This window comes from Myotis nattereri (genome assembly GCF_964212035.1).
Source record: "Myotis nattereri genome assembly, chromosome: 16".
In the NCBI taxonomy this organism is placed as follows: domain Eukaryota; kingdom Metazoa; phylum Chordata; class Mammalia; order Chiroptera; family Vespertilionidae; genus Myotis; species Myotis nattereri.
The window spans coordinates 43,307,273-43,551,519 of NC_138091.1; the positions used below are offsets into that span (position 1 = coordinate 43,307,273).

General features: G+C 46.6%; 10 protein-coding genes and 2 pseudogenes across 14 annotated transcripts; 8 read left to right on the plus strand and 4 right to left on the minus strand.

The window, feature by feature from the left end:
• Positions 1–48,025: 48,025 nt before the first annotated feature.
• On the minus strand, positions 48,026–49,625 carry LOC308532884 (C-C motif chemokine 4; the record flags this gene model as incomplete). 2 transcript variants are annotated; one of them, XM_081110550.1, is made up of 3 exons in its annotated part: positions 48,026–48,397; positions 48,956–49,070; positions 49,550–49,625. In XM_081110550.1, 3 exons carry the CDS (start codon positions 49,623–49,625, stop codon positions 48,310–48,312), a joined length of 279 nt encoding a protein of 92 aa, XP_080966676.1. In that variant the 3' UTR covers positions 48,026–48,309. The 2 variants fall into 2 exon arrangements, with proteins under 2 accessions (XP_080966676.1, XP_080966677.1); XM_081110551.1 differs by having other exon boundaries at positions 48,115–48,382.
• An 11,861-nt stretch (positions 49,626–61,486) lies between these two features.
• LOC308532906 (C-C motif chemokine 3-like) lies at positions 61,487–62,885 on the plus strand (the record flags this gene model as incomplete). Its single annotated transcript, XM_081110582.1, has 3 exons — positions 61,487–61,562; positions 62,271–62,385; positions 62,795–62,885. The coding sequence occupies 3 exons, from the start codon at positions 61,487–61,489 to the stop codon at positions 62,883–62,885; spliced, it is 282 nt and encodes a 93-aa protein (XP_080966708.1).
• A 16,760-nt stretch (positions 62,886–79,645) lies between these two features.
• LOC308532905 (C-C motif chemokine 3-like) lies at positions 79,646–81,008 on the plus strand (annotated as a pseudogene). The gene is made up of 3 exons: positions 79,646–79,733; positions 80,346–80,463; positions 80,906–81,008. The product of its transcript is annotated as a C-C motif chemokine 3-like (transcript).
• A 21,792-nt stretch (positions 81,009–102,800) lies between these two features.
• CCL16 (C-C motif chemokine ligand 16) lies at positions 102,801–104,721 on the plus strand (the record flags this gene model as incomplete). Its single annotated transcript, XM_081110728.1, has 3 exons — positions 102,801–102,882; positions 104,077–104,197; positions 104,595–104,721. The coding sequence occupies 3 exons, from the start codon at positions 102,801–102,803 to the stop codon at positions 104,719–104,721; spliced, it is 330 nt and encodes a 109-aa protein (XP_080966854.1).
• Positions 104,722–125,217: 20,496 nt separating this feature from the next.
• Positions 125,218–131,114, plus strand: CCL5 (C-C motif chemokine ligand 5). The gene is made up of 3 exons (XM_081110196.1): positions 125,218–125,352; positions 126,997–127,108; positions 130,009–131,114. The coding sequence occupies exons 1-3, from the start codon at positions 125,277–125,279 to the stop codon at positions 130,094–130,096; spliced, it is 276 nt and encodes a 91-aa protein (XP_080966322.1). The 5' UTR covers positions 125,218–125,276; the 3' UTR covers positions 130,097–131,114.
• A 1,911-nt stretch (positions 131,115–133,025) lies between these two features.
• HEATR9 (HEAT repeat containing 9) lies at positions 133,026–143,834 on the plus strand (the record flags this gene model as incomplete). Its single annotated transcript, XM_081108963.1, has 14 exons — positions 133,026–133,113; positions 134,945–134,994; positions 136,002–136,183; positions 136,799–136,826; positions 136,999–137,055; positions 137,667–137,754; positions 138,174–138,304; positions 139,592–139,774; positions 140,117–140,209; positions 140,316–140,435; positions 141,503–141,576; positions 142,032–142,083; positions 143,124–143,210; positions 143,451–143,834. The coding sequence occupies 14 exons, from the start codon at positions 133,026–133,028 to the stop codon at positions 143,832–143,834; spliced, it is 1,617 nt and encodes a 538-aa protein (XP_080965089.1).
• A 3,728-nt stretch (positions 143,835–147,562) lies between these two features.
• TAF15 (TATA-box binding protein associated factor 15) lies at positions 147,563–182,040 on the minus strand. Its single transcript, XM_081110859.1, has 16 exons — positions 182,002–182,040; positions 173,185–173,224; positions 171,703–171,754; positions 171,532–171,616; positions 171,345–171,447; positions 167,821–168,011; positions 166,174–166,294; positions 158,702–158,736; positions 158,075–158,107; positions 156,582–156,691; positions 154,915–155,044; positions 150,878–150,970; positions 149,893–149,974; positions 149,688–149,776; positions 149,007–149,568; positions 147,563–147,890 (listed from the first exon to the last, which is right to left on the minus strand). The coding sequence occupies exons 1-16, from the start codon at positions 182,006–182,008 to the stop codon at positions 147,851–147,853; spliced, it is 1,773 nt and encodes a 590-aa protein (XP_080966985.1). The 5' UTR covers positions 182,009–182,040; the 3' UTR covers positions 147,563–147,850.
• On the plus strand, positions 151,263–152,598 carry LOC308533084 (calmodulin-like; annotated as a pseudogene). The gene has a single exon. The product of its transcript is annotated as a calmodulin-like (transcript).
• Positions 182,041–185,613: 3,573 nt separating the features above from the next.
• LOC308533085 (uncharacterized protein C17orf50) lies at positions 185,614–218,256 on the minus strand. 2 transcript variants are annotated; one of them, XR_013997032.1, is made up of 4 exons: positions 196,344–196,659; positions 194,939–195,075; positions 190,381–190,576; positions 185,614–186,832 (listed from the first exon to the last, which is right to left on the minus strand). XR_013997032.1 is itself a non-coding variant. In XM_081110862.1 (4 exons), the coding sequence occupies exons 1-3, from the start codon at positions 218,250–218,252 to the stop codon at positions 196,894–196,896; spliced, it is 912 nt and encodes a 303-aa protein (XP_080966988.1). In that variant the 5' UTR covers positions 218,253–218,256; the 3' UTR covers positions 194,810–195,075; positions 196,779–196,893. The 2 variants fall into 2 exon arrangements, 1 of the variants encoding a protein (XP_080966988.1); XM_081110862.1 differs by lacking the exons at positions 185,614–186,832; positions 190,381–190,576; positions 196,344–196,659 and adding exons at positions 196,779–196,994; positions 217,366–217,529; positions 217,606–218,256 and having other exon boundaries at positions 194,810–195,075.
• Positions 192,528–215,359, plus strand: MMP28 (matrix metallopeptidase 28; the record flags this gene model as incomplete). Its single annotated transcript, XM_081110860.1, has 8 exons — positions 192,528–192,638; positions 203,097–203,176; positions 203,405–203,592; positions 208,751–208,975; positions 211,205–211,450; positions 213,201–213,350; positions 213,650–213,817; positions 214,965–215,359. 8 exons carry the CDS (start codon positions 192,528–192,530, stop codon positions 215,357–215,359), a joined length of 1,563 nt encoding a protein of 520 aa, XP_080966986.1.
• A 4,317-nt stretch (positions 218,257–222,573) lies between the features above and the next one.
• GAS2L2 (growth arrest specific 2 like 2) lies at positions 222,574–229,909 on the plus strand (the record flags this gene model as incomplete). The annotated part of the gene is given in 7 exon segments (XM_081110729.1): positions 222,574–222,958; positions 224,259–224,500; positions 225,454–225,561; positions 226,890–226,986; positions 227,598–227,803; positions 227,807–227,847; positions 228,388–229,909. Coding segments are annotated over 7 exon segments (2,601 nt in total).
• A 914-nt stretch (positions 229,910–230,823) lies between these two features.
• On the minus strand, positions 230,824–241,711 carry RASL10B (RAS like family 10 member B). Its single transcript, XM_081109294.1, has 4 exons — positions 241,586–241,711; positions 238,267–238,629; positions 234,004–234,128; positions 230,824–233,258 (listed from the first exon to the last, which is right to left on the minus strand). The coding sequence occupies exons 2-4, from the start codon at positions 238,480–238,482 to the stop codon at positions 232,988–232,990; spliced, it is 612 nt and encodes a 203-aa protein (XP_080965420.1). The 5' UTR covers positions 238,483–238,629; positions 241,586–241,711; the 3' UTR covers positions 230,824–232,987.
• Positions 241,712–244,247: the final 2,536 nt, after the last annotated feature.

Consider the following 244,247-nt stretch of genomic DNA (forward strand, 5'->3'; position numbering starts at 1 on the left):
TAAAGGGCAGTAACAGAAGTGGACGTTGTAGGATGCCATCCTCAAGTATCTTTGCAGGGAAAGGTCATACCGTGGTATTCAGAATGGCAGATAATAGGGGAAATTGTTTGAGAACATGTTATGGGTGTGCTCATGAGCCCCCAGTAATGACCAACAGAGACAGAAGCACGGTGGGATTTGGGATGTGAATGACCAGCCAGTAAAAGAAGATATCAAAGCAAATATGCCCTCATTCCAATGCACAGGCTGCTGAGGCCATGGGCCGCCAGAGTTATAAGATGTGCTAGACGGCAGGGACAAGCAGGCATGGCAGACCATGGCAGAGGCTACATGGGGCAATCGAGGTGGAAAAGTGAACAGAGAGCGCTGGGAGGTGGAGCTTGTAGGGTCAGCCCAGACCATCGTTTTTGTCAGGGCTTCTTTGGGAGACCCAGGCTTATCCTCTGCCTCAGGAAAACTCTGAATCAAAGACTCCACCCACAGAGCCTATGTCCCAACTTATCCTAACTCCTAACCACTTCCCAGCCCACGCCACTCAAAGCCCCACATCCCAAGGGCCAGGTTTGCTCTCACAGTGTTAGGCATCCAGCCCTGCTACATGTCGGTGTATTGCCTTAGAATAGAGTATTTCCAAATTTGTTTCTGCTCCTACTCCTTCTGAGTCCTGCCCTATTAAAGGCTGCGACTATAGGCTTGTTATGTGCTAGAATTTCATTTTTTTTCTTAACAAAAATCATATTCCCAGAATGCTTGAGAAAATATTACCATGCCCTTTGCCCTGTTTAGATACATGGACATGGAAGGAGGAAAGAAATTAGCTGGCAGACCTTGTCTCTGATCTATCCTGAGTGCCGTGTATTCATGGGCTCAGTACAGGGCGCAAAGTCCATTCTGTTCATCCACAGAGGGTCCACTAGAAAGAATGTCTATATGGGAAGAATGACACAGTCTCAATAATGCCACAGATAAAATTTATTTTGGACACAAGCTCTTTAGAATCGGCCACTCCCCCACTTTAGATTTTCAACTTCTGGGACTGCACGTCAAGAGATAGACAATTTCCAGGAATGGTGTGTGAAAATGTTATGCCAAGAATTGGATCCATGCATTTATGAGCAATCTTCTGGGGCTGGTCTCCAGGCACGCTTACACCGCCCATTCTTCCTCCACATGGTCATCAACATGGTCATCAACACCACCCTTTTAAAATATGTATTTGATCATGACATTTCCTTTGCTCAGAAACCTCCAGCAGTCTACCAAACTCTTTGACAAGGCAGCTCATTCCTTTCTGGACCCTGGCCTGGATGATCCTCTACTGAGATGCTGCAAATTCTACTGAGCACAATCTCAATCACTTTCCCATCTACAGCGTAGAACCCACATTTCCCCATCATCTGTACTGCCCTTTCTTACTGTGGCAAACTTTATGCCTCCTTTAAGCTCTTCCTTAAATGTTCTCTACTCTCTGACAACCTTCCCAACACCCACTGATCCACCAACCAAGAAAACCAATAACTCTTCCCTGTGCCTCCACAGACCTTAGTAGAAATTTGTGCAAAGCTGTGGTCACCCTGGGTTGTAATTATTTACATAGTCTGTCTCCATGAACTAGCTGTGTTTACCTTTTTATCTCAACTTCAGCACAATGCCTGAGTGACACAGGAGATACTCCATAATTGGGGTTCTCTTTGCTTTCCCTCTGCCTCCCAGGATCACCCATTTTCAAGGAAGAGGGAAGCCCCTTTGGTGGGGAAGGGGAAGGGCGGTGACAAACCCTGGGTCAATAATGACCTGTGAATCTAGGATCATGGTTACTTGTCTCAACTGAGAGCCCCCTCGGGGACAGAGACAGGGATAGGGCTTCTCTTCGTGGAGAGGGTCTTAGATAATGCAGCCAGGTGTCCTTCTGCCATTCACCTCCAGCCTCTTTCTCTTGGAGTTACCCAGATTCTTATGTGCAGTGGACATGTGAACATCCATCAGCCCCAGGAAAGTCCACTGGGGAGTAGTTAACACCCATGTCAGCTCTTGACGGATTTATACTCACCACAAAAATAGGAGGTTGGCATGAATGGCCACATCCATTGGTGCAGCATTTCAGGTCGTTGGGACATGAGTAATCTCCTCTACATCTTTCAACACAATGCCCACCGGGTCCTCTCGGCATCTTGGGGCAGAGTCCAGGTTTTTCTCCCCCTGAAACATAAAACCGTGTTTGTGGAGTCAGGGATAGTCACTAACGAGGAATAAAAACTTCTGTTAGAGATGCACAGCCTCACTGCTGGCAGGACTCCCACTTCTTTCATTTCTACCTTTGTATTCCTGGACCCTCTGTCAGCCTCAGCAGCTCCACCCTCACTCTGAAGCTCCCAATGTCACAGTCAGGCCTTAAGGAGAATGTTCTCCCGGCTGCAAAGGCTGCCTAGTTCCACAGGCAAGAAACCTGCTTTGTCATAAGCCTCTTCTTTCCACCTTAGAAGAAGATATTAGAAACATCTCTGACCCCAGACATCCGTCTTTCCACCTCACACGTACCCCATGTTCATCGCGGAGCTACTCCATGTTGGAGCCCTACATCCCAGGCACATGTAGAGAGAGCCCCAACTTTTAATAAGGCCCAACCTGATCTGATAAGAAGAATGGGGCCGTGGCTGGTGAGGCTCATTTGGTTGGAGCATCGCCCCACACACTGAAAGTATTGCAGGTTCAATCCCCACTTGGGGCACATATGGTAGGCAACCAATCTATGTTCTCTCTCATCTCTCTCTCTCTCTCTCTCTCTCTCTCTCTCTCTCTCTCTCTCTCGCTCTCGCTGTCGCTCTCGCTGTCACTCTCGCTCTCTCTCATCAATAAGCATCTCTCAGGCGAGGATTAAGAAAAAGAAGAAAAATGGGAAAAGCAGGGCGATCATCCTGAAGGTTAAAGAAAGTGGGTCTGATCAATGCCATATCTCCACTCTGCAGCCTGTTCCTGTGCCACACCATCCCAGGTAAGAAGCTGGGCTCTGAGCCTCCTCTGCTCTCAGGTAGGACCCCCTCAGCACCCTTACTTCCAGGAGGACGTCTCTGAGCGAAGGCCATCTCCATCCCCAAGATGACAAAAGCCACAAGTACAAAGACTGTGCCTGTCCTCATGTTGGCCTTTGATGTGAATGCACACACTGAGCCCAGCCCCAATTTATACCCTCAGTGACACCGGAGAGGAGTGGGGAGTGGGGCAGTAGAGCAGGAAATGTACAACATGATCTAGTTAATTTGTTCTATTTCATAACTGGTTTCTCTCTAATTAGGGTATGTTTTCTTATAGATGCAAATCCAAACAGGAGAGTTCATTGCTACATCACAACTTGTCACTGTTTTCCTGGTGTCATTAGAAAAAGGTGGCCAAAGAAAATAATTTTCTGTGTATAATTTAGAATTTCAGAGTAAGAGCTTAAAACAATGAAGCTACATGCTATTCCACCTGGTGCCTCCTGGAGGTCCGGTTCCAGGAAGATTCAAGGTGCTTCTGGGAGAGATGGTGAGCGGGTTGTGCCTTGGTCCCATCCAGGGCTGAGATCCCCAAGTGGGGGTGGAATGAGGACCTCCCTTTCATCACAGGGTAGGTAGTGAGGTCGCTCATCTGAGGAGATGGATGTTCAAAGACCACAAGCTGGCAGGGCCCTTGGGGATGGAGAGACAGGGTCCACCCCTGATGGCGGGTGGTCTCTGAGCCCACCCTGCTCCATACTGAGAGGTCCCTAGAGAGAGGCCCGTATGGGTGAGCTACAATGAGCTGAACTACAGGAAAAGACTGTTACAGAATTTCAGAGAAGGGGGTATAGAGGTAAAACTCCAATGACTATAGGAATGAAGAGAAGCCTGCTTTGTCCTGGGGGTCAGATCTGGGACGAGCACCTCATGAGCACCTGTGGGGAGGCCAGGACGAGGTCCTCTGAGATCACAGGAACACTAAGCGAGCCGAGAGAGGAGGGCTCACACCGGCCACCCCAGGTAGTTAGCTCACACCCAGCATCTCAGACTCTTTGGAGGCTCAGAGGGTACAGCACCCAGGACCCCTCTGTCTGAAGGAGGGACCAGGGTACCTGACGAAGACATGCAGCTCAGGACAGGGTGGAGATCAATTGCCCAAGGCAGCACAGAGCACAACAAAGAACCAAATGAAAATCCGAGGTGTCTGGCCAGATGCCAGACTGCTGAGTAGCATGGCCTTGGTGAGTGTGTGGGGCCAAGGTGCACAGCCCCAAAGAACTTGCAGGAGAGCCCTACAGAGCACTGTGGGCAAGGGGAGGACTCCCTAATCCCTCCCTAAAAGTGACTTAGACACAACTACTATCACTTAATTAACATCATCTCTAAAAAAGTTTTCTCATGTGTTTGGTATGTATTTTTCTAAGTTCTTTCCTATACTTTACGTACACACATATGTATATGCAAATATGTATCTTTGCTGCAGAAATGAAGTTATACTCTATGTATTGTTTTGCTTTATTCAATTAACATTATGTCTTTGTGTTTTTTTTAATATATATTTTTTTTGATTGAGGGAGACGGAGAGATAAACAGAAACATCAATCATGAGAGAGAATCATGAAGCAGCTGCCTCATGCACGCCGCCTACTGGGGATCGAGCCAGCAACCTGGGCATGTGCCCTGACCAGGAATTGAACCATGACCTCCTGGTTCATAGATCCATGCTCAACCACTGCACCACACTGGCTGTGCTTAACATTGTGTCTTGGAGAGATTTCCATGTTAGAATCCCCCCTTTTAAAGCAACCGTTACCTAATATCCTATCTAATAATAGACAAACATGGTAATTGACCGTATTTTCGCTACGCCTCCCATTGGCTAATCAGCGAGATATGCAAATTAAGTGCCAACCAAGATGGTGGCTAATTTGCATACTGCAGGCAGGGTGGGACAGTGTGAGCCGCCAGCATGAGCCGCCATCCAGGCCCCCATGTGCGACCCCAGAAGCCGCCTGCCTGCCACCCGTAATCGGATCCGGTCCCGGGTCACAGGCCGGCCCCGGAAGCTCCAGAAGCCGTCTGCCTGCCGCCCATGATCCGATCTGGTCCCGGGCCACAGGCCGGCCCCGAAAGCCCCAGAAGCCACCTGATATGGCAGTAACTCTATCAGTAAGCACTCTGAAAGTCAGTGGCATAAATGCACCAATTAAAAGGCAGATTATGAGGGTGAATCAAAAACAAAACCCACTTTAAATATAAAGACACATATAGATTAAATGTAAATGAATTAAGCTGCAGCCTGTTTTGCTCCGTGGATAGAGCATTAGCCCTTGGACTAAAGGGTCCCAGGTTCAATTCCAGTCAAGGGCATGTATCTCAGTTGCTGGCTTGATCCTCAGTCCCTATCAAAGCATGTGCAGGAGGCAACCAATCAATGTGTCTCTCCCTTTCCCTTCACTCTCTCTAAAATTCAATGGAAAAATATCCTTGGGTGAAGATTAACAAAAACAAAGTAAATGGATTAAGTAACATTAAAGAGATTATAAGAAAAATATATTTCAAATTTTCTTAGTTGTATAATGGTTATGTTTAAATTATTAACACCTAAGAAATTGGGTGAAGGGTACATATAATATGCTGTAGTATTTTATAGGTTTTTTTACATGTATGAGATTATTTCAAATTAAAATATTAAAAAATTAAAAATTAATAAAATATTTATTGAAATGTATCTGCATTACATGGAAAATCTCCTAATTGCTTCTAGCATAATTTATTAAATTGTGCTAAAATTTACAAGGGTTCAATTAAAAAATATCTTTTTTTTTTCCTCCCCACACTCCCTCCCTCCATTATGCCTAAAAAATATCTTAATTCTAAATAATATAATAGAAAACATATAATAGTGCAGTTATAAGCACTTATCTGAAAATAAAAATTTAAAGAAGGGTTTAGCCAAAGAAAATATATGCACAACCCATGGACACAGACAACAGTATGGTGATGGCCAGAGAGAAGTGGGGGCAAGGGCTGGGTAGAGGGGGTAAAAGGGGGAAAATAGGGACATCCTATATAATAATAATAAAAGGCTAATATGCAAATTGACTGAACGGCAGAATGGCCGGTTACTATGATGCGCACTGGCCACCAGGGGGCAGACGCTCAATGCAGGAGCTGCCCCTGGTGGTCAGTGCACTTCCATATGGGGAGTGCCACTCAGCCAGAAGTTGGCTCATGGCTGGCCAGAGCAGAGGTGGTGGCAGGAACCTCTCCCACCTCTGTGGCAGCATTAAGAATGTCCAACTAACGGTTTAGGCCCGATCCCTTGGGGGCCTACGCCTTTAGTCGGACATCCCCCGAGGGCTCCCAGGCTGCCAGAAGGATGTCTGACTGCAAGCTTAGGCCTGATCCCCCGGTTAGTGGGCCTAAGTCAACAGGTGGACACCCCCCAAGGGGTCCTGCATTGCAAATGGGCGCAGGCCGGGCCGAGGGACCCCTGCCCCTGAGTGCACAAATTTTTGTGCACCGGGCCTCTAGTTCTATTATATAAGTGATTCATAATTTATTTATTTCAATTGCTGAACATTTAGGTGGTCACTGTATCATTAGCAATTTGCTGCTATATGCATGATATACTTTGTATATGCTTCTTAGTTTATATATGTCAGTATTTCCCCCTGAATAGATGCCTAAACATGGAAATACAAAGGATATATTTACTCTAGAGTTGGAAGATATTGCCAAATTGTCCTCCAAAAAGGCTGCACCCATTTACACTTCCTCCTGCAGTGAAGGAGGCACCGATTTCCCACATAATGACCTGATGCATTTGCATTCTTGTTTTCCCAAGTTAAATTATTAATGCAATATTTCAAGGTGTATATTCCCATATTCCCTTTGGGATGTAACCCAGTTGGGAATGCAAGGCAAATAGCTCTCATGGCAGATATGAAAAAAATTTAATTAGTGGAAATTACATATGAAACTATAGTCTGGTATGTGCTACTCTAGCACACGGAGTTCCCAGGATGAAGCAAGGGTGGTTATGGCCTCACCTGGTTTTGCTGATTCTGCAGTTCAAGAATGGGAGCTGCAAGTCTGCCAAGGAGCCTCCCTTCAACAACACCGATACTGGGCTCCATTAAGCCTGTAGTTACACATCAGGACCTGTGCCTGTGTCACACCTGTCACCTCACCGAAGCCTCCTAAGCTGTGGGGTCGCTTCCATTGGCAACCACAGGTCACAGATGAAGGGACTGGGACTGGAAGGAAGCCCATGTTTTGCAAACACTTCGACCCCATCTCAGACCCACCTGCCAGGGTCCAACCCCAGCAGGTCCAAGGGTCCCCAAAGGTGTAGACGGAGTCGGCGAAGGAGGAATGACATGGAGACAGCGTTCAGTTGATCAGCAGCCTAGCCAGGATCTCCAGCCAAGTTCTGGTCTCGATCTCCAGAGAGGTTCTGCCTTGGATTTCCAGTCAGGTTCTGTGTCCATGTTCTCTTGCTAGGTTCTCCAGGTTCTCCAGCCAGGTTCTGTCCAGGCTCTCCAGCCAGGTTCAGTCACCAGGTTCCAGTCAGGCTCTCTTGCCAATTTCTGTAGTCAGGTTCAGTCCAGGATCCTTCGCCATGTTCTCTCGCTATGCACTGTCTCCAGGTTCTGAGGCCAGTTTCTGTCCAGGATCTTTTGCCATGTTCTCTCCAGCGAAGTTCTTCTGTCTCTAGAGAATGTTCTGTGTAGGTTCTGTGCCTAGGTTCTGTCTTCTTAGTTCTGAGTTCTGCTGTCTTATTACATCTGTATTTATACCAGTTGATTCAATCCTATCAATCTCTATTACAAAGGTTAGGGCGTTTCTTATCTCCATTCCAGGGAGTAAAGATTATGTGGATTAAGCATGATTGTTCGTAGTTAAAGTGATTAATTACCCGCCTGGCACTTAGTTGAGGGGTTTTATTCCCTCCCTAACTTCAGGGGAAAATCCATACCTGGGGAAACAACCTTTCTCAGAGTGGAGACCTTGGTTAAAACACATAGTGCCAAGAAGGTGAGCAAACATTTTAAGAACAGTATGCCATATATGCCAGGTCCTTTGAAACAGCAAGGATGGACTGGCTCCCGGCACCCACCAATGGGGAACTGCCAATGGGGAAGGTCAGAAAAGCTCTTCAAATGTTTTCATGTACATGAAGTGAGGGCACTTCACCTACCTCATAAAACCTTTATTTCTGCGAAGAGCTAAACAAAATGTCTCCGTAAATAGTTGATTTCTAGTGACATTCACAAAATTGGAAATCTGGCAAGTGCTCATGACATATTACTACTTGATAATATCCATGTGTCTGCAGCAACTATCAGACATATATAAAAAATTAACTGAGGAACGATATAGAGGTTCCTCAAAAAATTAAATATATAATTACCACATAATCCAGCAATTTCACTTCTGGGTATATACCCCAAAGATTTGGAAGCAGGATCTCAAAGAGCTATTTGTACACTCATGTTTATAGCAACATGATTCACAAGCTAAACATGGAAACCACCCAGTGTCCATTGGCCAATAAATGGATAAGTGACATGTAGTATGTAAATATAAGGGAATATTATTTAGCCTTAAAAGGAAGGACATTCTCCAGTTTGCCACGACATGGGTGAGCCTTAAGGACATCATGTTCAGTGAAATAAGTCAGTCACAAAAAGACAAATATTGTGTGGTTCCACTTATATGAAGTACTTAGAGTAGTCAGATCATAGAGACAGAAAGTATAAAGGTAGTTGCCAGGAGCTGGGGGGGAGGAGAGAATGGGGAGTTATTGTTTCTAGGTATAGAGTCTCAGATTTACAAGATGAAAAGAGTTATGGGGATGGGTGGTGGTGATGGCTACACAACAATATGAGTAAATTTAATACCACTGAACTATAGGCTTAAAAATGAGTATGATGGGCCCACGTTGCAGGCTTGATTCCCAGTAGGGGTAGTGCAGGAAGCCGCCAATCAATGATTCTCTCTCATTATTGATGTTTTTATCGCCCTCTCCTCCCTTCTTCTCCCAAATCAAAAAAAATATATCTTTAAAAGATAAATAAATAAACACGGTTATGATGGTAAATTTTGTTATGTGTACTTTAACGCAATAAAAAACACATTAATAAAGAAGACTGATTCCAGACATTGGAAATCCCTACATGTCCTCAGCCTACAAAACCTACCCTTCACACAGGTAACCATTGAGCTTTTTCCCCATTTTTTTTAAAGGCTAGCATGTGATACCTTGAGTGTGCAGCAGCTTCTGTGTTTGGACTCCTAAATTTGCTAGAATTCCATTTTTTTCCTGGAATTTCATATTCCAAAGAGTCATTATCTATCCTTGCCAAATCATTCGAACACCTAACTGGCTGCTCAGTTCACCAGTCCCAGACAATATTTTTTGAAGATAGGAACTCCAGGAAGGGGTGAGCAATTATCAGAGAAGGCTGACCCTTAAGATAAGTCTTCATCTGAGAAATGGACAAAAACTTATACGTTAGACCTGCTGTTTTGGGGACTGGAATGCACTTATACAACTGAAAGGCAATCCTTTCCAGTCCTGGTAAACAGTTAGCACTTGCAAGGAGCCAGCAAGGCAAAGAATATCGCAAGGATTATGGGTGAACTGGACAAATAATAGATTATGAACGCAAATGGATTATTTTTAAATTATATGTTGATGCCATTGTATTTAATACAACTTAATTAATTAAAACAATTTTTTCCCCGAGAGAGGGAGAGAAAAATTGACACGAGAGGGAAACATTGCTTGCCTCTGGCACGCGCCCTCACTGGGGCTGGAGATCACACCCATTCTGCTGATCAGTAGTGAGCCTGGCATCCCTGTGGCTTTGGGAGACTGGACCAATGTGGGCACACGCTCACCCCCAGTGGGCCAGGCTGTCAGACCTGGGTTTAGGTTCTGGTATGAGGCGGCCAGGCCTGATGGAAGGAGATCAGACCCCAGGTTTCCTGCTCCCAATTCTTGGATCAAGGATGCTATAACCCCGAATGCACTTATTCTCAGATCCGGAGAGACTCCTTATCGTGAATGGGCTCATCTCCTGTGTGATTCCAGAGCTTTTCTCACTTTTGAGGAGGAGAGGAACATAGACTCTCAGCTACAGCTTTGCACAAACACTGACTTCCTAAAGCATCTGTTTCTCCTCCAGTGCAGTTTCCTTGTTTGAAAGGTGGAGTTTCTTACACAAAGTCATCTGAGAGTCTGGTCTGCTCCTTTCCAGTTTTTGTTTATTTCCTTCTTTGGGGCAACATGAATTAAAGTCGCTTCACTTAGTGGGGGAAGACGGGAGAGGAGGTGTGGACCCTGAGATTCTTCTTGCTCATCCGCCTTCCCATGAGGTCAGCCGCAGAGCAGCGCAGGCAATGACAATCAGTGGTTTTCTGAGCCCTTCTGCTATCTGAGGATTATCTTATTGTTTATGACATTTTAAAAGGGTCCTTATGGAAATATGAATAGTAGGAAATATGAATCTAAAGCCTTACAAATAGGCTGACTAAAGACTACAGGCCTTACAGAGCGACCACACAAGGTCACCAAATGGCCCACAGCCAAGAAGTGGCAAAGCCTAAAGCCAACAGGATGTGTGCCTGTGCCCAGGCCTCAAGATCTCCACCTCCACAGATGCCAGTGCTCCTCACTGACCCAGGGAACTCAGGGAAAGTGCATATCTAGCACCAACACCTCACCTATTTCCTGGCTACCATTTACTGAGCACTTGTTATGTGCCAGGCACTGGGTTGGGTGCTTAACACAATCTCATTTAATCCTTACAAAACACTGTGAGGCAGGAAATATCACCCCCACCCACCTTTATTATCCCCATTTCTGAATGAGACTCTGAGGTTGTGGGAGTTGGCACAAAACCACAGATCTAGGAAAAGGAGGGGCCCAGGTTTCAATCCTGTCTTTGTGACTTTAAACCTCATTCTGGCCCAGCTGTGGCTCAATGGTCTACCTATGAACCAGGAGGTCACAGTTCAATTCCCAGTAAGGGCATTTGCCTGGGTTGTGGGGGTAGATCTCCAGTGTGGTGCATGCAGAAGGCAGCGAAGTGATGATTCTTTCTCATCATTGATCTCTCTCTCTCTCTCTCTCTCTCTCTCTCTCTCTCTTTTTCTCTTTCTCTCCCTCTCCCTCCCTCTCTGAAATCAATAAAATATATTAAAAAACAAAACCATAAAACTCATTCTGCTGCCCAGTCTCTGTGGAGCTAGCAGCCATGTCCACCCATGAAACAGGGTAATGACGACAGCCCCAGGAATAGCTGTCCCCGGTCAGAAGCCCCGTGGCCTCCTGTCTCAGTGCCTAAGGATGGGGCTCTGTGATTCCTGATTAGGGGAAAGGGAGGGGTTTGGGTGGAAACCTCTTTAGGATAGAGCTTACTTGTTCCCATTGGGCCTCTCAGAGAATAGGAAAAGATGGATCTGAGCAGGAAGAAGTGGTCCAAGTCGGGAGGTTGGCCATGAGAATAAGTCCAAGTATGGCCAGCAGCTATCACACTAGGACACATTTTGTGGTCACTGTATGCAAAGATGCTGGGTGGGGGTTTTGCTTAGAGTTTGAGTGGTCTGAAGGAAACTACAGAACGATGTGGATAATGTTCTCTCGCATTTACATCATTGAAAGAGGCAGCATGGTGCGCTAGGAAGTGTTCCGGCTTTGTAGGTGAAGAGACCTGTCATTTATTAGCTGCCTGATGTGTGATGAGCACCTAATCTCTTTGAGACCCAGTTTCTAAGTGCTTGCAAGACAAGTAATTATGTTTGCAAAAAGATGTTATGGAGATTAAATGCACTTTTGCATTGACACCTCTAGCTAGTTCTGCCATGTCGTTCATGCACTGGGTTGTGACAGCCATCAGATGGCACAATGGAGCTAACACCATGCCAGGCTTTGCTCCTGAGCCTGTGCTCAGGCTCTGCTTGCCCTGGTGGAGGAGGACTCTGAACTTTAGTGCAAATGGGACAATGTTAGGTATGACAGCCCTGGGGTCACCATGTACAGTGTAATCCAAGGGACTTAAGAGGATAGAGAGGAATCAGGGCAAGGTGAGCAAAGAAAAAAGCATTTGATTCATTCCTCGGTTTCCTCATCTGTAAGATAGAGGTCCCATAAGTAAAGCTCTCAAGATTCAGTAAAATAATGTATTTGAAAAGACCTGGCACAGGGAGGTTGCCGAATATGTGCTTTTGTCTCTCTTCCCTCTCTGGGGGATGCTGAATCATTGTAAAGGATTATTGAAGCATTCCTTAAGAACAAGTAAACATTTCATAAACACAATTGAAGTTGGTTTTAAATGTATGTGATTTAAAAGTGAAAACTCATATAAAATTATGATTGTTGCCAAATAGTGAAAAGTTAAAATATATTCAGTATTTTACAGTTTATCAAACTTTTCTGTAAAAAATACCTCCCTGGACAGGCCTGGATGGAAGGAAGTGAAGATGTACCTATTTGGAGGTGTCGGGGGAGTGGGTGAAAGAGGGGAAGGGATGAAGAAGTACAAAGTGGTAGTTAAAGAATAGTCACAGGGATATAAAGTACAGCATAGAGAAAATAGTCAATAATCTCTCTGTATAAAAGGCTAACATGCATAGTGTCCCCTTGGGAGTTCGACCATGATACCAGTAGTTGGATTGCTCATTATGACATGCGCTGACCACCAGGGGGTGGCATGGAACATGGTAGACGACCTGCAGTGGGCAGCAGCGGGCTAAGGCAGAGGCAGGCTGAGGGAAGGTAGAGGAGGGGAGGCAGGGACCCTGATCATTGGCCAGGCCTAGGGACCCTACATGTGCATTTTGTACACCGGGCCTCTAGTCTACACTAATAAAAGAGAAAAATGGTAATTGGCGTACGGCGCTACCCTTTTCATTGGCTAATCAGGGCTATATGCAAATTAACTGCCAACTGAGATGGCAGTTAACTGCCAACAAAGATGGCGGCTAATTTGCATATGTAGGCACAATGCAGGGAGGCGAAAGGGAAAGCAGGAAGAAGCCCCCTGCCACTGACAGTGATTGGAAACCCAGGGGGGAGCTAAGAGGTAGGGGGTAGGGCAAAGGCGGCCCTGGGCCCACCTTTGCCCTGCCCCCCAGCCATGATCGGAGAATCAGGCGCCTTTGCCTCCCTGGCCAGTGATAGCAGGAAGTAGGGGTGGAGCCAGCGATGGGAGCTGGGCACGGTCAAAGCTGGCAGTCCCGGGAGCTAGGGGTCCCTTGCCTGGGCCTAAAGCGGGGCCCATGATCGTGGGCCGCTGCCGCTGTGGGTCCCTGCAGCCCGGGCCAGATGCCTAGGCCAGAGGCGTTAGGCCTGGGCAGGGGCAGAGCCTGCAACCGCGGGGAGCTGGGGGTCCCCTGCCCAGGCCTAATGCTTCGGCCAGAGGTGTTAGGCCTGGGCAGGGGCAGAGCGGGAGATCGCGATGCTGCTGCCGCTGCGGGTCCCCACTGCCCGGGCTGGATGCCTTGGCCAGAGGCGTTAGGCCTGGGCAGGGGCAGAGTGGGAGATTGCGGGGAGCTGGGAGTCCCCTGCCCAGGCCTAATGCCTTGGCCAGAGGCGTTAGGCCTGGGCAGGGGCAGAGCGGGAGATTGCGGGGAGCTGGGAGTCCCCTGCCCAGGCCTAATGCCTTGACCAGAGGCGTCAGGCCTGGGCAGGGGCAGAGCCTGCAACCGCGGGGAGCTGGGGGTCCCCTGCCCAGGCCTAATGCCCCGGCCAGAGGCGTTAGGCCTGGGCAGGGGCGGAGCCTGCAACTGCAGGGAGCAGGGGATCCCCTGCCCAGGCCTGACACCTCTGCCAGAGGCCTCAGGCCTGGTCAAGGGGCCGATCCGGTGATTGGTGATCGGAGGGTGATGAGGGTCAACTCCTCTGGCCGAGGCATCAGGCCTGGGCCAGAGGCATCAGGCCTGGGTGGGGGGCGGAGCCGGGGATTGGAGGGATATGATGGTCCCCTTGCCCAGGCCTGAAGCCTGGGTCAGAGGGGTCAGGCTTGGGTGGGGGGTGGAGCAAGCGATCAGAGGGAGATGGGCGTCCCCTGCCCAGGCATGATTCCTGGGCCAGAGGCCTCAGGCCTGGGCGGGGGTCACAGCCAGTGATCGGGGGATGATGGGGGTCCCCTGTCCAAGCCTGACACCTCTGGTGGAGGCATCAGGCCTGGGCAAGGGGCAGAGCCAGCAATCGGAGGGGTCTGGGGGTCCCCTGTCCAGGCCTGACGCCTGGGCCAGAGGCATCAGCCCGGGGCTGGGGGCAGAACCAGTGATGGGGGGAAATGAGGGTCCCCTGCCCAGGCCTGACGCCTCTGACAGAGGTGTCAGGCCTGGGCAAGGGGCCAATCCTGCGATTGGAGGGTGATGGGGGTCAACGGCTGAGGGCTCCCAGTATGTGAGAGGGGGCAGGCTGGGCTGAGGGACACTCCCCCCCGCCACCCAGTGCATGAATTTCGTGCACCGGGTCCCTAGTCTATACTAATAAAAGAGAAAGATGCAAATTGACCATCTCTCTGCGATGCCTAAAAGCCACACCCACCAGCCAAGCAGGAGTGAGTATGCAAATTAACCTGACAAAGATCGCAGGTTAATTTGCATACGCAGGTGTCAAACGCCCCAGGAGGCAATGGTGGCCACGGGCTCCCGGAATCTTCGCTGGCACTGGGAGGCGAGGACGGACGCACCAAGCCACTCCTGCAGGCTCCCAGGACCTTAGCTGGAGGGGAGCAGAGCGGCAAAGCAGGAGGAGAGCAGGAGGTTTGGAAGACTTGGCAGAGCAGTAGGCTGCTGGACATAGAGCAGAGCGAGAGAGAGGGCAGCTTGGAGGACGTGGCTCCCTCTGTTATCCCAGCTTCTTCATCACAGCTGTGGAAACTGACAGCAGGGAGGAAACTGACAGAATCAGCCAGAATCAATTGTTGGTCAGAGAGCTCTCAGCAGCCTGACAGCCAGGACTCTCATTCACCTGCATCTCAGACCGTGAAGTAGAGAAGTGGGACTATGTCTAAAGAACAACTGTTGATACAACATAGCTCTGCAGCCAAAAGATGCCAGCGTTATCAACAGAAAATGTCTGAAGAGCAATATGTGCCTGATCTTGCAAGAAGTCGGCGCCTACGATAGAATATATCTGAAGACCAGCTATTGAGAAAACGTCACTCTGATGCCAAAAAAAAACTGGCATCATCGACAGAAAATGTCTAAAGACCAACATGCCTTTGAAGTTGAAATAAGGCGGTGGCAACAACAGAATATGTCTAGAGAACAGTCATCAACAAGTACTACCAATTCTGGTAGGAACTGCCTTCTTAGCAAAAATGTAGTACATGAGGATGCAATTCTCAAACATAGTTGTGGTGGAATGACTGTGAGATGTGAATTTTAACAACTGAATGACCATTCGCTATGATGAGCACTGACCACCAGGGGGCAGACACTCTATGCAGGAGCTGCCCCCTGGAGGTCAGTGCGCTCCCACAGCGGGAGCACTGTTCAGCCCCGTGGGCCATCCAGCCCTCAGCAGCCACTCACTCCCTCAGTCCTGTAGGTCAAATCTCCAGAGAATAGCCAGGCACGGATGGACCAGTGCCGCCAGCAGGATTATGACAGCACTGTCGGCCTCCGGGAAGTCAGCCTCAGGCACTGTGGACACTTTCCCTTCCTAGAAACTCTGCAAGGAAGAAATGATATAAAAACGGCTGCCAGGTGGCTCCAGACAACCAGCACGAAATCAGTGGGGGACAGTTGTGGAGGACAGATCCTGATCCTGGGCCAGCAAGGGTGTCCCACCACCCGCCTGGAGGGCCCGATCACATCCAGACCCGCCCCCTCCTCAGGACAGGTGTCAGATGCAGGGCTCATGGTTTGCGAGCTCCACTGCAGGAGTACAAGTCTCTCCAGATCGGGACTGACTGGGAGAGAGAATGTGGCAGGTGCAGCGGGGCTGGGATGAGCAGGAGCTGCAGGTGGCATTGGACGGCTGGTTTTGGCCCGATTCCCGCAGACCGTGCAGAGAAACCCCACCGGTGCACCGGGCCTCTAGTATTATAATAACTACTAGAGGCCCGGTGCACAAAAATTTGAGCACTCGGGGGGAAGGGGGGGGTCCCTCAGCCTGGCCTGTGCCCTCTTGCAGTCTGGGACCCCTTGGGAGATAACGACCTGCTGGCTTAGGCCTGCTCCCGGGTGGCAGAGGGCAGGCCCAATCCCTAGGTGCAGCCCCTGGTCGGGCTCAGAGCAGGGCCAATTGGGGAGTTGGGGCACCGCCCCCTGTCATGCACAGAGCAGGGCGGATTGGAAGGTTGTGATGCCACCCTCAGTCACGATCAGGGTAGGGCCGATTGGGGGGTTGGGGCACCGTCCCCTGTAACACTCAAGGCGGGGTGGATGGGGAGGTTGCGGCGCCACCCCCTGTGATGCACAGAGCAGGGCCAATCAGGGGGTTGGGGTGCTTCCCCCAGTCACACACAGAGCAGGGCCCATCAGGGGGTGGGGCACTACCCTCTATCACCCACAGAGCAGGGCCGATCAGGGGGTTGGGGCGCCGCCACTCTCACACTCAGGGCAGGGCCGATGAGGAGGTTATGGCTCTACCCCGTCACACACAGAGCAGGGCCCGTGGAGGGGGGGTGGTTGGGGAGCTCCCCCCTATCAGGCACAGAGCAGGGCTGATCAGGGGGTTGGGGAGCTCCCCCCTATCACGAACAGAGCAGGGCAAATAGGGAGGTTGTGGCCCCGCCCCCTGTCACACACAGAGCCCCAGGGCGATCAGGGGGTTTGGGCGCTGCACCCTGTCACGCTGATCCCGGTGCCGGGAGGCCTCGCGGCTCCGCTGATCCCGGTGCTGGGAGGCATATTACCCTTTTACTATATAGGGTAGAGGCCTGGTGCATGGGTGGGGCCGACTGGTTTGCTCTGAAGGGTGTCCTGGATCAGGGTGGGGGTCCCCACTGGGGTGCCTGGCCAGTCTGGGTGAGGGGCTGAGGTCTGTTTTCAGGCTTGCGGGTGACTGAAGCTCCCAACTGCTCCTTTTTTTCTTTTTCTTTTTTTTATTCTGGGCCAGCTTTAGCTTTGAGGCTTGGCTCCAGCTCTTAGGCCTCCGAGGCTGAAAGTAGGTTTCTGGCCTTTGCTTACAATGTTGCGATCCTACTGGCTGAAGACCGGTGGTATTTGTTATAGAGTTTCTTAAACTGCAGGCTCAGAGGCCTGCAGCAGCAGGCGGGGAACGTTGGAGTCCTCCGTCACTGAAGAAAGCAAGCCTCATATTAGTTTCAAGCTGCCTGGCTGCAGGCCGCCATCTTGGCTGACAGTTAATTTGCATATCTCGCTGATTAGCCAATGAGAAGGGTAGCGGTCGTACGCCAATTACCATGTTTCTCTTCTATTAGTGTAGATGGGTGGTGACAGCTGGCTTCTGAAAATATCAGGGGGACACTTTGTAAAGTATATATTGTCCAATCACTATGCTGTGCACTTGAACCCAGTGGACAATAATACTGAAAGTGAAGTGTAATTGTAAAATTAAAAATAAGTAAATTGAAATTTTAAAAAAGACTTACCTATTGGAATCATGGGGGAGCAGACATGACCACAGCCCTCCCTGATGCACTGTTGTCCTTGCCCACAGTCCCTGCCTGCTCTGCATTGGTGCTCGCAGATGCCTGAGGAGAGGAAAGACTAGTTAAAAGCTTTTAAGTCTTACACTTGAAGAATAAAATTTTAAATGCCTTCACAGAGTCATGCAAAAGCCCATCAATTACCTAAGTATAAATCTAACAAATTATATTCAGAAAATTACATAATATTACTAAGAAAAAGTTGAAAAGATCTTAATAAACACAGTCATATACGGTGTTCATGGATTAGAAAATTCATGATCATGAAGATATAAGTTTTCCCAAAATTGAAATTTAATGTAATTCCAATGAAAATCTTAGAAGCATTTTTAAATGAAAATCCATAAACTAATACTAAAACTTATATGAAAGTCATAAAAATCAAGAATAATCAGGACAATTTTTTCCTGTTTTTTATCAGTTACAGTAGACATACAATATTATATTAGTTTCAGATGTACAACATCGTGATTAGACATTTATATAACTTATAAAGTGTTCACCCTGAATCAAGACAACCTAGAGCAAAGTTGTTGGGGTTGGGGGGCAGAGAAGGGGTGGAAGAAAAAGATGAAATTAGCTAATTTTATTATGACTATTATTCATAGTATTTCACTTATAGATAATCGTCCACAATAAAAGAAGGGAGCAAAGGTAATACTTAAAGGTGTTAGTATAAGATAACTATTACAACAAAAATATAAACCTTTCTAAATACAAAACATATAGTAAGAGAGAAAGGGAGACAGATTACACCAATAAAATAGGTTACACAGTGAAAAATCATCTAGCTAATAAAGAGGAAATAAAACTATAACAGTAAACAGGTATGATAAATCACACAAAAGGAGTTCTTATCTTTTAAAGATACATACAGAAGTCAGCTACAATAATAAAAGCGTAATAGACCAATTAGATCGGATATCCTTCTAGACGACCTTCCAAATGAAGCCGGGGCTTCGAGGGAAGCCCGGGTCCCCGGTGCCAGAGGGAAACTGGTGCCCACAGCCAGGGGAAGGAAGGCCTACTCTTGCACGAAAATTGTGCATTAGGCCTCTAGTATGTAATAAAATAATGTCCGGAATTTTCATCAAAATAGATGAGAAATGAATGGGATTTTGAAAGAAGAATGATTACACATTAACAGTGGTTGAAGCTCAGTGATGGGTATGTGGTATATCATTATACTATTCTGTCTCCTTTGTATGTATTCACATTTTCCCATAATAAAAAGTTTAAAAATAAGCTATTTATCCTTATAGGCAAAGCACTATTAATTAATCTTGGATTAAAATAGAACGTGTCAAATTTCTCCCAGGTCCTGTACGGACTGTGCCCCAGAATGTATATCTCAGTGAGAAAGTCCTCGTGAAATAAAATAATACATTTCCCAATTCCATAGCCAACATGCCCATTCTGATCTACTCACAGTTTCCACACAGCCTGTCTAAACAGCTCATGCTGCACCTATGCCTCACACTGAGATTTGGTTAAATAATTATTTGGAGAAAGAAGCTGGAAAAAAGCTAACTTTCTGTGTAAAATGGGCTGAGAGAGCTGTTAAGTGCAAGAGTGGACTGGGTGTTATTGCCTTATTGGTTCTATGGGTATCATTTTTTGTTTTCTCAATCACTTTGCGAGGAGTGGATATGACTTCCAAGAGAATAAGGCTTTCGGTTCATTCCATCGAAAGGCCCTTTGTGGGATCTGTAATATTTTTTTCTCTAAGTCATTAGGAAATAAGAAACAAACTTTGTCCTGATCAGTGTGGCTCAGGGGTTAAGCATTGAACTAGGAACCAGGAGGACACAGTTCGATTCCTGGTCAGGGCACATGCCCAGGTTATGGGCTGGATCCCCAGTGGGAGGGTGTGCAGGACGCAGCCAATAGATGATTCTCTCTCATTGTTGATGTTTCTATCTCTCTCTCCCTTTCTCTTCCTATCTAAAGTCAATGAAAATATATACTTTATTAAAAGAAACAAACTTTGAAAACATTGCCTCCAGGGATACCTTCCTACACCATCTGTTCACAGACTTCCAGAAGAGGAAAAACCAGAGTATGGGGAGCAGCCCAAGGAAGCAGACCTTATGCATGTGCTACGCCTTGAGTGTGCCCTGGAGCTTGGCATTGCAAGAAGGTAAATAAATAATCACAGAAAAAAGAGCACTTGGAAAAGTCTTTCCGAATACAGGCTTTTACATGACTTCCTTGTCTACAGTATGCATGCACAGAAGGTGAGGGAAAAGACTCAGAAGCTACCTGGCCAGGCTGGAGGAAGTCTCAGATTTCTGTGACACAACTACACACATAGGTACATTGCTACTGTGTTAGGGAGGTGGGGCCAACTCTACTTCATGGCATAGAATTGGGGAATGATGGGTGGTCAGGGGGGCACACATAGGCTGTACGTGGGAGAGGCAGCCAGCCCAGAGGTGATGAAGAGCTTTGGCTGACTGAAAAATGCCTAACAAATATATACATGTAATTCTTCATTTCTAAAAATATAAATATGGGAAGGCAGGGGAATCCCAAAGGATTCTGGGAAAACTTTCCTTTAAAGCTTATAAAGCCCGTTGCAGATGACTGTGTGGAAAGAGAAAAGACCTAGTCAATGCCCTTTTGCTCCACCCTCGCTGTCCTGCTGTTAAATATGAAATATAGATAATCCATACATGACTTTCTATTGAGATTGTAACACCTGACCAGGAGAGCCCTGCCAGTGAGTATATTCCCTCTTTGGGAGTGAAGGTCAGCATGGTACAGGGCATGGAGGATTTTCCTAAAAGCCAAACAGCCATGGAGGAGAAGACTGGCTCCTCTACTCATTAAGAGTGTTTGGTTTGACTGGATTTGCTCGGTGGTTGAGAATCGAGCTATGTACCAGCAGGTCATGGTTCAATTCCGATAGGAGCACTTGCCCAGGTTGTGGGCTCAGTCCCCAGTGGGGGGCATGTGGGAGGCAACCAATTGATGATTCTCTCTCATCATTGATGTTTCTATCTCTCTCTCCCTTGCCCCTATACTCTCTGAAACCTTTAACAAAAACAATTTTTTTAAAAAGGAGTTTAATGTTGGGCAAGTCATTTAGCTACTTGTACCCTCTCTCTCTTCATCTGTAAAATTTACAAAAAAATTCTGCTACTGAGATGATATTATAGAGTTGTGGTGAGTGTAAAGTGAGATACTACATGTGAAATTGTCTGTGCATGGTTAGTGTTAATTATCCTCCCCTTATATGTCTCCAAACTCTGGGTGACCACCGAGTCTGACACGTCTGCATGCCTACAGAACCTGTATAGACTTCAGGACAAACTAAAGGTCAGAAACATAAGTGGACGTTGTAGGATGCCATCCTCAAGTATCTTTGCAGGGGAAGGTCATACACTGGCATTCAGAATGGCACATAGTAGGTGAAATTGTTTGAGAACATGTTATGGTGTGCTCATGAGCCCCCAGTAATGAAGAGAGACAGAAGCATGATGGGATTTTGGGTGTGGATGACCAGCCAGTAAAAGAAGGTATCAAAGCAAATATGCCCTCATTCCAATGCACAGGGTGGGGAGGCCATGGGCCGCCGGGGTTATAAGATATGCTAGACGGCAGGGACAGGCAGGCATGGCAGACCATGGCAGAGGCTACGTGGGGCAATCGAGGTGGAAAAGTGAACAGGGAGCGCTGGGAGATGGAGTTTGTAGGGTCAGCCCAGACCATCGTTTTTGTCAGGGCTTCTTTGGGAGACCCAGGCTTATCCTCTGCCTCAGGAAAACTCTGAATCAAAGACCCCACCCACAGAGCCTATGTCCCAACTTATCCTAACTCCTAACCACTTCCCAGCCCACGCCACTCAAAGCCCCACATCCCAAGGGCCAGGGTTGCTCTCATAGTGTTAGGCATCCAGTCCTGCTACATGTCGGTGTATTGCCATAGAATAGGGTATCTCCGAATTTGTTCTGCTCCTACTCCTTCTGAGTCTTGCCTAATAAAGGCTGCTACTATAGGCCTGTTATGTGCTAGAATTTAATTTTTTTTCTTAACAAAAATCATATTCCCAGAATGCTTGAGAAAATATTATCATGCCCTTTGCCCTGTTTAGATACATGAACACGGAAGGAGGAAAGAAACTAGCTGGCAGACCGTGCCTCTGATCTATCCTGAGTGCCGTGTATTCATGGGCTCAGTACAGGGCACACAGTCTGTTCCTTTCATCCATAGAGGGTCCACTAGAGAGAATGTCTAAATGGGAAGAATGACACAGTCTCAATAATGCCACAGATAAAATTTATTTTGGACACAAGCTCTTTAGAATCGGCCACTCCACCATTTTAGATCTTCACCTTCTGGGACTGCACGTCAAGACATAGACACTTGCCAGGACTAGTGTGTGGAAAATGTTATGCCAAGCACTGGACGGATTCATTCATGAGCAATCTTCTGGGGCTGGTCTCCAGGCACGCTTACACCCCCCATTCTTCCTCCACATGGTCATCAACATGGTCATCAACACCACCCTTTTAAAATATAAATTTGATCATGACATTTCCTCTGCTCAGAAACCTCCAGCAGTCTACCAAACTCTTTGACAAGGCAGCTCATTCCTTTCTGGACCCTGGCTTGGATGATCCTCTACTGAGATGTTGCAACTTCTACTGACCACAATCTCAAACACTTTCCCATCCCCACGTAGGACCCACATTTCCCCATCATCTGTACTGCCCTTTCTTACTGTGGCAAACTTTATGCCTCCTTTAAGCTCTTCCTTAAATGTTCTCTACTCTCTGACAACCTTCCCAACCTCTACTGATCCACCCACCCAGGCAAATCCAATAACTATTACCTGGGTCTCCACAGACCTTGGTAGAAATTTGTGCAAAGCTGTGGTCACCCTGGGTTGTAATTATTTACATAGTTCTGTCTCCATGAACTAGCTGTGTTTACCTTTTTATCTCAACTTCAGCACAATGCCTGACTGACACAGGAGATACTCCATAATTGGGGTTCTCTTTCCTTTCCTTCTGCCTCCCAGGATCACCCATTTTCAAGGAAGAGTGAAGCCCCCTAGGTGGGGAAGAGGACGGGGGGTGACAAATCCTGGGTCAATAATGACCCGTGAATCTACATGGTTACTTGTCTCAACTGAGAGCCCATCGGGGACAGAGACAGGGATAGGGCTTCTCTTTGAGGAGAGGGTCTTAGATAATGCAGCCAGGGGTCCTTCTCCCTTTCACTTCCAGCCTCTTTCTCTTGGAATAACCCAGACGTCTGTGTTTAGTGGACATGTGAACATCCATCGGAACCAGGAAAGTCCACTGGGGAGTAGTTAACACCCTTTTCAGCTCTTGACTGATTTATACTCACCACATGGATAGCAGGTTGGCAGTCATGGCCACATCCGGTGCTGCAGCATTTCATTCCCCTGGGACATGAGTCATCTCCTGAGCACATTTCACCGCAGTGTCCCATGCTGTCTTCGGGCACCTTGGGGCAGACTCCAGGTCTGTTTCCCCCTGAAACATACAATGGTGTTTGTGGAGTCTGGAATAGTCACTAACCAGGTATAAAAACTGCTGTTAGAGGTCGACGGGCTCGCTGCTGGCAGGACTCCCACCTCTTTCATTTCTTCCTTTTACTCCTGTACCCTCCTTCAGCCTTGGCAGCTCCACCCTCACACTGAAGCCCCCATTGTCACAGTCAGGCCCTTAGGAGAATGTTCTCCCAGCTGCAAAGGCTGCCCAGTTCCGCAGGCAAGAAACCTGCTCTGTCATAAGCCTCCTCTTTCCACCTTATAAGATATTAGAAACATCTCTGATCCCAGACATCCGTCTTCCACCTCACATGTACCCCATGTTCATTCCGGGGCTACTCCGTGTTCGAGCCCTATATCCAAGGCACATGTAGAGAGAGCCCCAACTTTTAATAAGGCCCAACCTGATCTGATAAGAAGAATGGGGCCCCTCCTGGTGTGGCTCAGTTGGTTGGAGCATCGCCCCACATACTGAAAGTTTTGCAAGTTCAATCCCCACTCAGGGTACGTATGGGAGGCAACCAATCGATGTCCTCTGTTATCTCTCTCTCTCTCTCTCTCTCTCTCTCTCTCTCTCTCTCATCAATAAGCATATATTTGAGTGAGGATTAAAAAAGAAGAAGAATGGGAAACGCAGGGTGATCACTCCTGAAGGTTAAAGAAAGTGTGTCTGATCAATGCCAAATCTCCACTCTGCAGCCTGTCTGTTCCTGTGCCACACCATACCAGGTAGGAAGCTGGGCTCTGAGCCTCCTCTACTCTCAGGTAGGACCCCCTCAGCACCCTTACCTCCATGAGGACGTCTCTGAGCGAAGGCCATCTCCATCCCCAAGATGACAAAAGCCACTAGAACAAAGACTGTGCCTGTCTTCATGTTGGCCTTTGATGTGAATGCACACACTGATCCCAGCCCCAATTTATACCCTCAGTGACACCAGAGAGGAGTGTGGGGTGGGGCAATAGAACAGAAAATGTACAACATGATCTAGTTACTTTGTTCTACTTCATAACTGGTTTCTCTCTAATTAGGGTATGTTTTCTTGTAGATGCAAATCCAAACAGGAGAGTTCAGGCATTGCTACATCAAAACTTGGCACTGTTTTCCCTGGTTTCATTCGAAAAAGTGGCCAAAGAAAAGAATGTTCGGTGTATAATTTTAAATTTCAGACTAAGAGCTTAAACTATGCAGGTAGGTGTTATTCCACCAGGTGCCTCCTGGAGGTCCCATTCCTGGAGGACTCAATGTGCTTCTGGGAGAGATGGTGAAAGGATTGTGCTTTGGAGCCATCCAGGGCTGAGCCAAGAGAGGAGGACTCAGACTGGCCATCCCAGGTAGTTAGCTCACACCCAGCATCTGAGACTCTTTGGCTGCTCAAAGGGTACAGCACCCAGGACCCCTCTGTCTGAAGGAAGGACCAGGATATCTGAAGAAGACATGCAGCTCAGTACAGGGTGGAGATCAATTGCCCAAGGAGGACAGAACACAACACAGAGCACAACAAAGAACAAGCCCAAATGCAAATCCGAGGTGTCTGGCCAGATGCCAGACTGCTGAGTAGCATGGCCTTGGTGAGTATATGAGGCCAAGGTGCACAGTCCCAAAGAACTTGAAAAGAACCCTACAGAGCACTCTTGGTAAGGGGAGGACTCCCTAATTCCTCCCTAAAAGTGACTTAGACACAACTACTCTCACTTAATTAATAGCATCTTAAAAAAATGTTTCTCATGTGTTTGGTATGTGTTTTTCTAAGTACTATCCTATACTTTACATACACACATATGTATATGCAAATATGTATCTTCGCTTCAGAAATGAAATAATATTGTACAGTATTGTTTTGCTTTATTTACTTAACATTATGTCTTTTTAAAAAATATTTTTTATTGACTAAGGAAGGGAGTGGTAGAGATAGACAGATGCATCAATCATGAGAGAGAATCGTGGATCAGCTGCCTCCTTCATGCCCCCTACTAGGGTTTGAGACTGAAACCTGGGCCTGTGCCCTGACCAGAAATCAAACCATGACCTTCTGGTTCATAGGTCAATGATCAACCACTGAGCCACACTGGCTGTGCTTAACATTATGTCTTGGAGAGATTTCTATGTTAGTATCCCCCTCTTTAAAATAACCACTACCTAATATTCTATTATATAAGTGATTCATAATTTATTTAAACATATTTCAATTGCTAAACATTTAGGAGGTTTCTGTTTCATTAAGAATTTGCTGCTATATGCATGATATACTTTGTATATGCTTCTTTGTTTATATATGTCAGTATTTCCCCCTGAATAGATGCCTAAACATGGAAATACAAAGGATATATTTACTCTAGAGTTGGAAGATATTGCCAAATTGTCCTCTAAAAAGGCTGCACCCATTTACACATCCTCCTGCAGTGAAGGAGGCACCGATTTCCCACATAATGACCTGATGCATTTGCATTCTTGCTTTCCCAAGTTAAAATTTTAATGCAATATTTCAAGGTGTATATTCCCATATTTCCCTTGGGATGTAACCCAGTTGGGAATGCAGGGCAAAGAGCTCTCCTGGCAGTTATGACAAAAATTTAATTAGTGAAAATTACATATGAAAATATAGTCTGGTATGTGCTACTCTAGCACACGGAGTTCCCAGGATGAAGCAAGTGTGGTTATGGCCTCTCCTGGTTTTGCTGATTCTGCAGTTCAAGAATGGGAGCTGCAAGGCTGTAAAGGAGGCCTCCCTTCAACAACAACTATACTGGGCTCCATTAAGCCTGCAGTTACACATCAGGACCTGTGCCTGTGTCACACCTGTCACCTCACCGAAGCCTCCTAAGCTGTGGGGTCGCTTCCATTGGCAACCACAGGTCACAGATGAAGGGACTGGGACTGGAAGGAAGCCCATGTTTTGCAAACACTTCAACCCCATCTCAGACCCACCAATGGGGAACTGCCAATGGGGAAGGTCAGAAAAGCTCCACAGATGTTTTCATGTACATGGAAGTGAGGAACACTTTACCAACCTGATAAAACCTTTATTTCTGTGAAGAGCGAAACAAAATGTCTCCATAAATAGTTGATTTCTAGTGACATTCACAAAATTGGAAATGTGGCAAGTTCTCATGACATATTACTACGTGATAATATCCAGGTGTCTACAGCAACCATCAGACATACATAAAAAATTAGCCAAACCGGTTTGGCTCAGTGTATAAACCGTCGGCCTGCGGACTGATGAATCCCAGGTTCGATTCCGGTCAAAGACATGTCCCTTGGTTGCAGGAACATCGCCAGTGGGAGGTGTGCAGGAGGCAGCTGGTCGATGTTTCTCTCTCATTGATGTTTCTAACTCTCTATCCCTCTCCCTTCCTCTCTGTAAAAAATCAATTAAAAAATATTTTAAACAAATTAAGTGAGGAACAGAGGTTCCTCAAAAACTTAAATATAGAATTACCACATAATCCAGCAATTCCACTTCTGGGTATATACCCCAAACATTTAGAAGCAGGATCTCAAAGAGCTATTTGTACACTCATGTTTATAGCAGCATGATTCACAAGCTAAACATGGAAACAACCCGAGTGCCCATTGACCAATAAATGGATAAGTAACATGTAGTATGTAAATATAAGGGAATATTATTTAGCCTTAAAAGGAAGGACATTCTCCAGTATGCCACAACATGGGTGAACCTTAAGGACATCATGTTCAGTGAAACAAGCCAGTCACAAAAAGACAAGTATTGTGTGGTTCCACTTATATGAAGTACTCAGAATAGTCAGATCATAGAGACATAAAGTATAAAGGTGGTTGCCAGGAGCTGGTGGGAGGAGAGAATGGGGCGTGATTGTAAAATAGGTATAGAGTTTCAGATTTACAAGATGAGAAGTGTTATGGGGATGCATGGTGGTGATGGCTACACAACAATATGAGTGAGTTTGATACCACTGAACTATGGGCTTAAAAATGAATATGATGGGCCCAGGTTGCAGGCTTGATTGCCAATAGGGGGTGTGCAGGAAGCATCCTATCAATGATTCACTCTCATCATTGATGTTTTTATCTCCCTCTCCTCCCTTCCTCTCTCAAATCAAGAAAAAAATATTTTTAAAAGATAAATAAATAAAAATGGTTATGGTGGTAAATTTTGTTATGTGTTCTTTAACGCAATAAAAAACACATTAATAACGAAGACTGATTCCAGACATTGGAAATCCCTATACGTCCTTAGCCTACCAAACCTACCCTTCACACATGTAGCCATTGAGCTTTTTTTTCTATTCTTTTTTTTTTTCAGGCTAGCATGTGATACCTTGAGTGTGCAGCAGCTTCTGTGTTTGGACTCCTAAATTTGCTAGAATTCCATTTTTTCCTGGAATTTCATATTCCAAAGAGTCATTTTCTATCCTTGCCAAATCATTCGAACACCTAACTGGCTGCTCAGTTCACCAGTCCCAGACAACATCTTTTGAAGATAGGAACTCCAGGAAGGGGTGAGCAATTATCAGAGAAGGCTGACCCTTAAGATAAGTCTTCATCTGAGAAATGGACAAAAACTTATACATTAGACCTGCTGTTATGGGGACTGGAATGCACTTATACAATTGAGAGGCAATCCTTTCCAGTTCTGGTAAACAGTAAGCACTTGCAAGGAGCCAGCAAGGCAAAGAATATCCCAATTATTGTGGGTGGATTGGACAAATAATAGATTATGAACGCAAATGGGTTGTTTTTAAATTATATGTTGATGCTCTTGTATTTAATACAACTTAATTAATTAAAACAATTTATTCCCGAGAGAGAGGCAGAGAAACATTGACATGAGAGAGACACATTGATTGGTTGCCTCTGGCACGCGCTCTCACTGGGACTGGAGATCACATCCATTCTCTGATCAGTAGTGAGCCTGGCATCACTGTGGCTTTGGGAAACTGGGCCGATGTGGGCACACGCTCACCCCCAGTGAGCCAGGCTGTGACACCTGGGCTTAGGTTCTGGCATGAGGCTCCCAGGCCTGATGGGAAGAGATTAGACCCCAGGTTTCCTGCTCCCAATTCTTGGATAGAGGATGCTATAACCCCGAATGCACTTATTCTCGGATCTGGAGAGACTGCTTGGAGAATGGGCTCATCTCCTGTGTGATTCCAGAACTTTTCTCACCTTTGGGGAGGAGAGGAACAGAGACTCTCGGCTACAGCTTTGCAGAAACACTGACTTCCTGAAGCATTGGTTTCTTCTCCAGTGGAGTTTCCTTGTTTGAAAGGTGGAGTTTCTTACACAAAGTCATCTGAGAGTCTGATCTGCTCCTTTCAGGGTTTTGTTTATTTTCTTCTTCAGGGCGACATGAATTAAAGTCGCTTCACTTAGTGGGGGAAGACGGGAGAGGAGGTGTGGACCCTGAGACTCTTGCTCATCCCCCTTCCCATGAGGTCAGCCGCAGAGCAGCACAGGCAATGACAATCAGTGGTTTTCTGAGCACTTCTGATGAGAAGTGTCTTATTGTTTATGACATTTTAAAAGGGTCCTTATGGAAATATGAATAGTAGGAAATATGAATCTAAAGCCTTACAAATAGGCTGACTAAAGACTACAGGCCTTACAGAGCGACCACACAAGGTCACCAAATGGCCCACAGCCAAGAAGTGGCAAAGCCTAAAGCCAACAGGATGTGTGCCTGTGCCCAGGCCTCAAGATCTCCACCTCCACAGATGCCAGTGCTCCTCACTGACCCAGGGAACTCAGGGAAAGTGCATATCTAGCACCAACACCTCACCTATTTCCTGGCTACCATTTACTGAGCACTTGTTATGTGCCAGGCACTGGGTTGGGTGCTTAACACAATCTCATTTAATCCATACAAAACACTGGGAAGCAGGAACTATCACCACCCACCCACCTTTATTATCCCAATTTTTGAACTAGACTCTGAGGCTGTGGGAGTTGGCACAAAACCAAAGTTCTAGGAAATGGAAGGGCCAGAGTTTCAATCGGGTCTTTGTGACTTTAAACCTCATTCTGGCCCAGCTGTGGCTCAGTGTTCTACTGATGAACCAGGAGGTCACAGTTCAAATCCCAGTCAGGGCATATGCCTGGGTTGTGGGGTTGATCTCCAGTGTGGTGCATGCAGGAGGCAGCGAATTGATGATTCTTTCTCATCATCTCTCTCTCTCTCTCTCTCTCTCTCTCTCTCTCTCTCTCTCTCTCTCTCTCTCTCTTCCTCTCTTGCATCAATAAATTGTATTAAAAAAACAAAAAACGCCTTCTGTTGCCCAGTCTCTGTGGAGCTAGCAGCCATGTCCACCCATGAACCAGGGCAATGACGACAGCCCCAAGAATATCTGTCCCCGGTCAGAAGCCCCGTGGCCTCCTGTCTCGGTGCCTCAGGATGGGGCTCTGTGAGTCCTGATTAGGGGAAAGAGAGGTGGTTTGGGTGGAAACCTCTTTAGGATAGAGCTTACTTTCTACCATTGGGCCTCTCAGAGTTCAGGAAAAGATGGGTCTGAGCAGGATAAAGTGGTCCCAAGTGGGGAGATTGGCCATGAGAATAAGTCCAAGTATGGCCAGCAGCTATCAAACCAGGACACACTTTGTAGTCACTGTATGGCATAGAGTCTATGCAAAGATGCTGGGTGGGGGTTTTCCTAAGAGTTTGAGTTGTCTGAAGGAAACTACAGAACGATGTGGATAATGTTCCCTCGCATTTACATCATTGAAAGAGGCAGCATGGTGCGCTAGGAAGTGTTCCGGCTTTGTAGGTGAAGAGACCTTTCATTTATTAGCTGCCTGATGTGTGATGAGCACCTAATCTCTTTGAGACCCAGTTTCTAAGTGCTTGCAAGACAAGTAATTATGTTTGCAAAAAGATGTTATGGAGATTAAACGCAATAGTGAGATTTGCACTTTTGCATTGACACCTCTAGCTAGTTCTGCCATGTCGTTCATGCACTGGGTTGTGACAGCCATCAGATGGTGCAATGGAGCTAACACCATGCCAGGCTTTGCTCCTGAGCCTGTGCTCAGGCTCTGCTTTCCCTGGAGGAGGAGGACTCTGATCTTTAGTGCAAATTGGGACACTGTTAGGTATGACAGCCCTGGGGTCACCATGTACAGTGCAATCCAATGGACTTACGAGGGTAGAGACGAATCAGGGCAAGGTGAGCAAAGAAAAAAGCATTTGATTCATTCCTCGGTTTCCTCGTCTGTAAGATAGAGGCCCCAACATTAAAGCTCTCCAGATTCAGTAAAATAATGTATTAGAAAAGACCTGGTACAGAGAGGTTGTCGAATATGTGCTTTTCTCTCTCTTCCCTTTCTGGTGGATGCCGACTCATTGTAAAGGATTATTGAAGCCCTAACCAGTTTGGCTCAGTGGATAGAGTGTCGGCCTGCAGACTGAAAGGTCCCAGGTTAGACTCCGGTCAAGGGCATGTACCTTGGTTGCGGGCACATCCCCAGTGGGGGTGTGCAGGAGGCAGCTGATCGATGTTTCTCTCTCATAGATGTTTCTAACTATCCCTCTCCCTTCCTCTCTGTAAAAAATCAATAAAATACATATTTTTAAAAAGGATTATTGAAGCATTCCCTAAAAACAAGTAAACATTTCATAAACACAATAGAAGTTATTTTTAAAATGTGTGTGGTTTAAAAGTGAAAACTCATATAAAATTATGATTGCTGCCAAATAGAGAAAAGTTAAAATGTATTCAGTATTTTACAGTTTATCAAACTTTTCTGTAAAAAATACCTCCCTGGACAGGCCTGGATGGAAGGAAGTGAAGATGTACCTATTTGGAGGTGTTGGGGGAGTGGGTGAAAGAGGGGAAGGGATGAAGAAGTACAAATTGGTAGTTAAAGAATAGTCACAGGGATATAAAGTACAGCATAGAGAAAATAGTCAATAATCTCTCTATATAAAAGGCTAACATGCAAAGTGTCCCCTTGGGAGTTCAACCATGATACCAGGAGTTCCTTCACTCGCTATGACATGCGCTGACCACCAGGGGGTGGCATGGAACATGGCAGATGACGTGCAGTGGGCAGCAGTGGGCTACAGGGCGGGCGGGATGAGGGAAGGAAGAGGTGGGGAGGTGGGGAACCTGATCGCTGGCCAGGCCTAGGGACCCTATATGTGCATTTTGTACACTGGGCCTCTAGTCTATATTAATAAAAGAGAAAGATGCAAATTGACCATCTCTCTGCGATGCCTACAATTCCCACCCACCAGCTAAGCAGGAGTGAGTATGCAAATTAACCTGAAAAACATGGTGGGTTAATTTGCATACACAGTTGTCAAGGGCCCCAGGAGGCAATGGCAGCCACGGGCTCCCGGAATCTTTGCTGGCACTGGGAGACGAGGTCAGCCCCACCAAGGCTGCCTGCTGGCTCCCGGGACCTTCGCTGGAGGAGAGCAGAGCGGGAGAGCGGGCGGAGAGCAGGAGGTTTGGAAGACTTGGCAGAGCAGGAGGCCGCCGGACATAGAGCAGAGCGAGAGAGAGGGTGGCTTGTAGGACGTGGCTCCCTCTGTCACCCCAGCTTCTTCATCACAGCTGTGGAAACTGACAGCAGGGAGGAAACTGACAGAATCAGCCAGAATCAACAGTTGGTCAGACAGCTCTCAGCAGCCTGACAGCCAGGACTCTCATTCACCTGCATCTCAGACTGTGACAGTAGAGAGGTGGGACTATGTCTAAAGAACAACTGTTGAAACCACGTAGCTCTGCAGCCAAAAGATGCCGACGTTATCAACAGAAAATGTCTGAAGTGCAACATGCGTCTAATCTTGAAAGAAGGCAGCACCTGCAATAGAATGTACCTGAAGACCAGCTATTGGAAAAACATCACTCTGATGCCAAAAAACACTGGCATCATCAACAGAAAATGTCTAAAGACCCACGTGCCTTTGAAGTTAAAATAAGGCAGTGGCGACAACAAAATATGTCTAGAGAACAGTGATCAACAAGTACTACCAATTCTGGTAGGAACTGCCTTCTCAGCAAAAATGGAGTACATGAGGATGCAATTCTCGAACATAGTTGTGGTGAAATGACTGTGAGATGTGAATTTTGCCTATCACTCTATTTCTCTGATGAAAAATCATCCGATGGGAAATTTACTCGATGTTGTAGCAAAGGGAAAGTCTGTCCAAATCATTAATATTTTCCAAATTACCCGTATATTTAAAAAGATTAATGACAAACGAAGATTCTGATAGTAAAAATTTCATGGAAAATATTCATTCCGTAAATAGTTCTTTTGCTTTTGCTTCCATAGGTGCAAATATTGCATCGCCATCAGGATATGGGCCATACTGTTTTAGAATACACGGACAAGTTTATCACCGTACTGGAACTTTACATCCTTCGGATGGTGTTTCTCAGAAGTTTGCTCAACTCTATATTTTGGATACAGTCGAAGCTACAAGTAAAAGATTAGCAATGCCAGAAAACCAGGGCTGCTCCGAAAGACTCATGATCAACATCAACAACCTCATTTAATGAAATAAATGAGTTAACAAAATCATACAAGATGCTACATGAGGTAGAAAAGGAAGCCCAATCTGAAGCAGCAGCAAAAGGTATTGCTCCCACAGAAGTAACAATGGCAATTAAATACGATCGGAACAGTGACCCACGTAGATATAATTCTCCCCGTGTAACCGAGGTTGCTGTCATATTCAGAAATAAAGATGAAGAACCTCCTTTTGAAAGGGACTTGCTCATTCATTGTAAACCAGATCCCAAGAATCCAAATGCCACTAAAATGAAACAAGTCAATAGCCTGTTTCCTACATTAGATGCAATGACATATCCTATTGTTTTTCCACATGGTGAAAAAGGCTGAGGAACAGATATTGCATCAAGACTCAGAGACAACAGTATAATCGACAATAACACTAGACAAAATGTAAGGACACAAGTCACACAAATGCAGTATTATGGATTTCATCTCTCTGTGCAGAACACATTCAATCCTATTTTAATTGCAGGAAAATTAACTCAACAGTTTATCATGGATTCATATTCAAAAATGGAGGCCAGTCGGATAAATTTCATCAAAGCAAACCAATCTAAATGAGAGTTGAAAAATATACTGGTTTGATGGATTATCTCAAATCAAGATCTGAAAATGAAAATGTGCCGATTGGTAAAATTATAATACTTTCATCATCTTTTGAGGGTAGTCCCAGAAATATGCAGCAGTGATATCAGGATGCTATGGCAATTGTAACGAAGATGGCAAGCCCTATTTATTCATAACTATGACATGGAACCCCAAATGGGCAGATATTGCAAACAATTTACAATGCTGGCAAAAAGTTGAAAACAGACCTGACTTGGTAGCCAGAGTTTTTAATATTAAGCTGAATGCTCTTTTAAATGATATCTGTAAATTCCATTCATTTGGCAAAGTAATAGCTAAAATTCATGTCACTGAATTTCAGAAACGGGGACTGCCTCACACTCACATCCTCTAATTAATTCCCTTTCAATGTGCATGAATTTCATGCACTGGGCCACTAGTCTATATATATATAAAGCCTAAGCGACCAAACAACCGAATGACCATTCGCTATGACGAGCACTGACTACCAGGGGGCAGACACTCTATGAAGGAGCTGCCTCCTGGTGGTCAGTGCGCTCCCACAGCGGGAGCACCGTTCAGCCCCGTGGGCCATCCAGCCCTGCAGCAGCCACTCACTCCCTCAGTCCTGTAGGTCCAATCTCCAGAGAATAGCCAGGCACGGATGGACCAGTGCCGCCAGCAGGATTATGACAGCACTGTCGGCCTCCGGGAAATCAGCCTCAGGCACCGTGGCCACTTCCCCTCCTTAGAAGCTCCACAAGGAAGAAATGATATAAAAGCGGCTGCCAGGTGGCTCCAAACAACCAGCACGAAATCAGTGGGGGAGAGTTGGAGGGCAAAGATCCTGGGCCAGCAAGGGTGTCCCACCGCCCGCCTGGAGGGCCCGATCACATCCAGGCCCCCGCGCCCTCCTCAGGACGGATGCCAGAAACAGGGTTCATGGCTTGAGAGCTCCACTGCAGCGGTGAAAGCCTCTCCAGATCGGGACTGACTGGGAGAGAGTCCGCGGCAGGCGCAGCCAGGGCTGGGATGAGCAGGAGTGGCAGGTGGCGTTGGATTGCTGGTTTTGGCCCAATTCCCACAGACCGTGCAGAGAAACCCCACCGGTGCACCGGGCCTCTAGTATTGTAATAACTATGGGTGGTGACAGCTGGGTTCTGAAAATATCAGGGGAAACACTTTGTAAAGTATATGATTGTCCAATCACTGCGCTGTGTACTTGAACCCAATGTACAATAATACTGAAAGTGTAATTGTAAAATTAAAAATAAGTAAATTGAAATTTTAAAAAAGACTTACCTATTGGAATCATGGGGGAGCAGACGTGACCACAGCCCTCCCTGATCACTGTTCTCCTTGCCCACAGTCCCTGCCCGCTCTGCATTGGTGCTCGCAGATGCCTGAGGAGAGGAAAGACTAGTTAAAAACTTTTAAGTCTTACACTTGAAGAATAAAATTTTAAATGCCTTTACAGTATCATCCAAAAGCCCATCAATTATCTAAGTTAAATCTAACGAATTACATTCAGAAAACTACATAATATTACTAAGAAAATATTTGAAAATATCTTAATAAACGGAGTCATATACTGTCTTCATGGATTAGAAGATTTACGATCATGAAGATATGAGTTTTCCCAAAATTGAAATGTAATGAAATTCCAATGGAAATCTTAGAAGGATTTTTAAATGAAAATTCATAAATGAATACTAAAACTTATATGAAAGTCCTAAAAATGAAGAATAATCACGACAATTTTTTCCTGTTTTCTTATCAATTACAGTTGACATACAATATTATATTAGTTTCAGATGTACAACATCGTGATTAGACATTTATATAACTTATAAAGTGTTCACCCTGAGTCAAGACAATCTAGAACAAAGATGTTGGGGTAGGGGGGCAGGGAAAGGGTGGAAGAAAAAGATGAAATTAGCTAATTTTATTATGACTATTACTCATAGTAGTTCACTTATAATTATCCACATAAAAAGAAGCGAGCAAAGGTATTACTTAAAGGTGTTAGTATAAGAGAACTATTACAACAAAAATATAAACCTTTCTAAATACAAAACATATAGTAACAGAGAGAGAAAGGGAGACAGATTACACCAAAAAAATAGGTTACACAGTGAAAGATCATCTAGCTAATAAAGAAGAAATAAAACTATAACAGTAAAAAGGTATGATAAATCGATACTTACCTGGCAGGGGAGATACCATGATCACGAAGGTGGTTTTCCCAGGGCGAGGCTTATCCATTGCACTCCGGATGTGCTGACCCCTGCGATTTCCCCGGATGTGTTGACCCCTGCGATTTCCCCAAATGTGGGAAACTCGAAATAAAAGAAAAAAAAAGGTATGATAAATCACACAAAAGGAGTTCTTATCTTTTAAAGATACATAAAGAAGTAATCTATAATAATAAAAGCATAATATGCTAATTAGATCGGATATCCTTCTAGACGACCTTCCAAATGAAGCCGGGGCTGCGAGGGAAGCCCGGGTCCCCGGTGCCAGAGGGAAACTGGTGCCGACAGCCAGGGGAAGGAAGGCCGACTCCTGCACGAATTTGTGCATCAGGCCTCTAGTATGTAATAAAATAATGCCTGGAATTTTCATCGAAATAGCATGAGATGAGGGGAAATGAATGGGATTATGAAAGAAGAATGATTACACATTAACAGTGGTTGAAGCTGGGTGATGGGTATGTGGTATATCATTATACTATTCTGTTTGCTTTGCATGTGTTTACATTTTCCCATAATAAAAAGTTTAAAAATAAACTATTTATCCTTATAGACAAAGCTCTATTAATTAATCTTGGATTAAATAGAATGTGTCAAATTTCTCCCAGGTCCTGTAAGGACTGGGCCCCAGAATGTAGATATCAGTGAGAAAGTCCTCGTGAAATAAAATACTACATTTCCCAATTCCATAGTCAGCATTCCCATTCTGATCTACTCACACTTTCCACACAGCCTGTCCAAACAGCTCGTGCTGCACCTATGCCTCACACACTGAGATTTGGTTAAATGATTATTTGGAGAAAGAAGCTGGAAATAAGCTAACTTTCTGTGTAAACTGGGCTGGGAGAGCTGTTAAGTGCAAGAGTGGACTGGTTGTTCTTGGTTTATTGGTTCTATGGGTATCATTTTTTGTTTTCTCAATCACTTTGCAAGGAGTGGATATGACTTCCAAGAGAATAAGGCTTTCGGTTCATTCCATCGAAAGGCCCTTTGTGGCACCTGTGATTTTTTTTTCTCAAAGTCAAGGGCTCATTTGAAATTAAGAAACAAACTCTGTCCTGATCAGCGTGGCTCAGGGATTAAGCATCGACCTAGGAATCAGGAAGACAGGGTTGGATTCCTGGTCAGGGCACATGCCCAGGTTATGGGCTGGATCCCCAGTGCGAGGGTGTGCAGGACGCAGCCAATAGATGATTCTCTCATTGTTGGTGTTTCTATCTCTCTCTCTCTTTCCCTTCCTCTCTAAAGTCAATGAAAATATATATTTTTTTTAAAGAAACAAACTTGGAAAGGCATTGCCTCCAGGGATACCTTCCTACACCATCTGTTCACAGACTTCCAGAAGAGCAAAAACCAGAGCAAGGGGAGCAGCCCAAGGAAGCAGACCTTGTGCATGTGCTACACCTTGAGTGTGCTCTGGAGCTTGGCATTGCAAGAAGGTAAATAAATAATCACAGAAAAAAGAGCACTTGGAAAAGTCTTTCCGAATACAGGCTTTTACATGACTTCCTTGTCTAAAGTATGCATGCACAGATGGTGAGGGAAGAGACACAGAAGCTACCTGGCCAGGCTGGAGGAGGTCTCAGATTCCTGTGACCCAACTACACTCATAGGTACATTGCTGCTGTGTTAGGGAGGTGGGGCCAACTCTACTTCATGGCATAGAATTGGGGAATGGTGGGTTGTCAGGAAGCCACCCATAGGCTGTACAAGGGAGAGGCAGCCAGCCCAGAGGTGATGAAGAGCTTTGGTTCATTGAAAAATTCCTACCAAATATATACTTATAATTCTTCAATTTAAAAAATATAAATATGGGTTGGCAGTGGAAACCCAAAGGGGTTCTGGGAAAACTTTCTTTAAAGCTTATAAAGCCTGTTGCAGATGATGGTGGTCAAAGAGAAAAGACCCAGTCAGTGCTCTTTTGCTCCACCCTCCCTGTCCTGCTGTTAAATATGAAACATAGATAATCCATAGGTATCTTTCTATTCAGACTGTAACACCTGACCAGGAGAGCCCTGCCATTGAATATATTCCCTCTTTGGGAGAGAAGGTCAGCATGGTACAGGGCATGGAATATTTACCTAAAAGCCAAACAGACATGGAGGAGAAGACTGGCTCCTCTACTCATTAAGAGAGTTGGGCTTGGCTGGTTTTGCTCAGTGGTTGAGCATCAACGTATGTACCAGCTGGTCATGGTTCAATTCCCAAAGGGGCAGTTGCCCAGGATGTGGGCTCAGTCCCCAGTGGGGGGCATGTGGGAGTCAACCTATTGATGATTCTCTCTCATCATTGATGTTTCTATCTCTCTCTCCATCACCCCTCTTCTCTCTGAAACCCTTAATAAAAACAAATTTTTTAAAAAGGAGTGTAATGTTGGGAAAGTCATGTAGCTACTTGGACACTCTGTCTCTTCATCTGTAAAACTTACAAAAAATTCTGCTACTGAGATGATATTATAGAGTTGTGGTGAGTGTAAAGTGAGATACTACATGTGAAAGGGCCTGTGCATGGTGTGTGTTAATTATCCTCCCCTAACATATGTCTCCAAACTCTGGGTGACCACAGAGTCTGATATGTCTGCATGCCTACAGAGCCTGTATAGACTTCAGGACTAACTAAAGGGCAGAAACATAAGTGGACGTTGTAGGATGCCATCCTCAAGTGTCTTTGCAGGGGAAGGTAATACCGTGGCATTCAGAATGGCACATAGTAGGTGAAATTGTTTGAGAACATGTTATGGGTGTGCTCATGAGCCCCCAGTAATGACCAAGAGAGACAGAAGCATGGTGGGATCTGGGGTGTAGATGACCAGCCAGTAAAAGAAGATATCAAAGCAAATATGCCCTCATTCCAATGCACAGGCTGGCGAGGCCATGGGCCACCGGAGTTATAAGATGTGCTAGAAGGCAGGGATAAGCAGGCATGGCAGACCATGGCAGAGGCTACGTGGGGCAATCGAGGTGGAAAAGTGAACAGGGAGCGCTGGGAGATGGAGCTTGTAGGGTCAGCCCAGACCATCGTTTTTGTCAGGGCTTCTTTGGGAGACCCAGGCTTATCCTCTGCCTCAGGAAAACTCTGAATCAAAGACTCCACCCACAGAGCCTATGTCCCAACTTATCCTAACTCCTAACCACTTCCCAGCCCACGGCACTCAAAGCCCCACATCCCAAGGGCCAGGGTTGTTTTCATCATGTTACGCATCCAGTCCTGCTACATGTCGGTGTACTGCCTTAGAATAGGGTATCTCTACACTTGCTTCTGCTCCTACTCCTTCTGAGTCTTGCCCTATTAAAGGCTGCTACTATAGGCCTGTTATGTGCTAGAAGGTCATTTTTTTCTTGACCAAAATCATATTCACAGAATGCTTGAGAAAATATTATCATGCCCTTTGTCCTGTTTAGATACATGGACATGGAAGGAGGAAAGAAACTAGCTGGCAGACCTTGTCTCTGATCTATCCTGAGTGCCTTGTATTCATGGGCTCAGTACAGGGCACACATTTCATTCTGCTCATCCACAGAGGGTCTACCAGAATGTCTAAATGGGAAAAAAGACACAGTCTCAATAATGCCACGGGGAAGATTTATTTTGCACACAAGCTCCTTAGAATCAGACACCACCACGGTAGATCTTCATTTTCTGGGATAGATGCCTGTCAGGAATGATGTGTTAAAGAGTATTGTTACGCCAAGCATTAGATTCATGTATCCAGGCACGCTTAACCCCCCCCCCCATTCTTCTTCCTCGTGGTCATCAACATCATCCTTTCAAAATATATATTTGGTCTTGACATTTCCTCTGCTCAGAAACCTCCAGCAGTCTGCCCAACTCTTTGTCAAGGCAGCTCACTCCTTTCTGGACCCTGGCTTGGATGATCCTCTACTGAGATGTTGCAACTTCTACTGAGCACAATCTCAATCCCTTTCGCATCTCCAGCGTAGGACCCCCATTTCCCCATCATCTGTACTGCCCTTCCTTACTGTGGCAAACTTTATGCCTCCTTTAAGGCATAAATGTTCTCCTTTAAATGTTCTCTACTCTCTGACAATCTTCCCAATTTCCACTGATCCACCCACCAAGAAAACCAATAACTCTTCCCTGGGCCTCCACAGACCTTAGTAAAAATTGGTGCAAAGCTGTGGCCACCCTGGGTTGTAATTATTTACATAGTTCTGTCTCCATGAACTAGCTTTTTATCTCAACTTCAGCACAATGCCTGACTGACACAGGAGATATTCCATAATTGGAGTTCTCTTTCCTTTCCCTCTGCCTCCCAGGATCACCCATTTTCTAAGAAGAGTGAAGCCCCCTTGATGGGGAAGTGGAAGGAGGGTGACAAATCCTGGGTCAATAATGACCTGTGAATCTAGGATCATGGTTACTTGTCTCAACTGAGAGCCCCCTTGGTGACAGAGACAGGGATAGGGCTTCTCTTTGAGGAGAGGGTCTTAGATAGTGCAGCCAGGTGTCCTTCTGCCATTCACCTCCAGCCGCTTTCTCTTGGAGTTACCCAGACGTCTGTGTTTAGTGGACATGTGAACATCCATCGGAACCAGGAAAGTCCACTGGGGAGTAGTTAACACCCTTGTCAGCTCTTGACTGACTTATACTCACCACAGGGATAGCAGGTTGGCAGTCATGGCCACATCCATTGCTGCAGCATTTCATTCCACTAGGACATGATTCGTCTCCTGAGCAGAATTCAGCGCAGTGCCCAATGGCGTCTTCGGGCAGCTTGGGGCAGAGTCCAGGTCTGTTTCCCCCTGAAACATACAATGGTGTTTGTGGAGTCTGGAATAGTCACTAACCAGGTATAAAAACTTCTGTTAGAAGTCTACGGGCTCACTGCTGGCAGGACTCCCACCTCTTTCATTTCTTCCTTTTACTCCTGGTCCCATCCCACAGCCTCAGCAGCTCCACCCTCACACTGAAGCCCCCATTGTCACAGTCAGGCCCTTAGGAGAATGTTCTCCCAGCTGCAAAGGCTGCCCAGTCCCAGCAGGCAAGAAACCTGCTCTGTCATAAGCCTCTTCTTTCCACCTCAGAAGATATTAGAAACATCTCTGATCCCAGACATCCGTCTTCCACCTCACACGTACCCGATGTTCATGCCGGAGCTACTCCGTGTTGGAGCCCTACATCCGAGGCACATGTAGAGAGAGCCCCAACTTTTGATAAGGCCCAACCTGATCTGATAAGAAGAATGGGGCCCCGTCTGGTGTGGCTCAGTTGGTTGGAGCATCACCCCACATACTGAAAGTTTTCAGGTTCAATCCCCACTTGGGGCACATATGGTAGGCAAATCAATCGATGTCCTCACTTATCTCATTCTCTCTCTCTCTCTCTTCTCTCTCTCTCTTCTCTCTCTCTCTCTCTCTCTCTCTCTCTTTCATCAATAAGCATATATTTGAGTGAGGATTAAAAAAGAAGAAGAATGGGAAACGCAGGGTGATCACTCCTGAAGGTTAAAGAAAGTGGGTCTGATCGATGTCAAATCTCCACTCGGCAGCCTGTTCCTGTGCCACACCATCCCAGGTAAGAAGCTGAGCTCTGAGCCTCCTCTGCTCTCAGGTAGGACCCCCTCAGCACCCTTACTTCTACCCGTACTTACGTGCCTGAGCGAAGGCCATCTCCATCCCCAAGATGACAAAAGCCACAAGGACAAAGACTGTGCCTGTCCTCATGTTGGCCTTTGATGTGAATGCACACACTGAGCCCAGCCCCATTTATACCCTCAGTGCCACCGGAGAGGAGTGGGGGGGGGGGGGCAGAACAGTAAATGTACAACATGACCTAGTTACTTTGTTCTATTTCGTAACTGATGTCTTTCTAACTATGGTATGTTTCCTGAAAGTTGGAAATCCAAACAGGAGAGTTCAGGGAAACTTTGTTCATTGCTACATCACAACTTGGCACTGGTTTCCCTTGTGTCTATAGAAAAAGTGGCCAAAGAAAATAATTTTGTGTATAACTTAGAATTTCAGAGTAAGAGCTTAAACTATGCAGCTACGTGTTATGCCACCTGGTGCCTCCTGGAGGTCCCGTTCCAGGAGGATTCAATGTGCTTCCGGGAGAGATGGTGAACGGGTTGTGCTTTGGAGCCATCCCAGGGCTGCGATCCCCAAGTAGGAGTTGATAGAGGACCTCCCCTGCATCACAAGGGTAGGTAGTAAGGTCGCTCATCTGAGGAGATGGATGTTCAAAGACCACAAGCTGGCAGGGCCGTTGGGGATGGAGAGACAGGGTCCATTCTTGATGGCTGGTGGTCTCTGAGCCCACCCTGCTCCATACTGAGAGGTCCCTAGAGAGAGGCCTGTGTGGGTGAGCTACAATGAGCTGAACTACAGGAAAAGACTGTTACAGAATTTGAGAGAAGGGGGTATAGAGGTAAAACTCCAATGACTATAGGAATGAAGAGAAGCCTGCTTTGTCCTGGGGGTCAGATCTGGGACGAGCACCTCATGAGCACCTGTGGGGAGGCCAGGACGAGGTCCTCTGAGATCACAGGAACACTAAGCGAGCCGAGAGAGGAGGGCTCACACCGGCCACCCCAGGTAGTTAGCTCACACCCAGCATCTCAGACTCTTTGGAGGCTCAAAGGGTACAGCACCCAGGACCCCTCTGTCTGAAGGAGGGACCAGGGTACCTGACGAAGACATGCAGCTCAGGACAGGGTGGAGATCAATTGCTCAAGGCAGCACAGAGCACAACAAAGAACCAAATGCAAATCCGAGGTGTCTGGCCAGATGCCAGACTGCTAGTAGCATGACCTTGGTGAGTGTATGGGGCCAAGGTGGAGAGCCCCAAAGAACTTGCAGGAGAGCCCTACAGAGCACTGTGGGCAAGGGGAGGACTCCCTAATCCCTCTCTACAAGTGACAATACCACTATAACTTAATTAACATCATCTTCAAAGGTTTGGGGTTTTTTTGCATTATTTTCTTGTGTTTGGTATGTGTGGGAGCGCTCGCTCCTCAAAACCGCACATACTTCTGAATCCTGCTCGCAGCACCAAGAATTCGAGCAAGTTCCTCCTCGGACCCCGCTCACTATACTAACGTTGGGAGAACAGGTCCTGATCCTGCCCCACTACTCCAACTGTCAGGTCCAAGCCCCTCTGCTAGGGGCAAGACCTTCTCAGACACTGGGTGGTAGATGGAGAAGCCATGAGAAGTTGAGTAAAGGGAACAGAAGGTAGTATTTTCAATGCTTCAAGAACTGAATGTCAGAATTAAGTTTGTCCCAGAGTACAATTAGCAAGAACTTTGTAAATGTAGACATACCAAAGGAGAGGTTTAAAGCACCCTTAGGATAAAGGCTCGAAACCTAAGGCCCTGATGGTTTGGGCATTCCTTATTTTGGCTTCTGTTGTTCCGTTTCCTGACACTTTTAAAAGGTTGTTGAATCTCTGAATGAACTCATAAAAGAATGGTAGCAGCCTTCATTGCTTCCAGAGAAGAGAACTGGATACTTGGGTGTAGAGCTAGGAGGGAGATTTATTTTTTGTTGCATATGTTTTGAAATTTTACACAATATCTACTGTTATCTATTCAAAAATTATTAATTTCAAGACCATTGAGTGCATGATAGCAAAACTATTGGGGGTGGGGAGGAATTCCCCACCACCCTGTTAGTATCAAGCCTGTCTTTCCCTAAAAAAAAAAAAAAAAAAAAAAATTCTCTTTTCTTTAAATAAATGTTACACAATTATCAATATCTAAAATGAAACTATTGTCAATGTAAGAAACGTCTACACCTGTAAATAATTTAAAAAATATATTTGTATTGATTTCAGAGAAGAAAGGAGAGGGAGAGAAATAGAAACATCACTGATGAGAGAATCATTGATCAGCTGCCTCCTGCTTGCCCCACACTGGGGATCAAACCCATAAACCGAGCATATGGCCTGACTGGGAATCGAACCATGACCTCCTGGTCCATAGGTCAACACTCAATCACTGAGCCATGCTGGCCAGCCTCCTGTCGATAATTTTTATGACTCCATTTGAGCCAAACGGATGCCAATTGCCGGGAAGCAGAATCTTAACAGATTGAGAAAATGCTCCTGAAAATGGCAGTTTTGCAACTTATTTTATACATTAGAATAAAAGGAGGAGCTGTCAGGAGGATTACATAAAATTCATTGGTAATAGATTAAGGGGGCAGGAGAAAGCAAAGTGGGGAAATCTCTGCGATTAGATAAAAAGCAAAACGGTGGGTACAGGATAGTTAACATCTCTAGCACACAGAGGTGGTATTTGGGCAATAAGATAACGATGTGGTCTCATGCTCTGGTTGTGCAATTGTACCTTAGAGGGGCCTGGAAAAGATAAATACTCTGGCATTTCCAAGGTATGTTACCTTAGTTGAACTAAGTCAATAGACAGGCTCACTCAAAGGTAAAGATTAATCTTTGTCAAGGAAGCTACAGGCCTAGGATGTGACCACCAGCCATGATCCACTCTGAGTTAGGAATTTTAATGTCCAGACCATCCTATGTGGTTACTTTCCGTCTCTGAGTTTGCAAGGCCCGTCATGCAGGCCTCCCTTGAGCTTGTCAGCTTTGGTATGTGGCCCCCTTTTTGTCCACACTATTTAAAAAGGAGAAAAATGCAGTCACAACTTTCCCTCAATTTCTCTACCTTTTTCCATTTTGTCTGCTTAGGTTCCATGGAACCCAATAGGAGAGGCGTTAAGAAGGGAGCACAGGTGGACAACTAGAAAAGAGAGAGAGGACAAGTCCTGGGGGTCTGGGAAGGGTGAGTATGGAAAGGAGCTCAGGATAGCCACGTGGCCGCTGAGCTCAGCCATGAGGAAGAACGGTGGTTCCTTTCATCATCCCCAGCTCAACCTGCATCCTTGGTCCCTGCTTCTGCTTGCTCAGCTCCTGGCCTCCTGGGAGGAGGATGCCTGGCATGGGAGTGTTACTGAAGATTCTGGGTCAGGGTGAGCTAGGGAGAGGACAAGAGTTTACATAAACCAGAGCATGAGGAAACAGACTCCCTCCAATAGGGAAAGACCTGGGAGGAGGCAGACGCTGCAAGAGAAGTGAAAAACACGGGCCTGACTTCCCGCAGCTGCTCCACCAACAGTAGTCTCTGCCCCTGTTCTGGCTCTGGCCTCCTCCCAGAAACCCAGAGAAACCTCAACTGAAAAGTCAAGTAAGGAGATACCAGCTCCCTGGTCTCAGGGTAAGAAAAGGAAGTTTTATGAAAAGAAGACAAAGGAAAAAACCAAAGTCTCATATTGTGCAACAGGTGAAGTCCCACATTGCCCCACCCAGAGGACTCCATGTTTCTGCTTCTAATTCCCGGATGAAGCATTTCTTCACGAGGGTAACCAGCTCTCCTGCAGCTTCTGGGGAACGGAGTTCCTCCCTTCTAATTTGCTCAGGGGCAGGGAGGTGTCAAGGAAAAAGATTCCACTGTGAGGGAGAGACCCAGATTCTGGCCTAGCCCTGCCCCCTCTCTAATAATAAAGCCCGAGGCAGGCCACAGCTCTGCTCTAGACTTCCTGGGACAAACGAGAGGATACAATCTTCCAGGTAGGAATTCAAGGCCTCCCCGCCCCCACCCTCAGAGGGTCACAGGAGCCTCAAGAAGGGGCAGGCTTCCCCTTCGCCTGGCTGGTGGGTTTTGTGCCCTTCATGAAGACTCAGTCTTCAGTTTCAGCTGCTGATGCAGACCCTCCTCTTGAGATGTCTCACCCGTTATCGTCCATCATCTTGGAATGTGTCCACTTCACCCTGGGTTTCTCTTTCAGGGTGTTTTGTCTCACTTTCTAGAATGTTCCATTACCTTTCACACTGGGCTGGAGGGAGCCACTGGCGGTGACTCTTTAGTTGGTGATTGTATTAACTTCCTATTGCTGCTATAAAAAATTACTACAAACTTGATGTCCTAAAACAGCACACATTTGATTCTCTTTAAGTTCTGGAGGTCAGAAGTCCAAAATCTGTTTCACTGAGCTGAAATCAAGGTGTCAACAGGACTGCTTTCCCTCTGGGGCTTGAGGGGAGAGACCATTCCCTTGACTTTTCCCGCTGCATTCTTGCATTTCTTGGCTCCTGGCCTCTTCCTCCATCTTCAAAGCCAGCAGGGTAGCATCTTGCTTCAACTGTCACACTGCCTACTTGCCTTCTGTCATCAAATCTCTCTCTGCCCCCTCATTTAAGGATATTTATGACTACAGTTAGGGCCCAACCAGATAATCTAGGATAATCTCTCCCTCTCAAAATACTTAACTTGATCACATCTGCAAAGTCCTTTTTGTCATATAAGGTACTATTCACAGCAGGGGTCCTCAAACTATGGCCCGCGGGCCACATGCAAATACCAATATTGTATTTGTTCCCGTTTTGTTTTTTTACTTCAAAATAAGATATGTGCAGTGTGCATAGGAATTTGTTCATAGTTTTTTTTTAAAGTATAGTCCAGCCCTCCAACGGTCTGAGGGACAGTGAACTGGCGCCCTGTTTAAAAAGTTTGAGGACCCCTGATCCACAGGTTCTGGGGATTAGGATGTGGACATTTGGGTGGCCTGCCTAGTGATCTATACCTTGTCTCAGGCTTGGGGGTCACCTACTCTGTCTCTCAACCACTTCCCTCAAAATAGAGTTGAGTATCTTTAGCCAAAGACTACCTATACCATAACCTTTCAGGCCACCCCAACTTCCTCCATTCATTCCCTTTAGGCCCTAGGACAGTGCCATTCAATGGGACTTTCTGCCATGATGGAAATGTTCTGTATTTTTGCTGTCCAACAGGGAGCCAGCCACTAGCCACATGTGGTCAGGGAGTACTTGCAATATGACTAGTACAACTGAATTATAAATTTAATTGACATGTAAATAGCCGCTTATGGCTAGTGATTAATACATGGAATAGCTCAGATCTAGGCAGATGGAAAGCAGAAGCCAAGACCAGTCAGGCCCTTTTCCTGCTAGCCTCTTCTCACACCATTTTGGATCAGCTCTGCCCCAACTCCTCCTCCTCAGTCCCTGTGGAACCTAAAGGAGGTTTCTAGAGGGGCTCTGGGATGGTGGGTGGCTGAGGGCAGGGCAAAGAAGGGAACCGTTTGGCCCCAGAGAGGCAGAGTCCCAGTTCTGCTTCTGCATTGGACTACCAACTCTCAAATATTTTACAAGGATGCCCTCTTTACCCTCCTTGCACAATGAGTTGTCCTTTTTGGCTCCACAGAGGCGTGTCTCAGGGAGCACAGAGGAAGGGACCAACCCGGGACGTGGTACTGGCCGAGTCCCCTGTCACCCATCTGCTGGGTGGCCTTCAGCAGCTCTCTTCTCAGTCCTTGGCCCTCCGTGTTCATAACACGAGAGGGTTGGATGAGACCGTCTGAGAGGCCCCTCCCAGCTCTAACAGACTACAATTCTGTGTTTTGTAGATCAAAGCTTGATTGTGCACGTGATTCAATCTCAGAGCCCTGTTCTGACTCATGTCATAGTTCTGATTGAAGGGTTATTGAAGGTTACTCCCACAATACTCCAGAACCAAACCTGACTTCTTCTGTCCTCATGATAACACTCCACCTTTGCTTTGGGTTTAGAGAGCTGATCCACTAACTAATCTAATCCACATCATGGCACTAGGAAGACAGGCGCAATGCCCATTGTAAGTGAAAAAGCTAGGCTCAGAGAGGGAAAGAGAATGTTCCAGATGTCAGACCCTGTGATGGGTGCTTTACAATCTCTATATATAAAAGCTTAAGCAACTATCCAACCGTTCAACTGCCCAACCGTCCAACTGGTAGCTATGATGCCCACTGACCACCAGGGGGCAGACGCTCTACGCAGGAGCTGCTGTGCTGTGGTGACTTGGCAACTGCGGTTCTTGGGTGAAGCACCCAGAACCAGAGAGGAGGGAGCCCGATTCCAGGGTGCGTCACCCGAGAAACTCCCTCTCGCAATCTGGGACCCCTCGGGGGATGTCAGAGAGCTGGTTTCGGCCCGATAACCACAGGTCAGGCCGAGGGACCCCACTGGTGCATGAATCTATGCACCGGGCCTGTAATAACCTCATAATAGTCCTTGCAAATGGATAATATTGCCCCCACTTTACAGGTGTCAAAATTGAGGCCCAGTAAGGCAAGATGACTTTCTTAGTGATATGCTGATAATAAGTGGAGGCCCGTTTTTATGACTCTGAACTACCTCGTCTTGCCTCTATATCATACTGCTGCTGCTATTTACAACTTCTCTATCAGATGTTGAGATGATAACCCTTGGCATCACAGCTGTCCTTTCGGATCATTCCCTCATGGTGATCTCCAAACAGACCTACAAGCCTTAGCAAGTCACATCATTTCTGTGCCTGTTTTCTCATCTGTAAAGTTGGAGGTAAGAATCCCAAATTCATAAGGGTGTTAAAATCCTTGGTTTAAGTATTAAGTGAGATCATGTCTTTAGAGCATTTAGCCCATTTGAAGTCCTCAGTAATTGCTCATTCTTATGGTGTTTGGAAATGGTAGTTTGTCCCTATTAATAACACCAGGCAATTCCCTTTGCACCAGATCAAATTAAAACACAAAGAAACTGTATATATTTTTAAGTTTTATTATAAAAACACATGGAATCAACTGCATGACCCATGTATCCGCAATAGCAGAGAAACTGATGGTGGACCATCCCCATGGGGGATATGTGCCCTTTGGCAAAACCAAGATAAATTATGAAAATAACACAAAATATAATAACAGCACATAATAAAGATTAAATTGAGAGACGGAACAGGGACTACTGAGAGAAGTAGGGAAGGTGGAGAAGGTGGGTCTCAGAGAAGCGTCAGGCCCAGGTGACCTCCCTGGAGACCTGCCTCTGTGCCTGAAGCAGCTCAGTTCAGTTCCAGGTCATTCATGTACTCCTGGACCCATGGCTCACTGGGGTTGGCGCAGATCTGTCTGCCCCTTTTGGTTTGAAATCTGCGGAAGGAGGAATGGATAGATTAGAACTGAATGGGACCTTGTCTGTGGTAGATACCTCCCTCTGCTTGACCACAGTTCATGTTGGACAGCTCTAGTGGGTGGGAAGACCCTTCTGGGGTGGCTCTGGAAACAGACTCCCTGTAACTTCCACCCTGGATTTAGCTGTGGCCTCAACTAATTTGGTTCCCAGATTAGGAACCAATGGGTTTTATAATCAACATGACTGTATCTCCCCATTCATTCCCTAGTGCCCCTAGCAATAACCTTTCTATGTGTTTTTCTAAGATGTTTTAAGGATCAGCCCACCTTCTTGTGCTATGTTTTACTTTCCCTAGTTTTCTAGCATCTGGCTCATTTCCTCCCCAGAAATGTCCTCCCCCTGAATCTTGTCCCTTGATTCCCTCCTAGCCCCCTCCAGGATTCAGCAAGTAACTTCATGACCTTGTTCCTTATGACTTTCTGGGGGGCTGCAGCCCTCAGGCCTGTCTCCCTCCTGTGTGATCCTCACCCTGCCCTGCCCTTGCTTTCCAGAGAAGGCCAGAAGTTGATACTCACACTACAGCAGGCTGGGAGCAAAGGCTGCTGGTCTCATAGTAATCCATCACAAAGTCCCGAGGAAGTTTCCGGAGGATGTAGGAGAAGCAGCAGGCAGTGGGAGGGTCGGAACCCACTGGAAAGGAAGGCCGAGGTGAGATCAAAGCTCTACAAGACGCTGCTCCTCTGGCTTTTAGTTATGGATGTTCATGGGGCATCTCTGTGGAGCTATGAGAGCCCAAATATGGTCCCTTGTCTAATCCCATCCACCCCAAGTGGGAGTCTTTTTCTGAACATAGGATCCTAAGAGAAGGTAATGGAGCTGGATTGGGTCTCAGAGCACACATCTAACTCCATTTAACAGATGAGAAATCAAGACACAGAGAGAGACGGGGACTTTCTTGAACAGGTCTACTGGTTACTGTTTCTTAAGAAAACAGAAACTTGAATGTACCGAATGTCTAGTAGACACTACATTTAACAGCAGACTGCTTAAAAATCTCCCCAGCGCCCTTTTGTCCCGTCCCCGGATGCCACTGTTGGACCAGCCCCAACTAGAAAAGTAGGCTCCCTACACTATGGCTCTAGAAGCAGTAGCTGGAATAACAGACTTACTTGGTGCTGAGAGCACTGGAGAGCAGAAGGCCGCCGCTAGCACGAGGAGAGAGAGGACAGTCACACAGAGCTTCATGGTCTTGGCAGAGAAGAGGCTTTCCTGGAGCTGAGACTGAAGAATCCAGAAGCTTCAGAACCCGACTGTGTTCTGTGCTGATGCTGAGCTGGGATCCCCTCTTTATAGGAACTCTGAGGACTGGGACAGAGGTGGGAGCATAGGAGGGTAAGTGGAATTTCCAGGGTAGAGATGATGTCATGGTGCCGATACGGAAACTGAAGTAGCTGAGAGTGAGGAGCTCTGCACAGCTTCTCTTCCCCGGGGCGATGTCATCACGGTGGAGAGGAGGAGGAGGTGGAGGGGAGACGTGGGCTGCACCCTTGAGGGAAGTGGTATACCAACGGCAGTGACCAAGACCAAGGAGAGAATAGTAACCCCGAGAGGAAGGGTGCAGCATTCACACCTGCGAGAAGGACTTTAGACACGACAACCATGCTGTTCTTGGTGGTTGTCACCTCCAGAAGCTTCATGTCAGTCTTTCTAAAGTTGCCATAAGCCTGGCCCCAAAAAGGAAAGGGGAACTAGAACTCCATGTCAGATTTTTTGACCTCCTGCAGGGCTGAGTCACCCTAGTGCCTATATGTTTCTTTGGGTATAAAGAGTTCAGCATGGAATGTGCAGAAGGGCCCAGCAGGACACTGACCTATTTATCAAACAGGCACTGCGTGCCAGACACTGGGCAAGCTGCCTTATACACATAATATCAAATCCTACCTTGACCTGTGATTATTTCCCGGAGGCAATAAAGATCGAAGAACAGAGGAGAGCTCACTGATAATTTCAAGGCCACAATCTTAAGTGGCGGTGCCAAGATTGAAATGAGATTCTTTTGACTCTAAAATCCATTTACTTTTCACCCTGTTATCGCAAATATTGAATGTGAACACAAAGGGAGAAGTTACTGCCCACCAGGGACACACAAAGAACCATCTTATTAGGGCTGAATTCAGGACAGGAGTTTGGGTCAGTCTGTCCTAGAACAAAGAGGGGACAGAAGGAAACAGAAGCAAAGATTCCAGTATGTTCACTTGGACCCATAATAGAAAACGAAAGAAATAAGTAAGAATCAAGTTTGGAAAACCCACATAAAGAATGTTCCTCCATAATTTACAAAGTGATCACCCCAATAAGTCTAGCACCCACTTGAGACATGTAAAGTTATTACAGTATTATTGACTAATTCTCCATGCTATACTTTACATCCCCATGACTATTTTGTAACTGCCAATTTGTACTTTTTAATCCCTTCATCTTTTTTTACTTTTGTAAATTATATATATATAACCACTTATGCTGTACATCTGAAATTAATATAAAATATTGAATGTCAACTGAAATTGAAAAAGAAAAAATAATGTTCCTCTAATATATAAATGGGATTGGATGTACCTAGCAATGAATTTATCTATGTTATGGTTAAAACAAGTAATCTAAGCATGTGGGTGTTTCCCAGCCATCCATAGGGGATTCCTTGTGTTCATATAAAGCCCTGCCTGGTCCTCTAGTTGCTTTCTGGGAGGGCTGCAGTCCTGAGGCCTGAAGTGACCTGAAGGTGATTAGGTAAAGTTCACCAAGGCCAGGAACACAGTAGTACATGCAGAGGGCAAGTGAGGGCAATTAGGACGATTGGATCAATATCTCTATTTACCTTCCAACCACTCTGACCCACCTGCTCACCCCAGCTCCACATTGCTACCTGCCTCTGCTCCGAGAAAGAAGAATGAAGAGTGAAAACAGGAAACCAGGCCCCCTGGGTGCTGTAGAGGTGTGGGATAGGCAGGGGGCAGAGCAGCATTTTGGGGTACTTCAGAGTCACTAAATAAAGCACAAAGTCATCCAACCTCACATCACTGCCTCCACCATCACCTACACACACCGCAACCCACACACATACAAACTGTTCCTCTTTCCTCCACTTTTTCTATCCTCACCCCTTTTCTTTGTGCAAGTCTTGCTTCAAATGTTCTGATCTTTACCAAGGCCCCTACCCCCAGCTCTAATGTTCTGTAATCCCTCATATCACATATGCCAGTATCTCTCTTGGTCTCTCCTGGTTGGTGGGGTTTCATCTTCATGTATCAAGGACATTACTTTAAGGGAAAGAGGGTGTGTCTTGTGTTCCTTGGGATCTACACAGACTTTGTTATCCATTCCATTTCCATTCAACCTAGAAGTCATCCGCTTTTTGTCAGGGAAGACAGAGCAGAATGAAGTCCCATCCCTCCCCTCAAAGAGCTCTTAGTCTAGTGATGGTGTTGACGGTGATAGAAATAACTATCCCATGAGATGGAATAAAGTAAGTGTCACATCAGAGGTAGAAACAAAACGTCAGAGCTTCCCTCGGCTGTAGACGCATAGTTCCAAATCAAGTCTAAATCCCCCTGTGTGCTGAGGAGGAGCCCTTGCTGTGGAGACCTCTGTCTAAATGAGTGGGGTGTGCTGATCTTCAAGCTGTGGAGGGACCTTGAAGATACTCTGGGGCATTAGGAGAATGATGATAGATAAGAATGGGTGATGAGTCTGCACGGAGCCACACAATGAGTTTGTTGCCTTTTGCTTCTTAGCCTTGATTTGATCTTTGGCTCATGGAGGAAAAATGTTTTGTTCATGAAGGTCCCAACAATAATATTGTGTTCACAGAGAAATTCAACACCAAGAGCACGAAGGCGTGTTAATATGTTTAGCTAAATCAATATGGCCACCAAGATTTATCCATTGAGGCCATTTCTAAACAATAGGTAACAGAGAATGATAGCAAATGCCTCTCGGGTGCACAACAGGAAAGTGCTCATCTTCTCTAGAGAAACTTCCCTGGACTCTCCTCCAACTGAATTCTGCACCTCCCTCTGTGCTCCCACAGCTCCTGAGCTACCACCATCATATCACCTGAAACATATCTATTTGATCACCTCCCCCCTGGAGAGTGAGCTCCTTGGTGCAGAATATGTGTTATGCCTATCTCTGTGCACTCAATAGGTGTTCAATAAATACTTGTTTAATAAATGTCCAGAAGCAGCCCAAACTACCAGTTTTAATGGGAGGGGGTGTGATAGGTAACATGGACTCAGGATGTGAACTCCATTTAAGTGAAGAAAGAATGAAGTGGGCATTCTACTCAAAATGTGATTCCCCAGCCCTGATGGGGTGATAATTCCCCTTCTTCCCCTGCCTGCCCTCAACCCACACACCCGGTGGTTTTATTTAAGGGTTACTATTTTAGAACTCACTCTTTCCAGCTCAGGGGTGTGAGAAATGATAGCAGGAGTCCATCATGGCTCCAGGGAGCTCCAAATGCATTCAGTGGGTCACCCACTCTCTTGTTGCAGGGAAACCTTTCACTTCCCCTCACTATGGGTACAGAGCTTTCTCCTTCTGTAACCTTAACTGGCACTGTGCTCACAGCTCCGTTCTGGGCACTTTCACATCAGTTTTGTCACTTGTCCTCCGGTCTCTGTAAGCTGCAGGCAGGACTGGCAACCCCTGACCTTTCAAAGGCCCTGGTACTTTTCCTTTCCCCCAGGATATCCAAGTCCATGGTTTTATCAGATACCAATCTAGATAACAAAACCTAAAGTAGTTAAAAGACTGGATCAAGGTCACACAGGATGTGTGTAGGACCACAGGTCCATAGAGGACCAACTTTCTGTACAGGTGTGACCCTCCGAGATGGCACAGGTAGGGAATCTCTGAAGGTATCAGCTTCTCAGGAGAGACTGCAAAGCTGCTGAGGAGCAGGAAACAGAGGACAATCTTGACGATCTGTGTTCTCTTAGAAAGAGTGCTGAGATGCATGAGTGTTGGGGAGACCATTGAGTGTTGAGGCCAAGAGCATTAGTCACAACGAGGTAGAATGCCTAGAGCTAGAGAATCCCTTACAAGCAACTCATGAGACTGGAAATCCATAGCAAGATGGAATACATGGTCACTTTGCCAACATAATAAACAAAGAAGAAGTAAATTCTTTGGTTTTGCCAATATGGTTACCAAGTCACTTGGGGGAAATGGGTTTGTAGAAACAAGGACACCATTATCCAAAGTGCAGGGCTCAGATGGGGTCTGGAGGAGAGTAAACTAAGTTGAAGCAATGCATCAGGGCGGCCACACTCCACCCCTCAGCCAGCCAGCCCCACTCTTCTGAAAGTGGAAAGGGCCTTCGACACCCACCACAGCCTGCTCTGTTGCAGTCAAGAGTGGAAGGCAGCGACAGCTTCTAAAAAACCTTTGGTATTCTTGATGAAGCATCTTAACTTCCTTCAAACAACGCTTTTATGCCTGTTTCTATCTCTTTGGGTTGAGAAAGGAAAATAAATCAGTAGCACTTTACTGAGTACCTGCTATGGGGCAGGCCCTATGTCAGGCACAAGGAAGCACTTCACACCCCCTCCCCTTTGGAAAGTGGTGAGTGTTCAAAAAGGCTTCCCCAAAATGGCATGTAAACATTTATATTAGTTTGCCTTGTTTTCAATAGCAAATATACATGATAACTGTACAAAATTTAGAAAATATAGGAAATCATAAGAAAGCAAAAATTACCCAGCATTCTGTATGTAGTTTTGCATTTTATGAATGATACTTAATAGTCTTTCTTGAGCTAATATATTTTAATATTGTTACTTTATATTCTTCCCTGTCATTAAAAACTTAAATTCCTGGAAATCAAGACTCAGCCCTCTGAGTGCCATGTCATTCCTTAAAAGTGCAGGTCTCTTGTCTGCTTTTTAGGAATGAGGTGTCAATTTGGAGTGATTCCAAATCAGCATGCATGATATTTCATTGCATGGATATACCAAAATTTTATGCCAAAATGTATCTTTAACCATTATGTTACTTAGGTCAGTCCATTCAGATTGTTCTAACTTTTCTCTATTATACACTGGGCTGAAACTTGAAGGATAATTAGCCAGGAAAAGAGTGGGGGGGGGGTGTATTCAGGCAAAGAACAAGAGGCTTACACTTTTTAAAATGTATAAAATAGATTAATTGAAATGTTCAGTAGTAATGATAACAGTAACTAATACATAGTACTTATTATGAGCCAGCGATGTTCTAATTCTTTTATAGATGCTAATGTATTTGGTCCTATTAGTATTATCTCCTGTCACACTTTAGGAAACTGAAGCACAGACAGGTAAGTAATCTACGGAAGAAGACACAGCTAATCATAATAGATTTGGAAATGACCCGAAAGAGGTCTGGCTCTAGAGCAGAGGTCCTCAAACTTTTTAAACAGGGGGCCAGTTCACTGTCCCTCAGACCGTTGGAGGGCCAGACTATAGTTTTAAAAAAACTATGAACAAATTCCTATGCACACTGCACATATCTTATTTTGAAGTAAAAAAACAAAACAGGAACAAATACAGTATTTATATTTGCATGTGGCCTGCGGGCCATAGTTTGAGGACCCCTGCTCTAGAGTATAAGTAAATCAGAAAAGGAAAATGTGCTTGTTACAAATTTATGTTAAAAGCTTATCACCTGCCTGGCCATGGTGGTTCAGTGGTTGATTGTCGACCTATGAACCAGGAAACCCAGTCTGGGCACATGCCTGAGTTTTGGGCTCAATCCCTAGTGGTGGGCGTGCGGGGGGGCAGCTGATCAACGATTCTCATCACTGATGTTTCTATCTCTCTCTCCCTTCCTCTCTGAAATCAGTAAAAATATATATATATTTTTAAAAAGCTTAATAGCCAAAGTTTTGTAATTACGATGTAAAATGTCTTTCAGTTTTACATATTGCATGTCTTTTAAACAGTGGAATTCATGGCTTTCTCTCTTTTCCTTAGAAAGTTAAGGGAATTAAATAGTGGTTTTCCTTATTTGTTCTAAATATTAACCTCTGCAGCTCTCGTGGGATGTACCCGTTTATTACTCACTCTGCCCTGTGATTTACAAGAAGAGGAAATTGTGCTGTGCCAAGTTGACACCTCATTCCTAAAAAGCAGACAAGAGCCCTGCACTTTTAAGGAATTGCATGGCATTCAGAGGGCTGAGTCTTGATTTCCAGGAAGTTTGAAAGTGGCAAGTGATGTGGCCAAAGGCGGGCAGAGGTCAGGTCATGGAGAAGCTTCCGTTTCATGCTGGAAACAACTCAGTATTTAAAGGATTTTTAACAGAGAGAAACAGAGACTGATTTGCACTTTAGCAAAATCATTTCAGATGCTGTGTGATGGTGGAATAGCTTTGAGAGGCAAACTGGAAGAAAACCTAGTTGACAGGATATTCTTACAGCTGTCACGGAGAGGAATGAGGAGGGCCTGACCTAAGACAGTAGCCATGGGGATGGTGAGAAGCAGATACATTTAATTTCAAAATCCAATAGAGTCGGTGAATGAATACAGTAGCCTCCCCTTATCTCGGGGGATACATTCCAAGTCCCACAGTGGATGCCTAAAGTCTCAGGCAATACTACCCTACATATATTTTTTCTAGTTGTTTGTATGGATAAATCCTATATAATAAAAGCCTAATATGCTAAGTGTCCAACCATTCATTCGACTGTTGGACCAGTCACTATGACATGCACTGACCACCAGGGGGCATATGCTTCAACTGGTAGGTTAGCTTGCTGCTGGGGTCCAGCCTATCAGGACTGGGCAAAATGGGCCAGACACACCCTGGAGTCCTCCCACAGTCCCTCCCCAACCCCAATCGGCCACCAGTGGGGTCCCTCGGCCTGGCCTGCACCCTCTCACAATCCGGGACCCCTTGGGCAATGTCAGAGAGCCGGTTTCAGCCTGATCCCCACAGGCCAGGCCAAGGGACCTCACCAGTGCATGAATCTGTGCACTGGGCCTCTAGTACATAAGAATAAACTGTGTTTCATGTCCTCACAACTGTAAACCTCCTTTCGCCAACCCCTGTATGCTTTTGCCTATACTACATGCATACTTTTTCACTTAAAGGAAGCACTTTACAGCTTCTCTTTGGCATATGCCAATTGCCAGCATCATTACTCTTGCACTTCGGAGCCAACATTAAGCAAATAAGTGTTAGTTGAACACAAGCACAGTGATACCAACAATCACTCTGATAACTGAGATGGCTACTGAGTGACTAATGGCAGACAGTGTATACAGTGCGGGTACACCAGACCAAGACAGGATTCACATCCCCAGTGGGATGGAGCAGGACAGTGTACAGTTTAAAACTTATGAATTTTTTATCATTGAATTTTTCATTTAAAATTTGGAACATGATTGACCATGGGTAACTGAAACCAAGGAAAGTGAAACCACAGATAAGGGGGGACACTGTAGGTGAAGGAGGTGAAGGGGGAGGGGGACTAGCCGAAAGTGACTCCCAGGTTTCTGACTTGGGAGCTGTGTAGGAGGGAATGCCTTTTACTGAGTAGAGAATGCAGAAGAGAAGCAGGGACAGGGAGAAGGATCTAATCCAATGCCCAGATGTATGCCTTGATCTACTGTACACATACAAAAAAATGGCCAGAGGAGCATGACAAGGACTCAAGATAGAAAAGCAGAGGGAGGGGGCTGCATAGAGACATTGTCCCTCTAGGATGCTAGAAAGGGACCCAGGGCATTGTTTCTACCTACAGGGAAGGTGGAGCCACGCCTGCTGCAACCTGACTCCGGGCCACACCTGAAAAAAGGAGGCTGAGGCTGGACCAAACAGGAGCATCAATATTAGTGAACCCGTCCTAACCGGTTTGGCTCCGTGGATAGAGTGTCGGTCTGCGGACTGAAGGGTCCTGGGTTCGATTCCGGTTAAGGGCATGTACCTTGGTTGCGGGCACATCCCCAGTAGGGGGTGTGCAGGAGGCAGCTGATCGATGTTTCTAACTATCTCTCTCCCTTCCTCTCTGTGAAAAATCAATAAAATATATTAAAAAATATAAAATAAAAATATGTTTTTTAAAAAAATATTAGTGAACCCATCCATGGAGCCCCCAGTGTCAAAGGGAGAGAGCTGAGATTGACACCTGGGGAAGTTCAACTTTAGGGCCAGAAACAGAAAGGGAACCAACCCAGCAGGGCCAGGGCTTGGGAAGCAATGAGGACAAGGCAGGGATGTTGCAGAACATGAATTGCTCAGCCAGAATTCCCTGCTCTCAAGACTGGGGTGCTCTGCTAGACTGAGATGGGGCCTCAAAGAGGCTGGAATAAGCAAGGAATCTAAGGCACAGATCAAGCCCCTCCATGTTGAGGACCCACTGTGTTGGCGGCTGGCTACTTTCTGCCACCGCTGCCTAAGAGACCTTGGTTGATCCCCAAAGATCAAGACCTTGACTCCATGGCTTTTCTTGCCTTTCCTTCTTCTTAGTATTTCAATTCCATAGTGGGACTAGGACATAACACATACTGTTAATTAAATCAGTGATTTGTTCATTCATTCACCCAATTTTTATTAAGCTCCACTATGTGCCAGGCGTTGTGGTTATCACTGGAGATACATTGCTAAATGATGCAGACAGTGAAATATAAAACTGACCAATTCTATCTGCGTGATCCTGCCCTAATCACTTCACCTGGAAACATCAATTTTCCACCTAGGAAATGTCTAAGACGCTTCGCAATCAACTCAACCATCCCAAGGCTCCCTCACATTATTCAGTCAACACATGCAGAGTAAATACACACTTTGCATACAAGTATGTTATTTTCCAATTTGAGTAAAAGAAAAACACCATAAGACAAAAGGCTATTTCCTGGTTTTAGGACTGATAGGGAAAAATCTTACACACATAATTACTAAGATAGAATTTTATATTCAATAAATCACCTTTATTAAAATAAACAAAATTATAAGAAATAGAGACTATGTCAGAAAATTCATCATGTTATAATTATCATGTGCTAGGATTTGGTTTAAATCCACCAACAAGACATGGTATGAATTTGGTTTGAAATCAACAGGACATGGTCTAAATTTTTTGAAGAGAAAATTACATAAATAATGCACATAATGCAACGCAGTAAGTTCTGTAATCATGGAATAGATAATAGTCCATTTCTGATAATAGTCCATTATCAGAAAGTGGCTGATTCAGCATTTTCCATTTCCTTTTTCTTGTCCTGCCCAACTCATAGAAACTAGCTCTCATACACTGAATCACAAGTATGAAGGGGGTTTCCCCCAAGAAGTAAAGGAGGGAACACAATTTAGGATATCAACTGGGCAGAGGATGTGGGTGAGGAGGAGGCATTGTCTGTGATCTAGAGTTTCCAATGAAACAAGTGATAGACTCAATTTTCCGGAACCGACAGTAACAAGGGATGACACCTGGATGCTAAAGCCTCAGTGAAACCGGCCACTGTCCTGACCTTGTCTTTGCTTCACCTCCCTCAAGACCAGCATTGGCAATCCCAGGGATGGGACAGAAACAGAGCCCACGTGTTTCAGAGAAGGAACTCCACAGACACAGAAGGACAGAGTTCCTAAGGTGTGGTCTCCCTTTGCTCATGTTTGTTTCCTCCATTGTTCTAGCCCCTTTTGGGGGAATTCTACACCCTCGGATATGGCTCCAGTTTAGCTCCATCGTCCATATTTGCTCCACCAGTGTGCAGCGACACCCACGGCTCTCTCCTGCTGAGCCAGCAATTTTACCCCTGTGACTGCATCAGCTGGACCCCTGTGACTGCATCAGCTGGACCCCTGCACATCCCCATCCATGAATGTTCAAATCCTGGGCAGCTTTCAAGACCCAACCAAAATCCCATCCCTTTCAAGAAGCCTTCCTCAGCCCTCCCAAGGGAGGTCATTGCTTCCTCCCCCTCCTTTATTTCCCCCCAGGAATCTTAGCACTTTCTTCTAAGTGCTGTGGTTACCTGTTTATATATATATTCGGCCCCTCCTAGTAGACCAGGGGCATCTAGAGGACAAAGATCATTAAGAAGAACTAAATCTGTTTCTCATTATAAAATGTCACTTACGCCTATTCATTATGTAACAATAAAATAATAAAGAATGGAGAAGGAAAAACCATACAGACCTGACTGAGAAAGTAGGCCCTTTCACACCACTGACATTATGAATCAAAAAGAATAAAAAAAGAAAACTGCTTTGAATTCGGCATTATTTATGTAAATATGATACAGGTTCCTTAAAATAGTTCAGAGACATGGAAATCAAGACTTCATTTTAGCAAAGGACCTTGGATAGAAACTTGGTATATTTCTCTCAAATTAAAATTAAATAATCGACAACAACCTACTTTCCAACCAGTGTTGCTGTAAATGTTTTAAAACAAAATGTGTTTGTAAATTTGTGAGCCGACTAGGAAGGAAAAACATGTTCATGTTAAAAAATTGAGAAAATACCCAGCTGGCATGGCTCAGTGGCTGTGTGTCGATCTATGAGCCAGAAGATCACGGTTCAATTCCCAGCCAGGGCACATGCCTGGATTGTGGGCTGAGTCCCCAAGTGTGGTGCCTGCAGGAGGCAGCCGATCAATGATTCTCTTTCATCATTGTTTTTATCTCTCTCTCTCCCTCTCCCTTCCTCTCTGAAATCAATAAAAATAAATTTTTAAAAACTGAGGAAACTGCAGAAAAAGAGAAAAATAAGAAAAATAGCCATCCATAGATCTTTCACACACATATATAAGTACTATTGCAGCATTGGGGCATTTATTTCCAATGCTTTTTATTTTTTCTTGCCTAGCATCTGTATATGGTTATAATATTTGTCATATGTGTGTATATATTTGTATAATTCTTCATCTTGTACAATTTGTATAATTTTTCATCTTACATTTCTCCCCATCTTACATTTTTTAATATATTTTTATTTATTTCAGCGAGGAAGGGAGAGGGAGAAAGAGGTAGAAACATCAATGATGACAGAGAATCATTGATCGGCTCCCTCTTGCATGCTCCACACTGAGGATCGAGCCTGCAACCCGGGCATGTGCCTTTGATTAGAACTGAACCCAGGACCCTTTAGTCCATAGGCTGATGCTCTTTCCACTGAGCCAAACCAGCCAGTGCTAATCTTACATTTTTGTAACTGATATTATTCTACTACACTCCATTCAGATTATGGGCTTAATAATAAGCAATCCAGTGGATATACCACATTTTACTTTATCATTTCTGATAGAGGAACATTTGGGTCTCCTTATTTTGGAGCTATAAATGATGCTGGGTCAGATATATGTTCATGTTGGAAGATGCTTTCTTATTTGGGTTGGTTTCTTTAGAACTCTTTCCTAGAAATGTGTTCAAGTTACCAGGTATAAATATTTTTAGGCTCCTGACATGTTAACACCCACATCTAATGTTTCTTTATAATCCTCAACTAGTATTTAACCCAGTGACCCTAGTCATTCAATGACCGTTAGATGAGTGGACAAATGACAGAACCATGACCTCATCCTTCCTAGTCCTCTAGCAGAGACTCCTTACTTCCGTTTCTTACATCCAAGCGAGGCTGTGCCACCCTCCACAACATCATCACATCTACCCCATCTGAGTGGTTAGAGCAGCTGGGGAAGCACAGACGTTTCAGCCCTGTGGGTAGGACGGGGCTGGAGAGTTCATGTATAGGTTCTATGGAAAGGGACCGGCTAAGAATAGCCCAGAGTCAAGACACTCTTCTCTCCTCCTGCTCTCAGGGGAAACCATTTCCTCACAAGAAACCAGAACAAGTCACGAGTTGTGGGCTCAGACTTACAGCTCAGAGAAGCTATTCTTGGATATCCTGAACCCCTGTGGTCGCCCAGGACCCTGAGTTGTGCAACACTCAGCCGATGCTTAAAAATTTCCCACCTCACCCCGGGATTCCATTTCCTCATCCACAGGGCTGCCTATAAAGAGCAGGGGAGATGGCTTCGCAAAGCAGAAGGACGCAGCCAGCAGCGAGTGCCTGCTCCCATCTCTGCTCTCCTGACAAGCGAGCTCACAGTTCATCTGCTCAGCATCATGAAGGTCTCCGGGGCTGCCCTGGCCGTCCTCCTCTGCACCATGGCCCTCTGCAGCCAAGTCTTGTCTGCACCAGGTGAGTCTGAGCTGCTGCAGTGGGCATCCCTGCTCTCTGGCCACAGTCAGACCACAACCATCTTTTTTTGTGGTCTTGAGAGCCTCTGAGAGAAAACAGAGAACTTCTTAAAGGACCATAAAGCATCGTTGCTTTTTTTCTGCAAGACTTGTATTTTCATTAAAAGGGTGTTAACTAGCCTTGTCCCCATATCTGAGAGCCAGGGTCGGGTAGGGGAGCAATAGTCCCATTTTACAGATGGCAAAGTAGAGACCTAAGCAAGTGAGTTCACCAGAGACAGAATCCAAGTCTTGCTACTGCCCGGCGGTGGTATTCTGCAGCTAACCCATTCTAGGTCCCCCAAGAGCTCTTTCCTTGGATGTCATAGGAGATATGTCCAAGGTTTCTCTCTTGCTGGGGTATGGCTTCTTGAATCAGACAGGATTGCCTGAAGGGAGATGAGATTACAGAACAGTCTGCTTGGATGTCTGGATCACAAAAAGAAAGACAGTACCCACAATGAAGACGCAAAGAGAACGAGGATACATTCAGAAGCAAGGACAGAGACAGGGATTCTTCTAAACAGAAATGCCCAGAGCCTTCTAGTGGCCTTGTCTCCCAGCCCACGCCTTGAGCAAGGCTGTCTTCCTCACCCTCAGGGATTAGCTCTCAGATCTTGCCTTTGCTCCTGAACTGTGACTCAGGCTCATTCTGTCCCTTCCTCGACAGCTGGTGCTGACACCCCGACCGCCTGCTGCTTCACCTATGCGCCTCGGCCGATTCCACGTACATACATCGTCGACTATTTTGAGACCAGCAGCCAGTGTTCCAAGCCTGGTGTCATGTAAGTGCCAGTCTTCCTGCCCATCCCTGGGGAGATAGAGAGGATGTGGGGGGGGGGGGGGGAGCAGTGCCCAGGGGCACAGAAGGGCCCTGTCCTCCAGGAGATCCTATCAACTATGCAGGACCCAGATTGCTGAGATGTGGCCTGGCCTGGCCAGGGGCTTGCAGAGTCAGGGCAGGAGCTGGCCCAGCCCAGAGGGAAGGGAGGGGAAGAGGGGGCTGCAGCAGGATCCTCTGAGGGGCTCCCTGAGTCAGTGGGAAGAGCTCTCTGGATTGAAATAGGTGGAGGGTCCCTGAGAGAGCAAGGAGGCCCTGAGCTGCCCAGCACAGAGTGGGGTGGAGGGCCACGGTGGGGCCAGGGTTCCCCTGCTGGACTCCCCAGTGTGTAACCCTTCCATTCCTCTCCATAGCTTCCAAACCAGAAGAGGCCGGCAGGTCTGTGCCAACCCCAATGAGGACTGGGTCCGGGAATACGTCGCCGACCTGGAGCTGAATGCCTGAGTGGCCTGGCAGCTTTGAGGAACCCAGTGACCTCAGTGGACCAACAGGAGGCAGGGGCCTGAGCCTTGGAAACACCCCTGTCACCTCCACAGCTACCTCTCCTGTGGGCTGGTTGTTGCCAGCACCCACACTCTGGGACTCTTCCTAACTTAAATTTCAGCTTATTTATACTATTTAATTTTTGTAATTTATTTTGAACATCATGCTGTGTTTGGGACTATTTGCTCCAAGAGATCTCGGGATACCTTCTTCACCACCCTCCCCTCCCCTCCCCCTTCACTTGCACTGTGATTGGTAACAATTGAGCGACTGCCATCAGTTTGTTCTGGGCAGAGGTGGCGCCAAAGCCACCAGACTGACATATATCTATGAAACGTTTCTGCTCAGTGCTGTGTTCAGCATGGAGAAATAATAAAGATGCTCTTTTAAAAAAGTAAACTGGTTCTGAGTTTGGTTTTGTTTATCTGGCAAATCAGAACCACTGGTTGAAAGGAATACTAGGCAAAGAATAGAAAGATGTGAAATGGAGGGAAATTGGGAGAGATGGAAGGGGGCTACCACAGAGACACTCTGCTTGACACTGAAGCCACATTTCCGGAACATTGAAATTATGAATATTTTATAAATCAATTCATACTGTACATGCTCTAGGAGAATTCACACTCGAATGGATACCATTAAGAAGGGTATTCATGGTACGTAGTTAGGATAAATCAAACTTCCTTTATAGCAATTACTAACATATCTGAGACTTACTCTAGGCTCAGTACTTTCATTGCAGTGTCTATTCCATCTTCACAATGAGATAATATAGCCTACTGACAGAAGAGTAAACTGGGGCTAGTGCTCAGAGAAGTTAAGCAACTTGGCCAAGATCACACAGCAAATGGTACAACTGATTCCCGAACTAGACTTTGCTATAACTACCAACTATGTTCTTAACCAGTAGCCAAGTTATTTCCCAAATGCAATCCACCTATATTCAATCACAAGCAATGATTGTGGTTTTTTAATCTTTATTGTTGAAAGTATTACATATGTTCCCTTTTTCCTCCCCATTGACCCCCTCCAGGCCTTCTTCACCCTACTGACTGTGTCCAAGGGTTATGCATCTTTGCATACAAGGTCTTTGGTTGATTACCTCCCACGCATCTACCCTCCCCACCTTCCCTCCAAGATCCCACACTCTGTTTCATGAACAATGGTCATTTAAACAATTCATATCAGAATTTTTAGATGGACCTGAAAATGTGTATTTCTACCAAGCTTATCGGGCTTTCCTCATGCATGTTAACAGCTGAGAATCACGGAAATAGTCAGACAGGATCTATCACTCTTCCAAATGCGGTGCATACCTGCATATGGTAACAGGTATATTGCACCTTCTTTTCTTTGAACCCATGCTCCACAAAATGAATGGCTAATGTTAAAGGGAAAGTTAGCCAGTCTACATGTGGAGCAGAATTCTGTTTCTATGTTAACTGAGAAAGCTGAGTTATTTAATAGATGGATTGCCTGAGCTATAGTTATAACTATAAGAAATGTACACTAGCTAGGGTCCTTTTTGCCAAAGGAGAAATCCAAAAGAGTTATGGGAAAACAAACATGTATTAATTTTTATAAGCCATGATTATTTCATTTGGTTTAAAATAATCTATTTTAATACCCAAATGAGTTTAGAATTGTAGTGGTCAAACTCTTTTTTAAAAAAATATATATTTTATTGATTTTTTACAGAGAGGAAGAGAGAGGGATGGAGAGTTAGAAACATCAATGAGAGAGAAACATCTATCGGCTGTTTCCTACACACCTCCTACTGGGGATGTGCCCACAACCAAGGTATATGCCCTTGACCAGAATCGAACCTGGGATCTTTCAGTCCGCAGGCCAACGCTCTATCCACTGAGCCAAACCAGTTAGGGCTGGTCAAACTCTTTAGAGTACAATTAAACACTCCCATTAAGCAAACATTAAAATGCACATACTATCTGACATAGTTATCATTGGCCCTGATTCCATCTCTAGGAATCTATTTTGTAGCAACATTATCAAAGGATAGGAATATATAGGCACAAGGAAATTCTTTGCAGCACGGTTTATAAACAGCAAGCAAATGGAAACATCCATCAGTGAAGGATTAAGGCAGTAGAGGATTTAGATGCCCACCAATGGAATATTTTGTGGTCAGTAAGAAGGATAACACACATTTATACCTATGGCAAGTGCCCATAATAGTATGTACAAAAGGTATATATATTTACATCTAATATTTGTGTACACACTCTACATATATGCTATAAAAGTATATGTATAAAATGTTATTATTTTTATTTTTAAAGCCATATCTACATATATATTTGCAAAGGCAAATATTTGGAAAGATACATTTCCATTAGCTAACCGATTTCTTAGAGGAAATGGGAATAACATATTTTTAAGAATGGGTACTTTTCCTTTTTATTTTCTGCACTTTTTTAATAGTTTTATTTACTTTTCAGTGAGCATGAATTGCTTACCCCTCTGGTCTCATCTTACCCCACTCTTTGATGGGTGATATTCTATCCATCGGAACCATTTTCTGGTTGGGACTCTGAGCTGACACAGAGAAGACAGAGTTTGGCTAGTCATAACAGTCTGTATGCCACAACGGCTTTTATATAATAAGGACAATGCAATGAAGAAGTCCTTTTGGCCAAGACTTTCACATCATACACATACACACAGAGGGTCCTCCCAGGCAACATTTTACAATCCCCTCCCATTATGAGGGCCCCGTTCCCCTAACACCATCACCATCCACACCTATGGTAAGTGTGAAGGCACTATCATGAAAATGGGAGGAACAGCCTTGGTCTCCAAAGAAACAGTGAAGGTGTCCCCATTTCTTATTGACTTCCAGCACCGTGGGACAAACAAAACCTGCTCAATTACACTAAACTGTTCCGCAAGGTCCAGCAACCCAAAGCCAAACGAGAAGCTTAACCAGCTCAACATCCCTTAAATACAAGTGTTGTGAACAGAGTAATTGAACAAAGATCCCTATGAGGAAAAAGGGAGAATGGGGATTGCATTGTTAAGCAGGATATAGAGGCTTTCAGAGTCTGAGATGTGACTGAGATCCTTGGTCAGCCTCCTGGTTGACCTCCCTGGGGAATGCCCACCATGGACACATACATGTGCTGGGGAAGAGCCCTTCTCTGAGGGCTGCCCACCTCCTGTCCGTGTGAGGTAGGAGCCTGGGGTTTGCCCGTGGTGTTGAGCAATCAATGGCCATTTTGGGCTGGTCTTGTGGTTTCTTTGGCAATGCAACACCCTTCTAATAATAGCAGGTTTCTGGTTTTTCTTTCTGTCAATTCTACGGGCTAAACAACCAGAAACAAAGAGCTTGTCCAATTATACATCTTGCATTGTAACTGGGGTCAGGGATGTGTGCTTCCTAGCAGAGGCCTCAATACTACAGTCACCCCTACATCCCTACCTCCCAGGCCTCTGGTGAGAGACCTCTGCTTCCATCTTGGCCCCTGCACAGGTGGGGCAATGTGAAGAAGTGATGATCCTCACCCAAGGATATTTTTTCCATTGATTTTAGAGTGAAAGTGGAAGGGAGGGGGAGAAACATCGATATGAGAGAGATACATCAATTGGTTGCCTCCCGCACAGGCCCCAACTAGGGCCTGGGATCAAGCCTGCAACTAAGGCACGTGCCCTTGACTGGAATAGAACCTGGGACCCTTCAGCCAATGCTCTAACCTCTGAGCCAAACCGGGGAGGGCCCAGCACAAATATTTATGTACCTTCACAAGAAGGGAAGACAAATATTTCCTACAAGAGGGCGGGAGGGGGAGTTAGGGCCGCAGTGGAACTCTGTTGTTTTGTGCGTTTTTTTCCCTGTTATGTCTCCCACCTCCCACTCTGCTTGCCCTACCTTTAGCTTGCAGTAGAAATTTCTGCATATGTAGCCCTTCTAGACTCCAGCTGATGGTGACAGTCAACAGGTTGGGAAGGCCTTCCTTGGCAAAGCTGACTGTTTTTCCTTTCCCGATTTCAGATGAGCCCATTTCAATGTAGCCTCCATCTTCCTGGTCAATGCAAGAAGTAGCTATTATATTCCAATATACAGAATCTTACCTATCAAATTCTTTAATGTTGCAGCCTTAGTGTTTGACACAGGGCCTTAGCACCCACCATACGACAGACCACAGTTCAACCAGCAGCAGCATCATGTGAGAGCAGTTCTCCAAGGTGGTGCCCAGACCACAGCACCTGAGAACTCATTAGAAATGCAAATTCCAAGCCCTCCTCTGGAAGGTGGAGCACAGCAATCCGGGTTTTAACAAATCTCCAGGTAATTCCCATGCACAACAAAGTTAAAAACCCACTTCCATTTAACAACAATGGTGCTCACCAAATTCCCTCCTACTTTTTCTGATCAGCCAATCCCACACTTCAGTCTGGGCTGTTACATGTTTTTTTTAAATTGATTTCAGAGAGGAAGGGAGAAGGAGGGAGAGCTAGAAACATCAATAATGAGAATCATTGATCGGCTGCCTCCTGCATGCCCCGCACTGGGGATCGAGGCATGTGCTCTTGACTGGAATCGAACCCAGGTCCTTCAGTCCGCAGGGTGACGCCTTATCTACTGAGCCAAACCAGCTAGGGTGAGCTATTACTTTTAACTGACCCTGTAGCTACACACAGATACAGGACTCTATTTCTCAGGATGCTGGAAGTTTCAAGGAGGAAAACAGGCAAACAAACCTAACTCAAAGAGGCTTGAATACATGAACCTGTGGCTCCAAGACTTGAAGGGTACAGGCAAGGCCCATGGGCCCTGTTTTCTTCTCTTTCTGATCCCCCTTCCACGTGAGAATGCCAGGGGCTTCCAGTACCTTCCAGTGCTCCATGAATCCTTCATTTTATTCAGGGAACAGAGAGACTGTGTCCCACTGAAAAATATCACTAGGTTCTCTTGGACTTGCCTGACTTAAGGTCAGAATCCCAATTCCTAACCATTCACCGTGGCTGTGGGGAGGGTTTCACTGATTTGCTTCTAGTGGGTCTCAACCTTCCTAATGCCGCGACCCTTTATTACAGTTCCTCATGTTGTGGTGACCCCAACCATAAAATTATTTTCGTTGCTACTTCATAACTGTAATTTTGCTACTGTTATGAATCGTAATGTAAATATCTGATATGCAGGATGTATTTTCATTGTTCGCGACCCACAGGTTGAGAACCGCTTGATTAACTTAAGCGAATCAAGGCACATTCCTGGATAGTGGGTTGGATGAATTTCATACAAACTTGAAGTCTGAGGATGATGGGGAAGACTGGCTTCTCAAAGGACTATGGGTTTCTGGCATCAGGAAGGATGTAGAATAGATGCTGGTCAGGAAAAACCTATCCTCATTAAAATGTATTTGCTGGTCCTTTCCTGGGGCTTTTCCCCCTTGATGCATGAAGGACACTAACACTTTGTATGTGATGAACATTTCTTCTCCTGTGCTCTCTAGTTGGGAAGCTCTTAGTCTCCCCCCTCTTGATTTTTAAGAAGATGCTGACCTGTGTGTTTCCTATTGACTTACAAATGACTACTGCCCAAATCTGAGGCTGGGACATCACACTCTTCGTGGTTCCAGAGTAACCACTGGAAATGAAACTACATGTCGGCTCCAGGACATACCAATGAGGGTAGGACTGGCCCCGCCACGGCACCACCTAACCACTCCACACAAGCAGAAGGCCAGGGACAGGGGAAATGGAAGAACTGAATCATCATTACTGAGTTTGCCCATACTGAGGAAGCGTGGGAAGTCCTTTAATATTAGTTGGCCAAAGGGGTAGGTGAGAGAGGACACCTTGCTATTTCTATTCTCCTTATTTCCTGGGACCAGCATCCACAAAAAAATATTATATGGAGTTGACACATCCCCAGACACTGGGTGGGTCCTCATTAAAAGAAACTAATTTTTATGAGAAACACACTCATAGACACAGAGAACAGACTGACAGCTGTTAGAGGGGAGGGAGTGGCAGGGCAGGTGAAAAAGGTGAAGGGATTAAGCAAAAATTAATTCATAGATACGGAAAAAAGTATGGTGGTTACCAGAGGGAAAGGGTGAGTGGGGGACATAGAAGAGAGTAAGAGGGGGATAAATGGTGATGGAAGGAGACATGACTTTGGGTGGTGAACATACAACACAATATATAAATGATATGTTACAGAATTATACACCTGAAACCTATATAATTTTATTAACCAATGTCACCCCAGTAAATTCAATTAAAAATAAATAATTTTAAAATACTGTATCAGCAACACCTAAAAATATGCAAATAAATAAACAAAAATAAAATAAGCCAATTTGCATCTTGGATTTTTTTTTAACTTATAACATAAGCACTTCCCATGTCATTACATTGTGTGTAAAGGCTACCTAATAGTCAACCAAGTCAAGACGCTATCATTTTCTTCACCATTTCCATGTTGTAGATGATTTAAACTGGGTCTAATTTTCAATTGCTATCAATGTGCTGGGGACCAAATATTCTTATGCATAAACCTTTCTCCCATATTTGAAGTTACTTAATTAGGAAATAGAGTCCTAAACACGGATTATCTTGGTCAAAGGCTAAGATTATCTTAAGTTTCCTAATGCACATGAGCACCCACAGCTAACACATCTTCGGGCCCTTTACTTTGTGTGTATCGGGGCCCTTGTTGGATCTCTCTTATGAGCAGGTGTCGGAAAGGCTGCCTGCACGCCTGACTCCTGAGCCCAGGCCTTGCTAACACAGCTCTGTCCCTGGATGTGGTTTCAGATGGGTTGTGCTGCTCAGGACTCATGGCATCACTGCACCCGTCACACCTATTCGGTTCGAACAGCTGTGGAATAACAGAGAAGTTTCTGCTCTGCTGAGGGAAACTATGACTAGAGAGCTCTAGTGAGAAGAAACCAGTCAAGTGTTGTCCCAGGGTGACATCAACTTCTCACCTCCTCTTGCTGTGGAAACCACTTCCCCATTAAACAGCCCCAGACAAGTGAGTACTTGGAACTATTATTGCAAATACACTGAACCCTGTGATTACCCAAGACCCCTCTTGCATGTACAAGTCAACAGGTACCACTACACTTAAAAACTTCCTTTCTCCACACCCCCAGTTTCCATCTCCCTGGGGTCCAGAGGACACAGTGTGGACCCTAGAAGGAAGCTGGCATCAGCGAGTCGTGGGCCTTCACTGTCCTCCTCACCATGGCCCTCTGTTCCCAGGCCTCCTCTGACTAGTGTCCTCCACTTTCTGGCTCGGGTCAGACCATATCATCAAAGTCCTATGGATAGAGGCACCCAAGTGAAATCAAAATTCCCTGGGCTATCATTCAGGAAGCTTTTCTTTCCAAAGGAGTTTTAGCTTTCCGTTCTAAACACCTGGAAGGCAGGGTAGGGGTGTGCCTTACTTGGGGAATGGTTAAATTGAGTGGGTGTTCAACAAGAAGCAGAATCCAGCTTCACCTGCTTCCCAGGGATCAGCTCAGTAATAAACTCACCTCGCTGGCACTTCGTAGGTGATTTACAGAGATAGTCTCTTGCAGGAAAAATCTCTTCCCCGACCAGATTAAGTTTCCCAGATAGAACTAGAACAAGAGGCAGACTCTTCATTTATCAGCCTTCCCTGCAGGGAAAGATGGAAACCAAAGCTAAGGTTAGAGCAAACATGAGAGAGAGAGGAGCCAGTCCAAGATGGCGACATAAAAAGAGCCTTGAATTGACCTCCTCCCACGGACACACCGGATCTACAGCTGCATGTGGAACAATTTCCTCAAAAAAAAAAACCCAGAAAAACCCAACCAAAAAAAAAAACAACAACCCTGGAAACTAGCTGAGCAGGTGCTTTGCATCTGCAAACAAGAAAAAGCCACACTGCGGTGGTCAGGAGAGGCTGAGACATAGTTCCATAATCCATAGTCACGAGGGAATCGCAAACCCGGAGCTTCTCCCTGGGGAGAGAAGGGTGAGTACCCCACATCAGGCACCTGAGAGACAAGCTCCCCAACATCTGGCTTTGACAACCACGGGCTGTGTCCAGGCCCAGCGCAGAAGCAGCCTCTGGAAGCGCTGATTTTCCATCAGAGAGATTCACCTGCTGATCCCAGAGCCTTGGCCTAGGGGCCAGGCCTGCTGGGAAACTCCGGGAACAGAGGCACTGGGGAGCCACGGTCACACTCCCTCTGCCTCACTGCAGCTGGCAGGCACCGTTTGTTTTTTTCTTTCTGGTTTTTTTCTTTCTTTTTTTACCCTAAACATATTTCCTTCTCGGCAGGTGCCATCTTTACCCTCCACCGGCGAGCACCATCTTTGCACTCTCCCTCTGCCACGCTCCACAGCATCTCCCAGAGGGCCACTTTACACCGGTCTGGTGCCCTGGTCTTTGCGGCTGCCACCCAGGGGTGCCCCCTGATTACTGGCTCGAGTGGCTGGGGGAGGGTGGGGACTTGAGTTCCTGAGTCTCAGGGAACCGTAACCATCAGAGAGATGGCAACAAGGGGCTACCGCACTGTACAAGCAGCAGACAGAACATACCGCATCTCTCTGTGAAAGGGGCCTGTTTGCCTGCCCTGGTGCTTTGGCCTGAGGGGCAGGCTTCGGGTTTGGCACACATCTGGGGGCTACAGGTGCTCGCAAGGAACATAAGCCAGGGGACACTAGCTTTGCCCTCTCCCTCTGCCTCGCTACATCGACCATTACCCAGGGCACACCTTCACATGGCCTGGCCTGGTGGCCAGCAGGGCTTACACTTTTGGTTCCATTGAAATGTGTATACACTGAGTGGCCAGATTATTATGACCACCCCATCAGTACAATGAAGTGAATTAGTTATGCAAATAATAATAATAATACCTTGAGAGTATTTGCTTAGGAAGTTTTCAATATTCAGTATTTTTGGAAGTGTCAATGAAGTGCTGATGTGGTGGTTATAATAATCTGGCCACTCAGTGTATAGGATGGAGCCAGCAGGACTTGTGTGTAGGGAGCAGCCTGGGAGCCAGGGACAGAAGAAATTGGGGAGGAAATGATAAAAGGGGGAGGCTGCCTGTAGAGACCCTCTAAATCATTGAGGAAAAGGCTAGGGATCTGAGCTTGGTCCTGAGAAAGCGGGCTGATCCTGTGCTTCCCGAGGTGGAGGGGTACAGGGATGGGAGGGGGCAATGTGGGACCAGAATTCCCCTGCTGATTCCTCAATTTTTTTTAAATATATTTTATTGATTTTTTACAGAGAGGAAGAGAAGGGGATAGAGAGTTAGAAACATCGATGAGAGAGAAACATCCATCAGCCGCCTCCTGCACAACCACTACTGGGGATGTGCCCGCAACCAAGGCACATGCCCTTGACCAGAATCGAACCTGGGACCCTTCAGTCCGCAGGCTGACGCTTTATCCACTGAGCCAAACTGGTTACGGCAATGATTCCTCAATTTTTGTAATTCTATCCTTCTTCAGAGCTTCCAAACCAAAGAGGCCAGCGGGTCTGTGCCAACCCACTAGGTCCTGGTGTCAAGTACATCACTGACCTTGGAGCTGAATCCCCAAGTGACCTAGGATCAACAAGAAACCAGTTACATTTGAGGGCAGATTAGGGAGCAGGGGCCCAAGCCCAAGAAATGTTCCTTCAACTCCCAAAGCCACCTCTCCTATGGGCTGGTTGCCAAGCAACCACACTCCTAATGTAAGTTTTAGTTTATTTTAGACTATTTATATTTTGTAATGTATTTCCATGTGTTCTTGCCTGCTTTTCTGGGAGAGACCTCACAACATCACCCCTCCTTAGGCCTTCTGGTCACACAGTGGTTGACACACACTCAGTGTGTAGGTGAGTGGTTATATTTAGCTTGTTCTTCTAGGGGAAATTGTTCCAAAACCATCAACCAACAATTATTTATAGAATGTTAATGACCACTTCTGTATTCAATTGTGTGAAATGGGATTTTAAAAAAACAAAAACATTCTTAATTGTTTTATTTTATCAGAATATGTTATAGAATCATCAATAGTAATTTTATTGGCTTTGTTTTGTGACAAAGTCAGGATCTCTGGGTGGAAAAAAATGATGGGGGGCAAAGATTAGTAAAATCTGAAAAGGGGAAGTGAGCAGGAAGGAAATGACAATAATACCTGTATATTCCAAAAAGTTAAAAATAAAACATTATTTTTCAAAACGATTATTTTAAAGACTATTATGTACCTAGTGTATAATGTAATAGATAAATATGTTCCTTTCTAGGTAAATACATTCTTGATATATAGTGATCTATTTAAGTTTATTTTTCATATAAATCAAGCTTCCTTAAGAATTATGCATTGTCCTTTAAATCCTAACAATTGCACCAAGGGCTAAGTACTATCACTAGCCCCAGTTGATAGAGGGGAAAGGTTGACTCAGAGAGTTAAACCAGCTTGCCCACTGTCGTGCAGCTAATAAATAATATAACTAAGATGCAAGCCTTGCCCTCATTTCTCAGAGCATGCCAGAACCACCTGGGATGGCTGTCAAAAATGCTCACAGTAGAACTTATTGGGTTTGGATCTGGGCATCTAGATTTTAACCAACTCCCCATGTGATTTACATGTAGACAGAAGACCAAAAACCACTGAATTAATCAATAAGGATTTACCACTCTTTTCTTAATAGAATATATATGGTAATTTTTAAAATAAGCCCTACTTGCTTTTGTTTTAAATTATCTATATTTTGTACCAAAAAGTGGATCTTGGGTAGTCAGGATTTTTGAAGAGCAAGACACAATTTATTTTTTTATTTTTTAATATATTTTTATTGCTATCAGAGAGGAAGGGAAAGGGAGAGATAGATAGAAACATCAATGATGAGAGAGAATTACTGATCGGCTGCCTCCTGCACACCCTGTACTGGGGATCAAGCCCACCACCCAGGCTTGTGCCCTGACCGGAAATCAAACCGTGACTTCCTAGTTCATAGGTTTACAGTCAACCACTGAGCCACACACACAAAGGCTGGGCAAAGACAGTTTCTTAGCAAATTTAATAACTTACATACTTTCCAATCTAGCTACCTTATTTCTAGGAATGTATTTCAAGAAATTCTACCTAAAGACACACAGGTATAGGCACACAGATATTCTTTGTAGCCCAGCTTGTAAAAGCAATGAAAGAGAAACAAATTCATCAAAATAGGAACAGTTTAAAACATCATAGTATAGCCACATAATAAATATGAAACCACTGAACGGGATGAAGTACATAAAGATAATATTTGTGTGAAACTATGTATATAAAATATGTATATCAACAATCATACCAATATTTATATTATTACGTATTTGTTAGCCTGAGCACTTTAAGAAAAGACATCTTCTTGGAGCACCCAGCCCTGTGCCAGGTGCAAGAATTTACAAGTCAAGTGCAGACTGGATTCAGCACCTTTGCCCACACAGCCAGGGATCTCTGTGGACATCAGCCCTGAGACCATCCCACCAGCTCCTGCTGGCAGAGTCCCTCCAAGCAGCGGTCTATGGGTAGGATGAGCCCATTTTGAGAGGCAAAGGGGATACTATGAGTAATTGGGCTGCCACAACTGATATACACTAGGTTTCCCTAAGCAAGGAGGAATACATGATTCCCCAATCCATGCGCAGTGCCATTGGAAAGAAGGCTCAAGCTCAGCTATCTTCCCCGGGGTCACCTGACCAATGGGAAACTCACTCCCTGTGGTGGAAATACAACAAATCAACAAGTTCACGCCAGAAAGATAATAGATACAAACAAACAAAAGAGATAGTGGCCAGCCTAGTGGGTTCCTCCTTTGTGGAGGGAAGGCCATGACTTCTCCTCCTGTAGAAACCCACTGAGGGGTCTCAAGAGAGTAATTTGTAAAGCTAAGTGATTCACTTCACAGTTGGATATCATAGGGTGAAGGACCAATTGAAGGGAGATCAGAGATTCAGAAAGAATCACGGGTTATAGTGATACTTAAGGCTCACCAATCAAGCCCTGCCTGAAGCTAATGCTACTTCTTGAAGTTTCCGGTATGTGAGCAAAGAGTTCCCTTTATTGAGTCAGCTTTTCTGATGCTAAAACTCAAACCACCCTAACTGCTACAGAGCCTGAAAAATGCACTTGGCTGAGGCAGAGGTGAGGTCAAAGTCAGTGAGGACACCCTTAGCTATCACAGCAGCTGGTTACCACCCCCCACCCCCCACCCCATGGCCTGTTATAGATTCTTACCAAGGCCAGCTGCCAGCCACGGTTGCATCAAAAAGGGAAATTCAAGATGTTGGAGACTAGTTACTTCTTGCATAAATCAGTAAAGCCTGTTAAGAAAGAGATTAGCTGACTTTGAAGTTGGCTTCTCTGTTAGCAGAGAAAGAAAAAAGTTTATAAGAGTCCCTTTCTACTCACTGCCTTTAAACCCAGCTGGTTGAGAATCAGTGATCTGGAAAAGCAGAATTCTCCCCTCCAAGCTAATGTTTGTATAAGCAGAAATGGGAAGATGGGAGGCTAGGAAGGGGTCCATACACAGCCTGATCCTTCCCCTCTTCTTTTAAGTATTTATCTTGTGAACAAGATGAACAATCGCGTCCTTTGTGAAGGCATAGTTGGGATGCGGGCAGAGAGGCAGGGAGCGAACTGTGGTGACCTCCATGCTGTGGCACTGTTTCATCAGCAGAGGGCAGTGTGGAAGCAGAAGTCAGTGAAATGAGAAGGCTGTGGCAGCGAAAGGAATGACTAGAGCTGCCAGAGGTGAGCTGGAGAGGCTCTCTGAAACCCAGTCCTCGGGGCGACCCTGGCTGACAGGTTTTGGATGCTAATTAACCACCCAGCAGAATTGACCAAAAACAGACCAGAAGCCTTGGAAAGCTGAAAGGAAGTTGTATTGCCTCTGAAACACCAAGGCTGGCCCCCAACAGCCTACGACTGCACCCCAACAGTGGTTCTGTGCATTCACATCACCTCAGGAGTTTTTAGATCACTGATGCCCCACCCCACCTAACTCCAATTAAAGTGGTAACTTTTGAGTGAGGTCCTGGTATTGGGAATTTTTTAAATCTCCCCCCAGTGATTCTAAAGTGAACTCTATCTCCCACAGGAAATAGACTTTATAAGGGGTATTCACCTCCAATAAAATACAGGATTCCCAGTTAAATTTGAATTTCAGATACACAACAAATAATTTTTTGTACAAGTGTGTCCCAAATATTGCATGGGACATACTTTTACTAAAAAAATTATTCATACTCTATTTTTATTTGCTAACTCTGGCCACTCTAGCCCGCAAGCCTCACCTCAGATATGACTAGTAAGAACATTCTCCCAGCCCTGGCCAGGAGGCTCAGTTGGTTGGAGTGTCATCCAGTATACCAAAAGGTTGCTGGTTCAATTCCTGGTCAGGGCACATACCCAGGTTGCAGGGTTTAATCCCTGGTTAGGGCACGTACAGGAGGCAACCAATAGATGTTTCTCTCTCTCCCTTCCTCTCTCTCTTTTTACTGTGAGTTGAAGGGAGGCATTATTGTAGTCACAATATATGGAAAATTTTGTATTTTTCTTATTTATACTTGATATTATGAGACTTTTCCAAATCATTCCAGTATTTTTAAAAGCTGCCTAATTTATTCAATCATCATCCTAGTGTATTAACGTTATCATACATTATCGTAGCACGAACATTTGGACTGGTTCCAATTTTTTGTTATAAATAAACTGTAGCAAACGTTTACATGCATAAAACTTTCTCCACAAATGATCTTATTTCCCTAACATATTTTCCTAGCTATAGACTTTCTGGGTCAAAAAATAAGGACAGGTAGGGCTTCTCATCTATATAGGTGCTCCATATCAGATGCATGTTTATTTCCTTTCCCTCCAGTTGAACCCAGTGATGACATATTGTAGGAACTTGTGAATGTTTGATGAAGGAAACAGTGATTTAAAAAAAGCTGACCTTCACTCCTGTTATGCCTGTACCCCAAGCTTCCCCAATTCCATTCTGCCCATCTGGGTCTGGATCAAACATGGCTCAGGCTACTTAAGACTTTGTGACATCATGACATATGTCACACCTGTGAAGAACATAAGTCTGTGCTCTGTGGAAGGGAAAGGGGAATGGTACAGTTCATAGATAGATCTGTTAATGGTAGAAGGAGTCAGCTAAGCTTTGTACCCTGGTGACAACAACTCCTGGCTTCCCCCTCACTGGTTAATCATTTCCTTCGAAGCGCCAACCAACGTGATGTCATGCTCTTTTTCACCCAGAGTGTGGTTTAAGTGTGACTTGTGTGCCCAGGATGCTGTGGCATCATCACAGATGTCACCCTAGATCAGTGATGGCGAACCTTTTGAGCTCGGCATGTCAGCATTTTGAAAAACCCTAACTTAACTCTCGTGCCATGTCACCTATAGAAATTTTTTAATATTTGCAACCATAGTAAAATAAAGACTTATATTTTTGATATTTATTTTATATATTTAAATGCCATTTAACAAAGAAAAATCAATCAAAAAAAATGAGTTCGTGTGTCACATCTGACACGCCTGTCATAGGTTTGCCATCACTGCCCTAGATGGTCAGAAGAGCTGTAACAAGTGTCTTATCTGCCCTGTGGAAGGAATCACTAATCTGTAGATCTCTCCATGAACTTACAGCTGACATTAACATCATACGACCTCCTCTCACTGTCCAAAATATTTCCACATAATCTGCCCCAACAAGTGAGCAACTGAGCTATTCTTGTGTACCTGGAACCTCCACGTGACCGAGGTACCTCAGCATGTGCACCTCGTGACATGACACCATCCCCAGCCTCCTGTTCCTCACGGCCTAGAGTTGCCTATAAATAGGCAGGACATGGGTTGGGACACAAAATGAATGTAGGCAGAGGCAAGTGTCCAGACCCATCTTGGCTTTGCCCACACTCCTCCACCTGCCCAGTATCACTGAGGTTTCGAAGGCTGCTCTTGTTAACATCTCCTCACAAGTCTTATCTGTACCACAGGATTCTCTCGACCCTCATCCTTGTTTCCCTTTAGAGTTGTGTCCCAAGGCTCTGGGATGTCTGAACCATATCATTTAAGTCCTATGGCTTGAGAGTCACTAAGTAAAAGCAAAGAACTTCACAGAAGGTTTCAAAATATTCTGGGCTGTTTCCCAATGACTTTTATGTATCCTCATCTCTGGACATGAAAGACAGAGGAGGGCAAATGCCAGGTCCCACTGGTTCCTACGATGAGCCAAATGGCGGATTCCCCTCCGTTCTCCTGAAGACATCCTCCCTATGAGTGATTTTCAGAACCATCTGTGGACCAGATGAAGTTCCCCCAAAGAGACGGAACAAGGGCCAACTATTCCAATAGCTCTATTCCCTGAAGAGGGAGCAAGACAAGGGCAGAGAGTCAAAACAAAAATTCAAGGTAAAGAAGAAATGCTTAGTTTCCTTGGTTCCCTTTATGCCCTACTCTGAGCGGCATACTCTGAGACCCTGAGCAGTGACATCTCCATCAACTTTCTGCTGGTCCCCTCGGGGTGGAAGAAGTTGAGTTGGCTTTTTTCGGGCTGATTTCCACTTCCTCGCAGTTAGGGCAGACATCGCACTGCCTCCCTTACTTCTCTCCAGACCTGTCATAAATGTGTTGACTGCAGTGACACTAACAGTGTTCCTACTGTTGTGTGATGTCAGTACTTTTCCTCCTTCCTGGAGAGAAGCAGGGCTTGTGGAGGAGAGATAACCCACGGGACACGGGGTGTGGAGAAGATAGTCATAGGTAGGGGGCTTTATTTCTTTCTGGTTTGTTTTTTTTCTCTTCCCAGGATTTTTGAAATAAAATTGCATATAAAATTGTTCATCCTGCTTATTAATTCTTAATATTAAAAATCAAGTATTGTCATGTCACTCTATCTGGTAATGGTCCATCAGTGGGTTAACTTTATCATTCCAACACTGTAGAATGTGTAGTTTGCTGTCAATTATTTGATCATAGATAAAGTGCACCAAACAACATTGTCCCTAATGTGCTCCACATTTGTGAGGTCATTTCCATAGAATAGATTATGAGAAATAAATTATGAGTTCAAAGAGTATGGACATTTTTAAGACTGCTGACCACACCCAGTGTTATATCTAGACATCATTGTAGGTCTGTGGTGAATGTTTGATAAATAGACAATTACTGGAAGGTTAATTCTTACTTTTACCATTCTTGTACCTCCAGGCTTCCCAATTCTGTATTTTCCATCTACAGTGTGAGTCCCTTGGCTTATGCTGCCTGAGACTCGATGGCATTATTATTCTTGTCACACTTAAATGGACAGAACGGTTGTGGAAGTGCACCAGAGCACTGCTCTATGGAAGGAGGCGGTGACCCCACACTTCAGAGAGATCTGTCATGTGAAAAGGAAACAGCTAAGCATGGTCCCCAGGCGGTGCCAATTCCTGGTCACCCATCTGGAGAAACAACTTCCTCATAAGCATCCCAATCACATTAGCAATTGAACCATTCTTGTGTGTACCCTCAACTTCTGGAGTAACCTCAGGCAACCCCTGTTGTACAACCCACGTGATACCAACATACGTAAAATTTCTTGCTTAGGCACCTCCAATTCCTATGCTCCCACTGCCCAGGGCCGCCTATAAAAGGAGGGAAGATAGTGCAGATCCTAGAAGGCGGCCAGCAGCAGTGATTTCCAAAGCTCCGTCTCAGTTCTGCCCACACTCCTCTGCCTGCCCCGCATCATGAAGTTCCTTGGAGCTACCGTCCTTGTCATCCTCTGCACCAGGGTCCTCTACTCCTATGAGGAAGGTGAGTTTGTTGTCCACTTTTCTTAACAGTTGCTCCCCACTCTCTGCCCAGAAGTCAGCCCACATCTTCCAAGTCTTCTGGTCTGAGAACCCCCATGTGAAATTAGAGAACTTTGAATGGGGTGCCAAGATAACACTGTTGTTTTCTTCAAAAGGTTTCAAAATGGAGTCTATTGATCTGGGTGGCAGGATTTTATATTACTTTTTGGATGCGATCATTAAAGTTTCATTTATTGGGTTATTAGCATGAGGTAGAATCTAGGTCTATTTAGATCCTATGGGTGCTGGTAAGTTTTAGAATCACCTTAGCTATTCCCAAGAGTTGTAAGAATTGTCCCTACATTCGCTCAGCTATCTTATGATTTAATGGATTAGAAAAGAAATTTCCCCCAAAGAGATTTAGGAAACGAGAGTAGAATTTGGTTCCCTATAGAGTAATTAAAGACCAAAATGAAGAGACAAACCAAAGATAAGACTAAGGAAATGAATGAGAAACGAACAAAAAAGCCAAGTTATATCCAGTTTCCTTTTCCCCAAAGCCTCATCTCTGACCTGTCTCTCTCCATTTCTTCCTGGCCCTCTCAGGCTTGCCTGCGCTCCTGAGCAACTTCTTGTTGTCCTTGTTTCCCCACAGAAAGAATTTACATCAAACCTACTACCTGCTGCATGACCTACGTGACCCGGCAGATCCCCCGCAAATCTGTGGTTGCTTACTTTGAGACCAGCGGCCAGTGCCCCCAAAATGCTGTTGTGTAAGTGTCAGTCCCCTTGCCCATCCCTGGGGTGACACAGATCACAGGAGTCTAAGTCAGGAGGGGTTCACAAGTGCACCAGCTGATGGATGAGGAGCCATCCTGGGAAAGCCCCACCCTCTGGGGGCCTTTTGTGCATGCAGGACAAAGAGAGAGGCCCCTGGGGCTGTTTACTGATGTGAAATGGGGCCTTCAGGAGCCAGGAAGGTGTGCCCAAAAGTAGAGGGGAGAGAGGAGAGAAAGCCATAGCAGAAAAGAGGCGGCCTTAGGTTATTTCCATAAATCACTCAGAGAAAGACCAAAAGTCCCTGAGGGTTGGGGGATGATTCCTTGACAGGATAGACTAGCCCTGAGCTGCCCACAGGGATGAGGATAAAGGGTTCACAGATGGTCAAGCATGTCCTTACTCATCCTCTACATAATACTTCTGCCTTCTCTACAGCTTTCTCACCAAAAGGGGCCGGCATATCTGTGCCAATCCCAGCGATGCCTGGGTTCAGAAATACATCAACAACCTGAAGGAGATTCCCCAAGCAGTCCAGTGAGTCATTTCTCAAATGGGCAGCAGGGATGCTGACTAGGGGAATGTTCCTGCAGCCCCAGAAGTTCCCTGTCCTCTGCGTCCTTCCCCTCCACTAACCACATTCTGAAAGCTCTCTTTAATTTAGTAAAGTACGTAAATATTGTAAATCGTTGTATTCCTTTGATGCTTTTTTTAAATGATTTCGCTGAGAAATCATTATAACACCCTCTTATCCCCAAATCCTTTCCCAGTCAAGCATACAGTGGTTGCCTCATGATCAGGGTGATAGTGAATGATTGTGCTCCTGTCTCTGGCTAGGCATTGGACCAAATCTATCAACAGATGCTTATTGAGTTTGTATAAGCCCTTTGCTCTGTAACACTGTCAGAATAATAAAGATTATTTTTGCTTTCTTCAGTAAATATTGGACTTCTGGTTATTCTTTTGTTTTTTTCTCTTCCCTGATAAATCCGTTTCATTGGTTGAAAGGAAAGAGATAGGATGATTAGGGGCATCTAAGGGGAGGAAAGGAAAGAATAAGTGTTGTTCCAACAACACCAGGCTTTATGCATGTGAAATGATGCTCATACACTGAAAAAGAAGCAAAGTATTAAAAATAAGTGCAAACTTACATGCACGAGGGATATCCACCATTTAAATGAACACCAAAGCAAATTATTCTAGCATGCATATGTATGCACTTTCATAAATTCAGCTTTCTTAAGAATGAAGACTAGGTCCTTCTTAATCCTTCTGCCTTTCTCCATAGCTTCCAAACTAAATGAGGTTGGCTGGTGTGCCAACCCCAGTAATACCTGAGTCCAGGAGTTTATCAGGAACCCGGAGTTATTCTATTAACATAATATTATGGAAAAGGTGAAACTTTAGGGAAAGAAATCTAATCAATGGGTGCAAAAAACTGGGGATGAGGGAGGGTGCTGACTGAAAAGGGGGAACAAGGGTACCTTTTTTTGGAGTGACGGAAATATCCTAAATTTTCACTGTGGTAATGGTCAAAATTCATCAAACTACGCTTACCTCCCTCCTGTCCTGGATTGCTCCCTCCATATCTAATTAAATACTAAATTTGAGAAGTATTAATATTAGAGAGGGTGTGGAACTGGCACACACATGTCTGCTACTGGGAGTGTGAATTGGTCCCATTGCTTTGGAAGACTGCAGAGTAAAGGTAAGCATAGCTTACCTTCTCCTCCATACATCCTACAGATACCGTTCACATGTATACCAGGAACCATGCATAAGAATGCTCATAGCAAGCATAAAAGGGGGCGAATTAAAAATAAATTGTGATGTAGTTATACACTGAAATATCAGCAGGAGTGAAAGCAAGCATACTACAGCTACACACAGTAACACAGGTGAATCCCATAAGCATATTGTTAAAAGAGGAAAAAAGCTATGGAAGAATACACATAATAATCATTATATATCCTTAATAATAAAAGCCTAATATGCTAAGACAGTCAACTGGTTGACCAGTTGCTATAATGTGCAATGACCACCAGGGGGCCAATAGTGTAGCTTGCTGCTGGAATCTGGCCAATCAGGACTGAACGAGACAGACTGGACATACCCTGGAGCCCTCCTGTGGCCCCTCTCCAGCTGGCCAACCTCCCGCGTCCCTCCCCGGCACCAATCATGCACCAGTGGGGTCCCTCAGCCTGGCCTGCATCCTCTCACAATCTGGTACCCCTCAGGGGATGTCAAAGAGCAGGTTTCAACCTGATCCCACAGACTAGGCCTCTAGAGAGAGACAGTGTGTGAGTGTGTGTGTGTGTGTGTGTATTTCAAAAATGCAAAGCTAAAAATACACTGTTTAAGATTCTACTATACACTAGAGGCCTGGTGCATGACATTCATGCACGGGGGGAGAGGGGTGGTTACTCAGCCTGGCCTGCACCCTCTCGCAGTCCGGGACCCCTCAGGGAGCGGGCCTAAGCCAGCAGTCGGACATCCGCCGAGGGGTCCTTAGCACTGCCACAGAGGCAAGAGAGGCTCCCGCCACCACCGTTGTGTTCACCAGCCGTGAGCCTGGCTTCTGGCTGAGCGATGCTCCCCCTGTGGGAGCGCACTGACCACCAGGGGGCAGCTCCTGTGTTGAGCATCTGCCACCTGGTGGTCAGTGCGAGTCATAGTGACCAGTCATTCCACTGTCTGGTCAATTTGCATATTAGCCTTTTATTATATAGGATACAGTTAAAAGAAAAAAGGGGATCATACTAAATGTTCTTTTCTATAACCTGATTTTTATAGTCTTATACTTATTTTTACTTAATACTCAGTAGATATAAAATATGAATTGAGAATTAAGAGTAACAACATGACAGACATCCCTGTGCCCTCCACCCCACATGCCCCTCTACAATATGTCCCCTTTCCCTTCTCCCTCTGAGCCATCTCTCCCCCAAATGTTATTTACACTATACTCTTGCTTTCCTTCTAGTGGATAGCTGAATCTTAAACAGTGTATTTTTAGCTTTGCGCTGTAGAATATTGAAGACAAACACACAGCAACCAGCTTCCCAAAAAAAGAGGGGGAAAGCCCTTTGTTGGCACTTTAAAAAGGAAGTGTCCAGCCCTAGCTGGTTTGGCTCAGTGGATAGAGCTTCGGCCTATGGACTGAAGGGTCCCGGGTGTGATTCTGGTTAAGGGCACACGCCTGGGTTGCAGGCTCAATCCCCAGTGGGGGATGTGCTGGAAGCAGCTAATCAATGATTCTCTCTCATCATTGATGTTTCTTTCTCTCTTTCTCTCCTTTCATCTCTGAAATCAATAAAAATGTATTTTTTTTAAAAAGGAAGTGTCCATTGCAAGTCAGCACGGGTACAGCTAGGGCAAGTCAGGCTGGAGAGACCCACTTCCCTCTGGCAGCACGAACATCCGAGGAAGGGTGGGCTGGAAAGAGCTATCAACAAACTAACTGATCTTTGGCACTTAACCAAAGTACCCTGGGATCGGTCAGGAAAAGGGTAAAATTCAGGAAACTGTGCAATCTGTTGTGAGCCAGCATCATTGTTCTATGTGCCAGTTTGCAAAAACAATAACAAAAATTGAGCCTTGATCTTCCCCAAGTCCCTCTCCCCCACTCCAGCCTTCTCCTTTGAATTGGGGAAGTAGAGCAAGACTGAAGCTCAGAAGGAGGGTGCCTGTTGCCTACAAAAGACCAAAGCTTGGAAGACATGATCAGTGCCATCAGTAACTATGATTTGGGGGCTCAGAGAGACCCACACAATGGGATGAGTCAGCTTCTTCCATCCTCCCGTCCATGTGTGTCTCCCGCAACCCCACACCTGATATTCTGCTAGCCGAGGGGGCAAAGGCCTGTGTGTGCCACCCTGCCCCTCCTATACACACACAGTAGCCCAGTGTGCAGGGAGGAGAAAGACAGCCATCAGAGGCATCCATCTAGGTGTCAATTTCTCTCCCTTCATGCTCTTAATTTGTTGGGAGAAAGGCAGCTCAGCCTCTCTCTGTTCACCCAGAGAGGGAGAGCAAAGCCTAAAATGAAAGGAATCCATGGACTTTTCTTCTTTGTTTTTCCTTAAAGCAACTGACAAGAGTTCATGTTAAATCCACCCACCTACTGTCCAGGATATAGCTACCCCACTGGAATATAGATGGCCACACAGGCTTGCTTTGTCGCTACCTGCAGTGCCCATGTGAATGAGATGGTGAAATGGGATGCAAACCGTTGTCACCAGACTCAAAAAAACCTGGACAATGGGCCTCATCTCTAATCACTCTGACCCTGACTCCCTTCTCTCCAGGCACCCACTCTTCTGCCTGTTCCTCAAATGCACCAAGCCCATTCCCACCTCCAGGTCTTTGCCCTTGCTGGTCCCTCTACCCAGACACACTTCCCCCTGATCTGTTGAATCTGGTTTCTTATCAACCAGCAGGTTCTAGATCAGTGGTTCTCAACCTGTGGGTCGCGACCCCTTTGGGGGTCAAACGACCCTTTCACAGGGGTCGCCTAAGACCATCAGAAAACACATACATAAGTACATATTGTTTTTGTGATTAATCACTATGCTTTAATTATGTTCAATTTGTAACAATGAAAATACATCCTGCATATCAGATATTTACATTACGATTCCTAACAGTAGCAAAATTACAGTTATGAAGTAGCAACGAAAATAATTTTATGGTTTGGGGTCACCACAATATGAGGAACTGTACTAAAGGGTCGCTGCATTAGGAAGGTTGAGAACCACTGTTCTAGATAAAATGATACCCTCTCCCAGTGGGCTCTCCTGACCAGCTTATTAAGCAACTTCCACCCAACCCTCAGGCATTCTCTATCACATCACCCCTGTTTATTGTCTTTCTAGCTTTTAACTCTATCTTCTACTACCCTGTTTGTCTGTCTTCCCCACTAAAATTTGAGCACCTGAAGAGCAGGGATCTTGCCTTCTTGTCTGTCTCTGTATCCCCAGGGCCTAGAAAGTGCCTAACATACAGTAAAAACTCAATAAACATCCACTGAATGAATGGACATCAGCCCTGAGGAAGGTCTCAATATGGACACAGAAAGAAGATTTCACTCACTTAGATCATTTATATTACATAGCCCTTTCAGTAACCATGTGTAACTTTAAGAGCTTAATTATATTACTCAAATGTCACTATACCTCATAAGTGGTGGATTTCAGGACTAAAAGCAGTGCCTCTGTCTAGCTCAAATAACTGTTGTTTCCATTAAAACAGAGGCTTAAGTTTTTCTCTTATTGGAAGAACATTTTCTTTGCAAACAAACTTGCCTGGAACCCCATTATATAAAACTGATAAAAACACAGATGTTTAAATCAAAACCACAATGAGATACCACTTCACACCCATTAGTACAGTATTACTACCAAAACAAAACAAAAACAGAAAATAACAAGGGTTGGCAAGGATGTGGAGAAACTGGAACTCTCATGTGCTGTAAAATGGTGCAGCTGCTATAAAAACAGTATGACAGTTCCTTAAAAGTTAAAAATAGATTTACCTTATGATCCAGCAATCCCACTTCTCGGTATATACCCAAAAGAACTGAAAACATGGTCTCAAATAAATATTTGTACATCCCTGTTCATAGCAGCAGTATTCACAATAGCTAACTAAAATGTGGGAGCATCCCAAGTGTCCATCAACAGATGACTGGATAAGCAAGATAGGTTTACAATGGAATATTATTCAGTCTTTAAAAGTAAAGAAATGATGACATATGCTGCAAAATGGATGAGCCTTGAGGACATTATGCTGAGTGAAATAAGTCAGTCACTAAAAGACAACTAACGTATCATTCCACTTTTATATGATGTACCTAGAACAGTCAATTTCATAGAGACAAATTAGAAAGGTGATTTCAAATGGCTGGGAGGAGTGGAGAGTTATGTTTAATAGGTATAGTTTCAGTTTGCAAGATGAAAAAAGTTCTGTGGATGGATGATGATGATTGCACAATATAATAATGTATTTAATACCACTGAACTGTATGCTTAAAAATGATTATAATGGTAAATTTTATATTATGTGCCTTTCACCACAATGAAAAATATTGGGGGGAAATCCATAATTGCTTAATCTGAACTTGGTGGGAGTAGAGGTGGCAGACAGACACATCTGCCCAACCTCCCAGTAGGATGACCAAGTCCTTCCGTGTTAGCACATTCCAGGAACCCCCTTCTCCCCAGGCAAATAAGGAGCCAGTCACTAAACTATTGTGTCACTGTGCAGGGACCCTGCAGCCCAAACTTGAAGGTGACAAGACACAACTGTATTCTATGGAATTGTGTTCCAGGGGCTGCACTGTGAATGATGCCCCAGGAGCTGTGCCAGTGGTGCTGCCCCTTAGTCACCTCCAGGGAAAGAAAGAGATGAAAACACCTGCCACCTGTCCTGACCAAACACAGGGCACAGCCTCATTGCCCTGCCTCTGGCTCCCCTGCTTGACCCAGAAGGAACTCATCCCGCAGCCCCAGGCCCCAAAGCAGTCCTGACTGAGCAGAGAGCCCTGTGCACCTTCCTTGGTTGCTGAGGATCTGACCAAACTCCCCGTGCTGGGCAGGGGGCAGGGGCCTTCAGCTCAGTCTAGGTGAGGGGTTCCAGTCCAATCCTGACTGGTGAGGCCCATCCATCCCAGGATCCCCTCTGGATCCTTCTCCATACTCCTAGCCCCCATCAGGCCTGAGTCCACCTCCCTATCCTGTTGGGCCCTGGAGCTGCTCAGACTGAGACAGTAGCCCAGGCCTCTGAACCCATGGTCCACACCTGAGGACGGGCTCACCTAGGAGGCTTAACCAGGTTCCCCAGGCAGGGGCAGGAGTGGAGGGCAGTTTCCACCACAAAGCCCACTATCCCCCACAACCCCGCTCAAGGTGCAAGCCAAGTGTGGAACCGAGGGTCATTCTCCACCTTCCACTCTTCTTTGAATAAACAGACTTGGTTCTAACATTTTAGATACGTCAGCAGTCACAATTCTCAAGAAACACAACTCTCATGCAATCATGGATTTTTCTGTCTTGTGACTTCCTGACCAGCAACCTCTTACAGTGTAAAGGAGGCTCAGAGCCTAGACCTCAAGGAATCAGAAAACTCAGGGGCCTTCAGCCCAGAAGGATGAGGGTCAGCCTGACTCTCCTCACTCTTTCATTCTTCTGAACAAAGAGAACACAATGGCAAGAGGCGGAGGTGTGGGTGGTCCAGAAATGGGTTGCCTGGGTCAGCACCTGGAAACAGCACCTTTACTGGGGGCCTCTTCCCCCTCCTGGGCAGGACTCATTTCTCCCTCCTCTGGGGAGAGGAAAACCAGCCTCTGCACAGAGCCTCCTGGCCCTTGGGTACCCAGCAGAGAGAAGCTGATCCAGAGCCAGCCAGGCTATCTGCTCAGCCACCTCCAGGGGCTACACAGGAGCCACATGTAAGCCTGGGCTGGGAAAGAGAAACTGCAAAGGATCAAGCTGGCTTCCTGGCTTAGAGGGGGTTTTACAATATTTGAATTGGTTGCCAACCTTTAAAAATCGGAGACATTAAAAGATCTATACTGTCTATTTATTTTGCAAATATGGGAGACCAAGCAGACCTGTGCCTGAGTTTCCACACAAGACAACCTTTGACTGGAACTAAGGTGGTGAGTGCTGTCCCTTTAGACAGGGGTACACGCCCAGGTCCCAGGAGCCCCCACTGCCAGGCCACACCCAGCTGCTGTCTGCCTGGACTGAGGGGACATATGAGTCTCAGACCCCTGTGTCGTACTCTCTCCGTTCCCTGTAAGATGTGTCCAGTTGTGAATATGGCTCAGAGCTGCTCCTGGCAGGTAGGAATAAACATCTGTGGGACTCAAGACAAGGGAGCAGCAGGCAACTCTGAGAGAGGCCTTTCCACCCTAAACAGGCAAGGTTGCCACTCTGCAGGGGGCTGGTGCCTGGGGAGAAAGTGACACAGCCAGGATTGGGGGGGGAGGGGGGAGCAATATCCTGAATCTCAACTCTCCTGAGTTGAATTTCAACCAAATTCAGAGAAGGGAAAATGCTGGGTCCTGGGCCTCTCATTGGACCTCCCTGCTGGTCCAGGAATGAGAGCTATTTACCAGGAATTCTGACTGCAACCACCTATAGAGCTCCTGAATGCTTTCCCATAGCTCCATTATCATCGTATGACCTCTCATCTGCAGATGGGGCCACCAATCCTTTCCCGGAGGGTTGCAGTGAGGAATAGAGATGAGTCAGGAAGCAAGCCACATACCAGGCCTAGAGACTTAGTAAGTGGAATCTTTTTTCTCTCCAAAGAACAGCAAAACAAAATGGAGAAATAACTGGCTTTCCAGTCAGAACGATATAGGTTCTATATACATCAACAAATATACGTCAAAAGCCTGCTCTGTGCCACCCGTTCCGTCAGCATGCGTGATGTAGTGGTGGGCAGGAACGGACACTTCAGCTCCCAGGGACCCCCCGCTGTGGCCTGCCATGCTTCAGTCAGGCTTCCCGGCCTCAGCTTCTTTGTCTGTGACATGGGGGTAATAAGGCCTTTATTGCACAAAACAAGCACGGGCATATAAGTCAGGATGCACAGCACCAGCCCTATCAACACTCTTTGCCATTTTAAGAACACAGGTTCAGAAAGGCTGAGCGTCCTGTCTGGAGTCACACAGCTTTCACGAACAGAAACAAGGACAAGTCTAGCATGCCTGCTCCATGGGCCAGGCTCTGCTCTTCTGGGCACAGCAACCCCCACCCCCAGCATGCCTCTGAAACCTGCGAGGGAACAGTGCCCAACCTGGGCATCCGCTAATATTTCCATGTGGGAATTCCTTCCCAGCCTTTCTTAGAAAATTACATGTTTTTCCAAATCCCAAGAAAATTCAGTTGAGAAACTGAGAAAAAGTGTTATAATTCTCCTGAAGGAATTGAAGCTTAACAATCAACACAGAGATGATACTGATTTAAAGTAATCCACTGACATCAAGAGCAAGAGCCGGACACATTTGACACGTGAGGTTCAAAGTGAAGATTGGTCCTTTGGGGAAGCAGAACAGGAGCGTGTAGGAGAGAAGTGGTCACGGTCCATCAGCTTAAAGCCCTTGCCTTGGGACAAGTGTGAGTTCAGGGCCCCGTCTGCTGCTAAACAAATGTGAGTGAGTTTGTGTTTATAGCACATTTTACACAAATCATGTAAGTGATGTTTCAAGAAATAAGTTTTGGAAACAAAGTCCTTAAATTGGCAACTTCAACTTGCTAGGAGATGTGAATAGTATGTTATTTGAACAATAATATTCACTGACATTGTTTGAGTTATTGCTATAGGCTATAGCTCGTTAGAAATGATTTAACAGAAGAAATTCTAAGAGGAAACAGGTAAATGTCATAGAATACTGGGAGATGAAACCAGAAACATTCACTAAAATCTAAATTAGCAAACGCAATATTGGAATGGGAAAACCAAAATCAGAATAAGCAGACATCTAGGTCTTGAAGAGCACTTCTTCCCAGTTGTGGAGGAGCCACTGCTAGACCTCACAGGACAGGTTGCAGAAATCGGAGTACACTGGCAGCTCACTGCCGCTGCCCTTAGTTATGGGGGCAGGGGAGGGGGTGCTTCTTGGTTCTGAGAGAAGCTGAGCAGATATGGGGTGTCCTGTGAGTGAGGAACTATAGCTACTGTGACTGTGCTCCTTCTCTGAGCCGCCCTCCTCAGGAAATAGAATCGCCATTCTCTAAGCTGCTCAAGCTGCAGACAGGAAGTCATCCTTAAGACCTCTCTCCCTCATCTCCCCACACCTCCCCCACCTCCCATCCAATCCATCAACAAATCCTATCAGCTCTGCCAAAATTCCTCTCAAATCCATCTGCTTCCACTTTCCACCACCACCCGAGTCCAGATATCATCTCATGGCCTCAGGACATGCCCATTAACTAAAGGAGGGTTTGGCAGAAACACAGAATCCAACCAGGTGTCAGGAAGACCATGAAAATTCAGAGTTCAAGTATGCAGAAAGAATATACAGATCGTGTAACATAGAAACCCACACATGAAACCTAAATGTTCATGTTGACCAATGTCACCTCAATCAATCTAATAAAATTTTAAAATTATGCAGAAAGAAATTGCAGAAGGAAGTCAGTCATAACCCCAGTAGGAAAGGCAAAATTTCATCCACACAGATCAGAGAGAAGAATTATAGAAACATCTGAAGGACTGATGGAGGGGGGAAGGTAATAAATATCCTGAACAACTCAAGACATGAAAAAATCTAGCCTAGCCATTAGAAATGTTTGCTACATTCTCCATGAAGGTTCTGGCTTCTGTCCACACAAGTCACACAGAAGAATCATTCGAGTCCTAGCCGGTTTGGCTAAGTGGACAGAGTGTCGGCCTGCTGACTGAAGGGTCCCAGGTTCGATTCTGGTCAAGGGCACATGCCTGGGTTGCGGGCTCGATCGCCAGTGTGGGGCATGCAGGAGGCAACCAATCAATGATTCCCTCTCATCACTGATGTTTCTATCTCTCTCTTCCTTTCTGAAATCAATAAAAATATTTTTTTTTAAAAAGAATCATCTGAGGGTCTAATTTGAACATTAGAAGACACCAACCCTTTTTAAAAGAAGTGAATTTCAGGCCTCCTGTTGTCATTGCGACTCTCAAGTTAGAGCTCCAAGTACCCAGTCACAGTGGAGAGGAATCACGCTTGAAGTGCAAAGGCCCACAGCTCAAGTCCCCTTTCACCAATAAGCAACCCCTGCTGCTGGGATGGTGATCTGGTAGGGGCCATAAATAACTGCCCCAGCAATCTCAATTTGTTTAAGATAGTAACAATGCACCCTAGTGGGGAAGACTCAGAAAGGTCACAATTAAACATAGATATGAATATATAAGTCATGCATAGACTATTAATACTCATGCAAAACTTAGGAACAAATTTGTTAGCTTTATAAACAGGACAATATGGGTAAAGCAAAAGGCTTATAGGAAATTAATTTTTAAATGTATTTTTCTACTAATATTGATTGAAGAATCAAAGTAACTGCAAATAGCTTCCTACACACAAACTTTACCTGCAGACATGGAAAAATACATGGGTAGAAGTCCTCCTCATCGCTCACCTTGATGACAATACGCTCCACTCGGTCTTTTCTCTTCCATTCTTCCCCATCCCCTCCATTCTCCACTTGAAAATCTTCCAAGAGCTTCCCATTATACCTAGAATAAATCCCAAAATCTTATAACATGTCCTGCCAGATCCCCCATAACTGGGGCCCTTCCTGTTTCCTGAGGTTTATTCTGCCCCACCCTCTCTCTTGTCTTGGTGTTCCAGACACACTGATCTTATGTTGTTACTTCAAATGCACTATCCTCATTTTTGCCTCAGGGCCTTTACACATGCTCTTCCCTCTCCTAGGATTTCTTTTTCTTTTATAGATTTCAGAGAGGAAGGAAAAGGGAGAGATAGAAACATCACCCCCCTGTAGGGGGAAGGGTAGTGCAGGGGGCAGCTGAGCAATGGTTCTTTCTCACCATTGATGTTTCTATCTCTCTCTTCCTCTCCCTTACTCTCTGAAATCAATAAAAATATGTATAAATTTTTTAAAAAAGAGGTGGAGTTAGGATATAAGCTAGTTAGGAAACTTATAGAAAAACAAGTCCCTTTAAGATTTGATTTTGCAAGCCCCATACATACCATATCAAGCATATTGCAGTGTATGCACAGGCCTCATTAAATATAATCCACAAATAACTATATAAGAAACGAGCTAAAAGTTTAGCTGTGTTTGCCTAATTAACAAAATGCAAATCTACAATTGCTTAACCAAAACATTGGGGCTAGATGTGTTCTGGAATGCATAATCTTTCCGTTTTTAAAAAAGTAATACAATATGATCTAGCAATTTTACTTCTGGATATACACCCAAAAGAACTGAAAACAGGTACATGAAGAGACATATGTATGACCATGCTAGTAGCAGCATTATTCATAACTAGAGGCCCGATGCACGAAATTCATGCAGGGAGGATCCCTCAGCCTGGCCTGCGCCCTCTCACAGTCCAGGATCCATTGGGGGATGTCCACCTGCTGGCTTAGGCCCGATCACCCCTGGGGATCAAACAAAAATGTAAGCCGGCAGTTAGACATCCCTATTGCAGTCCTGTGCTCTTGCAGCCCAGGAACCTCTCACTCCTTACCACCTGCCTACAGCAGAGGCAGGAGAGGCTCCCGCCACTGTGCTCACCAGCTGTGAGCCCAGCTTCTGGCTGAGTGGCGCTCCCCCTCTGGGAGTGCACTGACCACAGGGGGCAGCTCCTGCATTGAGTGTCTGCCCTCTGGTGGTCAGTGCGCATCATAGTGACCTGCCATTCTGCCATTTGGTCGATTTGCATATTAGGGTTTTATTATATAGGTGAAAGCAACCCAAGTTTCCATCAACAAATAAATGGTTTTTTTAAAATGGGGTATACACATACAATGGAATATTATTCATCATTCTGACATTTAAAAGATCAGAAATTCAGAAACATGCTACAACATGGATGAACAATGAAGAGAGGTCTATACCCTACATTATGATAAATGAAATAGGCCAGTAACAAAAGGATAAGCACTGTATGATCCCATTAATATGAGGTACTTAAAGTAGACAAATTCAGAGCCCGAAGTAGAATGGTGGTGGCCAGGGGTTGGGGGAGAGAGAAATGGAGGGTTATTGTTGAATGAGTACAGAGTTTCAGTTTTGCAAGATGAAGAGTTCCATGGATAGGCTGTGGTTATGGTTGTGCAATATGTGAATGACCTAACTGTACAGTTGAAAATGGTTAAAATTTGACCAGTTTTGTCTAAAGTACACACCTTCTGTTCTTCCTTTGAACTTAATAGCATTGTGACTGTTCTTATAGCTTTGATCACACTCCCCTTTACCTGATGACTCTGGTCTAAGCTCCTTGATAGTCCCTACCAGGTCTACTTTCCCTTCACTCATGTAACAAATGAACACAGGGTATGGCAAAAGTAGGTTTACAGTTATGAGTACTCAAAACACAGATTTTATTCCTGTATTATTATTTTTTAATGAATTATTTTCCATACAAACAACTGTAAACCTACTTTTGCCCCACCCTTTATATATTTAGCAATTCTAGGTCACTGTGTGCATAGGGTACAAGGTCAGAGATCCAAGGGGAAAAAAAGGTTAAAATTGTACATTTTTATATTATATACTAGAGGCCCGTTGCAGGAAGATTCCTGCAAGAACAGGGCTTCCTCAGGCCTATCCCTGCAAGAATAGGGCTTCCTGTGGCCAGAGGGAAGCAGAGAAGGGAGCGAAGCCTGCAGAGGCGGGCTTCGCTCCCTTCTCTGCTGCCTCACTCCCTCCCGTCTCCACTGCCTTGGCTCCCTCCCTTCTCCACTGCTTCGCTCCCTTCTGCAGCTCTTGGCTTCCTTCTACACTGTATTCAGTCTTCCCTCCGGGCCTGCATATGCAAATTAACTGCCATCTTTGTTGGGTTGATCTGCATACTCATCCTGATTGGCTGGTGGGTGTAGCAGAGTGACACCAATTTGCATGTTTCTCTTTGATTAGTGTAGCTACTTTACCACATGTTCAAAAAATAGTGTTTTTTAAAAGGTAACACATATCTGCAAATAACTGAATATACTATTCCTGGCAGAGTCCAGGAAATATACTTTAATCAAACAATAATATTTCTGCAGCAAACACAAATATTTATACTAATGGGATAAAGACAGTAAATGGCCTCACTTCACTTGGGGTGACAAACTTTTGCTCAAGGAGTTATAGCGGTAGAATTTACTGTCAAATCAAATCCATTAATGCTCAATATGGACACTTTGTCTATTGATCTTTAAGTTATTTTCTACTAATCTTCAGTCCCTATTATTTCTGAATTCTTTTACCATTTCACTGTCCTTCTAGTCTTTTTTTTTTTAATATATTTTTTATTGATTTCAGAGAGGAAGGGAGAGGGGAGAGAGAGAGAACAATGCTAGAAACATTGACTGTCTCCTGCACGCTTCCTACTAGGGATAGAGTCTGCAAACCAGGCATGTGTCCTGAATGGAAATCAAACTAGCATGTGTGTGGGGGACCGCTTATTGTCTTCACTAGCAGAGAGGTGTGGACAAGGAACCCGGAAGGCTGGTGATCCTTAAAGGCCTTGCAAAGGTCAGGGCTGTGCACCCATTGTTAGTCCAGACAATGGTAGGTAAAGCACCTTCCCCATTTATTATTATGTAAATCCTTGCTGATGGGCTAGTCTGCCTCTTACTGGAAATTGCCTGCCTAAGGGCTATGGGTGGATCCCAAACCAATAAAAGTTGGCAAGGCCTGAGCACCAGTGGAAGTCCTTCTCCTTGAGTTGGACTTGCCCGCCTGGTCCCCCAATATTCCCAAATTATCTCGTCTCTTCTCTTTCATTTGTGTGCGGCTCCTCTTCCAGATCCTGAACCACGCGGGACGTGGAGGGAAACATTTACCACACATGGGACTCTCAACTGCCAACCAATAGCTGCTAAGCAATGGCTGCCTGCAGACCCAAGCACTGCCATCTGAGCTGCACTGACCAGGAGCCTTGGACAAGGGGCACACCTGGGAAATGGGAAGTCACATAGCCAAGACCAGGCACCTGGCTTTCCTGCCTGGGTGCTTTCAAGGCCTGTCCTAAATCGACTAGAGTCCAGGCCTTATGTCTGGGGAGCTGTCCTCACCTCATTGGGCTCCTCCTCTTCCTGTTCACCCTGAGCTTCCAGCCTCTGCTTTTTCCATTGATCCGCATCCCACTCTGCCTTGGAAACTTTACTTCTTGCCACTCACTCAGAAGCTTTATCAGGAGGCTTGTTCCGGAAAATAGTTTCCTCAATTTATTTTTGTAACTTGAATGGTAAAACTCAGGTTTAAGAGAAGAGTTCCCTCTGTTGTTTTTCAAATGACTCAGGGGCATGTCTGCATCTTGTACATTTGAAAAAGGAGTTTAATGAATAGTAATAACATTGATTCTATATCTTATAGATTCCCCCCCAAGAAATAAGGCAGTATGTAAATTGGTGCACACATAACATCACTTTTATCATTACAATCTAGCTGCCCACTCGTTAGGGATGACAAACTGTCTCCATTTCTGTGTGAGGATGCCCTCTCTGGCTCAATAGTCAGCTCAGTGCTGGTGTTCTTCAGGCCTTGCAGTACTTTCACGAATGGTCCTTCTATAAGTAGTAAGTTCATCTGTCAAAAAGGAAGAGACCACTTTTGATACTCATGGGACAGGTTTTTTCAGTCCACAGCCATCCATCCCAGTCAAATTGTGAATCAGCAAATATTTGAGTGCCATTTAGAGTAGGTTGTACTGAAGAAGGTTGGAATGCCAGAATTCAACCTCTTCAGAGATAAATGACGTGGGTTAGAGGTCAGCAGGACAGAGTCCAGGGCCAACTCCAAAGGCTGAGTTGCCTGGAACTGCAGATTTCAGAGAAGTTTGGCTGCTGAGCCTAAACAGGCTCTGGAAGTGCAAATGTCACCTTGAGGAGCTTTGGAGGAGCTGTAGTCTGCTACAGGGCTATGGCATCAACCTCCAAAGTAGGTTCGGGAGTGAGGGTTAGCTTTAGGTCCAAAGTTTGAAATGTAACTTCAGTCAAGGTTGGCTGCAGAGCCTGAACAGACTCTGGACATGAACTGTCACCCCAGGGGGTTTTGGAGGAGCTGTAATCTGCTGCAGGGCTGTATGTCAGCCTCCAAAGTAGGTTCAGGAGTGAGGGTTAGCACTGGTCCAAAGGTTGAAATGTGACTTCAGACAAGACTGGCTGCTGAGCTTGAGCAGGGGAGGCTAGCCTGTACAGTGAATCATAGTGAAGCAGTTCTGGACAAGGAAGCTTCAGAAGCTCTGTGAGGCCTGGGTAGTAGAGATAGTTGTCACCTTGGATAATCTTGCCACTCTTGCTGACAATCATTTCCTTCATGCTACTGAATAAGAAAACCTCTTTGATGCCTTAGGCTTCTCCTTGATTTTAAGACATTATTCTTTTTCTGTATTTATAAAAGACAAAAGAACCAGTAATCATGTGTACTTGCCAAAATATAAAAGAATACATCATCATTAACAATTTCTGCATTAAATAAAGAACTCTAAAACGAATGCCCTCTCAACTATGTATTAACTTGTGAAACATTTCCTTCATTCCTCTATCAGTGATGGGCTGTATGCTCTGAAAACCTCAGAACCTAAAGCTTATGAAATGGTTTTAATGTCCAATTGAGAGGGGGGAAAACTCATTATTCACAACTGATAACAAGTAATTGTTTCTAATCTCTCCGGTACATGAGTGGCTGTGTGAAATGGTTGCAGGTTAGAACCAGGTAGATCATAGTCTGCAAATTAATGTCTGCCAGGTAATCTTTTCAATGGCAGAGAGTGGAGCCAGGATTGAAGAAAGTGTTGAACAGGGTACAGAAGTAAAGGTAGTACAACTGAGTCACATCTGAGGAGAGTTCTCAGATTCAGTCAAGGTTAAGTCAATGAGGAAAGGAATATGGGTAAGAATAGGCAGCAAAGTAGTAAAAAAGTAGCCAGATCACCTAGCCAGTGTGGCTCAGTGCTTTCACACTGACCCATGAGCCAGGAGATCAGGACACATGCTGGGTTATGGGTTTCATCCTCAGGAGGGAACATGCAAGAGGCAGCCAATTAGTGATTCTCTCTCATCACTGATGTTTCTATCCCTCTCTCCCTCTCCCTTCCTCTCTCTGAAATCAATAAAAAAAATTTTTTTAAGTAGCCAGATCAAGGAGTCAATCAGAGAGGCTTATGAAGATATACAATAATAAAATGAAAAGCACGGGAATTCTACGCCTCACTTATTTAGAGGAATTAAAATGGTCCGTGAAAAAGGAATGGTGGTTGAATTGAGCACATAATGAACCATAATTCTGGGGTCTGGGGAAAGTAAAATTGGACAGCATGTTAATATGGAATAAAGTTTCTACAATACACTAAAGAATGTTTTAACTGTTTTCTGGGAACTGAAGGGAGTTCTGAGTAGTCAGGTTTTTGTTTTGTTTTGGGGGTTTTTGTTTTGTTTTGTTTTTGGCAGTTTGAGAGTGATGGTGATGATAAATCATCCTTTGTTTCAACTGATGAAAGATTTTATCAAGCTCACATATTTTAAAGCCACATAATAGTAAATATAAACAAGATTCTTCTTGTGACAATTTTTAAACAAAGGGGCAGCATAAAATGGCATGGGGTTTAACATCATTACATTTGGGTTTGACCTCTAGCTTCCACAGTTATTGTCATGAACCTTAAGTAAATCCCTTAATCATCCTGAATTCAAGTCTCTCCATTTTAAAATAATGGAGAACCAGAGGGTCGGTGTAGTGATGCATCTGTAAGCATTTCGTAAACCAGAGTGCTGTACAAATGCTGGCCTCATGTGAGGCAACAAAAGCATAGATACTGCACCAGAGTGGAGACCACAAATCCCCCGTTGTTATTAATTATTGACTGTTAACTGTCCTGTACAGACCTATGTAAAAGAAATGTGTCTATCATTTTACTTTTTTTTTTTTTAAGAAGAAGGGGGAGAGAAAGAGAGAAACATCAATATGAGATGGATGGGTTGCCTCCGCATGCACCCTGACTGGGGATCAAACCCGCAGCCTAGGAATGTACTCTGACCAGAATCAAACTCACCACCATTCTGGTGCAGGCGATGAAACTCCCACCAACTGAGCAACACCAGTCAGGGCTATCATTTTCCTTTCTATCCAATCCCAGAGGTGTTTCCTTGCTTTGCCTTCTCCCACCTCCCTAACCTGTCACCAGTGGATTTCGAGTAACCCACTTGAGTCTTCTCTTTTGATTGTAATATATAAATTAAGGTGCAAAACTGCCAATCTCTGGATCAGTGGTTCTCAACCTTCCTAATGCCCCAACCCTTTAATACAGTTCCTCATGTTGTGGTGACCCCCAATTTACTGTTACAAATTGAACATAATTAAAGCATAGTGATTAATCACAAAAACAATATGTAATTACATATGTGTTTTCCGGTGGTCTTAGGCGACCCCTGTGAAAGGGTCGTTCGACCCCCAAAGGGGTCGCGACCCACAGGTTGAGAACCGCTGCTCTGGATAATTTTCTCAATACATTGAGATTTTTGCCTCCCAGCAATTGTCAGTTGGGCTCAAACTCACAAAAAATCTCTGTAGGTTTGAATGTCTCTTACATTGACATAACCCAAACGGAGTGCAAAGAGGAGCTGGGGGGGGGGGGGGGGCGGGGGTGGAGACAACCCCTCAAAATCCTCAAGCCGCTTTTAAGGAACAGATATATAATAAAAACATAAAAGAAACCATATTAGAAATGCACAGAGGTCTGCAAAACAAGCTTTTTCATTCCCAAAACCCAAACCAACACAAGGGGAGAAAAACGAACGCAATGCCTACCTGTGCCAAAGTCTGACCCTGCCCCACGGAGACACGCCCCGGCACGGATTCCGAAGAGGAAGTAGAGGGCTGCGGGGAGAGGAGAGCGAGCCACATGCGGGCCTACAAACGGCAGCAGAGCAAGCTCCACTTTGAACGAGGCGCCTCTTCCCTCCGGCAAACCCGGCGTTGCTTTGTCACTGGGTGTGCCCTGGTATGTCCGCTCTGTGCGGGGGGAGTGGGAGGGGAAGGAGCCTGCAGCCACTGGGCCGATGGGTGCCGCTGGCTCCAGAGCTGCTGTCCCTGCAGTACCTGGCCTTGTCCCGCCTCCCACCGCGGGTGTCCCGGTCCTCCTCCACCTGTCTTCCTCATGGCCCTCAGATGCCTGCTCCACCTCCCACTCCTGGTCATTGTACCCACTTTGGTACCAGCCGGGTGGCCCCTTGGTATGAGATGTGGGAGGAGCTGGGGGCTACCGCCGCTAATAGGCGGGGTGGACAGGGGCGGCTCAGCTGCTCCTGCGGTGCCGCCAGTAGGTCCTGTTGGTTGGTCCTGTTGGTTGGCTGCTGAGGGGCCGCGGCGCCACGTGCGGCGGCGGCGGCGCCACGTGCGGCGGCGGCGGCGCCACGTGCGGCGGCGGCGGCGCCACGTGCGGCGGCGGCGGCGCCACGTGCGGCGGCGGCGGCGCCACGTGCGGCGGCGGCGGCGCCACGTGCGGCGGCGGCGGCGCCACGTGCGGCGGCGGCGGCGCCACGTGCGCGCGCAGGGTGCACCAGGCCAGGCGCTTTGACGCAGCTGCCCTCCGTCAGTGGGCTCCTCCCCTCCCTGTTCATTCTGGGCTTCCAGCCTCTCCTGTTTCCATGGATGTGGATCCCGCTCTGCCTTGAAACTTTACTTCTTGCCGCTCACTCAGAAGCTTTAACAGAGGCCTGCTCCGGAAAACAGTTTCCTCAATTTGTTTTTGTAACTTGAATAGTAAACTCAGTTTAAGAGAAAGGTTCCCTCTATGTTTTTCAAGGGACTCGGGCATGTTTACAGCATGATCATTTGAAAAGGGGAGTTTATTGAATGGTAATAAGGTTGATTCCTTATCTCCTAGATTCCCCTCCAAGAAACAGGGCAGTGTGTAATTTGATGCACGCATAACATCACTTTCTCTTTAAAGCCCAGCTGCTGTGAAGGCTGGTGACCGGTCTCCGTCTCTGTGCGAGGATGCCCGCAGCTCGGTGCGGGTGTCCTTCCGGCCTGGCAGTGCTTTCATGACCGGTCCTTCTACCAGTAGTCCGTCATCTGTCAAAAAAGAGGCCACGTTTGATACTGAAGGTCTCACGGGACAGCTCTTTGTCCGTCCACAGCCATCCCTCCCAGTCAGATAACTGGGAATCAGCAAATACCTGAGTGCCATTTAGAGAGGAGAAAAATAAACCCCACTGAATCCTATGATTGTCAGCACAACAACAGGAGAAAAGGTATCATTTTAAAAAGTGGTTATTTACTGAGAACATCCCATAGTGTGGAATAGAGTAACTATATTTAGGATTATTCCATTGGTCCTCAAGGGCCAATTTTGGGTTACTAAAGAAATGCCCAGTCTGGAAGACCCACTCAGTGAGACAAATGCCTAGGTGAGATCCTATCAAGGGAAACGTAGAGAAATTAGTGGCAAAGGAGTTACTTGAGTAGATAGAAGAGACGGGCCAAGGCTACCTACCACTGGGCTGGGCAAAAAGAGTGGTTGGGGCATATCCTCTGAACAGTTTCATGGAGATCAATCAATTGACCCTTTGCTTCTCTTGAATATTGTAAAAAGTAGGAGAACAGAAGTGCCCAACAGAAGGGTAAAAATGGAAGTGGGTGTGTGATGCCTAGAATAGAGGTGATAGGAAGTAGAAATGGGTGACACTGATCTGTAGTTTAATTCAGAAGTATCGCCTTCTCCCAACCCAGACGTCTCACTTTGGGGTTGAGAGTATACAGGAAGAGGAAGACTTGGGTAAGTCCCGAACTTATAAAGTCCCTTGCATAATTCCTAATTGTGAGTGGTAAATGTATTAGAAATTATTCTGGGCACAGAAAACATTGTGTGGTTAAATAATAACAGATTGCATTGGCCAAATCTGGGCAACTTGAGCATTCAAAAGAATAATGATAATAAGGTCTAACATAATTAACTTAAAGAAGAGCCCATGAGTTCATAATGGTACTCAAAAGAAAAGAGGGAGCTATTACTTATAGAATAATGCAAGCTAATAAATGTAGAAGGAATAATAGAATTAGAAAAAAGTGTCACTTTTAACCACCAATGTAGTAATCAACTCAGACACGGATTATCATTGATGTACAGTTGGGTAAAAATTTAAGAGTACAATTTTCACTGATCCCAAAGTTTCACCCCACAGCTTATTTATTAATTACCAAGGAAAGATAAAACTTAACAATGGAGAGACCTGGAAGATACCACCTTCACCAAGGGATCAAACTTAGCATTACGGGCCACTTGAAGTGATAAGGCAGGAAGGACATATCGCCTATGTCGTATTCTTTCCAAAATAGTTTACCTTGAATCTAATCATGAGCACAGACAAATCCAGACTGTGGGACAACTTCTAAGACAACTGTCTTAGACACATAAAAAGTTCCAGTGTCATAAAAGGTTTTTTAAAAGGCTAGGAAAATTTTTTTAGACTAAGAAGACAAAAGACATGACCTGTGATGGCTGATCTTTGAGTGGATCCTGGATCAAAACAAAACAGATTTAAAGAATATTTTTGGAGGGGGAAAAGAATATTCCTGGCTTTTGGCCAAGTTGGAGTAACTAGGACCAATTTAACCTCCTGTGGAAAACAATTTAAAAAACAGACAAAATATGTAAGAACAGTTTTCAAGGAATTTCACCTCACACAATGGAGAACAGGGAGCCCAACACATAGGAAGTAAATGAAGTGAGACCTATGATTGCCCTAGCTTATGGCTCTGAGTTTCCAGGTCATGATGGAACTAAGAGTCGGGGAAAACCAAGGTGACTAGACTTTACAAAGCAGAATACTGGAAAGCAAAGAGGTCCGCTGACAAGAACTCTGGGCATATGCAGAGAGATCTCTTGAGTATTCCACAAAGTACTCGTCAGTACATGTGTATGAAGAATTGCTTGAAGCCAGGAAAAGAACCACACAGTGTTCCCAAAAGCCAGCGATTAAAAACTACAGTGTCTACAGGCAAAAGACACTGGACAGGATTAATGGCAGATTAGACACTGCAGAAGGAGCAAAGATACGTGAATTTAAAGCATAGCAATAGAAACTATACAAAGTGAAATGCAAGGAAAAACAAAACAACAAAAATGAACAACTGTGAGGATTAAGTAAACTAGGATATGCAAGGTGGCTGATACACAGCACATGTTTGCCACATATTCCCTTTCTCTGTTCTTTCCTTAACACATTGTTTGCGGGTAGTTTTATCGCGCGCTAACAGGTGGCGCGGGCCATTTTTGCTAATTTTTTGCGCAAATGGCAACGTTCAGTAAAATTACAATAACTTTAGTTTACGTATTTATACGTTACCCGCATTCTACCGCTAGTCTATAAAAAATGTATTAATACGTGTCCCGCGCTCTACTACACTGGTAGAACGTGTAAACACGTTTCCCGCATACAATGTGTTAACCTGAATTCAAATCACTGAATTCAACTTTGCACCAGGCCCTGCCCCACCGCCCTCCCTTTCAGCAAACACTGGGGGAGGCCTGTTTCTCCGCCTCCACCTGCTCTGAAGTGATCAGAGTTCAGAGCGCTCAGTGGTCAGAGAGGGAACGACCAGCAGCAAGCAGGACATCTGCACTCAGCCGTCTCCTGAGGCTGAGCTGCCCCACTGAGAAGATGAAGGTCTTCGTGGCTGCCCTCTTTCTCCTCCTCCTCAGCCTCAGCACTGCTTCTGCTTCTGCTTCCTACAGCCAGGCAAGTGAGTCCACCTGCCCCTGTAGGGCAGCGATGAGCAAGGGGACCGGGGCAGCTGGCAGTGAGGTGACACCAAGAACGCTGTCAGATCTCTGTCATCATCCTTGGGGCCTCTCCCCATCCTGCACGCTTAGCGCTCTCTTGAAACTCTTCCCTTCGTAAGCAGCTGGGCTGTGGTCCAGATCCTTCTGGGGTTGGGCAGCTTTGGGAAGATGGGTCAAGGTTATGTCAGAAGTCCCAAGGGATGAGCCTTTAGGAAGAGGAGCCAAGGAAGTAACAGAAAAGACAACAATAAATGTATGTGCTGAAGAGGCAGGCAAGGCAAGTGGATGAGAACAGCCTGCTCTCTGGGAGAGCAGACAAAGTGTTGGGTAGGCAGGCTGAGCGATGTTTGGGGCTAAGCTCAGAAATGAGGAGTCTGAACCTAGACACCCCTTCCTGGCACAGACTGCTGGGACTATCATGGCAACCAAAAGGGGTCCCAATGGGATGCTCACCCAAGTGTGCCATTTGGGGTTTCATGACTCCCATCTCCACCCCACCCCACCCCCAGCCTAGATCTAAATAAAGTCTATGGGAAAAGGGAAAGGGGAAACGGGTTAAAAGGTTTTGGAGCTACAGAATGCTTGGGAACTATGGAGAACAAGATTTGTTTCACCTTGCTTTACCCCTGCTTCTACCGTCATTTATGAGGACCTGGTGACAGGGAAGGGACCAGTCACTCAGTCCTTCCACATACCTGCCTTCTGCTGCCCCAGCCCTTTTCTCCCTAGGCTGCCCTTGGCTTGCAGTCGAGCCCAACTCTGCCTGTATAAATATTTGGAGGAGCAAGGGTCGTGCACACCACATAATCTGCCCACACGCTCTCAGGATGCCCTGATCTAAACTTTGTTTTGAGAGCCAAGGACATTAATGTCACTGTGTGCAGAGGTGCATATGGTGGGATAACAGTGCCCTCTGGGAGGTCAAGCAGGCTTATGCGATGGGTTCAGGCTTCGAGAAAGAGAAAATGGCTCACCTAAAACACAAGTCAGCCAAATGGTGAGCTCAAGATGTTCCAAGCCTTGCCACCAGCTGTGCTCAGTCCCTGCTAACAGATGGCTTTGCCATCAAAGGAGGGAAGTGCAGTGGACGGGAGATGGAGGTCATGGGCTCCCTCTCTGCCTCCTCGGCTCAGCTTTCAATGTGATTCCCTCAGGAAGTCCGATGTCGGTGAACATTTCACCCAGCTGCTGCCTGAAGTATGAAGAGAAAGTATTACCAAGGAAACTGGTGGTGGGATACAGAAAGGCCTTCAACTGTAACCTGCCAGCAATCATGTAAGTACTTCCCTACAGATATTTCTGTGGAAAAGGAAGGGGAACCAGGGACTGGAATGAATGCATAAAACCAGTAACTCTCCATCTCCATACTAGAAGGAGGAGAGTAGTGGTTAAGGGCTTTGACTCTCACAGGACAGGCCTGGGTTAAATTCTTGATTTTGCTACTTATAGCTGTGTGACCCAATAAATAGTGCTCATAATGAAACCCAAGCCTGAGGGTCTAGGCTGGGTGGGGAAGGGGTTGATGTGGTCTAGAGGCTAGAGAGGGAGGCCCTCTGATGGGGCCAAGATGGGGTAGGCCTAGGCTAGCCCCGGGTAAGCTAGAAGTGGGGGATTGTGGACTGGACCCCCACTCTACTCTATGGCCCATGACAGTCTAACTTTGTCTCCACAGCCTCGTCACCAAAAAGAAACGAGAGATCTGCACCAATCCCAACAACAAATGGGTCCAAGATTACATCAAGGATCCCAACCTGCCTTTGCTACCCCCCAGGAAGCTGCCCCAGGTTAAATCCATCTGATCATAGAAAGGCCCAGCCCAGCTCCCCAGCTCCTCATGGTAGTCAAGCCGCGGTGGGAGCCCAGGCTCAGGAAAGAAAGGTGTGACCTATGAAAACGAGGGCAGCCTTGTGGTCTGAATGACAGTCACATTCAGAGAAAGGAGCCCGTGATCCAAAAAATAAAAGTATTTTGAAAATTTTCTCAATCTCTGGAGGAAATGCCAGAGTTAAGGGAGGTGAGCAGGCATACATTCTTAATACACAGAAAAACGCCTTCCACATCTTTCCCCTTGCTCACAATCTCTCACCGAACACCAGTACAACAACCATTCTAATAACTGCATCCCGCTCCCAACCAGCCTGACTCATTAAGAGCTCCACAGAACTCTTGACTTTTCTTGTCCATCCTTATCCTATTTCTAGATCTCCCCCCCACACCCCGCCCTCTATTTTTTTTTTCTTTTAAAACATAATTTTTGGGAACATTTGAAATCTAGTGTCCCTGCATATGTCATCAGTTTGGCTTTGGCTTAAATAAACATTTACAAAAACTCTCAGGAAAAAAAAGGAATAACTTTTTCTTAGCAGGCCAGGGTGGAAATATCACACGCTAATGATCTTTGTCTTTTTTTTTTAAGTGTCACCTGAGAATATGTTTATTGATTTTTAGAGAGGAAAGGGGAGAAAGAGAAAAAAACAACAGTGACATCCAGCCACAAGCTAGGTATGTGCTCTGACCAGGAATTGAACCCACAAACTTTCAGTGCATAGGACAATGCTCCAATCAACTGAGCTGCCAGGCCAGGGCTGATCTTGGACACTTTTGCTGAGGTTTTGCCACCTCCCTAAGATTTGGTCTCCCCCTCAGGTGGCATGGGTACAGAGAGTGTAAAAACAAAAGAAGAGGTGAGACTTTCTAGCTCCTACACTAAGCTTTTCGGGACAGGAAAAGGGCATTAGACTAGGTTAAGGGTAAAAATCTTGGTCCAAAACTCAACCATTCAATAAAGAAAATTTCCTTTAATCCTAACTTCATTCCTGACTTCCTTTTTGACAGGGTGGGAGAAAGTTAATCTAGTTGTTTCAGTAGCTTCTCAACATTCTGATGTGGTACATCTACACAATGGAATACTACGCTTCGGGGGGGGAAAAAAATTCTTACCATTTGCAACAGCATGGATGGAACTGGAAAGCATTATGCTAAGCGAAATAAGCCAGTCAGAGAAAGGTAAACATCACATGATCTCACTCATTTGTGGAATATAATGAACAACATAAACTGATGAACAAAAACAGATCCAGAGACATCACACCTCAGAAGGAAGGTAGGGGAGGGTGGGGTAAGGGGGAGAGATCAACCAAAGGACTTGTATGCATGCATAGAAGCCTAATGAATGGACATAGACACCAGGGGGGTGAGGGCATTGGCCGGGGCGGAGAAAGGGGGGATAAGGACACATATGTAATACCTTAATCAATAAAGAGAGAAAACACATTCTAAGCATTTTGTCAAGGTTGGGAGCTGGAGAATTTACATGGCACCAAGGCCAGACATACATACTCAATATCCCCTTCTTGCTACCTTTCTGCCTCCAGCTCAACAGCTGGAAGCTGACTCAGAAAAAAGTCAAAATTCCCCCCAAATGCTGTTGTGGAGACAAAACAAAAATCAGACATTTAAATATATATAATTAAGAGAAACAAATTCAAGTAAAGTGATTCTGAAAACTAGCCAATGATTTGGATTCTAGTAAATTGACCCATAACTCCTCCTAGTGGCCTCAGGTGGTAATACATGAGCCTGCCACCCCACCCCAACTGAAGCCCCTGACCACAGCTAGCCAATCAGAATCTCCCTCAGAGAGATGAAATCTGGACCAGAGAAACATAAGGTTGCTGTTGGAGCAGCATCCCAAGGGAAGAAGTCTATGAACTCTTGCACTGAAGTCCCTGGAGCTGCTGCATTTCCTGTCCCCGACAAAGGCTTGGAGGTTTAGCTAGTCTCTCTCAGTTACCGGAGATGCCCCAGCAGTGTGTGTGTGTGTGTGTGTGTGTGTGTGTGTGTGTGTGTGTGTGTGTGTGTTTAATCCCTGAAGGGCCATGGTGGCATTAACACCTCTGGAATAACTTTGTTGGTTTAGGTTAATTCTGGTTTGTGTCTGATAAAGTATACATGCCACTTTAAGTATACAGTTTTAAGTGTACAATTCAGTGGGATTAAGTACAGTCACAGTGTTGTGCAATCATCACCACTATTCATCTCCTAGAACTTTTCCATCTTCCCAAACTAAAATTCTGTACCCATTAAATAATAATGCCCCACTCCTCCTTTCCCCAGCCCCTAGTAATCATTATTCTACTTTCTTTCTCTCTGAACTTGACTACTCTAGTTACCTTATATAAGTTGAGTCATATGCTATTTGTCCTTTTGTGACTGGCTTATTTCATTTAGCCTATGTCTTTAAGGTTCAACCATGTTACTTCATGAGTCAGAATTTTATTCCTTTTTAAAATTAATAACATTCCATCTTGTTTATCTATTCATCCATCCATGGAAATCTGGGTATCCCCCTTTTTGTTTACATTAGCCAGAGTTAGCAGATCTTGGTTCCTGTTACCTATGCCAAAAGCACTTTAACTCATACAATGACACATCAACCAGTGTTTTCCTGCCCTTGTCCCTCCACAGGGGGCCGGTGCTACGTGCTTTCGACCCTACTAGGCTGTGAGCTCCTGTTCCTTGATCCAGAAATGGCCACTGAATTTGACCTATAAAGGTCATCAGTGACTTTGAGGAGAGGTCTCAGTGGAAAGTAGTGATAGAAACCCAACCAAAGGGGTGGGAGACAGAATGGGAGGTGTGGAAGTGAGGCTTAGGACTCTACGTAGACAATTCTTCTAAAAACTTTTTTGTGAAGAAAAGCAAAATTTAAGGCAAGAGCTAGAAGCAGGTATGGGTTCAAGGGAGGATTTTTAAAGATATGAGGATTTAGAGCATGTTTGGGTGTTAGCTTCAGTTTTCTTTGCTATAAAATGGAAACCAAAAAAATCCACGACTACAGGTTATTAGGAGAATCAGACCAGTTAACAGATGTAAAGTGCCCAGTGCTGTGCCTGGCTCACAGTAGAGATTCAGCACTGATGGGCTCCCCTCTCAGAGAAAGGAAGCTTGAGCCCAGCAGGTTTTCACTGTAAAGGCAAGATGACCGTCTTCAGTTCTCACACTGCCGACTATAACAGAGGAAAAGAAGCTGATGGAAAGGAACCATGTTAATGGCAAGATCAAGAATAAAAGCTATAAACTCTGGACGAATTTTTAAAATAATTGAAAGCACGAGAGACTTACAAAAGCAGACAGGTTTTGTAGGGGCGTTGAAAATTGGAGCAAACATCAGGGATAGAGTTCCTAATTTTTGTGGCAGTGGCCTGAGGTCAACTATAGTTGTTGTGAAGGATGCCACAGGATTGACCAAAATGCTAAGAAAGTTTGTGGCCTTTCTAGCCAGATGAACCAGGGGAAGGAGCCTGAAGAAATAGTGGCTACTGGAGAGAGTGAGAAAACTCCAAAATGAAAAAAAAAAAAATCAGCAAAAGGGAATTCCAAATTCTTTCTATAAACTTAGCCCAAGTTTCTGGTCCTGACATCCCTAAAACATACACACTTGGGGAAAACTGAAAGCAGCTTGCAGCTAAAACTTAAAGAACTAAACTAAGATCTGATCACCATCTACTGCAGACATGAAAGTTTGCAGTTTGAACTGGTCATAGGATTGGCTAAAATGCTGACTCACTGGTTAGAGTGTTGGCTCATGTACTGAAGATCCCGGGTTCAATTCCTGGTCAAGGACATGTACCTGGGTTGATCCCTGGGCCCTGATCAGAGGGTATTCTGGAGGCAACCAGTCCACATGCCTCACATCAATGTCTCTCTCCCCTTTCTTCCCTCCCTTCCACTATGAAAATCAATGGAAAAAATATCCTTGGGTGAAGATTAAATAAATAACTAAAAGAACAGCAAGAAGCTGCATAACCTTTTCTAATCTAGCCTCTAGGTCAGTGATGGCGAACCTTTTGAGCTCGGCGTGTCAGCATTTTGAAAAACCCTAACTTAACTCTGGTGCCGTGTCACATACAGAAATTTTTTGATATTTGCAACCATAGTAAAACAAAGATTTATATTTTTTATATTTATTTTATATATTTAAATGCCATTTATCAAAGAAAAATCAACCAAAAAAATGAGTTCCCGTGTCACCTCTGACACACATGTCATAGGTTTGACATCACTGCTCTATGTACTTCACATCCCTCTGTCTAGACAGTCATAGAGGTCTGCCCAGGTCCAAGCACCGAGGACATAGTCTCCATCTCTTGATGGAGGAAACATCAAAGAATTTACAGACATGTTTTTAAGTCACCACATCTGTAGAATAGAAAGAATAATACCAATGTCTGTTCTCAGGAGAGTTGATGTAAGGCTTAAATAAGATCAAGTATACCTGGCACACCGTATATTATAACTCCAGCTCTACGTGACCACAGGCAATTTAATCAACCTCACTGTGCCCCAGTGCCCTTGCCAATACAATGGAACTGGAAATTGTACCCCCACCATACTGCTGTTGTTAAGATGATTCATTTAAAGCACTTAGCATAATGCCTGCCACATAGTAAATTAAAGCTCAATAAATTTCAACTGTTGTTTTTACTAACCACTATTTGAGTTATTGTTATTGTCAAGAGTCTTCAATGACTTCACCACAAAGGAGGAGAGGGGAGGGGGGATAATGAGAATTACACACAAGAGCTGATGGTTTTCAGCCAATTCTCAGGCAGGAAGTTATGAGGAAGGTCACAGAACTAGTCCTCATCCCATCCTACCTATTATGCCCTGCCCTGAGAGATGAGTGCTATTGGGCTGCCAAAGGATGCTGTCTAGAGATTGACAAGGCTGAGCCTTTGCTCAGGCAAATAGCAAACCCCAGGGGCCCCACTGAGTACAGCCCCACAGAATTTTGGAAAAGAAGATACCCAAATCCAGACAGGCCAGCAATACCAGGCACATCTGCCTGGAGGAACACTTACAATCTGGGGTCTAAACTCCCAGAAAGCAGTGTCAAGAGCAAGGCCAGTTCTTGGTCTTTAAGGAAGTTTTGGAAACCACTCAAAAACTAGGATGTTGTAACTAAAATGGGACCAGAAGCCCAGTCCTGCAAAATGGCATATGCCCTTGGTAGATGAATGCGAAGACACCAGGGAAAGACTTGGGCTGGGAATTCGGGGCAAGACAGGATCTTGGTCCTTCCAGAACACAGGAGAATGAGTATCACGAACTCAAAGGCAAGGCCAAAGTAGGAGCCATGTCCTTTTAACTGGAACCCATGCCAAGGAAAAGGAGAACACAGAGAGTGGTAATCATTGCTATTTATTGAGTATCTTTCATGTGCCAAATATGGTACTGGGAACAAGCTGAATCACTTGGGGCCCAGGGACCAGCGACAGGGCATTGAATCCAAGGCCCAACTTTAAAAGGCCTCCCAGCCCCGAGGTAGTCTTCAAGTCAGCCTTGAGTTGCTCACCAAGGAGCAACTGAGCCTACAAGTGGAAATCGACAAATCTAGTTGAATAGGGGCAGGGCAGGGTGACTCTCATTGCCCTTTATACCATACCTTGTATTTGCCTGTGACTTTGACTCTCCACAGGGATTATGTCTACAATGAAAACATACAACAAAGTCTCTCATGATGTCACCTCCAAATTACATTTGCAGATCATTCAGGTGTTGAGAAATGTAATAACCTTCATCATCAAGATGGGTATCATTTAAACTCCAGTTGTATCACTAGCGCATTGTCCGTTATCTGACAAAGAGAGGTTCCATTTAGATCCAATCAGAGTTGAAACTCAGCCAGCTCCCCTATCTGGAGCTGCTGTAGTTGAGACACACGATAAATTAAAATGCAGCCAGCTCCTTCTCCCCAGTGAATTTCATTAAATCACAGGAAGTCTGCCCACAGAATTCCCATTGATCCAGTTTCTGGCCCAGGGCTGACCTATTCTGAAGGTGATAGAGTAAGATGAAAACACCAATTAACAGCTAGCACCAGAGTTGTTCTTTGAAAAGGAATTGCTTGCCACCAGTGTGACTCGGTGGTTGAGCATTGACCTATGAAAAAGGAGGTCACGGTTCGACTCCAGGTCAGGGCACATGCCTGGGTTGCAGGCTCAACCAGAAGGGGGCATGCAGGAGGTAGCTGGTCAATAATTATCTCTCATTACTGATGTTTCTATCCTTCTCTCTCTCTCCTTTCTTCTCTCTGAAATCAACAAAAACATTTAAAAAAGAAAAAAAAAGAAAGTGCTTTTATTTAGGAAAATACCTTGAAAAGTCAAAGAGTGAATAGAAGATGGGAATTTTAGGACACGGGTTTAAGGGAAAAAATAAACAAAAGCAAAAACTAAACTCTTCTGCATACAAAGTGGACAGAAAGTTTAGAGAGAGGAAAGCAGAGAAAAGAGGAGAGATGGCTGCAGAACAAGAAAAAGGATCAGGCCACCTGGAAGGAAACTGATCAGCTGAAAGAAATTATAAGCGACAGGGAGACCAGAAGACACCTAAGACCAGAGACATCTAATATTTCATTCTAGATTGTTTGCATTGCTGTGATTTAAACCATCAACATCTCCCCAAATTTTTCAGAGAAGTCTGATATGTCCCTGTATCCTTGCTGATAGTGTTATGGCAAATAGAGTCAGCGTAGTAGAGGGAAGTGTGCCTATCTCACATTCACCCTCACAGTGAACGTGGACAGTTTTGTGCCTGACCATAATGTGGTCTTGAAAGCATTGACTGTCTCCAGGACCCTTCCCACATGGAACTGCAGAGATTAGTCCAAGAGGTGGATACACAACCCACCAAATTTCCACCAAGGGCAGACCAAGTACCTCCCTAAAGTTGGTAGTGAACACTTGGAGAAAGAGGCTTGCTCTTTTCTGGGGTGGCTGAGCTAGAATGATGAAAGAATTGAACACCCAGCAGCTTTCTCCCTTTCTCCCACGTCTGAATAAAGGAAGCCTGGCTTCCTTTTCAGAAGAAAATTGGGCAATATACACAAGGAGCAGAGATGAAAAGTTGAGTGTAAGAAACCCTCGATGGCATGGTTTGAGCCTCTGGATCAAGCCAGACCTGAAGCCTGGAACTTCTTACCCAGCCTTGGGGGGCAAGGGAGGGTAGTCAGCTACTCTGAGGCTGCTCTACACAGTCTCCTAAGGGTCCCAGCAGGGTTGCGCCATTACAATGGTAATCTGCCCACTAAGGAACCCTGCAGTGGCTTCCTTCCCTTTTATGTTTCATGTCTGTTTCCCTACTGGAACTTTCAGGGAACACCTCCCAGTAAACTACTTGCACTCAAATCTTTATTTCATAGTCTGCTTCTGGGGGATCCCAATCTGAGAACGGTGTGAGAGAAAGGAAAGTCAAGAAGAATGACTCTTAGGTTGTTGGCCTTCATCAATTAGGTTAAGTAGCTACATGTATTGAGCATTTGCCATCTGCCAAGCATTCTGCTTGGCCTCTGACATAGAATATGCCAAGTAATTATCCCAGCCACTTATGTAGGATGTAGTATAGAGGAAAAGGGCTCAGGGTCAGACAGCTAGTAAGTGGTGGAGCTGGTTTTCAAAGAGCAGGAAGTGATGGGGTAGAGAGTCCACACTGCGTTGGCTTGGCTGCCTAAAATGTGTGAGGGGGAGAAGGGGTGTCATGACCAGCCCCTCATTCCCAACTGGAAAGTTCCTGTGTCATCACAGTAGAGATTCTTAATGATACTGTCATTCACCTTTTCACTGATGGAGAAAGTGGAGGTAACAGAGGAAAAAAAGAGAGAGAAGAAACCAAAAGTAAAGAGGGTGGAAGACAATAATCAAAATAATAACAGCTGCATGTACTGAGTGCCTACCTGTGCCAGGAGCTATTAAATTCTTTATGTCATCTCACTTAATCTTCCCAACAAGCCTTGAAGGAAGCATTGTCTAACATTATTCCCCGTTTAACAGAAGCGGAGAAGGACAACTTCTATAGAACAATGAAGAGAAAGTCCATCCGACCTGACACCCATCCTCCCAGGTCCAGGCCCACTTTACTATCAGGCAGACTCCAGCTTCTATGTTTTTTTTCCTTCCTTCCCATCCTTCTTTATATATATTATTGATTTCAGAGAGAGGAAGGAAGAGAGAGAGAGGAACATCAATGATGAGGGATAATCATTGATCAGCTGCCTTCTACACATCCCCTACTGGGGACTGAGCCTGCTTCCCAGGCATGTGCCCTGACCAGGAATCTATGACCTTCTGATTCATAGGTTAACACCCAACCACTGAGCCACACTAGCTGGGCTTTCTTTTTCTTTAGCAAAACAAAACTACTTTGTTTTTAAAAAATATTTTATTGATTTTTTACAGAGAGGAAGGGACAGGGATAGAGAGTTAGAAACATCGATGAGAGAGAAACATCAATCAGCTGCCTTCTGCACACTCCCCACTGGGGATGTGCCCGTAACCAAGGTACATGCCCTTGACCGGAATTGAACCTGGGACCCTTGAGTCCGCAGGCTGATGCTCTATCCACTGAGCCAAACCGGTTAGGGCCAAAACTACTTTCTGAGTATCTCCAGCCTGGTGCGTGGGGGGAGATTAAGCTTCATGAAGAGAGTGGTGTCATCAGAGGGCAGCTGCAGGACATAAAGGGGGGGTCCTGGTTGTCAGGATTCCCTCCTGTTTTCAGAAGCACCAACAAAACTTTGAAGAGAGAAGTGCTGGTGGTCTGAGTGTCTGCAGCGCTGAGGCTGGAGAGCAGCCTGTGTGTCTGCAATATGCGAGGGTGGTTTTGTGGCTGGAAGATTATGTAGGAAGTGGTTCTTCATCATTAATCATGTATTGGTGTCAAAAAAGTACATGTTACCACTTAGATATACCAAAAAAAGTTGTTCTCTTTATTTTCAGTAACTGACCTCACCTTGGAATACCTCCCACTAACGGTGGAGAAAGCACAGGGAACCCATCTCCTCTAGAATAAAGCAGGGGCACACGGGGAAACACTCACGGCCACTGTGAAGGTTAGGCTCTCTGTCGGGGCTGTTTCTTACCTCCCAAGGTGGCTTCAGGATGCCGGGGCCACTTATGCAGCCTTCTGGCTCTGCGTGGGGTGGGGACATGGTTCTCCTCCTGCTGACTTCAGTTGGTGTTGCATTGGGGTGCGGCTCATTACCTTGCCTGGGGGGAAGTGGGGGGAGGGATGGGAGGATTCAGGCTGCGTTCTCTGGGAGTGGTCAGGCCCATGGTCCCTCACTTGCTGCCTCTGCCCCACTCAGTTCTCATCCACCTGATTCTCAGCACGCCCTCCATCCTTATTAAGCCACCCACTTGGCATTCTCTGATATGGGGTTGTCCAGAGCCTCACCAGAATATCCCAAAAAATCTTTCCATCCCCCACCTCAGATACTGCAAGCAGTTGAGATTTCACCCCAGCCACACCCCTAAGGAGAACTGAAGGCTCCTGTTGTAACCCGGCACCTCTTCCTCCAAGTCCCAGCTTCACTGAATTCTTTCTTCACATGCTGCTCACCCAACATGGGTCAGGGCCCTCATTCCTTCTTCCCCCAAAACAGCACTGACACAAGCTATTGGTTGTCGCAGATGTTTACTGGAAATTTGGGCATAAGGTAGGTCCTGAATCTAGCATAGAATAATTCAAGTGAAAACTTGGAATTGGACATTAGCCATAAAGATCCCTGCCGTAAAGACCCACTGGCCATTCCCTGCCAGGAGAACTTAATCTCTCCCCGGCTGGATTTTCTTCCCAGGAACTGGGACCACTGCACATCTCCCCTCTTCTCCCTCACAAGCCCTTACACACTCACACTGACCATGAACAACTCCCCACCCCATTTCTTTCTTATGCAGAATAGTTTAGCCCTCTCCAGGCAATATAGGTAGGGGTGGGATGAGGTAGGGGTTCTCCCCTTTTATAATCAAACATGCCCAGAAGCATATTCCCCTAACCTAAAGAGTAATAATTCCTTCCCTAAGATTTTTAGACCAACCACCTCAACTTTAGCCAGCTCTACTAAAACAACATTTTTGTAATGCCTGATACACTTCTTAGAATCCTCACAGTGAACAGTAGACAATATTATTAACCCCATTTGACACACAAGGAAGCCCAGGCTCAGCAAAGTTAAGTAACATAGCCACTGAGCAAATCAACAGCCTGGCAAGAACTCAAACCCAGGTCTGCCTTACTCTCAGCACCCGTGCTTTCCACATAGAAGGAGCTATGCAGCTGGGAGGCAAACCTGTTTTCAAAACAATTCCCATGGGGCAGGGAAGGCCAGTGGGCTGCAGGGTCATCTGTGGAGCCAGGATGTAAGAACCCCTGATGCTGCGGGAAGCTGCTACCAGGCTCCCTACTGGTCCAATGCCCCATCCTCATGGAGCAGCCTCCAGAATACCTGCTCCCTCCCAAGTTGGCCTCTTCCCAGCGGGCCCCACTGTGAACACCAGTGCCAAGTCCTGTCATCTGGGGGCAGACCACACTGTCTTCAGATCTCATAGCTACTGAGAGGCAGCTGCAAACTTGAGGCTTTTCTAGACCACCTAATCAACAGGCACCACTGGAGGGCAGGCCCTGTGCCATGGGAAGTGGAGGGACCATCAGTGTTTGCTGAACTGGACCCAGTTCCAGCCACTGCTGTTTCTTCCCTCCTTCCTGATAAAGGGCCCCAGCAGACCTAGCTGGCTTCAGTGACACTGCGCACATGTGTCCACCGGCAACCGTTTACTGAGCGCCTGCTATGTGCCAAGCATTGTGTACAATGACCTCACCTCTCCTTCCCGGTCACCTCAGTTCAGCAGTAGCCAACATTTTAGAAACGAGGAAACCCGTCCAGCAAGATCATAGTTTCTTGAGCTTTCGCAGCTTAAACAGCAGAAGCAGAAATTTGAACCAAAGCTTGTGCAAGTCCAAAGCCTGGGCTGTTTCCATTACCCAACACAGGCTGTCAGGGGAGATAATGATCCTCCTTCCCCAGGGGATGAAATGTCACTCTTCTTACAGCATGTAAGGCTGTGTGTTTGCTAGTAGTGTCCAAATGTGATTCTAAAAGCCCCATTCCCTGATGGGATGAAGGGTTGGAGGAAGGGGCTGGAGTAACGATGAGCCACTGGGTCAGTGACCCCCACCTCAGAGAACCCCACTGAGACGACCTGGATCCCTCACTGGACTGAAGGAAAAAAGAGGCTCTAAAATTGGGACAGAAATTCCATGGGGATTTCCCCCAGACATCTGGGCACATCCTGCCAGATGACTTTTTTGTTGTTGCATGACTTCATCCTCACTGGAGGATATTTTTCCATTGATTTTTAGAGAGAGTAGAAAGGAGGGGAGAGACAGAAACATCAATGTGAGAGACACATCAATTGGTTGCCTTCCCTCATGTGCCCGACCAGAGCTGGTATGTGCCCTTGGCCGGAATCAAACCCAGGACCCTTCAGTCTGCAGGCTGATGCTCTACCCACTGAGCCAAACCAGCTAGGGCCTCCCATATGACTTTTTATAAACACGGGCTACTCTCCATGCACCCTCCGACAAGCACATGATACGAAATTCTAAAGATGCAAAATGATACACAGTGAAATGGAGGTCTCCCTCCTACCCCTGTCCCAGGCTTCCCTCCCAGTACCCTTCCTGATGGGAGAGAAGGTAACGTTACCAGTTTCTTATGAGCCTCCAAAGAGATCTATGGGTTCATAAGCATGATGAGTCTGCTTTCTTTTCCCCCACAGGCACGTAGTATACCACGTAAGCCATTCTGTCCCTTGTCCCCCACCCCCTTTGTTTTGAGAGAGAGAGGAAGGGAAAGGGAGAGAAAAACATCAATCGGCTGTCTCTTGTACACACCCTATTGGAGATCAAGCCCACAACTGGAGCTTGTGCCCTGACCAGGAATCAAACTGTCAACTTTTCCGTGCATGGGACAGCGCCCAACCCACTAAACCACACTGGCCAGGGCTGTCCCCTGTCCCTTTTAACTTCTTGTGTCTTAGAGATCATTCCATATTTGCATAGAGGGAGCTGTCTTCATCTTTTTAGTGGCTGCCTGACATTCCATTATATGGAAGTGCCAGAATTATTTAACCAGCCCCTTATTGATGGACAATTAGGCTGTCTCTGATCTTCATTATTACAAATGATTAATATCTTGTATATATCATATTGTACATGTGTGACTGTATATATAAGATAAAGCCCTAGAAATAGGATTTCTAGTGCTTATTAAATAAAATGTGCTTTTAAAATTTAATAGGTTTTTACCAAACTGCCCTCCATGAAAGATGCAGCAGTATGTAGCCCACCAACAATGAAAGGCAGCAAAGGAGTGCTTTTCATATAAGGATAAGACCTTTGGCTGGAAAAAGACTAGCTGACAGGCAGACAGGCAGGCCCGTGCCTGGTCCAGACATTCATCCTAGAACAAGTGACAAAGATGAGCCAGCCCTACCAACAGACCGCTTCTTGCAGGCTACACACCTATTTCACAGATGAGAAGACAGGTTCGGAGAGTTGACGTGCCTCACCCGGGGTCATGGCCCAGCCGTGGGCAAACTACGGCCCGCGGGCCGGATCCGGCCCATTTGAAATGAATAAAACTAAAAAAAAAAAAAAAAAAAGACCGTACCCTTTTATGTAATGATGTTTACTTTGAATTTATATTAGTTCACACAAACACTCCATCCATGCTTTTGTTCCGGCCCTCCGGTCCAGTTTAAGAACCCACTTTGGCCCTCGAGTCAAAAAGTTTGCCCACCCCTGGCATGGCCTGAACCCTGTAAGTCCAGGGCTAATCCTTCCAGACAATATATGACTACCCTCTGATCTCAGCTGTTGTCCCCTGTGTTGACTTGGCCACAACTTGGAGACCCAGCTCCTTCCCTGCTATAAACTGAACATAGTTGGGACACCCACATGGTGTAGGGCTTCCTCTTGTCATTTTATTCCTATACACAGGAAGCCAGGACCTGCTCCCACACAGGCACGTTTCCAGCTATTTCCAGCCTACTTGGGGCCCAATCCTCGGAGGTGGGTAGCAGTGATAACCCTGGACATTCATCCTCCAGCCAAAGGAACTGAAAAACTCAACAGTTCCTCGCCATGGTTACCGCTGGGTGTGGGCAGTGAGGGCATGACTGAAATGAGAGTAGCACATGAGCCATGGATCTTATCATCAGCCACACTAGAAAGAGAAATAAGCATGGTGAAAACAGTTCTCCTTCTTTGTGCTTGGAAAGTGTCTTCACATCCACTAACTCATTTCACCTCCACAGCAGTTCTCTCAGTTAAATAAGGCAGGGATTCTCATATTCATTCTTCCCATTTTATAGGTAAGAAAGAGGAGGTATAACTTGCCCAATGCTAGAGAAGAACAGAGACTAGTGGTAGACCAAGGGTTTCTGGTGCCTAATCCTGGCCTAATAGCTGGATGGATGAGTGGATGGATAGATGGACAGATGATGAATTGATGGATGGATGAATAGATAGATGAGTTGATGGGTGAGTAGACTATTGGTTTAATTTGTTTATTTGTTTGTTTTTCTACACAACATCCATTCCATCAAATATCACCTTAACATACTTTTGTGGAATCACTTCTCCCCCAGGGTATCAAGTAATACCTGCTGCCAAAACACCCAGAGCTTCCCTGGTTTCTCACCCATCCTTTTTCCAAATCAGGTTTTCCAATGCCCTAACCATTCTATGAGCGACTCACATTACCACCAGCACATTACCTTCCTGTTTAAGTTAGCCAAAGTTGTTTTCTGTGCCTATAAACAAAGAATTTTAAGTGATACAAATATAAAGATGAGTGAGTACATCAATGGATGTGTGGAGGAATGGAAGGAGTAGAAGCATGAAAAGACTGAGCAGTGGGCAACTGGATGAATGCAGTACTGCCCATGGAAGGACTTCATGAACTAAGTGGTCAGGCAAGTCCGAGCCTTGGAAAAATAGGAGAAAAAGAAGGGATGATAATGACAATCCCTCAGTCTTACCTGTAGAAGTGATGTGAATTGATTTTAGGGGCAACAGGACACCTACACCCAAAATCTCTTCAGTGAACTAGAAGTCCTTTAGTTTTATATATTTTCACTGAGAAAGACCTCAAAAACATTGTCAAAACTCCATTTCCTAGATGAGGAAACTAAGGCCCGCAAGGGGCAAGAGGTTTGCCAAAACCCACAACTATATTTGGAGTGGAACTTGGACTAGAACTCAGGCCTCCAAATTCCCAATCCCTTGCTCTTTTCACTGCCGAAAGCTGTCTCTATAAGAAATGACTAATGCCTGGCCAGTGTTGCTCAGTGGTTGAGCGTGGATCCATGAACCAGGAGGTCATGGTTCCATTCCCGGAGAGCACATGCCCGGGTTTTGGGCTTGAACCCCAGTAGGGGGCTTGCAGGAGGCAGCCTATCAATGATTCTTTGTTATCATCGATGTTTCTATACCTCTCTCCCTCTCCCTTCTTCTCTCTGAAAAATCAATAAAAACATCTTTTTTTTTTAAAGACATGACTAAGACATAGAATTTCCAAATCCCATTTTGAGGAAATTCCCTAAGGTGACCTCCCAAATGCTCTGCAGGCCTAAATGCTGAGGGAGACAGGTGAAGGGGGGTAGGGGACCCAGCATAGGAGAAGCAAAATACTAGGAACCCCATCCCCAAGAATGTATGCAATGGACAGGAAGCCAAGGAGTTTCCCAAGACTAGCTCAGAAAAGGGTCAGAATCCAGAGCACAACCACAAGAATCCTGTGATTCTGAAACTTGTCACTTCCTTTGTGAGCCTGTCTGTGAAACTTTTTCAATTTTTATTTATTAATTTTAGAGAGAGAGAAAGGGGAAGAGAGAGTGATTTGTTTTCCACTTATTTGTGCATTCATTGGTTGATTATTGTATGTGCCCTGACTGGGGATCGTACCCTCAACCTTGGCATATCAGGACAATGCTCTAACCAACTGAGCTACCGGCCAGGGATGTCTGTGAAACTCTTTGAAAAAGGGTCTGTGTGCTGGCCTGCAAGGACAGCCAGAAGAAAGAAAGGACCACATCTCACTTCACAGCCACGCTCAGAGACAGAGAAATACAGTGAAGGACAGGACACGGGGCCAAGTCTCTGAAGTTTGCTGCCCAGAGGGCGGAAGAGCTCAGGACAGGCCTGAGTCATCACCGTTTCCTGTGAGTTTTCTTCCTAATAAGAGAAGTAATGCCTAGAGCAGTGATGGCGAACCTATGACACGCGTGTCAGAAGTGACATGCAAACTCATTTTTTTGGTTGATTTTTCTTTGTTAAATGGCATTTAAATATCTAAAATAAATATCAAAAATATAAATCTTTGTTTTACTATGGTTGCAAATATCAAAAAATTTCTATATGTGACATGGCACCAGAGTTAAGTTAGGGTTTTTCAAAATGCTGACACACCGAGCTCAAAAGGTTCCCCATCACTGGCCTAGAGTGTCTAACATGGTGCCTAACAGCTAATGAAAAGTCACTGTCAGCCTCCCCATCGCCTGCCCCCATGTCTTCTAACACTGAGCTGAGCTGACACCTCCACTGGGAGGGGGACGACACAGAGGGAGGAAATGCTGGAGACTGGACATTTGGGGAAAGGAAGGGAAGGAATTGTTTTCCCAGCAGCTTCTTGTACCAGGCAGGGTGCTGCGTAGTTTACTGATGGCCCCATTTAATCCTCTGAGGTGTCCTAGGAGCAAAGTAATCTTGGCCCCATTTCCAGAAAGGAAATCAAGGTGCAGAATAGTTAATAACTTGTCCACAGACAAACAGAGAGTCAGCAATCTGTCTGATTTCAACCCCAAGGCTGTCCCTCTTCACAGGCTTTCTCCCAGGAGCTGGGGACTGCGGAAGGGAGGCTGCACAGAGAAAGGGGGACCTTCTGACAGGCATACAGAGGAAAACAGAAACAAAGATCAGATTCCAAAGGGTCAGGAGAAAGGAGTAGGACCTGAAATCATCTGTCACCCCGCAACTTTGGAAGAACTGATGCATCCCCCTGGGCCTCGCTCCCAGGCCTGCCCAGCCCCCCAAGGCACCTTGCGGTGGGCCCCTGTGGTAACCCAGTGAGCACATCAGCAAACACGCCGCATGTGGTCGCCAGCTACAGAAAAACAAGCAGATGTGCACAGCCACTGCCCCATGTGGTGAAGGTGAGAAGACTGGGGCGGCTAAGCTGCACGCCCCCTCCCCGAGCCTGCATGAGGTTGGATGGACGAAAACAGTTGCCATGGTTAGTACCTCCAACCTAGTGAATGCACATGAGGAGATGGGGAGGTGAGGGGAGGTACCAGATAGACTAACGCAGAGGAATAAGCCAGAGCTGGACCAAAAGGCTAGGGCAGGTGGCAGCATCCTGGATAGGGGGTTGAATCCTGTCTCCAGCTGGGCAAGCCCCCAGAGCCCACTGGGAGGCCTCGGCTGGCTTACACCTCCACACTGCTGCCTCCTGCAGATCCTCCAACAGCACTAACGGAGCACCTACCCAAGCAGGGCCCATAGAAACAAGGGTGAGACCACCGATCACTGGCTCAAGTGAGAAATATTTACACTTGTGAACAACAGTGAAAAAAGGGCACTGGGAGCAACTCTCCGATGTGCAGCTGGGGAAAAGGCCCCCTGGGAAGAAATGACCTTGCCCCACGTTTTTTCTCTCGGGGCCCAGAATGGGATTGTAGAGGATGGAGGGACTTTCCATGCTTTGGGCTTTTTTTTTTTTTTTTTTTTTTTTTAGTAGCCAAAAGGCCCAAAGCTCCTCCCACACAGTCAGTCCTAGGGGGAACTCCAATTCTGAGCAAAGCTTTGGAATCCAGCTGGAATGAGGTTTCACTTTCTCTGCAGGTTCTGGTTTCCTGGTGTCACTGTGGGAGGTTAGGCAGGCAGCCAGCTTAGCTTAGGAAGAGTGAATGAAAGAGGAAAAGAGAAGGCTGGGCCAGGAGAGCAGGGGAGGGGCTGCCCGAGGCTGGAGGAATTGCTTTGCTGTCTGGCTTTAGTGAGGAATATGCTGGGAAAAGGGGTGCAAGAGGTAACAAGGTGGGTGAGAACCGGCCCTCTGAACTCGAGAAGCCCATCAATGAGCCTGCAGGGTCTATGAATCTCTTACATGAAAAATTATACCTGTGTCTGTGTATGTTTCCACATATTTGTGGGAAGTATTCACAACTTTTCTCAGATTCTTAAAGGACTCCATTACCCAAAACAGATTGGAAGCAATCTCTCACTTTACAGATGAAGAAACTTAGTGGAGAGAATAAGAAATGAATGAGTGGCCTAGACCAAGCACACTGGCTGGACAGGTTCCTAGTTTTCAGGATCATAAAATGCTGGGCGAATTATAACGATAGTTGTCATTCACTGAACACCGACCCTGTACCAGGTACCACATGGTAAATTTACACAGGCTCCTTGATTTCCTCATGGAATCAGTACATTAGAGCCAGAGAACTTGGCACAGGAGAAAGTGAGTGCCCCCGCCCCCCAAATCCATTGGAACCACCAAAAGGGAAGAAGAATACTCCCGATGTATGTACCCATTGCCTATTTCTGCTCAACAACCCCACCACCCTATCTTACCCCTATTCTCTCTCCCACTTACACACACACACACACACACACACACACACACGGATAAGGATCATATTGGTTCATCTGTGGGTTGCTTCCTTCACCTCCTCCTCAGCTCGTCTTCTAACTCAGCATATTTGGTATCCAGGAAAAAACTTTCCTTTCTTCCTTAAAGAGAGAAACTAAGATCAAAGAAAGGAAACAGAAATGGAGCTCACATGGAAAACTGAACCTTAGCAAAATTTGGGAACTAAGGGGGCTTTGTGAAGGGAACAATTACAACAGGCATGCCCGGCCAGTGTGGCTCAGTGATTGAGGGTAGACATATGAACTGGGAGGTCATGGTTCAATTCCCAGTCAGAGCACATGACTGGGTTGTGGGGCTCAATCCCTGGGGGGGAGGGGGGCATGCAGGAGGCAGCTGATCAATGATTCTCTCTCATCATTGATATTTCTATCACTCTCTCTCCTTCTCCCTTCCTCTCTGAAATCAATAAAAAAATAAACAAGCAGAACGTTATTCTTTGGATGGATGAATGTTTCTGAAGTGTTTGCAATTTATTTCTTTAAACGAGATGGCCATGTCTTCCAAAATTGCGTTTCTACTGTTAATTGCTTAATGAGGAAGGAATGAGAGGATCCTTGTGACAAGTTTAGAACAGTACCTGGCACCTAAAATGGACATAATCACTGTTAATGCCCGACTGATGTGAGTCAGTGAAAAGAGCTTATGCCTGGTCATCAGAAACACCTTTTTAGCTGTGTGACCTTAAGGACCTTAATAACCACATCTGAGGGGTAGTTTCCACTTCTGCAAATTGAGACTAGTAAGAACCTTGCCCAAAGTCCTTGTGAGGAAGGAAGAACACAAGGTCTTTCCTTTCTGGGTGATTCAGTCACCCTCAGCTGCCACTATCTATATGACAGTAGCTAGCAAGAAAGTGTTCTTGGTATAACATTACACCTTTTTTAAGTTACTTTATTTTTTTATTTTTTTATTTTATTTTAGAATTTGCTTGCTTTTGTTACTATCAATGGACACTTTTTGCTTAGATCATTCAGAGGTCAACTTCAAACCAGCTCAGGCCAACTTGTCACTAATTCTGAATTATCCAAATAGGAATTGATGACGATTTACTGTAACCAGTTCTTTGGAATGGGTTAGAACCCTGGCTCTAATCAAGACCACCACATGGATTCAGTTCAAGGATGTCCCCAACATGAACCTTTTTTTTTTTTAATATATTTTATTGATTTTTTTACAGAGAGGAAGAGAGAGGGATAGAGAGCCAGAAACATTGATGAGAGAGAGAAACCTCGATCAGTTGCCTCCTGCACACTCCCCACTGGGGATATGCCCGCAACCAAGGTACATGCCCTTGACTGGAATCGAGCCTGGGACCCTTGAGTCCGCAGGCCGACGCTCTATCCGCTGAGCCAAACCAGCTAGGGCCCCAACATGAACCTTTTAATGGCAAGCCGTATTTGGCAGATAGAGCACTGAAGCGGGAGCTAAGGTGCCCAGGTTCTGATCCCATCATTCATTTGCTGTGTGTTCTTTAGCAGGTCACTTCCACTCTCTGGGCCTCAGTTCCCTCCTCTGCAATGGAAGAATATGAACAAAATGATCCCTAAATCCCTTTGCAGCTGTCTGTAGGGACAAAAAATGGATGAGGCCCAGCCGACATGGCTCTGTGGTTGAGCATCAACCTATAAACCGGGAGGTCCCGGTTTGATTCCCGGTCAGGGCACATGCCTGGGTTTCAGGCTCCATCCCCAGTGTGGGGTGTGCAGGAAGCAGCCGATCAATGGTTCTCTCTCATCATTGATGTTTCTATCTCTCTCTCCCTCTCCCTTCCTCTCTGAAATCAATAAAAATATATTTTTAAAAGAAATGAGATGGGACCCCAGCATTTACTGATCCTCATCTGAAAAATGGGAACATGGGGATAATAATAGTAAATGAGTTGACACATGCGAAGCCCTTAGAATAGTGGCTAGCAAAGAATAAGCCTTCAGTTAATGGCTAACAATTGAAGTCTCTCTCTCTCTCTCTCTCTCTCTCTCTCTCTCTCTCTCTCTCTCCCTCTCTCTTTCTTCATAACAAGCTTGTAAGCTTAAAGACATTAAGCAAATTCCTAAGGATCACTCAACAAGTAAATGGGGGTGACCCTTGCAGCCATTACCCACTCCAACTCATATCTGGTGAAAAGGTCTCCAATGCCCAGTTCTGATCCACTGCCTCAATCACCATCCTCCGGGACTACAGGTCAGAGGACCCTCCCCTTCTCAATAAAACACCTCATATCATAAATAACATCCCTCCATGGAAGAGAGGGAAGATACAGACCTTTGAAAGCAACCAAATAAACACCCAGTTGTTTCAGATCCCTGTCCTAGCCACCCCTCCTCCTGCCCTTAGGGAAGCAGCCTCCTGACTGACCTCTGGGGGGGAGCCCAGCCCTGGAAGGTGAAGCTGAGGATCCAGCAAAGGAAGAGGTTTTCTATCACCAGCACTTGTGCTAGCCCTGCCTGAGGGCAAAGGGGAAACCCGATAAGCTCACCTTGGATCTGAGGAGAGGAAGAGAGGGGGAAGGGGGAGGAGGAAGGGGAAAAGAGGGAGAAGGAAAGGAAGACAGAAACGGGGAAGGAGAGTAAAAGCAAGACAGCCTCAAATTTCCGGAGGCTATTTCAGTTTTCTTTTCTGTTTAATGCAATTTCACGTATGATGTCAGCCAATGCCTGACTACTATTTTGGAAACTCCCCTTGGAGGCGCCCCCTCTACTGGCCTGACTTGCTATAAAGGGCCAGCCTGAGCTGCAGAGAATCCCTGCAAAGGATCCTAAGACAGCACAGGATCTCCCACAGCCTCTACCCACAGGTACCATGAAGGTCTCCGCAGCTGCCTTCGCTGTCCTCCTCGCCGCAGCCGCCTTCTGTGCTCCTGCATCGGCCTCCCCATGTAAGTCCCAGTCCTGACCACCTGAGTCAGCCCTCAGGCTAGCCCAGACCTTGCGTTTATACTGTCTGGATCCTATGATTTTCATTCTTACTTATTGCTTTTCTCTGATGCCCAGTGGCCCCTGATGGATCTCTGAGCCACTTTATGGCAAGGACCCTCTGATTAACTTTTCTGTGTTTTCAGGGTCTACACCCCAAGCTTGCAGGCACTCACTGAGTGTGGACTGATGCTGGGGTTATTAGTAGGAAGGGGCAGCTCAAGCTGACCTAAAAACATGACTCATGCCTGCCTAACACCAGCAAGGTTTCTAAGAAACTTACAAGCAAGTAACTAAAACCCTCCTGGGACAGTCATATTTCCCCCCATTTCATAGAGGGATTAAAATGGGGCTTGAGAAAGGATAATGAAAGCTAATTAAATACCTGCTATTTGTCAAGTATTATGCTGATTGCTTTACATATATCATCTTATTTAATACAACTATTCTTTTATATATATATATATATATATATATATATATATATACATACATATATATATTTTATTGATTTTTTACAGAGAGGAAGGGAGAGAGATAGAGAGTTAGAAACATCGATGAGAGAGAAACATCGATCAGCTGCCTCCTGCACATCTCCTACTGGGGATGTGCCCGCAACCCAGGTACATGCCCTTGACCGGAATCGAACCTGGGACCTTTCAGTCTGCAGGCCGACGCTCTATCCACTGAGCCAAATCGGTTTTGGCAATACAACTATTCTTTTAAAAAATATATTTTTATTGATTTCAGAGAGGAAGGGAGAGGGAGATAGAAACATCATGATGAGAGAGAATAATTGATCAGCTGCCTCCTGTACACCCCACACTGGGAATTGAACCCGCAACCCAGGCATGTGCCCTGACCAGGAATTGAATCATGAACTCCTGGTTCATAGGTTGATGCTCAACCACTGAGCCACACCGGCCAGGCTCACAACTATTCTTTCAGTAGCTGTCCTTGACTTACAGATGGGGAAACAGAGGGAGGCCCAGAGAGGTTAAGTAATTTGCCAGGTTCACACAGCTAGGAAGTAGGGAATCTGGTATTCAAACTCAGTCCTATTTGGCTCTTAAACACTCCTACTCTGCTGGGAAATGGCAACTGACATTTCCTAGGGTCATTCTGAATTAATTGACCAACAAAAAGTCCTCCTTCTCTGATACGGCCCTTCTTACTATGCCTCAGCCACGGCTCCTACCATCCACCATGCACCTCCAGTCTGAGTTTTGGAAGCCTCTCCCCAGCCCACCCTAGGTCTCAAAGAAACCAAGTTCTGAATCCACTGAGGATCCTAGGAGGACAAGATAAGGCCAGAGGGCACAACACAAGTTAGGAAGAGGCCCGGCATGTACCGAGAGCCAAAGGCATGAGGGTGATGGTGCAGAGAGGATACAAGCGAGGCACAAGAATTGGGTGAGGGATTGGGGAGATCCTCTCAGTCCTCTGTTGGAATTCCACTCTGTCACTGTGTGTCAATGGCAAAGTGACTTTACCTCTCTGAGCCTCAGTTTTAGCCAAAGGATGAAAATAGTCTATTTAAGATAAATCATATAAAGTACCCAGTGCACTGGCAATGAATACAAGGGTCTCTTCCTTCCTTCTCCCAGATGCCTCGGACACCACACCCTGCTGCTTTGCCTACATCTCCCGCCCACTGCCCCGTGCCCACCTCCAGGAGTATTTCTACACCAGCAGCAAGTGCTCCATGCCAGCAGTCGTGTGAGTCTCAGTCCCATGGAACCCTCAGCAGGGTGCAGAGCCCATCCCCCTAGAAGCCCTCTAGAGGATGCCCCATCCACTGGGGCCAATCCTCTAACTGCTCAAATAGCATGGCTCCTCCAACTCCAGCTTCAGATTCCCCAGCTATCATGAAAAGGATCAGACAGGGTGATCTTGGAGGATCTTCCCCACTCTGATGCACTAGGTTAGGTCTCTGATCTTTACAGTTGTGACTTTTACTTGAACATCATTTGCAATGATCTTGTATGGAGATCAATTTGGTCATCACTTTCCAGTTAAGAACTTCACAGTTGCCTATACCCACAACCTATCAAATCCACCTCAGAGGAACTAAGGAGAGGTCAGAAGTCAGGGTCCTAGTTGCAGTCACTTGTGCAAAAAACACACACAACTTGATTGATTGGTGGAGAAATAATGAGATTCTTCTTTAAATCTGCAAGCTAATACATCTGAAAAAATCAAATAATCCCTACTACCTAGGAAGTGCCTACTGTGTGTCAAATGTCTTACATGCATTATTTAGACCCAGGGCCAGAGACTTGGGAGAGCACACAGAAAAGAAAGGCAGCAACTTTGAGTAATTCTCAAGGGACAGGTGAGGGTAGAGGCTCCCATGAGACAGAGCAGGAAAAGAGGTAGGTGGGAAGTCAGGCAAGTGGAGGGTCCCCAATATGGGGGGGAGGGAGAGAAGTCTTGGCGAGGAGGGACTATTCTCCAGTGTCCCATTCTACAGGGAGGAGAAGGAAATGGGGGCCTGAGCAACCCTGACCCCAGATGTTGGTTTCCTGACCTTTTGATTTCCTGGCCACAGGCCAAGGGGGCAGAGGAGAGCAGATGATGGTAAGCCAGCAGGATTTCCTGTATGCCACCGGGCTTAACAAGAGCAGGGTGTGGGTCTGAAGCTGTCTTACCACCCCAAATAAGAAAATAAACACTAGGAGGTGCAAGAGCCCAGAATATGGCTTCTGCTCCCTTTCTCTTCTCTGCCCGCTAGGGTGGGCAAGAGATGGTCACGGGGCTCTGAGTGAGGCTCAGAACAGGGAAGCAGCTTCCCTGAGAGCAAAGACTACCCATGACAGAGCATGGAACCCTCATTCTCACCAGACAACCTAAGCTTTCATTTTTATCTGAAAACATCCTGAAGGAGAAGCCAAAACAAGAAAGGTCCAAGTTGGCAGGGCTAGCCCCAAAGTGGCTGGTTAAATGACAGAAGTGCTTTGACACTGCCAATATCTCAGTGTCCTCAACCTCTCTGAGCCACAGTGCCCTGTACCAGGATCTTTGGTCTCATGTTGCTCTGATCCACCCTAAAGCAGAGGTCCCACAGCATTCCAATGACAACAACAGCACATGCATGCTATTTTCAAAACCACATACTATCTCATTTGACCTTCACAATAACTGTGCAAAGTAGGAATTGTTTCTGTCCACATTTTGGAGATTTGCGAATAGACTCAGAGGCCCTAAGCGATTTGCCAAAGGTAATCCAACTAGTAAGTGGTGAAATCAAGACTCCAGTTTATGTCCTTCCCTCATTCACCACACATGCATAGATGTATTCATTTGTTGAGTTTCTACCCTGTGCCAGGCACTGTGTTATCTAAAGCCAAATTATATGGGGGTTTTTTTTGAAAGGGGGGGTGGTTTTTTAATTTTTCAATTAGAATCGACATTCAATATTATATTAGTTTCAGGTATACAGCATAGTGGTTAGACATTTATATAACTTATAAAGTGACGACCGCCCCCGTAAGTCTAGTCCCCACCCGGTACTATACATAGTTATCACAATACAATTGACTATATTCCCTATGCTGGACTTTGCATCCCTGTGACTATTTTGTAACTGCCAATTCATACTTCTTTTTAAAAATATATATTTCTATTGATTTCAGAGAGCAAGAGAGAGGGCGAGAGAGATAGAAACATCAATGATGAGAGAGAATCATTGATCAGTTGCCTCCTACACGTCCCACACTGGGGAATAAGCCCGCCACCAGAGCATATGGTCTGACTGGGAATCAGACCATGACCTGCTGGTCGATGCTCAACCACTGAGCCATGCTGGCTGGCCCCAATTCATACTTCTTAATCCCTTCACCTGTCCCCCAGCCCCCAACCCCTCTCTCATCTGGGACCATCAGTTTGTCTTCTGTACCTATGAGTTTGTTTCTGTTCTGACAGTTCATTTACTTTGGGTTTTTTTAGATTCCATGTATAAGTGAAATCATAAAGTATTTGTCTTCTCTGTCTGACTTATTTCACTTAGCATATACCTTCTAGGTCCACTCATGTTGTTCAGGGCCCTTTCAAGGGACATAGTTAGGGAATGAGTAAGTGGATCTCGTATTATTAATCCAGTCCAACATTTATAGCTCCTTCCTCTATATCAGAGCGCATAACCTTGGGTAAACATTCTAATCATCTGAGGAGCTTTGAAAAGATACTAATGCCCAGGCCCCTCACAGGTTTGTTTTACCACCTCCAGTCTCCCTCTTGCTCAGCCATGACCAAGTTCCCAGAGAATGCCTCTTTTCCTCTGCATCTGGAGCACCCAGTACGGGGTCCGAAACAGAGAAAAGGCTAATGGTTGACCAGTTCAACCCGGGGCTCCTCAGGCTTGTATCCCCTTTGCTCTCCAGGTGGCATGTGTGTGTGAGAGAATTACAATGCACACAACTCTGCTTCTGACTTGGAGCCCTTCTGAATCAACAGAAAAGGAAATGTCCTTTCCTTAAAAGCCACAGATAAAATCTTACGGAGCTCCAAAAATGACCTACCCAGTATCTTCATCATCTCTTCTTGTGCCTCAATCCATGTCATTCCTAAAAATGACTGTCCCAGCGCTGACCAGGTCTCTCTCCTCTCTTCTCCCACAGCTTAATCACCCGAAAGAACCGTCAGGTGTGTGCCAATCCAGAGAAGAGATGGGTGCGGGAGATTATCAACGCTTTGGAGATGAGCTAGGATGAAAGGCGCCTTAAACCCAGAATTTATGCAACTTTCTTATTGCTTCTCCCCAATCCCCGGCTCCCACCCTCCTGGGAGGCCCTGATTCCCTACACAGCATAGTGGCAGTTATAAAAGCCTCCCCACCAAAGCCCTCAGGAGCTCCTGGGGCTCTGAATTGTGCACAGAAAATCTCTGGCCTTGGAGCTGCAGGCGCCTCAGCTCAGGCATGGCTCTGCAATCAGGAAGGAAGTCGGCATGCCTCTGGTCAGCATGCCTCTGGAAGCGAAGAAGGGAGACAAACTGGGCTTCGATGGTAATGTCCCATGGCCACTGCTCCAACCTCAGCCCCTCACTGGGATAGGCTGACTGACAAAAGTGAGAAATCAGCTTTCTATTAAAATTCCCAAGACAATTTCGAAGCTGGCTCCTGGCATGATTTCTTCCTCAGGGACCCTCCTTCCTCATGAGTATTAAGCATGCAGGGGTGCACACACCTGGTGTCCTCCCTAGATTTGGGGGTGATGGCCTTGCAGTGAGCAGGGCTGGGAGCATAAGCTCTCTGAGAGGGGCATGGGCAGGACAGTGGCTTATCTACCCTGGGGGGAAACAAGAGTCACTACATCCCCACTCCCATGTCCCCACGAATTTATTTCACTCCCTGCCACAGCACCTCCATTTCCTCAGACCTTCCCCTTCTACCCTTGTCTACCCTAGTCCTCATCCCCAGTCTTGCTCCTGGAATAGGTTTTAGTGGCAATCCCAACACCTCAGTTCTTTCAAATGGAGGGAGTAAAGAGGTGGGAGCACTCCAACTTCCCCATCGATGTGCTCCTTCATGTGAACATATATTGACAATATATATCTTTGTAATTATAGAGAGCATAGCTGAGTGCTCACTGTGTGCTGGGCATTGCCAGCCCCTTACATTCATCATCCCTCATCCCCACAACCCTTTGGAGGAAGCAGTATTATCAACCATGTTTACAGTTGGGAAAATCCTTGGCAAGAGAAGGAAATAACTTGCCCAAACCCCAAAGTAAAAGAAGTAAAATAAAAAAAGGGGGGGGGCATTTAAACCCATCAGGTGTTATGTCAAAGCCCATGCTTTTTTTTTTTAACCCTTAATTTGTAAAACTTCAAACCTACAGAAATTTCAAGACTATACCCATTAACCTTCATCTAGATTTGAATGTTAACATTTTACCATATTTGCTTTATCTATATGCATATGTGTGTGCATGTGTATGTGTGTGTGTGTGTGTATATATATAGTTGGTATAATACACTTTTTTTCCAAATTTGAGAGTAAGTTGCAGATGTGATATCACTTCACCCCTAAAAGTTTCAGTACATATTTCACACTCAGGAAACCTAACGCTGACACAATACTATTTTCTAAAACACAGGCCATGATCAAAGGCCACAACTGTCCCAATGTCTTCTACAGCTATTTTTTAAATCTAGGCTACAATTATGTCCACACACTGAATTCAGCTGCCATGTCTTTTCAGTGTCCTTTACCAGACTTTCTCTGTCTTTAAGAACATTGATATTTCGGGGAAGTTCAGATAAGACTTTTGTAGAATATTTCATTTGAATTTGCCTGATTGTTTCCCCCGAATTAAACTCAGGGTAAACATTTTTGGCCAGAATACCAGGGCGATGCTGTCTTTCTCAGTGCAGTACATCAGGGCACACGATGCCAGTTTACTAGTGATGTCAAGTCTGATGGCTTGGTGGCCCGTTCTCTTGCTACAGTGAGCTGCCTGCTGTGTGCCAAGCACTGTACTAGGCATTGGGGGTGGGGGTCAGGAGCGGAATAGAGGGGTGAAAGAGCTACCAGCCACAATCTATACTTTTAGGCAGTTCACAGTCTAGTGAGAAAGATGGAAAGACCCATGAACAGATGAAACATAAGACAAACTCTTCAAGGCAAGCACCACTACAAAAGGTTGTGGTCATATTGTGGAGTAGGGGGGATTACACCTAAATGGGGTGAGGCAGAGTGCCTCAGGGAGAAAAGAGACTTCAGAGATAACATTTAAGTAGAGTTTGAAAGATGTGAAAAACTGTTTAACAGGTGGAAAAGAAAATGAAAGACCTGACAGCTAGAGGAAACAGCATATGCAAAAGTAGGGGTATGAATGGTCTTAGCCCAGAGTTAGTTCAGTCTCTTGCTACCAAGGAAAGAGGGGCTTTCCCATCCCTGCCATTTTCCTGATGACTAATCCTAAGAACCACCCCTGCTCCTAACACGGGTTTATATGAGCTTGACACTTCACCAAACCCTTAGACTATCTCTTTGAATTTATGCCTCACCATAGCCCCTCTAGTTAGCTAGACAAACATGACTTTCCCGCATTTTAGATGAGGACACTGAAGATCCTAGAGGTAAAATGACTAGCTCAATCCATAAGCCAGTAGATGCCAGGGCTGGGGCTAAAGAATGGAACTAGAGCCCTGGCCGGGTAGCTCACATGGTTGGAGCATTGTCCCAATGTGCAAGGGTTGCAGGTTCAATCCCCAGTCAGAGGGCACATACCAGAGTCAACCAATGAATGCATAAATACTAGTAAGTGGAACAACAAATCGATGTTTCTCTTTCTCACTTTCTCTCTCTCTCTTTCTCTCTCTCTCTCTCTCTCTCTCTCTCTCTCTCTCTCTCTCTTCCTCTCTCTCTCTCTCTCTCTCTCTCTCTCTCTCTTTCTCTCTCAAAATCAATCAATACATTTTGCTTTTAAAGAATGGAACTGGAGCATTCTAGTTACCTAGGAGACCTGGTTGCTCAGCACTTGGAAGCTTCCATTTCCAGAAGCCCAGACATCTCACTAGTTCCTCTTGTACACAAGACAGGGTATCCTGAGCTCTCTCTCCACATCCCCGAAGGCCCTGTATTCTCCACCACCACCACCCTGCCCTCTGGCCCCACCAGGAGAATAAAAAGATGGCCTACGAAAAATCAATCGATATCTTTGAAATCGCCAGGTCAATGTTCAAGTACCCATGGCTGGAATATCCATACAGGACCAAAGGTGAGGCTGGAATGGAGAGGAACAGAATCAGGGGCAAGGGCCTGAAAAGGAAAGCCCCCTGGGTCCCCTTCCTGGCAGGGGTCAGGGTGAGTTCAGCAAATCTATGGGATGGGTCATGGAAAGCCCATGAACACTTGGATGGCTCCCCACAGCTGGCAAGGTAAGTCTCCAGGGTCTTCTAAAGTGGGACATCTTGTGTTTCCCAGGGTCTGCTCCCACACCTGCACCCTGGCTCTCTATCTAACACTCACACCTGCAAGTCTTTGCATAAGTTGTTTCCGGTGCCTAATGCTCCTCCCCTTATCTATCTCCTACTTGGACTGAAGACTCATGAGCTTGTGCAGAGTCTCTGGGTAAACAAGTACTGAGCCAGGTTAAGGGTCCCTCAACTGTATCACCTGTGCTTTCATCTGTCTTCACATTTGTTTCCCTTTGTTAATCACTAATAACAGTCTGCCTCACCAGCTGGTCCAGTGGCCCTCAAAAGTGTGGTCCCAGGACCAGTAGCATCAGCATCTCACTAGAAATGCAAATTCTCAGACGGAATCAATCCTCTAGGGCAGTGGTCAGCAAACCCATTAGTCAACAGAGCCAAATATCAACAGTATGATTGAAATTTCTTTTGAGAGCCAAATTTTTTAAGCTTAAACTATATAGAGAGGTACAGTACATTGTTATTAACTTAATTAGGGTACTCCTAAGGCTTAGGAAGAGCCACTCTCAAAGGGCCAAAGAGCCACATGTGGCTCACAAGCCGCAGTTTTCCGACCACGGTTCTAGAGCAGCAGTTCTCAACCTGTGGGTCGCTACCCCTTTTGGGGTCAAACGACCCTTTCACAGGGGTCGCCTAAATACATCCTGCATATCAGATATTTATATTACGATTCATAACAGTAGCAAAATTACAGTTATGAAGTAGCAACGAAAATAATTTTATGGTTTGGGGTCACCACAACATGAGGAACTGTATTAAAGGGTCGCAGCATTAGGAAGGTTGAGAACCACTGCTAGGGAATTGCTCTAACAAACTCTCCAGGTGATTCTAATGCACACTCAAGTTTAAAAAATTCTGACCAGGCCAATAACGGTTTGGCTCAGTGGATGGAGCATCAGCCTGCAGACTGAAAGGTCGCAGGTTCGATTCCGGTCAAGGGCATGTACCTTGGTTGTGGGCACATCCCCAGTGGGGAGTGTGCAAGAGGCAGCTGGTCGATGTTTCTCTCTCATCGATGTTTCTAACTCTCTATCTCTCTCCTTTCCTCTCTGTAAAAACTCAATAAAATAAATTTAAAAAAAATATATCACTTGGAAACTTTTATAAAAAAAAAATTCTGACCAGGACCAATGGTTTTCACCATTAGCTGCACATTAGAATCCTCTGGGGAGTTTTCTCTAATACCAAGGCCCCTTCCTCAGAGAATCTGTTCTGATTCTATTAGTCTTATGTAGGGCCAAGGCATGTTAAAAGTCCCGTCAGATAATTCCAATTCACAGCCACGGTTGAGAACCACTCTGCTGGACCAGAGCTTCTCAAACATCAAAGTACATACAAATCTTGTTGAAATGAAGATCCTGATTTGCGAGGCCTGGGGTGGAGCCTGAGAGTCTGCATTTCTGAGAAACTTCCAGGCTATGGCAATCCTGCTGTTCCATAGACCACATTTTGAGCAGCAAGGTAACAGGAAACCACGAGCCCCTTGAGGACAGGAATAACACCTTATTTACCTCCCTGGTGCCTAGTACTCCTGTTCACTAAATGCTGAATAAATGAATGCCTGAATGGATGATTCCTTAACCCGCCTTCGTGACTGCTATCTCGTTTGTACCACAGAACTCAAAAAGGCCTCGATATCTGTTTACCTCCCCTTGTCCTGTCACCAGGTAAGACCCCTAACTTTTGCCACCTTGGGAGATTTGTTGAATAGGAGGGGCAGCAGACTGTCCCTTCCCATTAAGGTCAGTTCACAGAACCCCAACACTCACCCTTGGGCATGTTAAAAGTTCCCTTGAATGATTCCAATAAGCAGCCAAGGTTGAGAACTTCCTCTGGTCCCATCTCTGAGCTGGGCTGAGAACTGAGGGCAGAGGAGAATTTGTCACTAATTTTTGGACAAGTCATTTTCCTTCCATAAGCCTCAGAAGCCTCCTCTGTCACAGGCCAACCCTTGCCCAGAACCCTTCGTGGAACTGTTGTGAGGTACCATCTGCAAGGCCTAGGCAATGCAATCAGTGCTGAATGATGAGTCATTTTTATTAATTAATACAGAGATTCTCATAAAACACAGAGCACCCAATTAAATTTGAATTTCATATAAACAATGAAATATATATATGTATGTGTGTGTGTGTGTGTGTGTGTGTGTCCCCTATATAATAAAAGCCTAATATGCTAAGTGCCCGGCCAACCAGTCAGCCGTTCAACCAATCAAAGCTAATATGCTAATGAACGCTAAGGCCATCAACTGCTCGCTATGACATGCACTGACCACCAGCGGGCAGTCAACTGGTCGCTATGATTTGCACTGACCCCCAGAGGGGGACGCTCTGACCAGTAGGTTAGCTTGCTGCTGGGGTCCGGCCAATTGGGACTGAGTGAGATGGGCTGGACATGCCCTGGAGCCCTCCTGCAGTCCCTCCCCTGCTGGCCACCTCCCGCATCCCTCCCTGGCCCCAATTGTGCACTGGTGGGGTTCCTCTGCCTGACCTGTGCCCTCTCACAGTCCAGGCTGAGGGACCCACCCAACCTCAGTGCACAAATTTCATGCACCAGACCTCTAGTGTGCGCACACACATAGCATTCATTACCTGAAATCCAAGTTTAACAGCCTGTTATTTGCTTGCTGTTTACTAAATCTGCAACTGCTCTGCCATCCACCTTGTTTTCCCAGACACCAAAGGAAGAGTTCCCCCCAAGTCCAGAGTGCTGGAGGCAGCACCCAGCCAAGCCAAACTCAGCACCATACTGCTACTTTAATACGCCTGAGATGTACACGCACTGGCACATCCTGTATGATCATCAACAGAAACGGGAGGCCCAGAAAACATTGCAGAGAATGAGCGCTCAACTTAGGTGTGATTTACTGTTATTCTCCATACCTTCTGTACCTTCTAGGAAATTGAAGGAAAGGGTGTGGTGGGGCAGGGAATGGAGCAAGTCAGCCTATAGATCCCAGAGAAGACCTCAGGGTAGAAGGAGGCTCATCTGTCTTCCGCTGGTCCCATCTCTAAACTGGGCTGAGAAACGGGGGCACAGGAGAATTTGTGAAGGGGAGAGAAAGGGAACAAGGGGACCAAGGCTGCATGTGCAATCTCTCACACAGATACCACTTCAAAGAGGGTACTGACATCCAAAAAGTCCATCTCCCCATGAACAAGTTGACTACAAAATATCAAAAAGAACACAAGACTTTACACCCTACTGAGGACTCCTTGAAGTGGCAAAGATTAAAGGTCAGGGACCATGGTGGGAGGGAGGATAGAGAGACTCCCTTCCTGTGAATGCCCTTACCTTGGGCTCTCACCATCCTTCAGCCCTCAATCCCATAATGGAGGACAGCGAGGAAAAGGGATTGGATTGGATGAGCTCCTTTCAGTTTGAAGTTTTACAATTATATTTATTCCTTTCCTCCTCGCCACTGGCTCCTTTGGAAGGGCAGGAACTCACAAAAAGCCTGAAATCTCCCAGAGAGGATGAGCAGTTCTATGCAACACAGGTGAGAAGTTGCAAGGGTGGAGGTAGGAGTTGGCCGAGTTGAAGAGGAGAAAGATGCTTGAGGTGGGGGTTGGGTGGTGTTCCAAGAACCAAATCTAGCAGTGTACAGAGAATGGTAACTCCTGGGGTGGTATCCAAGGTCTCTTCCCTTCCCTCTACCCTTCTTCCTGCAGGCTCTGGGGTGCCTGGGCATCAGTGACGAGTCTGTCATAGAGGCACTACTGCAGGTGGTAAGTCTGGGGCTGCACTGAGTTCAGGAGAGGAGGGAGCAGGGCATAAGGTGTATAGAACATGGGCACAGACAAGGCTCACAAAGATGGTGGGTTAGATCCAGCGAAGAGAGCCACCAGGGTGCAGCATATGCCAGCTCATGCCCTTTAAAGGACAGCTTGATTTAAAAGGATGGGGGAGGTGGGATCGGAAGAGCCCTTTTGTCTAAGAAAAGACACTCAACTGAAAAACTAGGAGAGAACTGGGACTGAGTTCATTCTCTCCCTTAACTGAATCAATGCCTCATATTTATATGCCCCGTTATAATGGACAGCGTGCATCTGCATAATCTCATTTAAATCTTACAATACTAGGAATAGGTGGTAGTATCTGCATTTTCCTAATGAGAAATGGGAACTCTGAGAGGCCAAGCAACTTGCCCAAGGTCACATGGCGACTACATCCCAGATAGGTATTTGAACAAGTCTTACTCCCAAGTTTTGCGCCTCCCATTACACCTTCCTGGCTGTACTGTGTTTGAGTACAGACAGGTCACTCTCTAGGCCTGTTTCATTTATAACATGAGATTAAGCTGAGATTCTTAAAGCTCTGACATTCCATCACCTTATAGCATGTTTCCACCACCTGCCTCTTAAATCAGGTCGAAACTGGTCCAGAGAGAGTGAAGTATGAGGCTTACAGAACCCTGGCCATCCTGGGTAAGTATATCCTCTCCCTGGCTGGGGAGTTGGGAAAGGTGAGACAGGAGGCAGCGCAGCCACTCTCCCCTCTGGTAAAGACAGAAGTGTAGTGCAGTATATGCCTGCACAACCTAGCACTGGGCAGTGTCTGGGAACTCTCCCAGGTACTGCTGGGGAAAGGAGGGAGAGAGAGAGAGAGAGAGAGAGAGAGAGAGAGAGAGAGAGAGAGAGAGAGAGAGAGAGAGAAGGGAAGTGAAAAGGGAGATTGGAATTAAGGTTGCGCTCAGCCAGCTGCTCTGGTGTCCTGGGAAGATGAGCAACATCTTGGGACCTAGTACTTGGAACTTATGTCTTGAGGGCACAGTGGAGTCCAATGGATCCTGGCAGAGAGGAGCAGCCCAAGGCTCTGCCGTGACCTCAGGACCCTCCCTGTCTAGGTTGCCTGAATAAGGATGTGATCCAGGCTCTCATCAAGCAGTTGAAGGAGCCAAATGAGGAGCAAAGGATGGATACTCTGAGGGGACTACAAGTAGCTCTGAATTCCTGGGCTGCTATCCCCAATGACAAGGTGATTGGGAGATCAGTAATTGGGGCAAGATAGGGCAAGGTAATTGATGGTGTTGGCTGGGGGTTAGGTCAGGGAGAAGGTAACCTAGCTCCTGATTTTGATGGGAAGGCATTGTCCTGTGGAGTTTCCTGAATGGAAGCACTGGCGTAGCAATTTACCACTCACAACCTACTTTTGCCCCCCTGTGTACAGGAAGAACAGACCACTTTCCAAGTTTTGCTAGAAAGGGTTGTAGTTGGCACCAGGGGTGAATTCTAGAAAAAGAAAAATAACATGTTTCTAGTCTGAGGGATAATAATTCAGTAGTTAGAAAACTGGTCATTTTGAAGATAGTGGGAAGAGTTGTGCAGCAATGTTCTCGAGTAGGTGAGAAGAAATGAGCTCTAACAGTCTACAGTACAAGTGGAAAGGAAGAACATATGGGTGCAGGTTGAAAGTTGGATAAAAGTGGTGGTATCTCTGGAACTTGTACTTGCTCAGCAAAGTAGGAAACAAGGTCATTAGCTGAGTGGGAATGGAGGAAGAAAGTGCTAGAGGTACCAGAGGGAAGGGTGTGATGTAGAGGGTGGAAAAGAGAATTGCCTGGAGAAAAGCAGTATGATCAGTAGGCAGCATTAGGGATCTACATGAAGTTTGTGTTCATCCATCTAAAACAAGATCAATCATTGTGACTGCGTTTTTCTCCAGGAAGGACAGGCACAGAGCAAGTAGAGAGCTGAATACAATGAACCAAGATAAGGTAAAGGAGTTGAGGCAGGAAGTAATTATAGCAGGACCATGGACTTTAAGCTGGGTAAAGAGGGATGAAGGTGAGGAGCAGTGAAATGGTGCTTAATGATGATTAGTCCTTGTGGAGTCCAACAATTGTTAACATCAAGAGGTGAGCTGGAAAGATAGGAAGTAATGGTCAGAGTGGGATCCGTGAAATGGAGAAATTGTAGTTAATAAGTAATGATAAAATCTCTGTGGGAATTACTAGCTGACAGTGTGGAGTACAAGGTTATTGGAGGGGAGGAGCTGGATCAATGAAATGTACATATTTTTAAATGCTGGGAATTAGACAGCAGAAGTATTAAGAGAATAACATTGATTCATTCAGAAGATAAAGTCATAGAGAAATGAGAGGATATGACCTAGGAGCAAGTAGATGACAACAAAAACAAGAAGTGGATAAAATAATCTGATAACATGAGATTCATTTTAGGGAGAATGGTCTGGAAGCAGCAAAGAATTGCCCTCTTAACAAAGCCTGGCTGAGAACACAGTCCCCTCCTGTCTTCCTCTCAGAGGACTCAAATCGGGGATGAAGGGATGCTGGCATCTGTGCTGCAGATGCTGATACAGAAGTCAAAGAATGAAGCAGCCGTGGAGGCAGCCCTGTGTTTGGGTTTCCTGAGACCCTGCAGCAACACAGCCCGAGACTTCTTGCTGCAGTGCCTATGCCACGGGCTTACGTCCCAGAGGATGAAGGTGTGCAGGGCAGGAGGCTGGATCCCTGGGAAGGACGGGGGAGACGGGCTAGTGCTGACTTCCATGGGGGTCTGGACCCTGTCATCCTCATCCCAGGGCAAGGTAGCTTCAACAGGGAGTACTGCAGGTCCTCTGTGTGTGAATGTGTGTATGCACGGCTAAGGGGTCATGCGGACCTACATATACATGTGTCTGTGCACATTTGATACGTATTCATTTATGTATGTGCACACTCAAGAGGCAGGACCCCACCTATTCCCCACAAGTTCTAGACTCAGCTGTCAAGTAGGCCTGGCCATCCAGATGCTTCTTGGACCCCACCCACCCTGCCTGCCCCCATAGATACTTAGGATGCTGGTCAAGATGATGCGTGTACACTCAGCCGAGGTCATCAGGGCCGTCCTAGACCAGCTGTGCTATTCTTGTGTCCTTGAGGTGAGTCTAGGGCTGCCTAATACCCTTCTTTCTCCATCACTAAGACAGAGTTGGGGGATGGATGAGAGGGAGTCTATCCTTCATGGCTCCCCACCCCTGCCCTCAGCATCGCTTTGAGGCGACCCAGATGCTCAAGACCATTGGGCTGGAACAGATCCAGGCACAGGGACTGGAGGGACTCACATTTGACCTACTCAGGAGGAAGATATTTAATGAACCCTTCCTCGTAAGTAAGACCAAAGCTCTAAAGCCCAGGCAGCCCAAAGCTGTCTCTCCCCCTTCTCAGACCTCCCGTCTTGGTTCCCACCACACTGCCCCCTAAAGAATCACATTCACTCTAACCTACTCCGTTTCCCTAATGCAGCCTGTTTTTAAGCCACCTTGCCTTTGCTCAGACAAAATGCCCCTGTCATCCCTCTCCCCTCTGCAATGTCACACTGGTAAGTAACTCTTGTCTCCTTCTGCCTACTCAAATATGACAGCTCCTTCAAGACCAGGCTAAGCACCACCTCCTATGGGAAGTTTTCCCAAATCACCACAAAGAGCATCAGCTCTGCCCTCTTATGTCCCATTGCTTTTACCTTTATAACAGCTTACTACAAAACTAGTCACACAACTTTTATCTAAAGACATTTTCCTAAAATGTAAATCAGGTTGTGCATAAAACTTTTCAATAGCTTCCCATTGCCCTCAGAATGGTTTACCCTGTCCTTCACCGCCCAGCCTGCTTACGCCTCCAGCATCATCTCAACCACTCAACCCCTCAGAACCACACACCAACTATGCTTAGGATGACCCTATCCTGATTTATACCTGTGATCCCAGTGTAACTCCTCAGAGTGCCTGCCCCATGTTGAAGAGTCCCAGTGTGGTCACCTTGATAAACTGAATTATTTTCTGTTCTCTAAACACGCTGTGCTCTCCCTCTCTTGCCTCCAGGCTTTTATACATGTCCTCCCCGCATCCACACCTAGAAAATCACCCTCCCCCAACCCACTGCCTGGTTAACTCCCATTCACCCTTCAGGTTTCAGATGAGACATCACCTCCTCCAGGAAATCTTCCTGGTGCCCAGACTAAGTTAGGAGACCTTCCTATGTGCACCCTACCCTTAGTTCAGTTTAACACTTACACAGTAATGTAACTGCCTACTCACCAGTCTGCTTCCCCCACCAGACCTTCCCTCAAGGAAGGTATATGCAAGAAACTAAACATTCAACAAAGGTTTGTGAAGCACTTAAGGGTACACCCCTGCATTCCTTCTCTCTCTTGTCCCATCTAAATCCCGCTTCAGGCTATGAGGCAGGCTGTGGCTGAAATTGTGGACGAGTTCAAGATGAAGCCCATGATGATGAACTTGGTGGAAGGGTGAGTGGCTTAGACTGGGAGCTGCCAGGGCCAAATCCTAGGTGGTGGGAATGGGGCAGAGGAACAGAGGGAGAGCTAAGAACTTGCCAGTTCTCAGCTGTCACTTGCCTTTGCCCCTGGCCAAGTCACTTTTTGACCCCTGGACTTTACTTCTACTGTACAAAGAGGCTGATTATACCTACCACTCAGGCTTGCTATAAAGCTCAAATTAAGACGAGGACATGAATGGGACTTGTAAAAGGTAAAGTTCTGAATAGATATATTTCTCAGCACCTCCTCAGTATCTCCTTTTCCCCTCCTGACCCCTTCTGACCTAAGAAACAAGAGGGGAAAAATTAATGAAATCAGCATCACTCATCAGCCTTATGCCCAACTCACTCTGGGCTATACCAAGAAATCATCAGCCTTCCTCCCTCTCCCCTTAACTGAACCACAACACACTCCCTTCTACACAGGCAACTAATGAACCCACAAGTTGCTTCACGCCAGGAAGCAGTCATCTCTTTGGTAAGGCCAGTTTTGCTTCTTTGATCAGATGTGTTGATGGCAAGGGCAATAGGCAACTGAGCAGCTACTGAAAGGAAAAAAAAGGCTGTGAAGTTCAGGGTTGCTTGTTTATTTTACAACTAGGGGCCCAGTGCATGAATTTGTGAACCTTGAAAGGAACTGTGGCTGTGAGGCTGAGGTGGGCATAAGGGCAGGTCTCGGCCCATCCTCCATGCCCCTGCCCGGCCCCGCCTGCAGCCCCACTCCCACCGCTGTGGCTCCCACGCGCTGACAGGACCAGGCCTGCTTGGAACACTCACAGCGTGGAGCAATTGGGGCCAGTGCCAGCAGCAGCTGTGAGCAGGGCTGCTGCCCCAATCACCCTTCAGGAGCAGGGGGAGATGGAGAAGCCCTCAGGGGTGATTGGGGCAGGCAGCCGCTGCTCACAACTCTGATGGCCCCGAGCCATCAAGACTGGCACCAGCAACAGGTGCAAGCACCGGGCGGGACCACAGAGCACGGGAGCAAAGAATTTTCAGTAACCACCAGAGGCTCACCCCAATGATAGCGACCAGCACCCTACCTAGGTCTGACGCCCCCACTCACCTGGTCCACCATCCCACCACGGCAGTCGCCCGCCATGTTCCAAGCTCTGCCTCCTGCTGCCCCTGGTGGTCAGCACATGTCATAGCGACTAATTGTTGACTGTTGGCTGTTCCGCAGTTCAGTCTATTTGCATATTAGAATTTTATATATTTAGATTCCAGGAGTTCAGAGTAACCTTTTCTTCAGGATTAGAGAACAGTGCGTTAAGGAATAAGGGACAGGAGATGGGTGTTAAGAGGCATTGCTTAAACATTAGAGAAACTGTCTGAACTCTTCCTGGTGAATGTGCAATGGAACCTGATGCAGTGGCCCCAAAAGGCAAGGAAAGGGATACCTTAGCTGGAAAGCCATCATCTCCCACTCTCCAGGCCACAGGGCCATCACAAGGGGATTAGAATTGACAAGTGTATCTTCCTGGACTGATTACTTAGGCACTCTCCTTCTGCCTCTACCAGGGTGTCCTGGGGATCCGCAGCCCACCAGTGTTCCACTTGCTCCTGGACATGCTAGACACAGAAAAAAGCCAGTCTATAAAGAAGAGTGTAAGGCATTCCTACCCTCCTCTTCCTCTTCTAACTCCTCCTCCAAGCCCTTCCCATCTAGCCTCACTACTTGCTTTGTCAGGAGGGAGGAGAGGGGAATAAGTCCTCACACAGTCCCTTGACCTCATTCCTTGGGGCCATAGTGCCCTGTGGGTAGAGCTCCCCCTCCCATGGGTAACCCCTTCCACTCCGAGCCTGAGCCTGAAGCCAGCAAGCCACAGAGCCTTTATTTCAATGCAGCTACAAGAAACACTCACTGTTTTGGCCTCAATTGATCCCTGGATCAAAAACAAGCTGAAAAACAAGGTTTTCTTTGTATCTGAGTCACCTCTGACCAAGGAGAAGGAAGAGCCTACAAGGTTCAGAAAAGAGAATGAGAACCTAGAAGAGTTAAATATCCAAGACTTTCGACTTGCACAGCTGAGCCCCTTGTTTGTTGCAAAGGCCAGTGCCTCATCAGACCAACAGGAAAAGTTGAGGGCCCAGAAAAGGTCTCCCTGTTACCTCACCCCCGCCTTCCCTCCCCGTTTCCCTAAACCACGAAAACACAAGTCACAGGCCACAGGGCCTTGGACACCAGAAATCAGGAAACAGCTTCAGATCCTTGCCAAAACCTCCAAATAGGTCACTTCCCGAGGATGCTTCTCAGGCTCCCCTGAGAAAATGTCTATACTTACCCTCGATGAATAAATGAATGTCACGTCTACCTACGCTGTTCCCTGCATCAGAGGCTTCACTGAAACACAGGTCTCCTCACTCTGGGTTGGAGGGACATGGAGGACAGAACCAAAGCTATTCTGGATGACCGGCCTGCCTCCCTAAACCAAGCCCTTGTCTATAACCAGAACTTAATAACAAAGCTAGAGAGCTGAGCTTCTGCCCCCGGGGGGGCGGGGGGAAGGACTGCTGAAGGGAAAATAGGAGAAAATCCTGTAAGCATAAGTCTTGGACCATTTCCTCTTACTAACTTACCCCCCACCCCCACCCCCCACCATTCTCTCAGTGGAAATAGTCAAGACTGTAGGCTTGACCAACCACACTCTCTGCTCTCTCTTCTCCTATGTCTACTTTCTACCCACCTCGGGGCCATTTCTTTGACAGGCCCTATTTATTCTCCCAAACTACTTTAGTTCCTCCTTGTTTACTGAAGGCTTCAGTTTCTCTTTGCCAGTAGGACCTGCCACACCAATCCCTACAAACTATGTCCATCCTCAAGAAAAGAAAAAAAAAGTCTTTACTTTGGAATCAGATCATCTGAAAATTCAGGGACCATTTACTTGATCACAGACTTCATCATTTTGCAGTGAAGCTCGGACATCCTTGTTTTAAAAAACTTGCTAATTCCAGTATACAGCTGGGATAAAGAACCACTATTATAAACAGCCTTATTTTAATCCTATCCACTTTCATCTTAATGACTCTCAAATCTGCATCTGTAATAAGATTCATTTGGTCAATATTCACGAAGTCCCTAACCTGTGCCTCAAACTGTTCTAGGCACTGGGTAGAACAGTGGACAACAGACAAGGTTTCCTACTCTCCTGGAGATCATATTCTAATCGAGAGAGAAGTTTATACCCACAAAAAGATAATTTCAAATACTGAGAAGTACTGTAAAGGCTTAAGAGGTGCCGAACCAGTTTGGCTCAATGGATAGTGTCCGCCTGCGAACTGAAGGGTCCCAGGTTCGATTCCGGTCAAGGGCATGTACCTTGGTTGCGGGCACATCCCCACTGGGGGGCGTGCAGGAGGTAGCTGATCGATCTCTCCCATCGATGTTTCTCTCTATCCCTCTCCTTTCTCCTCTGTAAAAAAAATCAATTAAAAAAAAAAGATTTAAGAGGTGATGTGAAAGTAACTAGGAGAGGCAGTATTTTATATAAAGATGTTTTTATTAATTTCAGAGGGAGAAAGGGATAGAAACACCAATGAAGAGATCGGCTGCCTCCTGCATGCCACACACTGGGGATCAAGCCCTCAACCTGGGCATGTGCCCTGACTGGGAATCAAACCATGACCTACCTCCTACTTCATAGGTTGACACTCAACCACTGAGTCACACCGGTCAGGCAGAGAGAGAGGCCGTTTTTTAGATAAAAGCCAAGAAAGACCTCAAAGGAAGGATTTGACCCTAGTTGTAGTGAAAAGGAGTCAGTCATATGACTATCTAAGGAACGAGAATTCTAGACAAAATATATACAAAATACTAAAGCAGAATCATATCTGATACCATCAAGAATTATGACCAATGTGCTCAAAGCAAGGTAAGTCTAGATGTCATATAATGAAGTTGGAGAGGTAGGCAGGCCAGATCCTATAGGGCTTTGCAAGCCAGGGTAAGGAATTTGTTGTCTACTTGCAACAGAAAGTCATTGAAAGGGTTTTAAAGTGGCATGACATATGGTCTGATTTACATCATTACAATATCACTTGGCTGCTGTATGAAAAATTGATTTTAGAGAGGCAAGGCTGGGAGGACCTAATAATGGGCAATTGCAATTGTCCAGAAAAGAGATGACTGTAGCTCATAAGATTGTAACCAAGACTATCAAGATGGTTTCGGGATATATTTTGGAGGTAGAATTAAAAGGAACTGCAGGTACAGAATGAATGAAGAGAAAGCAAGTGTAAGCTCTAAAGTTTTTTTTACCTGATCTGATCTAGGAGGACAGTGAGGGCATTTACTGAGATGGAAATGACTAGGAAGAGAGAAACTGACTTGGAGAGGGAGATCCAAAGTTTTGGTCAATCCTGGAGGAGTTGCCAAGAAAAATCAAATTTATTTAGTACATCCTAGTAGAGATCAAATAGGCAGCTGGGTATAAACCAGAGTTAAGGGGAGAGGTCAGGACTGAAGACATAAATTTGGTAGTCATCACTGTATTAAGTGGTATTTAAAGCAATAACCTGAATGAGTTTGCCCAGAATAAAAGTGAGTATAAATAAAAGAGAAAGGAGATCAGAACATGCCAAGGAACTTCCAACCTGCAAAGACCAAGTAGAGAAGTTAGCAAAAACAAGTATGGAACAAAATCAGGGAAGTGTAGTTTTCTGAGCTGCAGATTTACACATCCAGATGTCTACTGGATGTCTCTACTTGTAAATTTGAGTGCCCCAAACTCAACATACCTAAAACAATTCATTTCCATCTTGTTCCCACATCTGTTCCTTATTCAGTGTTTCCTATTTCAATAAATACCTATCCCATTGCCAAGGCCAGTAACCTAACTCTTCCCTCCCAACTATTTTTGACATCTAGCCAAATCCTGTCAAATTTCCCTCATTATTTCTCAAATCTATTTAGTTATGTCCTCCTCATCCAGTCAATATCTGAGCTCAGACCAGTATTTCTCACTGGCTTACCATTGTCTCCTATTCAGCTTCTTCTCTTTCAGCCATTATCGTCTTTCAGTAGATACCACTCAGGTCAGGACACTCCCCTGGTTAAATTTTTTGACTCCTTATTTGGAGGCAGGGGGAAAACTGAAATGCAAGGACCTTATGGTAAAGCTTGTTTACCTCTCCTGTCTTATCTTTTGCAAGCCTATCTTTAACTCCTCCCTCACAATGCACTACTTACCCTTCTCAAGCCAGTGTCTATTCCTCAATCTCTTTATTCCTCTAATGTATTTGTTGATGTCATTAATTTTCTGCTGGGAACACCATTTCCTCAACCTAGCCTCATTACTTGGCCAATTCCTACTCTTCCCTCAAGACTCACCAAACCTTCCTGATCCCATGAGTTAAGTGTACTTCAAATCAGCCCTCAAAAGCACCTTGCATTTATTCTTATTGGAGCACTTATCTGTATATTGTGTTTGCTTGTTGAGCAACATAGCCAGCATCTGGTATAGTGTCTGTCCCAGGCTCTTGGTAAGGGTAGAAGAAATAGTTTTTAATGAATACCAAATAACATACCATGTACACTGGTATCTTAACCCTAACTTATTGAATCCTCACTCTTCTTACCTAGCCCTTAAACCTCCCTACTCCCAGCATCTAGAACACTGCCCTAAATAAATGGTTCTAAATTATAAACTGGAACTCTCAAAATCACCTGATGAGCTTGACACAAAGGTTCCTTAACTCCTTCCCCACACCCCCACCAAGTTCTGATCCAACACACTTGAGATGAGGCTTAGGTAATCTAATTTTGACAACTCCTTCAGGTGATTCTGATGTGCAGCCATTCTTTAGAAACTGCTATTCTAAACAGAGTAGAAGCTCAATAAATACTGTTGAAAGTAACATTTTAATGTAATGAAGTGGGCTCCATTTCCTCATTCTTCAGGTTTAGAGTCTGCTGTAACTGAATCCTGAGTGTGACAGAACAATGCACTAATATACAAAAATCCACAAAACAAGCCTTTATTGTAGTATTATAAAACACTTTCCATTTTGGCAATATTTTACAACGCACTTAGTTTCAAGGGTTGGGAAGGGGAAAGTTGAAAACTAAAGGGGAAAATTCCAAACAGACATTACTAAAGAAAAACTGTCCCAGCCCTACCACCCAAATAAAATTCTAAATGTCACTTAATTTCACTACCCAAGAAGAGGCCACCAGGAAAGCAGCAGGCAAAACTCTGGCAATTTCACTATGGATCATGTCAGAGACAAAGGAACATTCAAAACAGTCATCAGTATGGTCGGTTGCGCTGATCATTTCTGTAGTCATTTCTAGGAATGAAAAATAAAGAATCAGATTAAATTCTAATTTTCTACCAAAGGGGCACATCAAATACCTCTTCAGGGTGCTGATGACTGGTATCAGCTTGACAATTTCTGCAAGGATAACACCATGCCTGATTTCTCTACTCCTAGAGGGTGTGTAATAAATATCAGCTTTAAGATCCTAAAAGCACCTTTACTATCACCAACTTACTAAAATTTTCCACCTAGAATAAGGACTCCAAACCACTGTGGTATTTTCAGGAGGCCAGTGGAAATATATCCTCTGGTAAGGATTAAAACAAACAAATTTTAAAAACCGTATCTGTTTTAAAAAAGAATAAACTGTTTCACAACTGTAAATCTACCTTTGCCCACCCTGTATATACAGACACTTTTATAGGATTTGCCACACAGTAAGAAGTATTCAATAGATGATAATTACTAATAGCAAACAATTACACAGTACTTACTATGGGCCAGCAACTGTTATAACAGTTAATCTAAATCCATGAAGGAAGTATTATTAGCCCTACTGTACACATCAGAGTACTAATGCTCCACGGGGTTAAGTAACTTGCCTAAGGTCACATAACTAGAAAGTGGTGGAGACAAGACTTGAACCCAAGCAGTCTGTCTCTAAAATTTGTGCTCTTAACCACATGCTATACTAAATCTCACTACCTATACTCCCTCTGGCATACAAATGCTTATAATAACTGAAGTCATTTAATATCACTGGTCATTCCATTTTTTCTGCCTCTACACCATTCATTGTGCAGTATGCAACACACACCCAGCAGTGCCATCAGTGATTTTCATCTGGAAAAGATATTACCAGAAATGCCAGAAAAACAACTGCAGGGTATATATAGCACACATGATTTGAAAAAGCACACCCCCACCACTGAGATTTAAGAATTCCTGATTTACACAGTTTCAAAATACCACTCAATCTCAATTACTTTTAGCTATGGGAATGAATAATACACACATACACATACAAATATAAGGAATTATCAGTAAGAACTTCCAAAACAATGAAATTCAAGTTCCAAAATACTGGACAATAAAAAACCTTAAAATCTAGGAGCAGTGAGATAAAAACTATGTTCTAATACTCACCTTCCTCCCATTTTGCCTCCATAGCCACCTCGGTCTCCTCCATAGCTGCCACCACTCCGATCTCCTCCATAGCCTCCACTTCGGTCTCCACCATAGCCACCGCCACAACCACGGTCTCCTCCGTAGCCCCCCCCACTTCGGTCTCCACCATAGCCTCCTCGGTCCCCACCGTAGCCTCCTCGGTCCCCACCGTAGCCTCCTCGGTCCCCACCGTAGCCTCCACGGTCCCCACCGTAGCCGCCTCGGTCCCCACCGTAGCCGCCTCGGTCCCCACCATAGCCTCCTCGATCTCCTCCGTAGCCGCCTCGGTCTCCTCCATAGCCGCCTCGGTCTCCTCCATAGCCGCCTCGATCATAGCCACCTCCTCTGTCCCCACCATAACTACCCCCACTTCTATCTCCTCCATAGCCACCCCCACTTCTGTCTCCTCCATAGCCACCCCCACTTCTGTCTCCACCATAGCTACCCCCACTTCTGTCTCCACCATAGCCACCACGGTCTCCACCTCTACCCCCACGACCTCTATAACCCCTCTCTCCACCGTAGCCTCTTCCCCGGAAATCTGTAAGGTAGAAATAAAAACCAGTGAGGTCAGCAAAATAATGTAAAGCTTCCTTAGTGCTAGTCAGAAGACAAACAACATGTAGATGCTAATAAGGCTGACCCAAAGAGCTAACCTACCTCCTCCTGAGGGACGAGAGTCCTCTGGTCTGGGCTCATTGCACTGATTGCAGGAGTTCCTTCGAGCAAAGTTCATATTTCCACATGACCTGAGGAGGAAGGAAAATAAAAGGCTCAATAGCTTCCAATGGATTCAGAACCCCCACTTGCAGCTTCCAACCTCAATCCCAACTTCTACTCCTACCAAAGTAAATGGAATACTTACGGATTAGGGCAAACCCAGTCCCCACTTTTGGGGTCTCCACCTCTCCCCTGAAAGCCACCACGGCCTCTATATCCTCCACGGCCTGAGGAATATAGGGGAGGAAGAGAGAAAAATCAGCAGCAGACCTTAACTAAGCAGAGAAAAAGCACCAGATGAAAGAACTAATAGCAAGTGCCTACCATGAACTGGACAGCCCCCACACCTTTGTGGTAGGCCTCCATGATTCGTTAAATTGGGGCTTTATGTAGTAAGTGCAGGAAACGTGAGAAAGACCCCAGGCACACTTTATAGCAGTGATGGCAAACCTATGACACGTGTGTCAGAGGTGACACGCGAACTCATTTTTTTGGTTGATTTTTCTTTGTTAAATGGCATTTAAATATATAAAATAAATATCAAAAATATAAATCTTTGATTTACTATGGTTGCAAATATCAAAAAATTTCTGTATGTGACACGGCACCAGAATTAAGTTAGGGTTTTTCAAAATGCTGACACGCCGAGCTCAAAAGGTTCGCATCACTGCTTTATAGTGTCAATAATGCACTTGAAAACTTTTCTATAATACCCTCCTTAGTTTGAGAAGCTCAGTGAGAAAGGTTAAGTGAAAAGACATATTCCAAATTTAAGGAATTAGACCCAGCAGAAACAACAAGCTGGCAGTAACTGTATCAGGGATTTACAAACTAGTCAAATTAAGTACCTAATTAGTGTCATTTAAACGATTGCCTCCTGATTTCAGGGTGATTAACAAACTGCTATACAACTTTCCAAAGGGATATTTACAACCTTCTCCCACTATTCTCTTAGGTACTATATGACATCTTATTTACCTAATCTCCTATTTAGTATCCACTCTCACCTTAAAACAGAAGGAAAAAGACCAAGGGAGAGAAAGAGGTGTAGCAAGTTCTCACAATAGGGAATACACTCAAATTCAAGTCCTTTGTACAATCTCCAGGCCAGTAAGCAACAAGTATCTTACCTCGCCGCCCGCCTCCACTTCCACCTCCCCTCATAAATTCAGGTCTTCTGGTAGCAAAGGACACTTTAATGATGTTGCCATGAAATTCTTTCCCTAAGAAGAAAGAAAATGGTTTTGAAGAAATGCTACTCTACATCTGCCTTTCTCAACAACTGTAAACTATCTTGGGTAATTTCAATTTCAGAGGAATAAGTGACATGTCCTCACAGAAATTCAAATACACTAGTATTCCCAAACAATCAAGGTAACAGTGCTAAGACGTGACATCTCTATTGAATAGAGCAGATCTGTCACTGGGAGAGTCATTTATTACTAAGCAAAAAAATAAAATAAAAATCTATTTTTACATGAGCATTGTGTAGTTTGCTATTTGTTTTTTAAGGGAATGTGTGTGTGCGTACCCACACATGCATAAGTGTGCACATGTACTTATATATGTACACATATACTTGTACATACACTGCCTGTTTTACTTCAGTTTCAATAGGGGACAAGAGACCACTGATGGGGGAAGGGGTAGTCAAAGGTAGAAAGGAAACTCATTTTTTACTATATACTCTTGGTACTATGACTTTTTTTTACCATATGCAAGTAATATCTTTAAAAATAATGTGTGCATATGTGATTACTTACATACATGCACTATACACAAATTCTGCTGCCCTAGGCCTTAAAGACAGAAATTAATATTTTTACTTTATATTAAATAAGAGAACTGACATGTAAAGAAAAGATGCCCAAGGATTCATAAAAAGGCTTTAAATCCAAGAGCCATGGCTCCCTGAACAGAGCCCTATTCAATTTTCCACAATGCCAGATGGCATGACATTCACTTTGACATAGGAACCAATTCAAGGATCAGTATTTTTAAAGCTGTAAAAAGACCTGGTAAGAGATGAACAATAGAGTTACAATTTAAGAGGCTCATAGACCCAGTGGGCAAATGGCACAATAATTTTTAAACATATCTTGAGCAAAAGAAATTGCTTTATGATTCACAGAAACTATAAAAAAGCAGAAGTGAGGTAAAATGGACCAGCCTTCAAGAGCAAGGTGTTGGGGGCCTGATGAATTAGTACAGCAACATAAAGAATATGGAGGTAAGAAGACATAGGGTATCACAATCTCATCTTGAAATAAATTATGTTTTGAAAAACACAGGTGAATCTATAACAACATGAAGAAATGACTATGTTAAATGTTAAGTGAAAAAAACATGAAGTCTGAGTAGAGCAGGCGTGCTGAGTGGTTGTGTGGTGGCATCTTGGAGATCAGAGCGCTTGCAGCATGGCTAACCAATTGACTGAGGAGCAGATTGCAGAACTCAAAGAAGCTTTTCACGATTTGACACAATGTGATGGAACTATAACAAAGAAACTGGGGACTGTAATGAGGCCTCTTGGGCAGAATCTCACAGAAGCAGAGTTACAGGACATGATTAATGAAGTGGATGCTGATGGTAATGGCACAACTGACTTCCCAGCATTTCTGACAATGATGGCAAGAAAAAGGAAAGACACAGACAGTGAAGACTAGAGAAGAATTCCATGTGTTTAATAAAGATGACAATGGCTGGATTAGTGCAGCAGAGCTTTGTCATGTGATGACAAACCTTGGGGAGAAGTTAGCAGTTAAAGTTCATGAATTGATCAGGGGAGCAGCAATTGATAGTGATGGTCAAGTATACTATGAAGTTTGTACAAATGATGACAGCAAAGTGAAGGCATTATACAGAACGTGTTGAATTTCTTGTACAAAACTATTTATTTGCCTTTTGTTGTAACTTATCTGTAAAAGGTTTCCCCTACTGTCAAAAAAATATGCATGTATAGTAATTAGGACTTCATTCCTCCATGTTTTCTTCCCTTATTTTACTATCACTGTCCTGAAACCTTATTTTAGAAAACTGATTAAGGGCTTACTCTGGATATATTTAAGTCCTTCTGTATATCTAAACTTAGATGGAGTTGATCAAATGACGGGATCTGGGTTATGCCTTTTTTTTTTTATGTATTTTTATTGATTTCAGAGAGAAAGGGAGAGGGACATAGAAACATCAATGATGAGAGAGAATCATTGATTGGCTGCCTCCTGCATGCCCCCTATGGGGCGGGGGGTGGGGGGGAGGGCGGGCACGGGTCAGGAGCGGGGAGGATCGGGCCTGCAACCTGGGCACATGCCCTTGCTGGAGTCGAACCCAGGACCGTACAGTCCCCAGGCCAACACTCTATCTACTGAGCCAAACCAACTAGGGTATTATGCCTTTTTTTAAAAAATATATATTTTATTGATTTTTTACAGAGAGGAAGGGACAGGGCTAGAGAGTTAGAAACATCGATGAGAGAGAAACATCGATCAGCTGCCTCCTACACACTCCCCACTGGGTATGCCCGCAACCAAGGTACATGCCCTTGACAGGAATCGAACCTGGAACCCTTGAGTCCGCAGGCCGATGCCCTATCCACTGAGCCAAACCGGTCAGGGCGTTATGCCTTTTTTAAAGTAGTTTTCTTTAGGAACTGTCAGCACGTTGTTGAAGCATGGAGTTACAACTCTGTGTGGACTATGGACAGTCAACAATATGTACCTAAAAGTTGCACAACTGAAAAACAGGTGTATGTATTATCCAGGTGCTCAGACACTATTTTTTTGCACTGCTAATCCTGTACCAGAAACATTTTCTTTTTTTTAATATATTTTATTGATTTTTTTATAGATAGGAAAGGAAAGGAATAGAGAGTTAGAAACATCGATGAGAGAGAAACATCGATCAGCCGCCTCCTGCACACCCCCCACTGGAGATGTGCCCGCAACCAAGGTACATGCCCTTGACCGGAATCAAACCTGGGACCCTTCAGTCCACAGGCCAACACTCTATCCACTGAGCCAAACCGGTTAGGGCCAGAAACATTTTCTTTCATTGTTATTTGCTTTTTAAACTTTGTTTAGCCACTTAAAATCTGTTTATGGCACAATTTGCCTCTAATCCATTCCAATTTGTATATTTTTTTTCCAATTACAAAACTTTACATGCCCCCCCCCCCCGCAAAAGAACATGAGACAAAATTACATGTGTAATATAATGATAAACTATTTTTAAAATACATTTTAAAAAACTGGTTAGTAAGAAATATTATTAGCAGTTATCAGAACTATGGTTGCTTTCTTCTACTTTCCATAGTTTATTTTCAGTGGGGAAAAAGTCTTATTATTCCTTCTAAGTATGCATTAATTAACCTTGTATTTGAAAGAAAATTAATCTAAATTTTAAAAGAATATAAGGTCAACCAGGCCAACCCTTTACATCTATAACAAGGTGGCCTCAAAGCTTAAGGCATGATATAAGGAAATATATCATAGATATATTTCTAGAATATAGAATCTAGACAAAAACAAGGAGAAAGCTCATCTCATTTCTAAGGATATGTAAAATATCTGGCCTGTATTCTTAATAAAATTAGCTATAAAAGTAAACAGAAAGCCCTGGCCTGTTTGGCTCAGTGAATAGAGCATCGGTCTGTCAATTGAAGCATCCCAGGTTCGATTCTGGTCAATGGCACATGCACAGGTTGCAGGCTTGATTCCCAGTAGGGAGCGTGCAGGAGGCAGCCGATCAATGATTCACTCATCACTGATGTGTCTACCTCTCTCTCCCTCTCCCTTCCTCTCTGAAATCAGTAAAAATATATTAAAAGCCCTAACCGGTTTGGCTCAGTGGATAGAGCATCGGCCTGTGGACTGAAGGGTCCCAGGTTCGATTCTGGTCAAGGGCATGTACCTTGGTTGCGGGCACATCCCCAGTGGGGGGTGTGCAGGAGGCAGCTGATCGATGTTTCTCTTTCATTGATGGTTCTAACTATCCCCCTCTCCCTTTCTCTCTGTAAAAAATCAATAAAATATATTTTTAGAAAAAAAACATATATATTAAAAAAAAAAGTAAACAGGAAAGTAACCCTGTCTACTAGAACATATTTTGACTTCAACACTAGGAAACATTTATCCAAACAGCATGTTGAAATTATATGAATGCGGTATACCATCAAACCAGTCAATGGCTGCCTTAGCTGAAGGAGGGTCATCAAATGACACTGTCGCCTCCCCTTTTGGCTTCCCTGTGTCCTTGTCTGTATACAGATTTATCATTGGTTTTCCAGTCTTCTTATTGGTCTGAGGAACAAACAAGTTGGTGTTAGTATTTTAAGAAAAAGTGATCAGAAACCATATAATTTATTATTTTTAAGGAATTCATACACCTCACTCTTTAGATTCAGATATAAGACTAAAGCTCACAAAATACTATGTATCTTTTATAAAAATGAAGTTATCTCTAGTTGTAAAAAAGATAATACTCTAACACACATTGAAAACTAAACTAAAAATAATACATAGTATACTGTTTTATCTATGTACAATTTCTTTAACCCCCCACCCCCAAAAAAGTAATTATTGCTTCATGTAAATGTAGACCTTGTAAAACAAATTAGAAAGACCAGGAATAATGTTCACTAAGCAAATCAATACATTACCACTAAGATTACAAACCAGATTTAGCTAGGATGGGAGTGGAAGACAAAGGAGAATTTTCACTTAACCAGAATTGTGAATTTTTTATATATTTCATGTGTAATTAATTCCTTCAGAAGTTTTAACTTCCAAAGAGGGAAAAATAATAAGTTATCCCACAGACAGCAAAACAAGACAACTAAATTACCAACGGATTTCAAGCAAATGCTACAATTAACTAACACTGCTCAAACAGATGCTTTCTAGCTGAGAGATGAAAATATTTGCATGAAACAAATAGCATACAACTCAAGTAAACAATAAAAAATAAAGTTATAAAATAAAGCATTATATATTGGGCTACTATATATCACAGACATGAAATATCCAAGTAAAAATGTTTTATAACAACTTGAGTTTGCATTTATTTGTATTTCAGAATCTATAAAATGTTCTCACAATCTCATTTCGTTCTCACAATTTTAGGTGCTAGTCAGACTTTCTATTTTATTTTTTACTTTTTAAAAATATGCTTTTATTGATTTTAGAGAGAAAGGGAGGGAAGATAGAGAGATAGAAACAATGATGAGAGAGGAACATCATCAATCTGCTGCCTCCTGAATGCTCCCTACTGGGATCAAGCCCACAACCTTGGGCATGTGCTCTGACAGGGAATCACACCAGTGATCTCTTGATGGGTGGGTCGATGCTCACCACTCAGGCACACCTGCTGGGCCAGAGACTATTTTTAGAGCCCTATTATTAAAAGCTAAAGCTGTGAAAGGCTGTGGAAAGGTAAACACAAGCAAGAAATAAAATGTTCATGTATTTAGCAAATGCCTGCAGAAAACGGTGAGCACGTACATCAATGAATTTTAAGAGACAAGGCTAGCCCTGGCCCTGGCCCTGGGTGGGTAGCTCAACTGGTTAGAGCGTCGTCCAATATACCAAGGTTTCAGGTTCAATCGCTAGTTGGAGCACACACAAGAATCAACCAGTATTATCATAAATAAATGGAACAACAAAGCGATGTTTCTCTCCCTCTCTTTCTTCCTCTCTCTCTAAAATCAATAAATAAAAATTTTATTAAAAAAAAGAGCCAAGCCTTACCAGATATAGGCTTATTATGTAATCTATGTATCTTAACCAGAATATGTTAATGACTGTGAGATTTTTAACATAAGCCATACTTCTCACTCACCTTGATAATTCCTATCTGTTTAAAGAACTCCCCCACTTGATCTGTAGACACACCCTCCCCAAGTCCTTGCACAAAGATTGTGTTGTTATCTGAATTATCAGATTCTGAATCTAAGAGAAAAAAAATTATGGTTAATTTTACATAGTCCTTGGGTTTACTACATCCTACTTAGTAATCAAGAACAATAATTTATTGTCCAATATTCAACTGTTTCTATGACCAAAAGGAAAAAGGATCAATGTAAGAAAAATCTTATGTAAAACATGCAAAGTGGTCACAATCATTATTTGGCCAAATTTTACAACTAAACTTAAGGTAAAGTGGATCAAGTCCACACTATGTAAAATACATAACACCAATTAAGAGAGATCTTACAAATCTGACTCTTTAGGTTCAGATACAGGACTAAAGCTCATGAAGAGATGAAGAAAATTTATAAATTTGCACTCCTTTCTTTGAAGAGCTTTACTTCGTTATGGCTAATCAATACTTTTAAGGATTTCTAGTAGAAAAGTCCCCAAATCTAGCACTTTGGACTTCCAAGCAAGCTATGCTGAATTGGTGGTTTCCCCATCCACTGCAAAAAGCTTTGTATATACCAGAGGGTAGGGGCACCTTGACACACACCTTACCTTACACGCACACTTTTGGATTAGTACAACAAAGTAAGAAAGATGTAAAAAATTCAGTCCATCAAGGGATAATTCAGAAATTGCAATCCATATAGAATACTTTGGCATCTTAATAAAAACAAAAGTTCTGATTTCAATATATATTAAAATTTTTTGTCTCAAAGATTTTAAATCTCTAAATCATAACTTTCAGCCCTGGCCAGGTAGCTCAGTTGTTTAGAGCATCATCCCAATACGCCAGGGTATAGGTTTAATCCCTGGTTGGGGCACATACAGAAACAACAAATGAATGCATAAATAAGTGGAACAACAAATCAATGTTTCTCTCTCTCTCTAAAAATCAATCAATAAATATAATTTAAATCATAACTTTCAAAAGGCTCCATGTAGCCTTGAATTTCATTTAAAAATAAAAAGCCACATGAAATTAGTGACTCGTGCCCAGAGTCATGTATGAATTCAGGTTTCTTAGGCCCACTAAGGAGACTACCAATCCAATGTTATAGTTTCATAAGCAAAGCTTTTCTACTTCTAATGATACCAATTCTCTCAAATCTGATTTGTAGTGATTTAAAAAAGAATGGGGGAACATTTAGCAGTACAAAATCAAGTATTTTTTCACAAAAGAAAAAGCAAAACATGGGAAAGCATAAACACAATTTTTTGCAGCAAACTTCCCAATCAATCTCCCTAAAGTTTTCTTTCTGGTATGTCTTTAGAAGTAAAGCTCCCCAGTTCTGGCAGCACTATCAAATTAAATCTTTCTCCTGCACTAAGTCCTCCAAACACACCTTTCCCTTGAATAAAGTGGAAAATGAACATTCTTTTAAAGGCAAAGTTATAAACTACCATAAACCTTACCAGCATCTGGCCTGGGTCCATAATCCCTGTGACCTAAGAAAAAGAAGAGAAAAAGAAAAGAAAAGCTATTTAAGACAACTCATTAGAAACTATTATAAAAACAGAAATAAGAAAAGTAAATACTTCCAAAATCCTTGAAACAAGTCAACCATCACAGATTTACAAAGTAAATATATGTTTTATTAAAAGTTTAAGAAATCAAGATGAATGTCAATATGTCCCAAACAATACCTGCAACTTTTGCATTATGCTAATATCACTTTTATTAAGCTCTGGTTGTGAAGGCTGATTAGAAAACCCTAGTAATTTAAAAACACCATGTCAGCTACCTTTATTTAAAAAAATGTAAGTTCAAAATCCAGTGAAGGTCTTATTCATTGGTCACCACAGACTCTTTCATGCAAATTCACTGTGTAGAAATCCATTGGACTGAGATCAACTTTGGCTTTTTAATGTTTTCTTTGATATATATATATGTATATATAGAGAATCTATTTTTTTAAAGCACACAACACACACCAGCCTCAACCGAGTAAGAAAGGGCTTAGACTGCATCTGTGAGATATTGGTGGCTTTTAGATTTATATAGCATTTCCACTGAAACATTTTGGGATACTCAGCACTTACCACCAAAATTTTTGAAGCCACCGCGGTCACCACCACTGCAGAGGAAAAATTGAAGAAATGATTTCTTCCTTAAGTCTCTAATGTGCTGAGCCCTGGGCTCAATCTACACTTAACTGTCACAAGTAGAGCACCTAGGAAAACAGTAGCACCTCTAACTTTCCAGTAAATTCCACTTCATAAACCTCAAAATGTTGTTTTTACCTAAGTGTTTTCCCAATGATCTATTTCCACAAGCGTGTCTTTTCAAGTGTATTACAGAACATACCTATAAAATACTTTAAATAAGTCTTCCCAACCCCAAGCCAAAGGGATACTATTCAAATCATAACTTAAAGCTGGAGGCACAGCATGAAGAATGCCAGAGAAACAATCTTTCCAAGGAGATACAAAATAGAAGAACAACATAAAGCAAGGTTAAGATTTTGACAGAATAGGAGAGATAAAAACCTTAGTATAGTATATTTTATTGTGATGCAAAATTGTAGGTTTTATAAGATGAAGAAAAAGGGGAAGGTAGTAATATTCTGAAAACTATGGATGGTGTCAGATGAATATGAGATTTATCAGAATAATCGTTTAGTAAGTTATATAATGTCTAATCACTGAGTTGTACACCTGAAATTAATACTGTATATCAAGTTAATTGAAAAATAAAAAATGATTTAAAAAATAAGTGAGGTACAAATATACATGAAAGTAAGCCTGAATGAAAGCAGTCTTAAAATTACAAATCACTCTAAAAGGTGATAAAATGAGCGCTAAAAAAAAGGCTTAACTTAAAATTGCCCACTTATTCCATACCCACTATAATGTACTAGGATCTCTTCACATCAGAGCTACTGAGGTTCATGTTGTTAAATGTTCTCTGTACACTATTTGGTAGACTGTATCAGACAGAATGCAATACACTCTAATACTGCAACTTCCCACAAGAAAAGGACTTATTTGGCAAATTTCCACTGTCAGATAAGTCAATGGTCCTTGTGTGCATAGCTTTATGTAAGAATATAAGGTCTATCTTATCAAGAAACCCTAAACACCCATACACTGAAAGCTTGTTTCTCTTGACTGAATTAAGTAATCCTCTAAGATTCAAGTGCTGAAATGGAAATTAAAACAAAGTTTTCACAGTGGTGATACCTAACTTCTACTACTACTACTACTACTACTACTACTACTACTAATCTTCTACTGTAACCCAAGAAACTAATCCAATATACTAATGTCTCTTCACTGCTAAAAAAGCCTCTCTGGGGATAACCATGCCCTCTATGCTTTTCTATGCCATCCAGAGAAAAACCACTCTGACTAAATTATGAGAAAGGTATTCTTCCTTTATCATTAATCTATTCTAACTTGATATAAAAAAATTACCTCTTGCAATCAGCTTAGATACATACATATTAATATGCTATTTATTCTATTTGATTTTCAGGAAGCCTAAAAGGAAAGTAAGGCTATTTCAAGGCTATGTAGAAATATGAAGCTCAAGTCCTTCATATGCATAGTTTCCTATTGAGTCTCCAAGACCTCTCTTTCAGAACAATACCTAAGCCCTCGCTACACTTCTAAATAACCTGTATATCACTGCTTAACTTTTTTTTTTAATTGCCTGGTCAGGGTGGCTCAATTGATTGAGCATAGTCCCTTGCACTTGAAGGTTGCCGGCTCGATTCCCAGTCAGGAGGCGATCGATTGCCTCCTATACACACCGGGGACTGAGCCCACAACCTGGGCATGTACCCTGACTGGGAATTAAACTGGTGACTATTCAGTGAACGGGAAGGCACTCAACCAACTGAGCCATACCAGCCAGGGCCACTGCTTAACACTTTAAGAAAGGGAAGCCAAAAGAGTTTTAAACTGCTAAAAATCTTATTAGAAACCAAAATATCTCAGGTTCTTCAAAGATGATCATTAGCATTCCAAAAAATGAAGAGAAAAGAACCAATGAAAATGTTTATTTTAATTCCTATTCCTATGTGAGGGAGTTAAAGTTCCAGGATAAAGTAGATTTTTTTAAATAGGCAATTTTCACAAGTAAATACTGAAAGAAATACCCTTAATTATTTTGCTGTCATCTTAACTGAGTACCAAATTGTTTATGTGGCCAAAAGATAACATGTAATTTCATACATCAGCTAATTCCTACAATTTATATTATGGCCAGCAATATAACTTTCAACAACTTTTTAAAAGGACATACCACTGCAAAATAAAAGGGATATAAAACAAATGACATTTGAATAGGTTTATAATTTCCTATTCCCTCATATAGTGAGTGGCATTTTAATGTAAATCATCTTTACTGAGCATTTCCTTAGAAAATATAGCAGCTGAAGATTTCAACATAATATCCATAAATACAGAAACAATTAGCACATTTGCAAAAGTACTAGTCTTCAAACTAAGATTCAGGGTACAGTCTTTTTTTTTTTAATGTTTTTATTGATTTTAGAGAGAAAAAGGGGGAGGGAAAGAGATAGAAATATCAATAATGGGAGAGAAACATCAATCAGCTGCCTCCTGCACACTCCCTACTGGGATCAAACCGGGACATGTGCCCTGACAGGGCATCAAACCTGCTACCTCTTAACTGCATGGGACGACACTCAACCAACTGAGCCACACCGGCCAGGTCAATCTTGAAAATTTGGACAACTCTAATTTTCCCTCGGCTTCAGCATCTTCCTTTACAAATAAGGGTCTCTATCCTTACTACTCAAAGGGCCATCCATAGAACAACAGCATAAACTGAGCCTGCCTAAGTCTCGGAAGAGCATATCTTGGGCCTCACCCTAGACCTAATGATCAGAATCTGCGTTTTAATAAGACCCCCAATAAATTAATATATACATTAAAGTTTGAGAAGCACTGGTCTAGATAATCTAAAAAAGTTTTCTTCCAACTTCAAATGTTTCAATGATTTTTCTCTTATTCGAAAATTCCATATTTGCTAGTTATATTATAATCTCTTATAAGAAATTTCTTATATTAAATACAGTAAATAAACCTCAAGCAGTACTCACTATTAAATATTTAACAGAAGATCGGCTTATGGTTAAGAATCTTTCTTTCAAACCTGCAGTAAAATTACAAGTCCCTTTTTCATATAAGTTAAGGCCTCGCCAGCAAACTAAGACATAAACATATGTAAACATCTATGAATCAAGACTTTGCCACAACAAATTTGTTTTCCTCCCTGAAAAGGAAGCAAATTTGTGCACATAAAAAATTCCTAAAGAAAGAACATTTTAAGGTGAAGCAGTAGAGGTATTTATACTCAAAGTTACAGCTGAATGCCCCCTGCATGAAGAAACCAACTGAATATTTTTTTTTTTAATATATTTGTATTGATCTCATAGAGGAAGGGAGAGGGAGAGAGATAGAAACATCAATGACGATGGGAATGAGCCTGCAACCCGGGCATGTGCCCTGACGGGGAATCAAACCATGACGATGCTCAACCACTGAGCCAAGATGACCAGGCCAACTGAATACACTTGACTCAAATGCAGTAATGGCTGTCCCAAGTTTAAATCACAATGAGCAGCCTACCCTAAGGTAGAGCTTAGAAAAGACAGATTTAATTTCAGGTAGTTATCAAGAAGAAAAAAGTTCTTTGACAGTATCTTTAATTTAAAAATATCTAAATATATCTATTCAAGGGCCAAAACTGCCAAGAGTAAAAGAACAATGCAGCCGAGGCCGGTTTGGCTCAGTGGATGGAGCGTCAGCCTGCGGACTGAAGGGTCCCGGGTTCGATCCCGGTCGAGGGCATGTACCTGGGTTGCGGGCACATCCCCAGTGGGAGATGTGCAGGAGGCAGCTGATCGATGTTTCTCTCTCATCGATGTTTCTGGCTCTCTATCTCTCTCCCTTCCTCTCTGTGAAGATTCAATAGAATGTTAAAAAAAAAAAAAGAACAACGTAGGAATCTTTATTCCCAGAAAATTCAGTATCAAGAGAGAAAAAGGGATTTGGCTAAGACTGGAAAAAGATTAATTTAAAAACAAACAAACTATACTGTGCTTGAGTTTTCATACTAGTAAAGCCAAAATATAATATCTGAGCTACAAAGAACTCAAACATTAATTCCAAATATAAATGACTCAACGGATGTAAATAGCATTCTCAACAGTAGCCATATTTGTTTCATCTCCTCCCATGTCTTATATGTGTGTTTAAAAAAGCTTTCTAGCCCTAACCGGTTTGGCTCAGTGGATAGAGCATCGGCCTTCGGACTCAAGGATCCCGGGTTCGATTCCGGTCAAGGGCATGTACCTTGGTTGTGGGCACATCCCCAGTGGGGAGTGTGCAGGAGGCAACTGATGGATGTTTCTCTCTCATCGATGTTTCTAACTCTCTATCCCTCTCCCTTCCTCTCTGTAAAAAAATCAATAAAATATTTTTTTTTAAAGGCTTTCTAGATTCAGCATTTATCAAGAATCTATACTGTAGAGTTGCACTGTCCAATGCATTATTCCCTAGTCATACGTAGCTGTTGACCATTTGAAATGTGGGATAGTCTAAATTGGTAGTCTAAATGTAAAACACAAAATGGATTTCAAAGTCTTAGTATGCAAAAAAGAATATACACTATTTTTTATACTGATTAAGTATTTTGGATACATTAAATAAAACTTATTATTTATTTATTTCACCTTTTTTTGACTACTAGGAAATTTAAAATTACATATGTGGCTTACATTTGTGACACACATTATATTTCTATTGAGCAACATTGTTCTAGACAATCACCAGAACATATGCACATTTTTAAGAGAGCTCACCACAAACTTTTGTGAGAAGACACTGAAAATTCAAAACAACTTATTTTAGGCCTCAGATATTAAAGCCTGAAATGGTTACTTTAACTTGATGACATACTAATGAAAAACTGTTATCTATAAAGTTCTAGCATTTTTGTAATGCATTCATCACAACCCTGAAGTTAAAAACAGAGAATTTATTGCCTTAAACTTCAAATCCACTAAGATGTCAGTGATCTATTTTAGATGACAATTAGAAATTCAATCCTTTTTGCTGCAAACTGCTTTTTCAAAGCAAAATACTGTTCCCTATAATCTTTATAACTTTCACAAGTTCTCTTGCATATATAGGAAACTGACAGTTTCCTTTTTGTCTGAATTCTTCCTCCAGTCAAGCAATCATACAACCTGAGTCTAGAGCATTCCATCCTTTACCACATTCCACCCTCACCCGGTTCTTCAAATATAAACCCAACTCATGCAAGATATCCTTCACACAGCCCCAAAAGGATCATATTTTTAACTTTGATATTTTTAAGTAAGATGAATAGAAACACAAATGCAAGCATTAATGAAGACCAACAACAAATGTTTAGGTATTTTGGTACTTACATGTAAAACCATGTATAAAAAAAAATCCTAAAACTGAGCATTTTTATTTGATTTCAAAATACTCCTACAAATGAGCTTTGTTTTTAGCACATCTTTGAGCAAGATACTGTGACACAATGAAAGTATATGAACTTCAAATTTCAGTTTCCCATAAATGAAGTTTTATTGGAACATAATCATGTTTATTCATTTATATACTGTCTAAGGCTGCTTTGATACTACAAGGGTAGAACTGAATAGCTGTAAGAGAAACCGTATGGCCTGCAAAATCTAAATTATTATGTGGCCTTTCACATAAAAAGTTTGCGAACCCAATACAGAGAATAATTATCACATTCCATATGGGTTTCTATTTATTGGCTGAAGGGTTGCCTCGAGTAGACAGATATTGGGCAAGATCCCTCCCCCATTCCTACCCTGACATGAACCAGATTGGCATTTTGACCTAATTAATATATAGTAGGCTCCTGCATAAGATTTCATTTAAAGAGGTTCTAAGACTAAATAAAAAGATATGAAAATCAAGAACATAATATCTGATTCAGCATATGAACTAAAACTTATACTGAAATACGTTGCCAAATAGGTTATAAAGTGTTTTAAAATGGGGCTTGGTTATGGTATGGATCTTCACTCCTTTATCAGGAGGATCATTCAAAGTCCTTTCAGCTCTGATTCTTAAATGAGTCCAAGATGAAATTATATAAAGACTTTTCTTCTATCATTCAGACATAATTATAGCTTCCTTATGAAGAAAATTAAACCTGTGATGTACTATACTATAAAATATAGATCATTCCAAGGCAGACAATTATCCAAAACATAGTAATTGGAAAATATGCCTGTTGGTTATCTTGTTAGGAATTCTGTTTTTAAGGTAGGAGGGAGGCTATTAGGTAAGCACCTGTGTCACTTTACATTGTTCATTTATATACAAATGATGGCTGACTGCTCTCTTTGACAATGAAGAGACATACAATATACTTGTTTTACTTTAGTAATTTGATCTTGGCTATCAATAAAAAGGCTTTTAATGTTCAAGTCTTATAAAAAGTTTATCAATTATGTTTAGATTCTTATTTTGTCAGTGAGATCAAATTCCTGGTTCACTTGAAGAAGTAACAATGCTATGCATAACTGGCTGTGTTTCTCAGGTCACTGAAGGGCAGACAACCGGCTCAGTCCCACAAGGACAAGAGTAAACTAGTACTGATACATTATTATTGTCAGTTAACAAGCCACTGACAATTTCAATTCCCAAGGAATATAAATTATCTTTTAAGCCTGTGTATTTTACACACAAATTTATAACCTACACACCTCATCTGAGGACAATAAACGACAACTACTTTTTCATTATTGTTTTTATGGTCAAAGTGCTAAATTTACAGATAACTTAAATGCAATTTTAAAACCAGCTTTCATAACATATGCCATAGTAAATAGCAAGCCTGATAATACTGGCAATGGAGATAGAAAAGCTGATTTACAAAGTCATTCCTTTTCCACAGTTTTAATCTAGACAAAATACACAATGGTATATGATTTTGCACTTATTATTTCAATATTTATTTACTAAAGAAGAGGAACAAAATGGTTTGGTTACATTAAATCTCTCCTTACCAACCTCATTTTTATACTCTGCTATTGCCTCCTAATATTTTCCCTTCCCAAGGGGATTCAAGATTAAGGAAAAGCCCCTCTGCCCTCCAATCTGCAATTCACTTACCTTTTATTTTTTTACAAACAAAATGCTTGGATTTCTCAGAGCCATCTTTTAACATTTAGGTTCTAAAGCTCTGGCAGGAAAAACATAGTTAGGTCTCCATAGTAGGGGACTTTCATCCATTGGTGTTTAATATACACCATATAAACTAACTGCTAACATAAACCTATTCTAAGGTAATTTATGCAACATCTTAAGACTGAAAATAAATTTTGAATTTTTGCCCTCTTCTCTACAACATAACCTCCTTAAAGCCTCTTAATTACATTAGATGCTGGAATTAAACCAGCTAAGTAACAACCAAAATTAAAATTAAAAAAGAAAGAGAAAAGAAATGTAGACATTTATACCTGAAAACTTACCTTGATCCTGTCATAGGACCTCTTCCATCCTTGTCATATCCCCCACGCCCTCTACCTCCTCCCTGTGACCCGCCATATCCTCTATTATCTTCTCCATACCTACTCACATCACGACGGTCATCTATAAAAAAGAAAATATGTACATAAATAAATAACTATTCTGATTTCTGACACAGACTTCCCACAACAATCTTAAATGGCTCTTTAGGTCACACTATTATGTCCTTTGGAAAATGGCATATGTGCACAGAACTCAAATGCAAGTCATCATAAAACCATCTGGAATTAAAAGTGCTCAGAAATTATATTTGTGTCAAACAGTTAAAGTCAGACAGCAAAATGGTGATGGTGATGTAGAATAGTTTGAGTTAAAGTACAACATTAGGTACAAAACCCTAATAAATTAGATGAAAAGCATAACCCAAATCTGAAAAGTTATTACTTTCTTCACCTCAAAAATACTTAAATGCAAATTAAGCATGGACAAGAAATAACTGGATTTTCAAACTGAGGGATATTCAGTGCACACATTCACTGAAGAAGATATTCAATGCATATGTTCACTGAAAAAGATATTCAGTGTGCCCAGCCAGTGTGGCTCAGTGATGGAGCGTCAACCCATGCACCAAGAGGTTGCTGGTTCGATTCCCAGTCAGGGCACATGTCCAGGTTGCGGGCTGGATCCCCAGTGTGTACATAGCATGCAGAAGGCAGCCAATGGATGTTTCTCTCACATCCATGTTTCTATCTCTCTCTCCCTATCCCTTCCTCTCTCTCTAAAAATCAATTTAAAAATATTTTAAAAGTTTAACTCTCCACGTATAAATTAAAACTGAACTTTTGCCTTTTCTTGGCAAGGACAGATTCCTAGCTATCAGTTGTATATATAATGTGCTATCAGAAAAGAAGAAGAAGGAATGACTGGTCCTTTTAATATGAGGTCAGAGAAAGCTAATATAGAATCATAATTTCCCCAAATCAAGTATACTACCACTTCCAAAAGAACTGATAGCAGCAGCATTTGCCAAATGATCCAAGTTGTCTGAGACAAAAAGGAAATTAATGTATCAGCAATCCAAAAGTCATGTGACCATTTGGGAATCTCCAAGAAGCTCAGAAATAGGAATCTAAACTAATTTTGATAGCCATGAGAGAGAACATATGGTCACAGTCACTCCAAATTTTTACAGTTGAAATCCTATTTGGGTTTTGTGGGTGTTGTGTTTTTTTTTTAAATCCTCACCTGAGGACATGCTTACTGATGAAAGAAAGAGAAAGAGAAAGAGAAAGAGAAAGAGAGAGAGAGAGAGAGAGAGAGAGGGAGAGGGAGAGGGAGAGGGAGAGAGGGAGAGAGGGAGGGAGAGGGAGAGGGAGAGAGGGAGGGAGAGGGAGAGAGGGAGAGAGAGATTGAGACATCAACACGATAGAGAAACATCGACTGGATGCCTTCCATACAAAACCCAACTGGGGAATGAATCTACAACCCAGGTATGTGCCCTGACCCGGAATTGAACCCAACAACCATTTGGTGTATGGGACGATGCTCCAACCAACTGAGCCACACTGGCTAGGGCTCCTATTTGGGTCTTTTAATCCAAAACTCAATATGTAAGTAAAGAAAAAAAATAAGAGGTTAGTATATCTTACCTTGTGTGTGGTGGCTGTAATTTTCCCTTTGTGAATGGTAGGACTGCTGGTTTTGATTATAGGAATCATGCTGCTGGTCATAATTTGACTGCTCATCATATGAACCTTGATGATCATAGCCTGACTGCTGGCCATACGAATCTTGTTGACCATAGTTTGACTGGTCATATGAAGGCGCTCTTCCACTTTGGCTAAACAGAAATCAAGAACTTGAGAGTTTTTATAGAAGGATTATGCTTACTGTAGCAAGTCGACTGAGACTGACATAAAAGGCCTGACTAGCTAGACCTGACCCATATTTACTACTTTTTTGTGGTGAAAATCATTTAGTTCTTTTATCTATAAAGTCTCCTTTATCACCAATAGAATGACCTTCAAACAACAATTTAACTATCCTTGAAGAGGTGCCACATTATGAGAAAACCATATGCACCTTTGAAAATAGTGAAGCAAAAAAATCAATATGATTTTTACATCTCCTTAAATTAAAAAATTAAAGGTGCCACAAAGTACAGTAGTGTCAATTCTTTAACACACATGCCACAAGTACTGAGTCCTTTTAATAATTATACTGAAAGGCTCTATATCACCTAATTTTAATCTCATAATGGTTTTTTTAATGTAAAATATCTTTTTAAAAAATATATATTTTATTGATTTTTTACAGAGAGGAAGGGAGAGGAATAGAGAGTTAGAAACATCGATGAGAGAGAAACATCCATCAGCTGCCTCCTGCACACCCCCCACTGGGGATGTGCCCGCAACCAAGGTACATGCCCTTGACTGGAATCGAACCCAGGACCCCTCAGTCCGCAGGCCGACGCTCTATCCACTAAGCCAAATCAGTTAGGCAATATCTCATAATGTTTTAAGGACTACTTTTTTTTTTTAATTTCAAAGAGGAAGGGGAGGGGGGAGAGAGAGAGAGAGAGAGAGAGAGAGAGAGAGAGAGAGAGAGAGAAACATTAATGATAAGAGAGAATCACTGATCAGCTGCTTCCTGCACACCTCCTACTCGGGATCAAGCCAGTAACCTGAGCATGTGCCCTAACTGGGAATGGAACCGTGACCTCCTGGTTCACAGGCTGACACTCAACCACTGAGCCACACTGGCAGGGCAGGACTACTTTTTATAATTATCTTTAGAACCTACAGTACATTCTCTTTATTTTATTTTAAAAATGTATATTTACTTAGAAGCATTCAGAATGTCAATAAAACAGCTGCAACATTTTTTGCAATGAGAGTGGTATAGTCAGTAACAGAACAATTATTTCGTATAAGCTGCATCAGACAACTGAAGATAAAAAAACTACCATCCCTATATACGTGCTGTGCACCAACAAGAACCTGCTTTAAATTGCCATACGAATATACAATTCCCATACTATACCAGGAAAGTTAGTGGCTATTGAAAATATCCGTAGGACAGGGATATCTAAAGACATTTGGTAGTGTGTTAACTATAGAAAAAGAGACACTGTACAGCTTAAAAATAAATCTTACACAGCTTACATTTCAAATTTTTTTCTTTAAAAGGAATTAGTTGTGTACAGGGGGAGTTAAATGGTTTTATAGACAAGAAAAAAACTGCACTAAACCCAACTTATTCATCATCACATTCTTCTTCATCTTAAGAGTACATTCTTTTAAATATCTTCAATGATAATATATTTTAGAAAACAGGTATGCATTTAGGTATTTATAGTCTGCTGAGTGAAAAAAGGGAATTCGCTTTGTGATGCTTTTTTTATCTGAAAAGTCTAACTACCAAATAATAACATTGCTTTCTTATTATCTCTGGCAATTCAAAAATTATGTTCTTTGCAATATGCCTATTAATTACCTGCCTTAGGATGGGGATGTTGAAAGGAACACTTAATTGGATTTGAGTTCTAATATTCACTTTTTTAAAAGATCTTTAAGTTAATAGCCACATCTTATTCTGCATCCGATGATCAGAACAATCAGTATGTTTCCCAACTTCCTACTCAAAACATATCATATTAATGGTCAGAACCCTAGCACTTCACTTTTTAAATAGTTGCGTTTGATCTCTAGTCAGTGTGCATACAAGAAGCAACTAATCCTACGTAATAAAGAGCTAAAAAGAGCTAATATGCTAATTAGACTGAACAGCAGAACGACAGGTCCTGAAGGAGGAGCTTCCTGATGAAGCCACGGCTGCGAGGGCCGAGCCCCTTGCATGCATTTTGTACATTGGGCCTCTAGTAAATACATAAATAAGTGGAACAACAAATCAATGTTTCTCTCTCTCCCTTCCTCTAAAATCAATTTTTAAAATATTTTTAATTGGCTGTGAACCGAAATCTAACATTTCTCTTTGGTCTACATTTACATGTGACACTTCTAAAAATGTATCTTTATAAAAGGGTTCTTCTTAAGTTTAAAACTTACTAGTAGGGCTTGAAGAGTTCCTCCTTCCAATGTAGCATGCTTTCTGGATATTAGCCCCTACATTTGTACTCTCTCTCTACTTTTCAAAGCACTCTCATTAAACTGATAGTCTGTCCTCACAAATCTTTCCCCATTGCCTCTATTTGAATTTCACTTAGAATAATTTTCTTTGCTGCAAGAGAAAATACTAGTGACTTTAGTTTTTCCTTCATTTTTTTAGCTGTATAACCTGACAAACTATGTGATCTTAACAGCTTTTCTTTAATTTTATAAAATGGAGATAATTACTGGTACTATCTTATAGTGGTGTTCAAGGATCAAATTAGAGAATACAAAAGCATTTCACAAAATGTAAAGAACAATAGAAAAAAGCAAATCACTATTATTAAAATTAATAATAAGTACAGACTCCTCAAATCTGAAAGTTAAAAAAACAACAACAATAAGCTCTGACTGGTATGGCTCAGTTGGTTGAGCATCATCACCCCATGTACTGAGAGGTCTCAGGTTCAATTTCCAGTCAGGGCATATACCCAGATTTCAAGCTTGATCCCCAGTAGGGAGCATGCAGAAGACAGCCAATCAATGTTTCTCTCTCTCCCCGAAAAACAATAAAAACATATTTTTAAAAAACCACAACTATAAAACCAATAAACTTGCTGGCAAATATTCACATACTTACATTAATAAAATATATTTTAGGGTATCTAAACAGGTCTTGGCACTTTTTAAAATATTTTTGTCCCTCAAAAAATGATACACTAAAAATAGTTAAAAAATAAAATAGAAATAAAAGCAAGCATTGAAAAGTCTTTTATAGGTAAGTTTTTATTTAATCTCAGGCATAAAGGAGAGGTCAAGTTTTTCTTTCATGTGCATTCATTTACAGCTAAATAATCATTTTACAAATAACACATCATAAGTATTAAATGATAATGCTGACAATTTCCACACTCTTCATAACAATAACACTGTGAAATTCACACTCCATCAAAACATTTCTGAAAAACATGTTTAGTTAGGAGTATATTGCTGAAACCTGTTTAATACGCAAAGTATTATTTCCACTGCCCAACACAATCTCAGTACTTTTACTGTTTCCTTACCCTCCTGATGATTCCGTGTTTTGCTGTCCCTGGTTATTATAAGATTGCTGGCCATATGAGCTCTGTTTTTGATTCTCATAACCACCGTAGGATTGTGAGTAACCTAAAGATTGGATGGATATACCACTTAGTAAAGGTTCTGATTTTTTTAATTTGTAAAGTAGCAAATTTAACAAACCAGTCCAACCTGATTGGCTTTGTCCATAATTGGAGTAGCCGCCATAGTTCTGTCCGTATGAGGAATCAGTAGTTTGCCCATAACCAGAATAGCTCTGAAATTTAGGTAAATACAAGTTTCGTCACCTACTTAAGATAAAAATAACTATTTATAAAGAACACAATTTGTATTTTAACCTACTTGTGGTGCTTGTCCATAACCTTGACTGCCTTGATTTCCATAGGAAGAATAACTGTAAAAAGAAAAAGAAAAAAAAAGAATGTACTACTTGAAAGAAATTTGCTAACACTGGCACTAGCAAATTTAACAGCTTGAAAAACCCTATCCTCATTTTCAAAAATAAGCTTCTTTTCTGAGAAACTGTCAATCTGCCCGTCTCTTGAGTGTAAATTGAAAGGTGATGATCAGAGACTACTAAAGACATAAATGAAGTCATTCCCAGACCTTTTGGATGCCAAACAAACACCAAAAGTTTTCCTTTGATAATCCCCCACAATTAAACAAAACTTCACCAGAGCTGGAAAATCTCTTCACCAGAGAATTATGCTTGGAAGGTGGGGAAGGAGGGACAATAAGGCAGCAAAACCCATAACAAATATCTTATAGAGAAAAATGATGACTGTCAGTGCTTTATTCAATTTATTATGTTTTGACAGATTAATTTCTTCCTACTATTTGCCTTAAATCTGCCTTTCATTTCCTAGAAAAGGCACAGGGCAGCACTAAAAGTTTAATTTTCGTGCCATGGTAATCAGAATTATGTGTATCTTCAGAATATTATCATAAAATAAGATTATTTTGTATCCCCAGTGTCAAAACACAGCCTGGAACACAATTTCACTGAATAAATGTAACTTCTCAGATTTGAAGAAGTAATTTTGCCTAATAAGTTCTAACAAGTCAAAAACAAACTTTCTAACTATATGCCAAAGAAAACTAAAACATTTACAAAAAATCTTACCATTTTAGAGCTTTCAAGTGCTAACAAAATTTAAGTTTGAGAAATGTATTTCACTGAATAAACATTTGCTAGCTGCCTACTATGAGATTAGCACTATCCTATGAGAATAAAAAATTAAATCAGTTTTCATGAACCGATATCTGAGGTGCTATCCTGAGTATCTCACAGTGAACTACAAAACATTTATAGTATAAGTTGAAGGCTGTATTTCTAGTAAGCATGAGAACTCTACTACATGTAAACATTCACATAAAAATATACTTTTTATTGTGAGAATGATGTCTTTAAAAGATGCTAACCATTTCTATTATAGTGCTTCTAGAAGATCTGTTCCAAATGAACATATTACATACAATAAAAATATGAAATGCTTTTTCTAAGAACCTATTATAGTTCATTGCTTAAATCCTTTTAATAATTGTTTCTTTTTTAAATTTTCCAAAGAAAACAATCTTTACAATACCTGTAAGGTTTGTTTTAATCTCCAGGAGGCATCTATATTCACTGATTCAAAGTCTTTCAAAAAGGGAGGAAATGTTTCACAGCACCTATTTACAAAGGCTGACTCTTTTCCCTTGCAGAGCTAATATTTAACTCTCTTAAGACATCCAAATACCAAATCTCAAGTGGGAAGGCCTGACTAAATTCATCTTTTTTTCAGTTCTACTCTTTCATGGTATTAAAACGTATGTATACTTTACCTTTGCTGCTCACCCCCAGACTGACCGTAACTTCCAGAATCTAAAACACATAAAAAGAATTTTAAATCTGATTTTAAATTATGCTTCCCTCAAACGCTGGTTTTAGACCTTATAGAATAATGTGATAAGAAAATGTCATATAAAGAAACTACAGAAAGAAAAAACAAAATTAAAAATATTGTGCAAGGAGAAATCTGTACATATTTGCTGTTTATAGTACCTATATCTTTGAAAACAACTACTACACAAACGTGTCCCAATGGTCACAAGGACCAAGTGATCAAATGTGAAATGATCAGTGAAAAATCCATCCTTTTAACAAAAACTCAAAAGCTCAAGCTATATTACCTTTATATACAAAAAGACATCTTAAAACTAACCAGGACCAAAAAGGGGGAAGACACTCTGACAAGATAAATGCCAGGATTACATTTACTTCCATATCCTTCTCAGCCTAACATCTTTACCATCCCCTTGTACTGGACTGCCTTGGCTGTCAGCAGCAACAAAAACATCTGTGAAGACTTGGTAAAAGCAGCTATTAGTTGTTTAAATATAACTTTACCAAGCTTTCAAGGTCTTAGCCAATTGATATAGCAACTCAGCAAAACCTACTTCAAGCTTCTTTTTGGCAATAAAATCTACCAAGAAAGGCATTAATTGAGTAATATATGTCAAAAAAATAAAAATATTTTCTCAATACTTCAAAATGTATGCTTTATCAAAAACTTTTTAATAGGCTCTATCCTTCAGGCTCCTACTCAGAGTCAAATGAATGACCTATGTTTATTAATGATGAATAAGAGCAATATACTATATGATGTCTAACCACTATACTGTACACCAGAAACTAATACAAAAGGATGCTGAATGTAAACTATAATTAAAATATAAATGTTTTGAGAGTATTATATGAAATACTCTCAAGCAAAAAATGACAGTCACTAACTGCTGATCATTAGACCCAACCTCACCCAATTTGAAACACAACCATTTGTTGGACAGTTCTGAAAACCAACCAAAAATTAAATCAGTGACTTTTTCATTCAACTCATATAAAGTTACAGTATGAAAACATTATTATACAATAAAAGTGTAATATGCTAATTAGACCAGACATCCTTCCGGATGTCCTTCCGGACAACCTTCCAGACGAAGCCAGGGCTGCAGGGGAAGCCCAGGTTCCAGGTTCCAGGTTCCAGGTGCCGGAGGGAAGGCGGTGCCAGCAGCCGGGGGAAGGAAGGCCTACTCTTGCACAAATTTCATGCATGGGCCTCTATAGTTACTAAGTTGGTGACATCAAATTTGGCTCTTTCCTAAGTTTTCCAATCAGACTGAAATTATTTTTTAAGCCTTAATTATAAGAATATTGAATGCAATCCTGACACAAACTACTCCTATGAATGTGAAAGACATAAAGCTACTTGAGATAAAAAAGAAAAAACTGCATCACTGCCATGCCCATGGTAGTAAGTGACTAAATTTATAGCTAAGCAAGTAAGAAAAACATGAAAAGGATAAAGACTCTAACTGGACCATAGCGATTATATGCATCTATCAAATGAGGGGCAAAGTTAGCTTTAATCAAATAAGAAACGGAAGAGAATTATTGGGGGGCAGGATAGGTGTAATGGGAATAAAATTTAAGATACTTTAGGGATGCATGATGGTCAAATTATATCCAAAAGTATGAATGTGATTTCTGTGACAAGAGTGGAGTCTAGGATCTCAGTATACAGTGGGGCCTTGACTTACGAGTGTCCCAACTAACGAGTTTTTTGAGATACGAGCCGTCTCTCGGCCGATTTTTTTCGGGTTACGAGCCAGCTTCAGATACCCCACCACTACCTGGCGCAACGAACGTCACAGTGAACGCCACAACATCAGCCCAGCATCACGTGTCTCACTCGTTCACTTTAAGTTATGAGTTCCGTCACGGAACGAATTAAACTCGTAAGTCAAGGCCCCACTGTATTATCCCTTTGATTCAGGCAAAATTATGGAAGTGCACAACACATAGGTCATGTGTTCCTAGCTCAAATCTAGTATTGAGTCCTTAACTGTAACCCAGTCACTTCGGCCCTGTGAAACTGTCTTCAGCTAGCTGACTTTAAAACTGCATAAGATATAAACATATTGACCAATAAGTCTGACCCTTAGTATAAATACTTGAGTCTGATACAAATGTTTATATTCATCAGAGAAAATCAGTTTATAATTATTTAGGGCATTTCAAACAACTGCTCATTACAAGTAGACACCTGGGCCTTGTGTCTGGACCCATGAATTATTTATAAGTGCTTTTACTTCCAAGTGTATAGGGTTTGATTCTCTTTGTTTTTGTCTTCTAATTACATTCCAGTGCAGTAAGAAAAGGCATTTTCTATATTATTCCTAGTATTTGTTAGGATTTGCTGTTTTGTTGCTTTTCCTCCTTGAAAAAAAAAAATACTTTACTTGCATAAATATCCCTATGTGCTTAAAAAGAACTGTGTATTTCTGTTAAATGAATTCCCCAAGTCTATAAGATGATGCTTATTAGTTCTATCATTCATATTCTTACTAATGCTTGGTCTGCCCAACCTATTAATTACAGAGAGGCAGGTTTAAAAACTATTTGACTATCATTTTTTTTGGCTTTCATATTTTGAGGCTATAATTAATGTTAGGCACATAAAAGTATCGCTTTATATCTTCCTGGTGAATTTCCTTTTAACATTCATTGCATAAAAACTATCATTTAAAATGTCCGCACATTATTCTGTTGGTAACATAATCTCCCTTTTGTTTTTTTCCTGCTGAATCTTTTTCAATCTCTATACTTTCAATATTTCTAATATTTTCGGCATATTTCTGAACAGCACATTTAGATCATTTTATTCCAATGTGAAAATCTTTGTCTTTAAATTGTTTCTGTACTTTTACTATTGTTACTTTTCTTATTTCTACCCACTAATATTGGACTTTCTACTTACCAGGGTTGGTGTTTTTATTCCTTTTAAACTCCTTCCCTGCCTTCTATTGAATGTTTATATTTTCCTTTTACTACTTTGTAAGTGATACATTCAATTTGTTTTAATAAGTCACCATTCATAATTATGTTCAATTTTAACATGTATTCTTGGCAAAGTTCAAAATGATCTTCAACCTCCGTTAGAATATAAGAATCTTAATAACATGCCAAGAATATAAGAATCTTAATAACATGCCAATCAGCCTTCACCTATTATTTTGCTCCACTTTTTCCCCATCCTTTTGCTGCCACGTTCTTAAAATCTTTAAATGTAATCATTTTCATCTTCAATAATTTGCTTTTTGTTTACTGTTTGCTTCCACCACACTGTTTATTTTGCATTCTACTCCGCCATTCCAGATTTAACACATTTTATTAGTTCTGTAAGCCAAGATATGGAAGTGGCAGTCTTAGTCTTATTTTGGTAAAAATTTCAAAATCAATGGTTATTTTTCCTCTAAATTCCAAGGATTTCAGTATTTTCCAGCTTAAACTTTTAGGTCTCTCAATCTTACCAGTTTCCTACTCCCTCTAGTAGGTTTGTTATTGGTATTTCAATCTGCAGTTTTACATGTGTATCTAGCTATGACTTTTGTTTGAAACCATTACCTAATTTTTAAAAAATCATCAGTTTTGTAAAATTATCAACCATCTTTTAATTCTTCCATTTTCTCCTCAAATTTCTATTCAATGTATGACAGGACTCCTCAATCTACTTGACATGTTTCTTAATCTTTCATTTTTCATCTCTATATCCTTCCTGAATTGAATGCTGGGTAAATTATATCACATCTTCCCCTTCACTATTTCTTCTACTAGGTCTATCTACAATTCAATTTATTCTTTTTTTCCTATTTCTAGAAGTTGTACTTGGTTCTTTTTCAAATCTACATGTGGTTTTACATAGTATCTCGGTCTTAGGGTTGATTCCTTCTTTTAGGTTTTTAATAAAAAATTTTAAACATATAATATTCACTTTCAGATTACCTATTAGGGGTTCTAATCCCATTTGTCACTAACACTCATTTTAGTGAATTGTTTATCCTAGAGTTCTGCAATTTTCTTATTGTGAACTTATCTTTTCTAAGGCATGTTTTTTCTATAAGATGTCTTGTGACCTAGGGTGTGAAATTTCCTCCAGGAAAGGTTTTTCATTTGTTTCTACAGTCAGACCTCATTTCTGGGACATCTCTCATCTCAAACAATTCAGTTCTCAACCAAATTGTTCACAGAAGAAATGTGGAACCAAATTTTGTTTTCTAGACTAGTCAACCCTTTCATACTGATGATACCTCAGCATGACAAAAAGCAGCTCTCCGACAACAAAGGAGATAATGCTTTTGTTGCTGGGAAAATCATAAAACATAAAGAAGTCATCAAGAGTGCTAATGCTGCCCAGCTGGTGTGGCTCAGTGGTTAAGCATCAATCTATAAACCAGGAGTTCACAATTCATTTCCCAGTTAAGGCACATGCCCAGGGTTGAGGGCTCAGTCCCCATTAGGGGACATGCTGAAGGCAGACTATCAGTGATTCTCATCATTGATGTTTCTATCTCTCTCCCTCTCTCTTCCTCTCTGAAATCAATAAAAATTTATTCATTTTTTTTAAAAAGAGTGCCAATGTTACTAAGGTTGTGAAAGAAACAATGATCACAGGCAATTGAAAAGGTAGAAAAACTATTGTGTTGCCTTGGATAAAAGAAAAGCAGTTAGCCAGCCAGTGACAGCATTTCAGAGGCAGCAATATGTGGAACAGCAAAGATGCTGCATGCTGACCTGAGACACCCCTAGAATGAGTATTAAAAGTGATTCCTTTTAAGGCTGGTAGGGGGTGATTCGGTAAATTTAAGAAAAAAGGCCCAGCCAGTGTGGTTCAATGGTTGAGCATCTATCTATGGACCAAGTGGTCACCATTCGATTCCCAGCCAGGGCGGGTTGTAGGCTGGATCCCCAGTGTGGGGCATGCGAGAGGCAGCCAATCAAGGATTCTCTCTCATCATTGATGTTTCTATCTCTCTCCCTATCCCTTCCTCTCTGAAATCAATAAAAAAAAGAGAAAGAAAAAAAAAGAGTTGCTTGGCCACTGTGCTGCTGTTAGAGCATACCTCACCTGCAGGTTCACACCCTGCCCCCAGAAGGCAGTTTCTCTCACCACCCCCTCCCTTTCTCCCTTCTACTCTCCCTGAAAAGCAATGGAAAAAATCCTCAGATGAGGATTAAAAAAATAAAGTATTTATAGATTAAACAGTACATTCATTAGACATGTACAGTATATAAGGCTAAACAGGGAGTCATTTGGGAGTGGGAACGAATTCAATTTACATTAGAGTGGAACCTCGTTTCTTGAATGTCTCCCATCTTGAACAATTCACTCCTCAGCTGACAACTCTTTCATGCTGATACCTGTACAATCAGTCCCGCATCTCTCAGCTGACAAAGGGAGGAGAGAATGCGGAAATGAGTCAGTTTACCACTGCTGAAATCTCAGAATATTTTGCTGTGAATATTTTCATGTTTTTTTGCTTTTGTTGCTGCTTATAATAAACTTTTTATTTTTTATGTCTTTATTGATTTCAGAGAGGAGGGGAGAGGGAGAGAAATAAACATCAACGATGAGAGAGAATCCTTGATCAACTGCCTCGTGCACACCCCACACTGGGGATTGAGCCCACAACCTTGGCATGTGCCTGGACCCGGAATCAAACCATGACCTCCTGATTCATAGGTCGATTGATGCTCAACAACTGAGCCACACTGGTCAGGCAATTTTTCATTATTTTACTGTACATTTCTTTCCTTTTTGTTAAATTTTCATTTACATTTGATGTTCTTTTTGTTTTTAAAGTGTTTATAGTTTAAACAGTACAATAGACATGTACTAATATATAAGGAAGGTTAAAACAGGGAATCATTTCGGCACCTGGAACTAATTAATTCAATTTGCATTACCTATTTCTAAAGGGGGAAAAATGATTTGGTTCTCGAACAGCCTTCCAGAATGAATTAAGTTTGAGAACTGAGGTTCCACTGTACCAGGAGCCCCAAGGTTATTACCAACCCAGAACCACTTTTTATCTTGATTTCCTTAAGGTTCTTGGGCCCATAACTAGCCTAAATATACATCCAAATTGTATGAAGCACAGGTTCCAGTTTACGAATTCTCAGAACTTTTTCACTCGGGTCCAGGCATTCTTGTTATCTCTTATGCTGGTAGGTACAAGTTTTATCCAGTTCATTCTTTCACCAAAGATACAGTCCTTCAAACAGCCAAGTCTTATATGAGTCTTAGTTCCCATTACCTAGCTCTAATCGTCTCAAGACTTCATCTCTTGTCCAGTTTTAGTTACTTGGGCAATGAAATCATTTCTAAATGATGAGATCCATACACTCCTCTCCAGGGCAACCACCAAGTTAGCATAATAGTTTTTACTTCGCTTCTGGTAGCTGGGGGAACTGTGCCCCTTTTTTGTCAGTTCTTACACTTTTAGGTGTTTATAGATAGAGGATTTTCAAGTTATTTGGTCTGCTATATTGCCAAAATGAGAAGTAACTTGACCTTTAATTTTTAATATATGTATAACTGATATTAGATTTGTAATTTTAACTTGAAAGATGTTAGATAATTCACATTTGTAAAGAGTATTTGAATGTCTGAGAGCCTGACAATATTTATAATTTTGATTTACTGGTTACACGAGTGCTTATATTTTGTTAGGCTTTATAAGTTTACACTGGCAGGCATCTGGTGTGGTTGAGTCAACTTGACAGATTAAACTTATACGTGTAGTTTGGAATGTTTAAAGGACTTAACTAAACCTAATGCCATTAGTTGTTTAAGGGAGTTTACTATTAAGTTTATTAACAATATTCATCAGAGAACCAGTCAAAAGCATTACCCCTATTTCTTACAAAGTCAAAAGTATTATATACACATTATAATTATGTGATGCTAAGTAGAACTTAAAGATTCTAGCTTAACTGACTTAGATGTGAGCAATCTTAAAATCATTTTCACATGTGAAAACCAATCTTGATGTTAAAAAAAAAAAACTGAAAATACAAAGTGACAAAAATCTGGTGTCTTGGTAATTTGAAGATTAGTACTAATGTAAACCAGCTCACACACTGGACACACTGAAAATCTTGGATTTTACAAATGGTAAACCTCTAAAATTTGATTTTCCATAAAAGCTATCTACTGCTATAAAATTAAGCCATCATTTTATACCAACAATTATGTTAAAAATCAAGACAGGCCAAGTTTTTAATGAGCACTGTTTCCATTGAAAGCTGGTGAATTTCTCCATGAGGACTGGAGAGTATTTCTTTTTAACCATGGATGGATGGGTCACATACCCTCCCTGAGGGTATGCTTCTATGTACTTCTGTGGAGCTTTACCAGACTTCATCCCAAATTATGCACCTGGGAAGACGTACCAGCGTCTAGGTACCTTTAGGGTAAGGACTTATTTCTTGTTTGAGCAAGGATTACCTAGAAACTGAAAGGAGGTAAAAAGAAGCCCCCTTCCCCAGAAGATAAATAGTATGGTTTCCTGACATCAATGTTAATCTAAGGAATGTTTATCATCTTCCTCTCCAACCATTGCTTCTTAGCCTACTGCTTCCTTTTTACCACACTGCCAGCCTCCTGCAACACTGGGTGACCGGGGGTGTGGTTTTCGGGTTTGAATACCAACAGGTTCTCCCTTACAAAAAAAAAAAAAAAAAAATGGGAAAGACGGTCACCAGTCATTTTCATCCCAGCTATTCGACTTTTAAGAAAATGTTCTGCTTTTGCACCTGAAAGGTGGTACCTTACTCTCATGACGGTTTCTAGCAAGTGGGTCACTGGGTCTCTGCAGCCCGTGAGGCACCCAATGACCGAGGCAGGAGGACCTTGCGGGGGCAGCTGGGACCGCTACGCCGAGAGAACACCCATGTTCCAGACCTCATATTCTGGGTTAGCAGGCCCTAGGTTGGCTGTCCTGAAGGGACCACGGCCTCTTTTTCTCTTCTACACAACGGGGGGGGGGGGGGGGAGGCTGCTATCAATTTAAGTGCTTCGTGGAAGGCTGTCTTTCTTCGGTCTATGTTTGCCTGTCGAGAACAGGAAAGGCTCTCTTTCAAGTCTTGCAAGAGACTTTAAAAAAAAAATAAACAGGGGAGAAGGAAGACAAGGGTGGAAAGGAAGCTGAATCTCTTACAAACACCCTCAACTGGAATTCGACTCGTGACGACAGAGGGAATGACGACAAATAGGATTTCGTGGAATGCAACGTCCTTTGGAAAGGGCTCCCAGGGCGCCAAGGCCCCCACCTGATGAATGGGGGAGTCAGGAGGCCCAGCTCCACTTGGTGATTGGGTAAACTGAGGTACGGGGCGGGGAGGCGGCTGGCCCGAGGCCTCGCAGAAAGATCCGAGGCGGCGCGGAGAACCAGAAGCACCGCTTCTCACGCTGATGCTTGACTCACGGGCTCCCCCCGCCCCTGTGATGGCGTAGACGGCCTCCGCCCCCCCCGACTCACACACCCTCCCCCGGGAACGGCACGTCGCCTCAGGTTCCAAGGACAGAGCCAAAAGACAGGGGCCCGCAGCGCTCCCGCCGGGATCTGCAGACGGGGAGCGTTGGGAGCGTGCGTCCCTCCAGTCCAACATGGCGGCGGCGGCCGCGTCCGCGCCCCCACCCCCCAGCCTCCCTCAGGGCCGGAGGCTTTTCCTCGGGGCCCTCCGGTGGGCGGGAAGATGGCCCAACCCTGCAAAACCCCTTCTCGCCGCTGCCGCTGCTCGTTGGAAGAATCACCTACCCGACATGGCTAACGGCCGCGGCGCCGAGCCCCCACAGCCCGCCGAGAACAAGGAATACGAAAGCCAGGCGGCACAGCGGCCGAAGCGGTACTGAGGGCAGAGCGGCGGGGTGAGCCCGACTGCGGGGCCTCGGCAGCCAATCAGAAGACGGCGTGCGGTACCATCGCGTCACGGCCGGAGGGGGGATTCTGTACTAGGACTAGCCTCCAAACCCTGAGGACTTCGGAATCCCTATCTGTTCGCCCCTCCTCGGACCATACCATTATTGAGAGGGAATTGAGGAGAACGTACCAATGCCGCGATCAGGCGGGGGGAAGGAAGCTGAACCTGCTCTCTCTGTCATAAATACAGTCCTGTTTCCTACTCTATTGGGTCTGATAGAATTTGAGGTTAGGAAGCGAAAGAGGAGAGACCTTGTAAACAGGTCGTTTGGTTAGAAATGGACTTTCTTCCCCTAAATTTTCGAATGGTATGCCCTAAGTCGCACCGCCGGGGCTGCAGACTGCTTGAGCCGCCTGGGGGCGTTCGGAGTCTACGAGCTCGGAGGCGGAAAGTCGTGACCAGTTCAGGTACCTAATCGCCTCCCCGTTTGTCCTAACTAGCTTGTCAAGTAAAAAACAGACTACAAGGTAATACTGAAACAAGCGTGTGCATTCAAACGAAAAATCACACACAGACTGGACTCTGAGGATGAGGCGGGATGGGGTGCAAAGCTTTAGTCTTCAATGCTATTGTAATACCTAACTCTCATGGTCAGCCACCTTACAGTAGCTCATTTAATTCTCGCAACAGGCTGATGAAATGTCATCTCCATGAAACAGAAGATGGAGCAGAATTCACTTGCTCTAGGTCTCACAGCAAGGAAATGGCCAACGTGAAATCTGAATCCTGGTCACCAGATACCGCTGTCTGTGGGTTCAGCCCTGAGGCTGTGCTGCCTAAAGGGAACTAGAACTCTAGGGTGTGAGCCAAAACTGTGAACGCCCAGGGGACACGCAAGGATGTTTTCCCCGAGGGCAAGGTGACATCCGAGGCAAACCAGAGGTGGTGAGCAGAAGTTGACCACATAGTTGCAAAACAAGTAAGTCAGTATGTTCAGAGTTGGGCCGCGAGGGTAGAATGGTAGGAGATGAGGCCAGAAAAGTAGCTGAGACCTTGTAAAGTACATGAGAGTCTGTGCTTTACCTTGAAGGCAGTGGGAACCCCTCACCTGGGGATTTCCAGAGGGAGTGGAAGGGAGGAAGGAGGGGGAGAGAAAGAGAAAAACAAACGTAAAGGTGAGAGAGACAGGTGGATTCATTGCCTCCTACACATGCCCCTACCAAGGCTGCAACCCAGGGACATGCCTTTTTTTAAAAAACATTTTATTGATTTTTTTACAGAGAGGAAGGGAGAAAGGGATAGAGAGTTAGAAACATCGATGAGAGAGAAACATCGATCAGCTGCCTCCTGCACACCCCCTACTGGGGATGTGCCCGCAACCAAGGTACATGCCCTTGACTGGAATCGAGCCTGGGACCCTTCAGTCCGCAGGCCGACGCTCTATCCGCTGAGCCAAACCGGTTAGGGCCCAGGTACATGCCTTTGACTGGGAATCGAACCTACGACCCTTCAGTCTACAGGTCCGATGCGCTAACTACTGAGTCAAACCAGCCAGGGTGAGACTTGGGACTTTTTTAAAGGATAAGAATATAGAAAGTATTGCTCATCATCAATTCTTTAAGTCTGTGCCACCATTCATCAATGTATTTATTCATGCATGCATTCTTCACTCAACTGCCATCTCATGATGACTGCTAGGTGTTAGGTCCCGGAAGGCCCTGGAGATAGAAAAATAGGAAGCACCGCAGCCCCTGCCTTTCAGGAATTACAATTTCCTAACAGGGACAGTATAAACGTGTTATTCAATCCACTACTAAACATACTCGATTTGGAGGATGCAAAGGGTGCTCTGAAAACACAAAGGAAGGGCATCTAGGGGACCGAAGGGTGGAGGGTGGAAGGGTAGAGGCGGTATTAAGGGAGACTTCCTGCAGGAGATACCTCCCAAACTGAGCTTTGAAGAAAGAGCAGGAATTCACCAGGGGGTGCATATCAGGAACAGCTTGCTCCACATGCAAACGGCTGTATTTGCAAAGACTAAGAGGCAGCAAAGTTCTGGGAATTGCAAGTGGATTAGTCTGGCTGTTCTGCAGAGTTGCAGGGATGGGGAGTGATTATAAATGAAGTGAAAGAAGTAGGCAGAAGCCACAGCTTGAAGAGCCTTATGTGCCTTGTGAAGGATTTCGGATATTAAATTTCAAACAATGGGGAACCTCTGAGGAATCTAATCAAATGAGTGGCATTTAGTTTTTTATATCCATTCTCTCTTTTAATCTTTTGAATGCCCCATGAAATATAGGTATTGCTGTTATCCGCATTTTGTAGACGAGAACACTGAAGGTGGAATTCTTTAGTTCACACAGCCAATTAAGGACAAAAGCAGAGCTAGAATCTAGGCCTTTGAACCAAGGGCAGTATTCTTTTTACAATATCCCTGGTCTCCCAAACTTGAAACAGGGAACTCCTCCTGGGTCTGCACTGCTTTGGCACTTCTTTCCAAAGGTCCTGCTCTGCCACAAAGGGACTCACAAATTGAATCCTGTGCCCTCCTGCCTTCCAAGCTTTTGCCTAGGGATGATTATCTGCAACATAATTCACCCAGTCATTCTTTTTTTAAAAATATATATTTTTATTGATTTCAGAGATGAAGGAAGAGGGAGAGAGAGATAGAAACATCAATGATGAGAGAGAATCATCGATCAGCTGCCTGCTACAACCACCCCTCCCCCACTGGGGATCAAACCTGCAACCTGGGCATGTGCCCTGACCAGGAATCAAACCGTGACCTCTTGGTAGGGCCATGCAGCTGGGCCACCCAGTCATTCTTCACACTACGAGATCCTGCTCCCTCTACCATGCTGGCCTTAGTCTGCATATTTAGGGAAGACAGCAGGTACATTTTACACATCAGCGTTAGGAGAATGTATTTGTGAAGGTCTCGGGACTGGGCCTGTTTGCCCCTGGTCTAGCCCTCAAGTCCTCACATGGAGAGCTGACCCTGCAGCCCCATTTCAGTTTTAGAGATTCCTTCAGGCAGTACCTTCCCACTAGAATCAGTCAATGGGTGTCCTATTAGGCAAGAAGTTGGTAGAAGAAAATGAGGAACCAGGGTTATTTCTCCCGCCCCTCTCTGCCATGGGGGAAGGGGTGTGGTGTAGGGTCTCAGGCAGCAGCTGTCTTGTCCAGGGCTCCAGTTTCCATCTTAGACTCTGGCTACTGGACTCCAGGAACCTTACTCCTCCCTTCATTCCCCCAGCCTATGGAAGATAGAGGCTTCTAGCTATTGTTTTAAAAAGAAACAAACAACAGGGCAAAATAGTCACTTTTGCTAAACCACAGCACCAAACCAAAGCTTTATAACAAACTTAATTGCAATTTCAGCCTCTCCCAGGGGTGGAATTTTAAACCAATCAGTCTGGAATTTCCTGATCCACACTAGTGAGGCAATCTGCCCCATAAGCCCTCTGCCTTCCTCTAGGGCAGCAGTTTTTAAGATTTTTAACTGGTGTGCCACAAGAATTTTTTAAACATGCAATACCTGACTATTTAGTCAGCGCACTGACCTCTTTTTCCTTGGATTGTCAAATAAAAAAATAACAACAGCCAACACAACAATAGCCATCTGATGTGAACGAATCAAAATTTTACCTTTTTGTCAGATCAGAAAGAAATATTTATTTTTTTATTGTGCCCAGAATTTTAGTAATTAGTTTATGTGTGCCATGAGATGGAAAAGTTGAAAAGCCCTGCTCTAGGGTATGGCATCTTTGTCTGAAATAATCCACTCTTAATTTAGTCCCCTCTTCTTTCTTCCTATAAAAACCCACTATTTTGTTTAACTCATCTGAGCACCCATCTGGCATTTCATCAATTGCTTAATAAAGCAAATTAGATCTTCAAATTTACTGTTAAATTTTGTTCTTTAACACTGTTGATAATTTTTGAGTTGCCTTCATTCCCTAGTTGGTTTTCCAATCCTTCGACCATTGCAGTAGAGCCTTGTAGGACCGTCTGAGAACTGTGAATTGACTTAGAGCGAGAAGGGAAGCCATTAGAGGGAGCCATTTAGCAGAGGCCTTTCAGGAACTGGCCTGTGTTACCAGGATTACTCTGGCTGCCGTCTTGAGAATAGACTGTAGGGGACAGGAGAGGAAGCAGGCAGCGGTAATTGCTCTTACCACAGTGAAAAGAGACCACAGTGATTTTTGCCTCTCTTGTGGAAAGCCTGTGGAATTCACAGTTGTACCACATAATCCCAGGCTTGCCTACCTAACTAGAGGCCAATTTGTTCTCTAGTCGGGTCGCCTAGTTCATCTCTGAACCTCTCAGTGCCTCACACAGTGCCTGAAACAGGAGGCACCAAAAAGAAGAAGGAGAAGGAAGAGGAGGAGAACCTTGTATTTAATGAATGAATAAATAAATGGGGGGAAATGGCATGACTTGTCTCTCTCACTTGTCTGTAAACTCCTCAAGCTCAAAGGCCTTATCTAGGACTTTCCTAGTCTCCCGAGTGGGTGGTGAGTGTCTGTTGAAAAGCTGACAGCTGTTCTGTGCCAGGTGCCACAGGCAGTAGTAGCCATCACCACCCTCCATGCGGCGCCTCTCACTGCTCCAGCCTTCCTAGAGAGCAAGCCTCCCTCGAACATTACCCTGAGGCTCCACTTTGGCAGGGGAAGGCTCCTTGGAAATGACTGGGCTACTCCTCCTCTGGACAGTGGCAGGCACTTCCTGTTTGGGGTGGAAAGGAAGCAGACGATTTCCTGTTAGCAGGTCTTTTGAGCAAAGCAGGGGAGTCTGAGCAGGGCCTGGCCCAGCCTTTCGGGCCAGATGCCTGGCGGATAGATAGCCTCTATGTGGAAGGGAAGTGGGGCACAGTGCCAGATTGGCCAGGCTTTTATTATGCTCCTAGCAAGTCCCCTGGGTCCTGGTAGGAGTAAAAAACAAACCAGAAGAGGCTGACACCCTGCAAACTGCGATGAGGGTTAGGGGAGATGGGACTGGTGTTAGCCAAAGAGAGCTGCCTGGTGAGGAGGTGCTCATGTGACTGTCCTGGGACCGGCTTGTGTACATAGTCCATGTGAGCACTCTCGAGTGTGAACCTGTGTAAAGAATATATGTGTGAGCCCTGGCAGGTGGCTCAGTTGGTTAGAGCACCCTCGCAATACACCAAGGTTGCAGGTTTGATCCCCAGTTGGGGCACATACAAGAATCAACCAATGAGTGCATAAATAAGTGGAACAACAAACCAATGCTTCTCTCTCTCTCTAAAATCAATCAATAATAATAATAATAATAATAATAAAAGAATATGTGTGTGTGTGTACAGGGAGGGAAGGAGGAAGGAAGGTATACTTGTGAATGTGGTCCAGACTGATGAAACCACATCCACATGTGCTAGAGAGGAAATTTCTGTTTCAGAGGCAGAGTGATTGCTAGAAAATTAGGGCTTTAAGAAATGAATCACAGCTAAAAATGCACAGAGGTTATGGTCAATAATGAATCCAAATCATCACAGCTAAAATACTCAAAACTCCGGGAAAAGCCTCCTTTCAGCTCTCCCAAGCTAATCTCATGTTCTCACGATTCCTCTTCTTATTCCTATTATTGTAGTTTTGGGAGGTTGATCGTTCTGTTAGTGCCTTTCTCTGGAGTCCAGAATTCCTTCTGATAAAATCTGCTTTGTGTTCTGCACACTTCCTGGGGAGGAGGAAGGGGCAGAGACAAAGCGGATTGTTTCTCATGTTATGAAGAGAGAAACTGAGGCCCAGAGGGGCCTTGTCCAGGTCCGCACATCCTGCCTGATTCAAGAAGTCCTGGTCAGGAAGACGACTCATTGGCCAGCTGTTGCCTTCTGTCACAGAAGAAGGAATGGTCCAGGCAGCTGCCAGCCTGGGCAGGCAACATGCCCACGCCCTGGCTTGAGTTCCACAGAAGTCTGGTCCACTCTGGGAAAGCTGGGAGGCACTGTGGGTCTGAACTAAGCCCAGTGCGGGGCGAGGGAGGGAGGGGAAGCAGCTCTCTTTGAAGAGGAAGTATGAGAGGACTGCCAGCCCTGCCGGGCCAGGAACCTGCCCAGCCAAGTTAGAGTGAGAAGGAAGGTGAGAGCCAGATCCTTGGAAAACCTAGTACTAGCTTCCTCTAGAACATTGCTATCTAGTATTTAGTGATTAAGTAGGTCTGGAGTAGGGCTCTAGAATCTGAATTTTTAATGTGTGCCTCTAGGTGATTCACGGCAGGTGATCCAAGAATCACATTTTATAAATTTGACTTGAGGAAAGATAGTATAGTGTCTAAGGGTGTGAGATCTGGACTTACTCTCCAGTTTTGTACCCTGAGTCTATTTCTAGATTTGTGACCTTGGACAAGTGTTATCTCTGTGTGCCTCAGTTTCCGCATCTTTATTATTATTTTTTTTTTTAATATATTTTATTGAGTTTTTACAGAGAGGAAGGGAGAGAGATAGAGAGTTAGAAACATCGATGAGAGAGAAACATCGACCAGCTGCCTCCTGCACACTCCCCACCGGGGATGCGCCCGCAACCAAGGTACATGCCCTTGACCGGAATCGAACCTGGGACCTTTCAGTCCGCAGGCCGACGCTCTATCCACTGAGCCAAACCGGTTTCGGCAGTTTCCGCATCTTTAAGATAAGGATGCTGACACTAGTAGCTGTAAAGATTCGATGACAAAATTTGTGTCAAGCACACAGCACAGCACATACATGGCTCATGTTAATTTCTCAACAAGTACTTGCCATTATTATTTGCTCCAATTCCTCATTCCCATCCCCACCCCTTTCTCCCACCAGAGGAAGAGATAATAGTATTGGGTTGATACAGCGACTTGTCACCACAGTATTGTTTGGGATGTGGGTGATCTTTGGACTGTGCTTTGAGAATTCCTACTCCAAAGCCATTCTCCTCCTGTCACTCTTCTGATACCCTGGCTGTGGACTGAGCTTCTTGGGTAAACCTATCCTGACTTTATCTTCCTGTCCTCCTTGATCCTTCTCTCATATGGCAAGCCACCTTCCTTCTCCACCCCTTCGAAAGTTATTTGGCTCAGCATGTGTCCTAAGGTAACACCAAACAGCAAGTCAGTTGAGGGGCCACAGAGACCTCCAGATTCCTGAAGATCACAGAATCTGTTGCTCTGGGACTTATGAGTAAGCCTCAGAGGCAGAAGGGAACAGAAGCTTCTGCTACCCAGGTTCTAGCCATGGAAACATGCTGGGAAACAGACACCCTGTGCAAAGGCATGGTTGAAGGCCATGGGGAGTGTGTGGGCAAAGGAAGCTCTGTTCTGTACAAATTCCTGCGGGCACTTCCAACTCTGCATGGCCTCTCCAAGTGACCATTAGCAGGAAGGGAATGGGGGAAGGCAGGATGGCATGAAATAATTCAACCAAGGACACAAAAGGAAAGCAGAGGAAGTCAACCTTCAAACACAGTAGTTGTGCTCGTTTTTGAAGTTCAGAGACCAAGTCTCACCTGGGATGCAGAGAAAAGCAGGGTCAGCTATCTGAAGTGTCTCCTCCCAGTCACTCAGCCCTCCTGAGACCACGGTTTCCTGCCTCCCACTCTCCTAAGAGTGCAGCTGAAATAGAGAACTCCTGGAATGTGCTAGAGCAGTGGTTCCCAACCTTCCTAATGCCGCGACCCTTTGTACAGCTCCTCATGTTGTGGTGACCCCCAATTTCATTGTTACAAATTGAACATAATTAAAGCATAGTGCTTAATCACAAAAACAATATGTAATTATATATGTGTTTTCCGATGGTCTTAGGTGACCCCTGTGAAAGGGTTGTTCGACCCCCAAAGGGGTCGCGACCCACAGGTTGAGAACCGCTGTGCTAGAGGAAGGGATGGAGACATTCTTCCTGAAGAAAAAAATGGCAAATCTGGGTTTGGCTCCAGCTTGGCCCACAATGTCCTTACCAACTGGGACTCCCTAGAACTCCCTGGCCCAAAGTAGAATTGTATCTGGCCTATTAAAATCCACCTTATTGGTCAAGGGCACCATATATTATGTCATACATGCAACCTTTTGACATCCTCCCCAACACACACACACACACACACACACACACACACACACATCGCCAGATAAAATAGAGTACACCAAGTTAAACTTGAATTTCAGATTAAATTTCTAGTTTATGTCCCAAATAGTGCATTGGCACATGCTTATGCTAAAACAATTACGCGTCGTTCATCCGATAACTCAAGTTTAACTGTATTTTTATTTGCTAAATCGAGCAACCTTACCCAACTCACCTTCAGCATCTGCCTCCTCCGGCTCACCACAGGACTTCACTGGAACCTGTGGCTTGTGTTGGTTTCAGCTGAGAATCTTCGTTACAGTCTAACCCGCTACACCGAAAGCTCTCGGAAGATAAGGCCCAGGCCTTGTCCACAACCTCTGGCGCTCCCTTCCAGGAAAGTGCTCTTCTTATAGATGCGCACAGGGCATCTGTGGACAGGGGATGGGCAAAGAAATCCATTCTCAACTCTACGTCCCAGCGGAGTCCAGCACGGCGATGTGCCATTGAAAGGCGCCTTTTTCTCATTGGGCTGCCAGAGGAGCATCTGTTTCTAATTGGTTCATCCAGGAGGAGTACCCCCTTTTCATTGGTTGTTTGGGAAGTGGGTGGGCCTATTTTAATTACTCCACCCACAGGAACGCCAGTTTCGAGGAAGGTTGTCCAATCAAAGAGGAGTCTTTTAAAAATTCCTCCACCAGAGTGGCACCTTTTTCTAAATAACAAAACCTTTCTATGTTTTAATAAACTTTCTGAGGCCCTAAGCCTAAGGATAAGAGCATTTCATTACGTTTGTTTGGCACTTTATAGATTCCAGATTACTTTTACATCTATCAACTCATCTAACCCACACAATTCCGGGAGGTGGGCATCACTGTGTCCTTTGCATTTTACAGACTGAGACTAGGAGACAGTAACCTGCTTGCAGTTACTAAGGCAGATAACGAAGACAGTTTACTTTGGCTCAGCATGAGTTTAGCTAAGGCTTCCACGTGAATCATTTCATTCCACCTTTACTACCATTGTGTGGGATCCATAAAGCCAGGCACTTTCCACTCATTCTCTCTTTTAACCTCCCTGCAACTCCAGAAACTAAATATCATTTGCTCTCATTTTACTGGTGAGGAAACTGACGCTCCAAGTAGTTACATCCTTTGCGAAAACACAGTGCTTGCAAGCGACCATTTACCAAATGCGTACTTAATGCCGCACGGTGCTGGTGCTGCGTTACTTCGGGCGTTATTCTCTCTTTAACTGCTCCCTACAATGACATGGTTCTGCCTGGTATTACTATCCCTGGTGAGTGATGAGAAAAACCGGTTCAGAGAAGGCTTGCCCAAGACCACACAGCCAGCAGGTAGGTTGTGGCAGGATTCACACTGCTAGCCAAAAAGCAGATCTGGCCCTAACTGGTTTGGCTCAGTGGATGTAGCATCGGCCTGCGGACTGAAGGGTCCCAGGTTCGATTTCCGTCGAGGGCATGTACCTTGGTTGCGGGCATATTCCCAGTGGGAGGTGTGCAGGAGGCGGCTGATCGATGTTTCTCTCCCATCGATGTTTCTAACTCTCTATCCCTCTCCCTTCCTCTGTGTAAAAAATCAGTAAAATATATTTTTAAAAATGTAGACTCCTGGGCCTCACCTCAGAACTACTGAATCATAATACAAGCCCAGAAATATGCATGATAACCAGCTTTCCAGGTGACACTGATGTATAATAAAGTTTGAAAGGCAGAGTTCTGCAGTATTAAAAAAAAAAAAAAAAAAGCAGATCTGGAACTCAAATTAAATTCTTCTGATCCCAGCCCAAGGCTCCTTCCTTCACTCTCCGGGTCCTTGCTCCCTGCCAGCCTGGCTGACCCAATCAATGAGCCTCGTCTAGAAATCAGGTAGCTACGCCGGCCGGGAGAAGACCCTTTCACCCCGCCCTCCCCAGAGCGATCTGGCTCAACGCGAGGTGGCGGGCGAGAGAATGGGTCCGCGGGGCGACAGCGGGCACCGGGCGAGGCCGTACAGCCTGCGGAGGAAACTTCAGAACCGCCGCGTTCCAGCAGCGGAGTGGGGTGGGTGTGGCCGGCGTGCCGGGCTCCCGCCCCTCCTCCCTCCCTCCCTTCCTCCCTTGCCTTTTAGGTCTCGGGCCCGCAACCCGCTGAGCAGACACCGCCGGAGCTGGACTACCTCGGGCTCCGGGCGAAGCGTCCCCGACGAGCGGCCCAGCGCGCGGAGCCGGGGCGCTGGCCAGCCCCGGGCACCTTCCCCCTCGGTGCGGGGCGGCGCACACCCGCAGCATCAGCAGAGCCCCCAGCCCTGCTGACCGCGGCGGGCTCCCAGCGCCCCGCAGCCCCGCATTCCTCCCGCGCTCCGCGGCGGGGGCGGCGGCGAGATGGCTGCGCGGGTGGGCCTCCTGCTGTGCGCCCTGCCCTGGCTGCTGTGGGGCCGCCTGGACGCCCGGCTCCCGGAGCGCGCCGCCCGGGAGCTGCGCCGGGAGGCAGAGGTAAGGGGTGTGTGCGGGGCGGAGTGGGTCTGCGTGCGGGAGAGCCGCCGGAACTCCGCATTCAGGCCACCCAGCTGTCCCCTCTGCGCTGACAATCTGCTTTATCCCCTCCCTGTCCTCCGCACCCGTCACCCTTGCACACAAAGAACCTCGGGGCAGCATTCTCCCCGGTTGGGGCTGGGACCACAAAGGCACGCGGATCTGCACGGATGTTCCCGGACGGGGAAGGAGGGAGGGACCAGATGGGACAGACAGGCCAGGGCTCAGAGAGAGGCAGCCCCCGCCCCTCACCACCGAAGCCAGGGAGACATGGCAGTTCATTCATCCGATGCCCCAAGTGTCAAACACTGTGGAGGCCCCCAGAGTGGTGCGGTGGAGAGGATGCCGCTCCCTGGGCTGGGACACCAGTGACAGAACTGGCTTTCCTGGGCGCGTGCTGCCGCCAAGCAGCTTGTAAACTGGGTGCGAGTATTAGACTACTATCGAGAGTTGCTCTGAGGAGCTGTAAGCAGGGCTACTGGACTGAACTTAAGAAGAGGGGGCAGGAAGGTGGCGATGAACCTTAAGCATTTCCATTTTCAGTTTCCTCCTTTGGACTCAGCTGCTTGCTGTAGGTTGCATAAGCGAGAACTTTTTGTGAGGTGAGAGTGGGGGTGGACTGGGGACATCTATTTTCTAGATTAAGGTGATTGTAGTAATACACCAGTGTCTTTTCTTTCTTTCCCAAAGAAGCACTTCTGTGTTTGTTTGTTTGTTTTCAAAGGGAAAGGGGAGGCAGAGAGAGAGAGAAACATCGATGTGAAAGAGACACACATCTATTGGTTGCCTCCTGCACGTACCCTAACCGGGACCAGGGATGGAACCTGCAACCCAGGTATGCGCCCTGGACTGGAATCGAACCCGAGACCCTTCGGTCCGTGGGCCAACGCTCTAACCACTGAGCACCCCACCAGGACTCTATCTGTGTTCTTAGCTCTTCACAGAAATATGTCTGGGGTCTCCACTATTTTAAGTTATTTGCAAATAACTTCTAAATTACTGCACCCAGCACTCTGCCCTGAGACTTGCTCACCTAAGAGCATCATTCCTGCTCTAAAACAGCCACTTTAGAGCTTCTCAGTATCCTCACCCCCTTTCCTGGAAGAGGCAGGCTGAATCTGGGAAACGGGAGGAGGGCCCACAGCCAGCTTCTATCGCTGCTCGGGAATATCTGGGAATGACCCTGCTTCAACAAGAAGGTCCTTTCTCAAACTCCCTTCCCCTGCCCCCTTCCAAGCACTGGTCTCTTGTTCTGTGCTCACTGCTTATGGACATTTAAGAATCATTTTGTTCTCTGAATTTAGACTCTTACAACATCAAGTGCAAAGTCCTTGTGGCCCCAGGAGAAAGCTTCTGTCTACCAAGCCAAGTCCTGTTAAGAGTCCCACCCCAACTCCCCCCACGTCCAGGTCGCAGGCAATCCTTGGCAGGAGAATAGAGACAATAGCTCGGCCGCTCATGCCTGTGGTGGCCTCAGATGGAGGGAATTTCATCTTGGGGTGTGCTTGGGGAATGTAATATCTAACAGATTGAGTCTCTTCCAGTCTATTTAACACAATTGGGGTAAAGGGGATTTTTAACTCTGAAAACAAGAAATATTTTAAAAGCATAAAAACTCTGGAAATGTGTAATGGGTGCATAGTGTCTTCATATGCCTATGCATGTACATATGTATGTGCATACATGTAAATTGGGATGTGTATGTGTGTGTGTCAGTACGTCTATATGTGTTTCTGTGTATGGTCAATTGCGTGGTCTTTGGTGTCAGACAGACCTGTGTGCAAACCATAGGTGTAACCTCTATGAACCTCAGTTTCCTTCTCTGTGCAATGGGGTTAATAATGCCTATTTCACAAGATTATTGTGTGGTTTTATTGAGATCCCTAGTTCCTAGAAAGTAGTTTATAAAAGGAAGTTGCTCTCAATGTTGTTGTTGTTGTTAGTATCTTTATCATTATTTTAGAGAACAGAGCTTCAAATTAAAGCCCTGGCTTGGTGATTAGCTCTCCTAAAACAATGACAAATATATAAGGAAACTATTTCCAGCATTGGACAACAGACAGCACAGAGCTGTCATTCTCAGGTGGTGTTGCTTTTACTATGGCTACATGACACATTACCCCAAAACTTAGTAAAGTAAAACAACCATTTATTACGTCCATTGATACCATGGTTCAGAGTTTCACACAGAGCACAGCAGGGCAGCTTGTCTCTGCTGTACAGCACCTGGAGGTGGAATCGTCTGAAGGCTGTTGACTCACCTGCCGGGTAGTTGATGCTGGCTGTCAGCGGGGGGCGGCCACAGTTCTTCCCATTCGGGCCTATCCACGGTGTCTCTCCATGTGGGTGAGGTTGGGCTTCCTCAAAACATGGTGGCTGGGTCTCCAAAATAAGTGTTCTGGGAAGTAGAAAGGGAGAGAGAGAGAGAGAGAGAGAGAGAGAGAGAGAGAGAGAGAGAGAGAGAAGCAAAAGAAGCTGTGCCCTCCTTATGACCTAGACTGGGAAGTTAGGTATCATCACATCTGCTGGGTCAGTCACAAACCCCAGGTCAAGGGGAGAGAACATGGTCCCCACAATCGGTGGGACGAGTGCTGAAGTCACATTGTAAGAAGAGCATGGAAATGGGAAATGTCATGGTCACTTAGGGAAATACAACCATTGCAGAAGGGAATGCACAAAGTAAGCCCCACGGTCACTCCAGCTCTCTGCTCAAGTACAATTCCCTGACCGCAGTGTAGGCAGCTAGACCCCAGGAGAGCATAGCCGTCCTACTGAGCTCATGGACAGAGGTCAGATTTCAGAACATAGACGGAAAGAAATAATAAAAACAAACTGTGTGATCTTAACACATTGCGGACGGATCATGAGAATTCTCGCTTCATATTCCACAGTGTTTTACAAAGTATTGTACTTTAAAAAGATATTAGCTTGTAAGAACATGTAATAAATAACTTCAAAATGCAATGGGTATTTAATTTTAAAGCGTGCCTTTAACGGTTATGTAAAACGTTTTTTGTACTCGTTCAATAGACACTTCCCTGGCCACTGGGCAAAGCTAGCAATAAAACTACTGGCCCGCCATGTGTTAAGTCATTTCCTTCACCTCTCCAGGCTGCAGTTTCCTCCCCTGGAAAATAAGGGAGTGAATTTCATTTAAATGGCTTAAATGACTTTTAAGATTCTCTCTAGTGCTAACATTCTTTGGCTCTGGTGTGTGTATGTGTGTGTGTGCGCATGTGCGTGTGCATGGGTGTACATTTCATCTGCCTGGGTCTCCATGTCTGTGTTCCCATGTCTCTGTGTGCATCCCTGTACCCTGTGTGCATGTGTCTCCTGTGTGCACACAAAGTAATAAAATTGAGGGCTTTCTGGAATGGGCTTTGCCTGGGAGGAGACTCACTGCTTACAAAGCTGCATTATGAACAAGGTCATTGTCGCCCACTTAGCAGAACTCGGGCTGCTCAAACACTAGTGAGTAGGAAGGGCCTCCACTGCCCAGTTGCAAGGCTGAGGGTTAATGAATGACATCATCATCCTGGCCCTACTCTCATTCTCAGCTGGGCCCTACTCTGTTCTTGGATGACACAGACCATCCCAAGGGATCTATCTACCATGTTTTGCTCAGACCTTCCTTGGAACCACAAGGCAAGTATGTGCAGGACCTGCCTTGCACTCGGTGGTCTACGCAGATCCGCACAGCCACTCCCGGTGTGCCGTTCTTCAGGAGCTGGCGAGTTTGTTCCTCCAGGGAAACATTGGAGCTTCTGTGAAGTATCCACCCCCAGATGCAGCGTCTGCTTCTCATACCCCAGAGCCATTTATTTGACTTTGTGTGAGTCAGAAACTCAGAAGCCCGGGTGTGGAAGCCTTTCCCAAGGGCTCAGCTCGGTGACTCACAGGGACAGGGTGAATAGAAGTGCAGGAGACGCTCTGGAGGGTCCCAAAGGAGCAGGAGTTAGTGGGAAAGCAGTTGTCAAGCCAGCTGGAAAACCAAGAAATTTAGTAAAAACTGCATGGTGGCCCTAGCCGGTTTGGCTCAGTGGAGAGCATCGACCTGCGGACGGAAGGGTCCCAGGTTCGATTCCGGTCAAGGGCACGTACCTCAGTTGCAGGCTCCTCCCCACCCCAGGCCCTGGTCAGGGCACATGCATCCTGGAGTCCGATGTTTGTCTCTATGAAGGAACATGCTTCGGTCCTGTTCAGTACCTCTGGCTGGTCAGTGCCTGGTTTGGGGTGCGACGGAAGATGTGATCCCAGCCTCTATTGATAGCCAAGTCCACAGCCTGAGCAGCTTCTCCCCTCTGCTCTGCTGCTGACCTGCTTGCAGAGGAGACAGAGGGAGCCAGTGAGAGAGAGCCCAGTTTTGCCTTTTTCTTCTTTGAGGGCTGTCTCCCCAGTGGGGACGGCAGCTTGGCTCTTGCTCCTTCACTTTTAAAGCCTCTGAGTCACATGTTAAAATGTGAAATAAAACATCCTGGGTAGGTGTCAGAGGGTTCAGACTCACACACTGGTTCTGTCCCTCACTAAGACCTTTTGCCAAGGTACTGCACTCCTCTGAGACTGACTTTCTTCATCTTCAAAATGGGAATAACAGCCTTGGTCAGTGTGCTCAGTGGTTAGAGCATTGGCCTGTGCATCAAAGGGTGCAGGTTTTGGCCCCAGTCAGGATGTGTGTGGGAGGTGACCAATGGATGTGTCTCTCCCACATTGATGTCGCCCTCTCTCTCTCTCTCACCGCCTTCCACCTTTCTTCCACTCTCTAAAAGCAATGGAAATTTAAAAAATCCTTGGGTGAGGATTAAGTAAAATAAAATAAAATAAAATAAGAATAAGCCCGGTAGGTGTGGCTCAGTGGTGGAGCATCGACCCAGGAACCAGGAGGTCATGGTTCGATTCCCAGTCAAGGCACATGCGTTGGTTGTGGGCTCGATCCCCAGAAGAGGGCTTGCAGGAGGCAGCTAATTGATGGTTCTCTCTCATCATTGATGTTTATCTATCTCTCCCTCTCCCTTTTTCTCTGAAATCAATTAAATAAATAAGTATAAAATAAAATGGGAATAATAACCCTTGGCCTCTGTTCTTACAAGGTGATTGTGAAGCTCAAAGGTGTAATCCCCTTAAAAGCTCTGAAATAGTCAAGGACTCACAGTGCTCTTGATTACCAGAAAACAGTTTTATTTATAGGACGTGCAAGGCAGAACACCAACAATCGTCCCTCGAATCTTGACTTGGCTAATCATGCAAAAGATATATTAAATGATAAAACACAGTCACGTAGAGTCACTTTGAAAAGCCTAAAATCATAATGAAACATGAAATGAGCTGGAATAAATCAACATGGTAAAGCAACATGGTTTCTGTATGAACTTGCCATTTTGCAATTTTTAAATTTTTAAATGGTTTCATTTTTGCTGCTGCAATTCTTTGATATGGAGGGTGTCACAGCCACTATGTGGACTTGAGACTGGGAGCTGGCCCCTCCTAGACTTCCAGCAATAAAGCTCTGTGACTATAGAAGGAAAAATAATGTTTTGTTTTTAATATATATTTTTATTGATTTCAGAAAGGAAGGGAGAGGGAGAGAGAGAGAAACATCAATGATGAGAATCACTGATCGGCTGCCTCCTGCACGCCCCCTACTGGGCACATGCAACCCAGGCATGTGCCCTTGACCGAAATCAAACCCGGGACCCTTAAGTCCACAGGCTGATGGTCTATCCACTGAGCCAAACTGGCTAAGGTGGGGAAAATAATGTTTTTCATGGTTCAATTATCCCAAAGCATCTTCTTACTGGATTTTCATGATGCTCCTATGAGAAGCATAAGCGGTATTCTTACCCCCATTTTAGACTTTGGGGCACAGAGAGGTTAAGTAATCGTGTCATAGTTCACACAGAAGTAAAGCTACAATAATAGACAGACCTGGAGTATATTTTAGCTCTAATCCAACTCTTCCATTTTACAGAAGAGGAAACTAAGCCCAGAAAAGGCAGGCCCACCCACGGACACACAGCTAGCAGCAGCCCCAGGAATAAAACTCAAGACACTCAGCCCAACCAACGTGGCTCAGTGGTTGAGCCTCGACCTGTGAACCTGGAGGTCATGGTTCAATTCCCTGTCAGGCATGTGCCCGGGTTGTGGACTAGATCCCCAGAATGGGTCATGCAGGAGGCAGCTGATCAATGATTCTCTGTCATCATTGATGTTTCTATCTCTCCCTCTTCCTCTCTTAAATCAATACAAATATATATATTTTTAAAATGAGACTCAGCCCAGGACTCTTGTCCTGCCAGGCCAGTGACTCAGAGCTCCTGACTCAGCCCTGGATTCATTTTGCTAAACCTTATTGCAAGTCTTGCCCTGGCCAGAATCGCCCCTTCCCTCAGGCATCAAGTGGGCTGAGAGCCACACACCCTGTCATGACAAGTCAGGACGGATGCAGAACTAGAACCCTCAGAGCTCTGATTCCACTGAGCTCTCTGGGTTCCAGGGGGAACCATTTTTGTTTTACCCAAACATCCCAGCCACTCCCAGGGCTTTCCAGAGGTGACTCCCAGGAAAGTGGCCCCAGCCACCACCAAGAGGGTGAGGCAGGTTGGCACCAGCTTTTAAACCCAAGCAGGTGAATCACCCAGGGGCACAGCCCTATGGCTTTCTCTCCACTCAGCTCCAACCGTGGGCTCCTTGGACGGGATGGGTGGAGAACAGGGAAGAGAGAAAACCTGGTGTTTGAATTGCCAGGCAGAGAGGAGCGGGCCAGGTGCTACCTCCATGAAGCGGAGCAGGAGACCACGGGTGGAGCGCAGAGCGTCCCTGAGAGGACACAGGCCCCAAGAACACTGCAGCCTGGAAGGGAAATGACTTCTCCAAGGCGGTTAGTGTCGAGCCGAGATGAAAACGAGCGCTCTACCTCTCAGTCCTGCCCCCTTTCCCAGGGTCCCTGTGCCACAGTGTCCTCTGCCCCACACCCTGCTCAGATGCAGACAGGGACGTGTCTCTCACCTTCGCAGGGGGAAACAGAGGCACAGCAGATGGGTTAGGGACAGCTCCAGGAGCAGAGGTGCCTCAACCCTGCCTCCTCACCAGGGACATAGGTCTGCCCTCCTCGATAGAACTACAGAGCACTCAGCTCTAACAGCATTCAGGAGACGCTTTCTTGTAATTAAAAACATTTTAATTAGAGGTATATTAAACATGAAGTAAGTATAAGAGAGTTCTTTGTTGTTGTTGTTGTTGTTGTTAATCTTCACTCAGGGATATTTTCCTATTGATTTTTTTTTTTAAGAGAGAGTAGAAGGGAGCAGTAGAGACAGAGAAACATCGATGTGAGAGAGACACATCAATTGGTTGCCTCCTGCATGTGCCCCAACTGGGGCCAGGATTGAGGCCACATTGGAGGTACAGTACCCTTGACGGGAATCGAACCCGCAACCCTTCGGTCTACAGGCCCATGCTCTATCCACTGAGCCAAACCATCTAGGGCTATAAGGGAGTTTTTAAGTCCTGATAATCTCCATAATAATACTTCAGGGCTTTTATGGAAATATAAAATGTCAAATTCTTAAGATTTCTCTTTCTCATTCTTTCGGTGTCTTTTGGCTGGTGTGAACACAAGCTCACTGCTTCCCGGGAATTCAGCTATGGCTGGCAACCCACAGGGTCCCAGAGACAGTCAGGAGAAAGGACTTCTCAGGACTTCCCCTCCTGTGGACCCTTGGAAAATACCTCCACCCCCCTCCTGCCCTCCACCCCACCTTGCCTGCCAAAGTACCAGGCACAGGCCCAGCCAGGAAACAGGAGACGCCGCTAGTCAATTTCCCCTCCCTTCTCCCGCTCTGTCCAAGGTTTCATAGTTCCAGAACTGGAGCCAACTCCCTGATAAGGGCTGGGTGGGTTTGGGGGAAGAGGCACAGGGTGTGCCAGCCTGTTGGCCTGTGACCCAGTCGCTTCCAAATCACTCACTCAGCAAAACTGCTTCTGCGGAGACATTCATTCCCTGGCTTCCCTTAGAAAGCCGCTCTCTCCATCCTCACCAGGGGAACGGGAAGAGGCGAGGAAGAGAGCCAGGCACCTGGCTGGGGGAGGCGATTCTGGGATGGAGCACCTGAACTGAGAACGGAGGTGTAACTGCCTTCTTCAGGGCAGTTCCCATCTCACAGATGGGTTGCATTCTACTAGTAAAAGTCTGTTGTTAATTTTCCCTGTAAGTTAAATCAGCTAGATAAACTGTTTATTGAGCATGAACTATACTGGGCACGATGTTGGATGCCCACTGCTTTATGTAATCCTTCTCAGAATCCTGTGGGGGTTACTCTTGTTCTCACACTGTGGCTGAGGAAATGGAGGCCCAGAGAGGTGACGTAATTTGTCCCTGGCCATCCAGCAGGGTCAGGGTTGGGAATAGAGTCTGGATTCCAAGCCCAGGGGCTATTCCATGATGCCACACTATTTTGAGCAGTAAATAGTCTTCCAGATTAAGCCACAAGAACTCCTTTAATCCATTATGCATCCCAAAATAGTGTACGTGTGCAAAGGGAGAATAAAAAACAATAGGGCTGAAATCCTAATAAATTAGTGCAGAACAATAAAACAGACTTGGGTAGTATTCAGTTGTCTAGAATAAGGGTTCCTTGTGGAAAGTGGCTTTAATGAGAAGAGGACATGGAGGTTGCTAACGATGGGTGTCATGAAATCCACAAAGAGGAGGCTGGATATTTGCAAAGGCTTAGGGGCTTCGGGCCCTGGCTCAGTGTCTAGTTTCATTCCCATTATGTGCCTTTTTCTTGAGGCAGCTATGATTGGAGTTGATCTGAGTTAAGAAATGCAGCAAACGCCGAAACCGGTTTGGCTCAGTGGATAGAGCGTCGGACTGCGGACTGAAGGGTCCCAGGTTCAATTCCGGTCAGGGGCATGTGCCTGGGTTGCGGGCACATCCCCAGTGGGAGATGTGCAGGAGGCAGCTGATCGATGTTTCTAACTTTCTATCTCTCTCCCTTCCTCTCTGTGAAAAATCAATAAAAAATATATTAAAAAAAGAAAAGAAATGCAGCAAAGGCCCTGGCCGTCATCCCGTACACCAAGAGGTTGAGGTCAGGGCACATTACTGGGGTGCAGGTTTGATCCCTGTCAGGGCACATACAGAAGGCAACGATTGATGTTTCTCTCTCACATCTCCCTCTCTCTTTCCCTCTCTTTCTCAAAGTCAATAAATAGCCCGGCTGGTGTGGCTCAGTGGTTGAGCAATGACCTATGAACATGGAGGCCACGGTTCAATTCCCGGTCAGAGCACATGCCTGGTTCCTGGGTCAACTCTCAACTGCTGAGCCACACCAGCCAGGCATGTCTCATTCTTTAGGATTCTCACATCAAATATCAGCTCTTCAGAGGGGGCTTCCCTGACCTCCTCATGTCAAGTTTCTGAGTTGTTCTCAATCACATCACCCGGTTTCTTTTCTTTATAGCATCAAACTTTCTCCGTTATTTGTTATCTGTGCTTTTTATTGTCTGTCTCCGTCCGCAGTGTACATACAGGTTCCTTCAAGAGTGTCTTGTTGACTATTGCACCTGGCAAAGTACCTAGTACATTGTATGAATAATCAAACAAATGAATGAAAGGAAGTTGCAGGTTTCGAATTCAAAAAGTGCTTCTCTAGAGAGTTACGGTTTCATATAAACCATAGGGTTGAAGGTAAGGGCATTGTTCTTAAATATATCTGGCTTTGGGAGGAGGGTAATTGTTTAGGGAGTAGCCAGAATTAGGTGATTAATTCCCAACCCATGCTTGGCAGAGCCTGCAGGGGATCAGCTCAACTCCTGATCAATACGGAAGTGTTCCTAAAGAGATGACATGTGTCAGAAGAAGACTTGAGGCATATAGATAACGTATATTTACATAAAATTATAAGAGCTACTCTGCATGGAGCCCATGCTAGGTGATAGGTACTATGGTAAGTACTTTATATTTACTGTTGTGATTCATTCACACACACATGCACACAACCTGTAAAGTAGGTACTATTGTAAATCCATGTTATAATTGAGAAACCAGTGATTTAGGAAAGTAGCTTGCCAACTGGGATTCAAACCCAGGCAGGCCTGACTCCAGAGCCCATAACCCTGCTGTCCTCTGACAATGCCATGAGATACTCAGGGCAGGGACTGCATGGCCAGTGTTAGAAATAAAGAAGCTAAGGTTCAAAAATAATGAGTGACTTGCTCAAGACCATCTGCTAGTCCTTGGTGGCCTGGGGCGAAGTCCAGGTCCTGACTTCGATGCCAGGGCTCTTTCTGCTGTAGCTCATAGACCCTGTTGGGACAGGGTGAGACCAGGCGCGATGTATGTGCTATGGACACCTGGAGATCAAGGGAGGGGAAAGGATGCCACGCCGTGGGAAAAGCTGATGCTCCTCTCTCCCCCAGGCATTCCTGGAGAGGTATGGATACCTCAGTGAACAGGCCCCCGAAGCTCCCTCCTCCACGCGATTCAGCAATGCCATCAGGTAGGATGGAGGGCTATGAGGGTTTGGGAGTGCTGGGTATAAGCTTAGGGCATCTCCTCCCTCCTGGGGGAAGACTGCCCCCATGTGTGTTGAGGGGGCCATGCTCCATTGTTCCTCCCCCAAAACCCTCACCCTCACCTGCCCCAGCCTCCTGCTGTATGCAGGGAAGCTCGAGCTCTCACCACCCACCCTCCCTTTGTGGTCCTTTATCTCACTTCCTCCTGACAGGGAGTTCCAGTGGGTGTCCCAGCTGCCCATCAGTGGCGTGCTGGACCCTGCCACCCTCCACCAGATGACACTGCCCCGCTGTGGGGTTGCAGATACTGACAGCCAGGCAGCCCGGACTGAGAAGGTCAGTGCTCTGTTTGCTGGACGCCGGGCCAAAATGAGGCGTAAGAAACGCTTTGCAAAGCAAGGTGAGCACTGTGGCAATCTAGCGAGGATGGGATTCCCCACCATCCTGAAGCCCCATGGCCAGAAAAAGGGCTCCACCTCGGCCTGGGCCGTGTCATAACCTCTTCCCTAGGGTGGGGGAGGGGAGCACAGTGGACAAATAGGACCTCTGGTACTTGAGGACCATGTTTGTGAACAAAGACATTTACATCAGAATGATACCTATGCTGATGAATTTTCATCCTGCAAGTACTGTCCAGAGCGAACCCCATCGAGCCCACTTAATTTCTTGGTCAATTTACTATGCAGGGCAGTTAAACTGTTGCCAACACTTTTCTTTCTATTTTACTGGAGTTATTTTCATCAGAATCGGTTCTTTTTCATAAGAATTATCCAACAAAGATGGGATTCATCGATGGGTTTGATTTTGTCCATACTACATTTTCAGCAGCTTGATTGAAATATAATTCACATGCTGTACAATTCACCCATTGAAAGCATACAATCCAGTGGCTTTTAGCATATTTGCAGAATTGTGCAACCATCATCACAGTCTAATTGCAGAACATTTTCATCACCTCAAACAGAAACCCCATGCCCATGAGCAGGCACTCCCCACGCCCCCTCCCCCAGCCCCTAGCAACCATGAATCTACTTTCTGTCTCTATGGAGTTGCCTATTCTGAACATTTCATCATAACACATTCCTCCTGTTTTGATTTAGTTGTAGGTTTTTTTTCTTCCCTTCACTTCTTCCTCCTTCTTTGACCAAATCCAGTCTTCCAGGGTCAAAGGTTACTGATCTAAGATTTATAAAGATTTTATTCTTCTGTCAATTCTTCATCAGTAACAAGTTTTGCCGTGTGTGGTTTTAACATTGTGATTGTTTTTACTATGTCTAATTTTCTCTGATCAACTTCTGCAATTTTCAAGATTCCTAACAAAGTAGGGTTGTTTAGTCAGCTTTTTACCTGTAATGAATTTTACTGTGAGCCCTTGGGGCTATGGTCTCTTTGAATTTGCATTAACTACCTTTACCGACAATATGCACTAGGAACTAGGACAGAAGGCACATAGTTTGTTTTTATTTCTTAGCTAATCCAAAAGGAAATTGAGGGCATTTCCCCTCAGCTGTTGGAGGATGGCCATTTCCAGGTATTCGCCAATCCAGTTCAGCTGTGTCTACACTCCCAGCTGCCCCGGGTCCCCAGTGCTGACACTGTGTCCTGGGCAGCAGAGGAGAAGGACCAGGCATGAGTACAGGAGGCCCTGGTAGAGCAGGAAGAGTCGGGCTCTGGGTTCAGCTGTGTGACCTGAGTCACCTTGCTGTTTCCTCATCTGAGTCACGGGCCCTTTTAGGTTACAAAGGAGAGATGAGCCCTGGCAACCAAGGAGAAGGGCTTGCCCTGGCCAGTGTGGCTCAGTTGGTTGGCGCGTCATCCCATATATTGAAAGGGGACAGGTTGGATTCCCTGTCAGGGCACATGCCTGGGTTTCAGGCTGGATTCCCAGTAGGGGGTCTGCAGGAGGCAGCTGATCAAGGTTCCACTCTCACATTGATGTTTCTCTCTCTCCCATTCCCTTCTTCTCTCTTTAAAATCAGTTTTAAAGGGGGGGGGGGGGCGGAGGATTGTGAGAATACAGCGGAAAAGGGAGCAGCCCCAGACACAGGCTCGGCAGCAGCACTTCCAGGCTAGAGTCCTTGGAGATTTGGGACGATGCCTCCTGGACGTTCAGGGCATGACCTGAGCACCCAGGATGCTTCCTTCCAGCAGCACCTCATCTTCTCGTACCCCAAGGGAGAATCTGATGGAGTGTCTGTCTGTCACTGTCCAATGTGGAGCCTCCCTTTTAGACAGAGATTTGGGCGGAGGCAGCTCTCAGGCAGGTGGCTTCTCCCCGCCAGCCTAGCCCCGTTTCCTTGTCTGACCCCTGGTCCAGGCAGTGGCCAGGTTACACAGAGAATTTCCCTCTCGGTCACAACATGACTTCACTTCCCTTCCCTCCTGGGTGGGAAGATACTCCCTAGAAGGAAGTTGTAGGTTTGGCAGGCACTGAGCACTTCCTAAGCCTTAGGAAAGAAAATATAATAGTAACAGCTAACACCTATTGAGCACTGATGATGTGCCAAGCAGAGTTGTGAACAGATTAACTCATTTTCTCCCGTAACAACCTTATGAGATCGGTACCATTATTATCCTCACCTACAGGTGGGCAAGCTGATGGACAAAGAGCTTAGGCAACTTTCCCAGGGCCAAATAGCCAGCGTGTAGCCAAGCCTTCTTGTCATTGGAGGATTAAGTGAGCTTCCAGATGTGGAAAACCCCAGAATATGGGTAGGCGCTTTCAAAATGAGTGGAAAAACCCGGAATATGGGTAGGTGCTTTAAACATTTTATGGATTCCGAAGCCAGTGACTTTTCATTATGTGGGCGAACGCTGTGCCGATGGAGCTGGGCTCCAGGGTCGGGTTGCCAGATAAAATGCAGGATTCCCAGTTGAATTTCAGTTTCAGATCAACAGCAAATAATTGTTTTGTTTTTACATCCTTATACTAAAATAATGACCTGTTGACCTGAAGTTCAGGTTTAACCGGGCATTCCGTATTCTCATTTGCTAAATCTGGCAACCTTATTCCAAACGCCTGCTCGCCTGCTCCCCGCGGCCCCTGCAGGGCTGATGTTCAGTGCCCTGCCCTCTCACAGAGCTGGTGGGGTGGGGAGCACAGGGGTGGGAATGGGGTGGAAAAGGAAGGAGGGAATGGGGAACTACTGAGCACCCAGCACGTGCCAGGCAGCTTCGGGCTGCTGTTTCATTTCTACTTCGCAAGTAAGGAAGCTGAGGCTTGGAGGGAGTCTGCCATTTGTTGTGTAAGGTTGTAAGCAAAGGTGCTGAGATTCCACCCTTGTTCTCTCCACAGCAGCAGTTTGCTGGTGGGAGTCAGGACTCTAGCTCGGGTCCTGCCCAAGCAAGGAATCTAGCCCTCCTCCCTCCCCAGCTCTTTTTCCTTTTCTCTTCCCTTCTGGTATTTTTTTTTAATCTATTTTTTTAAATCCTCACCGAGGATATGTTTTTATTGACTTTAGAGAGAGAGAGGAAGGGAGAGGGGGAGAGAGAAACTTTGATGTGAGAGAGAAACATTTATCAATTGCCTCCCGTACCCACCCCAACCAGGGATCAAACCCAAAACCTGGGTATGTGCCCTTACTAGGAATCCAACCAAAGACCTTTTGGTGTACGGGATGATGCTCCAACCAACCGATCCACACCAGTCAGGGCCCCTTTTAGATTTTAGATGAATGGTGTGGGGTGCAATGCCAGGTGCTATGGTGGCCTGGGGGTTGCCATGGAAACAAGCCAGGCATTTGGGATGGGGCCTGCCTGCTCCAAAGACACAAATCTGGAAGAAGACAGGGGACAGGGCTCAGGCTGCTGGCCCTGCAGTTCCTTCCTTCCTGGCAGTCACACCGACAACCTACCACCCTGCCCGCCCGCAAGGAAAATTGGTCATTTTCTCCCAATTCCTGTGCCTAGTTGTCTCCCTATTCCCTGCCCACCCCTCAGCTGCACAGAGGACTTTTATCCTTTCATCCTTCACGCTGTCACCTTCACTGACCACGTAGTGTGAGAGAATTGCCCCTCTCCCTGTTCCCTGTCTTTGGGGTGAGGGGCACCCTAGCTGCAAAGGCTGAAGGAGCTGCTTCACAGTTTTCTAGGAGCCTGAAGGTTGGGGTGGGGAGAGGGAGTCTGGGGTTGGTTACCCATCGCAGGGTGTGAAAGAGCCTAACGCCAGCTCCCCACCCCCACCCACCCACCCAGTGCCCAGTGCCCGCTTACAATGCACTAGAAGTGCTAGTGGCAGCGCTTCTGGATGCCAGGCCTTCCTCCCTTCGAGTCCTTCCCTCTCCCTCCCTGAGGGTTGGTCACTGCCTGGGAGGGGTTGGGTGGCTGCCAGGCCAAACAGGCCCAGGAGGCAGCATTGCCTTGAATGGAGCTTGGCTCAGGGGTGGGAGAAGGGACATTCCCCTCCCCCACTTCCACGGGGGATGGGGAGAGGGAAAGGGTGCCCAACTCCTCTGCTCTCTGTGACCCTCCTTCCATCCAGAGAACGCGAGCTCTCGCAGAGCCCCTGCTCTGACCAGGGGAGTGGCACGTGCAGGCACATTTATAAGCCTCGAACGTGTCTGCTTATCCGCGCAGAATGGAAAATGCACTGAATTAGGTGTCAGGGCCTGGGCTCCTACTCAGTGTGTGACCCTGGGGGCAGTTCCTCCCCTGGTCTCAGAGCCCCAAATAGAGGAGAGGTTGACTCAGGAAAACTCAGAGCTTGGGCCTCGAAGCACCCTGGTCCTGGTCCTGGTCCTGGTCCTGGCCCTGGGCGTGTGGCGAGCTGGCGCTGGACCCAGACTAGTTGACCTGGGGCTCGGCCAGAGACCCGAGTCTCAACCCTCAGGGAGGAACTCTGCGGTTCTGGGCAGAGGAACAGAAACGCTTAACTGAGTGGAGATGGAGAAATTGCTCTCGGTCAGTGACAAAACACACCCTTTGTTCTTATTTGTTTTCACCTCAGAGCCCTCGGGAGTCCCTGAGGAAGTGAGCGGGAGGGCCAGGGATCAGGGAGGGACCTCAAATAAATGGGTCTTGTGATGGCTACTCAGGGCAGGCCCCAGGCACTAGGAAGGGAGGCAGCAGGAGCGTGTGAGGGCTGGAGAGGGGGGAGGGGGCGGGGAGGGCAGGGAGGGCTGTGACCCGGTGGCTCTACCTCTCCTCCACCCGGCACAGTTGTCAGGGGCTGGGATTTGCCGCCAGCAGGAGGCGCAGAGTGGATTTCCAGGCTCGGCCCAGGCTGTGCGGAAGGAGACCCCAGACCAGAGGGTCCCCTGGGGTGGGGGTTTTCCTGGGCAGAGGCTGCATCTCCCCCATTCTATTTTGGAGGCTGATGCAGCTGGGCCAAGGTCCTAAGGGACCTCCTTAGGCCAACCCAGGAGACTGGGTCTCTCCAGGACAGGGTAGGCCCATCTGTCTGCGAGGAGAGTCTCCCCAGCCAAATGAGGGCCTTCCCAAGGAAAGGGCTATGCCTTTCCCGCCAGATCATGGGCTCCTTGGGGAAGGCCTATCTCCCTATCATACGTGGTGCCCAGGGGACCAGCCCCAGGCTCTGATGTGGCCTCTCTGGGTGGCAGGCAACAAGTGGTACAAGCAACACCTCTCCTACCGCCTGGTGAACTGGCCCCAGCACCTGCCCGAGCCTGCAGTTCGGGGGGCCGTGCGTGCCGCCTTCCAGCTGTGGAGCAACGTCTCGGCGCTGGAGTTCTGGGAGGCCCCAGCCACAGGCCCTGCTGACATCCGCCTCACCTTCTTCCAAGGGGACCACAATGACGGGCTGAGCAACGCCTTCGACGGCCCAGGTGCTGACAGCCTCTCTTCCACATGGCAGGAGGGGGACCCCGCTAGGAGAGGCCGCCTGTGGAGGGCAATGGAGCATTCGCTCTCCCTGTGGCCTTGCCCAAGCTGCATCGCCCTCCAAAGAGCCCTCAGCCTCCTCATCTATCACATGGGAACAGGACCTGCCCGATTTTGTGCCATGTGGCTGTTGGGGTGGTCAGATGAGGTTCTTCAGGGAAAGTGCCTTGTAAACTCTAAAGAGCATTATCCTTTCGGGGAGAACCTTCTGAAGTCCCGTCATCCATCCCCTGCCTCTAGACAAGCCCGTGCCTCGCCTGTCCTCCAGACCAGGGTCCTAAAAACATGCCGAGGCCACCACTGCCCTCCCCCAAGCCACTGTCACAGTCACTGCCTCAGAGCCAGAGGCATTCTACCTGCTACAGAAGCTCTTCATATGCCCACCACACATGCCCTCCTGTTTGCCCCCAACCTGAAGTCTTCCAGCTGTGGTTTACACTGCTGTCCCCCCATTCTGCCCAACACTGGCCTGCAGGGCCTGCGTACAGGCTATCTCTGCATCCTCCCAATCCCCCTGCGCCAAGGAGTCAGGAAACCTGGTCAAACCGCTTCAGGTGGAGACTTAAGCCCTGTGTGGCCTCAGAACTTGGGCCCCTACTCCCTTGCACTCTCCTCCTTTCCAACAATCCCACTCAGAGCAAAGCCGCTTCCAGGCCCCGCTGCCTGGACCAGGGTAGGGCTGGCAGAAATCTAGGCTTTTTGAGAATCCACCTGGAGGACACACACATGCTTGCATATAATTCATTTCATCCATGATATCCACATGAGATGCTTCTATCCGTCCCCAGGTGGAGTCTGGTAGCTAAGACAGCGCTAGACTGGGAGGCAGCTCTCTGATGTGGGACAGGTGCTTTATCCTGTTGAGTTTAGTCACAAACCTCCCCATCAGTCTCCCAAGATCATTGCAAGAGTTGAATGGAAAGGGGAACATTGCTCAGAACCGTTCAGAGCACATTCAAAATAGGGAGGCATGTGTCCTTCCTACACGGACGGGGCCATCTCTCCATGCCCCACGAGGCTCTCCCTAACATTAGCCTCCCGACCTGTGTCCGTCCCAGTTGGGCCGGGCTCCAAGACGGCAGCACTGGCAGGACCCTGCACAGGCTTCTAGGCCAACATTATCACAGTGCGGTTTGCTGCCCCTGCCCCTGCCCCTGCCCCTGCAGAAAGTGACTTGTGAGGGTGGGGCCCTGGGAACTGCATGGCTGATAAGCTAAATCTGGGGCACCCTACGCTTGAGCATCACTGGTCCAGCCCAATTCCTTCTGCTCGCTCCTGTTCTAGCAGGGAGGTAGAGACCCACAGAGGGGCCCTGGCAGAGGGAAGGCGAGGACACAAGAATACACTTTTTTTTTTTTCCAAAGAGAGGAAGGGAGAGGGAGACAGACAGAAACATCAATGATAAGAGAGAATCACTGATTGGCTGCCTCCTGCATGCCCCCTACTGGGAACCAAGCCCACAACCCATGCTTATGCCCTGACTGGGAATCGAACCATCATCTCCTGGTTCATGGGTCGGTGCTCAACCACTGAGCCACACAAGCCGGGCAAGAATACATATACTTTTTATTAAAGAAACTATGCATACACATCAACACACCCAGTGCCCAGATCAAAAAACATTACCAACACCCCACCCGGTCCCATCGTGCTCCATTCTGGGGTAACCACTGTACCTACTCCAAGACCTGTTAAAAAGGAATAACTATATAGCATTTATCATATGCTAGGCACTGGGTGTATGGAACACAGACACACACACACACACACACACACACACACACACACAACACACACACACCTCTTTTTAATCCTCAGAAAAACCCTGTGAGGAAGAACTTCATGGTCATCGCTCCTGATTTCAGGTCGGGAAGATCAGGCACAGAGGGGTTGAGAGACCTGCCCAGGGTCACTCCGCTAGTAAATGGTAAAACCAGGGTTGGAACCCAGGCAGTTGGACCCCAGGCAGTATGTGCACCGCTCTGCCCCCTAGCGTCCATACGCCACAGCTGTCCTGTGGTCACCGCTCCACACTTCAGCTTCTGCGGACTGAATTGGGAGGGAAATTCAGCAGCAGAAAACAGCCGCACACTCCAATGGCACGGGCGGTGGGCGGTGGGAACGCGGGGGCGTCGCGGGCGGGGGCGCCCCCTGACCCTCCGCGCCGCCTGCAGGGGGCGCCCTGGCGCACGCCTTCCTGCCTCGCCGAGGCGAAGCGCACTTCGACCAGGACGAGCGCTGGTCCCTGAGCCGCCGCCGCGGGCGCAACCTGTTCGTGGTGCTGGCGCACGAGATCGGCCACACGCTCGGCCTCACCCACTCGCCCGCGCCGCGCGCGCTCATGGCGCCCTACTACAAGCGGCTGGGCCGCGACGCGCTGCTCAGCTGGGACGACGTGCTGGCCGTGCAGAGCCTGTATGGTGAGCCCCCGGCCCCCGGCCCCCGGCCCCCGGCCCCCGGCCCCCGGCCCCCGGCCCCGCCCTTGCCTGCAGCGCGTGGGCTCCTCAATGGGATCTCCCATCCTAAGCGCAGGCATCTGGCCTCCCCCATCACGGGCCCTTCCAAATCCTTAGGCTCCTGAGATCTGAAAAACCTCTAACTATTACCCCCTCTCCCCCCTGCTTGCCCTTGATCAACCCCAACGAACTCCTGGGCAGTCCTGCCCCATCACCCAGACCCAATCCTCAGACTCACCTCTCCCCCCACCCCATACCCCAGAGCCCTCATCCTGGCTCCCAGCTGCGATTTCCCTCTAGCCCAGTGGTTCCCAACCTTTTTTTGGCCATGCCCCACTTAAGCATCTCTAAAACCCTGATGCCCCCACCCCGTGACATATAATTCTTATTATTCAAAAAGTGAACTCCTGTTCACGTGGAGGAAGCCTAAAAGGGCATTAACTTGGTCTAAACAAACTTCCAAAGAACATGGCATCCATGAAAGAGAAAAATAAAAGAATGAAAGGACGATTGCTGTACTGAGGAAGAAATCACTAAGAAATTTTTTTTTTTAAAAAAAGAAGTGATATGAAAAAAATAGCAATAAAGTTTCAAAACATATCATAGAGAACTGAAATGCATAAATATGTCACAATATATATTAATATACTGTATATAAGGGCCCTAGAACCATAAAAAAAATCATGGTTAATAACTCATTCTTGAATTGCCCCCCCTAAAAAATCAAATCACACCCCCAGGGGGCGTGTGCCCCACGTTGGGAACCACTGCTCTATCCCCCCCCCAACCTTCCCCCTCCATGACGCTGATGCCCACTTCCCCCCAAGCTTGGACTCAGAAAGATCTCCCCCATAATCAACTCGCCGGCGCTGCTGCCCAGGGACCTGCCTGGACCTCAGGCCCTCGATGCCTGGGCTGCCCCCCTCAGAGTGCGTGGTGCGGTGGGCAGGGCCAGGAGCCCTGGGTTCAAGTCTCTGTTCCATTCCTGACTAGCAGTTGCTCTTGAGCAAAGCATTTCCCCCTGAGAGCCTTCAGTTTTACCTTCGGAGAGAATGGGTAGTAATTGAGGTCCTGCTTACCTCACACGGCTGCTGTACTAGTGAGTATGCGCATGCTTTGTAGCCTAAGAAACCTACACAAACGTAATCATAACAGCTGCTATTTCATGAGGGTCCACCGTGGACCAGGCACTTAACACACAAAACACATGTGAGGTAAGTATCTTTTTGTCCACAGAGGAGGAGAACCGGGTAAGAGAGGTTAGGTAACTTGCCCTAGGTCACACAGCTAGGGAGTTGCAGACCAGGACTCAGGAGCTGGTGCCAAATTCTAAGTTGATTGGACTCTGCCTCCCTCTCGTAATAATCGTGATGTAATTATCTTCAGAGCCGTAATTAACACGGCTTGGGCCCCTGAACTCTGCCTGCACGCCATCTGCTTTGTCCAAGACTCAGAGAGAGTACACGCGGCACTCCTTAGTTCCAAACCCTTGTTTAGTCCCCGCTTCAGGTTTGACTGTGTGATAGGAGCGAGGGCTTCTGAGTTCAGTGCTATGGTTAACACCCACAACCAAAGACAATTCTTTACCCTACCCCTGCGCTCCTTCCCGGCCCCTCACATCAGATAATGATGAAAGGAACCCAGGGGGAGGTCTTGGGCCCGCAACACACTCCTAACCACTGTGTGCGCTTCCCCTCTTCCCTCCCCCATGCAGGGAAGCCCCAGGGCGGCTCTGTGACTACCCAGCTCCCAGGAAAGCTGTTCACTGACTTTGAGGCCTGGGACCCCCACAGATCCCAGGGAAGGCGCCCCGAAAACCAAGGTCCTAAATATTGCCACTCTTCCTTTGATGCCATCACTGTAGGTAAGCTGGTTCCACCCATGCATTGCTTCCTCTTCCCTCCTCCCCACATTTCAGGGGTCTCCAGAGCTGGAGTTCAAGGGGGAGTATAAATGATAAAATCCAGAAATTCCAGCCACAGGGATTCTGCAAGGTAGCAAGCCCACGCCAAGCAAAACACTACTTTCTCCTTCCGCCCCAACTGTGCCTGCTGCATCCTCTCTGGTCAGCTTGGGAGGCTGGGTTCTAGGAATGCACCTTCCCTGGAAGGAAGGCAGGAGACGGGTGGTCACTGCTCAACTCTCTCTCGTCTCTCTGGGCAGACAGGCAGCAGCGACTGTACATTTTTCAAGGGAGCCACTTCTGGGAGGTGGGAGCTGATGGCAATGTCTCAGAGCCCCACCCGCTGCAGGAAAGGTGGGCCGGGCTGCCCCCCAACATTGAGGCTGCCGCAGTGTCACTGGAGAATGGAGACTTCTACTTCTTCAAAGGTACCAACCCTGGGGCAGATGAGAACATTGAGACCTACAGAGGAAAGATGTCCTGCCCAAGGTCAAAAGAGGGGAGGCACCTCCATTCCAATCCCAACTGTGGCCTGGGACACTCTACCAGGAGATTCCTTTAGTGGTGGATTGGGGAGGGCGGTGTCCAGGTTGTTCTAGGGCAGTGATGGCGAACCTTTTGAGCTCGGCGTGTCAGCATTTTGAAAAACCCTAACTTAACTCTGGTGCCGTGTCACATAGAGAAATTTTTTGATATTTGCAACCATAGTAAAACAAAGACTTATATTTTTGATATTTATTTTATATATTTAAATGACATTTAACAAAGAAAAATCAACCAAAAAAAATGAGTTCACGTGTCACCTCTGACACGCATGTCACAGGTTCGCCATCACTGTTCTAGAGGGAGAGGGTGGGAGAATCCCAGAGAAGACTCTAGAGCAAGCATGTCAAACTCCGCAGCCGGCAAGTTTGACATGCTTGCTCTAGGGAAGAGAGGACCACTCCTGAGCTCTGTGATTCTGCCAAGTCCTGCCTTCCTTGGAATCCTGGCTGCAGGAGGTTGGGCGTGTCACTTAATTCTTGGAGCTTGAATTTTTGGAATGGGGAACACAATCCCTCAGGTTTGTTGGGGAAGAAGGATAAAAAGAACATACTGTCTGAGCATTGTGCAGTATGTTACGTCAGTAAACAGTGTTCATTCATTCATTCATTCATTCAACAAGTATTGAGTGCCTTCTATGGCCTGGACTCGGTTGGAGGCGTTGGAATACAGTCGTGAACAAAACTCCCTGCCCTCCTAGAACTGTTGGGAGTCATGGCAGTGAAGGGAGCCCCTGGCCTTCCCTGGAGCCCAGTCCTCACCCAGGGAGAGTGCCCCCTGCTACCCAGGGAGGGGCTAGACATGTTCCTTTAGCGCCACCTGCCCTCTGCTGACACCTGCTGGAAGCCCAGGCCACAACAGTCCCTCCCCTAGGGTTCATAACCAAATATTAGTATGATCCATTTTATCACAAGTACTAACCATCTTGGGCTCCAACGCAAGAAGGAACAGAGGTACAGGGGGACGGAGTTGGGGTGGAGGCCCAAAGGGTGAGAGCTGCCAGCTCACCCTGGCTCTCCCAATGCCCTGCAGGGAGCCGATGCTGGAGGTTTCGGGGCCCCAAGCCAGTGTGGGGCTCTCTACAGCTGTGCCGGGCAGGAGGCCTGCCTCGCCACCCGGACGCAGCCCTCTTCTTTCCTCCTCTGAGCCGCCTCGTCCTCTTCAAGGGTGCACGCTACTATGTGCTGGCCCCAGGGGGGCTGCAGGTGGAACCCTACTACCCCCGAGGCCTGCAGGACTGGGGTGGTGTCCCTGAAGAGGTCAGCGGTGCCCTGCCCCAGCCAGACGGTTCCGTCATATTCTTCAGGGATGACCGCTACTGGCACCTGGACCAGACCAAACTGCGGGTGACTGCCTCGGGCCGCTGGGCCGCAGAGCTGCCCTGGATGGGCTGCTGGCATGTGAACTTGGGGGGCGCCCTGTTCTGAAGGCACCCCCACCTCATAGTGAACATTGGGTGCTCTCGTGGCCAACGTGTGTCCCCTGCCCCAGGGGCAGAGCCTGTCTTGGAAGCCTCTGAGCCCCCCTGCAGAAGACCCAGCAGAGAAGCTGGTCTGCGTTTGTTCCCTGGAGAATGTGGCTCTCATTGTCTGGGCGCTGTTCCCCAGGACATGGAAGTGGGGCCGGGATCAACCCCAGGAGAAGCCAAAAAGGGTCCCAGACTCCACAGCCTTTTCCCCAAGGACTCTTCCTTCCCTCGGGCCTGGGGATTTTGTTTTTTCTGCTAAAGGTGCAGGTCCTGTCTATGAGGCAGCAGCACTGGGCAACCAGGGAGGATGCAAATCTCATCAGAGAGGTTGGGACCACTTTGCAAGACTGTTGCCTTCCCCTGAGGACCTTCCGGCTCAGTTCTTGGAGAATTGTGTCATATTTAACAGAGGCCCCGCCCCCAGAAAGCCTGGATGGGTTGGGTACGAGGGTCCCCCACCTCGAGGCCCTGAGTGGGGTCAGGACCCAGAGTAGGAGGGAGACAGATGCAGTGCAGCTCTTTGTGGGAGGCTGGAATAGAGGGGTCCCCAGCTGGTGGGCCTGTAGGCACAAACCAGCCTTCTCTGGAAAAGCTTCCAAGGAGAGCAGGTGGGCATGGATGCTGGTGAGATGGAGACTGTTCTTTCTTCTGACCAAGCCAGGACCGGCAGGCTGTGTGAGAGTGAGTGAGTGTGTGTGTGTGTGTGTGTGTGTGATGGGAAGAGGAAGCCTACCTCCTCAAAAAGCTAAATGTCCTTGTCCCCTCCCCTCCCCACTCAGGCCAGATGGAGAAGCCCCGGTGGCAGGGGGAGGGCAGGGGCCTCTCTGGGCGGCCTCACTGCTGCCCGCAGGCGCTGGGGGCTCTGCAGGCTCTGCAGGCTGGGGGAGGTTTGTGTCAGGCTGGGGGAGGCTGGGGGAGGCTTGTGTCAGGCTGGGGGAGGCTTGTGTCAGGCTGGGGGAGGCTTGTGCTCACAGTGGCTCCATCCTCCAGGCCACACACACAGCATTCCAGGCGCTCCTCCTGGCTGGTCGGGAATAGCTGGGATTCCTACAGAAGGAACCAGCTCCCCCTGGCACTCTGCCTTCGGCCTCAGCCAGCCTCAGGGCTTTAGCATCTGGCTCTGACCCTCCCCCCTCCCACCTGCCGGGGCCGCATTTGCACCCCCAGGGCCCTCCGCACATTGACCTCAGCCAGACCGGGGCTCCAGGGGACGGGGAGAATGGTTTGGCAAAGTGTAGCCCTCAGCTTCCCACGGGCATTCCTGGCCCTGTGCCTTCATTTTTTCCTCTGCGCAGCGGGGAAAATGACCTTTGACTGCCCTTGGGTGCCTGTGTTTTTGCTCCGCCCAGTCCTTGGGGAGGCGGAGGGAGGAGGCACTACGCCTGCCCGTTTCCCTCCGGCTTGAACTTCTGCAGAAGGGAAGGCGGGTCACCTTCACCATCCTCACCAGGGCCTCCTCGCTCCCGGCTCAAGGCACTGACACTTTGCTTGCGGCTTTATTGACTGATTTGAGGGAAAGAGCAGGTTTCTCAGAGGGGGCAAGGAACCCGAAGGTTAGGTTCTCTAGGGGGCGATGCCAGAAGGACCTGAAATACCCAAGAGATGAATGTGAGGCTCTGCCAGGGTGGCCAGCAGGCACTGGGTGATGCCAGGGGATGGGGGCCCCCAGGGGCACTATGGGAGGAATGGAGCTCCAGGTGACCTGGGGCTCTGCATTGGGTGGGCGACAGATGACTGGCGGCACCGTCACATGGACGGTGGGCCTGCTTGCCTGCGGGGGGCGCTCTGGGAGCGCGGCTCTGAGCGGGGGCAGCTCTGGGATGTGCTGAGAGCGCTCAGCGTCAGGGACAGGAGAAAGCTGCGGGGAGGCAGGGGTCAGGAGAGGATGGGGGGCACAGAGGCTTTAAGTGGGGGCGCTCCGGGGGCCCCCGGCAACCCCCGCCCCGCCCGAAGCCCGCGCCTCACCCAGATCCGGGTGCTCCAGAATGCAGTGCGCCACGTAGGCCGGGTTGCTGTGCAGGGTCCTGCATTTCTTGCAAAAGAGGATCTCGCAGAGCTCGCAACCCCCGCCGCTCGGTGGCGGCCCCTGGGTCTGTAGCACACACGGCTCCTCCGGGAGGTTCCGCCTCCTGCGGGCGGACACCCGGACGCTCAGGGCGCCGCGCCGGCCCCGCCCGCCGGGTCCCGGGGCGCGCCCGCCCTCACCTGTCCGCCGGGGCGGCGGGGCCGCGGAGCAAGGCCAAGGGCAGGAGCCAGCCCCAGAAGCCGCTGTCCGCGCGCCGCAGCAGCGCCACCTGCTGGGCGCTGGGCTCCTGGCGCAGCGGGCTGTAGGCCACGCTCCCCCCGCGGCCCTCGGCGTCCTCCGCCTCCCGGCGCTCCGCCTCGCCCGCGGCCGCACTCTCCGGCGGCTGCCTCCCCTCGTCCTCCTCCTCCGACCCCTCCTCTTCCGCCTCCTCCTCCCGGACCCGCGGCTCCTCCGGCTCCTTCTTCCACAAGGGGGTCTTCACGCCTGCGGGCGGGAGGAGAGAGGGTCGTACCCTGACTCTTCTGTGCCCACAACCCCACTCTTCCCCACCCCACCCCACCTGATTGCCCCGGTGTCTGCGCTTCCTGGGACTGAGGACTGAGACAAGGCCGTTTGCTCGCCTGTGAAATGGGAGAGGAGTGCCTTTCAGGGGTTGATGTGAGGCAGGTGTGAGATCGCCGAGTGCCAGGCGCCCACGCGGGCTTGGCCAGCGGGAAGCAATGAACAGGAGGCAGCCAGGAGAGTTCCGAACCTGGCACCAATGAGGGCTCATCACCTCTCTAACTGGCTCTAGGGTGGGTGCTGGTCCGTGGCCGTCAATAAACATGGTGTCCTGGCTGGAATCCTGACGCGTGGCTGTTTACGTTTTGTTTTCTAGATGGGACTTCCTTCTTCCAAGCGGGCCTGGCCTTAAGGGAGCCCAGCATCACCTGTGGAGGGTGGGTGGGCAGTGGGCACACAGCACCTCGTATGATTAGAAAAAGGGGCCGCCAATGGGCAGACCCGTTAGGAAAAAGTGTGTCTTCCTCCTTCCAGGCATGACCCCAATTGCCAGCCAGATTCAGCCGCCACTGGCCCCTCTTGCTGATGTCTTTGTTCGACTCTAAGCAGTGGCCCTTGCGGGCAGGAAGTTCCTGGGCTGACATGGAAAGCAACCTGCCTGACGGGGGAGCAGGGGGTGTCCACCCTCAGCAGCAAACACTAGCCCAGCACCCTGGTGTGCCCTGCGGGCAGCTGGACCTGGGGAGCCAGCCTTGTCATGAGAAGGGGGAGGGTGACAGAGGAGGCACAACTTCTGGGGTTTGCCCTGGAGAGGTGAAGACGACTTGCCATCGATGCCTGCCTAACCTACAGAGGTTGGAGACAAAGGGGGATCCTAATCACATTAGCATTCTAGCTCACATGTATCAAGCACCAATTACATGCAATCACCACCCTAGACTCTCTTCATACATCGTGTCCCTTCATCTTCACCACCCCCTCAGCTGGGTGAGGGATGAGGTAGGTCACAGAGGGGCCTGCGAATTTCATCTAAGGTTTTTGGAAACCTTCCAAGAAAAGTTGCTGCAGAGATTCTGCCCGTTCTTGGAGCTTTGTGGTTGTGAAAGGCCAGACCCATTGCACAGCCAGAGAGGGCTGCTGGATTTGCAGGAGGAGGGGGCACTGGAAAGAAAGGTTGGGACTTTGGGTGCCGGCCCATGGAGTTTGGACGTTGGTTGCCTATGAAGTTCACAGAGGCATTTAGCAAAGGGTCCAGAGCTAAACTCATGTGTTTGGACTGTATCACTGTGTCCCTTCCATCCCCATCCCACCGCGCTCCCTAAACACCAAAGGCCACAGCCCTTCAGCACTGGGAGCCACTGAATGTCCTGATGCAGGGACTCGCGCAGAACTGACAGAAGGAGACCCACTGTGGTCCAGGCCAGAGAAGACAAAAGTCCGAATCGCAGGAGGTAAAGAAGAGGGAGCAGATACCAAGAATATTCAGGAAAGAGAGAAGAGAGGGTTTGTACCTGGATGGGTATAACCTTAAAAAGGCTGGACTTCTACTCTGGGGTTACCATGGTGATGAGCTGGTTGGTCCACCCTGTAGTCAAGATACCCTGTCCTCTGGCTCCACCCTGCCTCCAGCCCCACTTACCGTCCTTATCCATCCTTCCCAAGGCGATGCTGCCTTCTTCGCCCGATCAGAGCCTGGGATGAGAGGAAGTAGCAGAACCCATAGAACTTGGTCTGATCTCCAGGGCTTCAGTTGGATCACCTGGGCGGGGCTGGAACCTCACCTGCCCATATGGTTCCACTCAGGAATCTGCCTTTTCTAGGCCTCCACCCAGATACCCCCTATCTTCCTCGTGAAACGGCATTATTGAAAGACAGCAGAGGGTGGGTTCAAACCTAGCTCCAGCACATAAATATATTTATTTTATTTTTTGTTAATCCTCACCCGAGGATATTTTTCCATTGATTTTTAGGGAGAGTGGAGGAGAGAGGGAAAGACAGAGAGAAACATCGATGTGAGAAAAACATATCGATTGGCTGCCTCCAACCAGGGCCAGGGCCTAAGGAGCCTGCAACCAAGGTACGTGCCCTTGACCGGGATTGAACCTGGGACCCTTTGGTCCACAGGCCGATGCTCTATCCACTGAGCCAAACAGGCTAGGGCTCTACCACATAAATATAAAAGGTGTCTGGCTCTGTGGATAGGCCTGCAGACTGAAGGGTCCCAGTTTGATTCTGGTCAAGGGCAAATGCCGGGGTTGTGGGCTTGATCCCCAGTAGGGGGCGTGCAGGAAGCAGCCAATCAATGATTCTGTCTTATCATTGATGTTTCTATCTCTCACTCCTCTCTGAAATCAAATATATATATATATACTTAAAGATGCCTGGTCTTCAGCATGTTCTCTCTCTGACCCTCAGTCTCCTCATCTGTAAACCAGATGTTGTGGTACAATACCACTTTACCTGGCCCACAGAGCACTGCTTATTGTATCATTATTTTCTCTCCTCCCCTTTCTGTTCTGTCCCTATCCTTCCTCAGCCCTGCACCCCACTTCACTACGGCCAGCTCACTGCCTCAGCTCAGGGGAAACCCAGCTGCCTGGCATGAGGACATTCAACCCCACTGAGAGGATCATATAAGCGAGGAACTAGGGCAGGGGTGGGCAAACTTTTTGACTCGAGGGCCACAATGGGTTCTTAAACTGGACCGGAGGGCCGGAACAAAAGCATGCATGGAGTGTTTGTGTGAACTAATATAAATTCAAAGTAAACATCATTACATAAAAGGGTACGGTCTTTTTTTTTTTTTTAGTTTTATTCATTTCAAACGGGCCAGATCTGGCCCGCAGGCCGTAGTTTGCCCACGGCTGGACTAGGGCCTCCTGCTGCTCCGGTTTTCTTGGGGACAACCATCAGGCCTTGATGCCTTTAGAAGGTAACTGAAAGAAACTTCCCCTCTAAAAGGTTAAGAAAAGCCCTGCATGCTCTCTGCCCCATATCCCACCTCTATTATTCCTGGAACATTCCAAGCAGGCTCCTGCCAGAGCTTTTCTTAAAATATTTTTTATTGATTTCAGAGCGGAAGAGGGAGGTCGAGAGAGAAAGAAACATCAATGATGAGAGAGAATCATTGATTGGCTGCCTATTGCACGCCCCCTACTGGGGATAGAGCCAGTAACCCGGGCATGTGCCCTGACTGGGAGTTGAACCGTGACCTTCTGGTTCATAGGTCGATGCTCAGCTACTGAGCCATGCAGGCCAGGCTGCCAGAGCTTTTACACTGGCTGTTCCCTCTGCCCCAGTACCCTTCCCCCAGATCCCTGCAGGTCCTGCTCCCTTACTTCTCTAAGGTCTCCGTTCAATATCACATCAGGGAGGCCTTGCCCGACCACCTTATATAAAATTCCACACACACACCCATTTCTTTAGTCGGTTAGTTTTCTCCCTGGTGTTTAGCACCATCTGACTCACATAGGTTTATTTGTTTGCTATTTGTCAAGCAGCACTCCTTAACATGCAAGCAGCCTCCATCGAGTCAGGGGCCTCATTGATTGCTCTAGATGTAGGCCTATCATAGTGTCTGGCCCCCAGTAGGTACTCAAGACATACTTGTTGAATGAATGCATTGCTGTGGCCCTGGGGTGAGGTACTATGAGCGACAGCCCACTGTGGAGGAATCCTGTGGGTAGAGTTAGGGATGTGCAGATTCTCAAAAGAAAGTGCGGGAGGGTGTGGGGGGGTCATGGTGTGTAGACAAGGATGCTGGGAGAATCACCAAGAGCTGGGACCCACCCTGCCCCGAGCATGTGTGTTCTTACAGTCTGATACTTTCCACATACATGATACCTTTATTCCTCACCCTCAAAACACCCCAGGGAGGTAGATAGTAGTGTTCCCATGTTACACTTGGGAAAACGAAGGCACAGAGAGGCTAGGTAGCATATGAAGGTCACAGAGGGACTTAGCAGAGGGTCCAGGGCTAAACTCATGTCTTTAGACTCTGTCACCGTGTGTATTCATCCCCATCCTACAGTGCTCACTAACCACCGCGGCACCCCCTGGCCCTCCCCTGCCCCCCATGCCCCAGAAGCCTCCCCCGTGTTCAACCCCACTTTTCCTCCCTGTTCCAGCTCCAGGGCGGGCTCTGCAGGGCAGTCCTTGCCAGCCAGGAAGAGTTAACAGGAGTGTTTGTAGCAGCCGCTGTCTCCAAGGAGAGGAGAGAAGAAAGGAGGGTGGAGAGGCCAGGCCAGGCTCCATTGAGGTCCGGCTGGCGGTGGGGGGTGGGAGGCAGCCAGAGGGACCTGTCCAGCCCTGGAGGGGAGACAGGAGTGTCCTCACTTCCATCTGTCCTGGCAGGTGGCGAACTCTGGGTCCACTGGGCAGCCAAAGAGTGAGGCTGCTGCAGGGCCACCAAGTAGGGAAAGTCCTGGCAGGGACTGAGGGATGCGGGAGGGGGCGGGACCCGGCCAGCCTGGGGGAGGCGGCTGAAGCCAGTGGCAAGTGGCAGAACCTGAAATCCGAGGCTCTCCCAGGGTAGAAGGGGAACCGGGAGTCAGGGAGAACCAGCTAAGACACAGCAGGTGGCAGGAGTGAAGACAAAGAGCAGGACAGAAGAGGTGCCCACCTCCTCCTCCGCGGAGGGTCAAGCCATGTCCCAGCGTGGGAGACGAGGGAGGAGGCCTGGGACCCCAGGGCCTCCGGTGCGCAGCATCCGGCCCTTTAAGTCCAGCGAGCAGTACCTGGAAGCCATGAAGGAGGACCTGGCCGAGTGGCTCCGGGATCTCTACGGGCTGGACATCAGTGCTGCCAACTTCCTGCAGGTGCTGGAAACGGGCCTGGTGCTGTGCCGGCATGCCAACGCCATCACCGAGGCTGCCCTGGCCTTCCTGGCTGCGGCACCTGCCCGAGCCCGCAGGATTCCCGTGCCACGGGCCGGGGTGTCCTGCAATGGGGCTGCCCAGCCAGGCACGTTTCAGGCCCGGGACAACGTCTCCAACTTCATCGAGTGGTGTCGCAAGGAGATGGGCATCCAAGGTACGCCCCTGGCCCTCCCCTTCCCAGACCCTTACCTTGCTGGGCGCCCCCTCCTCTCCGAGGCCCAGGCTGCACTGAGGGCCAACAGCCAGGGTCCTCCTTCCAGATTTGCCTTGGGCCAGCTCATCCCTTTTCATCCTTCCGTTTCCCCATCTCATAGTAAATCCTCAGTAAAGAAAGGTGTTCGTTGAATGACTCATTCATTCAACAAACACATGCTGAGTCCCTATCTCCTTTGTGTGAAGCGCCGAGGACGGAGAGCTCTGGTCCCCAGTTCCAAGGAGTTCGGGGTCTAGGAATGAAGACGGATTGTGATAAAAGCTCGGGAGAGGGGTGTGAGCGCCGGGGAGGGAACAGCTACCTGGTGAGGTGGAAGGTGGGGGCAGAGAGGCCGCACGGAAGAAGGAAGTGTGAGCTGCGTGTTGAGGCATGGAGTCTGGGGGAAGCAGGGGACCAGCAGGGGCAGCACCGTTTGGTGACGGAGAAGCTGCTGTGAGGGAGGGCACAGGCCGGGCGAGCTGCTGAGAGAACAGCAGAGGAAGCACCGGGCATTAGGGAGGGGCCAGCCGTGCTGGGGCTTGTGGGACTCAGGGGAGTGAGTGTCAGGGTCCCTCATCTCCTGGGCCTGGGACCAGCAGTGGGAGGGAGCTGGACGTTGTGCCACCCTCCAGGCCAAAGGCGCGGGTGTGAGGCAGAGGGGAGGGTTAGGCCGGGCTCCTGGCTGGTGGCAAGGCAGTGAGGGGCAGGGTTGGAGGGGTGAGCAAGGCTAGGGTTTTATTGAGCACTTACTATGTGCTGCGCTGTGTCTGCAAACACAACCATCCCATGAAATAGGCTATGTCCCCATTTTACAGAAGAGAAGACTGAGGGCTCAGGGACTAGCCCAAGGTCACGCAGCTGGCGGGTGGGAGTGTCAAGGATCCCTGGCGGTCAGGCTCCCAGCCCCTACTCAGCCCTGCCCCGTGACACCTGGGCTGGAGGTAGAGGATGAGATGCCTGGAGGCTACTGGAGGTCAGAGGAGGAAGCAGAACAAACGGCTTCTTGCTTCTGGACTCAGCCGGTCTCACAGCCAGGCCCCAGGGTCCTGTGCTTGGCTGGGTCACTTCTTCCCACCCCCACCCTGCCCTCTCCTGTGACAGGAGCCACCCTGTCTGCACTCAGTGCCTGACCGATTCTGCCCAGACCCTTCTCGGGGGCTGGTGCCAACTGGGATCCTCGGACCCAGGCTTCCCACCGCCTGGCTCCGGAAAGGCCAGCGGGCTCAGGCGTCCTCCCCACCCCTCCCCCTCCCCTTGCCAGAGGTGCTCATGTTCGAGACGGAGGACTTGGTGCTGCGCAAGAACGTCAAGAGCGTGGTGCTGTGTTTGCTGGAGCTGGGCCGCCGGGCCTGGCGCTTCGGGGTGGCGGCGCCCACCCTGGTGCAGCTGGAGGAGGAGATCGACGAGGAGCTGCGGCGGGAGCTGGCCCTGCCCCCGCCCGACCCCCCGCCGCCCGCGCCGCCCCGGCGCCGGCCCTGCCACTTCCGCAGCCTGGACCGGATGGTGAGGGCTCGGGACTCGCCCTCAAGGCCCCGCCTTCCTTTGCCCCGCCCTCCCCTCCCCTCCCCTCCCCTCCCCTCCCCTCCCCTCCCCTCCCCTCCCCTCCCCTCCCCTCCCCTCCCCTCCCCTCCCCTCCCCTCCCCTCCCCTCCCTACTCCTGTCCCCTCTGGGCCACCCCCTTTTTGAACTCCTGTTCCCACCCCACACTAATCCACAGAGTGGGTTTATGTCTCAGTCCTAATCACAGATAGTAGTAGCTAAGCCTCAATGACGTTTTCATTAGAAATCCAGTATTCTACACCTCGCTCATGTGACCCCCGAGAGATGGTTTTTAAGAACACAGTCCCTGGCACCATCTCTGACACCTGGGATCAAGCCTGAGTTCCGCTGCTTTGCAGCTGTGTGACGTTGGGCAGGTATTTAACCTCTCTGTGCCTGTGTTGCCTTCCTGGCGCGCGGGGCAGTAACAGTACCTGGCTTCTACGACTGGCATGAGCATTAGATCCGAAAGTGCATATGAAGGGTTCAGAGTGCAGAGGGCGCCTGCCATGGAGTCAGCTCTTACTGTGTTAGCCCCGTTCTCCCGCCGAGGAATTGGGGTCGGGAGGTCCCTTAACTGGCCAGAGCCTATGACACAGTGGAGGCAGGACTCTGACCCTGCCAGCGCCTGTCAGATTCCAAGGCCCACCTTCTTCGCCATTCCACTCCACCACCCCCATCAGCTGACCACGTGGGCGCTGGGCCATAGGTGACCACTCCAGGTCTTGTTCTCGCTGGTTCATTAAAAGTCTTCCCTACTCACTTCTCAGCCCCCAGCCCTGACCTCAGCAGAAGCCTTGGGCTGGCTCTGGGGAGAGGAAGCCCCCCCCCCCCCATTGGGCTGGGCTTGGCATGGGTGGTGGGGAGCTTGGGCACATGTGCAGAAGGAGGGCTGAGGCCATGCCCACTGCCCACAGGTGCAGAACCTTGTGAGCCACTGCACATGCCCAGTTCAGTTCTCCATGGTCAAGGTGTCCGAGGGGAAGTACCGTGTGGGGGACTCCAACACCCTCATCTTCATCCGGGTAAGTGTTGGGGTGAAGGGCCCAGGGTCAGCAGACTAGGATTTCCCTCCATGGGACCCTGCCCGGGCCTGAGGGCTAGAATAGGAAGTCACCGTTCAGCCCAGCGTATCAGGTCTTGAGGCTTGCTTCCTCTCCCTGGAAAAATTCCAGAAGATTCCTCACAAAGGTGGCAAGCCTATCCCCTGCTTCCATTGGAGCAGCCAGAACCACCCCCACCATCTGCCTCTAACTTAGCCTGATTCTGAGGGGTCCCAGGCAGAAGTGAGGTATGAAGGGCCCTCCCAGCTTCTATCACCGCCACTCCACCCACAGGCCTGGTCAGAGCAAGGGGCTTGAGAACCCCAAGTTTGTGTCCAGTGCACGGCCCAGCCACAGGGGCCTCAGGGTTCACCCCTCAGGTGCCTGGCTTGGTACCTTCTGCACTGTGAGCAGTAGGACAAGCTGAAATGTGCCCCCCGCTCCCTCCCCCACGCTCCATACCTGGCTGACCCTCTGTAGAAACAGTCTGTACCCAGGGGAGTGGCCTGCAGCTCAGGGACATGGCCAAGCCCTTTAGGGCACAGGCCACAGCTGGGGACAGAGCCAGCTCCCTAAGCCCGCACCCAGGCCCTGAGCCAACAGCCCTGTGAAGTAGGTTGGGGCAAGGAATTGTGGCCCCACTTTTCAACGGAGGAAATGGAGGCCTAGAGAGACTGTGTGACCGAGTGGAGTGGGGCAGAGTCCCCCGGGTTCTTTGACACACGCTGCAGAGCCAGGGCCCCGTTTCTAATACAGTGGGGCCTTGACTTACGAGTTTAATTCGTCTGAGCTCATAATTTGAGCTCATAACTCAAATTACTCGTACGTCAAATCACTGTGACTTTCGCTGTGCCAACTAGCGGTGGGGTATCTGAAGCTGGCTCGTAACCCGAATTTTTTTGAGCTTGCAACTCAGAACAAAAAATCGGCCGAGAGACGGCTCATATCTCAAAAAAACTCGTTAGTCGGGACACTCGTAAGTCAAGGCCCCACTGTACAAGCATGCGCAGGGGGAACCCTTTACCGTGAAGGGAGAGGAGAGGGCTCTGCGCCAGACAGCACAATGCTTGTGCGATGCCTGGTTTCATTGTGGGACAACTTTCTGTTTGACCTGCCTCCACCCTTGACAACATGTGTCATCTGATGCCCATCACAGAGGAGACTCAGGTGGCAAAATATGCACACACCCAACTACAAGGGAATATTTGCATGTGTACATAGGTGGGGTGTGTGCTAGGAACCGGCAGGCTGGTCCAGAAAGAGGGCACACTCTCCATTTTGTCCTCTACCTTATACTTGCCCCCCTGCAGGTCCTCCGGAACCACGTGATGGTGCGTGTCGGGGGCGGCTGGGACACCCTGGGCCATTATTTGGACAAACACGACCCCTGCAGGTGTACCTCCCTCTGTGAGTCCCTTGCGAGTCCCCTCCCTGCGCTCTGGGTTGGGAGGCTGGAAGTGGGAGGTAGGTATGAACTCCAGGGGCAAGAGGTGTGTGGGGTGGAGGAGGGGGATATGGAGAAAAGAAGATGCTATAGAAGATACAGGTGTGGTGCCCCCTCAGCTCCAGAAAGCAAGCTGAGCAGGCATAGGTGCGATACCAACTCCAGCCACAAGATGGCGCCAAACACAGAGAATCAGCATTTGGTCAGGGTGCATCTTGGCAGGGCTTAGGTCTGGCTGTGATGTCCACAGCGGTGGCACCAAGCATGACCTGGAGGGGTCTTTAGTCCTCCAGTAATCCCCACCAGCACCTCCAGCCCCCTAATAAGCATTCATTCTACGTAAAATATGTGAACTTGCAATACAAATCCGCTTTATATAAGTCCCCTGCTGAGGCCTCGCACCGGATTTCATCCCCTGAACCCCCATAAGAACATTCTGGCACTGGTGCTGTCCCTGCCCCTGTAGGTCCCACTGTCTCTAATGTGGGGCGTGGAGTGTGGAACAGCTGTGACGAGAGCCAGCAGCAGGAATGTCATCCTTTCCTTCTCTCCTCTCTGGGGGCTGTGTTGGTAGCACACAAGCCAGGCAGCTTCCTGAAGCCCCCGGTCCCACCGGTGCAGCACGAAGTGAGGGTGCTGGATGAGCCCTGGCAGCCACAGCCTACGATGACCATCAGCCGCTCTCAGAGCCCACTGCCCCCCGTGGACTGGAAGACATACACCTCTTCAGGCCGGAAGCTGAGGCCCCCCGCCTCCTCCCCCACACCCCGCAGTGAATGGTGAGCAGGGGCAGGGGTCCTCAGAGAGACACCACCATTCCTGAGGTACAGGGGAGGGACGGCAGGGCCTCTTTCTCCTTTGGAGCCCACATTCTCAAAGGCCACCCCACCCCAAGATGAAGGGAATGAGTCTCTTGGCAGTACCCTCACCCCAACAAGACCTCAGGTGTTCAGAACCAAAAAAGCACCCAATACCTTTGGGATTATCTAGTTACTTCATGTGCTCCCATTTCACAGATGAGGAAGCTGAGGCCCATAAAAGGAACAGGCTTATGCAAGGCCTTGCTGCCATTTCATGGTAGAGCAGACACTAAGACTCCCCTGCCACCTAAGACTGGTGACCTGTATTTGCTGGGTTTGAAGTAACCCAGGGTGCAGACCAGGCTGCTTTCTACCTGCTTCAAGGGAATGATGGAGAATAAAGTTGAACGGTATCTGCCATAAGGAATATCCTTGGACAGACACAGAGAGAGAGGGAACATCTGTTTCCTTCCACATGAAGTCTGGCCCCCTTGGAGCCAGCCCTTCCCAGAGCCAGGGGGCTGGATTAGGCGACCCTGACAGCCTTATGATTCTCCCTTGCAGGCGCCAGGAGAAGCCACCCGCCCCACCTGAGAGGCAGCTGCCAGCTGGGCACAGCTCACCCAGCCCCCAATCCTCATCCACCCCCAGGGGCCGAGACCCACAGTGCACCTCCTCAGGGAAGAGGGAGGACAGACACCCCCCTGAGCTCCCCAGGGGAAGGACTCCTACATCTTGGGTTCATGAGGAGACAGACAGCTGGAGAACCCATCCCAGGACCCCCACCCCCCAGAGACTCCGAGCCCCTGAGGCTACTGCCAAAGGGACCCCAGCAAGAGGACCATCTCCCCTGCCTCGTTACTCCAGTCCGTCAGCCAAGCCCATGGGCCCCAGGAAGCCGCCTCGGGGTGATGCTCCCTCCCAGCTCAGGGAGCCAGTGTCCGTCCGTTCTCCATCCCCCGTTAAAGGACCCACCAAGATCCCTGTCCAGTTGGCCCCTGCCCGACCTCCCACTCCAGGAGGAAGCTTTCCAGGTACTGAAAGTGGAGGTCTTACAACAGAACTGGAGAGAAGCTCCATACCACCAGGGGCTGCCACTGGAGTCCTGGCTGGGCCCAGTCGTGGGGACTGCTCTGTGGAAGGAAGGCAAGGGGTCCAGAAGCTGGACGTCTGGGTGACAGCAGAAGCCGGAGAGTCCCGGAGCCTGGACATGCCCCTGACCTTGGGTGGGATCAAGAAGCCAGCCATCTGCCATAGCCTTGAGGAGGAGCTTTTGGCCAACATGAAGCTGCTAGAGGTGGGGACTGCCCACCCCCGGGGCCCAGGTTCTGGGCTCATCCCTCGCAGCGGAGTCTACGTCCCCAGCCTGGGTGGGCGGTGGCCTGAGCCTGGGGGTCCTTATGACAAAGTCATCCAAGAACTGGCTCAGGGCCCTCCACCCCTCATTAAAGTGGACCTGGGCGCCTGGAAGGCTGCCCCTCCAGGCTCCCCTAAGCTGGCAGTTACCACAGGCCCAGGAAGCCCAAAGGGGAAACTGGGAGCCAGAGAGAGTGGGCCAAGGACAAAGGCAGCCCTGGGTGCCAAGGACACCAGGATGAGGAAGGTCCCAGCTCCAGGAGGGCAGGACTGCTCAGCCCCTCCTGTGTCTGCCAGCCTAGAAGCCCCCACACCTTCGCCCTTGGACCCCAATTCTGACAAAGCCAAGGCACGTCCAGGCAGGGGCCAGAGAACACTGCGGAAGCCCCGAAGAGTACCGTCTATCTACAAGCTGAAGCTGAGGCTCAGACTCCGGCCCCGGAGAGACCACAGGCCTGAGGAGCGGCCTTCGCGAATCCCCAAACCCCTGGCCTACCTCCGCTTGGGTCCAGCCAGGGCGCCCCCAAGCGGCAGGCTGGAAAGAGTGTCAGCGCTGGGTGGGAAGGGAGGGGAGGCAGCCCTGGTGGATGGAGCCTGGGCAGGGGAGAAAGAGGAAGGAAAGGAGGAGAAAGAGGCAGCCGTTCCACTGGAGAGCAGACCCCCACGTTCGGAGAGCCTGGGGCCTCAGCAACTGGATCCGCTCCCACCGGAGGAGGAGTCCTGGGTCTAAGGAGGGGCTTCTCATCCCAGAGCCGGTAAAAAGAATGCCCAGGTAGCCACTGGAATCCCAGCCGCAGGGACAGAAGGAAGGGCCCCTCACCTCGATACAGGGCCTTGGCCAGGAGACAGAGCATCAGTCAGCTCAGACTAGCAAATGGGACAGGCCATCATCTCCACTCCAACTCCAGAATTGGGGTAGGGGCAGTGGGGCCACCCTATACCTTATCACCCTCCCCCAGAACAGCTCCCCAAACTCCTGTCCTTAGGCCATGCCCACTGTTTCCACAATTCTTATGTTATTAAACACGGGTGGGTCTGTCCTGGAGTCCCCAGCTTGAGTTGCTCTCTCTAGGGCTGTAGTGAGGCAGGAAAGTGTAGCTTCGAACATTCTCCCACTGGAGGGAAGAGGATCAGGGAGGGAGCTGGGGTGAGAGAGCCGGTCTTTCTCTCCTGAAGTTCAGCCAACCTCGCCCCCAGACAGCCCACCTCCTGGAGGCGGCTGGTGCGTCAGCACCATGGACAGGGACAACGGCCACCAACACAGGCTCCTGTGAGACTTCAAAGCTGGGCTCTGGGGCTTGGGGACTGAGATCCCTAGAGTCAGGAGGGCTGGTTAACATATCGACACCGTGAAGTTATGACGGAGGCATCACAGAAGCTCAGCGGTGAGCGAGGCAGACACAGAGGCAGAAACTGGGACTGAGTCCAGTTATGCAAGTTGTCCTGAGGGGCAGAGGGTTTTGATCAGTGGGAAGGCTCAGGGGTAGGTGGAGAGGAGATGAGTCCCAAACTCCTCCCCTTGGTTCTTCTGGTTGTCCTGAGTCCCAAAACTCGGGCCTCCCCATCACCCTTCCCCTCCTGGCCCAGCAGAGTTCTGTAGGGAGCCCTTCCTTTCCACCCTCAGAAACTGAGCCAACACCTTGGTACAGAAACGAGGGAAAACACTCCCTGATTTTTAATCTGACTTCCGATCACAGCGCATTGGGCGTCACACACACTTCCAGACCCTGTGGTGGGAAACCCTGGGTGGGTGGGGGGAGGCAGGGAGAAGGACAGAGACTCAGAATGGGGGTGGAGGAAATCGAAATCAAAGACCTGGGTGAGCGGAGGGGGTGAGGTGGGACGGGCAGGCAATACATTCCAATGGCTCCCACAGGGGCAGCCAGAGGCCTGGGTCCCCCACCCCCACTTCAGGTGCCTCAGAGCTGGGGCGACGGTGGTGATGAGATGCTGCCATCCCTTACCCTGTCCTCCTGGGGAACCAGGGAGCAGGATGCAGGGAGGAAGGGGGCAGGCCCTCTTCCGTACCCTCCCAGCCACTCAGGGGGTGGGGAAGGGGAGCCACCTCCTCTGCTTCAGAGGGAGGCTCAGAGGGCAGGTCACTTGCCCCAAGTCACGTAGCACAACAGGGACTAGAACCAGGGGCACTGGACTGCCCAGGTCAGGGCGGTCCTTGTAGGGCTGTGCTACCCAGGTGGGCGGAGGGGGCATCAGCTGGGAAATTCATAGATTCCCTCTCACACTAGATCTGGATGATAAGCTCCCCACCCACAATCCCTCCCCCAGACTCCTCTCCATCACCGCTCTGGGCTACCTGATTTCCTGATCTATACAACAAAGCTGGGCCAGGTCAAGGCCGAGATGTTCTATCTGCCCCTCTTCTAACCTTGCTGTCCTCCCATCAGCCCAGGGCTGAGGGCTCAGCCTCAAGGAGAACTTGGCCTGGGGGCAGGGAACACGCACCATTGTGTGGCCTCCAAGTCCCCCAGGAATCCCTCAGGCCGCTCCTGGTATCTTCATTATTTTTGTTATTTCTAAGTCGATACAAAACTGACAGTGATCAGCTCTGGTGAGGAGAGGTAGAAACCCGGCCAGGCAGCCGGAGAAAACGGGGTGGAGTGAGTCAGGGCATAGGGCCAACTGGTGTTGGCACAAGGAAGTGTAGATCCTGAGGGCCTCCAACCAGGAAATGGGGCGGGGGGGGGGGGGCAGAAAGCGGGCATATCTCCCTCAAGCAAGGGGTCCCCATAATTCTTTTTCTGGCTCTACCCCTCCCTAGATTAATCAGGGTAACCTGAGATTCAAGCAGGGGCATCTGATTGGGGTGGATGGAAAAGCAGAGCCTTTGCTGGCACAATCTGGGCCCCAACCTCCACTCCGGGACCCAGCCTGCCCCCCACAGCTCCCCAAACCCAACACCCCCCAATCTAACACCACCCAATGCAGGAAGGAACAGGGGGCTGGAGCCTGGCGTCATGGAGGTAAATCTCTCCTTTGGGGGATTCCCTCTCCATGCTCTGTCAGGGGAAAAGTTCTAACCCAGGGGGTGATCTGGCTTTGGGGTCAGTAAGGGGGTGAGGGGCACCCGGCAGGAACGGACCATCGAGTTAAGGCTGGAAGGTAGGTTGTTGTGTCTCGGGGCTGCTGGGTGGGGAGGTCTCCCTGGAGAGGGCAGAGCTCAGCTTTCTCCCCTTGACTAATCTGGGACCTCAACCCTCGGACCGAAGGTGGTCTTAGGACCACCCGCATCTCGCTGTCCTGCGCCGGGGGTGCTGCCGGCCAGAGGGGCACCAGGATCTGCAACAAGGAGGTGGAAGAAATGAGAGCCCTGTGAGCTGAGCTGGGGGCGGGGAGGGGACCAGAGAGTGGGTAAGACCAAGAGACACTTGGGCAGACCGATGGGCACGGGAGGAAGGCGCGGGGCAATGACAGCCACACTCTCTGGAGAAGACTCGCGGGGGACCGGCTAAGGCAACACCTCCCCTTCCCCACCCTCCATTTCCTGCGCGCACCCCAATCCCAAAAGGCTGTGGCGCCCCTTGGGGCCAGGCTGGGTACTGCGCTAACCTCAGCGCTAAAGGAGCCGTCCCAGGAAGACAGATTGGAGACAGGACTGGGCCGTTTGGGGAGACTCCCTCCCGCCCTCCGCCTCTCAACGGGAGGTGCGTGGCGGCGGGGGCGTTTCCGGCCCGGGCCCCCCGAGTTCTTTTCCTGCCACTCGCTGCTCAGGCCGGGCAGTCCCAGGAGGAACTCCGGGCGGTCCCGGCGGCAGCCTCGGGCGCCCCGGGGGCTGGCGGGGTGGGCGCGCTCACATGATGGCGCAGCGGTTGCGGCGCAGCGCGCCCTGGAAGCGCAGGGCGGCGTGCACGTGCTTGCAGCGGGCGCAGCCGACGCTCTTGAGCAGCTCGCTGAAGAGCAGCAGGATGTGCCAGTTGTACTTGGCGGAGCACTCCACGTAGCCGCACTTCCAGGTCTTGCGCACCAGGTGAGACACGTTCCAGCGCGGGATCACGCGGCCGCGCTGCAGGTCCCGCTTGTTGCCCACGATGATGATGGGCGTCTCTGAGTTGCCAATCACCCTGGGGGGCGAGGTGGGACTCTCAGAACTCCACCAGGGTCGCAGCCACTGGACTTCAATGAAGGCAGGCTGTGCCTGGTCAATAACAGGGCTACCTTACGTCTGTTCCAGGCGCAGGGCTTAGCCCTGGAGTGACATGACATTCGCTAATCTGCACAATTGATCCAAAGGGTGGGTACTAGTGTTAGCCCCATTTTTCAGATGAGGAACCTGAGGCGTACACATTCACTGTCCTGGTCATGCAGCCGAGCGGCCCTGGCAGCCTTGTTGCCGGAGCCCCTGATCTAACCACTGTATTAGACTAGCCGCCCCCTGGTAAGGGTCCCAAAATGAGTTAATAGAAATGGGGAACAGCAAAATGTCACGAGTGTGTGTGTGTTTGACTGGATGTGTGGGAACTGGAGGGGCCTTCATCTGCCTCCCTCCACTGCACCCTTTCCGTGGAAGCTGGCTAGCACCAGGCGCAGTGATGGCGAACCTATGGCACGCGTGTCAGAGGTGACACATGAACTCATTTTTTGGGTTGATTTTTCTTTGTTAAATGGCATTTAAATATATAAAATAAATATCAAAAATATGTCTTTGTTTTACTATGGTTGCAAATATCAAAAAATTTCTATATGTGACACGGCACCAGAGTTAAGTTAGGGCTTTTCAAAATGCTGACACGCCGAGCTCAAAAGGTTCACCATCACTGCACTAGGGCATCCACTGGGGTGGCAATGGACTGTATCCTGGGCCCTCACCTTGTCTCTAGGATCTGCTGGCGGATGGTCTTGACGTACTCAAAACTGTCAAAGCAGCAGATGTCGTAGACCAGGATGTAGGCGTGGACACTCCGGAGTCCCCTGCAGCAGGCATCTGCCCACTCCTGCAACACCCCCAGTTAAGGCCAACGTTAGAGCAGCCAGGAGGGTTCCCCTTGTGCCCAGCCACCTCCAGCCATAGATGGCCAGCACTCTCACCTGCCACAGCACCCTAAGCCTTTCACACCCACCCATCCCCAGCAGGCCAGGGCCAGGGCAAAATGGAGCTCAGTGCTGTGGCCTCCCCACCCCAAGCTGGGATAGGGCAGGTCACACTGTCTGACCTCGGGGGCCACTACACGGCCCGGTGCATATTGGGAGCTGTTGAAATGGTCTTTATCTTTTTTTAAAAAAAATTGATTTCAGAGAGAACAGGAGAGGGAGAGATAAAAACATCAATGATGAGAATCATTGATTGGTCGCCTCCGGCATGCCCCCCACTAAGGATCAAGCCCACAACCTGAGCATGTGAGCTGACTAGGGAATCGAACCATGGCCTCCTGTTTCATAAGTGGATGCTCAGCCACCGAAATAGTCTCTATCTTCCAAGGCTTAGCTCAAATGCCTCCTCCTCCAAGAAGCCTTCCTACAAGCAAGGGTCTACTCCCTTAATCTCTTGTGTGCAAATACCTTGGTTACCACTGTTTCCATCTCCAGATCCCCACTTCTGCGAGCTCCTGAGAGAACCAGAACCAAGCCACCCTCATTTTTATGTAACTCCTCCTCCTCCCCACTCAGTACCTTGCACACCGTGTTGGCTCCTAGCAGGCTCCTTAAGGGCGCACTGCCTAACCTGGTGAGCTCTCCATGGTCCTGAACCCCACTTGGTCCACGCTGGGATCCGTGCAACTCCTGTCTGTCACGCTGCCCTTAGATTGCTATCTGATGTTCCCCTCTGTAGGTTCCACTCTGCCCTTGGACAGAAGGAGAAGGTCTGAGAAGACTGAGACTGGATACACAGTCGGGGCTGATGGACAGCAAGGCCCCAGGGAGCCGGAACTTCCTGAATGTTTGTGGCAAATTCTCAGGGTGGGGTTGCAGCTCAAGATGAATAGACCCATGGAAAGTCTGAGTGCACTAAAGAGAAAGTTCCTTAAGAATTAATTAGCTAATTAACTTGCCAGCAGATGGCAATTGCAAGAGCAGTTGAAGGCAGCCAGTGTGTGGAAAGAGCATGGACTCTGAAGGGGGGGTGGGGGTGGGGTGGAGGGAGAGGCCTCCGGGCCAAGGGGAACCAGGGTCTTCTCCTTTGAGGGGCCAGGCACAAGATGAGAAGGAGGTGGAGCATGTTTCCTGAGCCAGCCTGTGAGTTGCATTGGGGAAAAGACCAGGCATCAAGGAGGACTGTGGCAGGTTCTCCACCTCAGAGAAGGAACAGAAAGGAAAAGACTTTGGTGGTGGTGGTGGTAGAGAGTGTGTCTGGCCCCTGAAAGGTACTTCCCAACTCAGAGGCATAGAGGCTGCTGCAGTGGATTTCCCCAGGGAGATGATGTGGCATCTTTTCTTTGTGCTGAGTTTTAACTTTGGTGCAGGGGGAAGACACTGAGGACAAATCTAAAACTGTAGGAAACCATTAACTGGCTTCCGGGGCCAGGGAAAACGGCATTCCGCCGGACACCGTGAGCTCCAGGAGCCCAGGACCCACATTTGTACATGGTTCCTCCCCCAACCCACATAGGAGTGATTAGTGGCAAGTGGGAGGAATGGGGAAACAGGCAGAGGTTCCCTCCCTCTTCCAGCTCTCTGCTGGGGAGAGGGAACAGCTGCCAGCCTGCCAGGGTGACAGCCCCACCTCTTCCACCTCTTTCCCAACATGCTGACTCCTCAAGGGGGCTGCCAGGCTGCCTCCCACCCACTTCTCTCTGGAGGCTCCTAAAAGGGGGAGGAGGAAGGCTCCTGATTGGCTGGCTTGTCCCTTCACCCCTGGTTGAAGGGAGGGAACAAGAAAGCTCAAGTTTCCTTCCAGCTTGATCTATGAAGGGTTCCAGGTGGTAAAAGACCATCTCTGGGCCCTGTCAAAACACAAGAAGCAGCGATGGAAACTGAGTCCAGTTCCAAGGACCTGGGAGATGAGGGAGGTTCAACACCTGGGCCTCATCCGGGCATTCGTTGCTCATTCCTTTGGTGGCTGCTTGAGCCCTCTAACCGCAGCTTCCTTCTCTGATAGGAAGGAGGAGAGGGGGCTGCGGGAGGGACAACTGAGGCTCAGACCCAGGAAACACCACTCTCCTGGGCTGATTTCCCCTGGAATTGGGAAAGAATGTGTTTTTATTCTACTGTCAGGTGGTGCCATCAGGATACTTGGGTTTTATATTTGTTACTTGTGCTCCAGGAGTGAAGTCTTGGACATCCTAAAAAGTCCAAAACTCAGGGTCAACCAGAAAGAAAAAGACCAACAATCCAATAGAAAGATGGGCCAAGGGCATGAATAGTTGTCAGAAAAAGAAATATAAAGGCCCTTAAACGTATGAAAAGATGCTCAACTTCACTCATAATCAGAGATGCAAATAAAAACTACACAGAGACTATCAAGTTTCATCTATCAGATTGTCAGACAATACACTCTGATGGCAAGGCTTTGGGGAGCCCTGGCTGGGTAGCTCAGTTGGTTAGAGCATCGTCTTGACACTCCAAGGTTGCGGGTTCGATCCCTCATCAGGGCACATACAAGACGCAGCAAATGAATGCATCAGTGAGTGGAACAATAAATTTTTCTCTCTCTCTCTTTCTCAAATCAATAACAAGGCTTTGGGGGAAACAGCGCTCATGTAAGTCTATAGATGGGGAGGGGAGTCTGACACCTTCCGAACTCCAGGTGCATTTACCCTTGATCCAAGCAATGCCTTTCCAGAAATGCATCCCGCAGATATGTCTCCTATGTACTAAATGACTGTGTACAGGCTGCTCATCGCAGCACTATCTGAAATAGCAAAAGATTGGAAACAACCCGCTTGTCCAACAAGTGGGGGACTGCCTAGTACACCTCTCCAATGGACTGCAGCGTAGTCATAAAAAAGAAGGAGATGCCCTCTAGATACTGACTTGGAAGGATCTCCAGCTTATAACATTCAGTCCAAAACACAAGGTCCAGAACAGTGTTGTTTTTTAAATGTAAGAAAGGAAGTGGAATAAGAACACATTTTCTTATTTGTGTAAAGAAACACTGGAAGTCTGAATAAAAAAAACAAGGAGAGTGGCTTTAGAGAGCAGGGCAAGGATCAGGGTGACGCGGGCAGCAGTGGCACTGAGATTTCTCTGGGTGAACCTTTCTACCAAGTTTGAACTTCTAAATTGCGTCTTAACGAGGCCAAATTCGAAATTAAATTAAAATGAAGTCCACAACAAAATGTGAAACATACACAAAGCTTGATGCCGGCCTGGAGTGAGATCTGAGACCCAGGCTACTGTTAAAGGCTCCTTTGGGGAACTAGACCCTGACCCACTGCCCTGACCTCGCTGCTCCCAAGGGGTGGCTGCCTGGATCAGGCTGTTGTCTTTGGTGCTGATCCCCCTACCTGTGATGGCAGAAACAAGTGTCCTTGAGGTTGGGCCAAGGCCCTCCTGCCCGGGGTTGCTGAGACAGTGCTGAGCCTGAGTCCCTCCCCAGCTGAACTTGCATAATTACAATTGGCCAAGCCATGGCCCTGCCTTCCTGTCTCCACCACTGTGCCTATCCTCCTCTGGTGAGGGGCTGCCGTCAGTGAGCAAAGTGTCTTAGAGCTCCCCATGCACCCGCCCGTTCTGAAGCCAGGAACAGAGAGAAGGAAGGAGGACTTGGTCCCTGCAAGCTTGGGGAAGGAGCACTGTCAGTCCTGGCACCGGGGGCACCTGAATCTAACCCCTGCAGGAAGGGTGCCCAGCAGGCCAGTCCTGAGAGCAGGGGCAGAGCATCATGTAAGAGAAAAGCCCCTTGGGTAAGAGACCTGTCTGAGAACACACCTTTGCCAGGTCTTGGCCTTTTCTTCTGCTGTCCCGTCTACTGACCTTTCTACCCCAGTGCCCACTACAGAGCCTGGCCCACATAATAAATAAAGCTAATAAAGCTCATCAAATATCTGTAGAATAAACCAGCACACAATGGATTCCTGGTACGGCTCTAAGCTTTCCTGGTGGCCCATGGTGCAGCGTGGAGCTGGAGAGGGCTGGAGTCCCGCCTGTCCCCTACCCTTCCCACTGCCCCCCTACGCTCGTGGGCCCTCCTACCTGCAGCGTGTTGACAGGGAAGGCGCTGATGGGCGGGAAGTCGAGGATCTGGAGGTCGTGCACGTGGCCGTTCATGACGACAGCAGGCAGGTAGAGGCGGCGGGTGGTGGTGGGCACGCAGACCTCGCTGAACTCGTTGTACAGGAACTGGCGCACGATGGCACTCTTGCCCACGCCTCGCGCCCCCAGCACGGCCACCCGGTAGGTGGAGACCATGCCTCTCGCCCCACGCCGCCACCGCGTCCTCGCCGCTGCCTGGGGCTCCCCCGGGCTGCATATTCCAGGGGCTGGGGGCTCAGCCACCGTCAGGACCAGTCATTGCTGCCCCTGCCCGCCCTGGGCCCTCTGCGGCCTCCACCTGGACTGTGGGGACAAGAGGTGGCTGGCTTTAGGGTCTTTGCTGAAGCTGTTTCAGCCACTCAGAATGCCTTCCCTTGCCCAGAACCCCTATCGTATCTACTGAAATCCTCGCCATCCTTCCTTCATTTTTTCCTGTCCTCCCACCGCAGGGAATGGCCTGAGGTCTGGCCAGCGAGGCAGGCTGCGGAGCGTCGAGCCCAGCTTCCCCACAGAGTCTGAGCCGTGTCTGGGTCTCCCCCCTCAGGGGTGAGACGAGGCCAGTGTGTCTCAGTGGAGGCGCTCCTGGCATTTCTTAGAGGGAGAAATCTTCACTGGGCAGGAAGACTGGCACACTGCAGGACCTCTTACATCCCCAGGTGCCAGCTGCAGCAGCCTCCAGTCACCATGACAACCCCAAATGCCCCCCATTTCCAAATGGCGCCATTGAGACCCTGGACTAGATGACCTCTTGGCTCTGGAGGGCAACACTTGTCGAGCACTTGCTCTGTTAGCGTGCGTGCCCACAAGGATACCCTCAGTGAATACGATAGCCCTAAGGCAGTGGTTGGCAAACTGCGGCTCGCGAGCCACATGCGGCTCTTTGGCCCCTTGAGTGTGGCTCTTCCACAAAATACTGACTTCTGCGCATGGGCCACGAAGTTTCAATCGCACTGTACGTGCGCGCCCGCACGTGGTATTTTGTGGAAGAGCCACGCTCAAGGGGCCAAAGAGCCGCATGTGGCTCGGAGCCGCAGTTTGCCGACCACGGCCCTAAGGGATAGGGGTTCCCACTTTAGAGAAGGCTCAGCGAGTAAGAACTGTGCCCAAAGTCACACAGCTGGGAAAGCCAGCTACTCCTTTCTACAATGTCGCAGTACTTCTTCCAAGCCTAGTGATTCCAGCTGGTAAATGCCTACAGGCCAAGGGTTGTGTCTGATTCTCTGGCAACCCCCTGAGCTCAGAGGGCCTGGCACATAGCAGGTGTGCTAGCAGCCAGGACCGGGCTGCTTGCTACAAGGTTGAACCTTGTCACAGATTCATTTGCTCTATGCTCAGTTTCAGGGACTTTAGAGCTTGGTTATAAACCACAGCTATGTTTTCTAGCTGAATTGGAGCCACACTCTGCACATCTATTAAATGGGTCCATAGCCCCTACTTCTGAGAAAATCTATGTAAATCTTTTAGCTAGGTGCCTTTCCTCCTTTAGGGGGTGGGGGGGGGGGGGCGAGGATGATGACCAGGGAGCTGCTACCTGCCTGAGACATTGTTTGGGGACTATTCCCAGGAAGGATGAGACCAGTGCCTGCAAAAGGGGTCCAGGAGAGATGGGTTTGCTGGATTTAGGGCCGTGCTTTTCAGGCTGCATGTATGTGTTCTGTGAGGATGCATGCTCTTTCCACACATGCACAGTTCACAGCTGAATGCACTGTGGTCTTTCCTAGTCCAGAGGACCTAATCCGCTAGGTCCTTGTACTGACAGCATAGAATATACAGGCAGGATTTGGAGTGAGACACACCGGGATTGGATTCCCGGCTTTGCCACTCACCTCAAGTGTGACCTTGGGCATGAAACTTCACAGGGTGTGCTGTGGTTGTACAGGTAAAGCCAGGTGCCTGGCACAGAGTAGGTGTCCAATGAGGAGTGGCCACTGCTATGCACCTCCATCTAAGGTTGCTAGGACCTCCTAGCAACCCTGGGATGGGTCACCATCCACTGCTGTTTACAAACATGCTTTGTGTGTGTATGTGTGTTTGTGATTCTTTCCCCCATTTTATTGACAGTAAAAACAAGAACCAAAAGCAACCCCCAGAGACTTAGGGAAGTGACCGCAGAGCCAGTTGAGCTGTCAACTAAGAGTAGGACCCTGACGGCCTTCCTGCCCCGTGTAGTGTCTTCTCCTCAACAGGTGCTTATGGGCTCCCAACTGGGGTAAGTCCCAGTCCCTCCTCTCCATCAACCCCTCCAGGCCCTCGGCCCCTCAGGCACCCCTGGACTCTGCCAGCTGGGCGGAGAACCTCAGCTGGGTTAATTACATAACCAGACAAGCAGGTGGGGAGGGGGACATCGAGGGCAGGTAGAGAGGGCAAGGAACCCAAGAAGGATCCTCTGCCTCTCTCTGGGTGGCAACTCAGGTATCTAGGATGTCCCCCACCTGCACATCCTCCTGGACACCACACGTACTGCCCAGGAATCAGTCCTTTCGGGGGAATAACGGGAAATAAAAGCGGGTCACGGTGCTAGCACCAGGAAGCGGTGCAAGAGAGGCCCCTAGGCTGGGGCAGCCTCCTGGAACTCACCAGGCCCAGGTGTGGCCCCTTCCCTGACTCAGAGGTGACCGGTGCCCCCTCCTTCTTCCCTGGCAGGGGTCCTGGGTCTAAGTGTCTACTAATCCAGCACGCCCAGCAGGTGGGCGTGAGTGCGGGCTGGCCAGAGCAGCAGGGCCCAGCCCCTGAGCCTCCCTCCCCAAGGCCTGCGCTCTGCAGTGAGTCTGCAGACAGCGCTCGCCCGGGAAGAGCCTGGGGACTCACCCAGGGGCCAAAGCCCGCCTCTCGTCCTCTCCCCTGGGCCTGGATGCCGGGAGTCTCTGCCCCAGACTGAGGACCGGGCTTTCTGGGTCCCGTGGGCCGTGTCACCGTCTGCCTGCTGGTGTCCCCACCACGTTCCTGTGCGAGTGGGTGGGTGGGGGCTCTGAAGGACGCTGGGCTACCCATGACCTGATTGGTAGGAGTTTGGGGCGAGGGGGGGATGCTAGAGCCCAGCCTGATCTCCGCCTCCAGCACCTTGCAGGCACCCCCACCCCCAGCTCCAGCTCTCACGTGGCAGCCCCGCGCCGCTTCCCCGCCAGCCCGCCGGCCCCCTCCTCCCTCCGCGCCCAGGCACCAGTGCCCCCAGCCGTACCCCCTCACTTACCCCCCGGACCCCGCGCCACCCCCCACCCGGCCCCTGACCCGCCCGCGTCCCCCGCCTCCCACCGCTTACCCGGGGCCGTCTTAGCTGCCCCCAGCCCTGGGGCCGCGCTCCCCCCGGGCTCCGGCGCTGCCCCCGGCTCCCTGGCCCGGGGGGAGAGAGGAGGGGGCCCCGGCTGCCCTGTCGGGGCGGGGCGGGCTCAGAGGCGGGCGCGGGGGGCAGGTGCGGGCGCCAAGGGCTAGGCACCTCCAGCCCCTGCTCCCTCCGAGCGCGCCGCCCGCCCGCTAGCGCTGGGAGGAGGGCTGGGGACGCGGGCGGGGCGGGGCGGGGGGGGGGGGGGCGGTGAGTGGCTGGCATTCCGCTGGGTCCCTGAGCCTGACACATTCATTGGGACGACCCTGGACGGATTTTTTCCTCCTCAGACCCGCCCTTCACCCACTCCACCTCTGCTAGCGGAATTGTTAGCTGTAACCTGGAGGGTGGGAGGAGGGACCAGGGAGGCCCTCATGCGTTTGCTTCCCTCCAGCCCAGGCTAGCTCAGAGCACAGCTGCTCTGCTCCCAGCGAATGACCTCTGCAACCCTCAGAACAGCTGCTCCCCCTCCTCTCCGGACCGGGGGACACCAGACCTTGAGGGCAGAACCACCCACGTATTTATTCTAAAACAGTCGTTGTCAGCGTCGTTATCAGTAGCTAACATTTATGAGCACCTACTGTGTGCCAGACAACGTGCTCTGAGCTTTGGCTGTATTCCCAAATGTCACCCTCTCAATTCTGTGGAGTGTTTATCCTGTGTTACAGACTAGCTGGCCGAGGCCGAGAGAGGCTAAGTTGTCTCACCGAAGGGCAAAAAGTGGAATATGAAGATTGGGAGTCCCGAGCTGGGCAGCCGCTGATGAGCTGGGAATGGGGCTCGCTGTCCAGCGGGGGAGCTGGGCAGCCCCTGATAAGCTGGGAATGGGCTCGCCGTCCAGCGGGGGGACCAGCAGCAGCCACGCTGAGCTGTGCGCTGCGCCAAGGCAAGGCTCTGAGGGAAGGCGGAGGGAGTGGGCCACCTAGTTAGAGGAGTCCGTGGAGGCCACTTTCAGGGAAGGAGCCTTCAAAGAAATGGACTTGGGGTGGGGATGTTGTGGAAGAGGAGGCCTGGGCGTGAGTCCAGGACCAGACCTGCACTGGGGCAGGAATCACGGTGAGTGACAGGGAGCCCAGTTGGCTGAGGTGAGGTAACAAAGGCCTTGATTGCCAGGTAGGAGTTTGGACATAGCCCTGTGCTGGATGGGACGGCATGGAAGGTTTTTGTTTTTGTTAATTCTCACCCAAGTATATTTTTTCCATTGTTTTTTTTTGAGAGAGTGAAAGGGAGGGGAGAGACACACACAGAAACATTGATGTGAGACAGACACATTGATTGGCGGCCTCCCGAACGCGTCCTGACCAAGATTGGGGATCAAGCCTGCAACTGAGGTACATGCCCTTGACTGGAATCCAACCTGGGACCCTTCAGTCCATGGGCTGACGCTCTAACCACTGTGCAACCGGCTAGGGCCATTAAAGGGTTTTGAAGCAGGGTAGCAACCTGGTCACAGTTGTATTTTAAATGCCTGCAGGGCTGAGAGGCGGAGCTCTGAAATACCTGTCTTTGCCTCTGGGACCCAGCATCACCCACAACCACTTTCTACTACTTGTGGCCACGGTTTCCTCGCAGAACCTAGTTCTCCTCACTGGGCTCTACATTTTGGGCACCTTCCCAACTGTTCCCTCTTCTCTCCTGTCCAGACAGAGAGCACAGTGCTTATGAGCCTCAGAATCAGACAGGTCTGGATTTAGATCCCGGCCTTACCACTTACTATGGGACTGAAGGCAAGCAACTTGAACTCTCAGAGCTCCAGCTGCCTTATTTGTAAAATGGGAGATGTGACCCCCAAGGCAAAAAATGGGCTGCGTTGTGTCAAGTCCTTAACGCAGCACCTGGCATGGAGAAGTTTCCGGTGGCCTTTTCCTTTCTCTTTTAGAGACACAGCCACTCAGAGAGGAACTTGACCATCACCTTGGCGAAGTCCCTATTTATTCTGGGAGGGCTCCCAAGGGGTTAGGGTGGGGGTATGGGGAGGAAGGTCATGGCAGCAGCTAAAAGCAAATACAAGGCCCAGAAGGATGGTGAGCCGCTTTGGGGGGCTGGGGGGTCGGGAAGCAGATTTACTGGGCCCCTGAGATCACAATGGTCACCTAAGGGTGACTAACTTGATTAAAGCTTCCAGGGCACTGTCTACCCCCCAGTGTGACTGAAAAGCTTTAATTCTTACTCTCCCGAAGGCCCTAAGCTTTATGCCTACTCCCCGGGGCCATAACCCTCCATTCTGGTTCTATCTCAGACCAAGTGGACTAGAAATAAGAAACTGCAATGCTCACAACTCATACCTTGGGGTGTTTTCTCCAAAGCTTCTCGTTAACTGTGGTCGGCAAACTGTGGCTCGTGAGCCACATGTGGCTCTTTGGCCCCTTGAGTGTGGCTCTTCCACAAAAGACCATGCGCGGGCGCGCACATACGGTGCGATTGAAACTTCGAGGCCCATGTGCAGAAGTAGGTATTTTGTGGAAGAGCCACACTCAAGGGGCCAAAGAGCCGCATGTGGCTCTCGAGCTGCAGTTTGCCGACCACTGTACCAGGAGAACACATAGCTACAGGTTAATTATGGAGCCTCACACTGGCCTCCAGTGGTAGGTCATTTAAAGCA

Bases quoted from the DNA above. Each gene is read 5' to 3' on its own strand.
- CCL5 (XM_081110196.1), top strand. From the start codon at position 125,277: ATGAAGGTCTCCGCAGCTGCCTTCGCTGTCCTCCTCGCCGCAGCCGCC. The intron at 125,353-126,996 runs GTAAGTCCCAGT...TCCTTCTCCCAG, and splicing joins TCCTGCATCGGCCTCCCCAT to ATGCCTCGGACACCACACCC. The intron at 127,109-130,008 runs GTGAGTCTCAGT...CTTCTCCCACAG, and splicing joins TGCTCCATGCCAGCAGTCGT to CTTAATCACCCGAAAGAACC.
- TAF15 (XM_081110859.1), bottom strand. The intron at 156,692-158,074 runs GTAAGGTTTATG...TTTTTCTCTTAG, and splicing joins TGGACCCAGGCCAGATGCTG to ATTCAGAATCTGATAATTCA. The intron at 155,045-156,581 runs GTGAGTGAGAAG...TTTGTTCCTCAG, and splicing joins AACAGATAGGAATTATCAAG to ACCAATAAGAAGACTGGAAA.
- LOC308533085 (XM_081110862.1), bottom strand. From the start codon at position 218,252: ATGTTTATTGACGGCCACGGACCAGCACCCACCCTAGAGCCAGTTAGA. The intron at 217,530-217,605 runs GTGAGGGCGGGC...GTCCGCCCGCAG, and splicing joins CCCGCCGCCCCGGCGGACAG to GAGGCGGAACCTCCCGGAGG. The intron at 196,995-217,365 runs GTGAGGCGCGGG...CTCTGCAAGCAG, and splicing joins TCTGGAGCACCCGGATCTGG to GTCAGCAGCAGAGCAGAGGG.
- RASL10B (XM_081109294.1), bottom strand. From the start codon at position 238,482: ATGGTCTCCACCTACCGGGTGGCCGTGCTGGGGGCGCGAGGCGTGGGC. The intron at 234,129-238,266 runs GTAGGAGGGCCC...GGGGTGTTGCAG, and splicing joins TCCCTGTCAACACGCTGCAG to GAGTGGGCAGATGCCTGCTG. The intron at 233,259-234,003 runs GTGAGGGCCCAG...CTCGCCCCCCAG, and splicing joins CAGCAGATCCTAGAGACAAG to GGTGATTGGCAACTCAGAGA.